The 213,982-nt window shown below is 42.3% G+C and overlaps 2 long non-coding RNA genes, 21 other non-coding genes and 7 pseudogenes across 23 annotated transcripts, besides 13 other annotated features; 20 read left to right on the top strand and 10 right to left on the bottom strand.

Annotated features, from left to right (window-relative positions):
• Positions 1–6,994: 6,994 nt before the first annotated feature.
• Positions 6,995–7,067, bottom strand: TRR-CCG1-2 (tRNA-Arg (anticodon CCG) 1-2). Its single transcript has one exon. It is a non-coding gene; the product is annotated as a tRNA-Arg (tRNA).
• Positions 15,042–15,563: an enhancer, noted in NCBI's record as "H3K27ac-H3K4me1 hESC enhancer chr6:28840669-28841190 (GRCh37/hg19 assembly coordinates)". NCBI's record gives its function as "activates a minimal SCP1, AML or CMV promoter by ChIP-STARR-seq in naive H9 embryonic stem cells {active_cell/tissue: H9 hESC(naive)}" and the evidence as "EXISTENCE:reporter gene assay evidence [ECO:0000049][PMID:30033119]".
• Positions 15,564–16,087: an enhancer, noted in NCBI's record as "H3K27ac-H3K4me1 hESC enhancer chr6:28840145-28840668 (GRCh37/hg19 assembly coordinates)". NCBI's record gives its function as "activates a minimal SCP1, AML or CMV promoter by ChIP-STARR-seq in naive H9 embryonic stem cells {active_cell/tissue: H9 hESC(naive)}" and the evidence as "EXISTENCE:reporter gene assay evidence [ECO:0000049][PMID:30033119]".
• Positions 21,914–22,586: an enhancer, noted in NCBI's record as "NANOG-H3K27ac hESC enhancer chr6:28833646-28834318 (GRCh37/hg19 assembly coordinates)". NCBI's record gives its function as "activates a minimal SCP1, AML or CMV promoter by ChIP-STARR-seq in naive H9 embryonic stem cells {active_cell/tissue: H9 hESC(naive)}" and the evidence as "EXISTENCE:reporter gene assay evidence [ECO:0000049][PMID:30033119]".
• TRA-AGC2-2 (tRNA-Ala (anticodon AGC) 2-2) lies at positions 24,699–24,770 on the top strand. Its single transcript has one exon. It is a non-coding gene; the product is annotated as a tRNA-Ala (tRNA).
• Positions 24,771–24,777: 7 nt separating this feature from the next.
• Positions 24,778–28,830, top strand: LINC01623 (long intergenic non-protein coding RNA 1623). The gene is made up of 2 exons (NR_033379.1): positions 24,778–25,171; positions 26,440–28,830. It is a non-coding gene; the product is annotated as a long intergenic non-protein coding RNA 1623 (long non-coding RNA).
• On the bottom strand, positions 26,386–27,068 carry RPL13P (ribosomal protein L13 pseudogene; annotated as a pseudogene).
• Positions 49,152–50,143: an enhancer, noted in NCBI's record as "H3K27ac hESC enhancer chr6:28806089-28807080 (GRCh37/hg19 assembly coordinates)". NCBI's record gives its function as "activates a minimal SCP1, AML or CMV promoter by ChIP-STARR-seq in naive and primed H9 embryonic stem cells {active_cell/tissue: H9 hESC(naive and primed)}" and the evidence as "EXISTENCE:reporter gene assay evidence [ECO:0000049][PMID:30033119]".
• LOC124901296 (uncharacterized) lies at positions 49,432–51,214 on the top strand. The gene is made up of 2 exons (XR_007059539.1): positions 49,432–49,705; positions 50,135–51,214. It is a non-coding gene; the product is annotated as an uncharacterized LOC124901296 (long non-coding RNA).
• TRA-AGC2-1 (tRNA-Ala (anticodon AGC) 2-1) lies at positions 49,940–50,011 on the top strand. Its single transcript has one exon. It is a non-coding gene; the product is annotated as a tRNA-Ala (tRNA).
• Positions 50,144–51,135: an enhancer, noted in NCBI's record as "H3K27ac hESC enhancer chr6:28805097-28806088 (GRCh37/hg19 assembly coordinates)". NCBI's record gives its function as "activates a minimal SCP1, AML or CMV promoter by ChIP-STARR-seq in primed H9 embryonic stem cells {active_cell/tissue: H9 hESC(primed)}" and the evidence as "EXISTENCE:reporter gene assay evidence [ECO:0000049][PMID:30033119]".
• TRF-GAA4-1 (tRNA-Phe (anticodon GAA) 4-1) lies at positions 65,066–65,139 on the top strand. Its single transcript has one exon. It is a non-coding gene; the product is annotated as a tRNA-Phe (tRNA).
• Positions 65,140–71,148: 6,009 nt separating this feature from the next.
• TRA-TGC5-1 (tRNA-Ala (anticodon TGC) 5-1) lies at positions 71,149–71,220 on the top strand. Its single transcript has one exon. It is a non-coding gene; the product is annotated as a tRNA-Ala (tRNA).
• Positions 75,368–75,868: an enhancer, noted in NCBI's record as "H3K4me1 hESC enhancer chr6:28780364-28780864 (GRCh37/hg19 assembly coordinates)". NCBI's record gives its function as "activates a minimal SCP1, AML or CMV promoter by ChIP-STARR-seq in primed H9 embryonic stem cells {active_cell/tissue: H9 hESC(primed)}" and the evidence as "EXISTENCE:reporter gene assay evidence [ECO:0000049][PMID:30033119]".
• TRA-AGC6-1 (tRNA-Ala (anticodon AGC) 6-1) lies at positions 76,312–76,383 on the top strand. Its single transcript has one exon. It is a non-coding gene; the product is annotated as a tRNA-Ala (tRNA).
• A 4,166-nt stretch (positions 76,384–80,549) lies between these two features.
• On the top strand, positions 80,550–80,622 carry TRF-GAA3-1 (tRNA-Phe (anticodon GAA) 3-1). The gene has a single exon. It is a non-coding gene; the product is annotated as a tRNA-Phe (tRNA).
• A 4,962-nt stretch (positions 80,623–85,584) lies between these two features.
• Positions 85,585–85,655, top strand: TRA-TGC7-1 (tRNA-Ala (anticodon TGC) 7-1). The gene has a single exon. It is a non-coding gene; the product is annotated as a tRNA-Ala (tRNA).
• A 5,766-nt stretch (positions 85,656–91,421) lies between these two features.
• Positions 91,422–91,577, bottom strand: LOC124901504 (uncharacterized; annotated as a pseudogene).
• Positions 91,578–92,419: 842 nt separating this feature from the next.
• On the top strand, positions 92,420–92,491 carry TRA-AGC1-1 (tRNA-Ala (anticodon AGC) 1-1). The gene has a single exon. It is a non-coding gene; the product is annotated as a tRNA-Ala (tRNA).
• A 5,169-nt stretch (positions 92,492–97,660) lies between these two features.
• Positions 97,661–97,733, top strand: TRF-GAA1-1 (tRNA-Phe (anticodon GAA) 1-1). Its single transcript has one exon. It is a non-coding gene; the product is annotated as a tRNA-Phe (tRNA).
• Positions 98,290–98,489: a silencer, noted in NCBI's record as "fragment chr6:28757743-28757942 (GRCh37/hg19 assembly coordinates)". NCBI's record gives its function as "represses an EF-1alpha promoter that drives an FKBP-Casp9 reporter gene in an ReSE screen in K562 erythroleukemia cells {active_cell/tissue: K562}" and the evidence as "EXISTENCE:reporter gene assay evidence [ECO:0000049][PMID:32094911]".
• Positions 98,614–98,685, top strand: TRA-TGC1-1 (tRNA-Ala (anticodon TGC) 1-1). Its single transcript has one exon. It is a non-coding gene; the product is annotated as a tRNA-Ala (tRNA).
• Positions 104,444–104,919, top strand: NOP56P1 (NOP56 ribonucleoprotein pseudogene 1; annotated as a pseudogene).
• Positions 109,617–109,688, top strand: TRA-AGC23-1 (tRNA-Ala (anticodon AGC) 23-1; annotated as a pseudogene).
• Positions 111,934–112,505: an enhancer, noted in NCBI's record as "OCT4-NANOG-H3K27ac hESC enhancer chr6:28743727-28744298 (GRCh37/hg19 assembly coordinates)". NCBI's record gives its function as "activates a minimal SCP1, AML or CMV promoter by ChIP-STARR-seq in naive H9 embryonic stem cells {active_cell/tissue: H9 hESC(naive)}" and the evidence as "EXISTENCE:reporter gene assay evidence [ECO:0000049][PMID:30033119]".
• Positions 122,507–123,059: an enhancer, noted in NCBI's record as "H3K4me1 hESC enhancer chr6:28733173-28733725 (GRCh37/hg19 assembly coordinates)". NCBI's record gives its function as "activates a minimal SCP1, AML or CMV promoter by ChIP-STARR-seq in naive H9 embryonic stem cells {active_cell/tissue: H9 hESC(naive)}" and the evidence as "EXISTENCE:reporter gene assay evidence [ECO:0000049][PMID:30033119]".
• Positions 123,992–124,068, bottom strand: TRF-GAA5-1 (tRNA-Phe (anticodon GAA) 5-1). The gene has a single exon. It is a non-coding gene; the product is annotated as a tRNA-Phe (tRNA).
• A 716-nt stretch (positions 124,069–124,784) lies between these two features.
• Positions 124,785–124,858, top strand: TRF-GAA6-1 (tRNA-Phe (anticodon GAA) 6-1). The gene has a single exon. It is a non-coding gene; the product is annotated as a tRNA-Phe (tRNA).
• Positions 129,908–131,107: an enhancer, noted in NCBI's record as "CDK7 strongly-dependent group 2 enhancer chr6:28725125-28726324 (GRCh37/hg19 assembly coordinates)". NCBI's record gives its function as "activates an origin of replication core promoter dependent on BRD2, BRD4, P300/CBP, MED14 and CDK7 cofactors, with strong dependence on CDK7, by STARR-seq in HCT116 cells {active_cell/tissue: HCT116}" and the evidence as "EXISTENCE:reporter gene assay evidence [ECO:0000049][PMID:35650434]".
• TRA-TGC6-1 (tRNA-Ala (anticodon TGC) 6-1) lies at positions 130,020–130,091 on the top strand. The gene has a single exon. It is a non-coding gene; the product is annotated as a tRNA-Ala (tRNA).
• TRK-TTT7-1 (tRNA-Lys (anticodon TTT) 7-1) lies at positions 140,639–140,711 on the bottom strand. Its single transcript has one exon. It is a non-coding gene; the product is annotated as a tRNA-Lys (tRNA).
• Positions 140,712–145,430: 4,719 nt separating this feature from the next.
• Positions 145,431–145,503, top strand: TRR-CCG1-1 (tRNA-Arg (anticodon CCG) 1-1). The gene has a single exon. It is a non-coding gene; the product is annotated as a tRNA-Arg (tRNA).
• Positions 145,504–152,954: 7,451 nt separating this feature from the next.
• On the top strand, positions 152,955–153,026 carry TRV-AAC6-1 (tRNA-Val (anticodon AAC) 6-1). Its single transcript has one exon. It is a non-coding gene; the product is annotated as a tRNA-Val (tRNA).
• Positions 155,481–156,516, bottom strand: RPSAP2 (ribosomal protein SA pseudogene 2; annotated as a pseudogene).
• Positions 158,949–159,271: a transcriptional cis regulatory region, noted in NCBI's record as "candidate enhancer chr6.1373 targeted for multiplex CRISPR interference". NCBI's record gives its function as "positively regulates H1-5 gene expression with high confidence in K562 cells {active_cell/tissue: K562}" and the evidence as "EXISTENCE:mutant phenotype evidence [ECO:0000015][PMID:30612741]".
• TRA-CGC4-1 (tRNA-Ala (anticodon CGC) 4-1) lies at positions 159,069–159,140 on the bottom strand. The gene has a single exon. It is a non-coding gene; the product is annotated as a tRNA-Ala (tRNA).
• Positions 161,305–161,377, top strand: TRF-GAA11-1 (tRNA-Phe (anticodon GAA) 11-1; annotated as a pseudogene).
• On the bottom strand, positions 162,364–162,437 carry TRT-AGT3-1 (trRNA-Thr (anticodon AGT) 3-1). Its single transcript has one exon. It is a non-coding gene; the product is annotated as a tRNA-Thr (tRNA).
• Positions 168,524–168,792: a transcriptional cis regulatory region, noted in NCBI's record as "candidate enhancer chr6.1371 targeted for multiplex CRISPR interference". NCBI's record gives its function as "positively regulates ZNF165 gene expression with high confidence in K562 cells {active_cell/tissue: K562}" and the evidence as "EXISTENCE:mutant phenotype evidence [ECO:0000015][PMID:30612741]".
• TRA-AGC7-1 (tRNA-Ala (anticodon AGC) 7-1) lies at positions 168,680–168,751 on the bottom strand. The gene has a single exon. It is a non-coding gene; the product is annotated as a tRNA-Ala (tRNA).
• On the bottom strand, positions 177,795–177,866 carry TRA-AGC5-1 (tRNA-Ala (anticodon AGC) 5-1). Its single transcript has one exon. It is a non-coding gene; the product is annotated as a tRNA-Ala (tRNA).
• Positions 179,166–179,356: a silencer, noted in NCBI's record as "fragment chr6:28676876-28677066 (GRCh37/hg19 assembly coordinates)". NCBI's record gives its function as "represses an EF-1alpha promoter that drives an FKBP-Casp9 reporter gene in an ReSE screen in K562 erythroleukemia cells {active_cell/tissue: K562}" and the evidence as "EXISTENCE:reporter gene assay evidence [ECO:0000049][PMID:32094911]".
• On the top strand, positions 195,172–195,245 carry TRK-TTT13-1 (tRNA-Lys (anticodon TTT) 13-1; annotated as a pseudogene).

Raw genomic sequence — 213,982 nt, 5'->3', positions numbered from 1 at the left:
GTTGAAAGGTATTAAGACATCAATTGTCGGCTGGGTGCAGTGGTTCACACCTGTAATCACAGCATTTTGAGAGGCTGAGGCAGGAGGATCACTTGAGTCGAAGAGTTCGAGACCAGCCTGGGCAACATAGTGAGACCCTTGTCTCTACAAAAAATAAATTAGCTAGGCGTGGTGGTGCAGGCCTGTAATCCTGGCTACTTGGGAGGCTGAGGTGGGAGAATCACTTGAGCCCAGGAGGAATAGGTTGCAGTGAGCTGTGTTCATGCCACTGCACTCCAGCCTGGGCAACAGAGTGAGACCCCTCCTCAAAAAACTAAAACTAAAACTAAAATAAAAATTAAAAAAGAAATAAATTGTTTTCTTGTCTCTGTTCAAAACCTGGACCACTATGTGTAGTCCTATTCCCAGACTGTCACACAGATCTAGTGATGTTGGTACAAATTGAGAGAAAGGGAACCAGATGGTTCTTCCTCATCTTTGTATGCATGTAGCTGGCATAGTGATTGGCATTTGCATTCCATAAATGTTTATTGAAATGAGTTAAATTAAAATAAATAGAATTAAATCCTGGACTTATATAGTGTACTTGCTGAAATTCAGTTTTAAGAAGTGGCATAAAGTGAAAACAAAAGTATTTTAAACTTATGTAGAAATATTGACGAGATGGCTAAAATGGAAATCTCTGATCTTTTGAAGATGTATATGTAATTCATGAGTTGATATGTAGGAGGGCATTGCTTCCTCCCACAGCTTCAGAATCATACAGTAATAGACTGGGGGGATCATAGGCCTGACCAAGTGGGACTATTGTTAAGTTATGCTCTTAAATAAAGAAAAAAAAAGTAACATCAGTTCTTTAAGTACTTTGTTCTAACAATGTAATTATTGTGTTCTGTCTAAAACTATGATACAGTGTTAAACTTCTCAAGGTTTCCTTTGTCTACGAGCTACAGTCCAGTGTTGTTCCCCGTCTTTTTGTGACATGGCCTGTCTTCACTTACTGTGGAAACAAACTAACATATGCTTCTTTTTTATTTATTTATTTATTTTGCGACGGAGTTTCGCTCTGTCACCCAGGCTGGAGTGCAGTGGTGCGATCTCGGCTCACTGCAAGCTCCGCCCCTCCAGGTTTAAGCAATTCTCCGCCTCTGGAGTAGCTGGGATTACAGGCGCGTGCCACCATGCCAGGCTAATTTTTTGTATTTTTAGTAGAGACGGGGTTTCACCATCTTGGCCAGGCTGGTCTTGAACTCCTGACCTCGTGATCCACCTGCCTCAGCCTCTAAGTGCTGGGATTACAGGCGTGAGCCACCGCGCCTGGCCTGCTTCTTTTAAAAGGAAACTCTGAGATAAAAAATACGAAGTTCTCTTCAAAAAAGCAATCAGCTTTTCATTAAAGGGAAACTATGGAGTACAACACTTGAGTTTTTTTTTTTTTTTTTTTTTGAGATGGAGTCTCACTGTTGCCCAGGCTGGAGTGCAATGGCGAGATTTCAGCTCATTGCAACCTTCCCCTCCCTGCCTCAGTCTCCCAAGCAGCTGGGACTGGGACTACAGGCGCCCACCACTACACCCAGTTAATTTTTTTATTTTTAGTAGAGATGGGGTTTCACCGTGTTAGCCAGGATAGTCATGATCTCCTGGCCCCGTGATCCACCCGCCTCGGCCTCCTAAAGTGCTGGGATTACAGGTGTTAGCTACCGTGCCTGGCCCCACTTGAGCCTTAAAATACTTTATTTGGGCACTGAATAAAATTTATCTGTGCTAATTCTTTACCTGTACTAACACGCAGTAGTCTTTAGCCAGGGCATTGCTACCTACTACGATGTATTTGGGTACACTTATGGTTCTCACAATGACCAGGTTATGGCATGTTCATTTTTATGGGTGGGGTTCAGGCATTATAAACATTATAGTATACATATATGTTGTAGTATGTAGCATAAATACAACAGGTACAACTATTAGAAATCTCCACGCATCCAGGAACCGTGGCTCAACACCTGTGATCCTAATGTGCCAAGGAATTGGTGGGTTCTTGATCTCACTGACTTCAAGAATGAAGCCATGGACCCTGGCCGTGAGTGTGGCAGTTCTGAAGAGCAGTGTGTGGGGAATTTGTTCATTCTGATGTTTGCATATGTTCAGAGTTTCATTCCATTCAGGTGGGTTCGTGGTTTCGCTGACTCGGGAAAGCTACCAATCTTGGCAGTAACTGTTACAGCTCTTAAGACGGTGTGTCTGGAGTCATTGGTTCCTCTCAGTGAGTTTATGGTCTCCTTGGCTTCAGGAATGAAACTGCAGACTTTCACAGCAATTATCACAGCCCACAAAGGCAATGCGCATGCAAAAACCGAGCAGCAGCAGGAATCATTGCAAACAGCAAAAAAAACAAACCTTCCACAATGTGGAGAAAGCATTAACCAAACAGCCACCACCGTTCAGGCAGCCTGCTTTTATACTCTTATCTGGCCCCACCCACATCCTGCTGATTGGTCCATTTTACAGAGAGCTGATTGGTCCGTTTTGGCAGGGTACTGATTGGTGCGTTTACAATCCCTGAGCGAGACGCAGAAGTTCTCCAAGTCCCCACTAGATTAGCTAGATACAGAGTGTGATTGGTGTATTTACAAACCCTGAGCTAGACGCAAAGTGTATTTACAAACCTTGAGCTAAATACAGGGTACTGACTGGTGTATTTACAATCCCTTAGCTAGACATAAACATTCTCCAAGTCCCCACCAGGTTAACTAGTTACAGAGTGCTGACTGGTGCATTCATAAACCCTGAACTAGACACAAGGTGCTGATTGGTGTGTTTACAAACCTTGAGCTAGATACAGAGTGCTGATTAGGTGCATTCACAAACCCTTAGCTACAAGACATAAAGATTCTCCAAGTCCCCACCAGGTTAGCTAGATACAGAGTGCCGATTGGTGTATTCACACTCCTTACCTAAAGATTCTCCAAGTCCCCACCAGGTTAGCTAGATAGAGTGCTGATTGGTGCATCCACAAACCATGAGCTAGTGCGGATTGGTGTCTTGAGCGCGGGTAGTGAGGAGCTTATCATCTGGGCCAGCAGCTGCGGAGGGGGCGCCAGGTCCCCCAGCACTGCCCGTCCGCCCGCGCTGCGGTCGAATTCTCGCCGGGCCTCAGCCGCCTCCTCATGGGGCAGGGCACGGGACCTGCAGTTCGCCATGCCCCAGCCCGCCCCCGACCCTCCCACCCGTGGGCTCCCTTGCGGTCCAAGTCTCCCTGATGGGCGCCGCCCCCTGCTCCGCGGCGCCCGGTCCCATCGACCGCCCAAGGGCTGAGGAGTGCAGGTGCGTGGCACGGGACTGGCGGGCAGCTCCGCCCGTGGCCCCAGTGCGGGATCCACTAGGCAAAGCCAGCTGGGCTCTTGAGGCGGGTGCGGACTTGGACAACTTTTATGGCTAGCTAGAGGATTGTATATGTGCCAGTCAGCACTCTGTGTCTAGCTCTGGGTTTGTGGATACACCAATCAGCACTCTGAATCTAGCAACTCTAGTGGGGACCTTTATGTCTAGCTAAAGGATTGTAAATGCACCAATCAGCACTCTGTGTCTAGCTCAGGGACTGTAAACACACCAATCAGCACCCTGTCAAAACAGACTAATCAGTTCTTTGTAAAACAGACCAATCAGCTCTCTGTAAAATGGACCAATCAGCAGAATGTGGGTGGGGCCAGATAAGGCAATAAAAGCAGGCTGCGCGGAGCAGCCACGATAACCTACTCGGAGTCGATCTCTCTGTTGTGGAAACCTTGTTCTTTATGTTCTTTGTAATAAATTTTACTGCTGCTTGCTTTTTGAGGTTTGTATTTCCTGTGTGAGCTGTAACACTTACTGTGAAGATTTGCGGTTTCACTCCTGAGACCGGCAAGAACCATGAGCGCATCAGGAGAAATGAACAACTTCAGACATACCATCTTAAGAGTTGCAACACTTATGCTGAAGGTCTGCATGTTTCGCTCCTTGTAAGCCAGCCAGACCAGGAACCCACCAGCGGGAAGAAACTCAGAACATGGGTGAACATCAGAAAGAACAAACTCCAGCCACACTGTCTTTAAAAAATAACATCACGAGGGTCTGCAGCTTCATGTTTGAAGTCAGTGAAACCAAGAACCCACCAATTCTGGACACCAGGCTGAGGCAGAAAAATTATTTGAACCTGGAGGTAGAGGCTGCAGTGAGCTTAGATCATGCCACTGCATTCCAGCCTGGGTGACAGCTCCATCTGAAAGACAACAAATAGATGATAAATGGAATTTAATCAAAAGAAACTTTTGTGCATCAAAGGACATTAGGCAGTGTTAAAAGAGCACATAGAATTGGTGAAAATGTCTTGGAAATTACATGTTTGATAAGGGTCTAACATCCAGATATATCCAAAAAAACAAAAACCAAACCTTAGAACTGAAAATCAACAAGGCAACTCAGTTTAAATGCACAAAGAACTCAAATAGACACCTCTCCAAACAAAATATGTAAATAGGCAATAAGCACTTGGAAAGTACTCTGTCTTTATTCACTAGGGGAAATGCAAATCAAAACCAAAGTAGGGTACCATTTCAAACTTTCTTGGATGGCTATAATCAGGAAAATGGCCAATGAAAAAGTGTTGGTGAAGATGTGGATAAACTGGAACTTTCATGCATTGTTGGTGAGAATGTAAAATGATAAAGCCACTGTGGAAACCGGTTTGGTGGTTCCCTTAAAAAGCTAAACATGGGTGTAGCATATGACTTAGCAATTCTAGGTGTATACCCAAAAGAATTGAAAGCAGAGACTCAAACAGATCCTTGTAATCCAATGTTCTTTGCAGCATCATTCATAATAGCTAAAAGGAGAATCCAGCCATCAACAGATGAGCAGATAAGCAAAATAACAAAAATAAAACTGCGTAAGCAGAATAGGCATCAAAATATAAGAAATTTTAAAAAATGAATATACATACAATATGGGATATATGCTGGTATATGCTGTGAGATGGATGAAACTTGAAAACATTTTGCTTAGTGATGAAATAGGCTAGGTATGAAAGGACACAAGTACTGTATAACTCCACTTATATGAAATATCTAGAATAGGCGATTTCAAAAAGACAAAAGGTGAGGGGCTGAGGCTCATGCCTGTAATCCAAGGACTTTGGGAAGTCAAGGCGGGAGGATTGCTTGAGACCAGGAGTTCAAAACCAGCTTGAGTAACATGGTGAGTCCATGCTGCCCCCCACATCTCTACAAAAAATTAAAAATTAGCCAGGTGTTGTGACACATGACTGTAGTTTAAGTTACACGGGAGGCTGAGGCAGGAGGATTCTTTGAGCCCAGGAGTTCAAGACTGCAGTGAGAATGAGACCCTGTCTCTTTAAAATGCCAAAACAAGGGCTGGGTGCGGTGGCTCACGCCTGTAATCCCAGCACTTTGGGAGGCCGAGGCGGGTGGATCACGAGGTCAGGAGATGGAGACCATCCTGGCTAACACAGTGAAACCCCGTCTCTACTAAAAGTAGAAAAAATTAGCTGGGCGTGGTGGCATGCGCCTGTACTCGCAGCTACTCGGGAGACTGAGGCAGGAGAATCGCTTGAACCCGGGAGGCAGAGGTTGCAATGAGCCGAGATAGCCCAGATCGCGCCACTGCACTCCAGCCTGGCGACAAAGCAAAACTCTGTCTCAAAAAAAAAAAAAAAGTTAAAGTGACATTTTATGTTATATATATTTTACCACACTGCATCGTGCCATTAAACAATAAAAATTTGTTCTAAACATTGAGACTTGTGCTCCAGAAATAACTTAATATTTTGGTTAAGTTTCCAGCTTTACCCTTTATTAGTTGTGTTGGGCAATGTGTTATACCCTTTTAGGTGTCAGTTTCTACATCTGTAAAAGAAGACTATTAATATATTTCTCATAGTTGGAATAGTGCAGCTACAGTGTATGCATTCGGTAAATGTTAACTGGCGTTGGTGTTAAATCTGGGAATTGCGTTGTTTCTTTTTAAAGAATTCTTATTCAGTTACCACATATTCTCACAGAAACAAATGTTCTTGAGAATCAATTTTAGCTTTCTTTTCCTCAAGAAGCGACTGGAGCTCAATTAAAAATGATGAAAACTTGCTTGATCCTGCTCTCACTGTGCTTTCTTTGCAGTAATGTTCAGATCAATTTATGGCATTGGCCCACTTGCAAAAATTCAACCTATCATGACTACTCTAATACAGGTTGCACTAGAGGACAGCTCAGTTTGGATTAAAGCTTTTGGTGGTTTCTGCCTTTAGGCTTAAGTGATGACGATTTGCCAGGTGATGACAGTTACCTTTTTTGGTAGTTAGTGAAAATCTGGAGAACACTAATTTTAAACCATGTTCAGAGTCTCAGCCATAGAGAATCTCTGTGAGAGATCTTGTTCCCAGAAATTTAACTCCCTTTATCCCTTTTTGTTGATTTTTCTCTGTAGTGATTTCCACTCCTTCCCCCGCCCCCACCCACCCCCAGCTCCAAACACATACACACAAGAGTTCAGCAACCTGAACTTTGAAAATACTTAGTGATTTCAGATTCTCAGTGAATTAACAAATGCTATTCCTTCTGCCTGAAAAATACTCATTTTTCAGCTAAATAGCATTTCTTCAGGACCTCCAGGAGGGTGGATGCTTCCTAAAGAAGTCCCCATCCCTTATTTTTTTATTTTATCCTCGTACTTCTTTTTTTCACAGGAGTGGAAACAATTTTTTTTTCTTCCCAGCGTTTGCTTGATTTCAACTGTTAGATCCAGTAGAAAGTAAGCTCTTTGAGGCCAAGTGCTATTTCTGCTTTGTTCTTTTATAAAGCAGTTGTCACAGGGCAGGCACACCGTATATACTCGTTAAATAAGACTTCTACCTTTAGTTGTTAATTGGCAGCCAGACCGGAGCAAGAAAAGGGAAAATGCTCTGAATCAACAAATATCTTTCGAACCAGAGAACGCAAAACGACGACCACGAAGGGACTCGAACCCTCAATCTTCTGATCCGGAATCAGACGCCTTATCCATTAGGCCACGCGGCCAACCGCCAAAGACAGATGCTTATATAGCACACAAAGGGAATGTAACATGGTGGGGAAGGGGGCTTTTTAAGTGCTGACTTCAAAGATCCAGCTTAATAAAAAGTTCCTCGTTTGAAATTAAAATTCACTAACAGTTAAAAACTATTTACAACACCTTCCAAAACTTGCAAATACTAATACACAGTTGTCAGAAACTGTGAGAGGACGAGCAGTTAGATGGGTCATCAGCGGTGAACCCTGTTGAAATCTCTGATTAATGGCTTCGAGAAGTGGGATAGGGAGATTTTCAGTTCTGAACTGATGCTGCACCCCTTAGGGAAAACAATCAAGAGGAGGGTGAGAGAGCGCACAGAACGTACTTTCGGCAAGTGGGGTGTGTGAAAGGAATGATGGCGACGCTGGAAGCGGGGCAGTGATGGCCAGGAAACTTCAAAGATGGTTCTGTTGGAAGTGCAGGGTTGGCGTAAGGCCGGAACAAAGTAGGTTATTCAGTTCACATATACTGTTTATTTACATGGAGCTTAGTGACTTCCATTCCTGACTTGAAGACTTCCCAAGTTTGATTTGGTCTTGACAAAAACGCGTCACCAGCTCGCTGTGGATTAATGCACAGAACAATAGGGTGTTTGGGGGGAACCCCACAGTCACCAAAAGTGTGGATGGGATAGGAAAGATGTGAAACGTCCAACCCTTAAGTAGAACTATAACACCGGTCTGTCCATTACACAGTATGATTTTGGTTCCTTGAAAATGACATGTTATTCTAACACAATGAAATCCGAGCAAAATCTCTCCCTTCCTGAACACTACACTCGTCAACAAAGAATCCCATCAACTTCTATTTTTCCTAGTGTTTTCTTCTATAGTATTTTCTTTGGGGTTAAGACCAAGCTCAAATTATTGCCGAATATTCAGTCAAAATTTTTAGAGTGTCTTACTTTAGGCTTTGCTCAGGAACCCAGGGACATCGATGAGGAAGGGACATTGATGAGGAAGAGACCACAGAGTGGCATAGGATATGAACTAGCATGAGTACAAGATTTGGAATAATATCGTACTTCTTGTCATTCCAATACAGGTTTACATAAACTGTTGCAGAACACAAAAACAACAAAATGTCCCACTGCATTTTAGAAAGGTAGCTTAACATCTACTGCAAAAACTGCAAAGATTGCCTAAAGATACAGCAATTATTATTATTATTTTGTTGTTGTTGTTGTTTTGTTTTTGAGACAGAGTCTTGCTCTGTCACCCAAGCTGGAGTGCACAGTGGCACGATCTGGGCTCACTGCAACCTCCGCCTCCAGGAAGCAATTCTCTTGCCTCAACCTCACGAATGGCTGAGACTACAGGCATGCGCCACCACACCCGGCTAATTTTTGCATTTTTAGTAAAGACGGGATTTCACCATGTTGGGCCATGGCTGGTCTGGAACTCCTGACTGCAAGTGATCCGCCCTCCTCGGCTTCCCAAAGTGCTGGGATTACCGCGTGAGCCACTGCGCCCAGCCTATTATTATTTTTGAGACAGGGTCTCACTCTGTCACCCAGGCTGGAGTGCAGTGACGCTATAACGGCTCACTGCAGCCTCGACCTCCTGGGCTAAAGGGATCCTCCCACCTCAGCCTCCTGAGTAGCTGGGACTACAGGCGCGCGCCACCACGCCCAGCTAATTTTTTTGTATTTGTATAGCTGGGGTCTCGCCATGCTGCCCAAGCTGCTCTGGAACTCCTGGACTCAAGAGACCCACCCGTCTCTTCCAAAGTGCTGGGATTACAAGAGCCAGCCACTGCGCCCTATCTATGCAGCAACCATTAACAAAACATAATATCGCCATGATGAACAAGTACAAGGACAAATGTAAAAACTGAAGAGGATTCTCTGTTCTAAAATAATTTTTGATAACATGGGAAGATGTTCTGAATACAATGTTGAGAATAAAGCAAATAATAAAAACATATGCAGTATGATCCCAATTGGATAAGTCTGTATTTATATGTCAGAGTCTCCACTCAGATTCAGTCTTGAAGTTCTTAATCCCTTTAAATAACTGGAAACTGGAACCTGTACAAGACACATTATAAGTGTTTGATGCAATACACATACATATTGTGTATAATATGTGCAACTCTCTCTCCCCATTTTCAAAGTTTGGTGAACATTTTCAATTAAAGCCAAATATTTGAAGTTATATGCAACTATTGAAACTGGATATATTGAAAGTATTGAAACTGAAAAAAAGTTAAGCTACTGGAAGATATTTTCTCATCTTCATCATCAGCATTGGGACACTTACTGTTGAAAGAATATATGTGGCTCACCTTTTTAATGAATTGGAATCAGGTCACCTGGGGCTTAGGACATCTTCTAGAACTGCCCAAGGACAGATGTGGATGATACCATGATTCATGGTCCTAATCCTTCCTCCAGAGAGGCCACAACAGAGCTAAAAGGTTTAGATCCTGGATAGTGACAATATTAGGGTTTGAGATCTTTGTGAGCTAAAATACAATTGTCAGCTTTCTCACAGGGTTCTAATTCTAAAATAAAAATAAGTACTGAGAGTTCATGGAGATGTTTTTTCCTCTCCTTTTAAATCTCACCTTGCTAACCTGAAAATGTTAAGCCTCCTAACCTGCTTCCCACTCTATTTCTGATCTCCTTTACCTGGTTATCATTCAGAACTATTCTCTACAGTTTCTTTTGCTCAGAGAAGGGCAATTTCTGACTGGCTCCATTTTCCTTCTTTTATTTCTGCCCCCTTTTTTGTCTCAACTTTGGCTCCATCCCCACTTTCTCTTCCACTTGTACTTTGCATCCTGTGTCTTCTGCAAAATATACCCAGAAATATGTGCTTAGCTTCCTCTCTTCCATTTTGTTCCCTTTTATTCTCCTTTTCTCATTTTCACTGTCCCTGGATAATAATAGGTCTGTCTTTAATGGGAGAAAAGGGGAAAATAATGAAATTTCAGAAGATTTGTGTATGTGTGTGTATGTGTGTGAGTAAATGTTAGGGCTTTGCATTTTTATATTCACATTTTCCTCTCACGTGGGTTACATCAATTTATAATAATCTACATAAGTTGAAACAGAACATGGACAAAAAAATATATCCTTACCAACTTATTTTTTTGTTTGTTTTTTTGAGACGGAGTCTCGCTCTGTCACCAAGGCTGGAGTGCAATGGCCGATCCACAGATCATGTTTATCAGACATTTCCATGAAGTTGCCTTTAAGTATTTTAAATTCTTGTCCAAAACCAAACAGCTTCATCCCCTTCTGGATACCATCCTACTTCCCACAAATAAAAACAAACAAACAAGCATAATTCCTGCTTCTCCTTCTCTACTTAATAGTTTGGTGAAAGGCAACATCCATCTCTTACACTACCTGTGTGTGTGTGTGTGTGTGTTTCCTGAGGACACTCTCCATCTTTGTTTCTTTTAAAATCCATAAAGTCTCTCAATCCTGCAGCATCCACCTTCTTTCTCCAGTTCAAATAGGTTCCTTCTTTGTTTTTTGTCACTCAAGTCTCTGCTAGTTTAGACCTTAAGCATTATTCCTATGACCGATTGCAGGAGACACACATTATGCCCTCCTTAGAGTAGGACAGAGAATAAGGTCAATGATTAACAAAATGTTGAATCATTCGCTCTCCAATTGTATAACAACTTTAGCTTTTTCACGGTTCTGCGCTTGAGACTTTTTTTTTTTTTTTTTTTTTTTTTAAAGACGGAGTTTCGCTCTTTGGAGTCTAGCTCTTATCGCTGAGGCTGGAGTGCAATGGTGCAATCTCGGCTCACAGCAACCTCCATCTCCCAGGTTCAAGCGATTCTCCTGCCTCAGCCTCCCTAGCAGCTGGGATTACAGGCGCCTGCCACACCACACGAGGCTAATTTTTGTATTTTTAGTAGAGACAGGGTTTCACCATGTTGGCCAGGCTGGTCTCCAACTCCTGACCTCAGGAGATCCACCTGCCTTGGTCTCCCAAAATGCTGGGATTACAGGTGTGAGCCACTGTGCCCAGCCAAGACTTCTTTTTATCCAATAGCAGTGTGCCAGTAGCAGAAGAGTCAGCTGCATATGCTATAAAGAGCGTGCCCAGGAAAAAGCTGGATTTTGATAGCTTTCTACCTGGAGGAGAAAGACGTAATTTGGGTGCACAGGGATCAGAACTTGAACTTCAGATCCTGGGAGTAAAATGCTACTTAGATTCATAAACTCAGAAACTTTGTTGCTGTTGTTGTCTTGAGAATCTTGTAAAGTGTACACATTTGTCTGTGGTCTGTCTTGTCTTTTTTTGTTGTTGTTTTGGATTCTCAACTAGATATGCTAAAAATAAGCAGGCAAAAAAAGCAAGAAAGCAAACATGCTAAATTGGTGTTTCCTTCTGCAACTGGAGCTGCCCAACCCTATGCAGCCTTGCCTCTTGTGTGAGCATTTAACACTGCTCTCTGACAACCAGATGGGTTGGCTTCCTTATGACAGTTTCAAAGAGCAGCTGTATGTGACTAACGAACTTCAAACATACAGTTTAAGAGATGCACCTGAGAAAATGCTGAGCCCATTCAGAGACTCAGTGAGTCACAAAAGTCTCAGACAAGACAAGCTGGGTCTCTTGTAAGAGGTTCTGGAATTTGGTCCATGGATCACCATCAGTATAATCTGGAAACCTGTTAGAACTGCAAATTCTTGGGCCCTACCCCAGGTCCACTAAATCAGAAATTCCCAAAGGATGTTCCAATATGTTTCAACAAGTCATCCAGATGATTCTGATGGACCTATGCTTTGTGAACAACTGAACTCGAAGGATTGACACCTTCTGTTGCCTCACTTTAGAGTAAGGGGCATTCATTCTTCTCTAGTACCTGGAGGAAGCACAGATGCATTGGGGACCTGGGACACATCCAGATCTGAGCATCCAAATCCTGAGCATCCTTGAGGCTCCACTACCCAGCACGCTGCCTCTCACCTCATGGGTTTCCTCTTTTCCCTTCCGTAGTGTGATGAATCCCCCACCAGATTAGGTAAGGATGTATGTCCACTGCCTGAATCCTGAAAGCCAGGTGGTGAGCCAAGGCCATGGTGCCCAGCCAAAGAGTAGGTGTCCCTAAGAACCCAAACATCCGGGAGAGTATCTAGGAACCTACTAAGAAAAACAGTCTCATCACTCAAACACAGTAGACAAATAGCCAGAAAATAAGCTTAAAAGCAGTTTAGAGGCTGGGTGCGGTGGCACATGCCTGTAATCCCACACTCTGGGAGGCCGAGGTGGGTGGATTGCTTGAGCCCAGGAGTTCGAGACCAGCCTGGCCAACATAGTGAAACCCAGTCTCTTCTAAAAATACAAATATTAGCAGGATGGGGTGGCGGGTGCCTGTAATCCCAGCTACCCGGGAGGCTGAGGCAGGAGAATCACTTGAACCCAGGAGGCGGAGGCTGCAGTGAGCCGAGATGGCAGCACTATACTCGAGCCTAGGAGACAGAGCGAGACTTGGTAAAAAAAAAAAAAAAAAAAAGCCATTTAGAGACAGGAGGCTGCATGGATCTCTGGAGCTGTCCTGCTACATCCAGGAGTACCCTGTGTGTAAGTCCTAATAAATTCATCTTACTTGTCAAGCTGTACGTGTCCAAGTCATTCTTTGGTCTGTTGGCTGCTTCCCAATTTAGGGGGACGTTACAGTCCCAAGTTTTGCTCATAACAATTGGCATCACAAACAGGATCTGAGAGACCAAACAATGAGTCAGGAAAGGGCATCTGCAGGGGGAATCCTGGGGTGGTCGGCAACATGCAGGTGGGGTGGAATTGCTCCATCGCTCAACCTTTGTGGACTGCTGAGGAAGTATAGGGATATTCAGAAAATGTGGCGGGGACTAAGCGCATATTGCAAGAGGCTAAGATATCAAAGTAGGATAAGGATAGCAAATGTGCTATTGTTGCAATAAGGCTGGCCCCTGAGAAATCATTAGAGCAGGAAACAGAGAAAGGATAGAAACACCTGCAGAAGTTCAAAGCATGCCAGCTTTTTTAGGACTCCAGCTGGTTACCTATTATGTATGGCCCTTTCTTGTGCACATTTTTTAACTGATGGGGAAATTACAACAAAAAAAATGCGGATTTTAAATGGTTAAGCTGCAACTATAGAGTTAAGTAGAGTCTCCTAAAGCTATTTCTCTCTTTATTTTTGTTTCTGCTTATTTTGAATATGCTATTTATTTATTTAGAGACAGATTCTCACTCTGTCACCCAGGCTGGAGTGCAGCTCACTACAGCCTCCGCCTCCCGGGTTCAAGCTCTTTTCCTGCCTCAGCCTCCCGAGTAGCTGGGATTACAGGAACCCACCACCACGCCCAGGTATTTTTAGTAGAGATGGGGTTTCACCATATTGGCCAGGCTGGTCTCGAACTCCTGACCTTGTGATCCACCCACCTCGGCCTCCCAAAGTGCTGAGATTACAGGTGTGAGCCACTGCGCCCAGCCTCGAATGTTGGGAGAGAAGCTGAGTGTTGGGAGACAACAGGACTTGTATGTCTGCTAGACTTGCTGGCTCCTTGCTTTTAGCACTCCCATTATCTAAAGTAGCCATATGTTTCTCTTTCACTTGATACACCATTTCCTTTCAACCCCCACATCTTCACTACCTGTTTGTTTGAGCACCAATAAATAGCGTGGGCTCCCAGAGCTCAGGGCCTTCGCAGCCTCCACACTCGTGATGGCCACTTAGTCCCACTTTCTCTCTCAAACTGTCTTTTTCTCATTTCTGTGACTCTGCAGGACTTTGTCGCCCCCACGACCTGGTGTTGGGTCTGATCACCCCAACACTCAAATATGCCATTATTAAGCTATTGGTGTTGAAATAAAACTCACTAATTCAAAGCCACTCGGAGATTTTACTTTTCTCTACAGTACAGCCAGTTCTTACTAAAATGTAAACAATGAAACTCATTTGAAGCACAGAAAAAAGGGGATGTGGATAAATGAGGATTTTAAAAATCAAACTGGTATAGAAACTGCTTTACCCAAAATTGTGTTCCACAGTCTTTATTGGATTACCTATCAGTGCAAACAAAGTCTAGTCTTGTGGACAGGTCTCAATTTTGTGAAAAATAATTTGGATCTAGCTTTTCTTTTTTTTTTTTCCTTTTTTTTTTTTTTGAGATGGAGTTTCACTCTTGTTGCCCAAGCTGGAGTGCAACGGTGAGATCTCGGCTCAGTGCAACCTCCATCTCCCAAGTTCAAGTGATTCTCCTGCCTGAGCCTCTTGAGAAGCTGGGATTACAGGGGTGCGCCACCACTCCCAGCTACTTTTTTGTATTTTTAGTAGAAACGGGGTTTCACCATGTTAGCCAGCCTGGTCTCCAACTCCTGAACTCAGGTGATCCTCCTGCCTCGGCCTCCCAAAGTGCTGGGATTACAGGTTTGAGCCACTGCACCCGGCCTGATCCAACTATCTTTTGTAAAATAGTAAATTTATGATGTTGTCTCATGGCTAGAGTTCCAAGTAAAAGCTGTTGGATATTGGTTTGTGTGTATAGATACATGCTTAAATGTGTTTATGTGTATGTATATATATTATGTGTTATGCCTAGCATACTACCAAATGGCTTATACATAAATGAGTACTCATAAAGTCCAAATGCTTTTCAAGTTCATATGAATTTAGTAATCTTTAATAAATAATCTGGCTTTAAAATTATTGGTAAAATAAAAATAGAAATGTCCTTGAATTGTCAGCATACGTTTTTGTCTCAGTTTACCAATTAGTTTTACATTTGCCTCTGCTAGATATTTTAAGGTGTCAGGGTTTGACCTAAAGATCATAAGTCTGTAAACCCAGCCAAAAACAGAATGATCTTTATTTGTGTGATTTTTTGGTAAGTATGACTAATTTAATATTGTTAGGTCAGTGAAAACAGCTAAAATTCCTGAGTTATTGGCAAAAATGCCCATGTGTTTAACTTTAAAGTTCTTGCCTAGGTGAACACCTGACATTCACAGTTTAACAGAAAAAATAATTCAGAATGATGAGTAACTTTGTCTAATGTCTTCGTTCCAATGAGTAATCTAGGTAAACTGCTAAAAATGAATAAATTGAGTAAATGTAAGAGATAAATGCTTACGGGTGAACTTTTTGTGTAGTTTAAAACCTTAAAATTGTTTTAAGTACTTGTTGAATGTCTGGATCATTTCCAATTCAAAAAATGGCATTTATAATATAGGGCATTGGTCACACTGAGGTGACAGCGTGCTGGCAGTCCTCAGAGCCCTCGCTTGCTCTCAGCACCTCCGCTGCCTGGGCTCCCACTTTGGTGGCATTTGAGGAGCCCTTCAGTCCCCCACTGCACTGTGGGAGCCCCTTTCTGGGCTGGCCAAGGCCGGAGCCCACTCCTTCAGCTTGCAGGGAGGTGTGGAGGGAGAGACACGAGCGGGAACCAGGGCTGTGTGCCGCACTTGCGGGCCAGCTGGAGTTCCGGGTGGGCGTGGGCTTGGTGGGCCCCGCACTCGGAGCAGCCAGCCAGCCCTGCTGGCCCCGGGCAATGGGGGACTTAGCACCCGGGCCAGTGGCTGCGAAGGGTGTACTGGGTCCCCCAGCAGTGCCGGCCCACCCGCGCTGTGCTCGATTTCTCGCCGGGCCTTGGCTGCCTTCCCACGGGGCAGGGCTCGGGACCTGCAGCCCGCCATGCCTGAGCCTCCCACCCCCCTCCGTGGGCTCCTGTGCGGCCCGAGCCTCCCGGACGAGCGCCACCCCCTGCTCCACGGCACCCAGTCCCATCGACCACCTAAGGGCTGAGGAATGCGAGTGCAGGGCGCAGGACTGGCAGGCAGCTCCACCTGCAGCCCCAGTGCGGAATCCACTAGGTGAAGCCAGCTGGGCTCCTGAGTCTGGTGGGGACGTGGAGAGTCTTTTTATCTAGCTCAGGGATTGTAAACACACCAATCAGCACCCTGTGTTTAGCTCAAGGTTTGTGAGTGCACCAATCGACACTCTGTATCTAGCTGCTCTGGTGGGGCCTTGGAGAACCTGTATGTGGAAACTCTGTATCTAACTAATCTAATGGGGACGAGGAGAACCTTTGTATCTAGCCCAGGGATTGTAAACGCACCAGTCAGCGCCCTGACAAAACAGGCCACTCGGCTCTACCAATCAGCAGGATGTGGGTGGGGCCAGATAAAAGAATAAAAGCAGGCTGCCCGAACCAGCATTAGCAACCCGCTGGGTTGTCTCTTCTGCACTGTGAAAGCGTTGTTTTTTTCACTATGCGCAATAAATTTTCCAACTGGTCATTCTTTGGGTCCACGCTGTTTTTATGAGGTATAACACTCACTGCAAAGGTTTGCAGCTTCACTCCTGAGCTAGCAAGACCACGACCCCACCAGAAAAAAGAAACTGCGGACACATCTGAACATCAGAAGGGACAGACTCCACGCCCGCGAACTTTAGAGCTGTGACACTCTCTGTGAGGGTTTGCGGTTTCATTGTTGAAGTCAGTGAGACCATAGAACCCACCAATTTCAGACAACACTTCTGAGCCTCTTAGTGGGAAATGAAATCTGTGATGGGGGGAAGCATTGGCAGACCTCAGTGAGCTGGATAAAAATAACGATCAGGTCCACAGAGAAAGCAAAAAGGGGATAGGCCAAATATGCACCTGTATCCTTGCAGGTAATGAACATGAAACAATACTTCCTGCTATTGGGGGGGCACTCTGAAATCACCCAAACAATCCAGAAAGTACATAAGGTACAAATAGTCAGACTGGCCCAGAGCCCCTACAGCAGCCTTGTTTGGCCTGTGAAGAAGCCAGGTGATGCCTGGAAGATGATGGTGGATTACCGCTAGCTGAACAAAGTGGTACGCCCTGTACATGCAGCTGTATCCAATATTGCTCAACTGCTAGAGCAAGCAGTACCGAAGCTGGGAAGTATCCATTCTGTGACTGACTGCATTAATACCTTTTCCAGTATTCTTTCAGCTGAAGATTCACAAGACCAGTTGGTCTACACTTAGGAGGACCAAGAATGGACTTTCCAGGTGTCACCACAGGGGCATCTGCAAAGCCCCGCCATCTCTCACAGTATGGTTACACAGGAGCTGTCTATAATCTCTTTGCCTGCCTTGGTCTCCCTGTTTCACTATATTAATGATAACATGCTACCCTAGAGTCTCTTACAGATTTGGAGACTATCCTACAAACTGTTTTGGACAGCCTGAAGGAGGGATAGAAAATCAACCCCAAAAATATACAGAGGCTTGGCATGCCTGTCAAATTCCTGAGAGTTACCTGGTTGGGTAAGATGTGAAACATACCCAAAGCCGTCATTGATAAGATAGCATAGTAGTCTACTCTCCAGACAGTAGAGCAACTCCAGGTTTTCCTAGGTTTACTGGGCTACTGGAGGATATTCATTCCTCATCTGGCACAAATACTCCACCCATTATACACCCTAATAAAGACAGGTAAAAAATGAGATGACATAAATAGAACAAGAGGCATTTGACAAAACAAAAATATTGGTGAAACAAGCCCAAGCATACAGACTCTACTGCTGTATTAGTAATCACCAGAGATGTCACAGGGATGAATTTAGGTTTGGGGCAAAAGCAACTAATGGGAATGGTACCTATAGGGTTTTGGTCTCAGTTATGGGAGGGAGCCAACATGGCAGTGGAGCCACCCATCAGGCCAACCACCATATATAAGGGTACCCCGCCAATATCTGCTAGGCCCTGGTACATTGATGGGCATAGCAAAGATATCCAACACTGGGCATCAGAAGAAAATATAGACTGGACCAGGTGCGGTGGGTCATGCCTGTAATCCCAGCACTTTGGGAGGCTGAGACAGGCAGATCACTTGAGGTCAGGAGTTTGAGAGCAGTCTGGCCAACATGGTGAAACCCCATCTCTACTAAAAATACAAAAATTAGCCAGGCGTGGTGGCGCATGCGTGTAGTCCCAGCTACTTGGGAGACTGAGGTGGGAGAATTGCTTTAATCCGGGAGGCGGAGGTTGCAGTGAGCCGAGATCGCACCATTGCATTCCAGCCTGGGCAACAGAGCGAGACTCTGTCTCAAAATAAAAAAGAAGAAAATATAGACTGGAGGTTCCACTTACCACCACAATCCAACAGAGGCAGGACTTACAGAAAGAAATAATGGCCTGTTAAAGACCCAGATGTGTGCACTGTTTCAGGTTGGCTCTTTAAGTTCCTGGACTAAGAATCTCCATAAAGCCATACAAACTTTAAATGAGTCACCCACTAGCACACATGGCATCACTCCTTATAAATGGTTGGCAAGGCCTGTAAGACATGTCCCACAAACTCTCGGGGTTACCTCAAAGACACTGAGCCATGCTCCTGAGGCAGATGGTGAGACATGCTCCTGAGAACACCAGTGGATCTGCCAAGCAGTGATGGCTACAGGGACCTGAAGCTGAGCTGGAATATGCCTCCATACTGGATTAGTTTTATAGTACTGGAGGGTGGTGCCATGATAACTGCCATAGGGGCAGTGGTCCCAGCTGTGCTCCTTGATAGAGTTCCGAGAGACTTACTTTATCAACAGATGGCAGCACCCATACCTGCTGGAATAATTATAGTATGGATAGCATGGGCAAGGCTGGAAACTTATCAATTGGCTATTGTGGCTGCTTCTAGGAAAAGAAGACATGGGTGGTTTTGTAATCCAGGCCTGAAGCCCACAGTGGCATCCCTAATAGTGCCAGTGGGAGAAAACACAATGATAATAATGTTGCAAGGTGTGGCCAGGCGCGGTGGCTCACGCCTGTAATCCCAACACTTTGGGAGGCCAAGGCGGGTGGAGTATGAGGCCAGGAGATCGAGACCATCCTGGCTAACACGGTGAAACCCCGTCTCCACTAAAAATACAAAAAATTAGCCAGATGTGGTGGCGGGCGCCTGTAGTCCCAGCTACTCAGGAAGCTGAGGCAGGAGAATGGCGTGAACCCAGGAGGCGGAACTTGCAGTGAGCCGAGATCGTGCCACTGCACTCCAGCCTGGGCAACAGAGCAAGACTCTGTCTCAAAAAAATTAAAAAAAAAAATGTTGCAAGGAGTGAATACGCCTGTGAGAGTTCCTACTAACCACCTGTGTTTATACCCATAGGTTGTTCCTGCTACTCATGGCAGCTGGTAATGTCTTTCTAGACTGAGCTGCAACTCCAGAAGCAGTCAACAACCAGTCAGATACCTCTCCCTATAAAATAATAATGATATGCCTTAAAATACTCTGCCTTTCTCCTGACAGAACTGGAGTGACTTGTACAATAGCACTGATAATGCAACCCGGGCTCACTAAGGATTGCCTCCACCTAGAGGCTCAATCACCAACGTGACAAAGACCCAAAATGTGCCTTTCTAGGTGCTAACTGTTGCACCTATTTCCCTGATGAAGAGAGTAATGTCAGAGGTACTTTAAACCATTTGTCAACTCAGATCCATGATATAACCTAATTAGGTTTCTTTTACTCATTCTCAAATTGGTTACACAGCTTCTCTAGTCATGGGAATTAGGTTTTGCTAATAGACATTATAATTGTAGTTAACTTCTGCTTTTTGTGCTCCTACGTATACTGTAGATGTGACCTGTATGCGCAAGCCATGGCTAGACGTTATAGACCTGTATAGTTCTTTCCTTCCACCCTACTCAAGGAGTCTCACACAAGATTGGCAGAAAGAATGTAAGAAATGGGAGGCAGGGTGGATTGCAGCATGACAGATCACCCACCATGTCACTTAAGAGTGTATGTCTACTGCCTGAACCCTGAAGGCCCAGTGGTGAGCCAAGGCCACGATGCCCAGCAGAGGAGCAGGTGTCCTTGAGAACACAAACATCCCAGAGAGTATCTGAGAACCTACCAAGAAAAACAGTCTCATTGCTCAAACACAGTAGGCAAAAAGCCAGAAAATTAACTTAGAAACAGTTTAAAGACAGGAGGCGGCATGGATCTCTAGAGCTATCCTGCTGCACCCAGGAGTACCCTGTATCTAAGTCCTACTAAACTCACCTGCTTATTAAGCTGGACTGTCTTTGGTCTTCCGGGACCTTCCCAGTTTGGGGGGAACGTTACAATCCCAAGTTTTTCTTGTAATACTTTCCAATCTTTCTCCTCCCCTTGTTAACTTTCCCCAGATCCTAGTTTCAGTTTCTGTTGTGGCTAGATTTTCAGGCCCAGTGGTTTTCAAACTTGCCTGAATATCAAATTCAACTGGGAAATATTAAATAACACAATATTCCATAGATGTGAGGACGATCTAGCTGTGACATCTGTCACCCCATAATAATTCCTGGGCCCTTTTCTGGAGACTCTGAAAGCACTCAGCATCTCAGTCTCTGGGGTAAGGCCTGGGGATTCCTGTTTTTATTAACTCCCGCAGGTAAATTTTCACCTTTGGGGACTCCTGCAGTGTTGTCCCAAAAGCACTTATAGGAAGGTCTAGGGCAGAAAAACATCTTTTCCCACCCAGTGCCAGGTTCATGGCTGACACTTCATAATAAAAGATAGATTAACAAGGGAAAAGCAGGCCGGGTGGGGTGGCTCATGCCTGTAATCCCAGCACTTTGGGGGGCTGAAGCTGGTGGATCACCTGAGGTCAGGAGTTTGAGACCAGCCTGGCCAACATGGAGAAACCCCCATTTCCACTAAAAATACGAAATTAGCTGGGCATAGTGGCACACGCCTGTAATCCCAGCTACTCGGGAGGCTGAAGCAGAAGAATCGCTTGAACCCGGGAGGCGGAGGTTGTGGTGAGCCAAGATCGCGCCATTACACTCTAGCCTGGGCAACAAAAGTGAAATTCTGTCTCAACAACAAAAAAAAAAAAAAAAAAAAAGGAAAAGCATACAAATCAAACAAATTTTATTGACACAAGAGCCTTCAAAAATGAAGACCTAAAGAAATAGGAAAATCTGCGTACAGCAGACCCTTGAATAACGTTGTTTCATTCAACATCATTTTGTTATAATGTTGATGAGAAAAAAGTCTATTTCTCCTGGAAGCCACTGTCTGAGTTTCCTCCCACATCCCAAAAATGTGCACATTAGGTTCATTAGCATATCTAGTCTGAGTCTAGCGTCATCAGTCTGAGTGAAAGAGCACGCGAGCATATGTGTGAGTGTGTGTGTGTGTGTATGAGCCCGCCCTGTGATGGAATGGCCACCTGTCCACGGTGGGTTCCCTCCTGACACTATGAGGAGTTGAATTAGGCTTCAGCCACCAAAGACCTTGAACTGGAGTGAGCAGGTTGAAAAATGCATGAATGAATACAAGTTACTGTAAAAGCAAAATTCAGGAAGCATTTCATAATCCTACAAATGCATGACAATAAACGACATGGTGCTAAAACAGCCAGCCGCCATACTGAGAGGTGACAGCTTGCTGGCAGCCCTCACAGCCTTCGCTTGCTCTAGGCGCCTCCTCGGCCTTGGCGCCCACTCTGGCCGCGCTTGAGGAGAACTTCAGCCCGCCGCTGCACTGTGGGAGCCCCTTGCTGGGCTGGCCAAGGCCGGAGCCGGCTCCCTCAGCTTGCAGGGATGTGTGGAGGGAGAAGCGCAGGCGGGAACCGAGGCTGCGCGCGGCGCTTGCGGGCCCAGCGCGAGTTCCGGGTGGGCGTGGGCTCGGCGGGCTCCGCACTCGGAGCGGCCCCCTAATCCGCAAGCCCCGAGCAGTAAGAGGCTTAGCACCTGTGCCAGCAGCTGCTGTTCTCGACTTCTCGCCGGGCCTTAGCTGTCTCCCCGCGGGGTAAGGCTCGGGACCTACAGCCCGCCATGCCTGAGACGCCCCTCCCCGCCATGGGCTCCTGCGCGGCCCGAGCCTCCCCGACGAGCGCCGCCCCCTGCTCCACGGCGCCCAATCCCATCGGCCACCCAACGGCTGAGAAGTGCGGGCGCAAAGCACGGGACTGGCAGGCAGCTCCACCTGCGGCACCGGTGGAAAATCCACTGGGTGAAGCCAGCTGGGCTCCTGAGTCTGGTAGGGACTTGGAGAACGTTTACGTCTACCTAAGGGATTATAAATACACCAATCGGCACTCTGTATCTAGCTCAAGGTTTGTAAACACACCAATCGGCACCCTGTGTCTAGCTCAGGGTTTGTGAATGCACCAATGGACACTCTGTATTTAGCTACTCTGGTGGGGACTTGGAGAACCTTTATGTCTAGCGAAGGGATTGTAAATACACCAATCGGCACTCTGTATCTAGCTCAAGGTTTGTAAACACACCAATCAGCACCCTGTGTCTAGCTCAGGGTTTGTGAATTCACTAATGGACACTCTGTATCTAGCTACTCTGGTGGGGACTTGGAGAACTTTTGTGTCTAGCTCAGGGATTGTAAACGCGCCAATGAGCACTCTGTGAAGATGGACCAATCAGCTCTCTGTAAAACAGACCAGTCAGTTCTCTGTAAAATGGACCAATCAGCAGGATGTGGGTGGGGCCAGACAAGATAATAAAAGCAGGCTGCCGGAACCAACTGCGACAACGTGTTCGGGCTTTTTCCCACGGTGCGGAAGTGATTTTTCGCTCTCTGCGATGGATCTTGATTGTTCTTTGGGTTTACACTACGTTTATGAGCTGTAATTTGTTGATGGTCTGCAGCTTATCTTTTGAAGTTAGGAAAAACATGAATTCTCGGGCAAGAACAAACAACTCCGGAGGCGCCGCCTTAGAAGATGTAACACTGACTGCCAAGGTTTGCAGTTTCACTCCTGAGCCAGTAGAAGACCAAACCACCAGAAGGAAGAAACTCTATAACACATCCGAACGTCAGAGGGAATGAACTCTGGCTACACCGCATCTAACGATTGTAACACTCATCCGGAGGACTTGTGGCTTTCTTGAAATCAGTGAGATCAAGAACCCGCCAATTCCGGACACAATGTTTTACGAATTGTGTGTTAGTAGGAGTTGCTCCTTACAACTGCTATTTCACAAACATTTATTCCTTGATATAACCTGCCACCACTAGAATTGCAGTCACTGATTCACCAAAAATAAATCAATCATGTCGTTTTTGCTGATCTTAACTTGAGGTGCAGCTCATATTTTTTTCAATATTTAGTGTTAGAAGTGTTTGGAGTCCTTATTTAGAAATTTGGTGTTTTTGTGATCAGACATTTGCCAAGAAAATTAACTCTTAAATCAATTAGTCTAGTCTATGGTAGAATTAGTTTTATTTTGCTTAAAGTAATAGTTTCCAAAAACCAACTGACAATAAGTGAGGACTTCCTATATTTTTATGCTTAGGTTTGATGAAGTGGATAGTCCCATAGCAGTATAATTGGATAAAAGGGGGTATGATCTAATGGTTATAAACTGGGGTGAACTTAGCAAAGCCTGTTTATTCAGGTTCTCTTTGGCATCTCTGTGTCTTCGTTTATTTCCTCCAAGTACATTTTCTCCCCTCTGAATTGACGGTCTTATCACCTACTTTAATTGGAAGATCAGGTAGCTTTCATGGCCCGCTTCACGGAACAAGGGCCCAGAGAAAAACGTTTCTGCTTCTGCTGTTTTCTCAAATGCCGAGGTGTCGTATTTTGGGAGTAGTGTGACCTGAACCCAGTCAAAAGACGTCCGAGTCTTTCTAATCTCTGGGTCATAGGGTCGCCTTTGGCCTATGCATTGTACGTATACAGTATGGCATTTCGCATGTCTGTCCACTTCTAGGCGCACAGTCCAACTGGCTTTGACTGGTCAGGAAGGCCAGGCCTGGATCTGGGGTTGGTACTATAGGTTAGATGTTTTCAGGTTTTGAAGGAGAAACAGGTCCCTTAAGGATGAGAGCGAATCAGAAGAAGACAGACAAAAAAGGATTTAGGATTTGTTCCAGAAGCTCATTTCTGGATTGACTGTCGTACCAAGGTTTGGCGAACGGCGGCAAGCGCTTGCCAGTTTGTCGAAGAGTGGAGAGGTCAGTTGTGCCAAGGAGTGGAGAGGTCTAAGAACTCTCCAGGAGCACGGAGGGTTTATGCAGTCATAAATCGCCTTGCTTCTGCATACTTTTTATTCCGTGGAGGATTCCGCCCGGGCGATGGCGCCATAAATGCAGGTGCGTCCTGGCTCTTTTCTCTTCCCAGTGCGCATCTCGGCGACTCTCACCACCCGAGTCTCAGAGCCCGCGAAACGTAGCGTGCCAGGTTCTCCATCCCGAGGCTGGGCGCGGGAACCTGCAGGGGCAGTAACTACGACCGGGACAAGCCGATCTGCAATTCCCCTCCTGTTTTCTCTGCCCCTTGGACTTAAATTCCCACGGCGGCGTTTAGGGCTTTCGTTTTATCTTTCTGCGTTATGCTCGCGGTTTCCTGGCAACCTTTCCAAGCAGAATCACCCCATCACAGACCTTTCTCTGGGGGGCGGCCAGGCAGGACGGCTCCCTTATAAACCCCGATAGGTGGTTGTCGAGCGGCCGTCCGAGAGGGTGACCTGCAGCGGGAGATCCCAGGCCCAGCACGGGACTTTCGATATAACATTCAGTTTTCCTTCTCTCAGCGCAGTCAGGAAACAATATCCAGTATAGCGAATTCAAAATTAAGTTCGACAAAATATGCTTCTTGGCACGACCGATAATAGTAACAGGTCATAGAAATATTTTGGCCCACGTTGAGCGTTGGGGGGTGTAGCTCAGTGGTAGAGCGCGTGCTTAGCATGCACGAGGCCCCGGGTTCAATCCCCGGCACCTCCAGCTTCATTTTTCTCCCGCCTTTTCTCCTAGATGTGCCTTGTTTGCAAAATCATGTCTATCATGTCCACGACTCGCCTCAATTTTTTTTCTTTTGTTTTTGTGGCACTTTCATTCTCTCTCAATTCTTCAAATTCACATGGAAACCAAGGAAAACAAGCTCCGTTTTGCTTTCAATATTGATGCATTTCTGCTCTAAGGCTTTGACACCACCCTGGGTGGCTGTGTCAAGAGATGAAAGACAAAATGAAAGAGGCCGCGGAAGCACAGACTGGCAGAATTCCAAAACCCGAAAAACAAGCAAGGCACCAAATTAACAAGCCCAATCACATTGGTTACATTTCCCAGTATTATCGAAGATCAAGCAAGAAAGAAAAAGACAGAAAACAAATGCGAAACCACAGGTAATTTTTTACAATTTATTTTAGATCCTTTCTTTTTTGAGCTGTTCCTTGGTCAAGGGACAGACCCAGAAAATAGGAAAACTGTCCCACGGATTTCCCCACCACTCTCTTCCCATCGCAATCTCTTTTCTTTTCCCCCATCAGGTGTCCTCTTGTTCGTCCGATTTTAGACTTTGTAAGCTTTTTGTAGGCTTTTTTTTTTTTTTTTTTTGGAGACAAGAGTCTCACTCTGTCTCCCAGGCTGGAGTGCAGAGTGCAATGGCACCATCTCGGTTCACGTGCAAGCTGTGCCTCCCAGATGCAAGTGATTCTCCTGCCTTAGCCTCCCGAGTAGCTGGAATTACAGGCATGATGCACCACCATGCCCGGCTAATTTTTTTTTTTTTAGTGGAAACGGGGGTTTCACCATGTTGGCCAGGCTGGTCTCGAACTCCTGAACTCAAGTGATCCACGATCCACCCGCCTCTGCCTCCTAAAGTGCCGGGATTCCAGGCGTGAGCCACCACGCCTGGCCTACTTTGTATGCATTTCTTTGACTCATTGTTATTGTTTCTGACTTTATTAGGGTAACTTTTATTAAAGCATAATGTAAGCTTTGGATCCAAATAGAAGTTCTTTATTGTGTTAAATAAATTGAAGCCTTCGTATCTGGCTGACTTGAAGCAGCACTTAGCTAGTTTTAAAAGATATGGAAGGCAATCAGAAAACAAAGATACATATCCCCACTCCCTTCTCTTCCCAATTCTAACCGCAGCTCACATTTTGAAGGGCCTCACACATGCATGTGTGAACATCTCAACATATTAGCGGTGGCAGTTATCTGTAAGGAGTCTGCAGCAACATTAATTCTTGCCTCCTCAGGAGAAGGAAAGAATTCGATTGAGGAGCATAATGCCGAAGGAGAGACCGAGGCAAGTCTTAGAGCAGGGGTGAAAAATTATTGAAAATATTTAGAGCACTAATGAAGGAAAGTACACTTGGAAGAGGGCCAAGCAGGCGACTTGAGAGACCAAGTGCACGGCTTGACCTCTAGACCTGGGGTCGTAAACGTTGGCATAGTTCCTAAATCTTGTGTTATTTCTCCCCACTCCTGAGATCTTATTGGGAAGTGACCGACCACCAGTTTCACGTGTTTTCTATCTGTTAAGAAACTGCCTTTCTCTGTCAGAGGAAGAATCAGTTTAAACTTTATAGATTTCTTTTAAAACGTATTTATTACAAGTCCCCAAGAGGGCTTTATTTTTGCTTTCACACATCCTGTTTTTCAGCTTCCTTGGCTCTTTTTGCCCATATGCCGAAGAGCCGAGCATTGCCGCCAAGCATTGGCACCGGCCATGCGGAGACTAGCGAAAGCTTTGCAATTCCTCTACTTCTCAGTGATGACTCGGGCTTTCTCCTTACATTCTTGATGGGCATGACCGGTCCTGTCAGCTGGGTGGCCAATTTCTGTTCTTCAGCAGAACTGTCTCCCTTCTTGGGGGCCGAGGGCTTTCTGGGGAAGAGGATGAGTTTGGAGCAATACTCATTCAGACGCTGCACATTGGCCTGCAGGGAATCGGTGGACTTGTTCTGCCTCCTCGGATCCACAGAGATGCCAGTGGTCCGGGTCACCTTCTTGTGAATGCCCGCCACCCTGAGCTCCAGGCTGAAGCCTCTGCCGGCGCGCACCTTGATGTGATAACGCACAGCAGGGCACAGCACAATGGGCCAGATGGGTCCCGACTCTCCGGGCGCGGGGCGATGCAGCGCCCTTTGGCTTGCCGGGCCTTGATTCTGCGGATCTTCTGGTTGAACCACGTGGCCACACGCTGCTGCCAGTCCTTGTGGAAGTGGGGCTTCAACATCATGCCATTCCTGCTGGGCGCCATGGCTGCCTACGGCCCTCCTACGAAGGAAACACTTTATAGATTTCTATAGCAGTGTTACATAGTAAGGTTTTATGGCGAGTTTTGTAGCATGGATCATACTACCTTAGGACTGATGGTAAAGTTTTAGTCTAAGGAAAGCTCTGAAAATTTGAAAATGTGTAACCACCCAATGAGTTCAGCTTGCCCACTGCCTAGACAGAACCATTTATCAAGACGGGCATGCAAAGCCGGCTGTGTGGGAGACCCGTTTTATTATTATTCAAATCAGTCTCCCCAAGTGGATTGCAGTTTTTAAGGATAATTTGGTGGGTAGGGGACCAGTGAGTTGGGAAAGTTGATTAGTCGGGTCGGAGATGAAATCAGAGGGAGTCGAAGCTGTCCTCTTGTGTTGGCTTAATTTCTGGATGGGGGCCACAAGACCAGATGAGCCAGTTTATCGTTATGGGTGGTGCTAGCTGATCCATAGAGTACAGGGGCTGCAAAATATCTCAAGAACTGATCTTCGGTTTTACAATAGTGATGTTATCCTGAGGAGCAATTGGGGGAGGTTTAGAATCTTGCAGCCTCCAGCTGCATGACTCCTAAACCATAATTTATAATCTTGTGGCTAATTTGTTAGTCCTGCGAAAGCAGTCTAGTCCCCAGGCAGGAAGCGGGTTTGTTTTGGAAAGGGCTGCTATTGTCTTTGTTTCAAAGCTAAACTATAAACTAAGTTCCTCCCAAAGTTAGGTCAGCCTACGACCAGGAATGAACAAGGACAGCTTGGAGGTTAGAAGCAAGATGGAATTGGTTAGGTTAGATCTCTCACTGTCTCAGTTGTAATTTTGCGATGGTGTTTTCAAATGTTGATTTAAAGAAGACCATAAATTTGTGTTGCTTTCTCAGATTTTGAGAATAAGGACAAAAAGTGTATGTTTTAATGGGAGAATCTTAAGAATTTCACTACTGAAGTGGATTTCTCTGTCCATTAACAGTGCTAAATGTTTTGTATTTCCCAGTTGGAAAAACAAAATCTGCAAGCTTTGAATGATACTTGTTATTAGGTTTTGGTAACAGCTGTTGTACTATTCCCATTTCAATGCTCAATAGCCACACGTGGCATGTCATACCTACCAGGTGGACAGCACAGATATAGAACATTTTCATCATTGTAAAAAGCCCTATTTGACAACACTAACTTAAAGTATTAATCTTTTAGAAGAGAAAGCTTCAGTCCAACCCAAATTACACAATTTTACTTTTGAAAATATTGTTGAAACAACGTTCAATTTTTTAAAATTTTGGAAAACTGAATGAAATCCATTTGTAAATGCGCAAATGGTACTGGAGGTGGAAAACTGAAGCCTTGCTATAGTTTTAGTTTTTTGGAGGGTTATGATCAACACAGAGAAGAAAAGATTCATCTACCCATAGAGCTTCTTGAGAAAAATTTTCTAACAATAATTTTGAAAATTTGTAGTGAATTTGTTCTTGCCATTATTTATGGGTGCTTTCATGTGCGAGGCACATCAAAGTTCTGGGGAATGACTTAGGCACAACCAAATGGCTATCTTGGGAAGACCAAAGTCCTTTGCTATATATGAGAGTTTTGAGATGGCGACTACCTTTCTGTATGGTAGATTCTTGTTTTTGAATATGCCCTCTGGGTTTTCAAAACAAATTGTTTTTACAATACCTATAGTAGTTATCTAGGGCATATTCTTTAGCTTCAAAAATTCTATCTTTAGAATGGGCTTCAATATTCATAACTGAGTTATTTTCCTCTAATAAATCATTAACATTTTCCCATGTTTTATTGTGGTGTTCATGGTAGTTTAAAATACCTTATAATAGCATATAATATGTATGAACAACCTGAAAATATATGTATGTGAACAACCTGAAGCCACATGTACTCTCAGTATACAGGTTAATTCTTAAACCTTCAACAAGATGTCATGCTCAAATTGGAACTACATTTGTGCTTCACACAAAGACCTTTCCGTCAATGACTGACTACATGTACGACCATGGTTTTATAAGACTATAATACCATATTTTTACTGTATCTTTCCTGTGTTTAAGTACACAAATACGTATCTGTGTGTTCCATTGCCCTACAGTATTCAATACAGTAACATGCTGTAGTGGTTTGTAGCCCAGCAGCAATGGACTACACCGTATAACCTAGGTGTGGAGTAGGCTATACCATCTAGGTTTGTGTTAAATACTCTCTAAAATGTTTGCACAGTGATGAAATGCCCTAATGACTAATTTTTCAGATCATATCCCTGAGGTTGATCTAGGCATGACTGTATTAGTCCAGTCATCTGAGTAGATGTTGGCAAAAGGATAGTTTCCGTTACAGAAAATTAAGATGGCATATCCAGTAGAAGAGCATACCTTGAATTTGTTTTATTTTTAATTTTTAAAAAAAGTTTTAGAGCAGTTTATAAGCAGTTTTTAAGTTTATAAGATCACATAAGTTCATTTACCATATTCTACCACCATAACTTGACGTAAGCCTGAATGAACATTTTATAAGCTCAGCCTTACTGTATACTAAGTTCAAGTTTACATCAAGTTACGGTGATAGTATATGGTAAGATGTTTTGCCCTGAAAGTCCTTATTTTAAAATATGTATAGTTAAACTGACACATAACAAAGCATGTGAGACAAAAGAAAAGAGGAGACAACCAGATGGATTCTAGTGAGTTTGAGCTGCCATCCTCTGACTTGCACGCAAGGGCAAAGATTCACTAATCCAACAAGTGCTTGCTAAAGATTTAGGGGAAATAACATTGCTTTTTTATTTCATTTTCCCCCAACAGTTCATTCCATTAATAGTGCTAGGAAGTTTTGACATGAGAATAGGAACACTTTTCTCGGGTTTTGAAGGGCCTTGTATAGTCATGCAAAGAAGAGCATCGTACAGTCATACAAAGTCTACAGTATGAGGGTGTAGCACAGATATAAGGTACTGGATTATATCTCTTTTTTTTTTTTTTTTTGAGATGGAGTTTCACTCTTGTTGCCCAGGCTGGAGTGCAATGTCGCGATCTCGGCTCACTGCAACCTCCGCCTCCCAGGTTCAAGCAATACTCCTGCCTCAGCCTCCCAAGTACCTGGGATTACAGGCATGCGCCACCATGCATGGCTAATTTTGTATTTTTAGTAGAGACGGGGTTTCTCCATGTTGGTCAGGCTTGTCTCAAACTCCCGACCTCAGGTGATCCGCCTGCCTCAGCCTACCAAGTGCTGGGATTACAGGCCTGAGCCACCGTGCCCGGCCATCTCTATTTTTTAAAAATATATTTGTGTGTAAATGTCTCAGTTATTTTAAAAACCTTGGTGCTATTTAATACTGTGGTTAACACTTTGGAAGAAAATGGCTAGGTTTGAGCCTGACCTTGTTGGTATAGGCTCACTCACACCTTCAGAATATGGGCATTGATGAAAGAAAAAATTCAGCTGAATTAAATTTAAAGGAGTTTAATTGAGCAATGAACGGTTTGCGAATCGGGCAGCCCCCAGAATCACAACAGATTCACAGAGACTCAGCGCAGTCACATGGTGGAAGAAGATTTATAGACCAAAAAAAAAAAAAAAAAAAAAGGGAGGGCCGAGCGCAGTGGCCCACGCCTATAGTCCCAGCACTTTGGGAGGCCGAGGTGTGTGGCTCACGAGGTCAGGAGTTCAAGACAAGCCTGACCAACATGGTGAAACCCCGTCTCTACTAAAAATACAAAAAAATTAGCCGGCTGTGGTGGCATGCTCCTGTAATCCCAGCTACTCAGGAGGCTGAGCCAGGAGAATTGCTTGAACCCGGGAGGCAGAGGTTTCAGTGAGCTGAGATCGAGCCACTGCACTCCAGCCTGGGCAACAGAGCAAAACAGCAAAACTCCTTCTTAAAAAAAAAAAAAAAAGGAATGACATATGGAAATTGGAAGTGAGGTACAGAATGGCTGGATGGGTTACAGCTCAGTTTTTGCCTTATTTGAACACAATTTGAACACTCAGCAGTGTATGAATGGTTGAATTACAGCCACTGGGATTGGCCAAGACTCAGCTATTGTTATAGGCACATATTCCTAAGTTAGGTTTTCAATCTTGTCTACCCATTAAACTAGGTTGCAATTCCTCCACAAGGACCCAAATATAAAAGTATGGAATCTTTCTCAGGCCATATTTAGTTTGCTTTAACAGCATAATCCACAGATTATGGTGCAGTGGATTCCGCTGATATTCAGGGGTGCTGACTCTAGTTTTCAATTAAGACAAGTGAAGAGAGACAGAACTCTGTTCCAGATAATGGATGTCTAGGTAATTCAGATAATCCCCCTGGTAAAGACAACAATAAAGCCGGGTGATATATAAAAATAATTCTTTCTTAAAGCATTAAAAATATAATAAACTAGTAATCAATTACCTGCTGAGTGTCAGTAAAAGAAACAAACCCAGAGAAGTGAATCTAGCAGTTGGGACCCCTTTTGCCCTGGCAACATTTGTAATCTGGATGTAGAAGCCAAGAGACTTATCTATGTTTCTGATAGCCTCATAGGGTTAGAGGAACAAAAACAGAAACCTAGGGCTGCCCAAAGTGGCGACATTGGTGATCATGCACTCCCCCTGAGGCTGCTTTCTAGGAGTAAAGGGGAACTGTAAGTAAACCTGCTCACCCATAAACTGCAGCTTGGCTTACCATCATCTGGTAGCCCATAAGACCCCAAACCTTGACACTGGTTTAAGGTGGGCTGTATTTCAGCACATCTAGGTTTCTGAAGAAGCAAAAGAAAATCCTCTCTGAAGGAATAAAACTTTAACCTAGACTTCACATTATTTCTAGAAATATTTTTTTCAAATACAAAACCCAGCATACAAACGTGCATACACATGAACAAACAAGTCTCCGTGAAAATCAACAGAAACAACAGACTCAAAAAAAGAAAAGAAAGAAAAGAGAGAGAAAGAAAGAGAGAAAGAAAGAAAAAAGAAAAAGAGAAAAGAAAGGAAAGAAAGAAAAAGAAATGACAGATACCAGAAATAGAATCTACTAAACTTCAGATTTGGAAATTATCAGATAAGGGTGTAACAAAACTGCTTACTATATTCAAAGAAACAAAAGCTAATCTAAAAAATTTAAGGAGCAAATTGAAAAATATAAAAACTGACGAAGTAGATTTAAAAATAAAAACCAAAATTTATTTGTAATTGAAATATATAATAACCAAAATTAAGAACTTGAAGGATAAATTAACAACAAACTTGACACAACTGAAAAGAGTATTAGTAAAGTGGAAAATAATTTAGAAGAAATTATTCAGAACACGCTGGGCGTGGTGGCTCACATCTGTAAACCCAGCACTTTGGGAGGCTGAGGCAGGTGGTTCACGAGGTCAGGAGATCGAGACCATCATGATAACTCGGTGAAACCCCATCTCTACTAAAAATACAAAAAATTAGCCAGGTGTGGTGGCAGGCACCTGTAGTCCCAGCTACTTGGGAGTCTGAGGCAGGAAAATGGCATGAACCCAGAAAGCGGAGCTTGCAGTGAGCCGAGATTGTGCCACTTTACTCCAGCCTGGGCAACAGAGCGATACTCTGTCTCATAAAAAAACAAAAAGTAATTATTCAGAACAAAGTATGGAGATGCAAAATAATGGTATTAATAGAAGAGAGGATAAGGAGATCTAATATATATTTAATTAGAATTTTTAATGGATGAAAGACAATAGAGCAGAGGCAATATTTGAATAAATAATAACTGAGATATATAAGACATGGAGAAATGCCACCTACATTCCCTCTCAAAGAAGGACTCATTTCCCTTAGTTGTTTGGAGTGCTGCCAATGTTCTAGGGTTTATCTCAGGTGCAGAGAGTTGATTCTCCCAAAAGCACACCCTTCCTGGGATGATGCACCTTCAACAATTGATTGCAGTGGAGTAAAAAGATTTGTCGTTTTGGCACCACAGGAGTATAGGCCATATGTAATCCAGTGCTCCCTATGGTGTTGGTTGAGACTTTGGCAGGTCTGCATCTCAGCTTAACTCACTTTTCCAGTTTGACAGCCTCATTCACGGTGCTCAGACCATGGAAGTATTTTGTGTTAGAAAAAGGACAATTGGCTGGGCATGGTGGCTCATGCCTGTAATCCCAGCACTTTGGGAGGCCGAGGTGGGAGGATCACTTGAGGTCAGGAGTTTGAGACCAGCCTGGCCAATATGGCAAAACCCCTTCTCTACTAAAAATACAAAAAATTAGCCAGGCATAGTGACAGCCGCCTGTAATCCCAGCTACTTGAGAGTCTGAGACAGGATAATCACTGGAACCTGGGAGGTGGAGGTTGCAGTGAGCTGAGATTGCGCTGTTGCAATCCAGCCTGGGTGACAGAGCGAGCCTCAATCTCAAAAAAAAAAAAAGGACAATTGTCAAAAGTAAGAAGCTGTAGTAGGGGGTCAGAAATATAAATAAATACTATCAGGGCTCAGGTCTAAGGGGGGAAATATTTTATTCTCTTATTTTTTGTACTTTAAGTTCTAGGGTACATGTGCACAATGTGCAGGTTTGTTACATATGTATACACGTGCCATGTTGGTATCCTGCACCCATTAACTTGTTATTTACATTAGGTATTTCTCCTAATGCTATCCCTCCCCACTAACCCACTCCACGACAGGCCCTGGTGTGTGACATTCCCCTTCCTGTGTCCAAGTGTTCTTATTGTTCAATTCCCCCCATGAGTGAGAACATGAGGTGTTTTGTTTTCTGTCCTTGTTATGGTTTGCTGAGAATGATGGTTTCCAGCTTCATCCATGTCCCTACAAAGGACATGAACTCATCCTTTTTTATGGCTGCATAGTATTCCATGGTGTATATGTGCCACATTTTCCTAATCCAGTCTATCATTGATGGATATTTGGGTTGTTCCAAGTCTTTGCTATTGTGAATAGTGCCGCAATAAACATATGTGTGCATGTGTCTTTATAGTAGCATAATTTATAATCCTTTGGGTATATACCCAGTAATGGGATTGCTGAGTCAAATAGTATTTCTAGTTCTAGATCCTTGAGGAATTATCACACTGTCTTCCACGATGGCTGAACTAGTTTACAGTCCCACCAACAGTGTAAAAGCATTCCTATTTCTCCACATCCTCTCCAGCACCTGTTGTTTCCTGACTTTTTAATGATCACCATTCTAACTGGTGTGAGATGGTATCTCATTGTGGTTTTGATTTGCATTTCTCTGATGGCCAGTGATGATGAGCATTTTTTCATGTGTCTTTTGGCTGCATAAATGTCTTCTTTTGAGAAGTGTCTGTTCATATCCTTTGCCCACTTTTTGATGGGGTTGTTTGATTTTTTCTTGTAAATTTGTTTGAGTTCTTTGTAGATTCTGGATATTAGCCCTTTGTCAGATGGGTAGATTGCAAAAATTTACTCCCATTCTGTAGGTTGCCTGTTCACTCTGATGGTAGTTTCTTTTGCTGTGCAGAAGCTCTTTAGTTTAATTAGATCCCATTTGTTTATTTTGGCTTTTGTTGTCATTGCTTTTGGTGTTTTAGTCATGAAGTCCTTGTCCATACCTATGTCCTGAATGGTATTGCCTAGGTTTTGTTCTAGGGTTTTTATGGTTTTAGGTCTAACATTTAAGTCTTTCATCCATCTTGAATTAATTTTTGTATAAGGTTTAAGGGAGGGATCCAGTTTCAGCTTTCTACATATGGCTAGCCAGTTTTCTCAGCACCATTTATTAAATAGGGAATCCTTTCCCCATTTCTTGTTTTTGTCAGGTTTGTCAAAGATCAAATGGTTGTAGACGTGTGGTATTATTTCTGAGGGCTCTATTCTGTTCCATTGGTCTATATATCTATTTTGGTACCAGTACCATCTGTTTTGGTTACTGTAACCACGTAGTATAGTTTGAAGTCAGGTAGCGTGATGCCTCCAGCTTTGTTCTTTTGGCTTAGGATTGTCTTGGCAATGCAGGCTCTTTTTTGGTTCCATATGAACTTTAAAGTAGTCTTTTCCAATTCTGTGAAGAAAGTCATTGGTAGCTTGAGGGAGATGGCATTGAATCTATAAATTACCTTGGGCAGTAGGGCCATTTTCATGATATTGATTCTTCCTATCCATGAGCATGGAATGTTCTTCCATTTGTTTGTGTCCTCTTTTATTTTGTTGAGCAGTGGTTTGTAGTTCTTCTTGAGGAGGTCCTTCACATCCCTTGTAAGTTGGATTCCTAGGTATTTTATTCTCTTTGTAGCAATTGTGAATGGGAGTTCCCTCATGATTTGGCTCTCTGTCTGTTACTGATGTATAGGAATGCTTGTGATTTTTGCACATTGATTTTGTATCCTGAGACTTTGCTGAAGTTGCTTATCAGCTTAAGGAGATTTTGGACTGAGACGATGGGGTTTTCTAAATATACAATCATGTCATCTGCAAGCAGGGACAATTTGACTTCCTCTTTTCCTAATTGAATACCCTTTATTTGTTTCTCTTGCCTGATTGCCCTGGCCAGAACTTCCAACACTATGTTGAATAGAAGTGGTGAGAGAGGGCATCCCTGTCTTGTGCCAGCTTTAAAAGGGAATGCTTCCAGTTTTTGCCCATTCAATATGATATTGGCTGTGGGTTTGGCATAAACAGCTCTTATTATTTTGAGATACGTCCCATCAATACCTAGTTTATTGAGAGTTTTTAGCATGAAGGGCTGTTGAATTTTGTCGAAGGCCTTTTCTGCATCTATTGAGATAATCACATGGTTTTTGGCTTTGGTTCTGTTTATGTGATGGATTACATTTATTGATTTTCATATGTTGAACAAGCCTTGTATCCCAGGGATGAAGCCAACTTGTTCTTGGTGGATAAGCTTTTTGATGTGCTGCTCGATTTGGTTTGCCTGTATTTTATTGAGGATTTTCGCATCGATGTTCATCAGGGATATTGGTCTAAAATTCTCTTTTTTTGTCATGTCTCTGCCAGGCTTTGGTATCAGGATAATGCTTGCCTCATAAAATGAGTTAGGGATGAGTCCCTCTTTTTCTATTGTTTGGAATAGTTTCAGAAGAAATCGGACTAGCTCCTCTTTGTACCTGTGGTAGAATTCTGCTGTGAATCCGTCTGGTCCTGGACTTTTTTTGGTTGGTAGGCTATTAATTATTGCCTCAATTTCAGAGCCTGTTATTGGTCTATTCAGGGATTCAACTTCTTCCCAGTTTAATCTTAGGAGAGTGTATGTGTCCAGGAATTTATCCATTTCTTCTAGATTTTCTAGTTTATTTGCATAGAGGTGTTTATAGTATTCTCTGATGGTAGTTTGCATTTCTGTGGGATCGGTGGTGATATCCCCTTTATCATTTTTCATTGCATCTGTTTGATTAGTCTCTATTTTCTTCTTTATTAGTCTTGCTGGTGATGTATCAATTTTGTTGATCTTTTCAAAAAAGCCAGCGCCTGGATTCATTGATTTTTTGAATGGTTTTTTGTGTTTCTGTCTCCTTCAGTTCTGCTCTGATCTTAGTTATTTCTTGCCTTCTGCTAGCTTTTGAATGTGTTTGCTCTTGCTTCTCTAGTTCTTTTCATTGTGATGTTAGGATGTCGATTTTAGATCTTTCCTGCTTTCCCTTGTGGGCATTTAGTGCTATAAATTTCCCTCTACACACTGCTTTAAATGCGTCCCAGAGATTCTGGTATGTTGTGTCTTTGTTCTCATTGGTTTCAAAGAACATCTTTATTTCTGCCTTCATTTTGTTATTTACCCAGTAGTCATTCAGGAGTAAGTTGTTCAGTTTCCATGTAGTTGTGCAGTTTTGAATGAGGTTCTTAATCCTGAGTTCTAATTTGATTGCACTGTGGTCTGAGAGACAGTTTGTTGTGATTTCTGTTCTTTTACATTTGCTGAGGAGTGCTTTACTTCCAACTTTGTGGTCAATTTTGGAATAAGTGTGATGTGGTGCTGAGAAGAATGTATATTCTGTTTATTTGGGGTGGAGAGTTCTGTAGATGTCTATTAGGTCTGCTTGGTCCAGAGCTGAGTTCAAGTCCTGAATATCCTTGTTAACCTTCTGTCTCATTGATCTGTCTAATATTGACAGTGGGGTGTTAAAGTCTCCCATTATTATTGTGTGGGAGTCTAAGTCTCTTTGTAGGTCTCTAAGGACTTGCTTTATGAATCTGGGTGCTCCTGTATTGGGTGCATATATATTTAGGATAGTTAGCTCTTCTTGTTGAATTGACCCCTTTACCATTATGTAATGGCCTTCTTTGTCTTTGTTGATCTTTGTTGGTTTAAAGTCTGTTTTATCAGAGACTAGGATTGCAACTGCTGCTTTTTTTTTTGCTTTACATTTGCTTGGTAGATCTTCCTCCATCCCTTTATTTTGAGCCTGTGTGCGTCTCTGCATGTGAGATTGGTCTCCTGAATACAGCACACTTGATGGGTCTTGACTCTTTATCCAATTTGCCAGTCTGTGTCTAATTTAATTGGGGCATTTAGCCCATTTACATTTAAGGTTAATATTGTTATGTGTGAATTTGATCCTGTCATGATGTTAGCTGGTTATTTTGCCCATTAGTTGATGCAGTTTCTTCCTAGCATCGATGGTCTTTACAATTTGGCATGATTTTGCAGTGGCTGGTACCAGTTGTTCCTTTCCATGTTTAGCGCTTCCTTCAGGAGCTCTTGTAAGGCAGGCCTGGTGGTGACAAAATCTCTCAGCATTTGCTTGTCTGCAAAGGATTTTATTTCTCCTTCAATTATGAAGCTTAGTTTGGCTGGATATGAAATTCTAGGTTGAAAATTCTTTTCTTTAAGAATGATAAATATTGGCCCCCACTCTCTTCTGGCTTGTAGAGTTTCTGCCAAGAGATCTGCTGTTAGTCTGATGGGATTCCCTTTGCGGGTAACCCGACCTTTCTCTCTGGCTGCCCTTAACATTTTTTCCTTCATTTCAACCTTGGTGAATCTGACAATTATGTGTCTTGGGATTGTTTTTCTCGAGGAGTATCTTTGTGGTGTTCTCTGTATTTCCTGAATTTGAATGTTGGCCTGCCTTACTAGGTTGGGGAAGTTCTCCTGGATAATATCCTGAAGAGTGTTTTCCAACTTGGTTCCATTCTCCCTGTCAGTGTCAGGTACACCAATCAGACGTAGATTTGGTCTTTTCACATAGTCCCATATTTCTTGGAGGCTTTGTTTGTTTCTTTTTAGCCTTTTTTCTTTTATTTATTTATTTTTTTTTGAGACAGAGTCTCACTGTGTCACCGAGGCTGGAGGGCAGTGGTGCCATCTTGGCTCACTGCAAGCTCCACCTCCCGGGTTCACGCCATTCTCCTGCCTCAGCCTCCCGAGTGGCTGGGACTACAGGCGCCCGCCACCATGCCCAGCTAATGTTTTGTATTTTTAGTAGAGACGGGGTTTCACCGTGTTAGCCAGGATGGTCTCGATCTCCTGACGTTGTGATCCGCCCGCCTCGGCCTCCCAAAATGCTGGGATTACAGGCGTGAGCCACCGCGCCCGGCTTCTTTTTACCCTTTTTTCTCTAAATTCTCTTCTTGCTTCGTTTCATTAATTTGATCTTCAATCACTGATACCCTTTCTTCCACTTGATGGAATCGGCTACTGAAGCTTTTACATGTGTCACGTAGTTCTCGTGCCATGGTTTTCAGCTCCATCAGGTCCTTTGAGGTCTTCTCTACACTGTTTATTCTAGTTAGCCATTTGTCTAATCTTTTTTCAAGGTTTTTAGCTTCCTTATGATGGGTTCAAACCGCCTCCTTTAGCTCGGAGAAGTTTGTTATTACTGACCTTCTGAAGCCTACTTCTGTCAATTCATCAAAGTGATTCTCCATCCAGCTTTGTTCCATTGCTGGTGAGGAGCTGCGATCCTTTGGAGGAGAAGAGGTGTTCTGGTGTTTAGGATTTTCAGCTTTTCTGCTCTGGTTTCTCTCCATCTTTGTGGTTTTATCTGCCTTTGGTCTTTGATGATGGTGACCTACAGATGGGCTTTTGGTGTGGATGTCCTTGTTGTTGATGTTGATGCTATTTCTTTCTGTTTGTTAGTTTTCCTCCTAACAGGTCTCTGAGCTGCAGGTCTGTTGGAGTTTGCTAGAGGTCCACTCCAGACCCTGTTTGCCTGGGTATCACCAGCAGAGGCTGCAGAACAGCAGATATTGCAGAACAGCAAATATTACTGCCTGATCCTTCTTCTGGAAGCTTCGTCTCAGAGGGGCACCTGGCTGTATGAGGTGTTAGTCGGCCCCTACTGGGAGGTGTCTCCCAGTTAGGCTACACAGGGGTCAGGGACCCACTTGAGGAGGCAGTCTGTCCCTTCTTAGGACTCAAACTCCGTGCTGGGAGAACCACTGCTCTCTTCAGAGCTGTCAGACAGGGACGTTTAAGTCTGCAGAAGTTTCTGCTGCCTTTTGTTCAGCTATGCCCTGCCCCCCAGAGGTGGAGTCTACAAAGGCAGGCAGGCCTCCTTGAGCTGTGGTGGACTCCACCCAATAAGAGCTTCTGGGCCACTTTGTTTGCCTACTCAAGCCTCAGCAATGGAGGACCCCCTCCCCCAGCCAGGCTGCCACCTCGCTGTTCGATCTCGGACTGCTGCTCTAGCAGTGAGCAAGGCTCCGTGGGCGTAGGACCCTCTGAGCCAGGCTCTGGGTATAATCTCCTGGTGTGCCATTTGCTAAGACCATTGGAAAAGTGCAGTATTAGGGCAGGAGTGTCCCGATTTTCCAGGTACACTCTGTCACAGTTTCCCTTGGCTGGGAAAGGGAAATCCCCTGAACCTTGCACTTCCCAGGTGAGGCGATGCTCCGCCCTGCTTCAGCTCACCCTCCATGGGCTGTACCCACTGTCCAACCAGTCCCAGTGAGATGAACCAGTTACCTTAGTTGGAAATGCAGAAATCACCTATCTTCTGTGGCAATCACGCTGGGAGCTGCAGACCAGAGCTGTTCCTATTTGGCCATCTTGTTTTCACTCTATTTTATTCTCTTCTAACAGGGGATTTCTTTTTTGTTTTTTGTTTTTTTTTCCGAGATGCAGTCTCACTCTGTCCCTCAGGCTGGAGTGCAGTGGCACAATCTCGGCTCCCAGGTTCAAGTGATTCTTCTGCCTCAGCTTCCTGAGTAGTTGGGACTACAGGTGGGTACCACCATACCTACCTAATTTTTGTATTTTTAGTAGAAATGGGGTTTCACCATGTTGGCCAGGCTGGTCCCAAACTCCTGACCTCGTGATGCACACACCTCGGTCTCCGAAAGTGCTGGGATTTCAGGTGTGAGCCACTGCGCCCCACAGTAATGTTTCCATTTCAATTCTGATTTTAGTGACTTGAATCATCTCTCCCTTATCTTGGTCAATCTAGTTTAGGGTTTGACAATTTTGTTTACCTTTTTAAGAAATAAATATTTTATTTTATTTATTTATTTATTGTTTTTCTATTTCATTAGTTTCCACTCTAATCTTTATTTCTTTCCTTCCTGTTGCGTTAGCTTTAGTTTGCTCGTCTTTTTTCAGTGTCTTACAATGTAAGGGCTATTGATTTAAGATCTTTTGTCTTTCCTAACATAAACATTCCCAGCTATAAATTTACTTCTTAGCACTGTTTTAGCTGTATCCAGTACATTTTGATATGTTGTGCTGTTGTGTACTTTTTTTTTTTTTTGAGACCTAGTCTCACCCTGTCACCCAGGCTGGAGTGCAGTGGCACATTCTCAGCTCACTGCAACCTCACCTTCCCAGGTTCAAACGATTCTCATGCCTCAGCCTCCCCAGTAGCTGGGATTACAGACATGTGCCACCACACCCAGCTAATTTTTTATATTTTCTTGTAGAGACATGGTTTTGTGACTAGGCTGGCCTCCAACTCCTAGCGTCAAGTGATTCGCCCGCCTTGGCCTCTCAAAGTGCTGGGATTACAGGCATGAGCCACCGCGCCTGACTGAACTCATTTTTATTTATCTGAACGTATTTAAATTGTTTTAAATAAAAGTAAAACACATAACATTAAATTTATCATCCTAACCATTTTTAAGTATACAGTTTAGTAGTATTAAGTATATTCACATTGTTATGCAACAGATCTCTGGAACACTTTCATCTTTCAACACTGAAACTCTATGCCCAACAAACGCTAATTCTCCTCTCCCTTCCAGCCAGTCCTTGGCAACCACCTTTCTACCTTCTGTTTCTATAATTGTGTCTACTTTAGATACTTCTTATTAGTGGAATCATACAGTGTCTGTTCTTTTGTGACTGGCTTACTTCACTTGCCATAATGTCCTCAAGATTTATCTATTATTGTAGTATGTGATAGGATTTCCTTTTTTAAGGCTACATAATATTCTGTTGTATGTATATACCACATTTGGTATATCCATTCATCTGTCAATTGACATTTGTTTTGCTTTTACCTCTTGGCTAGTGTGAATAATGCTACAGTTATCTCTTTAGGATCCTACTTTGAATGCTTTTGAATTCTTTTGAAACCCCTGCAGAAGTAGGTTTGCTGGATTATATGGGAATCATAATTTTAATTTTGTGAAGAAACCCTGTGTTGGGAAAACTCTCACCAACCATTTTCCTCTAGTCTTACACCACAATAATCATCAACATAGAAGACTACTGTGGCCAAATGTGTGAAGGTTTTTCCCCACACATCAAGCAGCAGACACCAGCTAGGTGTCCTCCAATTCAGTTCTGACACTGTCTACCTGAAGGTAATGTCAGTTCCTGCAGGTTGGGGGCTCAGTCCACAAGACTTCCCCCTATAGCCTCAGATACCAGTTGCAAGTCTGGGTCTCTGGGACTTCTTGACTGACTGGTTTCAATTTGGGGTTCCTACAACCTCCTCTTTGGGTTAAGTTAATTTGCTGGAGTGGCTCACAGAACTCAGGGAAACATTTACATTCACCAGTTTATTATAAAGGACACAGATGAATAGACTGGCAGGGCAAGGTATGGTGGAAGGGGTATGGAGCTTCCATGCCCTCCCTGGGCATGCCACCCTCCAGCAACCTTCACGGGTTCAGCTATCTGGAGGTCTTTGAACCCAGTCTTCTTGGGTTTGTATGGAAGCATTCCTTCCTCCAGGGTATGAGACTGGACCCTCCCAGGGGAGGGTCTTAAGACCCATAATGAAAAAGATGGGGTAATATTAGAGTTCTGCCTTGGGGCAGGTGAAAGGAAGGCAGGAGGTAGATTCTGTTCCTTGAGGCCTGCCCCTGAGGCCTAACACACACAACATTATAACAAAAGACTGTAACAAGGGAGATGGAAGTTATGAACCAGTAACTGTGGATGAAAACCTATAACTTATATATATACATGTATATATATATGTATATAGACCACGAACTCCACACTGTTTTTCATAATGGCTGCACCATTTTACATTCCCGCCAACAGTGCACACATTTCCAATTTCTGCATATCCTCTCCAACACTTGTTATTTTCTATTCTTTTCATAGGGCCATCCTAACAGATGTGAGATTATATTTCATTATGATTTTGATTTGTATTTCTCTAATGATTAGTAATGTTGAACATTTTTTCATATGCTTATTGGCTATTTGTATATCTTTTTTCAAGAAATGTTTATTAAAGTCTGTTGCCCATTTTAAAATCAGGTTATTTGTTTTTTGTTGTTGTTGAGTTGTACAAGTTCCTTATATACGCTGGATATTAACCCTTTATCAGTTGCAAACATTTTCCTCCTGTTCCATAGGTTGTGTTTTCACTTTTTTGATTGTTTCCTTTGATGTGCGGAAATTTTTAAGTTTGGTGTGGTCCCATTTGTCTATTTTTGCTTTTGTTGTCTGTGTTCTTGGTGGCTTGTCCAAGAAATCACTGTCAAATCCAATGTCCTGAAGCTTTTCCTCCATGTTTTCTTCGAGGAGTTGTATAGTTTTTGGTCTTATGTTTAGGTCTTTAACCCATTTTGAATTTTTTTTGTATATGTATAAAGATAAGGTCCAATTCATTATTTTGCATGTAGATAACCACTTTTTCCAATACTGTTTACTGAAGGCTCTGTCCTTTCTCCATTGTGTAGTCTTGGCATCATTGTCAAAATTATTCATCCATATATGCAAGGATTTATTTCTGGGCTCTCTGTTCCATTAGTCTGTATACCTGTCTTTATGTCAGTAATACAACCATCTTTTTTGTTTGAGACAGAGTCTTGCTCTGTCACCTGTCACCCAGGCTAGGGTGCATTGGCATGATCTCAGCTCACTGCAACCTCTGCCTGCCGGGTTCAAGCAATTCTCCTGCCTCAGCCTCCCAAGTAGCTGGGACTATAGGCACGTGCCACCATGCCCAGCTAATCTTTTGTATTTTTAGTAGAGACGGGGTTTTACCATGCTGGCCAGGCTGGCCTTGAACTCCTGACCTCGTCATCCACCCACCTTGGTCTCCCAAAGTGCTGGGATTACAGGCATGAGCCACTGCGCCTGGCCCCTACAACCATCTTCATTAGCGTTGCTTTCTAGTATGGTTCAAAATCAGGAAGAATGAGTTCTACAGCTTTGTTCTTTTTCAAGATTGTTTTGGCTGTTCAGGTTCCCTGGAGATTCCATATGAGTCTTAGGATGATTTTTTTCTATATTTTCCTATTTCTGCAAAATTGCCATTGAGTTTTTGATAAGAATGCCATTGAATCTGTAGATCACGTTGGATAATATGTACTTATTCACAGTATTAAAGTCTTCCACTCCACAAGCACAGGATGCCTTTCCATTTATTTGTATCTTGTCTGATTTCTTTTAGCAATGTTTTGTAGTTTTTCCCGCACAAGTCTTTTACCTCCTTGGTTCAGTTTATGCCTAAATATTTTATTCTTTTTGGTGCTATAGTAAATGGGATTGTTTTCTTAATTTTCTTTTCAGGTTGGTCATTGCTAGTTTGTAGAAATGCAACTGATTTTTGTGTGTTCATTTTATACCCTGCTACTTTTCTAAAGTTGTTTATTAGTTGTAACAGGTTTTTTTGTGTGTGTGTGGGAAGGTCTTCAGGGTTTCCACATATAAGATCATGTCATCTGTAAACAGATAATTTTAGTTTTCTTTTCCAGTTTGGATGACTTTTGTTTCTTTCTTTCGTTCTTTCCTTCCTTTTCTTTTCTTTCAAGACGGGGTCTGGCTTTGTCCCCATGCTGGAGTACAATGGTGTGATCTCGGCTCATTGCAACCTCCACCTCCCGGGTTCAAGTGAACCCTGCCTCAGCCTCCCAAGTAGCTGGGATTACAGGTGCATGCCATCATGCCCGGCTAGTTTTTGTAGATTTTTATGGTTATGGGGTTTCACCATGTTGCCTAGGCTGGTCTTGAACACCTGGGCTCAAGCAGTGCACCCTCTCGGCCTCCCAAAGTGCTGGGATTACAGGCTGTAGCCAGCGCACTGGGGCTTTTTTTCTTGTCTAATTGCTCTGAGTAGGACTTCTAGTGCTATGTTGAACAGTAGTGGTGAGAGTAAGCATCCTTGCCTTGTTCTAGATCTTAGAGGAAAAGCTAAGGCCACTGAATATATTACCTGTGGGCTTTTCATGTATGGCTTTTATTAAGTTGAGGTAGTTTCATTCTATTCCTAGTTTGCTGAGTACTTTTTTCTTTTTTCTTTTCTTTTTTCTTTTTTTGAGTCGGAGTTTTGCTCCCTTGACCAGGCTGCAGTGCAGTGGCGCCATCTCTGCTCACTGCAAAGTCTGCCTCCCGGGTTCACGCCATTCTCCTGCCTCAGTCTCCCGAGTAGCTGGGACTACAGGCGTCTGCCACCATGCCCGGCTAATTTTTTTCATTTTTTTTAGTAGAGACGGGGTTTCACCGTGTTAGCCACGATGGTCTCGATCTCCTGAACTCGTGATCCGCCCGCCTCGGCCTCCCAAAGTGCTGGGATTACAGGCGTGAGCCATCGCGCCTGGCCGCTGAGTGCTTTTTTCATAAAAGTGTGTTGAATTTTGTTGAATCCTTTCTGTATCTCAATTGAGATGATATTTGATTATTGCCATTCATTTTATTAACATGGAGTATTATATAACCCTGGATATTTCACTCCCAAGAGTGCTAATCCTCTGACATTAGTCTTCGTGGTGATGCAGTTTTTGGTATGCCCCCAGTCACCCTGGGATGACAGTGGTGCTGGCAATGTTCTTTTTCACTCTTTTTCTGACCACACCCTACTGTTGTGTTTCAGTTATTGCTGACCAGTTGTTGTATTGTTTTCAACAATGCCTTGAGGTATAAATTCCTCTATGAACAAATCCAATCAAAATGTAGCTCCTTAAATGGAATAGTTTCTGATGTAAGTATTTGATATTTGTCCTGACTCCAAAAGGGTTCCTCCTACCTGTCTTATTTCCTGATTCTCTCCTGCATACTAGCCAGACTGCAGTTTAAGATCTATCTTTCTTAGATTCACAAATTTCCTCCCAATTACCTTTCATCAAAATCTCCACCATTCTTGAGAATGCCCTTAGCTTTCCACTTCTCTATTCTATGTTACAAATTAAATCAGTTATTTTGGGAAAGGATTGGAAGCTATCTACTTTTTGGCTCATTTATTTCTTCTTCTTCTTTTTTTTTTTTTTTTTTTTGAGATGGAGTCTTGCTCTGTCGCCCAGGCTGGAGTGCAGTGGTACAATCTCAGCTCACTGCAACCTCCACCTCCTGGGTTCAAGCGATTCTCCTTCCTCAGCCTCCATAGTAGCTGGAATTATAGGCACACACCACCAGGCCCAGCTATTTTTTTTGTATTTTTAGTAGAGATGGGTTTTCGCCATGTTGGCCAGGCTGGTCTCAAACTCCTGACCTCAGGTGATCTGCCCGCCTTGGCCTCCCAAAGTGCTGGGATTACAGACATGAGCCACCATGCCCGGCTGGCTCATTTCTTTCTATAGGAAAAATCTCTGAGCTAGGACTCTGGAGCTAGAGGTGGTAACAATTGCATGTTTCTCTTTGTGGAAGAAAAGTTCTAGATGCTGAACACTCAGTGGATGAAGTGCAGTAGTCTGAAATCCTCTTGGCTTGTATTTCCTGTTTTGAAGCCACTGCCTCACAAGCCGCAGTAAGAGCTATTAGCACCTTAGTATTCTCTGTGTGCCATGCTCAAGGTAGAGTATTAACTATGTAGGGGTGGCGGAAAAGCTTCCTCTCTGCCCACTGAAATTTGCTGAAAATGAAGTGACAAAGGCAGATTAATAAAAGAAAAAGACATACAAAATTTATTTAACATACATAAGCATGGGGTAATTGTAGGAGAGTGATTACCCAGTGTCCCAGTGAAGTTCAAATACATATATGCCCTTCTTCATAGGGGAAGGAGAGATTGAAGCTGATCATTTAGTATTCCTTTTTACAGTGACATTATATTGATGTACCATAGTTTTCTCAAATTGACCCTTTTGTCAGACATTTGGATTGTTTCCTTTTTTTTGTTTTTTTTTTTTTGAGATGGAGTCTCGCTCTGTCTCCCAGGCTAGAGTGCAGTGGCATGATCTTGGCCCCAGCCTCCCTAGTAGCTGGGGCTACAGGCACGTGCCGCCACACCCAGCTAATTTTTTGTATTTTAATAGAGACGGGGTTTCATCATGTTAGCCAGGATGGTCTCAATCTCCTGACCTGGTGATCCACCTGCCTCAGCCTCCCAAAGTGCTGGGATTACAGGCATGAGCCACCGCACCCGGCCTGGATTGTTTCCTTCTTTTGCTTTACAAATAGAGTTGTGATGAATAGTCATGCATCTGTTTTCCTTTTTATTTATTTAGTATTTATTATTATTATTATTATTTGAGATGGAGTTTTGCTCTCTCACCCAGGCTGGAGTGCTGTGGTGACATCTTGGCTCACTGCAACCTCTGCCTCCTGGGATTCAAGCAATTCTCCTGCCTCAGCCTCTTGAGGAGCTGCAATTACAAGTGCCCGCCACTACACCTGACTACTTTTTGTATTTTTAGTAGAGGCAGGGTTTCACTGTGTTGACCAGGCTGGTCTCAAACTTTTGGCCTCAAGTGATTTGCCGGCCTTGGCCTTCCAAAGTGTTGAGATTACAGGCGTAAGCCACTGTGCCTGGCCCTTTTTATTTTGATAGTATATATTAGGGATAGCTTTTTAGAAGTGGAATTTGTGGGTTAAAGGGTAAATAATTATACATTTTTTCTAGATACTGCAAATTTTCTGCCCTTGGAATTATACCATTTTCCATTCCCACCAGTACTCTATGAAAAGACTAATTTCTCGGCAACCTTGACAACAAAGTATGCTATCCAATCTAATTTAGTATGTCTTTCACTTATTATGAGTAAAGTCAGGGTATTTGGGGTATCCATCACTTTGAGTATTTATCATTTCTATGTGTTGGTTTCAGGTTATCTCTTATAGCTACTTTGAAATATACAATACATTGTTGCTAACTATAGTCACCCTACTCTACTATCAACATTAGAGGCTGGCTGTGGTGGCAGGCACCTGTAATCCCAGCTGCTCAGGAGACTGAGGCAGGAGAATCACTTGAACCTGGGAGGTGGAGGTTGCAGTGAGCTGGGATGGTGCCACTGCACTCCAGCCTGGGCAAGACAGCCAGACTCCAACTCAAAAAAAAAAAAAAAAAAAAGAACCTATACCTTCTATCTAATTATATGTTTGTACACATTGACCAACCTGCCTTTGTACGCAGCTCCAATGCACACACCCTTCCCTGACCCTGGTATCTATGATTCTACTCTCTACCTCCATGAGATCAACTTTTTAAACTCCCACATATGACTGAAAAGATGTGAAATTTGTCTTTCTGTTTCTCGCTTACTTTATTTAACATAATGACCTCCAGTTCCAATTACAATGGATTATATTAATATCTTTCCTAATAATGAGTGATCTTTACACTCCTGGAATAAACCCTACTTGGACATCCTGTATTACTGTTTTAAATGTGCTATTGTATTCTGTTTGCTATAAATTTTATTTAAGATTTAGGCATTACATTTCATATATTTCATATGTGAAATTGACCTGTAGTTTTCATTTTTAGTGCAAACTGAAATGTTATACTAACTTTATAAAGTGCTAGTGTCTATGCTTCGAATAATTTAAGTAGCATCATGATTTTTTGATATTTGACAGTTTGGTAGGATTTCTTTATGAAAGTATTTGAGCTTGGTGCCCTTTTTATTGAGTATGCCTGTTAAACTATTTTTCTTAACTGGTCTGTTTAGACTTTCTGTCTCTACAAGGGTTAGTTTGAGTATGCTACATTTGTCTAAAAAATCCACTAAGTTTGCCAGTTATTTGCTAGTTGTGTTATGTTATCTCTGATGATTTCAAAAAAGGTCTTCTGTGTTGATGATTATTTCCTCCAGTTCTAATTTTGTGTATTTGCACTAATTTTCTCTTTGTTGGCTAGAGGTTTGTCTATTTTGTTGACTTTCAAATATCCACCTTTTTTGTATCTTTATTAGTTATACTTTGTTTCTAACTCATTCTCTGAATTTGTCCTTACAACCCTTCCTTCCTCATTCTTTTGGTTTATTTTGTTGTTCATTTAGTAGCATCTTGAGCTGTGTTTGATTCATTTGTTATTTTTTGTTATCGATATAGGTATGTGAGGAAATAAATTTCCTTCTGATAAATGCTTTAGCTCTATCTCACAGATTCTATGTCACATTTGCACTTTTGTCCCTTTCAAGAAATTATGTAATTAAAATTTGTATTTCCTTCTTGACTCGAGTTGTATTATAGCATGCTTTAAAATTTTCAGGTGGAAGTGACTTTTATTTTTTATTTTATCAATTTCTAGTTTTATTGCATGATGGTCAGAGAATGATGTTTGTGTTATTTCTATACTTTGGAACTTACTGAGGTTTTCTTCTGTGGTCCGTTTTCATGAATGTTTCACAGGTACTACAAAAGAATGTGGTGCGGAGAGAGAGGTATACCGGACCCGAACTCTCTCGCCACACTCTTCCTCGTTCCTTGATTATTTCCGGTAATGCTCCTGAATCCACATTTTTATGAAAAAAAAAAAACCACTTTATTCTTCTTGTATGCGACCCTCTGCAAACTGTTTTTTTTAAATAAAGTATTCAAGTATGATTGACGTCCCTTTAATCTCAGATGGGCTGATAATAGGATTGGATAATTCTGTTATTCACCACATCCCCTTATCTTGTCTTTCTGCCCATTTAAGCTACTCTCCCAGTGTTGGCTGAGACCCTGTGGGTTCCTTGGGCTGGGAGGCAGAAGCCCGGAGCTCAGAGGATGAGGTTGGTGAGCCAGACCCGGCACACGGAGGGCTTGATGAATCGTTCATGCGCGTGTTGAGTGTATACCGCCCTCGTATCGTTTTCTGCCAATCGGGACCGGACCGGGAGCGGATTCTGCCCGAAAGGGGGCGCGATCTGGCGGGTGCTCCTCTTCCTCGCTCCCCAGTCCGCGCCTCGCTGGGCTCAGCACCCCGGCCCCCGGCGGGACGGAGGCTCGGGTCCAAAGCAGTGGCTGCACCGACACGAACCCGTCTGCGTTTCTCCACCTGTCTTCCCTCGCCACCTGCATCTACTATGGTCTCTAAATGCCTCGCTTTGTACTTTGTGGCTTTCTGGCAGCCCTTTAAAGCAGCGGTGAAAGAAAGGAGAGAGTCAAGACACGGGAGAAAATGTTTCATCCCGGGTTCTTCTAGTGGTGCCCGGTAAGTGACTCCGGACTGACGAGCAGAAAAATCCCAGGGCCATCAATAGAGGGCCTTCGGTGTAGAATGCGGTTTGCTCAGCTGTCAGCAAAGAGGGACGCAAAACCTAAATTTGAGATATCAGAAATAACTAAATAAAATAGACCTTGGCTGATTACAACTAATGGTTCTGAAACCTAGCAAAAGGGTCAGATTCTGATCTTGAATATACTCTCGAGAGAACCGTTTCAGTACGGGGGTGTAGCTCAGTGGTAGAGCGCGTGCTTAGCATGCACGAGGCCCCGGGTTCAATCCCCGGCACCTCCATTCCTTTTGCTTTTAATTTTTTTCCCATTGCTTTACTTTATTTTCCTTGCTTAAACAGAAAGTAACCCTATTTCACAACGGTTTTGCCATTAATATTAGTGCTGTTCCATTTCTACTCCTCAGCCTTGACACGACTCGGGGGACTGCCTAAGCAAAAGGTGGAAAAGATGGAGCTGGAAGACAAAGACGGCTCCGGATTCCAAAACTTCAATGGCGTCGCCAAATTGACGAGCTCATTAACCTTTGGAGTATTGTTATTTAAAAAGTAGGAAATAAAAGATAAATGTGGAAATATTTAATAAAAGAAAAACGTAAGCTCTCAATTTTCTTTATTACTTTTTTTTTTTTGAGACGGAGTCTCTCGCTCTGTCGCCCAGTGGCACGATCTTGGCTCACTGCAAGCTCCGCCTCCCGGGTTTACGCCATTCTTCTGCCTCAGCCTCCCGAGTAGCCGGGACTACAGGCGCCCGTCACCACGCCCGGCTAATTTTTTCTATTTTTTTGGTAGAGACAGGGTTTCACCGTGTTAGCCAGGATGGTCGCGATCTCCTGACCTCGTGATCCTCCCGCCTCGGCCTCCCACAGTGCTGGGATTACAGGAGTAAGCCACCACCGCTCCCAGCCGATTTCCTTTATTTTTTTTCTGGTCCTTGTTTAGCCATGATCCATCGCAGGCTGAGCCCTGACAAACGCAAAGCCTTCCAAACTGGGAAATTGAGAAAGTTATTTTCATCAATGAATGTAGAGGCGTCACACTTCTGCCGAAATAGCTCCACTGGGAAGCATGCTCTGCTGAAGATCTCAAAGTTCACGGACTGATTTCCAGTTTTATTCTGTCTTCACTCCTGCCGGATAATTTGACTTCCCTTAGATGACGTTACAGAAGTAATTTTACCTAAGACAGGTGCGCCCTCTATCGTAAGGATATCTTTCAGACTCTTGGTCCACACAAGAGTTGGTGGCACCGGAGAGCTTGTTAGAAGAGCGAAATCTCAGCTTCACCTCAGACGTACTGAACCAGAAGTAGCAATTTAACAAGATCCACAAGAGATTCTTTTGCACATTTAAGAAGCAATATGACGTGCTTTGACGTGGATGGAGTAAGGGTGTATAGTATAAATACGCGGCTGTGTTTTTTCCCCCAATTTTCTATTCTAACAGAAAACATAATTGCAAAAAATATATATTTCTATTGCTGAATCATTTTTGTGTTCTAATCATTGACTCTGTTCCTTGCCTCTCTGGCAATATTGTACTTAGTAATATTTTTTGAATCACTATTCATGATTGAATATGATGTGAAGTTTTCATTTTCTTTTTTTTTTTTCTTGAGACGGAGTCTCACTCTGTCGTCCAGGTTGGAGTGCAGTGGCGCGATCTCGACTCACTGCAACCTCCGCCTCCCGGGTTCAAGCGATTCTCCTGCCTCAGCATCCCGAGTAACTGGGACAACAAGCGCGCGCCACCGCGCCCGGCTAATTTTTTATATTTTTTTTAGGGACGGGGTTTCACCATATTGGCCAGGCTGGTCTCGAACTCCTGACCTCATGATCCGCCCGCCTCGCAAAGTGCTGGGATTACAGGCATGAGCCACCACTCCCGGCCTTTATTTTCTTTTTCGCAAGTTTTGCAATAAAGGCTGTGCTAACTTCTAATGTAAACTGGGAAGTTTGTATCCTTGCTCTGAAACATTTTAAATAGAATAAGACCTTGTAATCATTCCAGAATACACAGCCCTCTTCTCATCAGCTACCACCAAATCTTCAAGAACTTTTGTATTAACACCACTTTGTATTCTAAGCCCTGTGATAGATTTTAAAGATCCAAAACCCTTTGCTAACCCTAATGAAAGTGTGAGCTGAAGGATATCTCAAGAATTGGGAAATCCTTGGTTTCCGATATAATATCAGGCCACCTCTGTCCCTGTGAAGTGATTAGGAAATTTTCAATGGAGAAAATAAGTTCCAAAAGTCATTCTTTCTCAGATTAAGATGTCTTGGGTTTCAGTTTACTTCTTTAAAGAAAGATTCAGAGTTAGTACTGAGGACCCAGACTTTCTTGATGTGGGAAATAGATAATTTTCTGTTCTGTTGACATTTTTTCTCTCTCTTCTCTCATTTTCAAAGTACAGTTCCACAATGTCTCTTTGCCACTTATACTCACTGTGGCAGAAAAAAATTATTCACAGGCTTCAATCATGGGAATCAATTTGCAAAGGAATATAGTAAAAGCATGAGGAAAATTATCATGAATTATTACCATTGCTTTATGCTAGGGCTCAGGCCCAAATGGAAATATTTTTTTCTGCTCCCCACAATAGACTTCTTTAAGGAAGTCCACCTCTGTAATTTAGGGTAGAAATGGATAGGATGCAAAAACCAAGAGTTTAATATAAGAAAGCTATAGAAAATATAGGATGGAGATTTCAAAAACATCTTGGGACAATGAAAACAAATGACATATGACAGATAGAAGTACTTCTTTGAGAGCAAACAGTGCCTATCTTTGGCCTAGGACAATAGTGAATCATTTTAAGGTACATTGTAGATGAATTTTGGAAATTCAACTATATTTTATTTTGGGGTTGTATACTTCAATGAGATCATATTTTAAAAAAATTTTTCTCCACAGAGAAATTAAGGACCTCTTTCAAAAATCAGCTGGGCATGGTGGCGACCACCTGTAATCACTGCTACTTGGGAGGCTGAGGCAGGAGAATTGCTTGAACCTCGGAGGCGGAGGTTGCAGTGAGCCAAGATCATGCCACTGCACTCCAGCCTGGGTGACACAATGAGACTCCATCTCAAAAAAAAAAAAAAAAAATTAAGGACTTCTGAGAGGAATGAGGACGTGGCCATGCGTGAGACCCTGGGTGAATGTGTGGGAAGCGGCAGGTGGGCAGGACCATTGGCTGCACAGTGATATGGAAGCAGACACAATCCATCAGGCCATGTAGTCAATCTGACTCAAAAGGTAGAGTTTTATTCTTTTCAAAGACATATTTAATTGAAGAAAAAAGATTATTTAACCCTTTACTGTCTAGTTCAGGAATTCTTTTTTAATATTCAATCAAGGTGGGAGACTTACAACAGTGTAATCAAACCTCCCTCTCCCTGTCAACAAATCAAGATGTAAATCCCAAAGAATATAGAGTGAATTCAATTTCTAGATTATCATATAAGAGCTCCTTACATGAAAACTATTACTCCACCTTTTTGTCAACTTTAAGAAAACAGTACTCAACCAGTTACAATCTTCTCTCTGGTTGTAGATTGTCTAGAGATGTCATTCGCATGTCTGCAGGCTCCCTGAGCAGAGTAATTGAGTATGAATGAGTTCTATCTCCTGAGATAAATGGTTGGTTCATCAGAAAAATCTCATATATTTGGAACTCATCCTATGTCTCCCCATGCATAGATATTTCTGAATGCTTACAGAAACTTAAACAATTCTCACAGTGTTCTCTGTACTTTGGGGCAAACAGAAAAAAAAAAAAAAAGAAACACCTCCTTGTGGGGAACTTCTGGTAATCTAACTGGTATCTTGGTTTCTTCAGGTGCAAGTTAGAGAATAATTACATGATGACTCTGGAAACAACTTTCACACCATCAAACAGTCTAGATAATTTTCTTTCTTTCTTTCTTTCTTTCTTTTTTTTTTTTTTTTTGAGACAGAGTCTTGCTCTGTCGCCCAGGCTGGAGTGCAGTAGCGCGATCTCGGCTCACTGCAAGCACCGCCTCCTGGGTTCACGCCATTCTCCTGCCTCAGCCTCCCGAGTAGCTGGGACTACAGGCGCCCTCCACTACACCTGGCTAATTTTTTGTTTTTTGTTTTTTTTTTTAAGTAGAGACGGGGTTTCACCGTGTTAGCCAGGATGGTCTCGGTCTCCTGACCTCGTGATCCGCCCGCCTCGGCCTCCCAAAGTGTTGGGATTACAGCCATGAGCCACCGCGCCCGGCCAAAACAGCCTAGATAATTTTTCTCACATCCTCCCAGCACTTTCACGCGCGCGCGCGCGCACAAACACACACACACCAGAGCTTGTAGAGTTTTGTGGGTGACACTTAAATACCCAATTTCAGTGAAACCTGCCATTATGTTTCCTCTTACCTATTCCGCTATCCCTATGAGCCAACAGAGAGAAATTCTGCCAAACCATAAGGTGTTCCCAACCTCGAAAGGGGCTCAGCAATATGCTTACCAATATAGGTAAAGTCATACATAAGGAGAATGAGAATGAAGATGAATGAGAAAAGATAACACCTACTGGGAAACTAGCCAGGAAATGAGACTTTCTGGGTCTTTTGTGAAAGTTTCAAGGCCATGGTGACAACCAGTGTGAATTCCAGGGTTGAAGATCAGCTAGGAAGAAGTTCATTTTTTTGCTTTTCACAACTATCAGTAAGTAAGTTTCTGATCTTCATATCTCAAAGGACACTTTGAGTTCTCATTGTACTCACACTGTATTGGTGCCTTCTACTCACTCCCACCTCCACGTATTCAGATCAGAGCACTGGGCTAAGTTCACTGTGTTTCACCAATGGGCAGGATCCTACGGAAGAATATGGTAAGTTCAACACGTTCCCAAACAAACTCACCTCCTCCTCCTAATATCTTGTCCATTCCTTCAAAGAACAATAAGCATCTCTATTCTGCTTTTTTTCCTCCTGTTTGTTGAGGCTCTCTTTTATGGATTCCCCACTTTCTGGCTTGCTCTATAAATCCAATAAGTCTTTGAATCCTGTGTCTAGCTACCTATGAATGTGCTTTCAAAATTTCAAAGTTTTTCTCCATCCTTGAATCTGCTATTTATTTCATGTCTTGAACATTATTCTGGGCTACTCCATGAACCTCCTCAGTTGCCTTCATGCTGTAGTACAATCAAGAACCCCTTGGCAATGAATAACAGGTTGCATGTGGTTTTCATTCTCACCTGGGGTTTTCTCATCAAAGTTTTGCTCTTACCATTCCTGTGAAGCAAACAGCAATAGCAGAAGTGCTTTATTCAGGAAAAAGCTGGTCAGTTTTCTAACGCAAGTTTCCAGTATTCTGCGTTCCATTTCAAGCTTTATTTGCCAAAACTTCAATATCCCCCACAGCTGGGGGTCTTCCAACTTAAAATGGTCACAAATCCTGCTTCTAAACCCAACACTTAGTGCTAAAACAATGAACACAGGAATGGAGACCCACAGAATATAACGAGATATTCCTTTATTTTTCATTTTATTTAATTTTTTACATCTTTAGATTGGAGAAATACCTTTTTAGGGTTTTTGGGTTTTTGTTTGTTTGTTTTTTGAGACAGAGTCTCACTCTGTCCCCAAGGCTGGAGTGCAGTGGCGCCATCTCCGCTCACTGCAGCCTCCACCTCCCAGGTTCAAGAGATTCTCCTGCCTCAACCTCTGAGCAGCTGGGGTTACAGGCACGTGCCATCACGCCCGGCTAATTTTTGTATTTTTAGTAGAGACAGGGTTTCACCTTGTTGGCTCGGCTGGCCTCGAACTTCTGACCTTAAATGATCTGACCGCCTCCAACTTCCAAACTGCTGCGATTACAAGCGTGAGCTACCGTGCCCGGCCACCTTTTTAATTTTTAAGTTATTTTTTATTTCCATATTTTTATTGTTTTCATATACTGCAATAGTACTTGGAGGACGACACAAATATCTCTTGGCATGAGGAGATGTAGTTCAGTGATAGAACGTGTGCCTTACATATAGGAGGCCTCAGGTTCAGCTCCCGAGAACCTTCAACGGTCAGTTTCCGAGTTCTTAATACCACTCCTTAGTACAAAGCACATTCAGGTGTCCTACTCTCTTTTCGTTGCCTGTCACATGAGAAGTAAACACGTGACCCCAAGACGTTAATTTCTGTTTTTTTTTTTTTTTTTTTAGAGATGGAGTCTCACTCAGTCGCCCAGGCTGGAGTGCAGTGGCGTGATCTCGGCTCACTGCAAGCTCCGCCTCCTGGGTTCACACCATTCTCCAGCCTCAGCCTCCTGAGTAGCTGGGACTACAGGCGCCTGCCACTATGCCTGGCTAATTTTTTTTTTTTTTTTTGTATTTTTAGTAGAGACCGGGTTTCACCGTGTTAGCCAGGATGGTCTCGATCTCCTGACCTCGTGATCCGCCTGTCTTGACCTCCCAAAGTGCTGGGATTACAGGCTTGAGCCACCGCGCCCGGCCTCTTTTTTTTTTAAGATTTTTTTTTTTAATCATTATACTTTAAGTTCTAGGGTACCTGTGCACAACGTGCAGGTTTGTTACATATGTATACATGTGCCATGTTGGTGTGCTGCACCCATTAACTCCTCATTTACATTAGGTATTTCTCCTAATGCTATCCCTCCCCTATCACCCCACCCCGCGACAGGCCCCGGTGTGTGATGTTCCCCACCCTGTGTCCAAATGTTCTCATTGTTCAATTCCCACCTATGAGTGAGAACGTGCAGTGTTTGGTTTTCTGTCCTTGTGATAGTTTGTTCAGAATGATGGTTCCCAGCTTCATCCATGTCCCTACAAAGGACATGAACTCATCCTTTTTTATGGCTGCATAGTATTCCATGGTGTATATGTGCCACGTTTGTTAAATTCAGTCTATCATTGATGGACATGTGCCTTACATATAGAAGGCACATTTGGGTTGGTTCCAAGTCTTTGCTATTGTGAATAGTGCCACAATAAACATACGTGTGCATGTGTCTTTATAGCAGCATGATTTATAATCCTTTGGGTATATACCCAGTAATGGGATGGCTGGGTCAAATGGTATTTCTAGTTCTAGATCCTTGAGGAATCGCCACACTGTCTTCCACAATGGTTGAACTAGTTTACAGTCCCACCAACAGTGTAAAAGTGTTCCTATTTCTCCACATCCTCTCCAGCACCTGTTGTTTCCTGACTTTTTAATGATTGCCATCCTAACTGGTGTGAGATGGAATCTCATTGTGGTTTTGATTTGCATTTCTCTGATGGCCAGTGATGATGAGCATTTTTTCATGTGTCCATTGGCTGCATAAATGTCTTCTTTTGAGAAGTGTCTGTTCATATCCTTTGCCCACTTTTTGTTGGGGTTTGATGGGGTTGTTTGATTTTTTCTTGTAAATTTGTTTAAGTTCTTTGTAGATTCTAGATATTAGCCCTTTGTCAGATGGGTAGGTTGCAAAAATTTTCTCCCATTCTGTAGGTTGCCTGTTCGCTCTGATGGTGGTTTCTTTTGCTGTGCAGAAGCTCTTTGGTTTAATTAGATCCCATTTGTCTATTTTGGCTTTTGTTGCCATTGCTTTTGGTGTTTTAGACATGAAGTCCTTGCCCATGCCTATGTCCTGAATGGTATTGCCTAGGTTTTGTTCTAGGGTTTTTATGGTTTTAGGTCTAACATTTAAGTCTTTCATCCATCTTGAATTAATTTTTGTATAAGGTGTAAGGAAGGGATCCAGTTTCAGCTTTCTACATATGGCTAGCCAGTTTTCTCAGCACCATTTATTAAATAGGGAATCCTTTCCCCATTTCTTGTTTTTGTCAGGTTTGTCAAAGATCAAATGGTTGTAGACGTGTGGTATTATTTCTGAGGGCTCTATTCTGTTCCATTGGTCTATATCTCTGTTTTGGTACCAGTACCATGCTGTTTCAGTTACTGTAGCCATATAGTATAGTTTGAAGTCAGGTAGCATGATGCCTCCAGCTTTGTTCTTTTGGCTTAGGATTGTCTTGGCAATGCAGGCTCTTTTTTGGTTCCATATGAACTTTAAAATAGTTTTTCTCCAATTCTGTGAAGAAAGTCATTGGTAGCTTGATGGGGATCGCACCGAATCTTTAAATTACCTTGGGCAGTAGGGCCATTTTCATGATATTGATTCTTCCTATCCATGAGCATGAAATGTTCTTCCATTTGTTTGTGTCCTCATTTATTTTGTTAAGCAGTGGTTTGTAATTCTCCTTGAGGAGGTCCTTCACATCCCTTGTAAGTTGGATTCCCAGGTATTTTATTCTCTTTGTAGCAATTGTGAATGGGAGTTCCCTCATGATTTGGCTCTCTGTCTGTTACTGGTGTATAGGAATGCTTGTGATTTTTGCACATTGATTTTGTATCCTGAGACTTTGCTGAAGTTGCTTATCAGCTTAAGGAGATTTTGGGCTGAGATGATGAGGTTTTCTAAATATACAATCATGTCATCTGCAAACAGGGACAATTTGACTTCCTCTTTTCCTAACTGAATACCCTTTATTTGTTTCTCTTGCCTGATTGCCCTGGCCAGAACTTCCAACACTATGTTGAATAGGAGTGATGAGAGAGGGCATCCCTGTCTTGTGCCAGTTTTCAAAGGGAATGCTTCCAGTTTTTGCCCATTCAATATGATATTGGCTGTGGGTTTTTCATAAATAGCTCTTATTATTTTGAGATACATCACATCAATACCTAGTTTATTGAGAGTTTTTAGCATGAAGGGCTGTTGAATTTTGCCAAGATGTTAATTTCAATATTACGTTATTTAGACTTCATGAGCCTCAAAACCACTCAAGGCAGTTGGCAGAGTAGAATAAGCTTGTCATTGATTAGTTTCCTATGGCTGCTGTAACAAATTATCTCAAATTAGATGGCTTATAACAACAGAAATTTATTCTTTCACACTTCTGGAGGCCAAAAATCTGATATGAGTGCAGTAATGTGCTACATGTTGACATTTTAGTAAACCACAGACCACATATCCTACGGTGGTCTTATAAGATTATAAAGGAGTTGGCTGCGCACAGTGGCTCACGCCTGTAATCCCAACACTTTGGGAGGCCGAGGCGGGCAGATCACCTCAGGTTGGGGGTTTGAGACCATCCTGACCAACATGGTGAAACCCCCATCTCTACTAAAAATACAAAATTAGTCGGGAGTGGTGGCACACACCTGTAATCCCAGGTACTTGGGAGTCTGAGGCAGGAGAATTGCTTGAACCCAGGTGGCAGAGTTTGCAGTGAGCCAAGATCCTCCCATCGCACTCCAGCCTGGGCAACAAGAGCAAAACTCTGTCTCAAAACAAAACAAAATAAACTACCTGCTAAATTCTAATATAAATTGGGGAATTTGTATCTTTGTCTCAGCCTAGCAACATTTAAAATGGAATGGGAACCATTTGAGAAACACATATCGTCCAAATCTTGACATTATTTCAGAACACGGTCTTGCCTCTTCCTCACCTCAACAACCAATCAGCAACAGTGGAATATATATGTGTGTGTGTGTATGTGTGTGTGTATATATATGTATATGTACATATGACAAAAATTATTTCTCTAAACTATTTGATAATGATTTTCAGACATTATATCTTTTTATTCCTAAATACTTCAATGTGTATTTCCTAAGAACAAGGTCAATTTCTTACCACAGCACAATTATCAAATTTAGAGAACTTAACATTGATAAAATAGTATTCTCTAATATACAGTCTATAAAAATTTTAATTGTATCAATAAAATCTTTTATAGGAATTTCTCTCCCAAACTAGGTGCCATTTCAGAATCACATATGAATCTAGTTGTCTTGACTTTTCAGTCTCCTTCACTTTGGAACAGATTCTTAATCTTCTTGTCTTTCATGAATATGTTTTTGAAGAGCATATGCCAGTGGTTTTGTTGAATGTTTCTTAATTTGTGTAGTCATGGTTACATTCAGGTCATGGAAATGTCACAGAAATCATGTTACCCTCTATCACACCAAGAGGCATGTGATGTCAGTTTTTCTCATTATTTATTATTATTATTATTATTTTTTTTGAGATAGAATTTCGCTCTTCTTGCCCAGGCTGGAGTGCAATGGTGTGATCTCGGCTCACCACAGTTTTGTATTTTTAGTAGAGACGGGGTTTCTCCATGTTGGTCAGGCTGGTCTCGAACTCCCAACCTCAGGTGATCCCCCTGCCTCGGCCTCCCAAAGTGCTGGAATTACAGACGTGAGCCACCACGCCCAGCCCAAATGAGGATTTTCTAATTTTATCCTTACTTCCACATTTATCACTTGGCACACAACTGTAAGGAAAATCTTCCCATCTTCCATATTTATGTGTTTAAGTTCCCAAGATTGATAATCACTTATTGTCATCATTAATGCTCAAAATGTGTCAGATTTGGCCATTGAGATCCCTTTCAAGCTGGCTTCTCTGTCCTTTCAAATCATACCCATCAATTCTGAGCACCTACATTCTGGCACAGCAAGATATCTTAGGTTCATCTTGTAGTTTCCCTGGCACAGTCCCGGAGTCAGTGTAGTTGACACCAGTAGCTACTTTCTATCAGTATCGCTGGTTCCTTTTAGTAGGGAGTGGTATTTGAAAATCAATATATAGAATTATCTTTGCTCATTGCATCTGAGGTATCATTTCTTCTAGGCCCAATTAGCAGAGAGATCTGTGGAGAAATTTTACAATTAAGTGTATAATTTCATACTGATGCCTCTAATTCCCATCATCACCAATAGGACTATTCTTTACCTTCCTCCTTTCCCACAGTGAGAGCCTGGTTCCAACAACATACAGGCGCACACATGCTCATTTTTCCAATCCTAAAATTCACACAAAATATCAGAATTGCTATTGCCTTAGCATTACAGAAAATATTCCTGATACATAGAGTTTAAGATATGCTTGCTGTTCTTTTTCTTTTTACAATGAGAACAATGTATAAACCATTTTCTTAGGTCAATTCTTTCCTGAATTTTCAATGTGGTTATGTTATACTTTTGAAATGCTCTATTTGGAAATAGATTTGCTGATCCCAAATCAGGAACAGTGTTTTTCTTTTTACTGTTAACGTACCTTTTCTTGATGTAACCGTGCCTAAGAGAGGGGGCACTTAGATATAGGGAAATCATAAACAGTGGAATTGGAAACACATGGTAATTGTCTTTATGACATAGAGCACATACTCAGATAATGGTGGTCACCAGTTTTCCAAATACACAGGAGGTATGAGGGGGTATAGCTCAGTGGTAGAGAGTGTACTTATCATGCACGAGGTCTTGGGCTGATTCCCCAGTACCTCCAGAGGTCCATTTTCTTCCCTGTGGCACTGTAAGAAGAGCTCCATGACCTTCCCCAGCTGTCCAGAATGTCCTGCCTTGTCAAGATATTTGGGTTGACCTCTACATCTCTCTCTCATACAGAGAGGTAATTCGTGTTCATTCACTTAAGGTTATTTGCTGCTTACGATTATCCACCTATTCTTTCTAAGCAGTCCCAGCAGTCACTAAGGTGAACCACGCACTATGGAAGCAAGTACTACTCCTGGCCCTCCAGCCTATTTCTAGTTGTAAATGAAATAATCAGAAACCATAGAACCACGTGGCGCAAGTCCTTTCCTGCGTGTGGTGTTTGTTTGTTTGTTTGTTTGTTTGTTTGAGACAGAGTTTCACTCTTGTTGCCCAGGCTGGAGTGCAATAGCACAATCTTGGCTCACCACAACCTCTGCCTCCCGGATTCAAGTGATTCTCCTGCCTCAGCCTCCTGAGTAGCTGGGATTACAACCATGCACCACCATGCCTGGCTAATTTTGTATTTTTAGTAGAGATGGGGGTTTCTCCCTGTTGGTCAGGCTAGTCTAGAACTCCCGACCTCAGGTGATCTGCCCACCTCAGACTTCCAAAGTGCTGGGATTACAGGCGTGTGCTACCATGCTTGGCCTTGTATTTCTTCTTCTAACCCAGGTTGCAGAAGCCCTACAAGCTTTCACTAAAAGATTTCACTGCCAGTGGCTGAGGACCTGATGTGCTGGTGGTCACTTTTTCCATTAGAAACCCACAAACTCTAAAACTTAATGTAAACTATTTAACTACAAGAATACAATAAATGGCAAATATAATGACAAATGAGAAAAAGATCACAGTCACTTCAGCTGACATTTGGTAGGGGGAACATATTTCTCTGGGTCCTCTAAGGAAGTTTCTGCCCTGAGATGCAAGCACTCGGAACTCCAGGAACCAAGATCAGTATAGGGTAAAGCTCATTTCTTTGTTTTCCATCAATAAAAATAATGAATGAACTTTTATTCTCCCAATCCCAATGGATCCTTTTCTACCTGCTGCACTTATTCTCCAGGAATAACCTCTTTCTAAGCTACTGAACAACCCACACCTCCAGATTAGAGCTCTTTGCACAGTTTCTGATGCTGGTATCACAGAGCTAAGCAGAATCCACGCGGGGATACTCTGCAAGCATCTCAATACTATCTCGTTAAAAGGAAATCGCCTTCTATTTTCAGCTCTATTTCATTTAAACAAAAGATAAAAAATTAAGTTACTCAACACCCAGAAGGCAGAAAAACGACCTCTCTCTGCATCTGCAGAAGCCAAGCAAGCTAGTGGGGCTTCCGTATGCATCCTTTGTTTTACTCATTTTCCAAACGCTGTAATGGTCCACCACCTACCAGGTGGTCACAAGCCATCGCTAAAGTCAATTTTGAGGTCAACCCACTCAACTTGTGAGGGATTCACCTATATTACCTCTGCACCTGTAATAAGACTAAGAAGACGGTGGCTGCACATGTAGTTAACACCGATTGTACCGCGACTTCGCCTTTCCGCAGCCTTTGTACCAACCTGCAGAGCCCTTTTGAGCCAAGAGCTGGACTTGGGGAGTAAAGAAGCTCATTGTAAACGCCAGGAGGAATTTCTTCAGGGTGAAGTTGACTTCCAATCGGCTTCATTCTAAAGGAAACATGTGGAGCAAACAAACGGGAACTTTCTTTCTCATCTTCTGCATTTCAAGCCTAATAAAATTAGACGTTTCCACTGTCCTGCTCAGTCTCGAAGCTGTCGGCAGATTCCGCTTTTAACTCTCAACACAGACACTCAGGAAATCGGGAAATCCCTGCAGCTCCCTCAGAAGCTATCAGTATCAGCGGTTCCCGAACCCGCAAACAAAAAACGCAACATCACGTGCTCCTCCAAAGAGCCTAGCCTGTCTATCGAGCGATGGAAAGAGCGGCGAGGCGCTCTCGCAGCCGTGGCAGTCTGGACGAAAAGAACCAGGTCCCTTTCCTGGTCTAGCCTACCTCCCTACCTCTCTTCCCTCATATCCAGAAGAAGCGACGGAGAGGTGAGTGCTTAGACTCACTCTAACATCCCGTCCATCCAAATCCTAATAATCTTGAGGATGCTTTTCCTTGTCCTCTACCCCTCTCCCTTTTTATGTTTCTTTCTCCACTTCACCGCACCCCGCCTCTTCCCTCTCTCCGCCAGCTGGCCCTCGGCTCCTCTCCACCTTCCCTCCCGTTTACTTCTGAATGAACTTTTCACAATAGTGCAGTGCACTCCTAGAACCATTTACACACATTCTAAGCACTGTGCTGAGATTTATATGTAGCCACTGTTTTAATTTCCACATCACTTTCCTTTTTTTTTTTTTCCTTCTCTATATGCTCAACTTCAAACGTTTTCTGCAGCATAGGCTGAGGCTGCGTCCAGATGGGGAGAGACGTCAGGCGGCGGGGATAAACCTGGAGGAATGTTGTTTCCTGTCTGGGGAGGTTCGGGCCTTACAAGAGGGAGAGAAAAAAAGAAAAAAGCCTGTAAGAGAATCTAAAATTTTTGAGGAAATTATTCAAAAAATATTTTAATTGACCCTCCCAACAAATTTTGGCTAAAAACAGAAAGCCTGGACTCTCTCGGAATAGGAGACTGAGTTTGAAAACTGTCCAGACATAGGGACGGTTTTATTAAAATTCAATTTGCAAGTCGTTGTTGGCTGTAGCTATTTCCTCATTCCAGAGAGGATTGTTTCTGAAATTCGGTAAACTCTGAAATTGTTTCTAAGTTATTTAACAAGAGGAGTCCAATGTTTTCACACTTTTGAAGTGATATAAGAATTTCTAGGCTGAGGTGGGAGAACGGATTGAGCCTGGAGGCGAAAGTTGCAATGAGAGGAGATTGCCACTGCACTCCAGGCTGGCAGAGTGGGACCCTGTCTCTCTCTCTCTCTCTCTCACTCGCTGGAATCTTCTCTCTCTCTCTCTCTCTATATATATATATAGAGAGAGAGATACATGTATATTTTATATTATATATAATATCTATATCAACAATATATTTACATTTTTAATTTATATATATTTCATATTTATATGTGTGTGTATATATATATATATATATATATATATATATATATATATATATATAGCGTGGTCACACTAAAATAAACATATGCTTGCCTTTTCCACCCCTGGCTCTCTGTACCACCTAAGGTGGATGTGTTAGCACTAGATCAGTAAAAGGAAGGAAACAGAGAAAAAGAATTGGCTCGCTCAGGATTTCTTCAGTCGGAAGCTATAAACCTACTACCAGGTTAACGTGTTCAATAATCTTCTGTTCCTTTTTGCCATGTCATTGAAGAGCAAGACAGAAAACAAAACAAAAAAGAGCCAAAAGGAGAGAAAAGGAAAAGTCTAGATAATTTCATTTTAGTTTTAGATAGTTTCCTTTAGTTTTCTGAGCGGTGTTTCCAAGGTGACCAAGCATGGGAGCATCTATCTTGCTGATTTGACCTATTCCTCGCCTTTTTTTTTTTTTTTTTTTTTTTAGAGACAGAGTCTCGCTGTCGCCCAGGCTGGAGTGCAGTGGCGCGATCTCGGCTCACTGCAGCCTCGAACTCCCTGGTTCAAGCGATTCTCCTGCCTCAGCCTCCGAAGTAGCTGAAACTACAGGCGTGCGCCACCTCTCCTGGCTAATTTTTATATTTCTTGTAAAGAAGGGATTTCACCATGTTGGCCAGGCTGGTCTTGAACTCCTGACCTCAAGTGATCCACCCTCCACGGCTTCGCAAAATGCTGAGATTACAGGCGTGAGCCACCGTGCCCGGCCGTCTCGTCTTTTCTTTCCCGTCTTTTGCCGGGGAAAATTGGATCCTATTTTCATACATAAATTACAGCAGAATTTATATTTTTGGATTGGGAGGAGGTGAGTGAATGACGGGTGATATTGAAGACAACCGAATTAGGCGTTGGAAGATACACTGACCTTACAAATTGCAGTTTTTATATTTTGAAGAAATGACCAACGGGACAGCTCCAGAGTAGCCGAAATAGCTCAGTTGGGAGAGCGTTAGACCGAAGATCTTAAAGGTCCCTGGTTCAATCCCGGGTTTCGGCAGATACCTTTTGGTTGTTGCATAATTGTCTTTCCTTTATACAACACTTGCACACCAATCCCAGAGGTCTATATATAACTCCCATTTTTTGCTTTTTGAAAATTCCATAAAGGTAATGTATATATATATGTATGTATATTTGTATCACTCTCTCCACTGAAGTCTTCCATGAAGTGTTAACTGATGGTATGTAAATTATTTAAAATCTTAAATCTAGAAAGTTACTAATTTTAAAACCTAAGAAATTCCAATATGCTATAGACTGTGGCAATTACAATTCATTTCTGATTTGATGTTATTTATGTGTGTTGGGCAGGGGTGTTTTAAATCACAAGAACTATGAAGAAACCTGTAGAAGAACTATTATGCTGTATGAGTGTATATATGTGGTAGTGGTATATTCAAGAAACATTTTGCAATTCCAAAAACCTCGGTTTGGCCGGGCGCAGTGGCTCAGGCCTGTAATCCCAGCACTTTGGGAGGCCGAAGCGGGTGGATCACGAGGTCAGGAGATCGAGACCACGGTGAAACCCCCGTCTCTACTAAAAGTACAAAAAAATTAGTGGGGCGCGGTGGCGGGCGCCTGTAGTCTCAGCTACTCAGGAGGCTGAGGCAGGAGAATGGCGTGAACCCGGGAGGCGGAGCTTGCAGTGAGCTGAGATCGCACCACTGCAATCCAGCCTGGGTGACAGAGCGACACTCCGTCTCAAAAAAAAAAAAAGAAAGAAACACCTCGGTTTGTATCTTGAGTCAACTCCATAGCTCTGCAGTTAAACTGCTGGGAAAATAACTTTCTTTTTTTTGAGACGGAGTCTCGCTCTGTCGCCCAGGCTGTAGTGCAGTGGCACGATCTCGGCTTACTGCAAGCGCCGCCTCCCGGGTCCACGCCATTCTCCTGCCTCAGGCTCCCGAGTAGCTGGGACTACAGGCGCCCACCACCACGCCCAGCTAATTTTTTGTATTTTTAGTAGAGACGGGGTTTCACCATGTTAGCTGGGATGGTCTCGATCTACTGACCTCGTGATCCACCCACCTCGGCCTCCCAAAGTGCTGGGATTACAGTGTGAACCACCGCGCCCGGCCCTGTTTTGTTTTTTTGAGGCAGGGTCTCACTCTGTCACCCATGCTGGAGTGCAGTGGTATGATCACAGCTCACTGCAGCCTCAGCCTCCCTGGACTCAAGCGATCCTCCCATGTCAGCCTCCTGGGTAGCTGAGACTACAGAAATGCAACAACAAGCCTGGCTTTCTCTCTCTCTCTTTTGTACTTTTTTTTTGTAGAAACTGGGTTTCACCATGTTCCCCCAGCTGTTCTTGAAATCCTGGGCTCAAGCAACCTGCCCGCTTCTGCCTCCCTACGTGCTGGGATTACAGGTGGGAACCACCGCACCAGTCCTAATTACAGGAATATTTTTAAGTTTCTTACTGACAGGACATTTCTTTAGCCTGGAAACCTTGCCTAGAATTTCCAAATCTTAAGTTATTTCCTCATTGGTATCCAGGAAAGAACAAAAATAAGTCTTTCTTTCTTTTTTCTTTTTTTTTTTTTTTTTGAGACAGAATCTTGCTATGTTACCCATGCTAGAGTGCAGTGGAACGATCTCAGCTCACTGCAACCTCCGCCTCCCCGGCACAAGCAATTCTCCTGCTGCAGCCTCCCAAGCAGCTGGGATTACAGGCGTCCACCACCATGCCTGACTAATTTTTGTATTTTTAGTAAAGACGGGATTTCACCATGTTGGCCAGCCTGGTCTCCAACTCCTGACCTCGTGATCTACCTGCCTCGGCCTCCCAAAGTGCTGGGATTATAGATGTGAGCCACTGCGTCCAGTCAAAAATAAGTATTTCTAAATTAATTATTCTGTCAAGACTCAGGTGGATGTGCCCCATTTTCCTTTTTTTTACTTCAACTCCTCTCTTGAAATTTTGTGTTGGGATAATGGGCCTTTTTTGTCCTGTTTTTTTTTTTTTTTTTTTTTGTCTGATTTTTTTTGGTCATTTTTAATATCTTTTCTTCTTTCAAATTGGTGTTTCATTTTCAGTGTTATTTTCCCCTAACACCTGCATACTGTGTGAGGAGACAATAAACTACAGTACTCCAACATCAGAACTGCATCAAATTGTGAAAGGAAAATTGGTACCAAATGAGAGACCAACCTCAGGGTGGGGACATTGACTGTACAGGAACTAGGAATCAGATACTTTACCCTTTAAGTCACTGAGGCTTTCTCAACTCAGAAGCCTGTGTTTTATTTCATTAAGAAATATTTGATAGGCTGGGCGTGGTGGCTCACGCCTGTAATCTCAGCACTTTGGGAGGCTGAGGCGGGTAGATCACCTGAGATCAGAAGTTTAAGACCTGCCTGGCCAACATGGTGATACCCTGTCACTACTAAAAATACAAAATAATAATAATAACAATAATAATAATAATAATAATAAATTAGCTGGGTGTGGTGGTGGATGCCTGTAATCCCAGCTACTCGAGAGGCTGAGGCAGGAGAATCCCTTGAACCCGGGAAGCGGAGGTTGCAGTGAGCCAAGATCGCAACATTGCACTCCACCCTAGGCAACAAGAGCAAGACTCTGTCTTAAAAAAAGAAAAAAAAAAGGAAACATTTGATTAGACAAATGGCAGGATTGAATGTTTTCTTGCCTAGCACAGTAGTGATTCCTTTACATTTTGTTGAAATGAAACGCCTAGGGTAATTCTAAGCATGATTCGTCTCTCATTCAATACCTTAAAAATGAGGCTAATAATGATTATGTAAAATGGGATGTTGCAAAGGTCTAAGGAGATCATGCATGGAAATGCATTTAGTCAAGTCCACTCGCGGCATGAAACCTAATTACTGGCAGACCATGCTCCATGTCCTTTGGCTCTGGGATTCTCCCAGAACAGCACCTAAATAGATAACATCGTCTCTAGACAATGCTGTCCAATCAAAAGATACTACAAGTCTTCTGCTTTAGCTTCTGGGATAAAAAGAATTTTTAAAAAAGTTAATACAAATCTTAAATGAGAGCCACTTCTGTAGTTTTAAATTTTCTAGTAGTCACATTTAAAAAATAAACAGGCAATACTTATTTTATATAATTTTTTAACAATTTCAACTTTTAGATAGGCAAGGTGGGTCATACCTGTAATCCCAGCCCTTTGGGAGGCCGAGGTGCGCGGAACACCTGAGGTCAGGGGTTCAAGACCAACCTGACCAATATGGTGAAACCCTGTCTCTAATAAAAATACAAAAATTAGCTGGGTGTGGTGGTGCATGCCTGTAATTTCAGCTACTTGGGAGTCTGAGATAGGAGAATCACTTGAAACCTGGAGGAGGAGTTTGCAGTGAGCCCAGATAGCGCCACTGTACTCTAGCCTGAGAGACAGAGCAAGACTCTGTCTCAAAATAATAATACTAATAATAATAATTTCAACTTTTATTTTAGATTCAGGGGGTACATGTCCAGGTTTGTTACATGGGTATAGTGCATGATGCTGGGGTTGGGGTGAGATTAATCCCATCACCTGGGTGGTGAACATAGTATCCAATAGTTAGCTTTTCAAGCCTTTCCCCTTCTCGCCTCCCCCTCTAGTAGTCCCCAGTGTCTATTGTTTCCATCTTTTATGTCCAGTTTTACTAATATATGTAAATCACCTTGCATGTCCAAAATATTATTTTAACAAGTAATCAATCTTAAAATTATCAGTGAGACATTTTATGTTTAAAAAATGATATTACATCTGGCCAGGTGCGGCGGCCCATGCCTGTAATCCCAGCACTTTGGGAGGCCGAGGAGGGCAGATGACAAGGTCAGGAGTTTGGGACCAGCCTGGCCAGCATGGTGAAACCCTGTCTCTACTAAAAAAAAAAAAAAAGAAAAAGAAAAATTGCCAGGCATGGTGGTGCGCGCCTGTAGTCCCAGTTACTCAGGAGGCTGAGGCAGGAGAATGGATTGAACCCAACAGGTGGAGGTTGCTGTGAGCCAAGATTGCACCACTGCACTCCAGGTTAGGTGGCAGAGCGAGACTCCATGAAAAAAAAATTACATCTTTGAAATCTGGTATATATTTCTCACTTTCAACACATCTTAACTTAGACTAGGCAATTTTCAGTACTCAATACCCAATGTGGCTAATGGTAACCATATTGGACAGTGCAGATTTAAACATATACTTTATATATTTTTAGGTTTTCGAAATTGAGTGTGTATGACAGGGTGTTCTGTCTTCAAAATTAAATGTTTAATTTCTCAGAAGAATGCTATGTTAAATGAGCTCATCCTACAGATTTCACACAAAAAACATGTTTCAATCGTGTTGCTGGTAGATAGTCTGAAGATAGCTACAGATATTTAATTATTTAAAATTCTCCCATTTTTATGAGGCAACCTTCTTATTATGAATTCCCAAGAATCCAATAGACAGCCAAGTTTCTCTGGGTGTAACACAACATAAAGATGAAGGAGAGTTTCTGCAAACTGTCCTAATATTGCTTTTACAGCATCAAAGAGCCAAGATAATCCTTCCCATCATTTACATGCACACACACAGACACAGTCAGGCAGGCAAACACACATGAATACACATCAATTTTGTCTATAACAATTCTCTAGTTTCTCCTTCAGTGAAGTCTATCACTCAGTGTTTCCTATTTTTATTCTAGAAATCCCATCAGCCAACTGAAAAGCCAAGTCTGACATACAACTTGCAATTTGGCAATTTTGAAAGCCATCAATGTTACTTTATTAACATTGGCAAAGGCTCTTATATAGGCAAACCAGAATGAGAAAGAGTTAATAGTCACTAGAAATTTGGTGCTGAGAAATAGGTTTTCTTCTCATCTTCTTATGTAATTCAAAGGACACACGATAAGTCCCAAGATTCAAGAACTTTTGAATTCAAGAACAAACAAACTTGTTTGTTCACTACAAATATCACGAATAGGTTTGTAATTTCCATATCTCAAAGTACACTTTTTTAGTCTTTATCCATCCTCCATGTAATGTGTCTACTACTATTAATGCTTACAAATCCCAGGCTAGAGACAGAGTTAATTGCCTGAATTCTCTGAGAAACATCCTCACAAGTGTGCCCCACAGATACTTTAAATTGAGTATGAGCCAAACTAACTCATCTTCTCCATCTTCCAGTCTATCTCTCATTCCTAAAAGAGCTGTTAAAACCTCTCCCCTTTTCTGCACCTGCTGTGTTTGTTTTTCTAAAGCATTCTTCAACCCTGTTTGTATTTATCTTCGGTCTTATTCTCATAATTCAACCCTTCTCTCCATCCCCATAGCTGTTTTTCATTCACGCCTTATGAATCCCTTCCCCTCCCCTCCCCTCTTCTCCCCTCGTCTCCCCTCTTCTCCCCCTTTCCCTCCCCTCCCCTTCCCTTCTCTCTCTGTTGCCCAGGCTGGAGGACAGTGGCACAGTCATAGCTCCCTACAACAACTAACTCCCGAGCTCAAGCGATCCTCGTGCCTCAGCCTCTAGAGTAGCTGGGAGTACAGGCGTAAGACACCACGCCAGCTAAGGACCCTTATGAAAAAATGCTAAGTGCATCGCTGTCAGGTTTTCTTCTGATTGTGGCTTTCCTCCATCAAATCTTATCTTTAATATTCCGATTGAGCAAACAACAATTATGAAGCGTTTTAGGCAGGAAAAGGCTGAATTTCAATGGCTTTGTGTCGTATCTGGGAGAAATTAAAAGAAACGAAAACCTGAACTTGATTCTTGCCAAGCATAATAGAAGGAGACCCTAAGAACTCAACGTCTTGAGGCCACAATGGAAACTTCTTGTGGTTATTATCTGACACTTTTCTAATCTTTCGTTTTTCGTTTCAAGTCCTACACAGTATTCTAAAGAATCTGTATCCCCCATTAGTACCAAGTATCTCCTGCTCAGAACAGCTCTCCGCACTCCATAATACTGACCACTACTACCAGCATGCTCACGGAGTCTCAGGAAATGAAAGTTACCTCCTGAAAATTATTACAAAGAGACCTTATAGTGAGGGGGTGTAGCTCAGTGGTAGAGCGCATGCTTTGCATGTATGAGGCCTCGGGTTCGATCCCCGACACCTCCAAGCGATGGTTTTGCTCTGGTAGTTTTCAAGCGACAGACTTCTGCCTCCTCACGTTTTTCTATCCTATTTCTGCACATATAGACAGTAAAAGTGTAGCCCAATGTTCAGCCTTGAACTATCTCCACTGGTTATGCTGTGAACCTCGACATCACCAAAGGCGATTGCCACAGCAGAAGGGAGACAAACAAGAAATGAGGGGGAAAGAAGAACGGGATCGCAACACGGTCTCTTGAACCCAAACAAAAGCGTGCACATTCACAGGCGGCTCGCTTTCACTCCCATTTTGTACTATGATTAATGAGACGCAAAGACAAAGGAGAAGGGAGAAAAGCGCCCTGAAGGCATCTATTTTTTTTTAAGTTATTTTTGTTTTCTGGGCCAAAGAACAGAGCGAAAGCCTCTGTTCACTGATTTCTCCACCAGTCTCTCCCTGTCTACCTGCGCGGAGAACACAGCTACCAGTGTGATCCAGTACTGAGACAAGGGCTGTGGCTCTCCAGTCGCTTGAGATGGGAGTGGCAGGGCGCTGGATAACCACACGAAGACTGTCGGGGAATTAGAGGCCTTCAACGTGCGAGAAGCAGAAACCAATACGGATCAACATTCCCTACTGATGTTCCATAAGACTGATTTGTATTCCTGTATTTCCTCAGTCACTCCATTTTCCTCTTTACAATAAAATATTGCCTGGGAACTTCTGGTAAGAGCAAACGGAGGCCCCATATGAAAAACTAGGAAAAGGTTTTCTGTCACAATGCAAAATACATGCAGACTAAAAGATAAGTAGATCGCAGGTGTGTTGGGCACTTCCTGCCTTGGGAAAAAACAAACAAACATTTCATGTTCTTTCTCGATCCACCTGATTACATCGCTTTTTTTGGAGAGGGAACTCCCAAGAAATCCTATGCACTCATGAAACCTTTTATGGTTTCCAACGGTGTATGGTTTCAAAACTGCTGTTCTCTCTGTACATATTTCCTATTGAATTAAAGTGTCTTTGAGAGGCAAGAGAGTATGATGTTTGTTCCTAGTCCACCAGCCTATCAGGCTGGCATGATAGATACACTCTATGAGGCTAACATGACCTTACTTGATTCTTTTGTCCAGTGAGAATATCTATAACCAGCATCCAGGAGGGATACTGTCTGATGAAACCTGCTTAGCTGAGGACTGGCTGTGTGTGTGCCTCCAGACCAATCATATGTTTGTTTTGAGACACATTTTTTGGAGGAAGGTAATACACACATGCCATGTATTTTCTTTTTGTTTCATACTTTTTCTTCTTTAATTTCCTGGTATCCATTGGTTCTCTCCAGGCAAACAGTGGCATGTTAGCCACAGTGGACACTGCATAGGAGAGCAAGGGGTGGAGGATTAGGGTGCTGCAATCAGAATAATAAATTTCAGGCCCAACCTTAGGTCTATTGAATCAGAACTGCTGAGTATGGATGGGGCTCAGCCTCCTGTGTTTGAATAAGCCTTCAAGTGACTCTGATGCTAAAGTTTGTGAAGCACTGCTCTAGAAGTTTCAGGAAGTCCCAGGGTCAGGCACCTGCTGAGGAGGAAGAGTTGGTCCTGGGGTTCCCTGCCTATTCTCAATCAAAAACACAAACCTAGGAAAGCCAGTGAGGTTTGTATTCGTCTTATGTCAGGGATGGGGTTGAATTTACCATTTCTTTGACCCTTTGAATATTTATGCAACTTTTCAGGTCACACACAACAGACTGATTTTCCTGTGGAGGAACTCACAGGAATTCTCTTGAACCAGGAGACTCTTTTGAGCTGAAATACCTGGAGCTCTCTCAAGCTATTTGGGCCTTGCAATTTGAAACCCAGGCTTGGACGATTCTAAGCCCTGTGGCAGAGAGTAATCATTTTCTCTCCACCCTCAGGGTGAGGACTCATCCTCAGGGTTGGGAGTGACTGCTGTCTCTCCAGCCCCCACCAAGTCTACCAATGTTCTGGTTGTTAAAATCCAGCATATGCATGAAATGTAATAAAAGTATCTTTGCAGCAGTAAGTAGAGAGTTCCTCGTTGTGAGCAGACCATTCCTCTTCCTCCTTGGAAAAAATTCTGTATCCACTTTCTACATTTTCACGTTTGTCTCTTCCTCTACACACACCTCAGCTGCTGCTTTATTTACACTTGTCTCATGTAAGGATCTTCTTTTATGTGGTAACCTTGGCTTTTCCCACTGTTCTTGCTTCCACGAGTTGGATGCAGGCAATATAGGAGCCGACTGCAAAATGTAGGTGATATTGTCCAGAAAGAAACCCGAATTTCAGAGGCTTGCTGATGTGGAAGAAAGCCAAGATATTAGACTCATAGAGCTTCACTCTGCTAGGTAGGTTGAAATCTGGACACCCTGAATTCCATAAAAACAAGGTAGTACTCCTTCTGAAAACCCTCGTAAGTTTAAAATATACTGGGACTGCCTTACCTTTCTTGTTTTTCATGCCTTGTATTCCAAGCTTGACAAGCTATAACAAAAACAAAAGCAAAGAACACTCTTCCTATCTATAACAAAGGACCCTATGCTTCAGCGGGAGGGTCTCTCTTCCCGGTTAAACACTCTCCCCCTCGCTAACAGTAGGGATTGGAAATAGGCGGCTTCTCTGTCGTTTCCTTGGAAGCCACTAATACCACCCGCCTGTACCAAAACTCAAGGGTACCCGTTCTCCCCAGTGCCCCAGCCAGTAAAGGAGCTGCGAGGCGTTCTCAACGCCGCGACTGCCTTGAGCAAAACGAGGGAGATCTTGCGAGGAAAGTGTTTTCAGCTCACTTCTCCAACAGGGAATGAGCCCTCTCGCTTATCGCGGACAGCGAGGAAAAGCAGCGGAGATGGGCTTCCGGGCTGCACTCCGCCTTCCGGCCCACCCAGATCCTCTGGCAGCCTCGGGCGCTCGCCCACTTCGCTTCTCCTCCGCCTTTGCCGCCGCCGCCGCAGGTGCGCACCCCACCGCGTCCCTGCTTCCCTCTCGAACTCTTTTCGAAGGTGGTCCTCGTTCTCCTCTCCATCCATCGTTTCTTGAGTGTCAGAACTGGAGCCATAGCGTCCCCAAGACGAAATCCATGCTGGGTTTCGCGACCATGGTGCTGGCCCAGGCGCTGGCAGGGTAAGGACGGGCAGCGACCCACGCTCCTGGGTCTTCGTTTCTAAGAGCTGGGAATTCCACTTTCTCACCTCCTCACCTGCACCTAAATCCCCCGAGACGGTACTGACCCTTCTGTTTTAGTATCCATCTACGTTACTCTTGATAGAAGAGTACAGCCCTTGAAGGAAGAGGGAAAAGAAATTTGAGAAGGGAGAATTTAGAAAAACCTTTTTAGTTTGAAATTATTTCAAACCTACAGAAAAGTTGCAAAAATGATACAAAGAACTGCCACACACAAGTTACTCATATTTACCAATTCCCGATATTTTGCCACAATGATTCTCCTCTCTCTTTACGGCTAAACACACACACACACTATTATTTTTCTCATGTACTTTATTATTTATTTATTTATTGAGACAGGTCTTGCCCTGTCGTCCAGGCTGGAGTGCAGTGGTGCGATCTCGGCTCACTGCAACCTCCGCCTCCCGGGTTCATGCGATTCTCCTACCTCTGCTTCCCAAGTAGTTGGGATTAGAGGCATGAGCCACCATGCCAGGCCATTTTTTGTATTTTTAGTAGAGACGGGACTTCACCATGTTGGCCAGGCGGGTCTGGAACTCCTAACCTCTGGTGATCCGCCCGCCTCGGTCTCCCAAAGTGCTGGGTTTACAGGCGTGAGCCACCCCGGAGCTTCTGTGTTCTTTTAAATCATCCCCATCATTCTGGCACAGCAAGATATTTTAGGTTCATCTTGTAGTTTCCCTGGCACAGTCCTGGAGTCAGTGTAGTTGACACTAGTAGCTACTTTCTATTAGTATCTCTGGTTCCTTTTAGTAGAGAATGGTATTTGAAAATCAAAATATAGAGTCATCTTGCTCATTGTTTCTAAGGTATTTCTTCCAGGCTCAGTTAGCAGACAGATCTGTAGGGAAAATGTACTATTTTTATTTTTTGAGACAGAGTCTTAGTCGCCCAGGCTGGAGTGCGGTGGTGCGATCTTGGCTCGCTGCAACGTCCGCCTCCCGAATTCAAGCGATTATCCTGCCTCAGCCTCCCGAATAGCTGGGACTACAGGGGCGGCCACCACACCCGTCAAATTTTTGTATTTTTAGGAGAAACGGCGTTTTGCCATGTTGGCCAGGCTGTTCTCGATTTCTGACCTGAAGCGATCCACACGTCTCAACCTCCCAAAGTGCTGAGACTACAAGCGTGAGCCACCGCGCCCGGCCTATACAATTACATATGTATAATTTCATACTGATGCCTCCAATTCCCATCAACACCAACAGGACTATTCTTTACCTGCTTTCTCTTACAGTGACAGCCTGTTTCCAACAACACACGCGCTCACACACACTCATTTTCCCAATCCTAAAATTCACACAAAATCTCAGAATTCCTGCAGCCTTAGCTCTAAAAAAAAAACCCTCATACATAGAGTTTAAGATTTGTTTCCTCTTCTTTTTGTACTTACAATTAGAACAACGAACTTTGTCAAGCATTTTCTTAAATCAGTTATTTCAATGGGGTTATGTTATTCTTTCACAATGCAGTTTTAATTTGCCTCTATTTGTGTTGAATTTTAGGGTATTTTCACACACACTTGAGTCAGTTTTATTTTTTGACCATGTGAGACTAACACGCTTCCAAGAGTCAAAAGAATACAGAACATTATAATCAGAAAATTTGCAAGAGAATGTTGTATGCCAGGACACACTCAAATGATTGAATGCAAGTATGCTCCAGGAAATCTAACGCGATGGGGAGCCCACCGTGGGGTGAGTTGATCTTGGACTGACCACAAATCAGGAACAGTGCCTTTATTTGTACTATTAAGCTACCTTTCTTTTGGTGTAGCAGGGCCTAAGAGAGGAAACACTTCCTGTAGGAAATTGAGAGTGGAATTGAAAACATAAAGATTATCATGACACAGAGCCCAGACTCAGACAATAATAGTCATCAAAATATTCTCTAAAAGGCAAGTCTTCCAGAGGGGGTATAGCTCAGCGGTAGAGCGCGTGCTTAGCATGCACGAGGTCCTGGGTTCAATCCCCAATACCTCCAGGTTTTGTTTTCTTCCCCGGGCACTAGTGAGAAGCGGTCCATGATATTCCCCAACTTTAAATTTTTCTGTCTGTCAAGGTGAATTGTGTTGGCCTCTGCATTTCTCTCTCATACACAGAGGTGACTCGTGTTTATTCCTTTGAATCTATTTGCTGCTTAGGATTATCCACTTATATTTTCTAAGCAGTCCACCAATCACTAACATGAACCACGCACGAGGGAAGCAAGCAGTATTCCTGGCCATGCAACCAATTTCTAGTTGTAAATGAAATCATCAGAAACCATAGAACTGTGTGGCCCAAGTCTGATTTCAGATCAGAAGCTAAAAAGGCTCACGTCCTTTTCTGTTTCTTCTTCTAACTCCCTCTAACCAGGTTGAGAAGCCCTACAAGCTTTCACTAAAAGATTACACTGCCGGTGGTTGATGATTTGATGTGCTGGTGGTCACTTTTTCCATTAGAGACCCACATAGTTTGAAACTTAAACTATTTAACTACAAACACAAGGCAAATGATGAAAAGATAGCAGTCACCTCAGCTGAAATTTGGTGGAAGTAAAAAGTACTTCTCTGGGTCCTCAAGGAAGTTTCTGGTCTGAGATGCAAATACTCTGAACTCCAGGAAACAAGATCAGTATAGGAGAAAGCTCATTTTGTTGTTTTTCATAAATAAAAGTAATGAACGTTTATTCTCCCAAGCCCAACGGATCCTTTTCTACCTGATTGTACTTACTCTCCAGAAATAACCTCCTTCTAAGCTAGGGAACAACCCATACCTCCAGATTAGAGAGCTCTTTGTAGAGTTTCTGATTCTGGTATTACAGTACTAAGCAGAAATCCACAGGGAAATACTCTGCAAGCATGTTAATACTAACTTGTTAAAAGAAAATCTGCTTTTATTTTCATCTTTATTTCATGCCAACAAAGCAAAAAAAAAAATAAGTTACTAAACACCCAGAAGGCAGAAAAGTGACCTCTATCCATCTGCAGGAGCCAAGCAAGCGTGTGGGCTTCCGTATGCATCCTTTCTTTTACTCACTTTCTAAATGCTGTAACGGTCCACCATCTACCAGGTGGTCACAAGTCATCGCTAAACTCAATCTGAGGTCAGCCCACACGACTTGTGAGTGGTTCACTTATATTGCCTCTGCACCTGTAACAGGACTAAGAAGACGGTGGCTGCACACGTAGTTAACACCGATTGTACCTCGACTTCGCCTTTCTGCAACAGCTGTGACGCTCTGCAGGTCCTGAGCCAAGAGCTGGACGTTAGGAGTAAAGGAGCTCGTTGCAAACGCCAGGAAGAGTTTCTTTAGGGTGAAGTTGGCTTTCGATTGGCTTTATTCTAGGAGATATATATGGAGCAAAGAAACGGTAACTTTTTCTCATCTTTTGCATTTTAAGCAAAAACTAATAAAATTAGATGTTTCCGCCGTCATGCTCAGTCTCTTAGCTGCCGGCAGATCCCGCTTCTAACTCTCAACACGGGCACTTAGGAAGCCAGGCAATCCCTGAAGCTCCCTCAGAAGCTACGGTATCAGCGGTTCCTGAGGCGCAAACCAAAACCCAACATCACTCCAAAGAGCTCAGCCCGTCTGTCGAGCGACGGAAATAGCGGAGAGGCGCTCTTGAAGCCGTGACAGCCTGGGCGAAACGAACCAGGTCTCCTTCCTGGTCCAGCCTACCTCCCTAGGGACACCTCTCTTCCCTCACGGCCAGAGGAAGCGACGGAGAGATGTGGCGCTTAGATTCACTCTACGGTCCCGTCCATCCAAGTCCGAATCATCTTAAGGATGCTTTTCCTTGCCCTCTATCTCTCTCCCATTTGTGTTTTTCTTCCTCCACTTCACGGCACCCCTCCTTTTCCCTCTCTCCGCCAGCTGGCGCTCAGCTCCTCTCCACCTTCCCTCCCATTTACTTCTGAATGAACTTTTCACAATAGTGCAGCGCAGTCCTAGAACCATTTACACACATTTTAAGCACTGTGTTGAGATTTATATGTAGCTGCTGTTTTAATTTCCGCATCACGTTCCATTTTTTTCCTCTCTGTATGTTCAACTTTTAACATTTCTGCAGCATAGGCTGAGGCTGCGCCCAGCTGGGGAGAGACGTGAGGCGGAGGGGATAAACCCAGAGGAATGTTGTTTCCTGTCTGAGAAGGCTCGGACCTTACAAGCGGGAGGACAAGACAAAGACTGAAAGCGAACATAATTTTATAAATTTTATTTATTTAATTTTTAGGAAATCATCTAATCATCCAGAAACAATTTTTTGGGGGGGAAACGAAGTTTCGCTCTTGTTGCCCAGGCTGGAGCGCAGTGGTGCGATCTCGGGTCACTGCAACCTCTGCTTCCCGGGTTCAAGCGATTCTCCTGCCTCAGCCTCCTGAGTAGCTGGGATTATAGGCGCCCGCCACCATGCCTGGCTAATTTATGTGCATTTAGTAGAGACGGGGTTTCACCATGTTGACTAGGCTGGTCTCGAACTTCTGACCTCAGGTGATCCACCCGCCTCTGCCTCCCAAAGTGCTGGGATTACAGGCGTGAGCCACCACTCCTGGCTTCAAGAACAATTTCTTATCGACCCTTCCATCAAATTTTGGCTAAAACTGAAAGCCTTGACTCTTTCAGAATAGGAGACTCAGTTTGAAAACTGTCCAGACATAGAGAGGGTTTTATTAAAATTCAGTTTGCAAGTAATTATTGGCCATAGCAATTCCCTCATTCCAGAGAGAACTGTTTCTGAAATTCTGTAAACGTCTTAAATTGTTCTTAAGTTATTTATCAAGAGGAGTCCAATGTCTTGACACTTTTGAATTGATATAAAACTTCTAGGCTGAGGTGGAAGAACTGATTGAGCCAGGAGGTGAAAGTTGCAGTGAGAGGAGATTGCCACTGCACTCCAGTCTGGCAGAGTGGGACACTGTCAAAATAAAAATAAATAAATACAATCTCATGATTACAGATGTGTATGTAAAAAGCAATTTTTTTTTTTTTTTTTGAGATGGAGTCTTGCTCTGTCACCCAGGCTGGAGTGTAGTGGTGTGATCTCGGCTCACTGCAACCTCTGCCTCCTGGGTTCAAGAGATTCTGTAGCTGGGACTACAGGGGCGCGCCTCGACGCGGGGCTAATTTTTGTGTTTTCAGTAGAGACAACATGGGGTTTCACTATGTTGGACAGGCTGGTCTCCAACTCCTGACCTCAGGCGATCTGCTCGCCTTGGCCTCCCAAAGTGCTGGGATTACAGGCGTGAGCCACTGCACCCAGCTGGAAAAAAAAAAACAATTCTTATGCATCAATGTGCAGACCACAATTCTCTGAACTCCAAGGAATAGGCCGGGAACGGTGGCTCAAGCCTGTAATCCTAGCACTTTGGGAGGCCGAGGCGAGACCAGACTGATCAACATGGTGAAACTTCGTCTCTACTAATAATACAAAAAAATTAGCTGGGCGTGGTGGGGCGCGCCTGTAATCCCACCTACTGGAAGAGACTGAGTCAGGAGAATCGCTTGAACCTGAAAGACGGAGGTTGCACTAAGTCCAGATCGTGCCACTGCACTCCAGCCTGGGAGACAGAGCGGGACTCCATCTCAAAACAAAGAAACAAAGAAACAAACAAACAAACATATTATACTTTCCATTTTCACTCCCTGGGTCTCCGTACCACCCAAGGTGGATGTGTGAGCACAAGACTGGTAAAAGGAAGAAAATAGAAAAAAAGAACTACCTCGCTCAGGATGTCTTTTTTCGGAAGCTATAAGCCCACTACCGTGTTAAAGTGTCCACTAATCTTCTGTTCCTTTATGACATGCCATTGAAGAGCAAGCCAGAAAAAGAAAATCCGAAAAAAGAGAAAAGGAAATGCCTACATAATTTCATTTTGAATTCCTTAGTTTTCTGAGCAGTGTTTTATACGGTGACCAAGCATGGGAGTATCTTCCTCATTTGACCTATTCCTCGCCTTTTCTTTCCCATCTTTTGCTGGGGAAAATTGGATCCTATTTCACACATAAATTGCAGCAGAACTTATATTTCTTGGGTGGAGGGGAGGTGAGTGAATGACGGGTGATATTGAAGACAACAGAATTAGGCGTTGGAAGATACACTGACCCTACAAATGGCAGTTTCTGTATTTTGAAGAAATGACAAAAGCAGTAGGATCACGGTGGCCGAGATAGCTCAGTTGGGAGAGCGTTAGACTGAAGATCTAAAGGTCCCTGGTTCAATCCCGGGTTTCGGCAGTTGCATTTTGGTTTTAGCATAATTGTCACTCCTTCAACACAGCGCTTGCGCACCAATCCCAGAGGTCTATATATAACTCCAGGTGTTTGTGGTTTTTTTGTTTCTTTTTTCTTTTTTCTTTTTTTTGGCTGTTTTCTGAAAATTCCATAAAGGTAATGTATACACACACACACACACACACACACACACACACACATCTATATATATATATTTACACACAAACACATATATATATATATATTTGTAACACTCTCTCCACTGAAGACTTCCATGAAGTGTTAACTGACAGGACGTAAATTATTTAAAGTCTTAAACCTAGCAAGTTATTACTTTTAAAACCTAAGAAATTCCAATATGCTATATGCTGTGGCACTTACAATTCATTTCTGATCTGATGTTATTTATGTGTGTTGGGCGGGGGTGTTTTTAAATCACAAGAAATGTGAAGAAACCTGTAGAAGAAGAACTATTATACTGTATGAGTGTATATATGTGGTGGTGGTATATTCAAGAAACATTTTGCAATTAGAAAAAACCGGGTTTGTACCTTGAGTCAACTCCATAGCTCCGCAGTTAAACTGCTGGAAAAATAACTTTTGCTTTGTTTTGTTTTTCTGAGGCAGGGTCTCACTCTGTCACCCATGCTGGAATGCAGTGGTATGATCACAGCTCACTGCAGCCTCAGCCTCCCTGGACTCAAGCGATCCTCCTATGTCAACCTCCTGAGTAGCTGAGACTACAGAAATGCAACAACAAGCCTGGCTTTTTGTTTGTTTGTTTGTTTTTTGGTTTTGTTTTTTTTTTAATTTTTTTGGTAGAGACTGGGTTTCACCATGTTGCCCTGGCTCTTCTGGAAATCCTGGCTCACCTCTGCCTCTCACCATGCTGGGATTACAGGCTTGAGCCACCACACCAGGCCTAATTACAGGAATATTCTAAGTTTTCTTACTGACAGGAAGCCTGGCACCCTTGTCCAGAATTTCCAAATCTTAACTAATTTCTGTGTTGGAATCCAGGAAAGAACAAAAACAAGTACTTGTATATGAATTATTCTGTCAGACATTCATGAGGGGCCTTAGAATACTGAAAATGAAAGCAAATGGGCAGCAAAGTCATCAAGATTCAGGTGCATGTGCCTCATTTTCCCTTTTCCACTTCAACTTCTCTGTTGAAATACTGTGTTGGGGGTAATGGGTCTTTTTTTTCCCTCCTTTTTTCTTTCAAATTGCTGTTTCATTTTGAGAGTTATTTTCCCCTAACTCCTGCATACTGTGTGAGGAGACTAAACAATCTACAGTACTTCAACATCAGAACTGCAGCAAGTTGAAAAAGGAAAATTAGTACCAAATGAGAAGAAACCTCAGGGTGAGGACACTGACTCTACAGAAACTGTAAATCAGATACTTTATCCTTTAGGTCACTGAGGCTTTCTCAACTCAGAAGCTTGTGTTTCATTTCATTAAGAAATATTTGATTAGTCAAATGGTAGCACTGAATGTTTTCTTGCCTAACACGGTAATGATTCCTTTACATTCTGTTGAAAGGGAAGGTCTAGGGTAATTCCAAGCATGATTTGTCTTCTATTCAATAGCTTAAAAATGTAGCTAATAATAATTATGTTAAATTGGATGTTGTAAAGATCTAAGGAGATTATGCATAGAAATGCATTCTGTCGAGAACACTCAAGGCATGAAACTTAATTACTGGGAGACCATGCTCCATGTTCTCTGGCTCTGGGAATCTCCCAGAACAGCATTTAAAGAGATAACATCATCTCTAGACAATGCTGTCCAATTAAAAGATAATACAAGTCTTCTACTTTATCTTCCGGAATAAAAATAATTAAAAAAACACAAGTCATAAATGCGAGTCACTTTTGTAGTTCTAAATTTTCTAGTAGTCACATTAAAAAAAACAGGCAATATTTATTCTATATCTTTTTTTTTTTTTTTTTTTTTTTTTTTTGTAGATGGAGTTTCGCTCTTGTTGCCCAGGCTGGAGTGCAATGGCGCGATCTCGGCTCACCGCAACCTCTGCCTCCAGGGTTCAAGCGATTCTCCTGCCGCCTCAGCTTCCCGAGTAGCTGGGATTACAGGCACGCGCCACCACCCCAGCTAATTTTTTTTTTGTGTGTGTGACGGAGTCTCGCTCTGTCGCCCAGGCTGGAGTGCAGTGGCGCGCGCTGCAAGCTCCGCCTCCCGGGTTCACGCCATTCTCCTGCCTCAGCCTCCCGAGTAGCTGGGACTACAGGCGCCTGCCACCACGCCTGGCTAATTTTTTGTATTTTTTAGTAGAATTGGGGTTTCACCGTGTTAACCAGGATGGTCTCGATCTCCTGACCCCGTGATACGCCCGCCTCGGCCTCCCAAAGTGCTGGGATTACATGCGTGAGACCCCGCGCCCGGCCCCAATTTTGTACTTTTAGTAGATACGAGGTTTCTCCATGTTGGTCAGGCTGGTCTTGAACTCCCGATCTCAGGTGATCCGCCCACCTCGGTCTCCCAAAGTGCTGGTATTACAGGCGTGAGCCACCGAGCCCGGTCTCTATATTATTTTAAAAATAATTTCAACTTTTATGTTAGATTCAGGGGGTACATGTGCAGGATTCTTACATGGGTATATTGCATGATGCTGGGGTTGGGGTGGGATTAATCCTGTCACCCGGGTAGTGAGCATAGTATCCAATAGTTAGCTTTTCAAGCCTTTCCCCTTCCCAGCTACTCCCTAGTAGTCCCCGATGTTTACTGTTTCCGTCTTTTATGTCCAGTTTTAATAATATACGTAAATGGCCTTGTATAACAACATTATTTTAAGTAATCCATCTTAAAATTATAAGTGAGTTATTTTATATTAAAAATGATATTGCATCTTTGAAATCTGGTATATATTTTATACTTACAACACATCTTACCTTGGACTGGGCAATTTCAAGCATTCAATAGCCAATGTGGCTAATGGTAACCATATTGGAAAGTGCAGATTTAAACAGGTACTTTATATATTTTTAGGTTTTCAGAACTGAGTATGTATGACGTGAGGGTGTTCTGTCTTCAAAATTAAATGTTTAATTCCTCAGAAGAATGCTGTGATAAATAAGCTCATCCTACACATTATACGCAAAAAAAAAAGTGTTTCAATCATGTTGTTGGTAGATAGCCTGAAGATAGATATGGATATTTAATTATTTTAAATTCCCCCCTTTCATGTGGCAAACAAAAAAGCATATCTTCTTATTATGAATTCCCAAGAATCTGATAGACAGCCAGGTTTCTCTGGCTGTGACATGACATAAGGATGAAGGAGTGTTTCTGCAAACTGTCCTAATATTGCTTTTACAGCATCAAAGAGTCAAGATAATCCTCCCAAGCATTTACATGCACACACAAACAGACACAGACAGGCAGACACGCACACACATGAATACATATGAATTTTGTGTGTAACGCTTCTCTAGTCTCTCATTCAGTGAAACCTATTACTCAGTTTCCTATTTTTATTCTAGAAATCCCGTCAGCCAACTGAAAAGCCAAGTCTGCCATACAACTTGCAATCTGCCAATTTTAAAATGGATCAATGTTATTTTATTAACATTGGCAAAGGCTCATATATGGGCAAACCAGAATGAGAAAGAGTTAATCGTCACCAGAAATTTGGTTCCGAGAAATGGGTTTTCTTCTCATCTTCTTATATAGTTCAAAGAATCCAGTCTCACCGTGATAAGTCCCAAGATTCGAGAACTAGTTAGAAGAAAACTTGTTTGTTGCCTACAAATATCACGAATAGGTTTGTAATTTCCATATCTCAAAGTACACTTTTTAGTCTTTATCCACCTCCATGTAATGTGTCTACTACTACTAATGCTTACAAACCCCAGGCTGGAGACGGAGTTAATTGCCTGAGTTCTCTGTGTAATATCCTCACAGGCGTGCCCCACAGATATTTTAAATTTAGCATGAGCCAAACTAACTCATCTTCTCCATCTTTCAATCTTTCTCCCATTCCTGAAAGAGTTGTTAAAACCTCCCCTTTTCTGTGCCTGCTTGTCTTTGGCAATAGCATGTTTGTTTTTCTGAACTACTCTTCAATCCTGTTTCTATTTATCTTTCGTCTTACTCTCATAATTCAACCCTCATCTCCACCCCCAAAGCTGGTTTTCATTTATGCCTTATGAATTCCCTCCCCTCACCTCCCGTCTTCTTCTCTCTCTCTCTCCTTTCCTTCCTTCCCTTCCTCCCTCTTTCTCCTTCCTTCCTTCCTTTCTCCCTTCCTTCCCCCCTTCCTTCCCTCTTTCCCTCCCTCCGTCCCTCACTCCCACTTTCTCTTGCTTGCTTGCTTGCTTGCTTTTCTCACTCCATTGTCCGGGCTCGAGGGTAGTGGTGCAATCATAGCTCCCTACAATCGCTAACTCCCAAGTTCAAGCGATCCTCGTGCCTCAGCCTCTGGAGTTGTGAGTACAGGAGTAAGACACCACGCCAGCTAAGGACCCCTGTGAAAAAATGTTGAGTGCACCGCTCTCAGGTTTTCTTCTGATCATGGCTTTCCTCTATCAAATCTTACCTTTGATATTCCGACTGAGCAAACAACAATTATGAAGCGTTTTAGGCAGGAAAAGGCTGAATTTCAATGGCTTTGTGTTATATCTGGAAGAAATCAAAAGAAACGAAAATCAGAACTTGATTCTTGCCAAGCATAATAGAAGCAGACCCTAAGAACTCAACGTCTTCAGGCCACAAAGGAAACTTCTTGTGGTTATTATCTGACACTTTTCTAATCTTTCGTTTTTCGTTTCAAGTCCTACACAGTATTCTAAAGAATCTGTATCCCCCATTAGTACCAAGTATCTCCTGCTCAGAGTAGCTCTCCACGCTCTATGGTACTGACCACTATTACCAGCATGCTCACGGAGTCTCAGAAAATGAAAGTTACCTCCTGAAAATTATTACAAATGGGTGTTATAGTAAGGGGGTGTAGCTCAGTGGTAGAGCGCATGCTTTGCATGTATGAGGCCTCGGTTCGATCCCCGACACCTCCAAGTGATGGTTTCCCTCTGGCAGTTCTCAAGCGACAGACCTCTGCCTCCTCACATTTTTCTATTCTATTTCTGCACATATAGTAAGTAAAAATGTACTCCAATGCATTGCCTTGAACTATCTCCAACCTCTATGCTGTGAGCCTCAACATCACATAAGGCGATTGCGACAGCAGAAGGAAGACAAAAAAGTAACGAGGGGGAAAGAACAGGATCGCAACAGTGGTCTCCTGACCCAAACAAAAGCATGAACATTCACAGGCGGCTTGCGTTCGCTCCCATTTTGTTTTGTTTTGTTTTGTTTTTGTTTGTTTGTTTTGTTTTTTGAGACGGAGTTTTGCTCTCGTTGCCCAGGCTAGAGTGCAGTCGCACCACCTCGGCTCACTGCAACCTCCGCCTTCCGGTTTCAAGAGATTCTCCTGCCTCAGCCTCCCAAGTAGCTGGGATTACAGGCGCCCGCCACCACGCCCAGCTAATTTTTTTGTATTTTTAGTAGAGACGGGGTTTCACCATGTTAGTCAGGCTGGTCTTGAACTGCCGACCTCGTGAGCCACCCGCCTCGGCCTCCCAAAGTGCTGGGATTACAGGCGTGAGCCACCGCGCCCGGCCTTCCATTTTGTACTATGATTAAAGAGACGCAAAGACCAAGAAGAGAGAAAAATGCCAGTGGGCATCTTTTTTTTTTTAAGTTATTTTTGTTTTCTGGGCCAAAGAACAGAGCGAAAGCATCTGTCCACTCATTTCTACACCAGTCTCTCCCTGTCAACCTACATAGGGACATAAGTGCGATCCAATACTGAGACAAGGACTGCTGTGGCTCTCTAGCCACTTGAGATAGGAGTGGCAGGACGCTGGACGGCCAAACGAAGACTGTCCGGGAATTAGAGGCCTTCAACATGCAAGAAGCAAAAACTAATACGGATCAACATTCCCTACTGATATTCCATAAGACTGATTCATATTCATATTCCTGCATTTCCTCAGTCACTGTAATATTGCCTGGGAACTTCTGGTAACAGCAAACAGAGGCCCATAAGAAAAAACCAGGGAAAGGTTTTCTGTCACAATGGAAAATACATGCAGAGTAAAAGGTAAGTAGATCGCAATTGTGTGGGCGCTTTCTGCCTTGGAAAAAACCAAACAAACATTTCATGTTCTTTCTCGATCCATCTGATTACAACTGCTTTTTTTGAAAAGGGAACTCCCAAGAAATTCTATGCACTCATGGTACCTGTTAAAGGTTTCCAATGGTATACAGTTTCAAAACTGCTGTTCTCTCTGTACATATTTATTTATTTATTGTTGAATTAAAGTGTCTTTGAGAGACAAGAAACTACAATGTTTATTCCCAGTCCACCAGCCTAACACTCTATCAGGCTGGCATGTCTTTACTTCTTGATTCTTTTGTCCAGTGAAAGTATCTATAACTAGCATCCAGGAGGGATACGGTCTAGTGAAACCTGCTTAGCTGAGGACTGGCTGTGTGTGTGCCCCCAGGCCAATCACATGTTTGTTTTGAGATACATTTTTTGGAGGAAGGTAATACCCACGTGTCATGTATTTTCTTTGTGTTTCATACTTTTTCTTTTTTAATTTCCTGGCATCTATTGGTTCTCTCCAGGCAAACAGCGGCATGTCAGCCACAGCGGACACTGCACAGGAGAGCAAGGGGTGGGGAATTAGGGTGCTGCAAGCAGAATGCTAAATTCCAGGCCTAACCTCAGATCTATTGAATCAGAACTGCTGAGCATGGGGCTCAGCCTCTTGTGTTTGAATAAGCCCTCAAGTGACTCTGATGCTAAAGTTTGAGAAGCACTGTTCTAGAAGTTTAAGAAGGAGGTCCCAGGATCAGGTGGCTGCTGAGGGGGAAGATTTTTTCCTGGGGTTCCTTGCCTATTCTCAATCAAAAACTTAAACCACGTAGGACAGCCAGTGGGGTTTGTAGTTGCATTATGTCAGGGGTGGGGTTGGATTTACCATTTCTTTTTTGTTTGTTTTTGTTTTGTTTTGTTCTGTTTTTGTGAGAGGGAGTCTTGCTCTGTCACCCAGGCTGAAGTGCAGTGGTGCAATCTTGGCTCACTGCAACCTCCGCCTATTGAGTTCAAGCGATTCTCCTGCCTCAGTCTCCTGAGTAGCTGGGATCACAGGCGCCTGCCACCATGCCCAGCTAATTTTTGTTTTTTAGTAGAGACGGGGTTTTGACATATTGGTCAGGCTGGTCTCAAACTCCTGACCTCAAGTGATCTACCCACCTCGGCCTCCCAAAGTGCTGGGATTACAGGCGTGGGCCACCATTCCCAGCCTCCTTCATCCTTTTGATGTCAGCTGAGTCTACAGTGATGTCCTCTTTTTATTCCTGATGTTGGTAAACTGTGTCATCTCTCTGCTGAAAATTTCTATCTTGCTAGAGTTCTTCTTTTATTGATCCTTGAAAGGAACTAGCTTTTTGTTTGTTTTTCTATTTTTGTGTGTGTGTGTGTGCGTGTGTTCCATTTCACTGATTTCTGCTTTTATTTTTTATTATTTCCTTTCTTCTATTTGCTTTGGGTTATTTTGCTCTTTTTCCCACCTGATTTCTACAAGTAAGAGCTTAGAGGACTGATTTGGGACTTTTTTCTTTTCTAATGTATGCACTTAGTGCTGTATATTTCTCTCTCAGCACTCCTTTAGGATATCTTGGAATTTTTAATATATTGTATTTTCATTTTTATTCATGCTACCTTATTTTTTGATATCTACTAAGGTTTTCTCTTTGTTGTATGAACTGTTTAGTAGTGTGTTGTTCATTTTCCAAGCGTTTGGACATTTTTCTGTCTTTTTGTGACTGATTTTTACTTTAATTTCATTTTGGTCAGGGATTATACCATATTAGTTAATTCTTTTAAATTTGTTGAGGTTTGTTTTATGGCCCAGGATATGTTTTACCTTTACCTATATTCAGTGTGGATTTGACTAGTGTGTTCTGCTCTTCCTGTGTGGACTGTTTTATAAATGTTAACTGAATTCTGGTGGCTGAAGATGTTTGAGTTCTTCAACACTCTTTTTTTTTTTTGAAGCAGAGTCTTGCTCTGTTGCCCAGGCTGGAGTGCAGTGGCGCGATCTCGGCTCACTGCAAGCTCAGCCTCCCGGGTTCACGCCATTCTCCTGCCTCAGCCTCCAGAGTAGCTGGGACTACAGGCACCCGCCACCACGCCCGGCTAATTTTTTTGTATTTTTTAGTAGAGATGGGGTTTCACCGTGTTAGCCAGGGTGGTCTTGATCTCCTGACCTCATGATTCGCCCGCCTCGGCCTCCCAAAGTGCTGGGATTACAGGTGTGAGCCACCACGCCCGGCCTAGTTCTTCAACATTCTTGCTGATTTTCTGTTTAGTTGTTCTATCAATCATTATGAGAGAAGTTTTGAAGTCTCCAAAGTAATTGTGGATTTGTCTATTTTTTTTTAAAGTTCTGTTTTTTTATCTTTACATATGTTGCAGCTCTCCTGTTTGGTGGATACATATTTAGGATTGTTATGTCTTCTATTTCTTTCCCTGCCTCCCTCTCTTCTTTCTTTTTCTTCTTTATTTAACCAAGAAAGAACAAATTTACTATTACTTTCCCTACCAAAGCAGTCTCTCATCACCTCCTGACTCTGAGAATTAAATTCTGTTTCCTTCAGATGTCCTTAGTTGATTGACTCCCAAACAGGGAGTGTGAACAGGAAAATAGAATAAAACACCTGTTAGATTTGAATACAAATTGAGAAATTTGTATCTTTGTTTCTGCCTGGAAACATTTAAAATGGAATGGGAACCACATGAGAAGCACATATTGTCCACATCTTGGGATCATTTCAGACCATCTTGCCTCTTCAACCAAACAATCAGCAACAATGGAATATATATATATATATACTCCATATATATATATATATACTCCATATATATATATATACTCCATATATATATACATATATACTCCATATATATATATACTCCATATATATATACATATATACTCCATATATATATATACTCCATATATATATATATACTCCATATATATATATATACTCCATATATATATATATACTCCATATATATATATATACTCCATATATATATATATACTCCATATATATATATACTCCATATATATATATACTCCATATATATATATATATATATACTCCATATATATATATATATATATATATATATATACACTCCATATATATATATGGAGAGAGACACAGAGAGAGATCTCAAAGATTATTTCTCTAAACTATTTGATGATTTTCAGACATTATATCTTTTTAATCCCTAAATTCATCAATGTGTATTTCTTAAAACAAGATCAGTTCCTTAACACAGCACAATTATCAAATTCAGTAAACTTAACATTGATAAAATAGCATTATCTAATATACAATCTATAAAAATTTAACTAATTGTATCAATACAATCTTTTATAGAAATTTCTCTCCCAAGCTAGGATCCATTTCACAGACACATATGAATCTAATTGTCTTGACTCTTTAGTCTCCTTTAATTTAGAACAGTTGCTCAATTGTGTCTTTCACAACTTTGATAATGTTTTTGAAGAGTATATGCCAGTGGTTTGTGGAATATTTCTTAATTTGTCCTACTCATGGTAAGATTAAGTTTATGGAAATTGGAAGAAATGTCACAAAAAATCATATTATCCTCTATCACACCAAGAAGCATGTGATGCCAATTTTCCCCATTATTAGTGAAGTTAGCTTTCATCATTTGGTTAAGTTTGTAACTACTATTTCTTCCCTGCAAAAGTATCATCTTCCTCATTGTAATCAATAAGTAAGCTCTAGAGAAATACTCTGAGACTATATAAATATCCTGATCCTCATCAAAATTTTACCTATACTTTTAGCATTGACTTATAATTTTGCCTGCACCTATCAGCATTCTGATGGTGTCCAGATTTTCTAATTTTCTAATGGGGATTTGCAAATTTTATCCTTCTTTCCACATTTATTAGCTGGCATACCACTGTAAAGAAAATCTTCCCATCTTCCATATTTATTTATTTATTTGAGACAGAGTCTCGCTTTGTCGCCCAGGCTGTAGTGCAGTGGCATGAGTCCTGGAGTCAGTGTAGTTGACACTAGTAGCTACTTTCTATTAGTATCTCTGGTGCCTTTTAGTAGGGAATGGTATTTGTGAATCAAAATATTGTTATCTTTGCTTATTGTTTCTGAGGTATTTCTTCCAGGCCCAGTTAGCAGACAGATCTGCAGGGAAATTTTACTTTTTTTTTTTTTTGAGACAAAGTCTAAGTCACCCAGGCCAGAGTGCGGTGGCAGGATCTTGGCTCACTGCAACGTCTGCCTCCTGAGTTCAAGCGATTCTCCTGCCTCAGACTTCCGAGTAGCTGGGACTACAGGCACGCACAACCACATCCGGCTAATTTTTGTATTTTTAGTAGAGACGGGGGTTTCACCATGTTGGCCAGGCTGTTCTCGAACTCCTGACCTCAAGTGAGCTGCCCGTCTTGGCCTGCCAAAGTGTTGAGATTACAAACGTGAGCCACTGCGCCCAGCCTATAAAATTACATATGTATAATTTCATACTGACGCCTCCAATTCTCATCAACACCAACAGGACTATTCTTTACCTTCTTTCTCTTACAGTGACAGCCTGGTTCCAACACACCCGGTCACACACACTCATTTTCCCAATCCTAAAATTCACACAAAATCTCAGAATTCTTACAGCCCTAGCTCTACAAAAATAACCCTGATACAGAGTTCAAGATTTGTTTGCAATTCTTTTTAATCTTACAATTAGAACAACAAACTGTATAAACCATTTTCATAGATCAGTTCTTTCCTTTTCAAGTAGGAGTATGTTATTGTTTCACAATGCAATTTTACACTTGATCTTAGCCAAAAGGCCGAGAAGCGATAGACAACGCCATTTGAATTTGCCTCTATTCGTATTGAATTTTAAGGTATTTTCACACGCACTTGAGTCAGTTTTATTTTTTGACTATGTGAAACACCAACATGCTTCCAAGAGTCAAAAGAATACAGAAAGTTATAATCAGAAAATTTGCAAGAGAATGTTGTATACCGGGACACACTCAAATGATAGAATGCAAGTATGCTCCAGGAAGTCTAACGTGATGGAGAGTCCACCTTGGGGTGAGTTGATCTTGGGTTGACCACAAATCAGGAACAGTGCCTTTATTTTTACCACTAAGCTACTTTCCTTTCTTTTCTCTTTCTTTCTTTCTCTTTATTTCTCTCTTTCTTTCTTTGTTTCTGTCTCTCTCTCTCTCTCTCTCTCTCTCTCTTTCTTCTTTCTTTCTTTTTTTGAGACGGAGTCTCGCTCTGTCGCTCAAGCTGGAGTGCAGTGGCCCGATCTCGGCTCACTGCAACCTCTGCCTCCCGGGTTCAAGCAATTCTCTACTTCAGAGTAGCTGGGATTACAGGCGCCTGTCACCACGCCCGGCTAATTTTTCTATTTTTAGTAGAGACAGGGTTTCACTATCTTGCCCAGGCTGGTCTTGAACTCCTGACCTCGTGATCCACCCGCCTCAGCCTCCCAAAGTGCTGGGATTACAGGCATAAGCCACTGCACCCGGCTAAGCTACTCTTCTTTTGGCCCAGCCGTGCCTAAAAGAGGAAGCGCTTCATGTAGGGAATTAACAATGGAATTGGAAACATATAGTGATTATCCTGACACAGAGGGCAGGCTCACATATTGGCCGTCACCAAAGCGTTTTCCGAAGGCCCTGAGTCCAGAGGGGGTATAGCTCAGTGGTAGAGCGCGTGCTTAGCATGCACGAGGTCCTGGGTTCGATCCCCAGTACCTCCAGGCCGTGTTTTCTTCCCCGGGACACCAGTAAGAAGCGGTCCATGATATTCCCCAACTTTAAATTTTTCTGTCTGTCAAGGTGAATTGTGTTGGCCTCTGCATTTCTCTCTCATACAGAGGGTGATGCGTGTTCATTCACTTGAGGTTATTTGCTGCCTAGGATTATCCGCCTATTCTTTCTAAGCAGTCCCATCAATCATTAACATGGACCACGCACGGGGGAAGCAAGTAGTATTCCTGGCCATCCAGCCAATTTCTAGCTGTAAATGAAATCATCAGAAACCATAGACCTGTGTGGCCCAAGTCTGATTTCAGATCAGAAGCTAAAAGGCTCAAGTCTTTTTCTGTTTCTTTTTCTAACTCCTCCTAACCAGGTTGCAGAAGCCCTACAAGCTTTCACTAAAAGATTACACTGCCAGGGGTTGATGGTTTGATGTGTGGTGGTAACCTTTTCCATTGGAGACCCACAAACTCTGAAACTTAAACTACTTAACTACAAACACACAACAAATGACGAAAAGACAGCATTCACCTCAGCTGAAATTTGGTGGAAGTAAAAAGCACTTCTCTGGGTCCTCTGAGGAAGCTTCTGGTCTGAGATGCAAACACTCTGAACTCCAGGGACCAAGATCAGTATAGGAGAAAGCTCATTTTGCTGTTTTACATAAATAAAAGTAATGAACGTTTATTTTTCCAATCCCAAAGGATCCTTTTGTACCTCACAGTACTTACTCTCCAGGATTGACCTCCTTCTAAGCTAGGGAACAACCCATACCTCCAGATTAGAGCTCTTTGTGGTATCACAGTGCCAAGCAGAAATCCACAGAGAAATACTCTGCAAGCATCTTAATACTATCTTGTTAAAAGAAAATCTGCTTTTATTTTCAGCTCTATTTCATGCCAACAAAGGAAATAAAAAATAAGTTACTAAACATCCAGAAGGCAGAAAAGCGACCTCTCTCCATCTGCAGAAGCCAAGCAAACTTGTGGGCTTCCCTATGCATCCTTTCTTTTACTCACTTTCTAAACGCTGTAACGGCCACTATCTATCAGGTGGTCACAAGCCATCGCTAAAGTCAATCTGAGGTCAACCCACTCGACTTGTGAGGGATTCAGCTATACTGCCTCTGCGCCTCTAATAGGACTAAGGAGGCGGTGGTTGCACAAGTAGTTAACACCGATTGTACCGTGACTCCGCCTTTCCGCAGCCGCTCTCCAGCTCTTTAGAGTCCTTTTGAGTCAAGCTGGACGTGAGACATACAGGAGATCGTTGCAAACGCCAGGAGGAGTTTCTTCAGGGTGAAGTTAACTTTCAATCGGCTTCATTCTAAGAGAAATATGTGGAGCAAACAAACGGAAACTTTCTTTCTCATCTTTTGCATTTCAAGCAAAAACTAATAAAATTAGATGTTTCCACCGTCATGCTCAGTTTCGAAGCTGCCAGCAGATCCCGCTTCTAACTTTTAACACAGGCACGCAGGAAATCGGGAAATCCCTGCAGCTCCCTCAGAAGCTACAGTATCAGCGGTTCCTGAAGGGCAAACCAAAACCCAGTATCACTCTCTCCTCCAAAGAGTTCAGCCGGTCTGCTGAGCGACGGAAATAGCGGAGAGGCGCTCTTGAAGCCGAAACGAACCAGGTCCCCTTCCTGGTCGAGTCTTCCTCCCTAAGGACAAAAAAAGTACCTTTCTTCCCTCATATCCAGAGGAAGCGACGGAGGGATGTGGCGCTTAGACTCACTGTACCATCCCGTCCATCCAAGTCCTAATAATCATGAGGATGCGACAGAGCGAGACTCCGTCTCAACAAAACAAAACAAAACAACCCTAAGGAAGAGAGAGAATGTACTGGAGGATAGGAAGTACTTAGGAAAACCTTTTTTTTTCTTGTATTTAAATTTAAGCCTTCATTTATATAAAATAAAACACATGAAACCTATTCAGCTTACGGCTTATTATATATAACCAAAATTCAGGCCAAGATACTGAATTTTTCAGCAACCAACAGCTGCCTTTTGCCTCATTTCAATTATCCTAACTCTCTGACCTCCACCTCCATAGATTATTTTTCTTATGTTTTAAATAATATAAATGGGATCATATAATATCATCGTAGTCTATTTTGGGCTGCTACAAAATCACTCAAGACTGGTAATTTGTAACGAACAGAACCCTTCCCTTCCCTTCCCTTCCCTTCCCTTCACTTCCTGACAGAGTTTCACTCTTGTTGCCCAGGTTGGAGTGCAGTGGCTCAGTCTTGGCTCACTGCAACCTCTGCCTCCCGGATTCAAGCAATTCTCCTGTCTCAGCTTCCTGGGTAGCTGGGATTACAGGCGAATGCTACCACGCCCAGCTAATTTTTCTGTATTTTTAGTAGAGATGGGGTTTCACCATGTTTGCCAGGCTGGTCTCGAACTCCTGACCTCAGGTGATCCATCCACCTTGGCCTCCCAAAACCCTGGGATTACAGGAGACAGCCACTGCACCAGGCCCAGAAACATTTTCTCACAGTTCTGGAGGCTGGGAAGTTCAAGATCAAGTCACTGGCTCTCATGTCTGGTGATGGCCTTTTTGTTGTGTTCTCACATGGCAGAAAACTGAAGGCAATAGAGAGATGAACTTCCTTTGTCAACTCTTATTATAAGGGTACCTAATATTATTCATGAGGAAGGAACCCTCATGGCTTAATCTTCTTAAAGGCCCTATGTCTTGATAATTATCACATGGTGACACCTAAGCTTTGGAGGGGACACTTTCAAACCACAGCAAATCTGTACTCATTTGAGTATGGATTCTTTCACTTAATTTTTGTTAAAAAAATTAGATTCATTTTCTTTTCTTTTTTCTTCTTTTTTTTTTTTTCAAGGTGGAGACTTGCTCTGTCGCCCAGGCTGGAGTGCAGTGGCGCGATCTTGGCTTACTGCAAGCTCTGCCTACCAGGTTCACGCCATTCTCCTGCCTCAGCCTCCCGAGTAGCTGGGACTACAGGTGCCATCCACCACGCCCAGCTAATTTTTTGTATTTTTAGTAGAGACAGGGTTTCACTGTTTTAGCCAGGATGGTCTCGATCTCCTGACTTCGTGATCTGCCCGCCTCAGCTTTCCAAAGTGCTGGGATTACAGGCGTGAGCCTCCGTGCCCAGCCTTCATTTTCTATATATTGTTGCTAGTAACAGTAGTTATTTTCTGTTGCTCTCGAGTATTCTATTGTCTGAATACTGTACATCATGATTTATTAATTCATTTTACTGTCCAAGTACATTTGCAGCACCCCTCGTTTTTGGTTGAAATGTCTAATGCTGCTGTAAACATTCTGATACATGTCCTTCAAGGGAGATGCTCATGCACTTCTCTTGGGTATAAATGTAACCGTCTAGTTTTGGGGTCATAGCATATATATATATATATATATATATATATATATATATATATATATATATTTAGTTGATATTTTCAGATAGTTTCCCAGTGTAGATATAGCAGTTTACAGTCTCATCAGCCATGTATGCACGTTCCAATTGCTTCACATACTCAGCAACACTTGATATTATCCACTTTTTGGGTTAAATGATTCCAATGAAGAGCAATATTATTTTGTGTTTTTTTTTTCGACAGTGTCTTGCTGTGCTGCCCAGGCTGGAGTGCAGCGGCACAATCTTGGCTCACTGTAGCCTTTGCCTCCCAGGATCAAGAGATTCTCATGCCTCAGCCTCCTGAGTAGTTGGGACTACAGGGGCATGTGGCCGTCTAAATTTTTGTATTTGTAGTAGAGACCGGGTTTCGCCATGTTGGCCAGCTGGTCTTGAACTCCTAACCTCAAGTGATCCACCCGCCTCGACCTCCCAAACTGCTGGGAGTATAGGCGTGAGCCACTGTGTCCAGCATTGTTGTGTTTTTAATTTGCATTTCCTTTATAGCAAAAGATGTCGAGCATATTTTATTTTACTCAATAGCGATTTTTTGTGAAGTTCATATTAATTTGCTCTTTCTTATTGAAGTTTTAGTCTTTTTCTTAGTGCTTTGTAGAAGTTCTTAACATATTCCAGATAAAGATCCTTAGTAAAATATAAGTATTGGAATATCTTCTCCTAGACTGTGGCTCATCATCTTTTCTTAAGGAGGATGGGGCTTGAAAAACTTTGTAAGCAGATGAAAGAGAAGAAATGGAGACAGACAGGTTGAAGACCCCAGAGGAAGTTCCATCTGGACATCTTACCTGTTGGCTGTGGGAGAAAATGCCCCCAGGCAGTTTGCTGGAGAGGAAACCTCAGAATAAACTGATGGGATGAAATGTTCCAAAAGCAGAAACTGTGTTCTGGTCTGTGATTCTCTTACATTTCTCCTAGCAGCTTCAGGGGATATAGTTTAGAGGTAAGAAATAGTGAGATATGAGACAGTGGATTTTCTATCCGGCCAACTTACCATATTTTTGAAGACCTCTCAGAAATATGACTAATGCGTCAAAAAAGATCTTCACGATGTTTCTGTAGCGAGAGAGGTGTGGCTCAGTGGTAGTGTGTCCTTGCCTTGCACAGAGTTCAAAAGCATACATGTTCATCTGTTTTTCACAATTCTCGCCACTCTGTACTTTTCTCCTTTTAAAAACATGCCTTGCGTGGTCACACTAAAATAAACATATTATACTTTCCATTTCCACTCCCTGGGTCTCTGTACCACCCAAGGTGGATGTGTCAGCACAAGACGAGTGAAAGGAAGGGAATAGCGAAAATGAATTTTCTCGCTCAGGATTTCCTTAGTCAGAAGCTATAAACCTGCCACCACATTAACGTGCCCAATAATCCTCTGTTCCTTTTTGCCATATCGTTGAAGAGCAAGACAGAAAAACAAGAGCCCAGAGAAAAGGAAAAGCCTAGAAAATTTTCTTTTGAATTCCCTTGGTATTCTGAGCAGTGACCATGTAGGGGAGCATGTTCTTACTTTGCTCTATTCTTCATTTTTGCCTTTTCTTTCCCTGGCTTTTGCTAACCCATTCATTGTCCTTAAAATTGGGTCCTGTTTTCAGACATAAATTGGGGAAGAATCTATATTTTGGGGGTGAAGGGGTGAGTGAATGACAGGTGATATTGAAGACAACAGAATTGGAAGATATACTGACCCTACAAATGAGTTTTTATATTTTGAAGAAACACCTAAAACAACAAATTCGGGAAGCCGAAATAGCTCAGTTGGGAGAGCGTTAGACTGAAGATCTAAAGGTCCCTGGTTCGATCCCGGGTTTCGGCAGGGTTTTTTTTTTTTCTTTCTTTCTTTCAGTTTTGCCTAATAGAACCCTTATTTTGTTTATTTATTTATTTTTTGACGGAGTTTCACTCTTGTTGCCCAGGCTGAGTGCAATGGAGCGAACTCGGCTCACCGCAACCTCCGCCTCCTGAGTTCAAGCGATTCTCCTGCCTCAGCCTCCCGAGTAGCTGGGATTACAGGCATGCGCCACCACGCCTGGCTAATTTTGTATTTTTAGTAGAGACGGAGTTTCTCCATGTTGGTCAGGCTGGTCTCGAACTCCCGACCTCAGGTGATCGGCCCGCCTCGGCCTCCCAAAGTGCTGGGATTACAGGCGTAAGACACAGCGCTCGGCTGATACAACCCTTATACAACACTTGCATGCCAATCCCAGAAAGGTGTATAGAACTCCAATTTTTTGCTGTTGAAAATCCGATAAAGGTAATACACACACACACACACACACACACACACACGCATATATATATATATGCATCACTCTCTGCTTTGGTTGCATATTCCAGTGAAGTCTTCCATGAAGCGCTGACATTAAATAAATTATTTACAGTCTGAAACCTAGGAAGTGATTTTTTTTTTTTTTGAGATTGAGTTTCGCTCCGATGCCCAGGCTGGAGTGCAGTGGCGCGATGTCGGCTCAGTGCAATCTCCGCCTCCCGGGTTCAAGGATTCTCCTGGCTCAGCCTCCCCAGTAGCTGGGATTACAGGCGCCTTCCATTTCAAGTCGTATACTGTATTCTAAATAATTTGTATCCCCCGTTAGTACCTAGTATCTTCTACTCACAGCAGCTGCAGACGCTCCACAATACTCAGAAAAAGAAAGTTACCTCCTGGAAATTATTACAAGAAGGATTTTTTTCAGGAAGGGGGTGTAGCTCAGTGGTAGAGCGCATGCTTTGCATGTATGAGGTCCCGGGTTCGATCCCCGGCACCTCCAAACGGTGACTTTTTGCTCTGGTAGTGCTCAAACCTAATTCTCAAGCAACATAGACTTACTTCTGCCTCCGCACCTTTTTCTGTCCTATTTCTGCACATATAGAGAGTAAAGACGTAACCCAATGGGTTGCCTCCATTTATAACCCATTTCTATGCCGTGAGCTTCGACATCACTGAAGGCGATTGTGACGGCAGAAGGAAGGTGAAAAAGAAATGAGGAAGAAAGAAGAATGGGATCCCAACAGGGTCTCTTGAACCCAAACAAAAGTGTGCACATCCACGGGAGGTTCACATTTGCTCTCATTTTGTGCTATGATTAAAGAGAAGGAAAGACAAAGAAGAAGGGAGAAAAGCGCCCCGCGGCCATTCTTTTTTTTTTTTTTTTTTTTTTTTTGGAGACAGAGTCTCGCTCTGTAGCCCAGGCTGGAGTGCAGTGGCTTAATCTTGGCTCATTACAACCGCTGCCTCCCGGGTTCAAGCGATTCTTCTGCCTCGGCAGGTGGGTTTACAGGTGCGTGCCATCAGGCCCGGGTAATTTTTGTATTTTTAGTAGAGACGGGGTTTCACCATGTTGGCCACACTGGTCTCGAACCCCAGACCTCAGGTGATCCACCCGCCACAGTTTCCCAAAGTGCTGGGATTACAGGCGTGAGCCACCGCTCCCAGCATCATCTTTTTTGTTTGTTTGTTTTTTGTTTTTTTTTACTTTAGTTTTGTTTTCTGGGCCAAAGAACAGAGCGAAAGCATCTGTCCACTGATTTCTCCTCCAGTCTCTCCCTGTCAACCTGCGCAGAAAGCACAGCCACAAGTGTAATCCAATACTGAGACAAGGACTGCTGTGGCTCTCCAGCCGCTTGAGATGGGAGTGGAAGGACGCTGGATGACCGAACAAAGACTGTCAGGGAATAAGAGACCTTCAACATGAGAGGAGCAGAAACCAATACGGATCAACATTCCCTACTGATACAATTGATTCATTTTCCTGTATTTCCTCAGCCATTCCATTTTCCTTGTTAAAATAAAACATTGCCTGGAAACCTCTGTTAACAGCCAACGGAGGACTCATGTGAAAAAGTAGGAAAAGTTTTTCTGTCACAATGGAAAATAGACGCAAAGTAAAAGGTGAGTGGATCGCAGGTGTGTTGAGCACTTCCTCAGGTAAAAACAAAAGAAAACAAATTTTTTTTGTTCTTTCTCTGTCAATCCCATCACAATTGCATTGCATGACCAGGGAACTCCCAGGAAATCCTATTCACTGATGATACCTTTTAGGGGTTTCCAATGTTGTATGTTTCAAAATTGCTGTCCTCTGTACATGTTTGCTGTTGAATCAAAGCATCTTTGAGAGGCAACAGAGTATGATGTTTGTCACCATCCACCAGTCTAACACTCTATCAGGCTGGGATGTCCTCACTTCTTGATTCTTTTATCCGGTGAAAATATCCATAACCAGTATCCAGGAGGGATACTGTCTGGTGAAACCTGCTTAGCTGAGGATTGGCTGTGTGCCCCCAGGCCAATCATATGTTTGTTTCAAGATGCATTTTTTGGAGACAGGTAACGAAGAGATGCCATATATTTTCTTTTCATTTCTTAATATTTCCCCCCTACTATCTACTGGTTCTCTCCAGGCACTTTAAGGAAATAGTGTCATGTTTGCCACAAAGGATGCTGCACAGGAGAGCAAGGCATGAGGGATTAGGGTGCTACTAGTGGAATGTCAAATTCCAGGCCCAACCTCAGATCTACAGAATCAGAATTGATGAGAGTGGGACCCAGCCACCTGTGTTGAATAAGCCCTCAAGTGACTCTGATGCTAAAGTTTGAGAAGCACTGCTCTAGAAGTTTCAGAAGGAGTTCAGGGCCAGATGCTTGCTAAGGAGAAAGAGTTGCTCCCGGGGTTCCCTGCCTATTTTCAATAAAAAACTCAAACCACGTAGGAAAGCCAGTGACGTATTTGCATTACATCAGGATGAGAGTGGATTTATTACCTCTTTGAGACCTTCAATATTTTAGATGACTAGAGATCACACACAAGAGCCTCTGATTTTCCTGTAGAAGAACTCACAGGGGTTCTTTAGAGCCAGGAGACTCTTTCCAGCCAAAATACCTGGAGCCATCTCAAGCTATTTTGGCCTTTCAATTTGAAACCTAAGGCCTTTCCTTAGAGCTTGGAAGTTTCTAAGCTCTGAGGAAGACACTGTAATCATTCTTGCTCCACCCTCAGGGTTGGAATTCACCCTGCTCTCTGTCAAGCCCCCACCAATTCTGCCAATATTCTGGTCTAAGATCCAGTTGTTAAAAACCCAGTCTATGTGGCTGGGGGCGGTGGCTCATGCTTGTAATCCCAGCACTTTGGGAGGCCAAGTCGGGTGAATCACGAGGTCAAGAGATCGAGACATTCCTGGCCAACATGGTGAAACCCGTCTCTACCAAAAATACAAAAATTAGCTGGGCATGGTGGCCGGGGAGGCTGAGGCAGGAGAATAAAAAATTAGCTGGGCATGATGGCCATGCCTGTAGTCCCAGCTACGGGGAGGCTGAGGCAGGAGAATCCCTTGAACCTGGGAAGCGGAGATTGCAGTGAGCCGAGATGGCACCACTGCACTCAAGCTTGGTGACACAACGAGACTCCATCAAAAACAAAAAACAAAAACAAACAAAAAAAGCAATCTAATGCATAAAATGTAATTAAAATATCTTCGCAGCATTAAGTAGAGAGTTCCTTGTGGTTAGGAGACTCTTCCTCCTTGGAAGATGTTCTCTGTCTGTCTACCTTCTGCGTTTTCACATTTGTCTCTTCCTCTCCACACCTAAGCCAGTGCTTTATTTCCACTTATCTCGTGTAGGGATATACTTTTGTGTGGTGACCTTGGTTTTGCCCACTCTTCTTGCTTCCAAGAGTTGGATGTAGGCAATGTAGGAGCCCACTGCCAAAGTGTGGGTGATATTCTCCAGAAAGAAACCTAAATTTCAGAGGCTTGCTGATATGGAAGAAAGCCTAGGATATTCGACTCATAGAGCTTCGCACTGCTAGGCAGGTTGAAATCTGGACACCCTGAATTCCTTAGGAACAAGGTATAAGTACTTCTGAAAACCAATTTAAGTTTAAAATATACTGAGACTCCCTGATCTTTCTTGTATTTCATGACATATTCCAAGCTCAAGAAGCTAAACACACACACACACACTCAAATACCAAAACAGAACACACTCTCCTACCTATAACAAAGGGGCTTAAGCAGGAGGGTCTAGAGAGACCTGGTTCAACACTCTCCCCCTGACGAACAGTAGGGATTGGAAATAGGCGGCTTCTCTGTCCTTTCCTCGGAAGCCACCAATACCACCCGCCTGTACCAAAACTCAAGGGTACCCCTGCTCCCCAGTACCCCAGCCAGTAAAGGAGCTGCGAGGCGTTCTCAACGCCGCGACTACCTTGAGTAAAACGAGGGAGATCTTGCGGGGAAAGTGTTTTCAGCTCACTTCTCCTACAGGGAATGAGCCCTCTCACCTATCGTGGACACCGAGGAAACGCAGCAGAGATGGGCACCCAGGCTGCCCAGATCCTCTGGCAGCCTCGGGTGCTCGTCCACTTCGCTCCTCCTCCGCCTTTGCTGCCGCAGCCGCAGGTGCGCACCCCACCGCGTCCCTGCTTCCCTCCTCGAGCTCTTGTGGTCGAGCTCAGGTGGTCCTTGTTCTCCTCTCCATCCATCGTTACTTGAGTCTCAAAACTGGAGCCACAACGTCCCCAAGATGAAATCCATGCTGGGTTTCAGCCACGGTGCCGGCCCAGGGGCTGGCGAGGGTAAGGACAGGCAGCGACCCACTTCCTGGGTCTTCATTTCTAAGAGCTGGGAATTCCACCTTCTCACCTCCTCACCTGGACCTAAATCCCCCAGGCGGTACTGACCATTCTGTTTTTTTATCCACCTACGCTACTCTTCGTGTGACAGCCCTTGAAGGCAGAAGGAAAAGAAGATGTAAGAAGGGAGAATTTAAAAAACACTTTAAAAATTAATTAATCTGAATACTCAAAGTATCCCCAGGTCATGTATCCTTTTAAGATATGCCTACATTGGCATAGGCGGTGGCTCATGCCTGCAATCCCAGCACTTTGAGAGGCCGGGGCAGGCGGATCACCTGAGGCCAGGAGTTGGAAACCAGCCTGGCCAACATGGTGAAACCCCATCTCTACTAAAAATACAAAAATTAGCCGGGCGTGCTGGCACGTGCCTGTAATCCTAGCTACCTGGGAGGCTGAGGCAGGAGAATCGCTTGAACCTGGAAGGTGGAGGTTGCAGTGAGCCCAGATTGCACTACTGCATTCCAGCCTGGGCAACACAGCAAGACTCCTTCTGGGGGAGGGGGTGGAGGGCGGGGGCGACGAATTATACAGTGAAACTTTCTTGAACCTGAAGAGTCTGTTTTTTTTTTAAAGTTTTTATATCACAAATTTAATTTCCTTAGTAGTTACAAGGTTATAGAAAAATATATTTCATATTGAGTGAGTTGTGATAGTTTGTGATTTTCAAGGAATTAGTCCATCTCATCTAAGTTTTCAAATTTGTGTGTAAAGTGTTGTTCATAGTATTCATTTACCCTTTTGATGTCAGCAGAGTCTATAGTGATATACTCTTCTTTTTATTCTTGATATTGGCAATTTGTGTCATCTCTCTTCTTAAAAAATTATCAGTCCTCCTAGAGGTCTTCTTTTATTGATCTTTTAAAGGAACTAGCTTTTTGTTTGTTTTTCTATTTTGTGCGTGTGTGTTCAGTTCCGTTTATTTCTGCTCATTTCCTTTCTTCTATTTGCTTTGGGTTATTTTCCCCCACCTGAGTTCTTCAAGTAAGAGCTTAAAGGACTGATTTGAGACTTTTTTCTTTTCTTTCTTTTTTTTTTTTTTTTTTTTTTTTTTTTTTTTTTTTTTTTGGCCGGGCTGGTCTCCAACTCCTGACCTTGTAATCCACGCGCCTCGGCCTCCCAAAGTGCTGGGATTACAGGCGTGAGCCACGCGCCTGGCCGACTTTTTTCTTTTCTAATGTATGCACTTAGTGCTGTAAATTTCTCTCTCAGAGATTAAGTTGTCTTGGAAATTTTGATACATTGTGTTTTCATTTTTATTCAGGTTAATTTATTTTTTTGATCTCTACTAAGGCTTTCTCTTTGTCCTATGGAATATTTAGTAGTGTGTTGTTCATTTTCCAAGTGTTTGGATATTTTTGTTGTCTTTCTGTGACTGATTTTTAGTTTGATTTCATTGTGGTTAGGGATCATACTATGTCAGTCAATTCTTTTAAATTTGTTGAGGCCCAAGGTATGAGGTATGTTCTATCTTGATCTACGTTACGTATGAATTTGAAATGAATGCGTGTTCTGCTTTTCTTGTGTGGACTGTTCTATACATGGTGACTGAATTCTGTTGCCTGAAGATGATTTGGGGTTCTTCAATATCCTTGCAGATTTTCTGTGTAGTTTTTCTGTTATTATGAGAGAAATGGCGCGGGCGTGGTGGCTCACGTCTGTAATCCCAGCATTTTGGGAGGCCGAGGCGGGTGGATCACCAGGTCAGGAGATGGACACCACCCTGCCTAACATGGTGAAACGCCGTCTCTACTAAAAATACAAAAAATTAGCCGGGCGTGGTGGCGGGCGCCTGTAGTCCCAGCTACGCAGAGGCTGAGGCAGGAGAATGGCGTGAACCCGGGAGGCGGAGCTTGCAGTGAGCCAAGATTGCGCTACTGCACTCCAGACTGGGCGACAGAGCGTGTGAGGAGACGATTGAAAAACCCAAAAAGAAGAAAAAGCAAAAGCCCCAGGAGATTCATCAGGAGAATGGAATGGAAGACCCATCTATCTCTTTCTCCAAACCCAAGAAAAAGAAATCTTTTTCCAAGGAGGAGTTGATGAGTAGCGATCTTGAAGAGACCGCTGGCAGCACCAGTCTTCCCAAGAGGAAGAAGTCTTCACCCAAGGAGGAAACAGTTAATGACACCGAAGAGTCAGGCCACAGAAGTGGCTCCAAGAAAACGAGGAAATTCTCCAAAGAGGAGCTGGTCAGCAGTGGGCCTGAAGAGGCGGCTGGCAAGAGCAGCTCCAAGAAGAAGAAAAAGTTCCATAAAGCATCCCAGGAAGATTAGAATGCAAATGGACATTCTCTGGGAGGTGGGGCATACCATAGCCCAAGGCGACATTTCCCACCCTGTGCCGTCTTCCCCAATAAGAACAAATTCACAAAAAAGAGAGAGAGAGAAGTGAAGTCTCTAATGTAACTGCATTTGTCGATTTTTTTAATTCTATCTTTTTTGTTTTTTAAAATATTTATTTATGTATTACATTTATTTATTTATTTATTTATGAGTCAGAGTCTCGCTCTGTCACCCAGGCTGGAGTGTAGTGGCACCATCTCGGCTCACTGCAACCTCCACCTCCCGGGTTCAAGCAATTCTCGAGCCTCAGCCTCCCTAGTAGCTGGGACTGCAGGTGCACGCCACTGCACCACCATGCCCGGCTAATGTATGTATTTTTAGTAGAGACGGGTTTCACCATGTTGGCCAGGCTACTTTCCAACTCCTGGCCTCAGGTGATCCGCCCACCTCGGCCTCCCAAAGTGCTGGGATTACAGGCGTGAGCCACTGCGCCCTGTCTGGGTGTTTTGTTTTGTTTTGTTTTGAGACAGAGCCTTACTTTGTTGCCCAGGCTGGAGTGCAGTGGCACGATCTTGGCTCACTGCAACCTCCGCCTCCCAGGTTCAAGCAATTCTCCTGCTTCAGCCTCCCGAGTAGCTGGGACTACAGGGCGCACGACCACGCCCAGCTTTTTTTTTTTTTTTTTTTTTTTTTTTTAGTAGAGATGGGGTTTCACCATGTTGGTCAGGATGGTCTCAATCTCCTGACTTTGTGATCCGCCCGCCTCGGCCTTCCAAAGTGCTGGGATTACAGTCGTGAGCCAGCGCGCCCGGTCCTGTTTTTTTTTTTTTTTTTTTTTTTTACATGTTGCAGCTCTGCTGTTTGGTGTATACATATTTAGGATTGTTATGCCTTCTTGGTGGATTTTCTTTGTTCTTAAGTTTATATTAATATAGTCACTTTTGCTTTCTTTTGATTAACTTTTGCATGTAATATATTTTATCCCCTTAATTTCAGCCTGCTTATATAATTATATTTGAAATGAGTTTCTTTTAGATAGTGTATAGTTGGATTATGTTTTCTAATCTGTTCTGTCAATCTCTCCCTCCCTCCATTCCTTTCTTCCTTTTGCCCTCTCTCCTTCCTTTCTTTCTCTCTCGCTCCTTCCTTCTTTCTTCCTTCCTTTCTTTTCTTTCTTCCTTTATTTTCTTTCTATTTTTAATAGACGGGATCTTGTTTTGATGACCAGACTAGAGTGCAGTGGCTATTCACCAGGGCAATCGTAGAGCACTGGGGCTTCCAACTCCTGACCTCAAGCTGTTTTCCTGCCTCCTCTTCAGCCTCCTGAGTAGGTGTAGCTGGGACTATAGATGCAGGCCACCACGCCTGGCTCATGGTTTGTTTTTGTTTTTTTGTTTTTTTTCTCATCCTTCTTTTAAAGTCGCTAAATAAAAATCATACCTGGATGTCTGGAAATGTCAGTTAACATCAAACATGTTGCTGCCATGAAGTGCCAGACAATTCTTTTTTAGTACCTAAAAAAGTGTCCCTCCTCTGAGAAGAGGACAAATAGTTCACAGATGTGTAAGACATTTTAACTGTAGTGAAACAGCAGCCATTTCCTCTGCTGTTTCCTGTCCGTCTAATCACTTCTGCTTTTACTTTCTTTCTTTTTTCTTTTTTTTTTTTTAAGACGTAGTCTCGCTCTCTCTCCCAGGCTGGAGTGCAGTGGCGCGATCTCAGCTCACTGCAAGCTCCGCCTCTCGGGTTCACGCCATTCTCTGCCTCAGCCTCCTCGAGCAGCTGGGACCACAGGCGCCCGCCACCACGCCAGGCTAATTTTTTGCATTTCTAGCAGAGACGGGGTTTCACTGTGTTAGCCAGGATGGTCTCGATCTCCTGACCTCGTGATCCGCCCGCCTCGGCCTCCCAAAGTGCTGGGACTACAGGCGTGAGCCACCGCGCCCGGCTATGCTTTTATTTTCAAGGCACTAATCAAAATTTCTGGCCTACTGATGGCCCTATTTAAAGGGTTTCCTGGGCTATGATAGTTTCAAACTCTATATTTCCTGAAGACTAATAAAGAGGGAAGGGAGTTCTGTTTGTCAACTTTACTGTTTCTTTTCCTCCTTCCCTTCCTTCCATTCTTTCTTTCTTTTTCTCCTGTCACTCTCTTTTTTTTTTGCTGCTTTTCTCCAAAAAAGAACTTCACTATTTCTTTCCCTACCAGAGCAGCCCCTCATTACCTCCTGACTCTGAGAAAGAAACTCTGTCTCTTTCAGATGTCCTTAGTTGATTGACTCACAAGCAAGGAGTGTGACAAGGAAAATAGAATAAAACACCTTCTAAATTCTAATACAAATTGAGAAATTTGTACCTTTGTCTCTGCCTTGCAACATTTAAAATAAAGTGGGACCATCTGAGAAGCATATATTGTTCAAATCTTGGGATAATTTCAAAACATCTTTTCCTCAATGACAAATCAACAATACTGGAATACATATCATATATATGTAGTATGTATTATATATATATATCAGACAAAGATTATTTCTCTAAACTATTTGATAATGATTTTCAGACATCATATCTTTTTATTCTTAAATACTTCAATGTGTATTTCTTAAGAAAAAGGTCAATTCCTTAACACAACACAATTATCAAGTTCAGTAAATTTGACATTGATAAATGTGAATATAGTCTAATATAAAGTCTATTAAAAATTGTCTAATTGTACCAATAAAAACTTTTATAGAAATTTCTCTTCCAAGCTAGGATCCATTTCAGAATCACATATGAATCTAGTTGTCTTGACTCTTTAGTGCCCTTTAATTTGGAACAGTTTCTTAATCTTCTTGTCTTTCACAACACCGACATGTTTTTGAAGAGTTTTTCCAGTGGTTTTGTGCAACGTTTCTTAATCTGTATTAGCCATGATAAGATTACATCGGGTTATGGAATTTGGGAGAAATGTCACAGAAATCACGTTATTACCCTCTCTCACACCAAGAGGCATGAGCTGACTGAAGTTAGCTTGATCACTTGATTTTAAGTTTGTAATTACTGTTTCTTCCCTGAAAAATTATCATTTTCCTCATTGTAATTAATAAATAATCTACAGGGAAATACTCTGAGACTACGTAAATATCCTGATCCTCATCAAATTTTTACCTATACTTTAACATTAACTTACAAATTTTGCCTGCATCTATCATCATTCTGATGGTATTGTTTAAATGGGGATTTTTAAATTTTATCCTCACTTTGTTTCTTTGTTCATTTTTTTGAGACGGAGTCTCGCTCTGTCGCCCAGGCTGGAGTGCAGTGGCGCAATCTTGGCTCACTGCAAGCTCCGCCTCCCGGGTTCACGCCATTCTCCTGCCTCAGCCTCCCGAGTAGCTGGGACTACAGGCACCCGCCACCACGCCCGGCCAAGGTTTTGTATTTTTAGTGGAGAGGGGGCTTCACCGTGTTAGCCAGGATAGTGTCGATCTCCTGACCTCGTGATCCACCCGCCTCAGCCTCCCAAAGTGCTGGGATTAAAGGCGTGAGCCACTGCGCCCGGCACTCACTTTCACATTTATCATTTGGCAAACCACTGTAAGGAAAATCGTCCCGTCCTCCATATTTATTTGTTTAAGTTCCCAAGAATGATAATCAGTTATTGTCATCACTGATGCTAAAAGTGTGTCAGATTTGGCCAGTGAGATTCCCTTCAAGCTGGCTTCTGTGTCCTTTTAAATCACCCCCGTCATTTCTGAGCACTTACATTCTGGCAAGGCAAGATATCTTAGGTTCATTTTGCAGTTTCCCTGGCACAGTCCTGGAGTCTGTGTAGTTGACACTAATAGCTACTTTCTATTAGTATCTCTGGTTCCTTTTAGTAGGGAATGGTATTTGAAAATCAAGATACAGAGTTATCTTTGCTCATTGCTTCTGAGGTATCATTTCTTCTAGGCCCAGTTAGCAGATAGATCTGTGGGGAAATTTTACAATTTCATATGTACAATTTCATACTGATGCCTCTAATTCCCATCAGTATCAACAGGACTATTCTTTACCTTCCTTCTTCTCCCACAGTGAGAGTCTGTTTCCAACAACAGACACTCGATTTCCCAATCCTAAAATTCACACAAAATATCAGAATTGCTACAGCCCTCACTCTACAAAAAATAATCCTGATACATAGAGTTTAAGATTTGTTCGATGTTCTTTTTGATCTCACAATTAGAACAACAATCTGTGTAAACCATTTTCTTATATCAGTTCTTTCCTCTTCAATGTGGTTATGTTATTCTTTTGAAATGCAGTTAATTTGCCTCTATTTGTACTGAATTTTAGGGTATTTTCACACATACCTGAGTTTTATTTTTTGACTATGGGAAACACTAAGATGCTTCCCAGAGTCAAAAGAAAAAAGTTATAATCAGAAAATTTGCAAGAGAATGTTGTATGCCGGAGGTCACTCAAGGGATAGAATGGAATTATGCTCCAGAAAGTCTAATATGATGGGGAGACCACTTTGGGGTGAGTTGATCTTGGACTGACCACAAATCAGGAACATCAGGAACAATGCCTTTGTTTTTACCACAAGATATCTTTCTCCTGGTGTAGCCATGCCCGAGAGAGAGAGAGAGAGAGAGAGAGAGAGAGAGAGAGAGAGAGAGAGAGAGAGAGAGGGCGCTTAGTGTCGGGAATTCATAAACAGTGGAATTGGAAACATACAGTGATTGTCTTGATGACACAGAGCACAGACTCAGGCAACGGAGATCACCAAAACATTTTCCCAAGCTCCTGATCTCCTGCGGGGGTATAGCTCAGGGACAGAGCACGTGGTTAGCATGCGTGAGGTCCTGCGTTCAACTTCCAGTATTTCCACTCTTTTTTTTCCTATGAGCCACCTTAGGAAGTTCTCCATGATATTCCCCACCTATTCAAGGGAATTGTGTTGGCCTCTGCATTTCTCTCTCATACAGGGAGATAATTCGTGTTCATTCACTTACAGTTCTTTGTTGCTTAGAATTATCCCCCTGTCCTAATTAGTTCCACAAATCACTAATGTGGATCACACACTATAGAAGCAAGTAGTATTCCTTGCCATCCCGCCGATTTCCAGTTTAAATAAAATAGTCAGAAACCATTGAATTCTGTGACCTAAGTCTGATTTCAGATCAGAAGGTTAAGGCTCAAGTTCTTTTGCGTTTCTTACTTTCTTCTAACTGCTTCCTCACCCAGGTTGCAAAAGTCCTGCAAGCTTTCACTAAAAGATTCCACTACAAGTGGCTGATGATTGCTGGTGATGTGCTGGTGGTCACTTTTTCCATTAGAGACCGACAAATTCTGAAACTTAATCCAAGCTATTTAACTACAAACATAAGGACAAATGACAAATATAATGACAAATGAGGAAAAGATCTCAATCACCTCAGCTGAAATTTAGCAGGGAGAAAATTACTTCTCTTGGTTCTTTAAGGAAGTTTCTGGTCTGAAATGGCAAGCTCTCTGAACTCCAGAGTCCAAGATCCATCTAGGGTAGAAGCTCGTTTCTTCTTTTTTTTTTCTTTTTTCTTTCTTTCTTTTTTTTTTTTTTTTTTTTTTTTTTTTTTTTTTTTTTTTGAGATGAAGTCTCACTCTGTTGCCCAGGCTGGACTGCAGTGGAGCGATCTTGGCTCACTGCAAGCTCCGCCTTCTGGGTTCAAGCAATTCTCCTGCCTCAGCCTCCTGAATAGCTGGAAATACAGGCACTTGCCACCTCGCCTGGCTAATTTTTTGTATTTTTAGTAGAGATGGGGTTTCACCATGTTGGCCAAGCTGGTCTCAATCTCCTGACCTCGTGATCTGCCCACCTTGGCCTCCCAAAGTGCCGGGATTACAGGCGTGAGCCACTGCACCCAGCCAAAACCTCATTTCTTTGTTTTGTTTTGTTTTTTTTAATAAATAAAAATAATGAACTTTTATTCTCCCAATCCCAATGGATCCTTTTCTACCTCACTGTACTTACTTTCAAGGAATAACTTCCTTCTTAGCTACTGAACATCCCATATCTCCAGATTAGAACCCTGCACAATTTCTAATTCTGATATCACAGTGCTAAGCAGAAATTCACAGGGGGATACTTGGCAAGCATCTTAACACTATTTTGTTAAAAGAAAATCTCCTTTTATTTTCCACTCTATTTCATCAAAGGATTAAAAATTAAGTTACTAAACACCTAGAAGGCAGAAAAGCAGCCTCTTTCTCCATGTGCAGAAGCTAAGCAACCCAGTGGGGCTTCTGTATGCATCATCTCTTTTACTCACTTTCTAAAAGCTGTAACCGTCCACCATCTACCAGGCGATCACAAACCACCCCTTAAGTCAATTTTGAGGTTAACCCACTTGACTTGAGAGGGATTCACCTGTACCACCTCTGCAGCTGTTATGTGAGAAAATAAACTCATCCATCTAAACCCAAAGAATGGACTCAGAGACCCGGAGAACAGCGAAAGTGAGACTTTTAATGACGGTCTTGAGAGATCAAGATCGGGTGTCTGGCGTGCAGGCACACCCAGAACAGTTTCAACAAGCAATTTGTCCCCTAGTGCGCAAGTCCCTCCCCAGGTTCCTCATAGGCTGAGTGCTATGGGGTTACAATTTTCTCGGCGTTTGCCTACTGATTGTTAGGCAAAGGCTTTAGGTGTCTCTTTTTTAGGGTTGTCTTGCTGCATTTTGTTGCAGCCCACAATGCATTGCAATCCTGGTTAGCTCAAGGGCTCTTTAAGTGTTTGACTTATGACCTAAGTAGCTGGGCAGGCTGATAAGAACAGACAAAGTGAGCTATTTTGCAGACTAGTAAACTTATATCTTAGACTAAACTGTTTTTGTTTGGGTGAAGGCCACCAAGGATGGGGGATGGGAAGGGGGAGGAAAGAGGGGGGCGACAAGCAGGCATCCGCTATCCAAGCAGGGACCTAGTATACCCTGTTTCTTCTGTACTTTGCTGACCTAAGCCAATTTAAGGCACTTTGTCTTGGAAATAGATCACTGTATACATTATTTCCTTCAGGAATAGCACTAAGGAAAAGGTGGCTGCACACGTAGTTAACACCGATTTTACCGCGACTTTGTAGTACCTAACCTTGTTTTTAGACTCTCCCTTAATCGCCTAGCCTTGTTTCCACATGAATAGGCTCTTCCTTAGCTGAGAAAGCCGGAAGTACTCCTTTTGGCTCCTTCATTTACAAGACGTCAAAGACTCCTTACCCACCCCCTTCCTCAAGCAGTTAACTTGTGTAAGCTGACTCTTACATATCAAAGAGTCCAATTAACTGATAAGGTACTGAAGCAAGCAATTTACGAAGTTACCAGGATTTCGCTCAAGAGATAACACCATAAAGCTTTGAGTTTGTGTCCGGGAGAGCCCCCATACCTAACGCCTTATGATAGATTTAGAGCCCCTGCACCTGGAACTGTTTGTTTCCTTGTAACCATTTGTCTTTTTAATTTTTTTGCATGCTTTTACTTCTGTAGAATTGCTGCAACTAAGCTCCCCCTCCCCTTTCTAAACCAAAGTATAAAGGAAAATCAAGCCCCTTCCTCGGGGCCGAGAGAATTTCGAGCGTTAGTCGTCTGTCGGTCGCCGGCTAATGAAGGACTCTTAAATTCGTCTCGAAGTGTGGCGTTTCTCTAACTCGCTCGGGTACAACATTTGGAAGCCCCAGCGAGATATATTCGCCACTGGGCGAGAGCCGGGCTAGCTCCGGGCTCCCCCGGAGGGACGGCCGGCTTATAGGCGAGGAGCCACCTGAAAAAAAATTTTCCAGGTCCCCGAAAGGCGACCGTCTTCCGGAGGACAGCGGATCGACTACCGTGTGTGTGTGCCCACAAAATTCAACCTCTGAGTCCTCAGCTTCTGACCCCGGGGTCAGGTAAGTTAGATTTGACTTCTGTTTGGTGAGAGGGAGGCAGCCCTGACGAGGGCATCCCTGTCTTTGACACTGCCCGCTTTTCCAGGGCGCTGGAGGACAGAGCCCTGGTTTTTCTGTTAGGCGCCTTTTGGTTCTGGTTTGGTGAGAGGGAGGCAGCCCTGACGACGGTGTCCCTCTCTTTGACTCTATCCATACTCCAGGACGCTGGAGGATAGAGCCCTGGTTTCTGGCAGGCCGGCCTCTCCATTAAGACTAGTCTCTCACTCTCTCCTCCTCTTTTTCTTTCTCTCCCCCTTGCTCTATCTCTTCTCCTCCTCTCGTTCAGGTCTTCTGGGACCTTTGTTTAGAACGGGAAATAACAAAAATTGTTATAAACTCTTTGTGAATGTGTGCACGACTGAGGAGTCCAGGGGCCTGCCTCTGGATCCCCAGTTTGTAGCTCCACGGCGAAAGCTACGGAGTTCGAGTGGGCCCTCACCTGCCGTTCCGTGGCGACCTCATAAGGCTTAAGGCAGCATCGGGCATAGCTCCATCCGAGCCGGGGGTTTATACCTGCCTGCCAATGCTAAGAGAAGCCCAAGTCCCCTCAGGGGGAGCGGCCAGGCAGGCATCTGACTGATCCCATCATGGGACCCCCTCCCCTTGTCTGTCTAATAAAAACCTACCATAATTGTTTATATACCCAAGGGTCTATTGTTTGTTTTGTGTTTGTTGTCCTGCTCGGTGTCTATTGTCCTGTTTAGTGGTTGTCAAAGTTTCGTATGTCAGGTCATCGATACTGCCCAAGACGTCTGGGCAGGAACTTCTTCAAGGTCTTTAGTGTTGATTTTTTATCACAGGAGGTTAAATTTCTCATCAATCGCTTAGGCTGGCCATCCCAGTCCTGCCTTTTCTGTCAGAAACAAATCAGGTGTTGTTACGGGAACGGGAACGAGTGTGAGGAACATTCGCCTGTTTGGGATTTCTGGCACCATGAAGATTGCTGGCATTTAGATTGTCATACCCCATGTCCAAGTGACTGGGCCACCTCCAGACTAAACCGGTGGTAGGTTCAAAATAGCCACCCTGCAGACCTCCTTGCTCACCTCTTTTGTCATCCCGTAACTTTTTCTGTGCCCTTAAATACGGCACTGTGCAGAGAAACCTACGCCCGTACCACTTTACTTCGTTTAAACCCTTATTCTATTCCTCTGTGGCTACTCTCCTACCCTAGGAAAGATCCGAGTGGCCCTTTTTCCTCCTCATCCCTACCACTTACCCCGTACATCTCGTTTTCCCGTGTCACAGCAAGTTCAGCGTCTCCAGGACTTGGCTCTGCTCTCACTCCTCAAACTCTTAAAAGAAAAGGCCGAATTTGAGCTATTTGCCTTTGAGTCGTGGAGACACCAAAAGTATTTAGGCTACAGGTCCAGGGAAAGAGGGAGGACGCCTAGGTCCATCCAGCCAAGGAGACCTAAGGTTGGCCTCTAGTCCTCCTCCCTCAATCTTGGATAATTATTCTTTTTTTTTTTGAGACAGTCTTCTCTGTCGCCCAGGCTGGAGTGCAGTGGCGCGATCTCAGCTCACTGCAAGCTCCGCCTCCCAGGTTCAGGCCACTCTTCTGCCTCAGCCTCCCAAGTAGCTGGGACTACAGACACCCGTCACCACACCCAGCTAATTTTTTGTATTTTTAGTAGAGACGGGGTTTCACCGTGTTAGCCAGGATGGTCTCGATCTCCTGACCTCGTGATTCGCCCGCCTCAGCCTCCCAAAGTGCTGGGATTACAGGCGTGAGCCACTGCGCCCGACCTCCCTCAATCTTAAAGCTAGTTAACCGTCCTGTGGCAAGTAGTGTGAGCTATTGTTGTCTTTCGGCTCCTTCTGGTTATGTTAATTCTGTTCTTCCGATACTCCAGCCCCCTAGGGAATGAGTTTTTCTGTCCGTGCTGGGTTTGATATCCCTGCTCAAACCTTGTCAAACTGCCTCCAAAAATGGGAAACTCCTCTTCCCGGCCCTGTAAGGATTGGAGCCCCCTCCAATGTATGCTGCAGAATTTTTCTCTAGGCTTCTCAGAGGATTATGGGGTCCGCCTTTAAAAAGGCAAACTCCGGACACTCTGCGAAGTAGAATGGCCAAAGTTTGGAGTCGGATGGCCCCCAGTAGGGTCACTGAACCTAGCAATTGTTCAGGCTGTGTGGCGGGTTGTTGCTGGAACTCCCGGCCACCCCGATCAGTTTCCCCACATTGATCAATGGCTGAGTTTGGTCAGAAGCTCCCCACCATGGCTCCGCTCATGCGCCATTCATAATTCTGCCTCCAAGGTCGTTTTGAGCCAGACCGCACTTCCGCCTGGACCCTCAGTCTGTTCGGCTCACCCTGTACTGCCTCCCTCTGAAGAAGAGGAGAGTCTCCCCCACTCAGTTCCGCCGCCTTATAACCGTCCTGCTCCCTTAGAATCTTCCCTTGTCTCCTCGACTACATCCCCTGTAGGCTCGCCGCCTATTGCCTCTCGATTGCGGCCGCGGCAGGAGGAAGTAGCCCCCCCTCTACCGCGGAAAGAAGCACAAGTCCCTCCGGGTGATGAGCGCTCAGCCCCATTCTTGGTTTATGTCCCTTTTTCTCCTTCTGACCTCTGTAACTGGAAGGCTCATAATCCTCCCTTCTCTGAAAAGCCCCAGGTCTTGATCTCACTGATGGAGTCTGTGCTCCGGACCCATCGGCCCACCTGGGATGACTGTCAGCAGCTCCTTTTGACCCTTTTTACCTCTGAAGAGAGGGAACATATCCGAAGAGAGGCCAGAAAGTATTTCCTCACATCAGCCAATAGGCCAGAGGAGGAAGCTAGAGACTTTCTTGAGGAGGTCTTTCCCTCTACCCGGCCTAACTGGCACACGAATTCCTCGGGTAGGAAGAAAGCTTTGGACGATTTTCACCGGTATCTCCTTGCAGGTATCAAAGGAGCTGCTCAGAAACCCATAAACTTGTCTAAGATGACTGAAGTCGCACAGGGCCTGATGAGTCACCGGGAGCGTTTTTAGAACGCCTCCAGGAGGCCTATCGGACTTACACCTCTTTTGACCCGGCGGCTCCCGAAAATAGCCGTGCTCTTAATTTGGCATTTGTGGCTCAGGCAGCCCCTGATATTAAAAGAAAACTCCAAAAACTGGAGGGATTTCCTGGGATGAATATCACTCAGCTTTTAGAGATAGCCCAAAAAGTTTTTGACAATCGAGAGTTTGAAAAAAGAAAACAAACAGCACAGGCAGCAGCTGATAAAGCATACAAAAGACAAGCAAAAATCTTAGCTGCGGCCATCGGAGAGGTCAAGAAGGGAAGGCCCCCATCACAGAGGAATAGCCAGGGAACCTCAGGTCCCTACCAGAAGGGCAAAAGAGGAGAACAGGCTCCCCTAGAAAAGGACAAATGTGCTTATTGCAAGCAGACTGGGCACTGGAAAAAGGAATGCCCACTACGGCCAGAGGAAAAATCAGAAAAGAAAAAGGCCCTCACCCTCCCCGCAACGGAAGAGTCTGATGACTGATGGAGCCAGGACTCCCTCTCTCTTGGCCCCCAGGAGCCCACGGTGACCGCTACAGTGAGGGGCCAGCCTGTACGCTTCCTAGTAGCTACCGGGGCGGAGCACTCGGTACTACAGACCCCCTTGGGCAGTGTCTCTAATAAAAGAGTGGCTGTACAAAGGTCTACTGGAGCTATTCAGGAATATCCTGTCACACACTCACGAGAAGTGAGCTTGGGACAGAAAAGAGTGAGACAGTCATTTCTTGTGGTTCCAGAGTGTCCTTTTCCTCTCCTCGGAGGAGATCTGCTCCATAAGTTACAGGCCTCTATCTCCTTCTCAGCCCAGCAGGCTAACGTCATGCTAGGAAATACAGCGCCCCCCACTGCCCAACTCCTGCTAACTACCCCTCTGTCAGAGGAAAATCTTTTAGTGTCACCATCACAACCACTGGAAAATAATACTAATCCTCTCCTGTTGGACTTACAGACACTCTTTCCCAGAGTTTGGGCCAGTCAAACCCCCCAGGACTGGCTAAACACCATCCACCAGTGGTTGTAGAACTCCTGGCCACTGCCTTGCCTGTCCAGGTAAAGCAATATCCTATGAGTCAGCAGGCTAGACAGGAGATTAATCCCCATATTCAATGACTGTTACAAGCTGGCATACTCACACCGTGTCAGTCCGCCTGGAATATTCCATTTTTGCCGGTCCAGAAACCCGGAACGAATGATTACCAGCCGGTACAGGACTTAAGGGAAGTTAACAAACAGACTGTTACTGTCCATCCAACTGTCCCCAATCCTTATACTCTACTCAACCTGCTCCCGCCAGAACTTACAGTATATACACTGTCCTTGACCTAAAGGATGCCTTCCTTGCTATTTCTCTGGCCCCCAAGAGCCAACTGATCTTTGCTTTTGAATGGACAGATCCTAGCTCAGGAGACACTACCCAATTGACTTGGACTCAGTTACCTCAAGGTTTTAAAAATTCCCCCACCCTTTTTGGAGAGGCCCTCCAGCAGGATCCTATACCATTCCAAGCTAGTCACCTTAACTGTACTCTTCTTCAGTAGGTGGACAACCTTTTATTAGCTACTGAAACTAAAGACAGTTGCCTGCAACATACTAGGGACCTACTTTACCTCCTTCAGGAGCTCGGGTATCGAGTCTCAGCCAAGAAGGTCCAGCTTTGTCTTCCCACAGTGTCCTACCTAGGATACGACATAAGCCAAGGAAAAAGGGCACTCACCAGTGCCCGGAAAGAAGCCATCCTACGAATCCCCACTCCCACCACCAAGAGACAGGTACGTGAATTCCTGGGGGCCGTAGGATACTGTCGCCTATGGATGTCGGGGTTCGCGGAGATTGCGAAGCCCCTGTACACTGCTACAGGAGGGAATAGCCGGCTAGTTTAGATGGACACAGAAGAACAGGCTTTTCAAAATCTGAAAAAGGCATTAACTGAAGCCCCTGCTCCAGCCCTCCCAAATATCCCAGAGCCGTTTCACCTGTTTGTCCACGAAAGCCAGGGAGTTGCTAAGGGGGTGCTTACTCAGACTTTAGGACCCTGGAGATGCCCAGTGGCCTATTTGTCTAAGAGGCTGGATCCTGTGGCCTCTGGATGGCCAACTTGTCTGCGAGTCATAGTGGCAACAGCAAGCCTAGTCTAAGAGGCTGATAAGTTAACTCTAGGTCAAAATTTAACCTTTACCGCTCCTCATGCCGTAGAGACTTTATTACGAAGTGCTTCTGGCAAATGGATGTCAAATGCTCGCATCCTGCAGTATCAGAGTTTACTGTTAGATCAGCCTCGTTTGACTTTCTCTCCCAGAAGGTGTTTAAATCCAGCTACTTTACTCCCTGATCCAGACTTCACTACACCTGTCCATGACTGCCAGGAACTGTTAGAAACTACAGAAACTGGCCCACCTGATCTCCAAGATGTGCCCCTAAAGAAGGTGGACGCCGCCATGTTTACAGGCGGTAGCAGCTTTCTCAAAACAGGGAGTACGAAAGGCTGGTGCAGCCATTACTACAAAGACAGATGTGCTATGGGCCCAGGCTTTACCGGCAAATACCTCGGCACAAAAAGCTGAATTGATCGCCCTCACTCAGGCTCTCCGATGGGGTAAGGATAAACTTATTAACATTTACACTGACAGCAGGTATGCTTTAACTACTGTACATGTACATGGAGCCATCTATCAGGAGCGTGGGCACCTCAGCAGGAAAGACTATCAAAAACAAAGAAGAAATTCTAGCCCTGCTTGAAGCCGTATGGCTCCCTCAGCAGGTGGCTGTAATCCACTGCAAAGGACATCCAGGAGAAAACACGGCCATTGCCCGTGGTAACCAGAAAGCTGACTCAGCGGCCCGGGATGCAGCCAGACTTCCAGTCATGCCTCTAAACTTATTACCCACAGTCTCCTTTCCACAGCCAGATCTGCCCTACAATCCCGCGTACTCAACGGAAGAAAAAAAACTAGCTTCAGATCTCAGGGCCAATAAAAATCAGGAAGGTTGGTGGATTCTTCCTGACTCCAGAATCTTCATACCCCGAGCTCTCTCGGGGAAACTTTAATCAGTCGCCTGCATTCTACCACCCATTTAGGAGGAGCAAAACTGGCCCGGCTCCTCTAGAGCCATTTTAAGATTCCCTATCTTCAAAGCTTAGCAGATCAAGCAGCTCTCCGGTGTACAACTTGTGCCCAGGTAAACGCCAAGCAAGGTGCTAAACCCAGCCCAGGCCACCGTCTTTGAGGAAACTTGCCAGGAGAAAGGTGGGAAGTTGACTTTACAGAAATAAAACCACACCGGGCTAGGTACAAATACCTTCTAGTACTAGTAGACACCTTCTCCGTATGGACTGAGGCATTTGCCACCAAGAATGAGACTGCCACCATGGTAGTTAGGTTTTTACTCAATGAAATCATCCCTCGACATGGGCTGCCTGCTGCCATAGGGTCTGATAACGGACTGGCCTTCACCTCGTCCATAGCTCAGTCAGTCAGTAAGGCATTACACATTCAATGGAAGCTCCATTGTGCCTATCGACCCCAGAGCTCTGGGCAGGTAGAACGCATGAACCGCACCCTAAAAAGCACTCTTACAAAGTTAATCTTAGAGACCGGTGAGAACTGAGTAAGGCTCCTTCCTTTAGCCTTTCTTAGAGTAAGGTGCACTCCTTACTGGGCTAGGTTTTCACATTTTGAAATCATGTATAGGAAGGCTCCACCTATCTTGCCTAAGCTAAGGGATACCAATTTGGCAGAAATATCACAAGCTAATTTATTACAGTAGCTAAAGTCTCTCCAACAGGTACAAGATATCATCCAGCCACTTTTCCGAGGAGCCCATCCCAATCCGGTTCCTGACCAGATGGGGCCCTGCCACTCATTCCAGCCAGGTGACCTGGTGTTTGTTAAAAAGTTCCAGAGAGAAGGACTCACTCCTGCTTACATAGGACCTCATACTGTCATCCTCACCATGCCAACAGCTCTGAAGGTGGATGGCATTCCTGCTTGGATTCGTCACTCCCGCATCAAAAAGGCCAACAAAGCCCAGCAAGAAACATAGGTCCCCAAGCCTGGGTCAGGCCCCTTAAAACTGTGCCTAAGTCGGGTGAAGCCATTAGATTAATTCTTTTTATTTACTTCTCTTTTTGGTTTTTGCCTGTCATGTCCTCTGCACCTTCCTATTCCCTTCTTCTCACCTATTTCATGACAAGACGTATATTCGCAAACAGTACTTGGAGGGCAGGAACCTCCAAGGAAGTCTCCTTTGCAGTTGATTTATGTGCACTGTTCCCAGAACCAGCCCGTACCTACAAAGAGTAACACAATCTGACAGTCAAGGGGGCAGGAAGCGTTGACCTTTTGGCAGGATTTGGACACTCCGGGAGCCAGACTGGATGTGGGAGCTCCAAAGGTGCGGAAAAAGGACTTCAGAATGTTGACTTTTACCTCTGTCCTGGAAATCACCCTGACTCTAGCTGTTGAGATATTTACCAGTTTTTCTGCCCTGATTGGACACGTGTAACTTTAGACACTTAACTCTGGGAGATCAACCGGATCTTCAACTCTTTCCATAAGTCGTGCTTCCCATCCTAGATTGTGTACTAGAAAAAATTGTAATCCTCTTACTATAACTGTCCATGACCCTAATTCAGCTCGATGGTATTATGGCATGTCATAAGGATTAAGGCTTTATATCCCAGGATTTGATGTTAAGACTATGTTCGCCATCCAGAAGAAAATCCTGGTCTCATGGAGCCCACCCAAGCCAATCAGGCCTTTAACTGATCTAGGCGACCCTATGTTCCAAAAACACCCTGACAAGGTCGATTTAACTGTTCCGCCACCATTCCTAGTTCCTAAACCCCAGCTGCAGCAACAATATCTTCAACACAGCCTGATGTCCATACTAGGCAGGGTACATCACCTTCTTAACCTCACCCAGCCTAAACTAGCCCAAGATTGTTGGCTATGTCTAAAAGCAAAACCCCCTTATTATGTAGGCTTAGGAGTAGAGGCCACACTTAAAAGTGGCCCTTTATCTTGTCGTGCACGACCCTGTGCCCTCACACTAAGGGATGTGTCTGGAAACGCTTCTTGTCTAATTAGTACCGGGTATAACTTATCTGCTTCTCCCTTTCAGACTACTTGTAATCAGTCCCTGCTTACTTCCATAAGCACCTCAGTCTCTTACCAAGTGCCTAACAATACCTGGTTGGCCTGCACTTCAAGTCTCACTCACTGCATTAATGGAACTGAACCAGGACCTCTCCTGTGCATGTAAGTTCATGTACTTCCCTGGGTATACGTGTACAGTGGACCAGAAGGACAACTTCTCATTTCTCCCCCTGAGTTAGATCCCAGGTTTCGCTAGCTGCCCTGCTCCTAGTTCCCTTCTTGGCCAGCCTTAGCATAGCCAGATCAGCAGCCCTAGTTCAAGGAGAAACTGGAATAATGGCCCTATCTCAACAGGTAGATGCTAATTTAAGTAACCTCCAGTCTGTCGTAGATTTGTTACATTCCCAGGTAGAGTCTCTAGCTGAAGTAGTTCTTCAAAACCGCTGAGGCTTAGATCTACTATTCCTCTCTCAAGGAGGTTTATGCGCAGCTCTAGGAGAAAGTTGTTGCTTCTATGCCAATCAGTCTGGAGTCATAAAAGATACTCTCCAAAAGGTTCGAGAAAATCTAGATAGATGCCAACAAGAAAGAGAAAATAACATCCCCTGGTATCAAAGCATGTTTAACTGGAATCCATGGCTAACTACTCTAGTCACTAGGTTAGTTGGACCCCTCCTCATCCTACTATTAAGCTTAATTTTCAGGCCGTGTATATTAAATTAGTTTCTTAACTTTGTAAAACAACGCATAGCTTCTGTCAAATTTATGTATCTTAGAACTCAATATGACCCCCTTATTATAACTGAGGAATCAACGATTTGATTCCCCAAAAACACAAGTGGGGAATGTAATACCTAACGTTGTTTTTAGACTCTCCGTTAATCACCTAGCCTTATTTCCACATGAATAGGCTGTCCCTTAGCTGAGAAAGCTGGACGAACTCCATTTGGCTCCTTCATTTACAAAACATCAAGGACTCCTTACCCACCCCCTTCCTCAAGCAGTTAACTTGTGTAAGCTGACTCTCAACATATCAGAGTCCAATTAACTGATAAGGTACTGAAGCAAACAATGCACGAAGTTCCCAGGATTTCACTCAAGAGATAACACCATAAAGCCTTGAGTTTGTGTCTGGCAGAACCCCCATACCTAATGCCTTATGATAGATTTAGAGCCCCTGCACCTGGAACTGTTTGTTTACCTGTAACCATTTGTCTTTTTAATTTTTTTGCATGCTTTTACTTCTGTAGAATTGCTGCAACTAAGCTCCCCCTCCCCTTTCTAAACCAAAGTATAAAGGAAAATCAAGCCCCTTCCTCGGGGCCGAGAGAATATCGAGCGTTAGTCCTCTTTTGGTCGCCGGCTAATAAAGGACTCTTAAATTCGTCTCAAAGTGTGGCATTTCTCTAACTCGCTCGGGTACAACAACTTCGCCTTTCCGCAGCCGCTGTCCAGCTCTGCAGAGTCCTTTTGAGAGAAGAGCTGGACAAGAGGAGTAAAGGAGCTCTTTGCAAATGCCAGGAGGAGTTTCTTCAGGGGGAAAGTTGGCTTTCCATAGGCTTCTAAGAGAAGTATGTGGAGCAAACAAACGGGAATTTTCTTTCTCATCTTTTGCATTTCAGACAAAAGCTAATAAAATTAGCTGTTTCCACCGTCATGCTTAGTCTCAAAGCTGCCGGTAGATTCCGCTTCTAACTTTCCACACAGGCGCGCAGGAAATCGGGAAATCACTGCAGCTCCCTCAGAAGCTCCAATATCAGCATTTCCTGAACTGAAAATAAAAATGCGACATTACGTGCATACCCAAAGAGCTCAACTGGTCTGTCCAGCAACGTAAAGAGAGGTGAGGCGCTCTTGAAGCCGTGCCAGCCTGGGCGAAACGAACCAGGTCCCCTTCCTGGTCGAGCCTACCCCCCTAGGGACAAAAAGGAACCTCTCTTCCCTCCTATCCAGAGGAAGGGACGGAGAGATGTGGCGATCAGACTCACTCTACCATCCAGTCTATCCAAGTACTAATAATCTTGAGGATGCTTTTCCTTGCCCTCTACCTCTCTCCCTTTTGTCCTTTGCTTCCTCCACTTCACGGCACCCCGCCTCTTCCGTCTCCCCGCAAGCTGGCGCTCGGCTCCTCCCGTTTACTTTTTGTTTGTTTGTTTTTGTTTTTTGTTTGCTTTTGTTTTTGTTTTTTGTTTTTGTTTTTTTGAGACGGAGTCTCGCTCTGTCGCCCAGGCTGCAGTGCAGTGGCGCGATCTCGGTTCACTGCAACCTCCACCTCCTGGGATCAAGCGATTCTCCTGCCTCAGTCTCCCGATTAGCTGAGATTACAGGAGCCCCCCACCACGCCCGGCTAATTTTTGTATTTTTAGTAGGGACGGGGTTTCACCATTTTCACCAGGATAGTCTCCAACTTCTGATCTCAAGTGATCCGTCCGCCTCGGCCTCCCGAAGTTCTGAGATTATAGGCATGAGCCACTGCGCCCAGCTTTCAGAATGAACTTTTCACAATAGTGCAGCGCACTCCTAGACCCGTTTACGCACATTTTAAACACTGTGTTGTGATTCATATGTAGATCTTTCCACATCACTTTCTATTTTTTTTTTCTTCTTTTCCTTCTCTGTATGCTCAGCTTTAAACATTTTTGCACCATAGGCTGAGGCTGCACTCAGCTGGGGAGAGACGCGTGGCGGGGATAAAACTAGAGTAGAGGAATGTTGTTTCCTGTCTGAGAAGGCTCAGACCTTACAAGGGGAGAAAAAAGTCTGTAAGAGAATCTAAAACTTTTTTTGAGGAAATAATTGAAAAATATATCCTAATTGACCCTCCCACCGTATTTTGGCTAAAAATAGAAAGCCTCGACTCTCAGGAGATTGAGTTTGAAAACTGTTAAGACATAGAAAAGGTTTTATTAAAATTCAGTTTGCAAATCATCGTCGGCCTCAGCAATTTTCTCATTCCAGAGAGGGTTGTTTCCGAAATTCTGTAAACATCTGAATTTGTTCCTATGTCTAACCAGAGAAGTTCAATGTTTTTACACTTTTGACTTAACGTAAGAATTTATATTGAGATATATACACTTCTGGGATTGGCGTGCAAGTGTTGTATAAGGGAGTGATAATTAGGCAGAACTAAAAAAACCAAACAAACCTGGTGAAACCCGGGATCGAACCAGGGACCTTTAGATCTTCAGTCTAACGCTCTCCCAACTGAGCAATTTTGGCTACTCTAAGCACGTGCCGTTAGCAATTTCTTCAAAATATAAAAATCTTCATTTGTAAAGTGGGCGTATTTCCTAATGCCTAATTCTTTTTTGTTCAATATCAACACAAAAATTAGCCAGGGGTGGTGGCGCGCGCCTGTAATCCCAGCTACTCCGCGCCGCTGTACTCCAGCCTGGGCGACAGAGCGAGACTCCCTCTCCCTCCGTTGAAGTGGGAGGATCCACTGAGCCGGGGAGGCAGAAGTTGCCGCGAGCCGAGATTGCACCACTGCACTCCAGCCCACGCAACAGAGCGGGACCCTGTCTCGAAAACAACAACAAAAAAGAGTTGTTATGCACCAGTGTGGAGACCACAATTTTAAAAACTCTAAGGAAGAGATAGAATGTACTGGAGGACATAAGAGATCCTTCTTTTCTTTCTTTTCCTGTCACTTATTTTATTTATTTAATTTATTTTTTTTAGACAATCTCCCTCTATCGCCCAGTCTGGAGTGCAGTGGCGTGATCTCGGCTTACTGCAACCGCCACCTCCCGGGTTCAAGCAATTCTCCTGCCTCAGCCTCCCTAGTAGCTGGGATTACAGGCGCGCACCACCACCCCTGGCTAATTTTTGTATTGATATTGAACAAAACAGAATTAGGCATTAGAAAATACACTCACTCTACAAATGACGTTTTTATATTTTGAAGAAATGACTAAGGGTGTGTGCTTAGAGTAGCTGAAATAGCTCAGTTGGGAGAGCGTTAGACTGAAGATCTTAAAGTTCCCTGGTTCAACCCTGGGTTTCAGCCAGCATCTTTTGAGTTCTGCCTAATTATCACTCCCTTATACAGCACTTATACGCCAATCCCAGAAGCTTACATATCTCCAATTTTTGGGAGTTTTTGAAAGTCTGATAAAGGTAATGTACATGTTTGTATCACTCTCTCCTTTGTATATTCCACTGAAGTCTTCCATGAAGTGCTCTCATTACATAAATTATTTAAAGTTTTTGGACGGAGTCTCACTCCGTCGCCCAGGCTGGAGTGCAACGGCGCGATCTCGGCTCACTGCAACCTCCGCCTCCTGAGTTCAAGCTGTTCTCATATCTCAGCCTCCCAAGTAAGCTGAGATTACAGGCCCCCGCAACCATGCCCGGCTAATTTTTGTATTTTTAGTAGAGACAGGGTTTCGCCATGTTGATCAGGTTGGTCTCGACCTCCTGACCTCAGGTGATCCACCTGCCTCGGCCTCTCAAAGTGCTGGGATTTCAGGCGTGAGCCACTAAGCCCGTCCTTATTTAAAGTCTTAAACTTAGGAAGTTATTAGTTTTAAAACCTAAGAAATTCCAACGTGCTATATGCTGTGGCATTTACAAGTCATTTTTGATTTGATATTATTTATATGTATTGGGCGAGGGTTATTTTTAAATCACAAGAAATATGAAAAAAAGAAACATACAGTGAAGTAACTATTATACTGTATGAGCATATATATGGGGGTGTGGTGTATGCAAGAAACATTTTGAAATTAGAAAAACCCGGGTTTGTATCTTGAGTCAACTCCATTATTAAAGTGCTGTAAGAACTTTTTTTTTCTTTCTTTCTCTTTCTTTCTTTCTTTCTCTTTCTTTCTTTCTTTCTTTCTTTCTTTCTTTCTTTCTTTCTTCTTTCTTTCTTTCTTTCTTTCTTTCTTCTTTCTTTTCTTTCTTTTAAGCAGGGTCTCACTCTGTCATCCAGGCTGGAGTACAGTTATACAATCAGAGCTCACTACAGCCTCAACCTCTCTAGGCTGAAGTGACTCCACATGTCAGCACCCTGAGTAGATGGGACTACAGGCGAGCACCACCATGCCTGGCTAAATTTTTTTTTTTTTTTTTTTTTGTATTTTTTTTGTAGACTGTGGGTTTCACCGTGTTGCCCAGGCTGGTCTTTAAATCCTAGGTTTAAGCAATCCACCTGCCTAGGTAGGCCTCCCAGAGTGCTTGGATTACAGGCAGGAGCCATCGCACCAGGCCCAATTACAAGAACATTCTAAATTTTCTTGCTGAGAAGACATTTCTTTAGCCTGGCAACCTTGTCTAGAATTTCCAAATCTTAAGCTGTTTCCATGTTTGTATCCAGGAAAAAAGAAATATATGTATTTCTATATGAATTATTTTATCAAACATTCATGAGGGGCTCTAGAATACTGAAAATGAAAGCAAATGGGCAGCAAAGTCAAGACTCAGGTGCATGTGCCCCATTTTCCCTTTTTCACTTCAACTCCTCTCTTGAAATTCTCTGTTGGGATAATAGGTCTTTTTTTGGTCATTTTGATTTTTTTTCTTTCAAATTACTGCTTCAGTTTCAGTGTTGTTTTTCTCTAACTTCTGCATACCCTGTGAGGAGACAATAATCTACAATACTCCACTATCAGAACTGCAGCAAGTTGCAAAAGGAAAATTAGTACCAAATGAGAAGTAACCTTGGGTTAGGGACATTGACTGTACAGAAACTGGGAATCAGGTACTTTATCCTTTCACTGAGGCTTTCTCAACTCAGAAGCTTGTGTTTTACTCCATTAAGAAATATTTGACTAGACAAACAGTAACATTGAATGTTTTGTGCCTAACGCAGTAAAGATTCCTTTACATTCTGTTGAAATGGAAGGCCTAGGGCAATTCCAAGCATGATTTGTCTGCCATTCAATGGCTTAAAAATGATGTTAATAATGATTTTGTAAAATGGGATGTTGTAAAGATCAAAGGAGATCATGCATAGAAATGCATTCTGTCAAGTCCACTCACAGCATGAAACTTAATTACTGGCAGATCATGCTCCGTGTTCTCTGCTTCTGGGATTCTCCCAGAACAGCACCTAAATGGATAACATTGTCTTTAGACAATTCTGTCCAATCAAGAGATAATACAAGTTTTAAATGACAGCCATTTTGTAGTGTTACCTTTTGCAGTAGTTGCATTAAAAAAAGTCAATATTTATATTTTTATGTAATTTCAATTTTTATTTTAGATTTGGGGGTACACGTGCAGGTTTGTTACATGGGTATACTACATGATGCTGGGTAAATTGCATGAGGTTTTGAGTGCAATTGATCCCATCACCCAGGTAGTAGGCATAGTACCCAAGAGGTAGCTTTTCAAATCTTTCTGCCCTCCCTCCCACCCCTCCCCATAGTCCCCAGTGTTTGTTGTTGCTATCTTTTATGTCCAGTTTCAATAATATATTTAAATCACTTTGTATATCCAAAAACTTATTTTAAGAAGCTATCAATTATAAAATTATTAGTGAGATATTTTATATTTAAAAAATAGTATTACACATCTTTGAAATCTGGTGTGTGTATGTATATATATATTTACATATATATATATTTTTTTTTTTTTTTTTTTTTTTTGCGAAGGATTCTCGCTCTGTCACCCAGGCTGGAGTGCAGTGGCCCGATGTCGGCTCACTGCAACCTCAGCCTCCCAGGTTCAAGCAATTCTCCTGCCTCAGCCTCCCAAGTAGCTGGGATTTCAGGTGTGTGTCACCAAGCCAGGCTAATTTTTGTATTTTTAGTAGAGATGGGGTTTCACCATGTTGGTCAGGCTGGTCTCGAACTCCTGACCTTGTGATCCACCCACCTCAGCCACCCAAAGTACTGGGATTACAGACGCAAGCTACTGTGCCTGGCCAAATCTGATATGTATTTTACACTTACAACACTCTTAACTTGGACTGGGCAATTTCAAGCATTCAATAGCCAGTGTGGCTAATGGTAACCATATTGGACAGTGCAGGTTTAAACAGATACTTTATATATTTTTAGGTTTTCTGAATTGAGTATGTATCACATGAGGGTGTTCTGTCTTCAGGATTAAATGTTTAATTCCTCAGAGGAATTCTGTGTTAAATAAGCTCATCCCACAGTTTTTACAAAAAAAACTGTGTTTCAGTCGTGTTGTTGTTAGTCAGAAGAGAGCTACAGATATTTAATTATTTAAAATTCTCTCCTTTTCAAGAGGCAAACAAAAAAGCAGACCTTCATATTATGATGAATTCCCAAGAATCCAGTAGACATCCAGGTTTCTCTGGGTGCAACATGACATAATGATGAAGGAGTGTTTCTGCAAATTGTCCTAATATTACTTCTGCAGCATCAAAGAGCTAAGATTATCTCCCTAGCATTTACATGCACACACAGACAGTCAAACACACACACAAACACTAGTTTTGTGTGTAACACTTCTCTTGTTTCTTATTCAGTGAAACCTAGCATTCAGTGCTTCCTATTTTTGTTCTAGAAATTCCATCAGCCAACCGAAAAGACAAGTCTGCCATATAACCTGCTGTTTTCTGCCAGTTCTACAAGGGATCAATGTTATTTCATGAGTGTTGGCAAAGGCTCATATATGAGTAAATCAGAATGAGAAAGAGTTAACAGTCACTAGAAATTTGGTGTCAGGAAATGGATTTTCTTCTCATCTTCTTATGTAGTTCAAAGAACACAGCCCTAATCATGATAAATAATAATAAATACCAGGGTTCAAGAACATAGAGGAGCAAACTTTAAAAAAAATTTTTTTTTACTTTATTATTATTATTATTATTATTTGAGAGAGAGTTTCACTCTTGTTGCCCAGGCTGGAGAGCAATGGCATGATCTCACTCACTGCAACCTCCACCTCCTAGGTTCAAGCAATTCTCCTGCCTCAGCCTCCCGAGAAGCTGGGATTACAGGAATGCACCACCACACCCAGCTAATTTTTGTATTTTTAGTAGAGACAGGGTTTCACCATGTTGGCCAGCCTGGTCTCGAACTTGCAACCTCAGGTGATCCACCCGCCTTGGCCTCCCAAAGTGCTGGGATTACAGGCGTGAGCCACCACACCCGGCTTTTTTTTCTTTTAAACAAATATCGTGAATAGGTTTGTAATTCCCAAATCTAAAAGGACCCTTTTTAGTCTTTATCCACCCTCTATGCAATATGTCTACTACTACTAATGCTCACAAACCCCAGGCTGGAGAGTCAATTGCCTGAGTTCTCCATGTAACATCCTCACAGTGTGCCCCACAGATACACCGAATTTAGCATGAGCCAAGCTAACTTATCTTCTCCATCTTCCAATCTTTCTCCCATTCCTTAAAGAGTTGTTAAAAACTCCCCTTTTCTACACCTCCTTCTGTTTGGCAATAGCCTGTTTGTTTTTCTAAACCACTTTCCCCCGTACCTCTTAAATCCTGTTTCTACTTATTTTTTATCTCACCCTCATAATTCAACTCTTCTCGTCATCCCTAGAGGTGTTGTTTCACTCACACCTTATAAATTTTTCTTTTCTTTTCTTTTTGATTTTGATACAGGGTCTCACTCCATCACCCAAGCTGGAGTGCAGTGGCGTGATCATAGCTCCCTGCAGCCTCCAGCTCCCAAGGTCAAGTGATCCTCCTGCTTCAGCCTCTGGAATAGCTGTGAGTACAGGCGCAGGACAACACACCAGCTAAAGACCCTTAAGATGAAATGCTGAGTGCATCGCTCTCAGGTTTTCTTCTGACTGTGATTTTCCTCAATCAAATCTAACCTTTAATATTCCGGCTGAGTAAACAACAAATATGAAGCATTTTAGGTAAGAAAAAGCTGAATTTCAATAACTTTGCGTCATCTCTGAAAGAAATCGAAAGAATGAAAAACCAGAATTTGATTCCTTGCCAAGCATAACAGAAGAAGGAGATCCTGACAACTCAACGTTTTAAAGCCACATTGGAAACTTCTTTTGGCGGTTATCTGACACTTTTCTAATACTTTGCTTTCCATTTCAAGTCCTGTACAGTATACTAAAGAATCTGTATCCCCTCATTAGTACCGAGTATCTTCTACTCAGAGCAGCTGAAGGCGCTCCATGATACTAACCACTACTACCAGCATGCTCACGGAGCCAGTCTCAGAAAATGAAAGTTACCTCCTGAAAATTATTACAAAACAGTCTTTCAGGAGGGGGGTGTAGCTCAGTGGTAGAGCACATGCTTTGCATGTGTGAGGCCCCGGGTTCGATCCCCGGCACCTCCAAATGGTGGTTTTGCTCTGGCAGTGCTTAAATGTAATTCTCAAGCAACATAGCCTTCTGCCTCCTCACCTTTTTCTATCCTATTTCTGCACGTATAGAGAGTAAAAACGTAACCCAATGGATTGCCTTCACTTATCTCCCATCTCTATAATGTAAGCCTCAACATCACCTAAGGCGATTGCGACGGCAGAAGGAAGAGGAGAAAGAAGAATGAGGTCGCAACAGGGTCTCTTGAAAGCAAACAAAAGCGTGCACATCAACAGGCGGCTCACTTTGGCTTCGGTTTTGTACTATGATTAAAGAGAAGGAAAGGCTGAGAAGAAGAAAGGCAGAAAAGCCCCCCCCCGCCCCCCGGGCATTTCGTTTTGGTCGTTGTTTTTGTTTTCTGAGCCAAATCCAGAGTCAAAGCATCTGTCCACTGATTTCTCTCCCTGTCGAACTGCGCAGAGAGCACAGCCACAAGTGCGATCCAAAGCTGAGAAAATGTGGCTCTCCAGCCGCTTGAGATGAGAGTGGCAGGACGCTGGACAACCGAACGAAGACTGTCGGGGAATTAGAGGTCTTCAACACGGAAGGAGCGAAATCAATAAGGATCAACACATTCCCTACTGATAGTCCATACGATTGATTCATTTTCCTGTATTGCATCAGTCACTCCATTCTCCTCGTTAAAATAAAACACTGAGGTCCGGGCGCGGTGGCTCACGTCTGTAATCCCAGCACTTTGGAAGGCCGAGGCGGGGCGATCACCTGAGGTCGGGAGTTCGAGACCAGCCTGACTAACATGGAGAAACTCCGTCTCTATTAAAAATACAAAATTAGCCGGGCGTGGTGACGCACGCCTGTAATCCCAGCTACTCAAAAGGCTGAGTCAGGAGAATCGTTTGAACCCGGGAGGCGGAGGTTGCAGTTTGCTGAGATCCCACCATTGCACTCCAACCTGGGCAGCAAGAGAGAACCTCCGTCTCAAAATAAAATAAAATATAACATAACATAAAACATTGCCTGGAAACCTCTGTTAACAGCAAACAGAGGCCCCATATGAAAAAGTAGAGAAAGCTTTTCTGCCACAATGGAAAATAGATGCAAAGTAAAGGTGAGTAAATTGCAGGTGTGTTGGCACTTCTAATTAAAAAAAAAAAATTCTTTTTTCTTTGTCAATCCTATCACATCTGCTTTGTATGACGAGGGAACTCCAGGAAATCCTATCTACTGATGACACCTTTTAGGGGTTTCCAATGCTGCATGTTTCAAAACTGCTGTCCTCTGTGTATATGTTTGCCGTTGAATCAAAAGTGTCTTTGAGAGGCAACAGAGTACGATGTTTGTCATCAGTCCACCAGTCTAACACTCTGTCAGGGTAGGCTGTCCTTACTTCTCGATTCTTTTGTTCAGTGAAAATATCCATAACCAGCCTACAGGAGAGATATTGTCTAGTGAAACCTGCTTAGCTGAAGACTGGTTGTGTGCCCCAGGGACAAACCATATGTTCGTTATAAGATACATTTTTTTTTTTTGTTTGAAGGAAGGTAATGCAGACATTTTCTTTTCGTTTCATACTTGTTTTCCCTTCTATCCACTGGTTCTCTCCAGGCACTTTAAGCAAATAGTGGCATGTTAGTCACAGTGGACACTGCACAGGAGAATAAGGGGTGAGGGATCAGGGTGCTACAAGAGGAATGCCAAATTCCAGGCCCAACCTCAGATCTATTGAGTCAGAATTGCTGAGGGTGGCGTCCAGCCGCCTGTGTTTGAATAAGCCCTCAAGTGACTCTGATGTTAAAGTTGTTTTGTTTTGTTTTTTGAGACGGAGTCTCGCCCTCTCGCCCAGGCTGGAATGCAGTGGTGCAACCTCGGCTCACTGCAATCTCTGCCTCCCGGGTTCAAGCGATTCTTCTGCCCCAACCTCCCAAGTAGCTGGGATTACAGGCGCGCGCCGCTATGCCCAGCTAATTTTTGTATTTTTAGTCGAGACGGGGTTTCACTATGTTGGTCAGGCTTGTCTCGAACTCTTGACCCCGTGATCCGCCCGCCTCGGCCTCCCAAAGTGCTGGGATTACTGGAGTGAGCCACCCGCCCAGCCGCTGATGCTAAAGTTTGAGAAGCACTGTTCTAGAGGTTTAAGAAGGTGGTCCAGGGCCAGGCGCCTGCTGAGGAGGAAGAGCTGTTCCCGGGGTTCCCTGCCTATTCTCAATCAAAAACTCAAACCACCTAGGAAAGCCAGTGAGGTTTGTATTTGCCTTACATCAGGGGTGGGGATGCATTTATTATCTCTTTGACACCGTCAACATTTTAGATGATTTTGGTAGTCACACACAAGAGACTGATTTTCCTGTAGAAGAACTCACCAGAGTTCTTGTCAGCCAGGAGACTCTTTTGAGCCAATTTTCTTTATTTCTTTCCTTTCTTATCATTCTACCCTCCCTTCTCTTTCTTTCTCTTTTTCCTTTCTTTCTTTTCTTTCTTTCTTTCTTTCTTTCTTTCTTTCTTTCTTTCTTTCTTTCTTTCTTTTTCTTTCTTTCTTTCTCTCTTTCTCCTTTTCTTTCCTTTTCTCTCATTTCTTTCTTTTCTTTTCTTTTCTTTTTTTTTTGAGACAGGGTCTCACTCTATCACCCAGGCTGGAGCGCAGTGGCGTGATCTTGGCTCACTGCAGCCTCTGCCTCCTGGGTTCAGGTGATTCTCCTGACTCAGCCTCCCAAGTAGCTGGGATTTCAGGTGCGCGTCACCATGCCCAGCTAATTTTTAGTAGAGGTGGGGTTTCACCATGTTGACCAGGCTGGTCTTGAATTCCTGACCTCAGGTGATCTGCCCTCCTTGGCCTCCCAAAGTGCTGGGATTACAGGCATGAGCCACTGCACCTGGCCACCAATTCTGTCATTTCTTTGTCACATAAAAAGTAAAAACATGACCCAATTCATTGCCTTTACTGCTCTCTTATTTCTATTTCTATTTGGTCAGCCTCTGTACCAGCCAAAGCAACTGACATAGCAGGAGAGGAAAGGAGGAAAAAAGAACCAGCTTTTACAAGATCTCTGGATCATGTTTCACTGTCAACTGTAAAATTATTTGTCTAGCCCTAGATTGGAAATATTATCTTCCATATATTTTCCTCAAAGTTTTATAGTTTTACATTTTATATTCATATCTGCGATCCATTTTAAGTTCACTTTTGTGAAGGCATGAGACTTATTTTTCTTCCATGGAATTACTACTTAGGCAACTTTGTCAAAAACCAGTTGAGAATATTTGTGTAGGTTTATTTTTCCATTCTCTCTATTAACCACGTGCCTATCTCCTTGCCAATACTATACAGTCTTAATTACTGTAGTAATAATACAATAATACAAGAATACAACAATGTAATGAAATAGTCTTGAAATCAGGTAGACTGTTTTTCCCTCCTAGATTTTAAATAATTATTCTAATTCCTTTGACTTTGTGGGAGAAACCTGGTGGGAGGTAGTTGGATCATGGGGGTGGCTTCCCCCATGCTGTTCTGGTGATAGTGAGTGAGTTCTCATGAGATCTGATGGTTTCATAAGTGTTTGGCAAGTTCCTCTTTTGCTCATACTTCTTTCTTCTGCTGTCATGTAAAGAAGGTCCTTGCTTCCCATTTCCCTTCCGCCATGATTGTAAGTTTCCCGAAGCCTCCTCAGCTATGTGACTCAATTAAACCTATTTCCTTTATCAATTACCCAGACACAGTGGCTCACGCCGGGAATCCCAGCACTTTGGGAGGCAGAGGCGGGCGGATCATGAGTTCAGGAGTTCCAGACCAGCCTGACCAATACGGTGAAACCCTGTCTCTACTAAAAATACAAAAATTAGCCGGGCATGGTGGCCTGCGCCTGTAGTCCCAGCCACTCGGGAGACTGAGGCAGAAGAATTGCTTGAACCCAGGAGGCGGAGGTTGAAATGAGCCGAGAGGAGGCCACTGCCCTCCAGCCTGGGCGACAGAGCAAGACTCCATCTTAAAAAAAAAAAAAAATTACCCAGTCTCAGGTAGTGTCTTCATAGCAGTGTGAAAACGGACTAATACACATTCTGTCTTTTACCGTGATGTACAGTGTTAGCTGTTCTCTATTCCTATTTTTCTGAGACTTTTTGTCATGAGTAGCTATTGAAGTTTGACAAATTCTTTTTCTACTGTGATATGATCACGTGATTTTATTTTTTAGCCTGTTAATATGGTGGATTGCAGTGATTGTTTCTAAATTTACCTAGTCTTACGTCTCTGGAATAAACCCCACTTGATCATGGTGTATAATGCTTCTTATATATTCCTGAATTCTATTTGATAATATTTTGGTAAGTATTTATGCACCAATACTCATTATTTTGTACTGTATTTACCTGGTTTTAGCATCAGGATACTATTAACTTCATAAATAAATGGAAAGTTTTTTGTCCTCTTCTGTTTTTTTCAGAATAGATTGTGTAGACCTTGTTTTAATTCTTTAACCATTTTTTTTTTTTTTTGAGACGGAGTCGCGCTCTGTCGCCCAGGTTGGAGTGTCACTGCAAGCTCCGCCTCCCGGGTTCACGCCATTCTCCAGCGAGTAGTTGGGACTACAGGCTCCCTGCCACCACGCCCAGCTAATTTTTTGTTTTTTCAGTAGAGACGGGGTTTCACCGTGTTAGCCAGGATGGTCTCGGTCTTCTGACCTCATGATTCGCCCACCTCGGCCTCCCAAAGTGCTGGGATTACAGGCATGAGCCACCGCCCCTGGCCTCCTTAAGAACTTCTTAGAATTCTTCAGTGAAATTTTCTTGGATTCGAAGATTCCTGATTTTTTTTTTTTAAACGAAGTCTTGCTCTTGGCCTCCAGGCTGGAGTGCAATGGTGCGATCTTGGCTCACTGCAACCTCTGCCTCCCAGGTTCAAACGATTCTCCTGCCTCAGCCTCCCAAGTAGCTGGGATTACAGGTGCCTGCCACCACATCCGGCTAATTTTTGTATCTTTAGTAGAGACGGGGTTTCAGCATGTTAGCCAGGCTGGTCTCGAACTTCTGACCTCAGGTGATCAGCCCGCCTTGGCCTCCCAAAGTGCTGGGATTACAGCCATGAGCCACCACGCCCGGCCAGATTCTTGATTTTTTTTTTAAATTATGTTACAAATTTAATTCCCTTAATAGTTACAGGGTTATAAAAAATGTATTACATATTGAGTTAGTTGTGTTAATTTGTGTTTTTCAAGGAATTAGTCTATCTCATCTAAATTGTCAAGTTTGTGTGTAAAGAGTTATTCATAGTAAGGCAGAAATTTAAAAATAAATATGCATTCATTCACTCCAAGAAAAGTAACAGGAAAGGGTTAAAAAGAAAAGAAACAAGTTTTCGTTTGCCTAGCAGCTCACTTCAAGGACAGTTACAAGATAACACTTTCCGAAAAGCCAAGGCCAAAGGAACGGCTTCCAGACACGCCCTTCTCCCACCCCACCCAAGAACAAGGTTGAAGGGAAAAAAAGGAAAGGCAAATTCCTATACTGTTACTCCTTTCCCTGGCTTCTTAAGCATAACTGTTTTTACAAATGTCTGTATTTAGTCAGTTCTTGTTTTTCTTTTGACGCAGCTGCAAGGCCACAAATTAAGCACTGTATGATTAACTGCCTTTGTTTTGCTTATAAAAACTCCTGCTCTGTCTTTGTTCAACGCTCAGCATTTTTTGTTTGTTTGTTTTGTTTTGAGACAGAGTCTTGCTCTGTCGGCCAGGCTGGAGTGCAGTGGCACGATATTGGCTCAATGTCACCTCCGCCTCCTGGGCTCAAGCAATTCTGCCTCAGCCTCCCGAGTAGCTGGGATTACAAGCATGTGCAACCACGCCTGGCTAATTTTTGTATTTTTAGTAGAGACGGGGTTTCACCACGTTGGCCAGGCTGGTCTCGAACTCCTGACCTCAGGTAATCTGCCAGCCTTGGCCTCTCAAAGTGCTGGGATTATGGGCGTGAGCCACCAGGCCCGGCCAGTGCTCAACTTTTTGGATGTGAATCCACTCAGTGGCTGCTTACCTTAAAATAAATATCCTCCTGTTCTCCTGTATCAGTCTTTCCGTTCCTCAGTTTACCACCACAATAGTATTCCCTTATCCTAATATTATTTTTATATATTAGGATATATCATACTACATATGTTATATAAAATATTATATTGATAATATGTTATGTTAATATTATATAATAAATAACATAATTATAAAATATATTTATTTATATGATTATTTAACAAGTTATATATTATTATTTACTTATATTATTAGGATATAATATATCCTTATATATTATTAGTATATACTATGTATATTATATATATATATATTCTGAATAATCTTGAGGATGCTTTTCCTCCTTCATTTTTTAACTCTAGCCTGCCTCTTCCCTTTCCCCACCTGCTGGTTCTCGGCTCCTCTCCACCTTCTTTCTCATTTATTTCTAAATGAAGTTTTCACAAAAGCGCAGGGCACTCCTAGTCTCGTTTATGCACATTTTAAGCACTATGTTGAGATTCCTATGCAGCTGCTATTTTAATTTCCACATCACTTTCCTTTTTTTTTTTCCTTCTCTACATGCTTGACTTTAAACATTTCTGCAGCATAGGCTGAGGCTGGGCCCAGCTGGGGAGAGATGCGAGGCCAGATAAACCTAGAGTAGAGAAATGTTGTTTCCTGAGTGGGAACGCTCCGACCTTACAAGGGGGAGAAAAAGTCTGCGACGGAGTTTCGCTCTTGTTGCCCAGGCTGGAGTGAAATGGTGCTATCTCGGCCCATTGCACCCTCCACCTCCCGGTTCAAGCGATTCTCCTACCTGTCTCCCGAGTAGCTGGGATTACAGGCACCCGCCACCATGCATGGCTAGTTATTTTTTAAATGCTGGGATTACAGGTGTGAGCCACCGAGCCCGGCTAAATTTTTTAAAGGAAATCATCCAAAAACATATCCTTTTGATGTCAGCAGAGTCTACAGTGATATCCTCTTTTTATTCCTGATATTGGTAATTTGTGTCATCTCTCTTCCTAAAATTTCTGTCTTACTAGAGGTCTTCTTTTATTGATCTAAAGGAACTAGCTTTTTGTTTGTTTTTCTTTTTTTGTTTGTGTTCCGTTTCACTGAATTTTGTTCTTATTTTTATTGTTATCTTTTGTCTATTTGCTTTGGGTTTATTTTGCTTTTTTCCCCACCTGGGTTCTTCAAATAAAAGTTTAGATGACTGACTTGAGACTTTTTTCTTTTTCTAATGTATGCAGTTAGTGGTATACATTTCTCTCTCAGTGTTTTTTTAGGTTGTCTTGAAAATTTTGGTATATTGTGCTTTCATTTTTATTCAGGTTAATTTATTTTTTGATATCTACTAAGTCTTTCTCTTTGTCCTGTGTACTATTTAGTAGTGTGTTGTTCATTTTCCAAGTGTTTGGATGTTCTTCTGTTGTCTTTCTGTGATTGACTTTTAGTTTGATTTCATTGTGGTCAGGGATCATACTGTGTGAGTTAATTCTTTTAAATTTGAGGTTTGTTTTATGGCCCAGAATATGTTCCATCTTGACCTGTGTTCTGTGTGTTCTGCTTTTCTTGTGTGGAGTCTTCTTTAAATGTTGACTGAATTCTGTTAGCTGAAGATGATTTTGAGTTCTTCAACATCCTTGCTGATTTTCTGTTTAGTTGTTCTATCGATTATTATGAGAGAAGTGTTGAAGTCTCTAATGTAATTGTGGATTTGTCTATTTTTTAAAAATTCTTTTTTTCTTTACATATTTTCAACTCTGTTTGGTTTATACATATTTAGGATTGTTATGCCTTCTTGGTGGATTTTTAAAATTTTTCTTTGTTCTAAAGCTTATATTAGGCCAGACGTGGTAGCTCACGCCTGTAATCCCAGCACCGTGGGATGCTGAGGTGGGTAGATCACCTGAGGTCAGGAGTTTGAGACCAGCCTGACCAACATAGTGAAACCCCATCTCTACTAAAAATACAAAAATTAGCCAGTCATGGTGGTACGTGCCTGTAATTCCAGCTGCTTGGGAGGCTGAGGCAAGAGAATCACTGGAACCCTGGAGGCAGAGGTTGCAGTGAGCAGAGATCGCGCCATTGCACTCCAGTCTGAGTGACAAGAGTGAAACTCCATCTCAAAGAAAAAAGATAAATAAATAAAGTTCATATTATATTAATATACTCACTTTTGCTTTCTTTTAATTAACATTTGAATGTTATATATTTTTATATGCTTAATTTCAACCTGTATGTATAATTATATTTGAAATAAGTTTCTTGTAGACAGCATGTAGTTGGATTATATTTTCTAATCTACTCTGTTAATCTCTGTCTTTTAATTGGTACCTTTCGACCATTTACATTTAATGTAATTATTGATATGTTAGGGCTGAAATCTAGCAGTTTGTTTTCTATTTGTACCCTGTTACTGCCATTTTCTGGGGATATGTATGTATGTATGTATTTATTTATTAAAGCCTTCTTTGTGGACTACTAGTATACTTTTTTAGAATTTCATTGTCATTTATCTGTAGCGTTTTTGTGTGTGTGTGGTTTTGTTTTTTTGATTTTTTTTTTCTCCTGCCTCAGCCTCCCAAGTAGCTGGGATTACAGGCATGCGCCACCATGCCCAGCTAATTTTTGTAGTTTTAGTAGAGACAGGGTTTCACCATGTTGGCCAGGCTGGTCTCGAATTCCTGACCACAGGTGATCCCCCTCAGCCTCCCAAAGTGCTGGCATTACAGGTGTGAGCCACTGTGCCCAGCCTATCTGTAGTGTTTTTAAATGATCTCTTTATATAACTCTTTTAGTGATTTGTCTGAGTATTACATATTTATTTAATTTATCACTGTGTACTGGTATCATTATTTTATCAGTTAAAGTGATGTGTGTCATCTTTACCTTTTTGTCACTTTGCCTCTCCTACTTGTAATATAATTGTCTTAAATTATTTCTTCTACATACATTTCGAACCACATCGAACCATGTTATACTTTTTTCTTTCTTTCTTTTTTTTTTTTTTTTTTTTGAGACATTGTCTCACTCTGTTGCCCAGGCCTGAGTGTAGTGGCGTGATCTTGGCTCGCTGCAACCTCCGTTTCCCTGGTTCAAGTGATTCTCCCTCCTCAGCCTCTCGAGTAGCTGGGACTACAGGTGTGTGCCACCATGCCCAGCTAATTTTTTGTATTTTTAGTAGAGACGGGGTTTCACCATGTTAGTCAGGCTGGTCTTGATCTCCTCATCTCATGATCTGCCCACCTTGGCCTCCCAAAGTGGTAGGATTACATGCCTGAGCCACCGTGCCCGGTCATGTTACACTTTTTGCTTCAACTGTTAAACATAATTTAGAAAGCTCAAGAGGAAAAGGAAAATGTATTGTTTTTACCTTTTTTTTTTTTGCTTACCATGTTCTTTCTTCTTTCCTGGTGTCAATTATTTCTTCTTTTATCATTTCTTTCCATCTGGAGAAATTTAACTATTTTTTAAAGGATAATTCTGCTAGAAGCTAATTATCTTAGTTTTCTTTGCTCTGAAAATGTCTTGATTTCTTCTTCAGTTCTAAAGGATATTTTCTGTGGATATAGAATTCAGAATTAACAATTCTTTTCTTTCGGTCCTTGAAAACTGTTGTGCCACTCTTTCTGACTTCTGTGATTTCTGATAAGATACCCACTGTTATGCAAATTGGTTTTCTCTGTAGGTAAGGTGTTTTGTCTCTTTTCTTGCTTTCAATATCTCTTTCTCTGTTTTTAGAGTTTAGAAATTTTGATTGATTTTGTTTTCAGTTAACCGTTGAAGGAGATTCTCTAAAAAATATGTAAAAATGCAAATCTCCAGGTCAACAGTCTCTAAAATAGTTTAGATTTCTGTATTCTGGTGTTTGGAAAACAACTTCACTAAGGCAATCCCTTAGGGCTGGTAATTTCATGATGTAAATCATTCCACATTTGTAAAGCATAAAGTAGCAAAGTTTTAGTCACTGTACAAACAAGTATCTGAACTTCTTCCTGTGCTTAATTGGTATAAACTATCTTGGGCGGCAGTTCCCCACCTTTTTGGCACCAGAGACCGTTTCATGAAAGACAGTTTTTTCCATGGATGAGGGAGCAGGGGTTGGGGGGGATGATTTTGGGATGATTCAAGCACATTAGATTTATTGTGCACTTTTTTAATATTGTTATTATATTGTAATATATAATGAAATAAGTATCCAACTCACCATAATGTAGAATCACTGGAAGCCTTGAGTTTGTTTTCCTGCAACTAGACAGTCCCATCTGGCACTGATGGAAAACAGTGACGGATTATCAAGCATTAGATTCTCATAAGGAGCCCACAATCTAGATCCCTTTCATACGCAGTTCACAATAGGGTTTGGACTTCTGTGAGAATCTGACGCCCCCGCTTATCTGGGAGGAAGAGTAGCTCAGGCGGTCGCAGGAGCGTTGGGGAGTTGCTGTATAAGGACAGATGAAACTTCTCTGGCTCGCCTGCCGCGCTGCCTGATACGCGGTTACGTTTACTGGAGGTTGGGGACTCCGGAGCTAGAGTAAAACACACAAATATTTCGCCTGAACAGGGACTTGAACCCTGCACCGTCAGATTAAAAGTCTGATGTTCTACCAACTGAGCTATCCAGGCCCTGGGTAGACGCAACCCACGGAGTATGTAATCTAGATTTCTCCATTTGTTCAGTTCATTTTGTTTCATGTTGCAATTTGTAAATCATATTACTTGAATTATCCTCTTTTCGAAGACCCTGCTTAAGAGAGACATTATAATCCCTAGGAATATTTTCCTTTTCTCTTTTTAAACATTTCCTTTCTGTAGATTTTCGTAACCTGAGATGGAGCGTCTTCTACACAAAGCACTGCGGAGTTGCTAGATACAGAGGGTTTCATTCTCGCCAATTACCTGCAACCTAAACTTCTCGAGGCAACTGTGGAGCTACTTTTGTTCGTATCCCTCAGTATTGTCTTGCATCTCTTTCTTGAAGCCTTTGTAGGCAGAGGGTAAGAGAGACGAAGGAGGAAGAATTTGAAGATGCAAGAGAACATTCCATAATGGACCCCTTTCTGTTGGTGGATGAAACTGCCAGCCAGGCATCACTTTGGCAAGTGGACCTCAGACCGGCGGTCTGGCTGGCCAGAGAGGAAAACCGCGTGTAACAGTGTCTTTTGGTTTAGTATTTAGTGCCGCTTTTGCTGGTCACAGTCTAAAGGTTTTAGAAATAGTGATGTTAAACACAGCAAGCATTTTTCTGCCAGATATTCGTTCTCCAAACACAGACAGACAAAGGCAGTAATTAATAATGGATCTTTTCTTTGTTTTTTTCTTGTTTTATTTTTGAAGATATTTTTTCTTCGTCTATGGATCTTTTTTTTAATTTTTAATTTTTACTGCTGCATAGTATATATATGTATATATATGATACATGGGATATTTTGATGCAGGCATACAATGTGTAATAATCATATTGGGATAAACGAAGCATCCATCACCTCATCCATCGCCTCAACACCTTATCATTTCTTTGTTACAGACATTCCAGTTATAATCTTTAAGTTATTTTTAAATGTACAATACATTTTTGTTGACTATAATCACCCTGTTGTGCTATCAAATGATAGATCTTATTCATGCTAACTATATTTTTGTATCCATTAACCATCTCACTGCCCCCTCCAATACCCTTCCCAGCATCTGGTAACCATCATTCTACTCTCTGTCTCCATGAGTTCAATTGTTTTATTTTTGGCTTCCACAAATGAGAGAGAATATGTGAAGTTTTACTTTCTGTGTATAGCTTAACTTAATGTCCTCTAGTTTGTGGAGGAAAAGTTACGTATTAAATTTGAACTCAATTGAACGTGGACACAAACAATGGTCACCAAATCCTGAACAGGTTGTATGAACCCCTTGAGGTGTTCATCCAGTGCTGTTTTGGAGAAATCTCTATTTCAATCTATTCCTATACGTTAGTTATTGAAAAACAACAGACAATCGCAAAAACAAGTTGACCTTTTCTTGTTCCTTGAGCTCAGTCGCGAAGGGCTCTCGTGAGCTTCATGAGACCTCTCCTTCTCTGTGCATGGACGAGTGGCCGACTCTGGAGCCGGGGCTGTTGCTTCCCGGTGTGGTGATGAATCCTTCATAGTCTTGTGAGTGTACATATATATAAATATATATATTTATATATATATATATATATTTGGTGAGTGTGTGTATATATATATATATATATATCTTTTCCCTTCTCCCCTTCCCATTGCAATTTGCTTATTGTATCATTTGTTTATTATATCTGCATTGCCGTTTACGTGGGATAAAGGTTATTTACCCTTAAAGGTATTGTGTGTGTGTCTTTTCTTCTCCCCTCTCGCATTTCCCGCACAGAACATAGTTCCATCCGCTTTGCAAATGACAAGACCTCATTCTTTTCATGGCCGAATAGTACCCCGTTGTGTATACGTACCACATTTACTTTATTCATTTATCTGTTGATGGGTACTTAGGATGCTTCCCAATCTTGGCTATTGTGAATAGTGCTGCAATAAAGATGACAGTGTAGATATCTTTTCGATATACTAATTTCCTTTCTTTTGGGTATAGGCCTAATAGGGGGATTGCTGGAATATATGGTAATATTTTTAGTTTTCTGAGGAACCTCCATACTATTCTCCAAAGCGGTTGTACTAATTTAAATTCCCACCAAGAGTGTACTAGGGTTCTCCTTTCTCCACGTCCTTGCCTGTCTTTTGGATGAAAGTCATTTTAACTTGGGTGAGATAACATTTCATTTTAGTTTTGATTTGCATTTATTTGATGATCAATGGTGTTGAGCACCTTTTCATATATTTGCCATTTGTATGTCTTCTTTTAAAAGACATATAGACAAAAGAATGGTAAATAGATATGTGAGTAGAAAATCTTTACTTGGCTGAGTTTTCTTTATCCTTTCCTTTCACAGTAGCCCCCATCCCCAACACACACACACATACACACACACACACACACACACACACACACACACACACACACGTCAGGTCAATAACCAGACCATAAGTGCTGCAAATCTTAGTTCTTTCTGTGTGTGTGAGTGAACGTTTGTTGTACACTGGATCACACCTCACAGGAAATGCTGAGTTTTCCAAATTCTAAAGTTAAGAACATTATTAGGGTCATGCATTATGGGTTTTTGTAAAATGGCTAAAGTAGCTACATTGGGAGATTCTTTGTCTAAAGGTGCAATACATCCCCCAATTTGATTCAGGGCTTGGAAAGTTGTCTGGTTTCATCTAAACAAATAAATAAATTCTATTTTTTTCAAATCTCAATTATAGAAACCTTTATCTACAGACACCCTCCTCCATTCATTTCTTCAGTGAAATTATCTAGACAGATTGTTATAGAGAGATTAAGAATGTCATACTTTCAAATCTCTCTTGGATTCCTCCCAAAATACTTTTGTTAGAAATATTTAAACATTTTAAAGGAATCTTGCCTGGAACCCATCAGATAAAAATCAAAAGGCATCAGAGAAAACACTGAAAGGCTTTGGAAAGGAAATGGTATCACTGGTATAAACAAACATTTCATACAATTTAATAGTTTCTTAGCATTATTCTTTCAAATCTCAGTGCCAATCCTTTTTAGCATCTTCCTGAAGAAAGAAATTTCAGGCTACTTTGGACACACTTTCTATAGGGTACCCCTGCTCTGCAAACAGCAGGAATAAATAAATAAATAAATAAATATAACAATAAATAAATAGATTTCGATGGTTTGGCTCAGTCTACCAACCTTACTAACTGTGCCAACTTTACTATCTGCTGCCTACGTCTGCCAGTTAACTTTTCCTCCTCCAGACTGAACAAAAAATGCCCTTTTATTTAAATTTGTTAGATTTTGAGATTTTGGATTGCTATTCTTTGGGCACAAAATCCACTAGTGAGAAGGTGAGGAAGCAAAACTGAGAACAATTTCAAAACATGTGAATAAGTTTGAGTCTGTTGAAACATAAGTCATGGTAGTGCATCTTGCCCAAAATGGAGATGGATTCTTCAGCACTGACTAGAGCAAGTAGCCTCCCCAAACTGGATCACACCAGAAACCCTTATTCAATCTAATGCTCCTCATAGGACGCTTTCTGAGAAAGAAAGGGACTTAACTAAATCAGTTTCATAGGGAACAGCAGAAGACCTTTCTTTTGTCTACCCAGACTCATCTAGTCCGGCCCCAGAACTAGCGTTCCGTGGTCTCAAACATGGGTCATTACTTAATAAATTAGTGTACATAGGATACACCATCCAAAATATGGCCTAAAACAATTCTTGAGTTTTGACTGGAGAAACCTGGAGAAAATGGTGTACAAGGGATCCAGGAAAAGTTTAGGGCTGAGAGATGCATCTCTCTGGGGAAAGGAGATAGGACTGGGCACTGGAAAAATGAAATAGTTTCTTCCCAGTAACTCGTCATTTCCATGAAGCCAAGACGATGCGAAAACTGAGGGAATCTGTGATTGGTTTACTTTACAAACTTGGTTGTTGTTTTTTTTTTTAATCTTTCCTACCCTATCAACATAGGGGACATAGCTGGGGAAAGGGTAACAAAAAATCGCCCCAGACTGTTTTCTGGATCAATCCAAAGGTGAGCTTAGAGCAATCAACCTTTAGGCAAAATACTTGGGGCTTTTCTGACAAGGGGGAGCTTTTTTTTTTTTTTTAATTTCAACTTTTATTTTAGATTCAGGGAGTACAGTGCAGGTTTGGGACAAGGGTGTATTGCGTGTTGCTGATGTCTGGAGTACGATTGAACCCGTCACCCATGTGGTGAGCATAATACCCAACAGGCAGTTTTTCTATCCTTTTCCCCCTTCCAACCTCCCACCTCTTACGGTCTCCAGTGTCTTCTGTTCCAGGGGAGCTCTTGTTTGAGCTTACAGGCTTTTCTTCCTGGAGGAAGCACCATCGTATCTTTGAGACGGAAAAGGTTAAAATAGATCAAACAATGATGCTCCCTCTTACGCTGTCATGTCCACTCCTTCATTGCAGACTTGAGTTCTTGGCTCATATTTCTGTACCCGAACGTGCATTATCATTATTAGTAACTTAGAGAAGAGAGCCTTCAAAGAAGGCAAAGATGTCACTTCTGATCATCTCGCAGTTTATAATTCTAAGGAATTGCTATTAGGAATTTTAGATGGAGTTTTATTCCTTCTGCCCACCTCCTCCCCCGCCTCTCCCCGCCCCCCTTCAAGTTGTTAAATCTCTAATTACGAAGTTAAAGGTTTGAAAACAGAAACTCAACGTTTCCTCACTACACTTCAGTCTTGATGTGTGCAAATTAGCACCCGCGTGCGGCCGCGTGGCCTAATGGATAAGGCGTCTGATTCCGGATCAGAAGATTGAGGGTTCGAGTCCCTTCGTGGTCGTGTTCTTACTATTGTCAGGAAATATCTTTACTTTCTGCACATCTCCTTGAGCTTTCTGCAAGCCAGTTAAAAAAAAAAAAACCGGCTTGTTCCCAAGACTTTGGGAACTTGAAATGAAAGAAGACTATTGACAAAAAAAACAAGAACCCGGTAAGCAACCTGTGTATTGACTATTAAAGTGCACTTTGTCCCTGGCATAGGTACTACCGGAGGCATTCGTAATTTGGAATGGGCTTGGTTTTTCAATTTATGGTCTTGTCCTACTTGTTTCATGAATTTAACAAACACAACACAAAATCACCCTTTTCTTTTTTTTTTTTTTTTTTTTTTTTTTTTTTTTTTTTTGAGACGGAGTCTCGCTCTGTCACCCAGGCAGGAGTGCAGTGGCACGATCTCGGCTCACTGAAAACTCCGCCTCTCCGGGTAAAGCGATTCTCCTGCCTCAGCCTCCCGAGTAGCTGGGATTACAGGCGCCCGCCATCACGCCCGGCTAATTTTTGTGTTTTTTTAGTAGAGACGAGGTTTCATCATGTTGGCCAGGTTGGTCTCAAACTCCTGACCTCAGGTGATCCGCCCGCCTCGGCCTCCCAAAGTGCTGGGATTACAGGCGTGAACCACCGTGCCCGGCATTTTATTTATTTATTTATTTATTTTTGAGTCTCACTTTGTCGCCCTGGCTGGAGTGCAGTGGCACAATCTCTGCTCATTGCAATCTCCACCTCCAGGGTTCAAGCTATTCTCCTGCCTCAGCCTCCCGAGTAGCTAGGATTACAGGTGCCCGCCACCATGCCTGGCTGATTTTTGTATTGTTGGTAGAGAAGGGGTTTCACCATATTGGCCAGGCTGGTCTCGAACTCCTGACCTCAGGTGATCTGCCCGCCTTGACGTCCCAAAGTGCTGGGATTACAGGCGTGAGTCATCGCGCGCGGCAGAAAAGTACCATCTTAATAGTAAGGACTATCATAATAGTAGGGGTATTGGGTGCAGGGTATATGGGAACTCTAATATCTTCTAAATTTTTCTGTAAAGCTAAGACTGTTCGACAATTATACTCTATAAAATAAAAATGATTTGTTTTTTTAAAGATAGACAGCCATGTGTTTAAAAAAACTTAGAGCAAAGATCTTGCCCTAGAAAGCAAATGCAACTCTAACGGGGTTCTTGTACTGGTTAACATCCGCATTAAAGATGATGGTGACTTACAGGGCCTATGCCATTCTCTCTGATTTCTACGATTTCCTTATTACTCTCAACACAAGCTTAAATAAAACAGTAAACAGAAAAGTAAAATCTTTCCAGACCTTGGTTAACAAAAGCAGAAACAAGGAGGAGAACGAGGAGGAGAAGGTGAAGGAGAAAGAAAAGAACAAAAAGAGGAAGAAGAGGAAGAAGTCACAATCAAGGAGAGTATATCACCAAGAAAAGAAAGTTTCTATCAAAAACTTTCTTTGGGCTCTCAAAACTCGAGAGTCAAACATTGTTAATAAATTTCCACAAAAATCTGAAGGTCACAAATCCAAATCCTAATAGGAAAAGCTTTCATCAAAATGTACTGATAAAGGCTCAATTACAACAACCTGGAACTCATGTGGTTGGGACACTCGCTCGAGCTCATAGTTTTGAAGGATGGCCAGAATTTAGAAACAAAGTGGTCAAAGAATGCACTATTATCACACTAAGAGTTTGGCAACCCTATCAGCAAAATGAGCCAGGGCCCTCTAAGAAACTCACAGGACCCACATATTGCTGAGGAAAAGAGGTATTTACTCACAACTGAAAAAACAAAACTGAATGTATGTCTTGCTTGAGCAGGGGTGAACTACAAGCAGATTGCAGTCTCTTAGTAAACAAACAAAACAAGAAACAAAACAAAAGGCAGGATATGCAGAGGAGTTTAATTAATTGTCAAGTGAAATTAAATTCACATAAATCAGCCTTTTGGGTGGTTCAAAGTAGAGACGGCTGTGAATTGTTCCTAGATTGACATACAAACAAATACTTATTTATTTATTTATTTATTTAATTTTTTGAGACGGAGTGTCGCTCTATCGCTCAGGCTGGAGTGCGGTGGTGTGAACTGCGATCTCGGCTCACTGCAAACTCCGCCTCCCGGATTCAAGCGATTCTCCTGCCTCAGCCTCCTGAGTAGCTGGGACTACAGGCGCATGCCACCAAGCCCGGCTAATTTTTTTGTAATTTTAGTAGAGACGGGGTTTCACCATGTTAGCTAGGATGTTCTTGATCTCCTGCGTGATCCGCCCGCCTCGGCTTCCCAAAGTGCTGGGATTACAGGCGTGAGCCACCGCGCCTGGCCTTACAAATCTCTTTTACTTAGGAACTACTGAGTTAAGATAAATGTGGGTGCTAAATTCCAATTTGGCCCGGGCATGGTGGCTCATGCCTGTAATCCCAGCATTTTGGGAGGCCGAGATGGGCGGATCATCTCAGGTCAGGAGGTCAAGACCAGCCTGGCCAACATGGCGAAATCCATCTCTACTAAAAACACAAGAATTAGCTGGGTTTGGTGGCGTGCGCCTGTAATCCCAGCTGCTAGGGAGGCTGAGACACGAGAATCACTTGAACCCGGGAGGTGGAGGTTGCAGTGAACTGAGATCACGCCACTGGCACCCCAGCCTGGGTGGCAGAGTGAGACACCATCTCAAAAAATAATAATAATAAAAATGAAATAAATAAATTCTGATTTGTTGTGTGAATTCATGGTTAATTATGCAAAAGTGGAATATTCTATTCTTAATTGACTCAAATTAAAATTTCATTTAAATGTCAAGTTTTAAGATACCAAGATTGAGTGCTGATAGTATTGTTATTACTTGAGCACAAACTCCTGGACTCAGTTCTCTTGTCTTGGTCTCCGAAAATGCTAGGATTACAGGCGTGAGCCACTCTGGCTGTCCCCTCAGTAATTTTTTTTAAGTAAAGTTTATTTTATTTATTTTTTGAGTTGAGGTCTCGCCCTGTCACCCAGGCTGGAGTGCAGTGGCACTGCAAGCATGGCTCACTGCTACCTCAAACTCCTAGGCCCAGGCAATCCTCCTGCCTTGGCCTCTGGTGTAGCTGGGACCACAGGTGTGCACCACCATACCTGGCTAATTTTTCTATTTTTTTGTAGAGACAGGCTCTCACTATGTTAGCCAGGCTGGTCTCCAACTCCTGAACTCAATTGATCCTCCTGCTTTGGTCTCCCAAAGTGCTGGGATTTGAGGTGTAAGCCACTGCTCCTGACCAATAATTTTTTATATTAATAAATTTATGGCCGGGTGCTGTGGCTCACGCCTGTAATCCCAGCACTTTGGGAGACCGAGGCGGGCGGATCACCTGGGGTCAGGAGTTCGAGACCAGCCCGAATAATATGGTGAAACCCTGTCTCTACTAAAAATACAAAAATTAAACGGGTGTGGTGGCGGGCGCCTGTACTCCCAGCTACTCGGGAGGCTGAGGCAGGACAATCGCTTGATCCCGGTAGGCGGAAGTTGCAGAGAGCCGCGATCGCGCCACTGCAGTCCAGCCTGGGCGACAGAGCGAGAGTCCGTCTCAAAAAATAAATAAATATAATAATAATAATAAAATTTATGTCTACCAAAATAATTTATCTACATTATGAGCAAAATATGTCCATGTTTTGACTTGACACTTTTTGCACTCTCAACACTGCAATCCTCCTCATATCTTAAGTCAGCGTTTTGTTCATCCACTTGACAGTAGGGCAGAAAAGAGCCTTGAATGAATACCTCTCTGCAAATCCGACTTTCCCCGTTCAAATCTTGTCTCTTCCGCTGAGACTAGAGAGAATATAAGCAGCAAAACGCACCGCAAATACCCTCCCGGTTGCTCCAGGAGAAAGCTGGGTTCAGTAGCCTGTTGAGTATGAATCAAAAAGAAGTATGGGAAAATGAAAAGTATCTACATCAGAACAGGATCGTGATTCCTAAATTTCCGGACTAGTGGCCTGATGCATTTCCAGCTGAGCTAGCCAGAAGTACGATGGTTTTAGTGGGTATCTACTCTAACCCAAAACGTTCAGTCACTACTTAACCTTTCTTCCTCATTCTTTCTCTTGTATTTTAAACCCAAACACGCGAAAATAAACAAACAAACAAAAAGAAACACAAACTAAACAGTTGCTGCCTGCATCAAAGCTGCAGGCTGCTTCCACATGAGAACTGACACAACGTCACTTTCCTCAAACCTCCAATACCAGGGGCTACTGCTCCACGAATACTCAACCACACGCCCTCGAAAATGCTCAGCCTGTTTCCTGCGATGGAGAGTGCAGTGCAGTGAGGCACTCTCAGAGTCACAAAATCTTGGGCAACACGAGCCGTACCCTTCTGTGGGATATACACTTTGAAACCACTCACCTAGAGCCTTCTCTCTTCCCCAGGGCCTAGAGAAAGCTTGGCAGAGACGCGGCGCTTGGCTGCTTTCTTCCTCCACGCTTGTCTCAATACTATCCGTCTTTAAAGACGCGTCCCCGATTTTTCTTCTGCCTTCTTCTCCGCTGCTTCTTCTCTCCTCCACTCAGTGTTATCCCTCCCGGCTCCAAGAGCCCTTCCTTCCTTTTCAAAGCCTTCCCTTGCGTCCACTCCTCAGCTCATTTCAGTTCCCAGCCACTTGCCTTTCTAGTATAGTAAGAACATAACCTGTACATTAGGGACAAACTTCTCCCTACTCTCCCTTACGCCCCTGCTGGGTTTACAATGTTCTCCAAAATTCGTATCTGGATTAAACAGTCGCACCACATTTTGGCTACAGATGGGAAGGGTCTACTTTCTGCACTTCAGGGACTGATGAAATTTTCTCACTTGTGGGGGTGTAGGGAGGGTTTTACAAAGGGTGAATTGGTTTTCTCAGGTTGAGACCAGCTTCCTTTGTGCTTTCCTCCTTGCTCAAAAAAATTTGCTCTGAAAGAGTCCTCTGTCTTCGGCTTCGTTTGTGTTGTCTTTAAAACCAGAGCTAGTCAGGCTTGGCGGCAAACACCAGTAATCCGAGCACTTTTGGAGGCGGAGGCGGGAGTATTGCTTAAGCCCAGGAATTCAAGACCAGCCTGGGCAACACAGGGAGAAGACCGACCCGCCCCCTTCCCCCATCCCGTCTCTATAAAAAATCAAAAACAAAAAAACCTATAGCTGTAGAGTCGCCGATGAAGCCGCTGCCACATTTCCAAATCCAGATGTTGGACGCAACCTTGTGCAAAACTGCTACCTTTGTCACTCTTTGTTTTTGTCAATGTTGTGAATTAACCTCTTGTCTTTGCTTGTTTGGTTGTTTTTCAGGAGTTATTAACAACTTTATTGAAGTACAGTTGATATATGCAAAACCCCTACACGTTGAAGGTAAGCATATGAGTGAGGACATATGCATACATTTATAATGCTATTTCCACAATCGGTAATAAACACACTTATCAACTCCAAAAGTTTCTTTGTGTTCTTTCATGTTCATGGGTGGTAAGAAGACTTAAACATCAGAGTTATCTTTTTTTTTTTTTTTTTTATTTTGAGACTGAGTCTCGCCTGTCGCCCAGGCTAGAGTGCAGTGGTGCGATCTCGGCTCACTGCAACCTCCGACTTCCGGGTTCACGCCATTCTCCTGCCTCAGCCTCTCGAGTAGCTGGGACTACAGGCGCCCGCCACCGCGCCCGGCTAATTTTTTAAAACATTTTTAGTAGAGACGGGGTTTCACCGCGTTAGCCAGGATGGTCTCGATCTCCTGACCTCGTGATCCGCCCGCCTCGGCCTCCCAAAGTGCTGAGATTACAGGCGTGAGCCACCGCTCCCGGCCGAGTTATCTTTTTAACAAAATTTTAAGTGTACATTATGGTATTGTTAACTGAAGGCACTAGGTTGTGCAATAGATCTCTAGAACTTATTCATGTTTCATAACTAAAATTTTAACTCACCGAGCAACAACTCCCCATTTCCCTCTGCCTCTGGTCCCTGACAATCACCATTCTGTTCTCTGCATTTATGAGTTTGACTATTTTAGATACCTCATATAAGTGGAATTATGAAATATTTGTCCTTCTGTGACTGGCTTATTTCACTTAGCATAATGTCCTCCAGGTTAATCATTGATGCTGGTGCAAATGGCAGAATTTCTTTTTTATAAAAGGCTGAATAATATTCCATTGTATGTATATACCACATTTTCTTTGTCCACTCATCTCTCAATGGACACTTGGATTGTTCCCTTATCTTGGTTATTGTAAATAATGCTGCAGTGAACATGGGAGTGCATATGTTTCTTTGAAATTCTAATTTCGATTTTTTGGGGACATATACCCAGAAGTGGGATTGCTGGATCATATGGTAGTTCTATTTTTATCTTTTGAGGCGACCCCTTACTATTTTCCATAGTGGTGTCATCATTTTACACACCAACAGTGTAGAAGGGTTCCAATTTCTCTACATCTTTGCTAACACTTACCTTTTGAGTTTTTTCTTTTTAATAACAGACATCCTAATAGGTGTGAGGTGGTATCTATTGTGATTTTGATTTGCATTTCCTTGATGATTAGTGATGTTAAGAGCACCTCTTCACATACCTAGTGGCTATTTGTATGTCTTCTTTGGAGACATGTCTATTCAAGTCCTATGCTCGTTTTAAAAATCAGGTTATTTGGGATTCTAAGGGGTGTGTGTGTGTGTGTGTGTGTGTGTGGCTATTGACTTGTAGCGGTTTAAAAAATTTATTTTGTATATTAACCCCTTATCAGATAAATGATTTGCAAATATTTTCTCCCATTCCATAGCTTGCCTTTTTCCTTTGTTGATTGTTTTCTTTCCTGTGAAGAAGCTTTTTAGTTTGCTATAGTCTCGCTTATCCATTTTTGCTTTTGTTGCCTGTGCTTTTGGTGTCATACTCAAGAAACCATTGCCTAAACCAATGTCAAGAATATTCCCCCCTGTTTTCTTCAAGGAATTTTACAGTTTAGGGGCTTAAGTTTAAGATTTAAATTCGTTTTTAGTTGACTTTTGTGCATTAACATCTTGTCTTGTCTCCTCACCTGGATCTACGTTTCCTCTGCAGCACTCACAGAACTCGTCTTTATATTCTCTGGCACTATCGCGCGCGCGTGTGTGTGTGTGTGTGTGTGTGTTGGCAGCTCCATAGAGGAGGTTTTTTTAAAAAGGAGAGAATCTGAAGACATACCAGAAGATTCAATCTTGGAACTTCGCTCCAGGTGGACGGAAACTGACAAAGAAAGTTGGCTAACAGCAGTCCTTGAAATAGATGACGGCTGTGAGAGGATCCAAGGGTCTTTCGGTCCAGAATGCCTTTCTCCTCTTGACACAGCGTCAAGACAAGATTCCATTCAGAAGTTTCAGAAACAGGAGTTAAAACATAGCGGACTTTAACCTATCATGCCTTAAGCCCTCACCTTTAGATAATAGCATATAATAAATCAGTAAGAAAACGGCATTGTAAGTGGGGGTGTAGCTCAGTGGTAGAGCGTATGCTTAACATTCATGAGGCTCTGGGTTCGATCCCCAGCACTTCCACAAGTACATTTCCTTATATCTATCGTTGAACATTTCGTTTCAGTCTTTGAATACTTAGTTCCAGTCTTTTCTTTTTTCTTTGTGCATACACTAGCTTGTGTTTTTCCTACTCACAGCGAAGGTAAGCCATTTGGTACTCATTCATTTGTACTATGGGTCCTAACACTCCTTCAGCCTCCCAACCTGACTGCTTCAGCACAGCTTTATAGTTATTTACTGAAATAGAGAAGCTGCTTATTCAAGATCCCCTGAGAGTGAAGCAACAGGCATGCCGGTCATAGAAGACTCGTTCTCCTAGACCATCCTGGCTAACATGGTGAAACCCCATCTCTACTAAAAATACAAAAAAAAAAAAAAATTAGCCGGGCGTGGTGGCGGGCACCTGTAGTCCCAGCTACTCCAGAGGCTGAGACAGGAGAATTGCATAAACCCGGGAGGCTGAGCTTGCAGTGAGCCGAGATCGCGCCACTGCACTCCAGCCTGGGCGACTGAGCAAGACTCCATCACAAAAAAAAAAAAAAAAAAAAAAAAGACTCGTTCTCCTTTGCTGCCGTTTCTCATTACTATTAAGAAATCGGGGGGGAATAAAAAACAGAAAGAGAAGAAAAAAAAATCGCCCTTGGAAAACATCCATTAGATTTCTCTCCTCCCCCCCCCACCCCCACTCCACCCATATCTGACAGACTACAGACCTTTCCTCATTCTCCCCTACATTTCCACCACTCATAGAATCTTGGTTGGGCGGCAAAAGTGGGTCCAATCATTAGTCATGGGAGCGCTGTGATCTCAGCTTTCTCTAAAGAAGGAATGTTTAGAATTTTTTCCGAACGAAAGACGCTTCTGGCGAAACTCCGAGACTTTCAAAATACACAGTTGAGAAAATTATTTTCAGAGATGGAAAAAGCCGCTGGTCGCTCTCAAAGCGGTGTCAGTTTTGGACAAAAAGGGTTATGTTTTCCTGTGGAACAGAAGCTTGTAGTTCACCTCCCTTGGGAGGGAAAGACCTGGTTTCCTACAGCCAAAGAGGAGCCGAGGGGCCGGGCTCGGTGGCTCATGCCTGTAATCCCAGCACATTGGGAGGCCGAGGTAGGCGGATCAGCTGAGTTCAGGAGCTCGAGATCATGGCGGAAACCCTGTCTCTACTACAAACAGGAAAATTAGCTGGGCGCGGTGGCGCTCGCCTGTAATCCCAGCTACTTGGGAGGCTGAGGCAAGAGAATCGCTTGAACCCGGGAGGCAGAGGTTGCAGTGATTCGAGATTGCGCCACTGCACTGCAGCCTGGGCGATAGAGCGATATTCCGTCTCAAAACAAAACATTATAGAGGAGCCTAGGAGACATTGGCAATGCGGACAATTTCAGGGCCATCCAAATCTTAGGCCTCCGTAAAGATCTGGCTTGAAGCTCTCTCCTTCGTCCCTTCCTCTTCTGCAACCACCTGCCTCCACCTATCTCCCGACTCGTTTTCTTCACCACCTCTTGTCACCTTCACTTCCACTTTCTCCCATTCCCGTTGATTCAGTTCCACGGCTTCCTCCTACCTAAATGTCCTCCAGCAGCTCAGCTCACTACAGTTTCTGCAGCTCCACTTTCTAGGTTGGCGTTCTCAAGCCTGAATGATAATCGTCTGAGGGAGACCTTTCAATTGTGAAGATTCCCATCTTTCTCCCTATCCGGTGATTATCGGTCCACTATGGAGCTGTAAGTTACAAACCGGTATACCATTGAAGTTCTCAGGGCGGTTCCTCAGGCTCAGGAAACACTGCATTCCAGTCTAAAACCTTTTGACTCTTTATTGGAGGTTGTTTCTGGTTGGCTATGTTATAAATGGCGCCTTGCCTCTAAACGCCCATCTCAGTGACTTTCCAGCCACAACTGAGCCTCACTCCGTTAATTCTAGCGGGGGTGGGGACAGGAGACAAAAGTTGGGAAGGAACCAAGAAGTTGATACATAATTTATTCACATATTCAGGAAGATACAGATTTTGCACAAATAGGAAAAATATTAGAGAGAAAGGTAAAAGTAAGAGAAGACACAATGGTTTAGGATTACCTCCTAAAATTTATGTGGACATAGTTGGACACCCCAAAATTTAACAACAGGAGGAAAGTGTCTGTTATTTGTGCCATTGTGATGGTTGAGGTTTCAGAATCTCTCCAGGAGCACGGGGTAAGAGTAAAGAGGTTGTAACAGAAGTTTAAGTCCCTTAAACTTAAATGCCTCCTATGTGTTTCTTTGTAGGTCTCAGGAACGGAACTGCAGCGTCCCTGAGACGAAGCCACTGCTGAGTTTCCTGATCATGATGATCCACTGAAGAGTTTGCTAGAGCAGTGACTGTGACAGCATACACTTAGGTTTTTTTTTCTTTTTTCTTTCTTTTCTTTTCTTTCTTACTCTTTCTTTGTTTCTTTCTTTCGTTCGTTCTTTCTTTCTCTCTCTCTCTCCTTTTTTTTTTTTTTGAAACTGATGTTTATTTCCCGTCAATGTTATTTCCATGTTGTCTAAGAGCCTGTGCAAGAATAGCTTAAGACCATTCAGTGGTTGCTTCTACCCATTCAGTGGCCTGAGCAGTTTGAGCTGCAGATCAGTCTTCTGTGTCAGGCTGAGCGCTCCAGTCTTCAGTAGGTAACTGCTGGATAGGCACAGACGGCACCTGCAGGCCTTCAGACCTGTCTGCAACCTCAGGCTGGGTAGCAGTGAACTGAGGAGCTGGTGCAGTCCATTCACCCTGAAATTCCTCGTTGGTCACAGCCTTTTCAGCAGCAGCTTGCTTTTCTTTTTCAATCTCTTCGGGATCTCTGTAGAAGCAGGGATCAGTCATGACCTCCCACGGGTGTTCACGGGAAATGGTGCAACTTATGCGCCGAACTTCTGGGACCAACATCCACCACATCACACCCACTGAGTGAGCTCCTTTGTTGTTGCATGGAATGGCAATATCCACATAGCACAGAGGAGAATCTGTGTTACACAGAGCAATGGTAGGTAGGTTAACATAAGATGCCTCCATTAAAGGCTGGTGGTCAACCCTGGGGTCAGTAACCACAGGAAGCCGTGGCTCTCGGAAGGCTGCCTGGATCTGGCTAGTGAAGGTTCCAGGAGTGAAGCAGCCAGCAATTGGAGTGGCTCCAGTGGCAGCAGCAAATTTCAGCACTGCCCTCTGGCCAGTATTCCTGGAGGATATAACACTGACATCAGCAAGGTTTTCAATGGCAGCAATGGCACGAGCTGCCAGCAGAAGCTTCTCTCAGGTCCTTTTCAGATTTATGATGTAGATGCCATCGCTTTTACTTTTATAAATGTACTGTTCCATTTGGAAGTAAAGATTGGTGCCACCTGAGTGGGTTCTTGCGGCAAGGAACTTAAGGACATCCTCCTCATTCATCTGCAGTACATCAAGGGCTCCGAACATTGTGAAAGTTTCCCTTCAAGTCACAACGGGAATCCAAAACAACGCCCTATGGACCCCTCTGTGGGTAGCGCGGAAAAGCACACATAGGTTTTCATTTGGGACCTGTTTTCTTCTTCCATCTGAATCTAGATTTCCCCAGACAACTTTCTGAGTTCTGCTCTTTTGTACCCTCCTCCTAGTATTTCTAATTGTGCAGACAGCCAGAAGCAGTGAAAATTCAGGGGCTCTGGTGCAACGGTGTAGGAAATCTGTGATAGGGTGGAGACTACCTGGAGAAAGAGAAACACACTGGAGTTCCAACCTGAAGCCAAGTGTGTTAACGTTGGCCAGGCTTGTTTGTGTGTGAAGCTTTGAGGTCGTGGGTCTTAGCTATTCCCTTTTCCTGGAAAGGGGTCTCCAAAATATGGATTCCCTCATGGATTACAATGGCCAGAGTTCTACTGCTTCATGGGGATGTTTTGTCTTTCATCGTTCTTGATAGCTGCCTGAGAGATGTGTTGAGGGCTCCACACCAAATACTGTAGGGTTATAAACAGCAAGAGGTAAAAGATGCCCTGAGAATCCATGCTTGGCAAAATGGAAGGTGGTCCAAGCTGTTTTTCACTGATTTGGCAACTCTGCGGGCCAATCAGGAGTCAATGAAATGAGGGTCAAAGAGAAAGAAGGTCTATCATTTTTTCTTTGCCCAGAAATAATTCAGACAGCAGCATGACCATAATATACCTGATGGGGATAGCCCTGCCAGGGGACTCTGTGACTTAGCTGGTTAAAACCTCTGTCCTGGGTTTGGGTCTCAGAGATAACTGAGCTAGTGATTCATCCTTGCTCCCTCTCCTGCTCCTTAAGGAACTAGGAGGAGCACGCTCTTAGTTTTTTCAAACAAAGGAAATTTGACGCTATATTTGGAATTTCAACTTCACATTTAAAACATCCTTTTTTAATACAAAAGGTAGCATGCAAAAGCTTTGACAAAGAAAACTGGTATCGATTTTGATACATTCACCAATACACGATTTGTATGGAAAAGAAAGTGCAGAACAATGATATACCATAGTTTTTACTTACTCTTTAACAAGTGTTTCTTTCTAGAAATTCAAGCAACTTTATCTAGTCCTATTCCTCATCCACACACCTTTGGCCACACCTGCCTTTGGGGCCTTTGGTACAGTGATATGTGAAGTATTATTAATTCATTTAAAGATTCAAGAACAAACAACCCTGAAATTCATCGAGGAAATGTAGAAGGCAAATAATTTAAATACGCTATTTGGCAATGCTTCTGAGATTTTTACTGCAGCTAGATGTTTTGGTTTGAGGAATGGGGGGAGTTATTCGGTGTCTTCTATTACATATTTTGTGTACATTTCCTGTGAAAGTCGATTTAATATGCAATAAAAATAACTGCTGCCAAAACCCAAGACCTAACTTTTTTTTCTTTTCTTTTTTTTTTTTTTGAGACGGAGTCTCTCTCTGTCGCCGAGGCTGGAGAGGTGCGATCTCGGCTCACCGCAACCTCCGCCTCCCGGGTTCAAGCGATTCTCCCGCCTCAGCCTCCCGAGTAGCTGGGATTACAGGCGCCGGCCACCACGCCCGGCTAATAGTAGAGAAGAGGTTTACACCATGTTGGCCAGGCTGGTCTTGAACTCCTGACCTGAGGTGATCCACCCACCTAGGCCTCCCAAAGTGCTGGGATTACAGGCGTGAACCAGCGTGCCCAGCCAAGACCTAACTTTTAAAACCTGTTGGTAGATCGCTTGCTGTAGGCTGTAAGCTATTGCAGCGAACGAGAGCTGGCTGTTTTCAGTCACCCAAATGATGTTTTAAGCGTTCGCGAGGCAAAGCGCTGAGTGCCACCTTACATTTAGACAACCTTTACACACTAACTCACCCAGAAAAACTTGGGACCTAATGCCCAGCCCCTCTGCTGCTCACAATTCAATTATCAGCGGCAGAGGCGGCTGGTGGAGAAGCCCCGAGGAGAGAGGCGGAAGGCAACCAGTGGGAAGATTTTCTGCTCCTCATCCTTGGACGACCTAATGCCCCTAAAGCAGAGATGCACGGAAAATTTTCTCTGAGCTGCCTATTTTTTCTTATTTCCATTCTTTTTTAGTCTATCTCTTTAGCGATACCGCCAAACGGAACTCAAAGTGCATGGGTCCGTAATGAGATTGCAGGGTTCGTGCTTCCTGCCAAGGAGATCTTGATGGAAAATTTATCTATTTAGGTTTTTTTTTTTTTTTTTTTTTTTTTTTTTTTTTACGCTGGGCTACAAGTCGATATCTACATACAGTTAGAAATGATGCCATGACCCACACACAGCTTTGATGTAAGCCTAGAAAGTTTTAACCTTAATCAACATAATTTAAAAGATATTTGCGTCTGGAAAAAATATAAAGAAGAACTCCTTGTGGGGTAATTTGTGTCCCCCTTTCAATGTCTGCTTGTTTCACTCACGTTAGCAAGACATTCTTCTCAAGCTAAGTTTTATAAAAAGCCACAGATGAGTGCCAGAATAAATAGCATAGTATTAAAAGCAACACATTTGACACTGTCCTCTTTTTATAGGAGTAGGAGAAAAAGTGACAAACGCATGCAAAGAACCAGAAAGGAGAATGAAGAAAATGGACAACTGGAGGAGCCGGGGGTCGAACCCGGGGCCTCGTACATGCGAAGCACGCGCTCTACCACTGAGCTACACCCCCTGACCGCATGAGAGTTCTGTTGGCTTATATATAAAATATCACTTGTTTTCAGTTTGTTGGTTTCATTTTCTGTTGGTTGGAGAAAGATCGCTGGATTAAATTCCACTACTTTCGTGAAATCACTGAACTGGATACTGTTTGGCAGCTAACAGTATCCTAATATACTTATAACAGTATACTAAGACACTAAGATTATAGTCCAAATGACGCAGTTTCTTATCCTCGGACTTTCCAGTTCCTGTTAGCCTGCTTCAAGCTCCATTCACAAGCAAACTGCATGAAAGCTACTTTCCTCCACCAGCAAAAAGCACAAACTTCCAACATTGAGGACTGTTCAGTCATGGAGAAGGATCCCTGATTTTAGTCTAGACCTTTAGTCCAGAGCTCTTCCAATTGAGCTATGTTTGCCACACTTCTATTTTCTCCCGCAATACTAACTCAAATGAAGTGCTCCTCAGTCCAGAGGCAGCCGTCGGCGAGCTGAATTCACACTGTATTTGTCGGACAGTGTGACAACATCCATTTTCCAGCTGACTCTCAATCCTCGTTAATGCATCCTAATAGCTGCAGTCCCAGCTGCTCGGGAGGCTGAGGCAGGAGAATGGCATGAACCCGGGAGGCGGAGCTTGCAGTGAGCCGAGATCAAGCCACTGCACTCCAGCCTGGGCGACAGAGCGAGACTCCGTCTCACACACACACACACACACACACAAACAAAACAAAACAAAACAAAACAAAACAAAACAAAACAAAACAAAGAAACCTAATAAATTTTTTCCCTTCTCACCATTCCTGATCAACTAATAATTTTTACAGCAAAAAAAAACTTTTTTTACATTACACATCTAGTATCCTGATGTAATACAATTGTATTTGGCAGTTCTTTTTGATATTGTCTTTCCTAAATTTAAGTTCTACATTTTTAATAATAAAAAATGTATGATGTTTCTTACATTAAAACTAGCTCCTAGTTTCCCAATCAGCTTCCGATCCACAATAAAGACTTGTTCTAGCTCTTAATAAAAAGGTGAATATTGAAAATAATTAGCAGTAATGTGCTCCACACTTTAATTAGGTCAAAACAATTGTGACAATTGTCTGTGACAAATCTCACAATGTGAAAAACAAAAGAAAACAAAGCTCTATCAGTTCAAAAGAAAGAAACTTATTCACCCTAGGTTAATTATGTGCAAGTAAAACAATATTCATATAAACATGTTTCAGCAATTGTCTACCCTTTTCAGGTTGGACTGGGAATGTCCTAGAAGCAGATGCATTGTCATTTAGTCTGCAATTCAGTAACCTTTCTCGTGGTATAGCGATTAAACGAGATCCAGTTTAGTGATTTCAGAAATAGTGGGATTTATCTCAGTGGATTTTCTCCCGCCAACCATTATGTTTTGAAAATTAGAAATACTGACACAGATATATCAAGATGTATCTCCAAGAGAGCTTGGCTATCACAAGAATGTTGCTCGGTGGTAGAATGCATACTTAAAATGTGTGCTGTCTTGGTTTCATTTCCTGAAAATGTTGCTGTTCTTTAGCTACTCACCAACAGCCACCCCTTCTTTTCTCATACGCTTTACTCGCATACATGATCCAAAGTACTCCCTTTAGTGCTACTCCATTTGTACGCCATAAACTTCTGCACCACCCAGTGCAAAAGACTATGACAAAGACTAGATGAAAGAGGATAAAACAAAGGATTAATAGCTCATTCAAAATCATCGCTAGGAGACAGAAACCTGACCCCACATTAACAGAAATTAACCTTGGGTTCCAATTCTCCACATCTTCGAAGATTATTAAAGACAAAAAGAAAAGAAAAACAAAGAACGCCACCACATTTTATTTTTTATTTTTATTTTTAAATTTTCTTTGCTGTGTCTGGCTCAACCAACAGGATGTGGAAGAGCAGAAAGTTTTTTGTTTGTTTTTTAATTCCTGTTACTTTTCTTCTATCTCCCTCCTCCACCTATCCATTCCACACTGCCAGGGAATTGGATTCAGCCATCATATGTAGGAGTCAATAAGTTCCAAGTCTTTCTTAGTGGGTAAATACATTGTATAATAAAAGTACTTAAGAAACCTGAAAGCTAAAAAGTTGGAAACAATCGAAGTATTGAAAGAGAAATTGAATAAAATTTTCAGTCTACAGTAAGCTGAGATAGCTCGGTTGGGAGGGCATCAGCCTGAAGATCTAAAGGAGACTGGTTCAATTCTGGGTTTTGGCAACTTTTCCTTTTCAGAGACTCTACCAGCGATCTGCCTTTGCAGTCTTAAAATTTCATATGAACTGCATCTCTTAATTTATATTTCGTAATTGATATTCGGGGGAGCAAAAGAGCATGGCACATAAGCAAAGGAATTTCGTGTCTGACTTCCTTTGCTTCTCCATATATAATAAAGCAATCGCGATGCCCCGTGAATTTTGATGTGTGAAATAAAGATGAACTGTAAAATTCATTTTGATACTCACAATTTTATTTTATTTTTTCTTAATTAGAGTGACATTAGACAGAAAATGAAAAATACCATGACAGGCCGAAAAAAGAGCGACTGAAAGGGAAAAGCTTTGTATTTTAGCACTTTTGATGGCAGTTGCCCCTGCTTTTTGAATAAGGGACCCTGTATTTTCATTTTACACTGGGCCTGTAAATTATGTAGCTGGCCTTCTTCAATATTAAATCGACATTCACAGTACATGTAATTGTAGTATCTATAATCGGCATTCATAATTACAGATTATTAATTCATAGTTGACATTTTACAAATTTGGAGAATTGAAGACATTCTAACTCTTCGCATGCCTATAGTTGAATTATAATCCCAAGAGCACTGGCCAGTACTGTATTAAAATCCACGCCTACAGTATACGTTCCCTCTCTAAACTTCAATTTGTTGTTCTTAACTCTTTATATAAATTGGAATACTTGAAACGACATTGCACAGAAAATCCCAATGGAAGATATGGCTTGAATTTTTTTTTAAAGCAAACAAAAAAATGGGCAGTATATTATAATTATTGTCCTGATCTTTGCTATTTTTATGTAGTCTTATGTTGGGAGGATGTACAGTTTCAGTTTGTTTCCAAAGCCTTTGGATGCCACCTGTTATGTCCAAAATCAGGGGTGGAGGATCTTCGAAGGTAGACAGGAACGATAGAAAAATCTCAAGTTTTAAGAGAGTTGGCAGAAAGGCACACTGACCTTGCCAACCAAGGCCCCGCTGGGAGTCGAACCCAGGATCTCCTGTTTACTAGACAGGCGCTTTAACCAACTAAGCTACGGAGCCCACGGAGACTGTTTTTGGTTTCCTTCTATCAGAGTATACCTTGGTATTTGTGGTAGAATTTAGATTTTCCTTTTTATTAAAAAAAGTTGTTCATTTCTTGGATTTTTATTTGGCCTTTGATTCCACTCACAGCCACTCAAGACAGTGAATAACAGCTTTAATGGAAGCACTGATTTGCCAGTCTTTTTCTTTTGCTCTTCATAACCTCACTGTAGTTGTCTTGGAGCCTTGTTGCCTCATGGGAACACAAGCCGAGGGAAAAATTCAAGCAAGATCAAAGAAGGAACTATGAGTAAATATTTTTATTTCAGGATCATTTTAGGCTTTCTAAGGCATTTGACTTAATGTTCAGATTGTGCATCTGTGACAGAAGGGAAATGCCACAAGTTCTTTCACTTTAAAAGTCAACCCCTGGAAATGAGCTCAAGCAATTCCTATGGTTTACTAAGTTTGAAAAGGAAGGAAAATGAGTGAAGGAGTTAATAACCTCAGTGACTTTTTCTAGGGAACATTACAACTCTTTATCTAGACTCATAAAGAGATGGAAGACAAGGAAGACAGGAGGGAGGAAAACAGAGTGTTCTGGAGCTTTAGCGACTATACTGTCCCTTTAAAATGGAACTTTCTCTGCCAAGAGGAAAATTCAAAGGAGATTCACAGATTAGGACAACAGCTACCAAATGAGTTAGTGGAATATATATGTGTGTCCCAGCTAGATTGATAGATTCATGCAGTTCAGTTGATAAGCATTCAAACTATTAATGTAAGGAATGAAGACTCGAGTCTCTGTCACCAGTATTTTTTTTTTTTTTTTTTTTTTTTTTGAGACGGAGTCTCACTCTGCTGCCCAGGCTGGAGAACAGTCGCACAATCCCGGCTCATTGCAACCTCCGCCTCCTGGGTTCAAGCAATTCTCCTGCCTCAGCCTACCGAGTAACTGGGATTACAGGCATGCACCATGACACCCTGCTAATTTTTGTGTTTTTAGTAGAGACGGGGGTTTCACTATGTTGGCCAGGCTGGTCTCGAACTCCTGACCTCAGGTGATCCACCTGCTTCGGTCTCCCAAAGTACTGGGATTACAGGCATGAGCGACAACGCACGGCCTAGAAGTACAGTATTTTCTAAGAAGTTGAAAAACAATAATTCACTGCAACCTGCAGCTAAATCTGCTAAGATATGTTACAGCTAGTGATGGCAAAATTATGAGAAGGAGAGGAAGAGGCTTAGATGAAAAAGTTTAAATAACTTGTGATAAATGTAAACCTATTGTTATCTATTATATTATTCATTAACAGATAATTTGTGGAAAAAATTTGATGGTATCAGGTGTTATTGAACAGTAGACTTAATTTGCTCTGGTGGACCAGGCATCACTTTTACAAATTTTTGACAGAAATTAGAAGCTGAAGGTCCTGACAAGATGGATCACACAGCAGTTTAATGACTTAACGCTGACAAGTTGTATGTGTGTGTGTGTGTGTGTGTGTGTGTGTGTGTTTAACTCAGGGATGAGATGGAAATTTTTTTTTGAAGGGGAAGAACTGCCCTCAATTACTATGATCAAACACTGACTGGCTTTGGAAGTTAGCTTTTGTTTCAGATTGGATAATGCTTTTTAATAAATTCAGCCCAAAATTACAAGGTAAAACAATGTTTATGTATAAAACTTGTACTGCAGTAAAGTCATTTTGATGACAGCTAACACTGCTAGAATCATAGTAATATCAAGCTGCCCTGTGCACTGCTTGTGCTGTCAAAAGTTAAAAGAAGCAATTCTCCAATCCCACAGAAATTTTCAGCAGATATATTCTCCTAACTCGAACTACAGTACCAACAGTATGTTAAAAACTTAATGCAAGTGCAAAAGCAATTTTCATATTTCAAAATCTACTTAATTGTGCAATTGAGGAGCTTCACACTAAGCCTCACTTTGAAGTGACTAATTTGCAATGTAATGACATGCTAAAAGCAAACATAAAGAGATGAACCTACTAGAATCCATAAATGTCTTCCATGCAATGAATATGCCCCAAATTATATACTCACAGATTAATATTAGCCATTTGGCATCTCCTATCTTTATGAAAAGATATTTTCAAAGATGAAATAAATAAAATTGCACTACAGGTCATTAACAGATGAGCATTAGCAAATGACTTTGATGATAGGAAAGGCTAACTTTGAGCCCCCATCTGTAATAATAATAATTATTATTATTATTTAATTTTTCTCGTTATCAATAATTATACTCAATTAGTATTGTGTTTTGAATTGCATCAATAAATATGAGTAGACTTTTTTTCTCCCTTGTTATATAAGTACCTACATAATATCCTTGATTTGGCCATTTGACTTGCAAATCCTAAAATATTTACTACTTGGCCATTTACAGAAAAAGGTCTCTCTCAGGCATATTTTATAAGAGCACTAATCCCATTCATGAAGATTCCACCTTTATCACCTAATCACCTTCCAAAGGCCCTAAAGCCTAACCTAATAATATTGGTGATTAGGTTTCAACATATGAATTTTCAGTGATGGGGCAGTCACAAATATTCAGATTACAGTAGGAGTATATTTAAAAGCCTGGAAAACACAATTAATTTTGCACAAGCTTACTTTGACAAAGATTCCCTAGGTTGATCTCCAATAATTTCTATCTCCTAGTGTTCAAGTATTTGTGTAATACTCTTCCCTTGAGTGTGAATGGGACTTGTGATTTACTTCTAACCAATAGAATATGGCAAAGGTAAAGGGATGCCACTCCCATAATTACATAAATATGTATATAAAAACATACAATATATTGTTTATATTATTTATATACATACATTATTAAATCTATAATAATAGGTGTATATAAGCCATTTTTTATATAGATATGTAAGCAATTTTAAATATATGTACACACACAAATATATATTCAAAATAGAGCACAAAAACCCTGCCTAAGTCATTTGATGATAATGACAGCACTTGGGGTGGAGAAGATCCAGAGATTGAATCTGCAGTGAAAAAAAAGAAAATGACAATGGGAGATGATAGGAACAGAAGAGAGAGAGTCTGGTTTATTTGGCAGGCTTGAGTCTCAGGGGAATGACAACAGCATTCACTCCAAAAGGACCTGTAAGCAGCAACTGACATCTCTACTAGAGAGGGGAGAAGTCTTTAATACAATTCATTTATGCTGTAGATTTCAGGAACATGCTCCTATAATATGTGCTTGGCTGAATTACCAGACATTAGGGTGGATGGTCTTTCTGGGAAAGTGGAAGGAGTGTTTTCTGTGGAAAATGTAATTTTGATGCTACATAAAGCTGGTGGCATGGAATGGCTTGGTGTGGCACTTTTTGCATGGAAAAGACAATTCCCACTTACTTTGGATGGAGCATGTGTTCTAGAGCTTGTGTAATTTAGTTCACAGAACAGCTGGTGACTTTTTGTGACTCAAAGTTGTCCAAATTTGTGAGGTAGGAGAGATGCAGGTTTCTTTCTTTTTTTTTTTTTTAGATGGAGTTTCGCTCTTGTTGCCCTGGCTGGAGTGCAGTGGCACGATCTCAGCTCACCACAACCTCTGCCTCCCAGGCAATTCTTCTGTCTCAGCCTCCCGAGTAGCTAGGATTACAGGCATGCACCACCACACCTGGCTAATTTTGTATTTTTAGTAGAGACGGGGTTTCTCCATATTGGTCAGGCTGGTCTCGAACTCCTGACCTCAGGTGATCCGCCTGTTTCAGCCTCCCAAAGTGCTGGGATTATGGGTGGGAGCCACTGCGCCTGGCCTGAGATGTAGGTTTCCTAAACTCCTTTATTGAAACATTTGCAGTGGCCTCTGACTTTATGTGACCACTTGGTTTCTTCTAAAAAGTGGCGAATTATTTGCAACAAGCACTAAATTAACACAAACCAGACCAATCATCTTTTCTGTGACCAATGTCCTTTTCTCATGTTTCATGGAAATATCCTTAGACAAGTTTAAATTTTAACTGGGCTTATTTGAGCAAAGAACAACAAAATGAAACATAGCAAAACACAACAAAAACGATTGAAGAATCAGGCAACCCTACAAACCAGAGCAGGTTCAGAGAATGCCAACCAATAACATGGCCTAACAGCATAGGTGGGAAACATAAGTACAGTGGAGACAACCTCATTGGTTACAGCTTACTTTGTTAATTGGTTACAGAGCCTCCAGCAAGTAATTAAAGCTCAGCTACTGTAATTCAACTCCATATTAGTTTGATCTGTTAGGCTTAGTGGAGGAGGCCAGTCCAAATCAATGGCCTCCTAGATATTTTATTCAACAGATACAATAGCCTTTATCTTTCCTTCAAACCTCTTGCCTTATGCATTTAGGTCTCCCTCTATAATATTTTCTCCTGGTTTAAGTGAAACACAAAAACTATTTTCTGTCATAAACTGGATTGTGTGATCAAATTTATGTTGATTCATCAAAGTTATTATTAGGACTACAAATTTAGACTACTGGGAGGGAAAATGTAGAAATATCCCACAAACATAAGGCGATTGTCCTAACTCAGTGCAGAGGGTGTGTCTGCGCCCCCTGTTCATGTGATGGTGTGTCTGTGACACCTGTTCATGTGGTGATGTGTCTGTGCCCTCCTCTGATGTCTCCATAAATGCTTAGGACTTCCACTCCATTTCTTTTTTTGCAGCCTTTTCAAAAGGGGATGCTCTCTCAACAATACCCAGAGTCTGAGCTCAGCACTGGTAGAAGACAAAGGAGTTTTTCTGCACTCTCACTTCTTTCACTTCAGGATTCAAACCGGGCAGGACAGGGTAGCAAGTCTTTGTGGTGAATAAGCATCTCCTGCTTCCTCAGTTCAAAACTGGCATTGTTGAACACCTACTTTTCTATCTCTTAGGAGAAGGTAAAGAAACAAGAAAACGGCTTGTTTCTTTGTTGGGGATGATCTCTTCTACACCTCTCATCAGGGCCAGCTTCATGGGTCTGTGACCAGTGCGGTTCACAGGACTTTGGGCTCCACACATTGTGTAACGAAGTCTTGCTTTTCATTACTGGGTTCTTCATCCCACAGGATGCTGCTTTTTCCAAAGTACGCGAGCAGGCTGACTTTTTAAAAATGCTCCAGCCTTGCCGGACGGGGCGGCTCACGCCTGCAATCCCAGCACTCTGGGAGGCCGAGGAGGGCGGATCATGAGGTCAGGAGATCGAGACCATCCTGGCTAACACAGTGAAACCCTGTCTCTACTAAAAATACAAAAATTCAGCTGGCCGTGGTGGCACGCGCCTGTGGTCCCAGCTACTCGGTAGGCTAAGGCAGGAGAATCGCATGAACCCGGGAGGCGGAGGTTGCCGGGAGCCGAGATCGCTCCATTGCACTCCAGCCTGGGTAACAAGAGCGAAACTCCGTAAAACAAACAAACAAAACAAAACAAAACAAAACTACAACATCCTAATATTAATATTAAACTTTCCCCCAAATCCAAGAACGAACCCTCTTGAATTAATTCCTGATGCTAGTCTGAGGTGCATGAAAGATGAGGTGGAAGTGTGGTTAAGTGTCTAAGGAGATCCTTTTCAAGTTAAGGTGATTTTTCTGCCCTCAGAACTTTAATTTTTCCCACTAAATTTTTGTGAAGTATAAGACTGTAGCCAACATAGCAGTGATTGCTCAGAGTGGCTAGAGAGAGTAAGTGAGTAACAAAAATGTCAACAAGTAACTTTGGTAGGGTCGGGGAAGCCTTGGGAAGATGTTGGTAAAAGAATACAAAATTACAGTTAGAAGAAGTGCAAGAAATCTATTGTACAACATGATGACTATAGGTAAAAACAATACAATGTATTGAAACATGAAGAGATTTTAAAGTGTTGTCACTACAAAAATGATAACTATGTGAGGTAATGCATATGGTAATTAGCTCGATTTAGCTACTCCACAATGCATGCGTGTAACATTTTATTTTTTATTTGTATTTTAAATTTTAAATTGACAAGTAAAATTGTTTTTATCATATGAGATATGTATCTCAAAATAGTATGTTGTAGATAATAAAAACGTAATTTTACTTGTCAATTTAAAATTTTAAATACAAATAAAAAATGTTACATAGCACATTTTTTTAGGATAGGATAGTAGCACAGATTATCTTCTGGTAAATCAAGATGGTTTTGAAAACCCCAGGAAAATCCGAGACTCGTGGCAATGAAACCCGCCGTCTTCATTGGTGGTGATACACAACGTGGTATCAACTACTGGAGGTGCCGGGGATTGAACCCGGGGCCTCGTGCATGCTAAGCACGCGCTCTACCACTGAGCTACACCCCCGTTGCAATAGCCTTTTTTTTGTTCTAAACATTATAATTTAATCTTTCTCTTTGCTTGTGAGTTTTGAGAATCTGAAATTTAATACAAAGATCCCTTATGTATGACTCTATTTCTGAAACCTCTAGGTTTTTCTTTCTATCTTACAGGTACATCAGGAGAAGAGTAATTTGATGCTACACAAAAATATTACCATTCCAGTCTTGTCAGCCCACCCCAAATTTGGTTCCCAAGAAGAGGCCTGAAGGGCACTTCCATTCCTCCACCTGAGAGGGTCCCATGATGTAACAATCTCCAGCAGCTTGAAAATTTCTCTTGAGTGATACTTCTCTGTATAGTTTTGTTTCTTAGAATCATGTTAATGGTTTACACAGTCAAATTTAAAAACAAAACTAGCAACTATAGAGAAAAAGTACTTTAAATTTGAAAACAAATTGAAAAAAATAAAATCATTTCAAATGAATAATATCGGAATTTAAAAAGAGAACCAATCCAGGTAAATGTTTTACACGGTAGTTTGACCTTATAACTACATTCTAGATACAAAAGAACTGCAAATAGATGATCTCCCCTACAGTAGAACAGAATAGACAGCCTCAAGTCATACAGTTACACTGGCTTTTCTTACTTCTGCTGAGCCAAAATAACACACGCAAGGAGAATGAAACATAGACAAGTTTATCCAGGAGAAAGCTGGGTTTTACTAGGATTCTATTAGAACTGAGTAAGGGAAACAAAAAACATTATCAGGATCTGAAAAGGAGCTCAAACACTGGACCATCAAATTGAAAGTTTAATTTTCTAACAAATTATTCAGGGTTAAAGACATTTTGATTTTCAAAATCTCTTCAATTAAAAAATATTTGGTTACCATCCTAACATATATTTTTTTAAATATGTGTATATATAACATACATACACATATATATATTTAAAAATTATTCTATTTATTTATTTTTGAGACAGAGCCTCGCTCTGTCACCCAGGCTGGAGTGCAGTGGCATGACCTCGGCTCACTGCAACCTCCCCCTCCCAGATTCAAGCAATTCTCCCTGCTTCAGCCTCCTGAGTAGCTTGGATTACAGGTGCCCACCACCACTCCTGGGTAATTTTTGTATTTTTAGTAGAGATGGGGTTTCACCATGTTGGCCATGATGGTCTCAAACTCCTGACAGGTGAGCCACCTGCCTCGGCCTCCCAAAGTGCTGGGATTATGGGTGTGAGCCCTAACCTATATTTTTTAATGCTTTCCCTTGCCTTATGAGCCAGTGTGCTAGTAGTCACTCCTAGCCAAAACTTAGGTACCCAAGCTCAAAACTGCCAACAGATCCTCCTTCTCATTCAAATAGGTTCCACCACAGCCACAATGGAGTCAGGGAGTGGCTTTCCTTCTGTTTTCTTTGAAGCCACCAATATCAGTGGCTACTTTGTCAAAAACAAAAATTAAACTCTATGCATGCTTTCCAATGTGCAGTTTGTCTATCTCATTTATTGATCTAAAAGAAGTTTTAGCAACTTGATCCTCGACCAAAAAATTAACTGAATTACTAAAGAGGTGAGTGAGTGAAGAGGTGGCCAAGGTGAGAGTACCCCTAACTTTTTCTCTGAGGGTGAAAAGAATGTGTTATCTGTTGTGGAACTTGGGGCTTCCAAACTTAAGTTTAAACTGAGAGCCCAGTGGCCAAAACAGGTCAATCAGACACTTGGATTAAATATCTAAAACTCCATGTATTTTGGCTAGAGTGGGACCCCAATAAGTTTATTGTGAGTTCATTTACACAAAAGTCTAGGGTCATTTTGTGTGACTTTCAATGTTGCCTAAAAGATTGGTGGGCTATAAGATGCAAGAAACCAGCCGGGCGCGGTGGCTCACGCTTGTAATCCCAGCACTTTGGGAGGCTGAGGCGAGCGGATCACCTGAGCTCGGGAGTTCAAGACCAGCCTGACCAACATGGGGAAACCCCATCTCTACTAAAAACACAAAATTAGCCGGGGTGGTGGCACATGCCTGTAATCCCAGCTACTTGGGAGGCTGAGGCAGGAGAATCGCTTGAACCCCGGGAGACGGAGGTTGCGGTGAGCCAAGATCATGCCATTGCACTCCAGTCTGGGCAACAAAAGCGAAACTCCGTTTCAAAAAAAAAAAAAAAAAGAAAAAAAGATGTAAGAAACTACAAACTCTTGAAATAGGGCAAATGTAGTACGCTCTCTCTCTTTCCCCTTTCTTTCTTGCTTTCTTCCCTGGCTTCGTTACTTGGATTAGCAGGGAGACTTGGGGACAGCTCCTTCTTCTGTAGCACACATCAAGCACTGATCATCCACTTCTAAGGCTTCCAGAGTATGGCAGACAAAAGCTGAGGAAACAAAAATGTGTCTCATGTTTTTAGTACAGATGAGCTTTCATTTAATTGACATTACCTGAACATCTTCTTTTCTTCATTATAGGGGCTGTATATTGCTTTCCTCCCTAAACTAGAGAAATTGGAAATGGGCATTTCCATTTTTTTGTTTTATTTTGTTTTATAGGCTTTTATTGGTTTTATAGTTTTTCCCAAATCCAAGATTTAGTGCTCTTAAACTGAATCATAATGTCTTCTCCAGGTGAGTGATAGTTGAGGTACATTTACTACCAGGTGCAGGGAAGTTTGAATTTTGAAGGCACTGAATTTTGAAGGCACTGAATTTTGAAGGTAGTAAATGAGGTACATTTACTACCAGGTGTAGGGAAGCTTGAATTTTGAAGGCTTCTCAAGGGCAACTTTGAATCCTACTTATAGAATCCAAGGTCGAGTTCTGACTGTGGTCAATATGACCCTGAATGCTTGAGGTAGCTGGAGATAACACGTGGATAATGTCATAACAACGGGTTGCATTAAATGAGCACATCACTCCTTTGATAAACCAACTTTTTCAGAGGTGAAATAATTGGCCACATAGCTCACAGCCAACATGTAGCAGGACAGGTTTCAAAGCCAGACAGATTTCCTCCAAAGCACTTGCTCCAGATATTTTCTTTAGAGACAAAAATCCTGAATTCAAAAGACAGTTTGAAAAAGAGTGACTTTTGGATTCATTTTCTCTTTGACAATGTCAGTATCACTCATAGGAAGACATGTTGTCTTCAATGTTGAACAGTTCTCAGTTCTCATCCAATCCTTCAGTCAATAATTCTAGATGTCCACTAGGAAACTTGAAATTTCATCATCTGATCCATTCAGTAAGTTTTTATTTGTTTGTTTGGAGACAAAGTCTTGCTCTGTTACCCAGGCTGGAGTGCAATGGGGTGGTCTCGGCTCACTGAAACTTCCGCCTCCTGGGTTCAAGCTGTTCTCCTGCCTCAGCCTTCTGAGTGGCTGGGATTACAGGCACCCACTACCATGCCCAGCCAATTTTTGCATTTTTTAGTAGAAATGCGGTTTCGCCATGTTGGCCAGGCTGGTCTCCAACTCCTGACCTCAAGTGATCCACCCGTCCCGGCCTCCCAAAGTTCTGGGATCACAGGCGTGAGCCACTGTGCCCTAGTGAAGTCTTTTTTTCTTTTCTTTTCTTTTTTTTTTTTTTTTTTTTGAGACGGAGTCTTGCTCTGTCGCCTAGGCTGGAGTGCAGTGACACCATCTCGGCTCACTGCAAGCTCCGCCTCTCGGGTTCACGCCATTCTCCTGCCTCAGCCTCCCCAGTAGCTGGGACAACAGGCGCCCGCCACCACGCCCGGCTAATTTTTTGTATTTTTAGTAGAGACAGGGTTTCACCGTGTTAGCCAGGATGGTCTCGATCTCCTGACCTCGTGATCCGCCCTCCTCGGCCTCCCAAAGTGCTGGGATTATAGGCGTGAGCCACCGCGCCCGGCAGTGCGGTCTTATATAATGTTTGCTGAAGATTTGCCAAGAGGTTGGTGAGGAAAGGGCAGATCTTGCCCTCCACAAATCCTGTTTTCAGGATTTGTAGTATGAATGTGTCTCAGGTTGATTTTATTTTATTAAAGCTCTTAAAAATCAGAGACAAAGAAACAAACTTCCGAACTCATATAAGTTAGTGGAGGTTTTGCACCAGTTTTCTCATACTCCTTGCTTTAGAACTCATTAACCAAAGATATTTAAAACAAGATCTAAGAATGCAGCCATTGAGTAAAGAAATGGAATTTCCTTCTTGGGGCTAGAATGTGAAGAGAGGCTGCCAGGTGAAAAGAAAAAAGTAAAGTTGGCAGATAGAAATTGCTTTCCTCTGGCTAATTCAATATAAAAAAAGTGTATTCATATTCATACCTTTGAAAACCTTTAAAAATATCAGTCAGTTGACTAGAAATACTGAGTAGCAGGGTAATGAAAAGCATGGTGATCATATTGAAGAAGTGGGAAAAAAAAAGCAAAGGTAGCAACTGCTCTTGTTTACACTGTAAATGTTCTGGCTCACTTGTGAAATATTCACCTTTTTCTTTGCAGTTGATAATATCCATTTTAACACAAAAATAATTTGCTTCTTCCACATGGGGTGTCTTCTGATGATAATGGATGTTTGCAGAAAATATTTCATTTATCTATTCAAAAAGAAGAAAAAATGAGATGAGTGAAGAAATACAGAGAACTGGATAGGATAAAATATTTTGGCATGGTAGGTTATCTAATTCATTTAATGCAGACTTGTTTATTTTTTCACCTATTATTCTTGGCAGTATTGTAGTTCATTGAAAGCCATTGTTCTGTTGTCCAATGTCCATCCACCCACTCACCTAGAAATTGCTGTTATCTACGGCCATCTGTTCGCATTGTTAGACCAAACTTTTGATGGCAGGTACTGTGAAGATTGAGGTGAAGGGAGGAGACTAGTAGGATGATCAATGAGAAAATGCTCTGTTCTTCCACCTTCTCATATATTCATTGATGCTTTCCTGGTTTTGATCATCACACTGTGTTCACATAGATATTAAGATTAGAGGAAGACAGCAGACAGTTTGGGTATGCCAAAGAGAAGCCATAAAGTGCTGCCTGTAAGTGAAAAGGGGAAAGTTCTCTACTTAATACGGAAAGAGAAAAAATTCGTATCCAACGTTGCTAAGAGCTATGGTAAGAATAAATCTATCCTTGAAATTGTAAAGAAGGGGAAAGTTCTCTACTTAATAAGAAAAGAGAAAAATAATTCGTATCCGAGGTTGCTAAGAGCTATGGTAAGAATAAATCCTCTTTCCGTGAAATTGTAAAGAAGGGAAAATAAATTCTTGTTAGTTTTGCGAAAGCTACTGCTACAGTGTGTGATAAGTGCATGGAAAAGGCACTAAATTTGTGGGTGAAATACGTGAACAGAACACGTGTTCCACTTGACGGGGTTTCTACGGTGGTGGCAGCTTACGTGTTTTTCAGCTTCTCTCATTCTTACGAGGAGATGAAACATGAATAGCTATGAAAATATCACTGGGGAGGAAAAAAAAAGCCTGTGTAGAGGGAGTACCCTGCATTCCTGACTATGGCCTTCTTTGTCCTGGCGCCTCTCCTTGAGGAACCTGGCACCTCTCCTTGAGGAACATGATTTTTGCTTAATCCTTTCATATTCTAATTGATAATTAATGCCCGATAAAAGATAACCACTATGTATACAAAAAGTATAAAAAGATTAGAAGAATCTAGGTGGGAAATATAAAAACTCTGTATTTGTTTTGTAACCTTTCTGTAAATCCAAAGTTAGTTGTAAATGTAAAAGTCTAAAATTTGCACTAGAAATAATGAGAAGTAAGCCGGGCGTGGTGGCTCATGACTGTAAGCTCAGCACTTTGGGAGGCCAAGGAGGGCGGATCACAAGGTCAGGAGTTCGAGACCAGCCTGGCCAAAATGGTGAAACCCCGTCTTTACTAAAAATACAAAATTAGATGGGTGTGGTAGCACACACGTGTAGTCCCAGCTACTTGGGAGGCTGAGGCAGGAGAATCGCTTGTACCCGGGAGGCGGAGATTGCAGTGAGATGAGAGTACGCCATCGCACTCCAGCCTGGGTGACGCTTTGTCTAAAAAAAAAAAAAGAGGGGGGCCGGGTGCGGTGGCTCACACCTGTAATCCCAGAACTTTGGGAGGCCGAGGCAGGCGGATCACCTGAGGTCAGGAGTTCGAGACTAGCCTGACCAACATAGGGAAACCCTGTCTCAACCAAAAATACAAAATTAGCCCGGCGTGGTGGCACATGCCTGTAATCTCAGCTACTCGGGAGGCTGAGGCAGGAGAATCACTTGAACCCGAGAGGTAGAGGTTGCAGTGAGCTGAGATCGTGCCATTGCACTCCAGCCTGGGCAACAAGAACGAAATTCCATCTCAAAAAAAAAAAGAAAAAAGAAATAATGAGAAGTAAAGGAAAATTTTCATGAGCCTCTTCTATTTCTCCTTTTCTTCAATAATAGGGAAAAATAGAAGACAAACTGAATATCCTCATTATTGTGATAGTACATCTTGATGTCAAAAGAACCTGTGTAAATCAGATCTGTTACTAATTTCTATCCTCCTTCTTTCGTGATGACAGTTGTTTGGATGGTGCCAAGACTCACAGAATAAAAATGGGGCAGAGCCACCCCTAGGATGTTGAGTAACCCAGACAAACATATTTGTTTTTTGTGGGGCCCCTGTCCATGTGAATAATATATATATATTTATATATATATAATGTGAATAATATATATATTTATATATATATAAAGTGAATAATTAATATATATATTTTTATTTATATAATGTGAATAACATACATTTATATATAATATATTAATATCATATATATAAATATATATGATATATTAATATATTATATATAAATATATAAATATATATATTTATAAATATAAATATATATATTATTATATATATAAATGTATATTAAATATATAATATATATTTATATATAAATTAATATAAAGTTATATAAATATTATATAAAAATTATATATATCTATAAAAATATTATATATATATAAATATATTTATAAATATATACGTATATATTTGACACAGCGTATCACTCTGTCTCTCAGGCTGGAGTGCAGTGGCTGGATCTTGGCTCACTGCAACCTCTGCCTCTTGGGTTCAAGTGATTCTCCCACCTTGGACTCCTGACTAGCTGGGACTACAGGCAAAAGCCACCACATCTGGCTAACGAGTATATAATTTGATTAAAAAATGTTTTACAAAATTTAGGGGATCCTGTGAGGATCTTGTTGTGTATTAATAGAGATTTAGAATAATGGGTACTTACATATTTGTTTACAGCCTAATCAATACTCAGAAACATTTTTCGTAGTTTTCTGGCACCAACTCATCCTTTTCAGTCCAGAAACTATCTGTTCATGTTATTTATTGTTAATCACACTGTTTCTGGCTAATTCTATGTTTCCTACCATGAGTAAAAGGTAGCAACATTGTTATTACTCACAATACCGCGGCTCTTTGGAACTCTTTTGTGTTGAAACAATATGGATCTTCCTGCTTGTACAGTTCCCAAATGCCTTTTGTTGGATGCTGACTGCATCCTTACTCATGAAGCTGCATCAGCTTTCTTTCCACCTGTAAATGCTGGCTTCCAACTTCTCTTTAGAAGGTTATTACTATGACTATGTTAATAATGACCACAAATGTAAGTCATATCCACAGTATGTAGGAAAATGTGTACAGGTTAACATTTTTTTTTTTTTTTTTTTTTGAGACAGAGTCTCTGTCACCCAGGCTGGAGTGCAGTGATGCAATCTCAGTTCACTGCAGCCTCTGCCTCCCGGGTTCAGGTGATTCTCCTGACTCAGCCTCTAGAGTAGCTGGGAGTACAGCTGTGCACCCCATGCCTGCCTATTTTTTTTGTATTTTTAGTAGGGACAGGGTTTCGCCATGTTGGCCAGCCTGGTCTTGAACTCCTGACCTCAGGTGATCCACCTGCGTTGGCCTCCCAAAGTGCTAGGATTACAGGCATGAGTCACAGCGCCTGGCTAGGTTAACTTTTTCAGTCAAGTTAAATTTACTATTTGAAATTTAATAGCATAAATGTAGAATAACACATCTAGCAATATGTTCTTCTGAACTCTTTAGAGTGTAATCATTGGATTCGTAAAATGTGATTTCTTCATTGGCAGACGTAGCCTCTCCAATAATTTTTATATTTTTCAGTCCAAACCTATTCCTGAATCTGTGTAACCATCCCCTACTTGCAATATATGGGTTGGTGTCAATCATTTCAGAGGATCCCTTGATGAAGTCTTCATATGGGCTCAGTGTTTTCTGGTATAACGTGTTGCCCTCAAGTAGATTAAGTGTTCTGTTCACGTGTTTCACCCACATATTTACTGTCTTTTAAATGTTAACTATGCACTTATCACACACTGTAGCAGTAACTTCTGCAAAACTAGCACAAATTTCTTTTCTCTTTACAATTTCATGGATAGAAGATTTATTCTTACCATAGCTCTTAGCAACCTCTGATATGAATTTGTTTCTGTTTCCTTATTAAGTAGAAAACTTTCCCCTTTTCACTTAAAGGTAGCACTTTAGGGCTTCTCTTTGGCATACCCAAACTGCCAGCATCACTACTCTTGCACTTTGGGGCCTTTATTGAGTAAAATAAGGGTTATTTGAACACAAGCAACGTGAGGACAGTAGCTCAGATAACTCAGATGGCTACTGACTGACTAACTAGTGGGTGGCTTACTACACAGCGTGGATATGCTGGACAAATAGATGGTTTACTTCCCAGGCGGGATGGAGCACATGAGGCGACATTTCATCATGCTGCTCACAACAGAGAAATTGAAAACTTATGAATTGTTTATTTCTGGAATTTTTCATGTAGTAATCTCAGATCGCGGTTGACTGTGGGTAAGAAACAAACGATGAAAGTGGATTACTGCTATTCATTTTAATTCCAAGGGCCTTGGTTCTTCCTAATCCCACGCTTCAATGCAGCATTATTTAGACATACCACCCAAAACGTAGACCTTAGGCTACTTTTGAGTCTGTTGCCACTCATGAAGCAAATCGTGCTGTTTTCTGCCAAGGGTCCCTGCTCTGGGCCGCTAGGCAAATGAGCATAATACATGGAGGTGCTGGGGATTGAACCCAGGGCCTCGTGCATGCTAAGCACGCGCTCTACCACTGAGCTACACCCCCTTAAAGCTAGCTTTTTTGCTATATTTTATAACTGGCTGTCACTGTTATCTGCTAGTGTTCTACGATTTAAACCGAGGTCAAAGTCTACTCTATCCAACTCTACTATTTCTGAAACCCTCAAGTTGCATTCTGGACCGAAAGATCCCTTTAGTGCTATTAGGGTCTTTCATAATGGCGGACCCTCCAAAGACTGTTCCTAGGGAACTTCCCGAATGGCAGCTTTTGTCCACCACCAAGGAGAATCCCAGGTAGAAATATTATCTTAAACAGTCAACTTCCTACTTTTCTGTCTGCAGTGCTCCCAGAAAAACATAAACGGTACTACTAGGGAATACTAAGACCAGTACTAGGAGAGCTACTCAGGGAACGGAGGTCCAAGAGAGGAGATAAGACTGGAGGGGAATTAATTCACAATATCAGCGTGAAATGAAGTGTAAAGCATGTGTCAGTCACAACCCTCCCAAGCCGCTGGGCCCAGCGTCTACGGAAGCGTGGAAGCGGCATTCTGTCCAAGACGCTGCTCACTGGCTGAGATCCCTAGAGAGCGAAGACCAGAAAGAAAACAGCTCCAGGCGACTTTCACCTCTTTCAGGCAAAATCCTTTCACGGTGAGGCGAACACAAAGAAAGCAAGAGGAAGGAATTCGCTCTTTTTAAGACCTCCCTGCGCCTGGACAGGTCCTCAGACCCTGTGTTCCTGGAGCACAAAAGGTAAGGGTTTCCTGTCTTTATTCAACATGCGTGTGCCACAGTCAACCCAGGCAAGTGTTTTGGAGACAATGGGGGTTGGGGGCAAGAATGTAAGTAATTTAAGAACTCCCCCAGGTGACTCTGAAAATCAGCACGGTTCGGTTACAAGTGGAATGTCTGAGAACGGAAGAGAACTGAAGAGGAGGACGAGAAGAAGGAAGGAGATAGAGAGTGGAGGGTATTATGGGCGAGAGTGGGGAAAGTGGAAGAGATGAAGCAGCGAAAGACGAAGAAGAACAAGAGGACGAGAAGACAGGAAGCGGGTTCAGGCAGGGGACTCGAAACACCATCAGCATTTAAATAGGGAGGGAGACTGGACGTATCCAAGTTCCCCTATCTGTCGCGTTTTCACCAGGCCCACGGCAAGACAGAAGGTTTCACTCTTCTAAACAAAGTAGGCTGAAAACGTAGGTCCTGCACGAAGATTTGGTTTGTTTTGTTCTAGATTGTCGCGGGTTGAGAGCAATTCGTTGCTCTTTTCCTCTCTGGATAAACAGGTTGAGCGCTTCACCAGGCGTTCGTGTGGCTGAATTTTTGTGCAATAGGTACTGGGAATGGCAGTTTTTTTTTTGTTTGTTTGTTTTTGTTTTTTGAGACGGAGTCTCGCTCTATCGCCCAGGCTGGAGTGCAGTGGCGCGATCTTGGCTCACTGTAAGCTCCGCCTCCCAGGTTCACGCCATTCTCCTGCCTCAGCCTCCCGAGTAGCTGGGATTACAGGCACACACAACCACGCCGGGCTAATTTTTCACTTTTTTTTTTTTTTTTTTTTTTTTAGCGGAGACGGGTTTCACTATGTTGGTCAGGCTGGTCTCGAACTCCTGACCTCGTAATCCTCCCGCCTCGGCCTCCCATCGTGCTGGGATTATAGGCGTGGGGAAAGGCAATTTTATAAAGAACATCTTGAAAGCCACGCCCGGACTCTTTCGGTATTCTTTACTTGCATCCTGCACTTGTCTTAGCTGGAGTCAGAAGAGAAACAATTTGAGCAGAGAAAATATGTTTGCCATAGTGTTGTAGGACCACACTATTGTCTGCCTCATCTCATAGGGATTAATTAATGGGCTGAAGATGAGGGACCATTCTGACAGGTGTGTAATGACATCTCATTATGGTTTTATTTTGCATTTTCCTAATGGTTAATGATGCTGAACATCGTTCCATGTGCTTCTTTGCTACCTGTATATTTTCTTTGGTAAAATATTTCTTTATGTCATGTTCTAATTAATTTTTTGTTTTTTACTGTTGAGATTGGAAGTTGTATTCTAGTTCTTTATATATTGATACTAGGCCCTTATCAAATGTGTGGATTTATGTCTGCCACTTTCTTATTTGATTTCCATTTGTTCTCTCTGGTGTTTTTGTTGTAGCATTTGTTGTTCTGTTATCCTTTTTCTACCTTTTTCTGGATGTCTTTGATGTTTTTCGTATTCCATTTTAACTTAGTCATTGGCTTTTTCTCTATATCTTGTTACTTTAGTGATTGCTCTGTGATTTAGTGATTACAATATGCACGCCATCCACTTAGACTTCATGAAAGTCCAGCACCAATATAGGATCCTTTACCCCTTCACCAACTTTGTTATAGTTGTCAAATGTATTACACTGACACATGGACAATTCCACTAGATAACACCCATATATATTTAAAATAACCTAGGAGAAAAAAATTATTTTATATTGTCACAGATATTTATCATTTCAGTGGCTTTTCCTTCACTCCTGAAGATCCAAGTTTCCCTCTGGTATCATTTCCTTTCAGCCTGAATAATTTTCTCAATATTTCTTACACAGAAGATTTGATGGTAATGCATTCTTGTAGCTTCCCTTCTTTGAGAATACCTTTATTTTCTCCTCATTTCTGGATTGTCTCTCTAGATACTGAATTCTGGATTAATATTTCATTTATCATTTTAAAGATGTTGTTCCACTGTCTTTTGACTATCATAGTTTCTGAAAGAAAAATCCACATATTTGGATTGTGGTCTCCGTTTTAAAATTGTGTTATTTTCTGTAGTTGTTTCCAAGATTATTTTTTGTTTGTTTTTAAGATAGGGTCTCACTTTGTCACTCAGGCTGGAGTGCAATGGTGTGGTCACAGCTCGTTCCAGCCTCGATCTTCTGGGCTCAAATCATCCTCCCACCTCAGCATGCCTCTCTGCCTTCTGTAGCTGGGACTACAGATGTGCACTACCGTGCCTGGCTAAAATAGCTTCCTTCCTTCCTTCCTTCCTTCCTTCCTTCCTTCCTTCCTTCCTTCCTTCCTTTCCCTCCCTTCTTTCCTCTTTTTTTTTTTTTTTTTTTGAGATGGAGTCTCACTATGTTGCCCAGGCGGGTCTCAATCTCCTGAGTCCATTGATCCTCTTGCCTCAGCCTCCCAAAGTGCTGAGATTACAGGCGTTAGCCACCATGCCCAGCTCCAAGATTTTTAAAAAAGCTTTTATTTTCAGCAGCTGGATGATAATGTGTCTAATTAGTTTTTTAAATTTTGATTGGAAGTTTCTTGAATCTGTAAATTTACATCTTATTTTTGTCATTATTTATGTAAATATTTCTCTACACCAGTCTTTTTTCTCCTGAGACTCCAATGACATCTATTTTAGACTATTTGATATTATTCTACAGGACCTTGAATTCATTGTTTTCAGTCTTTTTTTTCTCTCTCTTCCCATTAAATTGAATGGTTTCTATTGATCTATCTTTAAGTTAACTGATTTTTTTTCTCTACATCTCCACTGAGTCTATCCATTGAACTTTTAATTTCAGATATTATATTTCAGGTCTAAAATTTCCAGTTGGTTTCTTTTTCAATACTTTCTATTTCTTTTTGTTTTTTTTGAGACAGGGTCTTACTCCAAGGCCCAGGCTGAAGTACAGTGGTATGTTCATAGCTCACTGCAGCCTTGAACTCCTGAGCTCAAGTGGTCCTCCCATCTCAGCCTCCTGAGTAGCTGGGACTATAGGTGCTTACCACCACACCTAGCTTTTTTTTTTTTTTTTAACCTTTGATAGCAGATATCTCTAGCTGTGTTGCCCAGGCTGCTCTCAAATTCTTGATCACAAGCAATCCTTCCCCTGAGCCCCTGTAAAGTGCTGGGATTACAGTTGTGAGCCACCATGCCTGAACAGTTTCTATTTCTTTTAATAAAAATTTTTACATTTTAGTTCGTTAAAGTATGCTTGGCATAGACCACAGTTAAAATAGACACTGAAAGTCCTCATCTGATAATTTCAAGATCTGAGTCACCTTGGATTTGCCATCTATTGATTGTATTTTGTCTTGAAGATTGAATATATCCCCCTGGATCTTTGTATGTTGAGAAATTTTTTATTGTGATGATTTTGTGGAGAATGCTTGATTTATTTACTTGTTTTTAGCAGATAACTTACCTGATTAGTTCATACTGAAAGTTTTATGTCTCAGCCAGGCATGGTGGCTCACGCCTGTAATCCCAGCACTTTGGGAGGCGGAGGCGGAGGCGGGCAGATCACAAGGTCAGAAGATCAAGACCATCCTGGCTAAAACGGTGAAACCCCGTCTCTACTAGAAATACTAAAAATACAAAAATACCAAAATTAATTAGCTGGGCATGGTGGCGGGCACCTGTAGGCCCAACTACTTGGGAGGCTGAGGCAGGAGAATGGCGTGAACCCGGGAGGCAGAGCTTGCAGTAAGCAGAGATTTCACCACTGCACTCCAGCCTGGGCAACAGAGCGAGACTCCATCTCAAAAAAAAAAAAGTTTTATTTTCAAAGCTTTTGTTATGCTGTTTCAGGTCTTCCCTTGAGCATGTCCCACTTGGTGTTAGTCTGAGATGGAGGTCTTCGTATAAATATACTGTTAGTTTGGAAAGAATTTGTTATGCTGTTCTGGTTCTGTCTATAGCATGCACAGCTCAGAGCTAAGCCCAAGACGTATGTGGCTTTATATACAGATTTTAGGGAATCCTTTCTTCAATCTTTCAGGATTCTCCTTAACTCTTCAGACTTTTCTCAACTTTTCCTTGATAATTTGGCTAGAAATATGGAGTTTCTGTCACAGTTTCTGTTGCCTACACAACTGCTTCATGATTGGGGCTCACTCTCAGTAAAGAGCTGTGAGAAAAATACTAAAAATAAAAAAACTCATCTTTAATTCCTTGCGGGTCACCCTTCCAAGTTTTTATTGCCTCCATAATCTAATTGCTTTTGTTGCTTGATAAGTTTGGTGGGGGTGGGTGTGTGTGTGTGTGTGTCCCCTCTCCCCATAATTTTTGCTATAATCAGCAAGATATATTGTGATGGGATTATGCAAACATAGAAAACCTGGAATCTTCTGCTTGTAAAGTTTTACTTTTAGTTCTTAAAATGTTGAGCTTGATTCTTAGAGCTCCCAAGGGAAAAATGCTTTCACCAGAGGCCACCAAAGGAACGGTTCCATTAAACCGGAAGTTGAGAATGACATTTTACCACTTTGGCCTTTTTGTGCCAATAAACCAGCAGGCAAGGAAGGGGCTTACTCTTGGTGATTGCTCATGGTGATTGATCCTGATACCAACTTAAATTGGGACGTTACTACACAAATGGGGTTATGAAGGAATATGTCTGGAATTTAAGGGGGTTTTTAGCAGTGCCTTTCAGTGAGTAATATCATCCACTGTGATTAAAGTCAATCAAAAACTAGAACAATCTTTTGTACAGGGCACTGCTAAATGTCATAAACTCTCTAGGAGTGAAGGTTTGGTTTACCCCATCAGGCAAAGAGCCTTAACTGCTGAGGTACTTGCCGAAAGCAAAGAGAATATGGAGTGAAAGAGATAATTACAAATACCAATCAGCTGCAGATACAAGTACTCTAATAGTTATGAGCATTCTTTCTGTGTGTTTATCGTAACCAGTCTTTTTTCTTTCCTTTTCTGGCTCACCCACTGTATTAGTTTCCTAGGGCTGCTATAACAAATTATCACAAACTCAGTAGCTTAAAACAATGGAAATTTATTCTTTCATAGTTTTGGAGGCAAGAAGTGTGAAATCAAGGTGTGAACAGGGTCATATTTTCTCTGAGACTCTGGGTAGAATCCTTCCTTGCCTTGTCTTAGCTTCTGGTGGTGGCCATCAATATTTTGTATTCTCTGACTTGTAGCAGCATCACTCCAATCTCTGCCTTTCTGGTCACATGGCATTCTCACAGTGTCTCTGTATACAAATTTCTCTCTTCTTGCAAGGACATCAGTCATATTGGATTAGAGTCCACCTTAATAATCTTGTCTTAACTTGATTACATCTGCACAGACTCTATTTCCAAATAAGGTCACATTCTGAGGTTCCAAGAAGTTTATGATTTGGGGGGAAGGACAGTATTAACCCAGTACAACTACCACCTAACATAAGATATATTAATACTAGTTACATTTATATCCCTGAATTTAAGTAACTGTATATCAAAAGAGGAGTGGAATAAACATCACCAAAAGAGGGTTCCATGGATTTTGTTTTTGTTTGGAAGGTAAGTACGGTTTAAAGATGTGTGTGGGGTGCTGAGCAAGTTGCAATACATAAGCCTTTGTCAGCATAGGCAATGGTTGAAAACAGGAACAGAAAATACAGAAATTAGAACCCAGGCTTGTCCAGTCAAAAAAACAAACAAACAAACAAAAACAACAAAAAAAAAAGAAAGGAAAAAAGAAAATACAGGAAAGTTTGGAGACACAGGAAGAAGAGGAGAAAAAGAAGCAGAAAAAGGAATAACAAATAAAAAAGAAAGAACAGGGAGAACTCCACAATATAAATGGGAAAATTATTTACCACTGAAGGAAAATAGATTTAGAAGAAGCCAGGTAACACTGAAGAAGCTCTGGAGGCAGAAGAAAGAAGCTCCGATGGTAAGGAAATTATCCCAGCATTTTTGAGATTTGAAACCCTAATTCCTCAGTCCCTAAAGGAGAGTTATAAATCCAGACCAAAGAAATTAGTTGCAATTACGTTTTTGTTGCATTACTTGAAAGGAATCTCATGCAACTATTGTTTCCCTTCAAGAAGAATAAAAAACAGTAGCTGTGCACATTATCTTCCATTCATTCAATCAAAGATAAGTATCAGCAATGTATAATGGGGCAATTATTGGGTTAATCTCTTGATTCAAAGGTGTGAATGAAATAATCCCTGACCTCAAGGAGATAGAACTGGAGAAGATCAGAAAGTAAATACATCAAAACCCACAAGACTATTTGATAACTTACTATTCTCTGGTCCTACCAGCTGCAGTGTACAGCCATTTCATAAGATACGAAATGGAGACAAACAAGACAATTGGAAATGGGAGTCAAAAAGGAGTCACTAATGTTAACAAAACCCTGACAAATAAAGCAGGGGAAAACCATGAAGAGAGGATTCTCATGCTTGTATGCCTAATAAAAAAAACTATCACAAAAGACTGTGAAAACCACAACCTTGCAATCTTACACACAAAAAATATGTCTACAAGGACATCTGCCTAGCAACTGCCTGTCCAACCTTGGACTAGTGTCACCCTTGTTATTAATATTTGCAGCCAAAGATAATTATTTCAAAAACAATTATGTAGCCCTCCTCAACTTTTCTTTAAAAACTTTTGTCTTTCTTTACCTCCCTGAAGACATACATCGTTTACTATGGCATGCCTATTCCCACTGCAATGCTCTGTTCACAAATAAACATATTTTCTTTTAGAGAACCTCTCTCTGTTAGTTAGGTTGACACATGGAAAGTCTCAGGGTGGAATATTCTGTTGGGTCTTCAGTCTCTTTCTCACTGCAATTTCTTTTTTGTTTCTTTTTTCTCTTTTCTCTTTCTTTCTTTTTCATTTTTTTTTTTTTTTTTTTTTTTTTTTTACGGTATAGACCAAGCTATCCAGTCCTTCTTGGCCATTTTGTCCATACCCATGTGTTCAAAAATATTATCTATCTAGAAATAATTTCCACCTTTGCTTTCTATATCATGCCCTTCTTTCTTCAGCAGCAATCAACAAAGTCCAAAAAAAATTCTTGAAAAATTAAGAAGCTTCTCAACATCAACATGTGCAAAATAAAAATTATTGTCTTCCATTTCCACTTTCACATGTGTAGGTGGCTCAAAATTAAAAATAAAAAGAAGCTTTAGACCAGTGACAGGATCTGGGAGAGGACTTACTTGGCAGGTAAGATTGAGCAGGGGCCAGGCACTGTGGCTTACACCTGGGAGGCCTAGATGGGTGGATCACTTGAGGTCAGGAGTTCGAGACCAGCCTACTCAACATGGTGAAACTTTGTCTCTACTAAAAATACAAAAATTAGCTGGGCGTGGTAGCTCATGTCCGTAGTCCCAGCTACTTGGGAGGCTGAGGCAGGAGAATTGCTTGAGCCAGTAAAGTGGAGGTTGCAGTGAGCTGAGATTGTGCCACTGCACTCCAGACTGGGCAGCAGAGCAAGACTCTGTCAAAAAAACCCCAGCAAAAATGGTGTCATATGCTTTAGAATTTATTATCCTTTCTTTAACATAGGTGTGAGAAAGGTTCTAGGAAAAGATTTTTGAAATGGACTTTAACAGAATAGACATTTACTTTTAAATGTTACACTTTCACAAAACCATGTAAAATGTAAAACTAGGGAATATGCAACAAGAAATTGCAACAGTGATGGGGCTGTGGCTTGATGGTATAGCTTTTCTCTTCCAAGTGTAAGGTCTCAAATTTGATCCCTGGGAGCGCCTGTGCTGCTTTCTTTTTCCATAGTTCTGACAATGTGGAATCAGCACCTTCCTTTACTCCCCCTTTTCCCCTCATTATTTTCTGCTCCCTGGCAAAGTAAAACAAAATGTAATGGGTTGCCACTACACAGAGTTATTGGGAAAACACAAGAAAGGCATGAGTGCAAAGCACCAAGTAGCCAACAGATTAATCAGCTTTTTAAAATTTACCTGGTCTAGGCTGGGTGTGGTGGCTCATGCCCGTAATCCCAGCACTTTAGGAGGCCGAGATGGATGTATCACTTGAAGTCAGGAGTTCAAGACCAGCCTGGCCAACATGGTGAAATCTTGTCTCTACTAAAAATTCAAAAATTAGCTGGGCATGGTGGTGGACTCTTATAATCCCAGCTACTCGGGAGGCTGAGGTGGGAGAATTGCTTGAACCCAGGAGATGGAGGTTGCAGTGAGCCGAGAACCCGCCACTGCACTTCAGCCTGGGTGACCAAGAGAGATTCCATCTCAAAAAAAAAAAAAAAGAAAAGAAAAGAAAAATTTACCTGGTCTACCATTTAGCAATAGTACTGAAGAGAAAGAAAGACTGTGAAATGAGGAAAAAGAAGCTCACAGGCAGAAAATATGCCACTCTCTCCTGATCCTCTGTCCTTTCTGTCTTTGCTGTCATTCTCCATTTTTATCTACACAAACTTCATTGCAGACTTCATCTCGTGGGTCAGACATTTTCACCATCATTATCAGTGAATTACGTGCATATCACATGGCAAAACCATGCCACTTCTTTTCATTTTAAAGTGGATTATGTCTAAGTAACAATATACAGAGTTTTTGGAAGGCACCCTAATCTCTGAGTCAGAAACTCTGCAGACATGACATCTCTTACCGTGAGTTTTGCATTTTCATGAGGCTATGAAGGAGAGGTCCTCTGGAGAGTGGGTAGCATGAGGGCTCAAAATTACCCATTCTTATCAGAAGATAATAAGATTTTTGAGTATTGTTCCAATTTTCATTGTGAGCTGTCAGTTTTCTGATTGGGAATTAAGTGTTTTTCCATTTAACTTCATGGGTTCTTCATGCTCAATTTTCCTTAATGCCAATACAAAACCTAATGCCACATAACAGTGGGAGGGATTTTGTTTCTTACTTTTAATTCAAAAGGTAATCAACCTAACAGCAACAAAAAACCTGGCAGAGATTCTGCTTATCTTTCTGTACTTACTAGCTAGATAGAAGACTAATCAAGCTACTTGGAAGTCTCCTTAAGTAAATCCCTCACTCACTAAATCCATAACTCTAAATCCCCCGTCAGTCTGCATTCTTCCTCATTCTCTTAAATCTGTTTTTCCACTTTCATGCCTATAGTCACTCTTCTGGTAACCCATTTAATTCTCGTAAGTCTTCAATGTTGGCTTCTGCCTACAGTGGTAGAATAGAGCAGAAAATTTCTGGGTTGCATCTGTTTAAACCATGGAATTCTTATTTTACTGCAACCTTGGTTTTGCTCCCTCAAACTCTCGACTTTTAGAATCCAGTTGAGCAAACAGGAGGATGTATGGAAGGATGTGCTCACTATAAACACTTAGTTTCCTAAGAGAAATCCAGGTTTCAATTTACCTCTATCAAAAAGTTAGAAATACATAGGTGAAATAAAAGATTAGCTTTACCAAGGGTTTAAATCCTGAAATCTCACCTTAAAAGACTAAACCTCCACCAAATGGGCTATGCCCCTTCATAGTTAAAGAGCTTCTTGAAATCTTGTCAAGTGAATATTTTAAAAATTATACTCTAACCTGTTTGCCTCATATTTTCTCTTTCATTTCAAGTTTCCACACTTTTTTTTTTTTTTTGAGTCAGAGTTGCCCTTTTGTTGCCCAGGCTGGAATGCAGTGGTGCGATCTCGGCTCACCACCACCTCCACCTCTTGCGTTCAAGTGATTCTCCCGCCTCAGCCTCCTGAGTAGCTGGGATTACAGGCATGTGCCACCACACCCAGCTCATTTTGTATTTTTGGTAGAGACGGGGTTTCTCCATGTTGGTCAGGCTGGTCTTGAACTCCCAACCTCAGGTGATCTGCCCACCTTGGCCTCTCAAAGTGCTGGGATTACAGGAGCGAGCCACCGCGCCCGGCCCTCCACACTGTATTTTGCTTACACACATACCTGAGATGCTAAAGCCAAAATCAGCCATAAATTCCACTTCTATAATTAACATTGATTGCAGTGTAACCACTCACACTTTGCACACTGTGGTGCTTATGGAAGCCACCAATAACAGTGGCTCCTGCACCATGCACCTTCAAATCAGCTACACGCATGCCCTCCAAAGTGCTCATAGTGTTTGTCCAGTGACAGAAAAGGGCAGCAAGGCATTGTCAAAGCCATAACAATTTTAGACTAAACAAGTCAGATCTTCCTGTGGGACAAATGTCTTTAGTGTTTTTTCTTCCAGAAGAAAGGGGAACTTGTATAGATAAGAACTTGTACTCTAGTGATAACAAGAAAGATATAGACCTTTGGATATATCCTGTCTACTATATGTTCACTTCACCTCCTCTTCTATGAAATTTTCCTAAAAAATTAATTCAATACAGGCTCTGGGTGCTTGACTTCCTAGGCTATTGGTTCTCAAAGCTGACTGATTACTGGAATCATCTGGGAAGCTTTAAAATCATGTACCTTACTGGCTGCTTCTGCTAGAAGGTACCCTAGGGTTTTCTCCAAAGCTCCTGTGAGGGTTGACAGTCACACAAAAATATTGGCAAAACTCACAGGGACTACTCTTCGTGTCTTATGTGGCAAAGTTTGAGGACTTCTCTAGGCCTAAAGAGGCTTCACGAGGATCTGGAATTTTTTTTTTTTTTTTTTGAGATGGAGTTTCACTCTTGTCCCCCAGGCTGGAGTGCAGTGGCAAGATCTTGGCTCACTGCAACCTCTGCCTCCCGGGTTCAAGCAATTCTCCTGCCTCAGCCTCCCTAGTAGCTGGGATTACAGGCATGCACCACCACACCCGGCTAATTTTTGTATTTTTAGTAGAGATCGTGTTTCACCATGTTGGCTAGGCTGGTCTCCAACTCCTGACCTCATAATCCACCTGCCTCAGCCTCCCAAAGTCCTGGGATTACAGGTGTGAACCACTGTGCCCAGCAGATTTATCTATCTATCTATCTATCTATCTATCTATCTATCTATCTATCTGTTTGTTTTTTTACAAAGACGTTATAAAGACTTAATGTTCCAGATCACATATTGTTTCTTTTCCACTTTCTTTATTCTGGACAGAATTTTATCCAAATGAGGCTTTATAATACATTGCAGCTTTTCCCTTCTTTTACTCTTTCCCTTTCCTTCTATGGGGCCTCCTTAACTAGAGCTGAAGCATCCATTAATTGGGTCCAGGCCAGGGTTTGCTAGAACAGTGACTGTGAAACACTGTTGTTGCTCTTCATTTATAGCCAGGCTTTGAGATAAATTTTTTCCTCTTCTGTCTTATCTACCCAACATTAGCCTATATTTTGAGATTGGCACTCATGTCTCTCATTTTGTCATACTTCATTTCTCAGCAAGTATTATTAATTTATTTCACTTCTATCTTTCCCACTTACCTGGATCTAAATCCCCTGAGGTAACACATTGCTAATATTCTTTATGTCCTTCTGCACGGTCTTCTTCTTTTTGTCCTTCTGCATTGTCTTTTTTTTTTTTTTTTTTTTTTGAGATGGAGTCTTGCTCTGTCACTCAGGCTGGGGAGAAGTGGCATGTTTCGGCTCACTGCAACCTCTGCCTCCTGGGTTCAAGTGATTCTCATGCCTCAGCCTCCCAAGTAGCTGAGACTACTGGCATGTGCCAACACCCCTCACTAATTTTTGTATTTTTAGTAGAGGTGGGTTTTCACCACGTTGGCCAAGCCAGTCTCCAACTCCTGACCTCTGGAGATCTGCCTGCCTTGGCATCCCAAAGTGCTGGGATTACAGGTATGAGCCACTGGGCCCGGCCTGCACTCTTTTGTCTTTTTTGATACTTTGTAGACAACATGGAAGTTGAAAGAAAATAATATTGAAAAGAAGTAAATATCTCAACTTGGGATTCTCCTCGATGAGTTGAAGCTGATGCTCTGTAGTATGTTGGTGAGCAGACCTTGGAGTGGCCTGACTGGAGTGAGAAAATTGGAGGAGGAAGATCTTAGTAAACAAAACTGTTTTTTGGTCTAGCATTCCATTACTTTTCATGGCATAGCTGCAAAAAGGGACTGGTCTAGGATTTTCTGAAATAGTGAGGTTGAATACAGTAAACTGTCCTACCAACCACTGGATATCCAGAAATTGGGACAATCATCAGTTTTAGAGGATTTACTGAAATGTAGGGTCAATTGGGGTATATAGCTTGGTGGCAGAGCACCGGCTAAGCATGCAGGTGAGTCCAGGTTTATTCCTTCATACTGCTTTTCTCTTACTTCTTCAAAGCTGTACTTAAATAACACAACCCTGTTGCATAAGCATAAGACAAGAAGAATTGAGAGAGAAATATCCCCCTCACTCAGGATCTCCCAAAAGGAGAGGAACAATCGTGTCACCATCACATTAGTAAGCTCTCATTCTTTTCGTTCCATTACACAGTTTCCTGAGGAACAACGATGAAAAAGAATGATCAAGGAAAAGAAAAAGAGGCCCTTAAGCAATCTTTGTTAACAACTCTTTTTGTGGTTGTTCCTGTGTGAAGCCTGAGGAGCCAAAACTCACCCACTGATTTTTCTCTCCCCTCACTGCTCTTCCATGCACACAGATGGCAGTAGTTTCAATCAATTACCAAATGTGGCAGGTTATTGATCCCAACTTCTGAGTGAGGGATCAAGGGAAAGACATCTCTCAAATAATGCAGTGCTTTCGAAACTCAATAGCTGAGATAATTACTAGTGTCAGTGAAGGTAGAGGTGCAGCTGACATAACTCAGTTGGGAGAGCCCCCGATTAAAGGTCTAAAACTCCCATATCCCTCCTCAGAGTTTGAAATCAATGATGTGTTTCAGCAGCATGTTGCCTGATCACAAACATCCTCCTGCACTCACTTTTCAAGGAAATCTTCTAGAGGGCTAAGGCGAGGAGAATCAAAATTGGGTGGCTTAAATGTTCCTTGCCTTTGCCAGTGAACACTTTTTTTTTCAGTGTTTTGAGGCTTTAAAGGAAAACTTGCTTGATATAACTTTCGTCAGTGTTACACAACAGCTCTTGGATAAAGAAGCAGCCCAAGGCTTTGACGTGAATATGTACATCCTTCGCCTTATATGCTAAGCTGAAAGCTTCCCGTGAACAAAGGGCTCTGCTCGTTCCCAGACAATTCAATTCTATTTGCTTTGCCATATCCAGGACCTGCTCGCATTTTCCAATCCCCCGGTGGCACTGCTTGAAGGTTTCCGGGCCTCTTTGACTTTTTCTTTCAAATATGTACATATATAGCAGAATTCCTCCTTGTGTCCGTGGGTTCTCAAAGGGAAGGCAGTTGGAAATTCTCTCCGCTGCCCTGCGTCTGACCTTGCCCTGTTTATTCCCTAAGTCTGGGTGGGAGGGAATATGTCACTCCATTTAAAGTTGATGGAGTTTTGAAGTCGCTGTTTTAAAACCCGTTTGTGGATATAATAATCGTCAAGCGAGAAATAGAGATGGGGTGTGGAATCAGAGCAGGACAATCTCAGAACCTGGGACTCACGAAAAGAGCTGGAAAATGGATGTTGGCAGAGCCTCCGACCCAGCATGGTGTGAAGATCAAGGAAAGCCCGCGGCTGCCTCTGGACTGAAAAACACTTTTTTCTGAGTCATTATCGCTGCTATATATGTTGGAGACTTGAGACTGTCTCAGGACCTTCCTGGTGGAGGCAAGAAACTCTCACCGAGTCGCCGGCAAGTGGACCTTGGAGCAAGTTAACAGGAATGGGAAGGTCCTAGAATCAAAAACGGTGCTATTCAGACTAAAATCTGTTACTCGTCTAATGAAGCCACTACACAGTATCCAGTCTTGTAATTTCAGAGATAATGAAATTTAATCCAGTGGACTTTCTCTACCTAACTCTTAAGTTAAAAAACTATAACAAAACAAAACCAACAAGAAAAATAGCAACAACATTTTATAAAAGAACCCAGGAAGTTTGAGAGTCAGGGGGTGTAGATCAGTGGTAGAGCGCATGCTTCGCATGTACGAGGTCCCTGGTTCAATCCCTGGTACCTCCATTTTTCCTTCAGCCAATCCATCCTCTCATTATGGACCTCCATTGATTTGGGAGAAGCAGATCTCATGTCTGTTTGGGTGAGTGATTGGAAGAACTTGGATAACCCAAACCGCGTTTCTTAAGGAATGCGGAGCTTGCCAATGTGAACTTTGAAAACTCATTTGCGGCCGGACGCGGTGGCTCACTCCTGTAATCCCAGCACTTTGGGAAGCCGAGGCGGGTGGATCACGAGGTCAGGAGATCGACATCATCCTGGCTAACACGGTGAAACCCCGTCTTTACTAAAAATACAAAAAAATTAGCCGGGTGTGGTGGAGGGCGCCTGTAGTCCCAGCTACTCGGGAGGCTGAGGCAGGAGAATGGCATGAACCCGGGATGCAGAGCTTGCAGTGAGCCGAAATCGTGCCACTGCACTCTAGCCGGGGTGACAGAGCAAGACTCCGTCTCAAAAAAAAAAAAAAAAAAAAAAAAACAGAAAAAGAAAACTCATTTGCAAGTTTGAGGGCCAGATGCTATCAGCATGCAGGGAGAATTAGATATGGTAGGGGGCTTAAAGTCTTAAAAGTTTTCTTCTCGACGCCGGATTTTGGCAGAGTGATTAGTCTGGTAGATAGTAAATAGATTCTCATTGAATATTTTGACACGCTGTGTTATCGCATACTTAGTTGAAATAAAATTGCAAGAGTCTTAGTGGGCGATGGGTTAAAATTTCTTCTCTTACACTTGCCTTCTGAAAAATCAAGTTGCTTGTGTTTACAGTTGTACAACCAGAAAGTAGAATTCATGAGTTAACAGCACACCAAAGATCCCTGCGGTAGATGCAGCCAAAGGGGCAGTGTGTGTGTGTGTGTGTGTGTGTGTGTGTGTGTGTGTATGTGTGTGTGTGTGTGTGTGTGTGTGGTGGCGGGGTGGGGAACAGTTTAAGCATAGACAGATGCCTAAGTTATTGAGTTTCCTGAAATAAACACTGACGGTATAAACAAGGGGCCAGTAAAAATGATAAGACGAAGAACTCCTCTGTTTCTAAGCATAGTCCTACACTGGAGGAATGTACCAAAATCAGTTCCATTTTTGTTTCCTTTTGAATGCTAGTTCATGTATCAAAGCGGGGGACAAAAAGTGAAAAAGCTGGAATTCTGCTGAGAACTTGCTTCTGGAGCTCTGGATTTTCCCGTGTCTAGGGAGAAGGCCTTTGAAGTGAGGGTAGCAGGAAGACTGGAAATGCATTCATATAGATTTCTAGAAAACAAAATAAAACTTGGCCTTAGACCGATTTTGGACCCTGGGATTCATTGTTTCTGCTTCACACATCTTCCTACCTGTCAGCTTGCTCCAAGGTCCGCTCCACAACCGACTCCCTGGCGGGCACTTCCATTCACAAAGCCCCAGGAATGAAGCATTTTCTTGCCTCTTCAAGTTGCCCCTTTCCCTCAACTTCTTCTGCCTAAGGACACCAAAGGTAACACAGAAAGGAAATCAAAGAAGTAAAGTTAAATGCTGCTTGGCGAACTCTAGGTCCTAATGGAGGATGTAAAACAGAAGCTTACAGAATTCACAAAACCTGGCCTGAAATGCAGAGCGACAGCGTGTGTCTGGCAAATCTGGGGTGGTTACACGGCCAGGACCGACAGCTGCTTTTCCATCGCCGAAGCTCTGATCTGAAAGAGAGGAGGCGGGGTAGGGAGGAGGAGGGAGAATGCTGCAGTCGGATACATAGCCTCTTTCAGATGGGATTCTCTCTGGAATCAGGAGAGGGCAAGGGAGAAGGTGTGTGGACTGGGGCACGATCTATGCAAGGAACTAACACTTTGTACGCCTGGTGAGCGTCTCAAACGTGATCTGACACAGCTCAAAGGGTCGACGCTGTCATCCTCTCGCCAGTGTTTTGTGTGACAGTCAACCCAGACATGAGTTTTGGATGACGACCGAAATCACGGTCCAGGCGGGGCCGGGCAGTTAAGTTACATCATTTAGAAAGCTCCCTAAATTCGAAATCCGGCAGATTTGGGAAATCCTGGCCTGGAAAATCAAGAATTCAAGCTGGATGGAGTGGGCTGAGTTATTGGGAAGTCGTGGCCTAGGAGGAGGCAGTGAGGAGACCAGAAGGGAAAGGGTGAAGGGATGGGTGGTTGGAGAGAGGGGGTGAGGCGAGGTTGGGGTTAGCAAAACAGCACGTACAGGATTTGGATGGATGAATAAGTAGGACGTGTCCAAGCTCTGCACGTTTTCTCTGAGTCCTCTAGGTACGAAAAAATATTACAGTCTTGTATGTTTGAAAGGAAGTAGGCCAAAACCTTTCGTCCCCTAGTAAGATACCATTCCTTTTTACGCAAACAACTGTCGGCTTTTGAGAGCGTCGTTGGGCTGTTTCCAGAGCTGAACGCTTCGGGAGCGTACCCGCGTAGCTAGGTTTTGTTTGAGGTGTAGTAGCGGCTGGTATTGGTGGCTTTCGAAAAAAGCCAGATGGTTGTGGTGGGAGTAGGTTGGTGAGTGTAGAAATGGGATTTGCCGGCTGCTTTTGGTTTGAGCACGTGAGGTAGTTCTGCAAGCGATTGTTTTCGTTTGGAATGGAAGACAAAGCTGACGATAACTGTATTTCTCTGTACTTAAGCTATGTACTTAAGCTATGAGGGAAGGTTGCTGTCGTGAGCCTGGGTAGCTCAGTCGGTAGAGCTATCAGACTTTTAGCCTGAGGATTCAGGGTTCAATCCCTTGCTGGGGCGTAAGGCCTTGGCCTTCTGTTGATGAGTGTTTTATATACCAAGCAAGGATTTTAATTCACCTTGCTCTATTCTGGACATTTGAATTTGAGCTGTTAGGCCAGAAAAATAATGGCTGAAGCCATCAATCAGAGGTTTCTGGTGCTTGGGATTTTGTTTAAAGGCAAAAATTAAGGAAAGGCCGGGCGCGGTGGCTCACGCCTCTAATCCCAGTACTTTGGGACGCCGAGGTGGGCAGATCGCTTGAGCCCAGGTGAAGGGGTGGCCTGCCCCTCCACACCTGTGGGCGTTTCTTGTCAGGTGGGATGAGAGACTGAAAAAAGAAATAAGAGACAGAAACAAAGTATAGAGAAAGAAAAGTGGGCCCAGGAGACTGGCGCTCACGTGCTGGCACTGGTCTCTGAGTTCCCTCAGTATTTATTGATCATTATCTCTACCGTCTCGGAGAGGGGGATGTGGCAAGATGATAGGGTAATAGTGGGGAGAGGGTCAGCAGGAAAACATGTGAACAAAGGTCTCTGTGTCATAAATAAGTTTAAGAAAACGTGTTGTGCTTTGATGTGCATGTACAAAAACATCTCGTACACAAACATCTCTGGGTGCATTAAAGAGCAGTATTGCTGCTAGCATGTCTCACCTCCAGCCTTAAGGCTGTTTTCTCCTATTTCAGTAAATAGAACATACAATCGGGTTTTACACCGAGACATTCTATTGCCCAGGGATGAGCAGGAGACAGATGCCTTCCTCTTATCATAACTGCAAAGAGGCCTTCCTCTTTTACTACACAGACCCTTTATGGGTGTCAGGCTGGGGGACAGTCAGGTCTTTCCCTTCCCACGACGCCCTATCTCAGGCTATCACATGGGGAGAAACCTTGGACAATACCTGGCTTTCCTAGGCAGAGGTCCCTGCAGTGTATTGTGTCCCTGGGTACTTGAGGTTAGAGAATGATGATGACTTTTAACAAGCATGCTGCCTTCAAGTACTTTTTTAACAAAGCATATCCTGCACAGCCCTAAATCCACTAAACCTTGAGTCAACACAGCACATGTCTCTGCAAAGCACAGGGTTGGGGATAGGGTTACAGATTAACAGCATCTCAAGGCAGAAGAATTTCTCTTAGTACGGAACAAAATGGAGTCTCTTATGTCTACTTCTTTCTACATGGACACAGTAACAGTCTGATCTCTCTTTTCCCCGCATTTCCCCCTTTTCTTTTCAACAAAACCGCCATCGTCATCATGGCCCGTTCATCATGGCCTGTTCTCGATGGTCGCTGTCTCTTTGGAGCTGTTGGGTACACCTGCAGACTAACAACAGACAGAACAGGCACACAAGGATTAATATGAAATTTATAAGAGTAGTACTTCCGATGGTCTTAACCCAAGTGACAGGGTTAAGATTTGCAAGACCATCAGCAACTCCCGCGATTGCCTCAGTTCCTGGTACCAAATTTAAATGGGCTTTTGATGCTTCAAAAATTTGTTCTTTTAATTTGGAAATGTCTAAAGTGAGGTTATCTTCTCTTCCCTGTAGATGGCATCTAACCATGTCCCAGTGATGCTCAGACTCATTATAAACTCGGGGTGTAATACAAAAATCTGACCTATTTCAGTCACACTGTAACTGGAAACGATGTTCCAAGCTCATGAGTCTATCTCCCATCCAAATGACAGTTTGTCTAAGATCATTAATTTGATTTGCCAGTTTTTGATTAATACCAGATTGTGAATTCCACAATCTTGTAGAATTCTTTTGCCAATCGTTAACAAAGTTTACTGTCTGAACAGAAGAGTGCAATGCAACTCCTGCCACAGCGGCCGTAGCTGTGACTGCACTTAATCCGATAACACTGCAATTAAAGTAAAAACGAATCTTTTGGATCTATTTAAAATGCCTTTTAATACTTCAGTCAAAATATGGACAGATGGCGAGGCCTCCCACGGTCGGTGCATGGACACGGGGATCCACACGCCTTCTCTTGCTCTCACTAGCAGAATACAGTGCTGCCAATTAAAAGTCGAATCAATGCAAGTAAACAGTCTGCAATTTTCACAGGTTATAGTTTGGGAGTCTGGTTTAATAACTATATTTCCTACAACTAGCATATAAGGGGGCTTTACACAACTTTGTGAAGGAACCGTTAGACTGGAATTTAGGTTGATAGTGTAACACGGCTTATGATCTCTTGTTTTTATAGCTTGATTTCTAGACCAAATTCTAATATGGTAATGAGGCCACATTAAGCCTCCATAATTCTGGATGTTCAGGACCAGAAACAGGACTTATTATTTTTGGTCTTGGAGTAGAGATTTCTTTTTCTCCTCATTCTCAAGGGTAGAAAGACTATAATTTTTCGTGCTTATGTTTGTCTAGACTTTCTGTTATGTCGCTATCAACATCTGGACTCACTTGTGCACTGGGACATGATTGAGTTTGTCCTGTGCAATTGTGGTAGAATTGACCTCGAGGTGCCCTATCTATAACAGTTCCAAATTCATCGTTTTGTAATATCACTGCTCTATTGGCCACACATTCTTCCAAAACTAAAACTTCTGTGTCTTTTGATCCTTTGGGAATTTCCTTGGGGCAAGGTTTCCCTTTAGGCCTAAATTTTAATGATCTTTGATAAGAAAAGTCCTGTAAATAATTTACCTGTGGCCTGAGTGACATTCCACTTACCATGTGATAAGTAAATCTACTGGTGGTACTGAAAGTAGGTACGTTTACCAACCAATTTTGGATTGCAGGCATTAAACATCCTGGTGTTCTCCCTAGGCAAATAGGAGGATAACAATACCCAGTGGAAATATTTATCATCATTCCTTCTTCCTCAGGTTTGGCAGGGCAATAATCATCTGTGGGGCCAGGTAGCCACACGCTATTATTAACATATAATTCAATAGGATTATCCATCCATGTGACTCCTGAATTAAGGGCAGGAAAGGCACATAGGCCCAGTAGGTATAATTAGCTGCAGCTACTCCTGCAGGCATGGGGAGACACCACCGTTGATACAATCATCAAAGCTGCAAGCAGCATACTCTCTGGAGTTTGTGTCTCCTTTGTGTTCTCTAGACATTTTGTAGCTAACTGCGTCAGCTTCTTTAATTGTGCCCAAGTCAGCAGCTTTGTCTTCTTGGTGGATGGCAACTTCATCTATTCTTCTGACATCACCATTCTGTTCATCTTGTGAGTCGATGGTGCTCGATTGCTGTGTTTCCATCTCCGTGGAGGCGCTTTTCTTTGCATCTCCGATGGGTTCATTGTAGAACTTCAAATGTCTAGTGGGTATCCAAACAGGAAGCTGATTTTCTCCTGGTGAAACACAAGAAAAACCTCTCCCCCATGTTACCACCTTCCCTATTTCCCACGTCTAATTTTTGTTGTCTTTCCACCAAATCAGTTTTCCTTCATGTGGGCTGTTCTTTTTATCAGTAAGATGTTGTTCTGCAGAAGTAGTAGTCTGATATCTATAAATGTTTAAAACATTTAAAGTATAGAGTGCTAGATTAAGTTGCATCTGAGGAATGGTACACTCCTTACTGTCTCCCCCTTCTTTTTGTTTAACTAATTGAGTTTTGAGTGTTCTATTAGTTGTTTCAACTATGGCCTGTCCTTGGGAATTATAGGGAATTCCTGTTGTATGTGTAATTTTCCACTGATATAAGATTTTTTGGATTTTGGAAAGCTTTACTACAGTATCCTGGTCCATTGTCAGTTTTAATTTTTTCTGGAACTCCCATTACAGCAAAACGAGATAATAACTGTTTTTTTTTAACATGGGAAGTACTTTCTCCTCTCTGGCAGGTTGCCCATATGAAATGTGAATAAGTGTCAACTGTTACATGGACACATGATAATCTTCCAAATGAAGGTACATGCGTGACACCCATTTGCCATAACGCATTGGGACACAGACCTCTGGGATTAACTCCTACCTCTTGAGTGGGCAGGTGTAGGATTTGACACTGGGTGCAATGTTGTACAATATTTTTTGCCTGTTTCCATGTGACATCAAATTTGTTTTTTAATCCTGCTGCATTTACATGAGTCAAAGCATGAAGTTCTTGTGCTTTTATGAATGCAGATGATACCAGTAAGTCAGCTTGTTCATTTGCTTTAGTTAAAGGCCCTGGTAAATTAGTGTGTGCTCGAATATGAGTAATATAAAATGGGAAATTTCTTTTTCTTACAGTTTGTTGTAATAAATTGAACAGCTAGTTTAACTGATCGTCCATGCTATATTTAATTAGAGCTGTCTCAACATCCCTTGTAGCCTGTACTACATATGCAGAATCTGATACAATATTAATAGGTTGATCAAAATCTTATAGCACTATAATGACTGCAGCCAACTCTGCTCTTTGAGCCGATTGATATTGAATTTTGATTACTTGCTCTTTTGGCCCTGTGTAAGCCGCTTTCCCATTGCTGGAACCATCAGTAAACACTGTCAGAGCATTTTTTAAAGATTCATGTCTGGTAATTTTAGGTAAAATCCAAGTAGTCAATTTTAAAAACTGGAAGATTTTTGTTTTTGGGTAATGATTATCAATAATTCCCATAAAATCAGCAAGACCAATCTGCCATGCACCCGAATTAATAAAGGCTTGTCTAACTTGTTCCTTGGTTAAAGGAACAACTATTTTGTCTGGGTCGTTTCCACAGAATTTTATTATTTGTAATCTTGCCTGACCAATTAATGTAGCTATTTGATCCGAGTACAACGTAAAAGTCTTCATTGTACTGTGAGGAAGGAATGACCAATCCACAAGATCAGTATTTTGAACAATGATGCCTGTTGGAGAATGTGCAGGAGCAAAAATCAAAAGTTGGAGTGGGGCTAAGGGATCTGAAGGGGTGGCCTGCCCCTCCACACCTGTGGGTGTTTCTCATCAGGTGGGATGAGAAGCTAAGAAAAGAAATAAGACACAGAGACAAAGTATAGAGAAAGAAAAGTGGGCCCAGGGGACCGGCGCTCAGCATATGGAGGACCCGTGCCGCCGGTACTGGTCTCTGAGTTCCCTCAGTATTTATTGTTCACTATCTCTACCATCTCGGAGAAGGGGATGTGGCGGGACTATAGGGTAATGGTGGGGAGAGGGTCAGCAGGAAAAAATGTGAACAAAGATCTCTGTGTCATAAATAAGTTTAAGGAAAAGTGCTGTGCCTTGATGTGCACATAGGCCAGATTTATGTTTGACTTTACACAAACATCTTGGTGCATTAAGGAACAGTATTGCCGCCAGCATTTCTAACCTCCAGCCATAAGGCGGTTTTCTCTATCTCAGTAACTGGAACGTACGATTGGGTTTTACACCGAGACATTCCATTCCCAGGGAGGAGCAGGAGACAGATGCCTTCCTCTTATCTCAACTGCAAAGAGGACTTCCTCTTTTACTAATCCTCCTCAGCACAGACCCTTTATGGGTGTCTTGGGGACGGTCAGGTCTTTCCCTTCCCACAAGGCCATATCTCAGGCTATCACATGGGGAGAAACCTTGGACAATACCTGGCTTTCCTAGGCAGAGGTGCCTGCAGTGTATTGTGTCCATGGGTACTTGAGGTTAGAGAATGATGATGACTTTTAACAAGCATACTACCTTCAAGCACTTTTTTAACAAAGCACATCCTGCACAGCTCTAAATCCATTAAACCTTGAGTCAACACAGCATATGTCTCTGCAAGCACAGGGTTGGGGCTAGGGTTATAGATTAACAGCATCTCAAGGCAGAAGAATTTCTCTTAGTATGGAACAAAATGGAGTCTCTTATGTCTACTTCTTTTTACATAGATACAGTCACAGTCTGATCTCTCTTTTCCCCACAGGGATCTATTCTATTTATTTGCGCTGACTGAATTTTTTCTTCCACTTATTTAATTTCTTTTGTTGCCTCTGGGGTTAGTATTCTTTTACTATTTAAGTCTAGGTCTCCTCTTAAGATGGAGAACAAATATGACATGGCATAAGTAGGAATGCCTAGAGTTGGCCGAATCCAGTTAGTACCTGCTAGCAATTTTTGAAAGTCATTTAATGTTTTTAATGTGTCTTTTCTTATTTCTATTTTTTGTGGCTTAATTTTTCTATTTTCTATCTGCATACCTAAATAATGAAAAGGAGTAGAGGTCTAAATCTTATCAGATGCTATTGCCAGTCCTGCGTTGGCAACCTCTGCTTGCAGAAATGTGTAACAGTCAATTAATTTGTCTCTCGTTTCTGCAGCACATAAAATATCATCAACATAATGAATGATATAACAGTCTGAAAACTTATCTCTAACTGGTTGAAGAGCTTGATCTAGGAAAGTCTGACAAATTGTTGGACTATTAAGCATTCCCTGAGGTAACACTTTCCACTGAAACCTGGTGGCTGGTTCTTTATTATTTATAGCTGGTATAGTAAAGGCAAATTTTTCAAAATCCTGCTCCTCCAGAGGAATGGTAAAAAAGCAATCCTTCAGATCAATTATAATTAAAGGCCAGTCTTTTGGGATCATGGCCGGAGAGGGCAACCCGGGTTGGAGATGCCCCTTGGGTTGAATTACGGCATTTACGGCCCTTAAGTCAGTTAACATACGCCATCTGCCGGATGTTTTCTGAATTACAAACACAGGAGAATTCCAAGGCGAGAATGAGAGAATGAAGGCTCAATATGTCCTCTTTCGAATTGCTCCTTTGCTAATAAATGTAAAGCCTCCAGTTTTTGTTTTCGTAGTGGCCACTGATTTACCCATACCGGTTTTTCTGTTTTCCAAGTTAATGGAATGCGTTTAGGAGGCTCTACAGTGGTAGCCCCTAAAAAGGATACCCTATTCCTTTTCTTTCTCGATTTTTGTCACTCTGAATTGGGACTTTAATGCCATTTTCATTTTTTCCTAGTCCCTTTCCTGGTATATATCCATTTTAGTCATGATTTTTTGACTTGTGGGGCTGTATAATGGAGCCGGCATAGTGATTTCTGCACCCCATTGTTGTAATAAATGACCCCACGGATTAACAGGAAATGAAGTAATCATTGGCTGAACAGTACTTTCTTGATTATTCGGCCCTGAACAATGCAAAATCATAGTAATTTGATACACTTCTGAGGCAGTGCCTATGCTGACAAGTCCTGTAACAGCCTTTTGTTTAGGCCAATTTTTTGGCCACTGATTTAAAGCAATGATAGAGACATCTGCTCCAGTGTCTACTAACCCTTCAAACTGTTTTTTTTGAATAATGGCCTTACACACAGGTCTGCTCTCTGAGACTTGACTTGCCCAATATGCAGCCTTTCCTGCCAGATCAGTGCTTCCAAACCCTCCTGTTCTTTTATCTCACTGTTTCCAACTTTAATATAAGGCAGGAGTAATAATTTAACAATCCTGTCTCCTGGATTGCCACTCCAAGGAATTGAGGAGCTAATAGCCAATTGAATTTCACCTTCATAGTTTGACTCAACCACACCAGTATGAATTTGAACTCCCTTTAGATTTAGACTGGATCTTCCTAAGATTAGTCCTACCGTCCCCTCAGGCAGTGGGCCATATACCCCTGTGGAGATTTTTTGTGGGGGCTCCCCTGGAAGCAGAGAGACTGCTTGCATAGTACATAAATCTACTGCTGCATTGCCACTTGTGGCGGGGGACAATTGCTGTATTGTGGTAACTGGCTCATTCGCTGAGGCATTTGTGACAGTGGGGGTTGTCTGTGAAAACCCTGAGGAAAAAAGGGCTGAATTGGGAATGCCTCAGTTTGTTGTGGGGCCTGAGGCTGGCCCCTCTTCTCATTTCCCCACAATGGTTGCCCACTTTTATCAAATTTAGAAGGACATGGATTATCCCAATGTTTTCCTTTTTTACATCTTGGACATAAGTCAGGTGGCTCTATCTGTTGTTGTAGTAGCTTGAATATTTTGTTTGAGGCTGGGCAATTTTTTTAGATGAACAATTTGTCCACAATTATAACATTTTCCCCCAAATGTTCTAACTTATCGTCCTAAAGCAACTCCCGTTGTTGCTTGAGTCATAAGCATAACTTTATGCATAGCTCCTCCAATTCCATCACAGGCTTTTACATACTATGAGATTACATCTGATCCTGCTGGGACCTTTCCTTTTAATGGCTTAATGGCTGATTGACACTCAGGATTGGCGTTTTCCTATGCCATCAACTCCACTATGACCTTACAGGCATTCTCATCGGTGATTGACTTGGAGCCTTGCCGCAAAATCAGGCTAGGTCTCTTTAGAGCCTTGTTTTATTGTATTGAATGAGGGGAAGGCGGTTCCTGGGTCTTGGATTTTTTTCCCAGGCTCTAAGGCATATAGCTCTAACTTGCTTAATGGCCTCATTTTGCATTATTGCTTGTTGATTGGTAGTGCTCCAATTTTGACCTGTTCCTAATAGTTGATCTGCATCTATGTTAACTGGAGGATTGGCAGCCCTATTTTTTTGGATCTGTTCTTGTGCCCCATCAATTCACCAAGTCTTAAATTGTAAAAATTGAGAGGATGAGAGTGATGATTTGGCCAAAATCTCCCAATCATAAGGAATGAGTCTCTGTCCATGAGCAATGGAATCTAATAATATTTTCATATAAGGGGAGCTGGGTCCATACTGTTTTACTCCCTCTTTCATATCTTTTAGCATTTTTATAGAAAAGGACTCATATCTGGCCTCAGCTAGGGGAGGCACTCCCTCTTGGGCCCCTTCTCCAGGTGGTATCAGTTCTAATGTTACTGGGAATTGTCACGCCTCAGTATCTCCTTGTTTTCTTGCCTTATCAATAATTTTATGTAATGCACTATGCTGTCCACTAGGTAGTGCTGTAGGATTAAGTCTCACAGTGGACGGCTGAGGATCTAGAGCCCTGCCCTGTGGTGCTGGAAACATTCCTGGGTGTCCATACTGATTTTCTGGGGGCGGCCGATACTGAAGTTCGGCTGGCGGCCAGTATTGATAGGCTACTGGCAGTTGGGTCTTATTTTCTACCTGCTGATATTGTGGATACTGTATCTGGATTGGCATTGCCATGGCAGAGACTTTATCTTTTTCTATTTGATATTCTTCTGGGGTTTGTACTTGTCTAACCTGCATTTGAGGTTGCAATGTTACAGGCATCTGAACTGCTGGAAGAGGAGTTGGCCATTGTGGTTTAGACTCTGACGGCCCCGCTAATTTTGGACCCTTTTCTTCTAATTTTAATGTTTCAGGATATATTACTTCCTGTAATTGATTATAGTCTACATTTTGCATTGACCGAGTCATTACCAGCTCTGCTACATATTTACAATGTGAACTTTCCGTTCCTTTCTGAGATTCTATCCCAGCCTCTTCTTCACAATCGATTACACAGCTTTCAGGGGCATCAGAAACTGAAACGCTATCTTCTCCTGTTTGAAACAGTTCTAAAGCTACTTTAATAATGACCCAATCATTCCATACTGTAAGTGGGATGATTTTACCCTCCCTAATTGTTTGTTTTAATTCTTTGCCAATTTTTTCCCAATCTTTTAGATCTAAGGTTCCCTGTTCTAGAAACCATGGGCAGAATTGTTCTATTGTTTGAAATAGCATGATTAGATTTTTTGTAGAGACTCTAACTCCCCCTCTTTTTAAAAGAATTTTAATAGAGCTGAGATAAGAGGCATATTTACTTTCAGTTTGTCCCATTGTTACCCTAGGTTCTTCCGAGCGCACAAGCTTACAGCAAGGCTGACTGTAGACGTACTCGGGAATCTCTCATCGACTTGTCCTCAATGACTACGCTCTAGTGTACCTTCACCCTAGAGAAAAGCACCCACGTTGGGCACCAGATTAAGGGGTGGCCTGCCCCTCCACACCTGTGGGCGTTTCTCGTCAGGGGGGACAAGAGACTGAGAAAAGAAATAAGAGACAGAGACAAAGTATAGAGAAAGAAAAGTGGGCCCAGGGGACCGGCGCTCAGCATAGGGAGGACCCGCGCAGGTGCTGGTCTCTGAGTTCCCTCAGTATTTATTGATCATTATCTCTACCATCTCAGAGAGGAGGGCAGGCACTGGTCTCTGAGTTCCCTCAGTATTTATTGATCATTATCTCTACCATCTCAGAGAGGAGGATGTGGCACGACGATAGGGTAATAGTGGGGAGAGAGTCAGCAGGAAAACATGTGAACAAAGGTCTCTGTGTCATAAATAAGTTTAAGAAAATGTGCTGTGCTTTGATATGCAGGTACACAAACACCTCAGTGCATTAAAGAGCAATATTGCCGCTAGCATGTCTCACCTCCAGCCTTAAGGCTGTTTTCTCCTATCTCAGTAAATAGAACATACAATCAGGTTTTACACCGAGACATTCTATTCCCCAGGGACAAGCAGGAGACAGAAGCCTTCCTCTTATCACAACTGCAAAGAGGCCTCCCTCTTTTACTAATCCTCCTCAGCACAGACCCTTTGTGGGTGTCGGGGCTCGGGAAGGTCAGGTCTTTCCCTTCCCAGGAGGCCATATCTCAGGCTATCACACTGGGGAGAAACCTTGGACAATACCTGACTTTCAGTGTATTGTGTCCCTGGATACTTGAGATTAGAGAATGGTGATGTCTTTTAACAAGCATACTGCCTTCAAGCACTTTTTTAACAAAGCACATCCTGCATAGCCCTAATATATATATATATACATATAAACCCAGTCTTTGTCCTGGTGTAGGTAGTGGTATCTTTTACCACACTACAGGAAACGAATGCTCTCCTGTTTGTTGTTAGGTTTTATTTTTGCTTTGTGGGCATTGGATGGGGCCAGAACGGGGGGAGGAGCCTGGGTTTAAACGTGATTAATTTAAGATGCCTACAAATTTAAGATTCGGTCTTGAGAATGTATTTGGCAAGCACAGTCTAACAACTCTGAGACTGCAACTCTGCAGGAATCCCTGACTGGGATTCTTATTAATTATGTAGCCACAGAGGAGAGGAACAGTAGGTAGAGTGAGAATTGAAAGGGTTAATTGTGATTTGAAGATTGGGAGCTCATTCGTGGTATTCATGGAAAACCTTAGGGTAAGCTACAGTAATCTTGGCTCTGTATTCATTCTGGACAGCATAATGTTCTTGGAACCTATTTAGAAATCCGAGGAAATATTAGAAATTCAGGTGAGGTTATTGCTATCTGCATTTTGCCCTCCGCAGCCCTTACAAGACTCTTCACGTTCAGAGACATCCCATGAAGTGGTTTTGAACCTGAAAGGATCCCACTTGTCTGGCAAGGTCTCTTGGTTGGTCCAAAAGGCTCATCAGACTGCTAGAATGTAAGAATAGAAAATAGAGAAAGGACAGGTCTCACCAAGGGAGACAACTAAGGTGGTGTCACACCCACAGGTGTACAGGTATCTATGTGTAGGGTGGGGAGATGGAGCAGGTTTTAACTTGGCTTGTAGTGTAGAGCACAACTAGCATGATGTCTAGTGTCCCTGGTAAATGATTACTTTCCATTGTGACTAGAGCAAACTGTATTCAAAGTAGACTCGTATATTCCTCATATGGAAGACTTTTTTCCCTGTCTGCCTCCAGCTGTATCTCCAAAATTATTTAATAATTTTTTTGTGGCAAGTTCCAGTCTTTGAATAGCATTATTGAAACATCTATTCAATGGGAAGTTGTGGGATTAACTCATAAATTACAGAATTTTCTGAGAAACCCAATATTTTACTCAAAAGACAGAATATAACCATGCTTAATATACAGTATTCAGAAAACTCTAAAACATATGTAGCATGTGTCTAACCCATCTGTGTCATAAGAGAAAATAGAAGCCCATTGGGTGCTGTTTTGGAAGGAGTCACATAGAAAGCATGTTAGAATATAATTTGAGTGTGTTGAAATATCATTGTACACACCAAGCATGATGTTCTTTGATATCATAAAAATCCTTTTACATGGTCCTGGCTTTTGTTTTCGTTTGTTTTGTTTTGTTTTTCAGATAGAGCCTCACTCTGTCACCCAGGCTGGAGTGGCATGATCTTGGCTCACTGAAACCTCCTTCTCTTGGGTTCAAGTGATTCTCCTGACTCAGCCTCCTGAGTAGCTGGGACTACAGGTGTGCACCCCCATGCCCAGCTAATTTTTGTATTTTCAGTAGAGACAGGGTTTCAGCATGTTGGCCAGGCTAGTCTCAAACTCCTGACCTCAAGTTATCTGCCTGCCTAGGCCTCCCAAAGTGCTGGAATTACAGGCGTGAGTCACCATGCCAGGCCAACATGGTCCTGTTTTACAGATATAAAAAGAATAATGAAATATGCTCCAAAATTTACCCTATCTCACCAACTTTTAAATGGCATTAGATTACATACCCAGATTATAAGACTGCAAATCATGGGTCCTTTTCTCATAACATTATACTATACACACACATACTCATACACAATTTAACGGTTTTCCTTAATTTCAAGTGTTGTGTTAGATATCGAAGACAGCATTCAATTAGACAGAAAATAAATATAATACTATAGGTCATTTTTTTTTACAAGTGTTACAGAAGCATTTTAGTCAAGGCCCATTGTAGGTATTGCAAAGGCTATTTGTTTAAGGATGTTTCAATTTTTCATTTAGCATCTTTGATAAAAAATTCCACTATATATCATAGATTAATTGCCAGAAGTTAAGTTAAGTAGCTTCTATCATTTCTGCAATTTGGCATGAAAAAGGACCACAAGAAACAGAGCAATCATGAAGGGACCAAATCTAAGGAACATGATGGCTTTTCAGTTAAGACATATGGTTGTCCTGTGCCAGAGTTGCTCTCACTTCTTTTACACAGTGGAGAGTGTAAGGACAAATTTGTTACTTGCTTTAACAATCTTTTTTTTCCAAGAATCTCTTATAATAAAGTAATATTTACCAATATTGAAGGAAAAAATAAAACACCTTCTAAAATATTTGAAAACGATTATCTATAAGTAATGAACTGGGAAAGAAGAGAAGGCAATATGGTTCTTCAAGTTCACTCTTCCCGAAATCACTGGTCATGGTGATGAGAGTTGGGGTGGAAAAACCTGAGGCAGGAACTATGGTTTATCATAAGAAATTAAATTTGTTTATATTCTTCATGATAATTCACTCAATGTTTACTTTCTTATTAGGGCTTGTTTAGGAAAATATTTCAGAACCTGTCTCCTACTTATTTACCAATCAGAGAAAATAAATGTGGTGATATTTCCAAATGCTCCTATATACATACACACATTCATATAGATAATATGTATTATAGTATATATATAAATTATGTACACATGCAAATACACACATAACCACCCGTCATGAGGTGTCATTCATCCATACATTTTCCATGGATTATCTAATTTAATTCTAACAAGTTATGAGTAAATACTGAGCTCAAGATTGAAATCAGATTTTATCTTACTTTAGAGACTCTAACATTTTATAATTATATAATTGATAAAAAAGTCACTTCTTAAAGTTGATAGTTATTTCTGTTGTATATGTTAGCTAAGAAAAATAGCAAGATAATACAATTTCTTTAGCATGGCAAATTATGTACATTTAAAACCATAGTCATTATCTTACTGAAAATAATAATTTGGGACTAATAGACAGAATATAGAGTGAGCTCAAATAACTTAATGGGGGAAAAAATCAAATAATCCGATTGAAAAATGGGCAAAAATCTGAGTAGACAATTCTCAAAAGAAGACATACAAATGGCCACGAGGTATATTAAAAATGTTCTTCAGATGTTGGAGTGCTCTTAAAAAATGAAAAAATGCTCAACATCATTAATCATCAGAGAAATGCAAATCAAAACTATAATGAGATATCATCTCACCCCAATTAAAATGGCTTTTATCCAAAAGACTGGCAATATCGAATGATGGTGAAGATGTGGAGAAAGGGGAAATCCTTGTACACTGTTGATGGGAATGTAAATTAGTACAACCACTATGGAGAACACTATGAAGATTCTTTGAAAAACTAAAAACAGAACTACCACATGATCTGGCAATCTCACTGCTAGGTATATATCCAAAAGAAAGGAAATCAGCATATCAAAAAGATATCTGTACTTCCATGTTTATTGCAGCACTATTTACAATAGTACTTCCACGTTTATTGCAGCACTATTTACAACCTAAGTGTCCATCAATGGATAAATGGAAAAAGAAAATGTGGTACATATGCATAGTGAAATATTATTCAGCTATAAAAAAGAATGAAATCCTGTCATTTGCAATAACATGGATGGAACTGGAGTACATTATGTTAAGTGAAATAAGCCAGGCACAGAAGGACAAATTTCGAACATTCTCACTCATAGGTGGGAGCTAAAAATTAAAACAATTGAACTCATGGAGATAGAGAGAAGAATGATGATTAGCAGAAGCTGGGAAGGGTAGTAGGGAGGGGGTTCTAAAGTAGGGATGGTTAAATGGGTGCAAAAATATAGTTTGATAACACAGTAAGGTGACTGTAGTCAACAATAATTTATTGTATATTTTTAAATAATTAAAAGAGTGGAATTGGAATGTTCCTAACACAAATGATAAATGTTCGAGGTGATGAATACCCAAATTACCCCAAAATGATTATCATATATTGTATGCCTGTATCAAAATAACACATATACCTCATATATCCACCTATTATATACCCATAAAAATTAAAAATTAAAAAAGAAATTTAAAAAAAGAATAATTTGTCCACCCAAAGTCAGGACAAACAGCAATAATAAAGGAAAAAAAGCAGAATCAATATAGAAAAAAATTACAATTTTTTTGTTAAAAAAGTGCAAAATTACATTTATGTTCTGATAATATAATTTTCTATATCAAGAAAGAAATAGATGTAACAAAAAACCCATATTAAAAAGTTCATACAAAGGCTAAGTAGGAAATAAATGTATACCAATGTATTAGTTATCTGTTGCTACATAATAAATTACCCTGTCTTTTGTGAGCCAGTCTCTGAAGTTATACAACTCATTTGCCTCATTCTAATCAATCACTCATAAGAACAGTATTACACATTAAAACAACACTGACTATGAAGCAAGATTGGCCATCAGCTGATAATAAAGCTGAGTAATGAATAGATGGGAATTCATTATAATATCTTTTTGCTTTTTTTTTTGGAGACAGTCTTGATCTCTCGCCCAGGCTGAAGTGCAGTGGCACCATCTCGGGTCACTGCAACCTCCGCCTCCCGGGTTCAAGCGATTCTCCTTCCTCAAATCCCCTAGTAGCTGAGACCACAGGCACGCGCTTCCATGCCTGGCTAATTTTTGTATTTTAGGTAGAGATGGGGTTTCACCATGTTGGCCAGGCTTGTCTCGAACTCCTGACCTCAAGTGGTCTGCTCGCCTCGGCCTCCCAATGTGCTAGGAATACAGTCGTGAGCCACTGCACCCAGCCTTTTTGCTCCTTTATATGTTAAAATAGTCTCCGATAAAGAGGAAAAGAAAGGAAAAACTACACTGATTGCTTCACAAGAAGAAACGGCCAATCCAAATAGGCCTATATCAATTAGAGAAATTGAATCTATAATCAATAACCCTCTAAAACAGAAAGGATTAGGATCAGGTAGGTTCATTGGTGAACTCTAACAAATATTTTAGGAAGAAACTTTACCAACTCTTTCATTATTTAGTGAAAATAGAAGCAGAGACAATAATTTCCAACTCATTCTATGAAGCCAGCATTATATCCTAATACTGAAACCAGACAAAGACATTACAAAAGAAAGCTACAATGCAATATCTCTCATGAACATAGAAGCAAAAATCCTCAACAAAATATTAGCAAACTGAAAGCATAAAGTATAAAAGGAGGTCGGTTGGGGCGTCAGGGGGCTTAGGGGAACTCTGTACTTCCTCTGTTTTGCTGTGAACCTTAAACTGCTCTTTTAAAAAAAAGATTAGTATTAAAAAGTAAATTAACAAATATCAGGCTCATTTTCTGTGTTGTGTAATATTCCAATTTAATAAACTAAGGCAGCCCAGCTGTTTTTATCATCTACTGAAGAGCCAGATTTTCTTCTCAAATTGTTCAGTAATAAGAAGATCCTTCCCTCATGGGAGCACCCCGCAACATGAAGTTTCCATGTCAGTGGTCATGTAGTTTTCCATAGTCTCTGCATCCTCACCATTTTTTTGTTTTGTTTCGTTTTTGAGCCCCGGTCTCACTCTGTGGCCCAGGTGGGAATGCAGTGGCACGATCATGGCTCACTGCTCCTCCACCTCCCGGGCATCGTCCCACCTCAGCCTCTTTGGTAGCTGGGACCACAGGCATGTATCACCACTCCCAGCTAATTACTATTATTATTATTATTATTATTATTATTATTATTATTATTATTATTTTGTAGAGATGAGGCGGAGTCTCACTTTGTTACCCAGGCTGGTCTTGAACTCCTGGGCTCAAGCGATTCTTCTGCTTTATCCTCCTAGTGCTAGAATTACAGGCATGAGCCACCACACCTGGCCTCACCGCCATTTTAAAAGACAATATTGAAACAGGTTTCTATGTTTCAAGGAAGCTGCTGTGAAAGCAGAGGGAGCAAAAGACATTAAAATATCTCAGTTATCTCCCAAGTAGCCAGAGCTGAGATTTGGACCTGGATTATGACCCTGTTTTATGGCAGCATTTTTGACAGTCTAGAAGCAGAGTCCGTAGGAGTAGCCACACAGTACTGGATCTCTCACATTTTTTATGAGGAGATGCAGCTTTGTGGACTGGCCAATCCTAATCGTTGTTTTTTTTTTTTTTTTTTTTTTTTTTTGAGATGGAGTCTTGCTCCGTCTCCCAGGCTGCAGTGCAGTGGCACGATCTCGGCTCACTGCAAGCTCCGCCTCCCGAGTTCACGCCATTCTCCTGCCTCAGCCTCCCGTGTAGCTGGGACTACAGGCGCCCGCCACCACGCCGGCTAATGTTTTGTATTTTTAATAGAGATGGTGTTTCACCGTGTTAGCCAGGATGGTCTCGATTTCCTGACCTCGTGATCCGCCCGCCTCGGCCTCCCAAAATGCTGGGAGCACCGCAAAATACAGGCGTGAGCCACCGCGCTCGGCCCCTAATCGTTCTTACTAGCACACAATGGGAAACAGTTTCCTTTTGCCTTTTCCTCTAACGTCAATAGGCAGCAGGCAGAGGCTGCGGATGTAATGGCACACCTTCCATGCTTCCATGTCACTGTCCTGAGTCCATGAAGGTTTCATTCCCCTTTTTTTTTTTTTTTTTTTTTTTGCGTCTTTATTTTTTTAGAGCAGTTTTAGGTTCACAGAAAAACTGAGTGGAAGGTACTGAAATTTCCTATATATCCCTGCCCTCACACAGGCAGAGCCTCTTCCACCAACAGCATCCTGCACCAAAGTGGTACATTTGTTATAACTGATAAGCCTATATAGACACACCATTATCACCCAAAGTCCATAGTTCACTGGAGGGTTCTCTCTTGGTGTTGGGTAATTTATGGGTTTTGACAAATGTGTGATGACATATATCCACCACTATAGTATTATACAGAGCATTTTCACTGCCCTAAAAATCCCGTGCTCTGCCTATTCACCTTTACCCCTAACCCCTGGAAACCACTACTGTTTTTACTGTCTCCATAGCTTTACCTTTTCCAGAATATCATATAGTTGGAATCATAGTACATTGGCTTTTCAGATTGGCTTATTTAACTTAGTAATATGCATTTAAGTTTCCTCCATGTTAAGTTTCCTCCATGTTATGTTTCCTCCATGTCTTTTAATGGTGTGACAATTCATTTCTTTTTAGCACTGAATAATGTCCCATTGCCTGAATATACCACAGTTTGTTTATGCATTCACCTACTGAAGACGTCTCCGTTGTTTCCAAGTTTTGGCAATTATAAATAAAGCTGCTATAAACATGCATGTGCAGGGTTTTTGCATAGATATGCTTTCAACTCCTCTGGATAGGTACCAAACAGTGTGACTGCTGGGTCGTATGATAAGAGTATGATTAGTTTTGTGAGAAACTGCCAAATTGTCTTCCAAAGCAGTTGTATCATTTTGCATTCCCACCAGCAATGAATGAGAGTTCCTGTTGCTCCACATCCTCATCAGCGTTTGGTGTTGCCAGGGTTTTGAATTTTTGCCATTCTAAAAAGTGTGTAGTGGTATCATTGTTGTTTTAATTTGCATTTTCCTGATGATATATGATGTGGAAACTTTTTATATGCTTATTTGCCATCTGTACATCTTCTTTGGTGAGTAATCTGTTCAAATGTTTTGCCTACTTTTTAATCAGGTTGTTTGTACTTTTATTGTTATGCATTGAGTTCTTTGTATATTTTGGGTACCAGTCCTTTATCAGACATGTGTTTTGCAAATATTTTCTCTGTCTGTGGCTTGTCTTCTCATTCTCTTTGAGAGTGCGTTTCGCAGATCCGATTTTTAGATTTTTAATGAAGTATAAGTTATCAATTACTTCTTCCATGGATCATGTCTTTGATGTTGTCATTTTCGGTTTGAAGAGTCGCTGTTCTTCACTGTACAACATCTGAAGCAAGAGACAAAAACCTTTGTGCCCGCGGCTGCTGCAGGGGGGTCTGAGGGCAGAGAAGCGCTTTCAAAGGTTGGGGGCGTTGCGGCTGCCGCCGCCGGAGCGCCTGGCCAGGGCCTATCCCGGGTCCCGGGAAAGGCTGTTGCGTGCAGCTTCATTCTTCCGCGCAGCAGCCTTGCGGAGACTCAGAACGAGGTGCGGGGAAAGAGCTGACGGGTGGATCAAGAAAAGAGGGAAACAAGCA

The sequence above is a fragment of the Homo sapiens genome, chromosome 6 (genome assembly GCF_000001405.40).
Source record: "Homo sapiens chromosome 6, GRCh38.p14 Primary Assembly".
In the NCBI taxonomy this organism is placed as follows: Eukaryota; Metazoa; Chordata; class Mammalia; order Primates; family Hominidae; genus Homo; species Homo sapiens.
The sequence above is the reverse complement of the archived record's forward strand: the minus strand, read 5'-3'. Positions and strand labels throughout refer to the sequence as shown.